Source organism: Anomalospiza imberbis, chromosome 8, assembly GCF_031753505.1.
Source record: "Anomalospiza imberbis isolate Cuckoo-Finch-1a 21T00152 chromosome 8, ASM3175350v1, whole genome shotgun sequence".
Classification (NCBI taxonomy): Eukaryota; Metazoa; Chordata; class Aves; order Passeriformes; family Viduidae; genus Anomalospiza; species Anomalospiza imberbis.
In genome coordinates, this window is record NC_089688.1 from 5,929,071 (window position 1) to 6,150,450 (window position 221,380).

At 42.8% G+C, this 221,380-nt stretch overlaps 3 protein-coding genes and 1 long non-coding RNA gene across 15 annotated transcripts in view; 2 read left to right on the plus strand and 2 right to left on the minus strand.

The window, feature by feature from the left end:
• The window catches only part of ZNF365 (zinc finger protein 365), a 17,301-nt gene extending 15,310 nt beyond the window's left edge, over positions 1 to 1,991 (minus strand). The window contains exon 1 of the mRNA XM_068197104.1: positions 972 to 1,991. Within this exon, the coding sequence (XP_068053205.1) occupies positions 972 to 1,696 (725 nt within the window). The 5' untranslated portion in view covers positions 1,697 to 1,991. The remainder of the gene's footprint in view (positions 1 to 971) is intronic.
• Positions 1,992 to 19,874: 17,883 nt separating this feature from the next.
• On the plus strand, positions 19,875 to 56,233 carry RTKN2 (rhotekin 2). Of its 5 annotated transcripts, none has more exons than XM_068197088.1 (13): positions 19,875 to 19,962; positions 22,913 to 23,112; positions 24,874 to 24,932; positions 28,484 to 28,537; positions 29,458 to 29,575; positions 30,956 to 31,156; positions 35,800 to 35,894; positions 37,406 to 37,512; positions 38,537 to 38,668; positions 45,196 to 45,361; positions 47,282 to 47,389; positions 49,372 to 49,440; positions 56,140 to 56,233. In XM_068197088.1, exons 1-13 carry the CDS (start codon positions 19,912 to 19,914, stop codon positions 56,214 to 56,216), a joined length of 1,437 nt encoding a protein of 478 aa, XP_068053189.1. In that variant the 5' UTR covers positions 19,875 to 19,911; the 3' UTR covers positions 56,217 to 56,233. The 5 variants fall into 5 exon arrangements, with proteins under 5 accessions (XP_068053189.1, XP_068053191.1, XP_068053192.1 ...); XM_068197090.1 differs by lacking the exon at positions 56,140 to 56,233 and adding an exon at positions 54,709 to 54,794; XM_068197091.1 differs by lacking the exon at positions 56,140 to 56,233 and adding an exon at positions 53,158 to 54,214.
• A 16,669-nt stretch (positions 56,234 to 72,902) lies between these two features.
• Positions 72,903 to 191,340, minus strand: ARID5B (AT-rich interaction domain 5B). 8 transcript variants are annotated; one of them, XM_068197093.1, is made up of 10 exons: positions 191,182 to 191,340; positions 190,749 to 191,009; positions 176,271 to 176,496; positions 143,446 to 143,676; positions 111,362 to 111,474; positions 105,027 to 105,231; positions 102,628 to 102,680; positions 95,242 to 95,339; positions 82,742 to 82,940; positions 72,903 to 78,836 (listed from the first exon to the last, which is right to left on the minus strand). In XM_068197093.1, the coding sequence occupies exons 1-10, from the start codon at positions 191,200 to 191,202 to the stop codon at positions 76,686 to 76,688; spliced, it is 3,558 nt and encodes a 1,185-aa protein (XP_068053194.1). In that variant the 5' UTR covers positions 191,203 to 191,340; the 3' UTR covers positions 72,903 to 76,685. The 8 variants fall into 8 exon arrangements, with proteins under 8 accessions (XP_068053194.1, XP_068053197.1, XP_068053195.1 ...); XM_068197096.1 differs by lacking the exon at positions 190,749 to 191,009 and having other exon boundaries at positions 191,182 to 191,317; XM_068197094.1 differs by lacking the exon at positions 191,182 to 191,340 and having other exon boundaries at positions 102,628 to 102,656; positions 190,749 to 191,095.
• A 719-nt stretch (positions 191,341 to 192,059) lies between these two features.
• LOC137477842 (uncharacterized) lies at positions 192,060 to 212,885 on the plus strand. The gene is made up of 3 exons (XR_011001213.1): positions 192,060 to 192,394; positions 210,539 to 210,616; positions 211,072 to 212,885. It is a non-coding gene; the product is annotated as an uncharacterized lncRNA (long non-coding RNA).
• Positions 212,886 to 221,380: the final 8,495 nt, after the last annotated feature.

The following is a 221,380-nucleotide window of genomic DNA, read 5'->3' on the forward strand; positions in this document are numbered from 1 at the left end:
TTCCTTTTGTAAGCTGATGAATTGGTTTAGAAGCACATCATTACCAAGGCTCTTTATTTCCATTTCTCTAAAATAAGTTGTGTTGCTCTGAAAAGCCTGAAAGGTTTCAGCAAGTGCTGAATAAACTAAGTAGTTCATGTATAAATTATATATCAGCTATCACTACATTTTTAATGGATGCATCATGAATGTATTTTTAGATGGCTTAGGTTAGTCAGAACTCTGGCATCTGCTTTCTAATCCCATATAAGTGATTCCTGTTCCACAGTTCTGTGTCCATCTAAAACACCAGACATGAACTACTTGGACATGGCCTTCTCAACACTGTCTCCAGTAAAGCTTCGTTGATGCACAGGAGACTGTGGCACTCCACAGGCTGACCATGGTGGTATGGCTTAAGGGAAAAGGTGCTATTAGGTATTCTCACATACTTCATCCAGACTCATCCCCCCATATCTTCTTAAAAAGATGATGCATTAAAGGTGTCAGTGTAAATCACACTTGATGAGAGCGTCTACTTGTCTCTACCCCAATGAAACCAGAGGCCCAACAGAGGCATTAGAAAGTGTAGAAGTTAGTCACTGGGGAGCCAAGCGTGGAAGCCACCTGCTCAGGGAGCTGTCCCCTGCTCAGGGAGCTGTCCCCTGCCCCATTACTCACTGGGGAGCCAAGCGTGGAAGCCACCTGCTCAGGGAGCTGTCCCCTGCTCAGGGAGCTGTCCCCTGCCCCGTTACTCACTGGGGAGCCAAGCGTGAAAGCCACCTGCTCAGGGAGCTGTCCCCTGCCTTGCAGAGGACATGGTCACATGGGCTATAACTCTAGCAATACAGCGATCTGAAGCTGGTGAGCTCCAGGCCCTTTCATAATCAGCAAGCAACTGAGCCATTCCCCGTCTTCTCCCCCAAAGGCTGTCACTCACGCAGGAGCTGGCCAGCCCTCGCCAAGCCATCGGCACTCGCCTCCCCACTTACTCCTCTTTCCGGTGAAGCTCCTCCTCGGACTCGCTGAGCCGCTGCTTCAAGGCTGCGATCATCTCCACCGCCACATCCACCTGCCTGCTCAGGGCCCGCTCTCGCCGCTGCACCTCCTGCTTCTTCTGGGACAGCTGCACGAACGCTGCCCGCACCTCCAGCAGCTCCGCCGTCTTCTGGGACAGCTCTTTGGTAAGCTTGTCGATCCGCTTCTCGATCGTTTTGTCCACGGCCTCTACCATCCTGTTAAACTTTTCTCTGACGTGTGCCTCGAAGGAGGCTTTGGAATCAGTGGCCGGGAGGCCGGGTTTGGAAACCTCGCTGGGAGACTCAGCCGACACATAGTTGGCCAGGTAGGAGCCGGGCCGCTCCGCTGCCAGCTCCCGCGGCTGCTCGCCCTTGCCGCTCCCGCAGGACGCGCCGCCCAAGTTCAGGTAGGGCCCCGCGGGCTGCGCGGCAACGCCGCCGGGGCTGCCCGGGCTGCCCTGGGCTGCGGGCTCCGGCGGAGACACCAGCTCCGCGTCCTTCAGCGGGGAGAACAGGCTGCTCCTGGCCAGGAGGCTGCTCTCCTGGAAGCTGTGGCTGTACTCCAGGTGCACCCGCAGCGAGGAGAGGCTCCGGAACCTGGTGTGGTCGCCGCATCGCGGGCAGCGGAAGGGGAGGCTGACGCTGCCGAGCGGCTCCGGCCAGGGGTGCCCGCCTTCATCCCGGGCTGTCTGTTGCATTCCTCGCCGGAGGGAACAGCCCGTGTCCGCGCCCCACGGGAAACTTGGGAAACTTTCCCGTTGATTCCTCAGGGGTACCGCGCCATCTCCGCCCGGGGACGCGCCCACCCGGCGCGGCGCTCCAGCCGCACGGCCCCGCCGGCTCCGCTCGCCTCGGCGCGGCTCCGCTCGCCTCGGCCGCCGCCCGGGCCTTGCCGGAGCGGAGCGGCACCGGGCCCCGGCTCGGCGCGGGCCTCGGCCGCCCGCAAGGTCGCCGCACTCACCCGACTTGTTGCTGGTGGCGGCAGCGGGGCGGCGTTTTCAGCAGAGCCGTAAATCAGCCCGCGGGGCGGGGCGAGGATGCGGAGCGGGGAGCGGCGGGGACGCGGGGATGCGGAGCGGGGAGCGGCGGGGACGCGGGGATGCGGAGCGGGGAGCGGCGGGGACGCGGGGATGCGGAGCGGGGAGCGGCGGGGACGCGGGGACGCGGAGCGGGGAGCGGCGGGGACGCGGGGATGCGGAGCGGGGAGCGGCGGGGATGCCGAGGGGCGGGGATGCCCGGCGGGGGTTGCTGCGGGCGGGCGTGGGTGTCAGCAGCCGACGGGGGCACGATCTCGGGGCCGGAGTCGCTCCCCTCCCCGGAGCGAGCTCCTCCTGACCGGCCTGCCGTGAGCGCCTGGCCGGGGGCGTTCGCGGGTCCCGTCAACACAGCAAAGCAGCGAGTGAGCTGCGCGGGGTGTGTTGGGGTGATGCTGAAGGAGAACGCAATTTAAAGCACTTAAGCAGCAAGACAGGACTGACACGTGCAAATAAGTATAATGTGGCCTTGGCTTTCAGGGAACGTAATTATCTATGTGACTTTAAAACTATATTTAATAGCCAGAAAGTTTTGTGGGGTTTTTTTTGGTTTTTGTTTTTTTTTTTTTTTTTTTTTTTATATGACCCCAATGTAGTCTCAGTATTTAGGGAGGGGAAGCAGTAATAATAGTACTTCCATTTAGAATATGACAAATGGGTGTCACAGTCACAGACATATACAACAGTTTGGGCTGACCTTCAAAAACCTTCTAGTCCAATCCTCCTGTAATAAGCAGAAATATCTTCAACTAGATCAGGCTGCTCTATGCCCTGTTCAGTGTGACCTTGAATGTTTCCAAGGATGGGGCATCCACAACATCTCTGGAAACCTGTGACAGTGTTTCACTGCTCTTATTGCACACAATTTCTTCCTTATATCTAGTCTAAATCTACTCTGTGTCTAAACCCATGTGATTGATGTTAGAGAGCCCTGCCAATACATCCTCTGAATAGGGAGATCTGCTTCTTAACATGTTTTATGCCACAGATATGTGTCTATTTTATACATTTTTGGAAACATGAGCAAGGCTGATTGTAAAGTAGCAGCCTTTTTGAGGTAATAGTGAAATATTGCTCTTCCTAAACCTAGTCCTTGAGGCCATACTGATAATGTGCTGCAGATTTTTTTTATTACTGTGGGAGTACTGCAGTAAAGTTTAATTCTGTACTAATATGTCTGTTCCTTGAGTGCAATATACAGGCAGAGTCTTAAACACTGAGAAAATCTGAGCACATTGATAGATACCTTTGATGTGATTAAGACATTCCCAGTAAATTATTCACCAGATGGTACATCAAAGGAAGTTACTCGAATTGCTTTTCAGAGCTTCAGCTAATCTCTGAAGTGGTATGGGCTACCAACCAGTCTGCAAAATTTTGCATGAGTTAGTTGTCCTGAATTACCTTGCCTAAATGTGGTGATTTGCCCTTCTTTTGTCATCAAGCAGTTCCAAAACCTAGAAAGCAGGTCAGGAGGGAATAGCTTTGAACAACGTTTGCTGCCAGATTTGGGACTCCTGACTATTTCTTTGTAGGAGGCCAACTGACAGAATGTAACCATGTTTTGGTTCCCACTTTCTTGGCTGTTGTCCTCTACTGTCCATTCTCTCTCTGTGTTGTGCCCGTTGCCTTCCTACCTGCTCCACATCCCAGGTACTCGGTGCTGATGCTCCCAGGTGCAGATGAATGCTATACAAGTGTGGTGAACCTTGTGTGATAGGATGCTACCTCAGGCTTCATGCACATTTAGAAGAGGTGACACCCACCTGCCCTCTCCAGCTGACAGTGAGAGCCCTCATGGTCTTAAGGAACAGAAAATGTTGATGACTTTGAAGGAGCCCATTGTTCTGCAGCCTAAGCTGTATGGTTTTTGGCCAGTTAGATCTGAAATCAGGCAACCATTTAGCCCCAGCAGTTCTTCTTTCAAGATTTCTCAGGGTTTACTTGTACTCCAAGTATTTGTTTTGCTGGGTTGGGATCCAGCTCCTCATGTCTTCAGTTTTCAATTCCTGATGCTGCCATTTGGATGTCCAGTTCAGTCATTCTCTCAGCATTTGTATAGGAACAGACTCCCTTTAATATACCAGTAACTGTGCATTTTGTAGCAGAGAATGTGCATCAGCCATTATATGTCTGAGCTTTATCCTCTCTGATTTAAATCCGGAGTGGGTAGAATCTACCCCTATCCCTTAGACAAAGCCCAAATTCAAACAGCCATAATGTAGGACTCTGTGAAATTCTTCCAGCTGCTGGGGAGGCATTATCCATTTTATTTGTATACCTCTCTCTCTTTCAAGATCTTTTTAAACACTTTGCAGTATAATTTCCAGAAGGATAAAAGTTACTTAAATGAAAACAGCATGTACCAACCTGTTTGGTGCTGCAAGGAAGGTGAAATATTCATAAGTATTCAGCCTTTTTTCAGGTAGGAGTCTGTAGCTGTTGTACAAGGTCCCATCTGATCTTAAAATAGGTTAAAGTTCCTTAAAGCTGATGATTCCACTTTACTGAAGGTAGATAGAAAAGGGAATATTATAAAATTTGTTTTCTTTTTACATGTTACTGTACTTGTTTATCTTATGATACTTTATTTTTCTTATTCTAAATGAGGAACATGGGTGAGTCAGTTTTGTTTTCACTTGCCCTTCAGGCTCTCAAAGCTGACATGTTTGTGGGAGCCTTTTTTATGTGATGTAGAGCTGGATTCACTATGATCACTTTGGCTGCATTCAGCAGCCTCTGATTTCCCTGTTTGTGTACTGGTTTGCTTTGAAAAGGAGTGTCAGAAATTCTTGTCTCTCCTCTTCACGCCCACGCTCCCCACACAGGTCTTCATTGCATGATCTATCCAGTTTATAGGAGACATGAATTTGCATGGAATTACTTTTGGGGAAGTTTGCCCGAACTATATATGGTTATATAAAAACATGCAGCTGCACATCCGTTACCACTGCATACAGATGGGATTGGGAGTTTGGCTCTGGCTCAGTCCTCTCATTCTGTAAAGCTGTGCCCGAAATAGGTGTGCCTATTCAGCTCCGTTAATTCGTATGCTGGGAAGTGCTGTGTTTTTCTTGGTGTTTGAGTGTGAACTACAGATGCACATAACTTGAGCAGCTGAAACTGACCTGCATTTAATACTTGCCGTCTTCCTGTTTATTGAGAGGAAGTAAGAAATGAGTAGTAAAATCTAAGGAAAGACTTTAGAAACTTGAAAGAAGTATTTGAGTGATTTATGTGGCAATAGTGCTTTAGATGAGGATTCATATTACCTTTGCATGCAGATACATTCAGGAATCATCAAAGATACAACAATGTTCATTTTGCTGCCACTGGCACTCATACCCACGCAGTAGGAAAGAGGCTTTTGGTGGTGGATTTTAGCATACTGATTGCATGGCATTCTGCTTGCAGGGAGAGTGAACAGGAAGGAGGAGAACATGAATGTATGTGCTGAGTTTGTGACTGGTGGTGCTGGTAAGTTGTTGTCTTCTTTTGAGGGGACTTCAATCTGAATGTCAGTCTTCCATCTTTTGAAATCATACATGAAGTTATGGGAGGATGAATTGTGAGAGTATAGAGATAGTGCTGAAGGCAGTCTCGCCCCTGAGGAATTGCAGCTATACTAATTACTGAAGACTAGGAACAGCCTTGCCCTTAATAGGTCACAGCTGTGTCCAATAAGGATGATTGGGTTAGCTGGTTGAGAGGAGAGCTGGAGGCAGTTGGCTGTGCTGTTGTGAGGAGCAAGGGTCAGGCAGTTGGGCTAGGGACAGGAAGGAGTTAGCCAGCCGTGCAGAAGAAAGAAAAGGAGTCAGTGCTGCGAGGAGCTGCCTGTGGGAACTCACAGAGAGAAGGTATGAAAATTTTACAGTAAGATAACAAACTGGTGATGACAGTCAGTTTCCATCCACTGTCGATTGGTACCAAGCACTAATGCCAACAATTGGTGGCCCATACAGGGATGGATCCCAACGTGAAGTCAAGTTTGTGTTTTCAAATGAGTTGTCACAGCATCAAGAGAGGCACCATGCTGCAAGACTGCCCTTGGTCCTGCAGCAGTTTATCCTGCCTGGTTTGTAGTCAGCATCCAGCCTTCCTTCAGGCTCTCCAAACTCATTATTGACCTAATAGGAAACCCTTGGCTGGAGCTGACTCCTGAAGAGCTTTCCTCTTTTCTACCCATACTGTTGTGTGCTCTTAGAGGAAAATAGAGGATAAAAGGTTCTCTTAGGGGTTGATTTGCACCATTTAGTCCGTACGTGGTAAGAGTTCTCAGGTGTGAAATGGCTGTGAGACAGGAGAAGATGGGCTGTGGGGAGGAGTGTCAGCAGGAGATATGGCTGGAACTTCAGCCATTTTGATTTTTCTTCCAAAAGAGTGACTTCAATTAAGAGGGAGGAGGATAAAGAAAATATGACTATAAAGAAAATATAACTATTATCTCTTAAGAGGAAAAGCTGAGGGATTTGCCTTCTAGCCAAGTGACTATTTACTGTGCTTATTTTGAAAGGGAAGAGGAACAGTGTCTCTTTTTCAGTAGCTGGAAGTCTAAGCTCTGAGTTGTAACATTCATGAGAATAAACTGAAGCCTTTTAACAAAGCCATTTCACTCCTGCTCCTCATGTGAGCAGCCACAGTGAGCAGACACCTCTGTCTACAGCACTGGGACCGTCAGGATGAGGATTCTGTAGTTTTAAGATCAAAATACATTGCAGATGGTAATCTATTATTAAAGCTAAGATAGTTTTGTGGGGAGCACTTTCTAAGATGGCTGATAGTAAAGCCCAAGTAATGGAAGAGAAGAATCCACAGCTCATCCCCAGTTTTAGTTTATTTGAAGACATTGCTTATTCCCATATTCTGGCCAGGTAATGCTATCACATAATCTGAAATGGATTTGGGATCAACAGGGAGTGACAGCACAAGCAAAGAAGTTTCCACACAACATCTGGCTATACAAACCAAATCAATTGCACAAAGCCCACAGTTCTTCTGTCACTGGTCTTTCTGGAAATTAAAATATCAATATGAATGATGATAGATTTTTGCAAAATTAAGTATCCACTGAAGTTTAAATTAGCAGAAAAATTGCCAAGTGCTGGTTGGAATGAAGCATTGGAAAGACAGAACCTCAGAAGGTGTTTGTGGTCCTTTCAACTCAAATTTAATTTCAAATTACAGTTCAATTTCAAATGTCCTTTAGGCATTTTCGGTATTCAGATAAGAATTTTTAAATAATGAAGAAAATACTATTACATTTCCTATGTAGTATGCATACTAATATGACCTGAAATTATTTGACTTAATTTTCTTAAGTAAAATCTCAAATTCATATCTGTTCCTATAGCCAGGGACTTCAGTGCCACTGAGAATTTGCCATATTGCTTCTGGTTTGTCACGGTTTGATGCTGGTGCAATGCCAGCGCCCCCATGAAAATACACCTTCCTAAATAAGTGCTGTGAGATGTGATCAGGAACAGAGCAGGCCCAAGCTTAGAAATAAAGGAGAAAGACTTTATTAAGCTGCTACTACTACTATAATAAAAAAAAGACACACAGAATTCGGAATGAAAACCTTCCAAAACACTCCTCCTCCCCCCACCCAATTTCCAACAAACCCCAGTGAGACACCACCCGGGATTCCTGATCAAGTTGCCACCCTTCAGATAATCAATACTCAGTCCATCAAGGGAGAGAGAAGTCTCTCTTGCACCATAGACCCCCCAGGAAACACAGTTGCCACCTCCTGTGTTTCCATGTCACACATGGCAACTGCCCGGAGAAAAAATCTGCCAGTGTGACACTTTCCTTTCCATGTCACAGTGCTCTCACCACCGTGCATGGACAGACTGCTCATAGACTGCTCATAGGGCTCCTTTAAGGATGCTGTGCCAAGGACTAAAAGAAACAACAGTTCAGCTTCTCATTTTGGGACTGCAGTCCCCTCCATTTTTTTCCTCCCCTGGTGCCGAGGGTCTCAAGAACAGAGATCATCTTCTTCCTGAAGACAGAGGGCATCACCACATCCTCCTCAAAGCTTCTCTGTTCACGCCACTCCTGTGTTGGTAGTTGCTGAAGCAGGTCTATTGGCTCACCATTGCATCCCCCTAAAAATGCAGTCTCTGTCGCAGAAAATTGGTTCAGTCTATGGCTAACAAGAAAAGTCCAGCCACAAGCCACTCCATCATCTCCTCCCACCTAAATATTTCTTCTTCTAACATCTCAGGTCTCAGACTGTCTCTCTCCTACTTCAAATCAAGGTGGAGTAATATTTTACAAAGCTTTCATTTCCCAGGAAAGGGTTGAAAGTCTCAGACTCCCTGGATGGCTGAAATCTCTGCCCAGAACTCCTAAGGCTGGGCACCTTGCCCCCCTTCTCCTTCTCCTCTGCTGGCAAATTCCAGGTGCCATCAGGCTCTGTGTCTCTCTCCCTCTTGGGGGAGGAACAAAGGCATCTCCATTTCTCTCCACCCTTCCGTCCACAGGAGCTGGCTTGGTTCCGGTCCTTCAGCCCCCTGGGCTCACCTCTCCCAGGCCGCATGGCTTCCCCTGCCCCACCCAGCCCGTGGCTGGGCAGGGGAGATCTGCACTGCACTCTGATCCGAACCAAAGAGAGAGTTCCCCTGGCAGTTCTTGCTTTTAACCCCCTGTGTCCATGCGTCCAGTGGTCACTCCAGGTGCCAATATCCAAACCTGACCACTGATTGGTTTGACCCTGACTTTCTGGAAAAGTTCACTTCCATGTCAAACCACGACATGGTTCCTACTGGCATGGGCTACTTGGTCTTTGCTGTCACGTATCACCAATCTTAACATGTGATTTTTAAGAACTACTACATTTGGGGCACTTTTCTACATATGATAATGCAGTAACTCAGAAGGAACAGGAAAGGAAGAGTATACTGAAAAATACCCAGCCTGTGAAGCATACAGTACACAGCAGTTCTTTCAAAAGGAGGAGGACCAAAACAAAACAAGAGGAAGGGAATAAAATGTCAGTTTGGGCAATGAAAGGTATTTTATTCTCTGTTTACTATTACACAATGGTAATAAATTCAAATCAACAGGGAAACCTTAGCTTGGATTCAGAAGAATACTGACAAAACTTAGTAGAATGCTACAAATTTTTCTGTAGCTTGAGTGTAGTCATTTCTATTCCCTGAGAAAATTTGGCTCTGCAGCTTTTCAGATTGATGTAGTATATTAAATGATTCTATATATTCCATTCTCAGGGTACCTGCATCCCAAGTTTCACACAGGGACACAGAAGACAGTTCAGACATGTGTCTTTAATGTCATCTGAAAGTATATTGATTTTATTGGATGCTTAGGGATAATTCTATTCCTTCTCACTCTTTCCTGTTTTTTCTGATATTCATGTGAGCAGTTCACTTTCACGTTTGCATTACATGTAAAGGTCTGGGGGATCAGCTATTGCTGTCCTGGGAGAATGACTGAGTAGGCTGGAGGCTTCTGCTGGGTAGGACTCTGAATGGGGGGGATGAGTGAGGCTCTCAAAGTTACTGGAGAGGGGCTCACTTAAGCCAACAGGCTTCCTCTATGATAAAAAGAAGACACAATCTACAAGAATGGGACAAGCTTAGAAGAAAAGTACAGAGCACTCATTAGTACCTACAAGGTAGTGAGATGAAAGAGGCTGGTTTTTTCCAGTGTTTTAGCTTTGCTGGTAATGTGCAGTTTTCAGATTGTAGCCAAGCAATGCTCAGACTGGGCAGAAAAAATGATACGGCTGCACAGCTGTTCTGGAGTCCTTTGCCTCTTCTGCAGCAGGTTGCATGTGGCAAGGACAGAAATCTGTTAGATGGGGTGAAATTCACCTGAGCATGAAAGCAAGGTATTGTTTGTCTCTTGTTGCAGCTCTTCTCTTCTCTAAATGGTACTCACTCTCGAAGTGTTAGGCAGTGTCTTGCTGCAGCAATGGGCCTCTATTTACATCTGGTATTTTGTGCCAAATGGTCTATGTTAAAGCAATGTCTCGTGTAGTGCAAGCTGAGGTGAGTTTGTTGTCCTGTGAGGAACAATTTAATTTCTGTTGTTATAATGAATGCTACTCTTCCAATTGCTAAATCTACAATATTCAGAGCAAGGTGGTGGACTGTCTTTAATACCACTTTGAAGGCCCTGCCTGTGAACATGCAAGAAGGTTCTGTCAAATGGTTTTATGCACAAAGGAGCTTCTTCTCAAAAGAAAGCTCTGAAGTCAATGACATGTTCTTATTACAGGAGCTAAAAAGTGCAATGAACTAAAGCTATGTATGCAGGAAGCAAACAAATAAACAAGCTGTGCTCTAGATAATTTAACAGATACATATCCTTGGAAAAATTGAATAAGTAAAAGGCACAGTCCTTGGGAAATACTGTGCTCCTGCCACTGCCACATGTGCAGTGAAACATAGATATATTTACAATTTGAAGGATAGGTAAGAGTCAATATGTAAAAAGATTCCTGAAAACAGATGTTTTCACATCCACATCTATCTCTCAGGCAGTAGGTCTTGACATCTGTGTGACCATTCAGCTCCATCAGACAGACCAGACAGCTTCCCACCTAGCTCCATCTGAGGCTGAGAACTGAAAGAGCATGTGTTCACCAAAGGAAAAAATGTAATGGGCCATGGTGTTTTCTATCTTTTCCTCAAATTTCTTGCCCCCAGATGGCTGCTACCTTTATATAATTTGCAGCAAAGGATCCTCCCACAAGGAGCAGGAACAGAGCCCAGACTGATCTCATCCAAATGGGGCTTGGTTCCATCTCCAAACTGATCAATGCCTATGCTAACCTCAGGTGAGCTTCCCAGCATGCAAAATTCCCCATGCAGTTTCTCTCCAAGGCTTTCATGAAAGCTGCAGTGCTACCTGGGATTAGAGTCTTCTGCCTGTTCTCTTTTGAAACATTTTATCCCAAACTCAGGCTATTTGGTTGGATCAGTAAATTTAGTTTAGAAATGCCCAGAGTTGAAACCATTAGTAACAAGAAAATTATTAATTCCTTACAAAAGTCTGATCCCTCAGAGGCATAGCCTGGAGAAGCTTGTTTGCCATGGCTTTCTAGCCAGCTATTGAGATGACTGCCAGTAAAGTACACTTGGTGGCACATAAACCATTATGGTGCCAAATATGTATGAAACTTACTACCTCTAAAATTGTCTAAAAAGTTCTCCACCAACCTAGCAACGTCATGTCAAAAGACAATTTGAAAGGAATGCCTAAAAAATGGTGTGTCACGGGTGGTAATGAGAAAAACCTGTTCAGATTATTGATGTGTGTACTGCCTGCAAGAAAGCTGCCAGTGAAGTTCTGGGTGCTTCAGTGCCTGGTGGTGCCAAGTGGCTGTTCAAATCCATTCAGCAAGAGCGTGCTCATGTCTGTGGAGCAGGCAGATGTAGCATACACAGGTATGAAAGGACCTGTCCCTCACAAAAGTGTGAGAGATGGACTTCTGGAGAGAGACTTCAGACAACACAAAGGGCAGACGAGGAGCAACAGCCCACTTGTATCTTTCGAAGCTCCTCCTGGGCTGGTGTTTTAAGGATGGAAGTTAATACTTCTGAAGGGGACTGTATGACAGAGCAGGGGTATTTTTAAAAAAAAAATAAGACTTTGTTTTGAGTGTCCACACTATGAAAATGGTCTTCATGTTAGGTAGTGGATTGCTTTTGCTGGTGTTTTCTCTCACAAAATACAATGCCTTATCTGTGTAAGCAGGGTGACTTAGTGTTGCAGAGATTGTTTATGGATAGGGAAAACATTCCTGAACAGAGAAGGAATAAAAGAAAGCAGAGATTTTAACTTGTTGGTTGAAACAGCCTTGGTGCACAAACATTGTAAGCAAAAAAGTATTTGGGGATTATCTTGAACAGGTGTCCCTCTGTATCAGACTTGGATAACCTCCCCTCTGGGTTTGCATTAGCTTTTTAAAGAACCTGTTATAAAAAATGCACTTGCTGTTTGTTGGTTTTTCTTTAAACATCCCGATTGCTTTTTGATGACACTGTACAAACACATGGTTAGAATCAAGTGCTAGAAATAGCTTCCTAGAACTCAAATTGATTTTTAGATAAGAAAGTAAACATGTGCATGTGTGCAAGTCATGCATGCATCCAGGCAGAACTAGTTATTTTTATTCTTCAAGATGAAATTGTCTGTAAAAACATGAGGTGCTATTTATTGTTACCATAATTTTAATTTAAAATTCTAACAGTGACATGAAGTGTTGTCTCAGCTCATTTAACAGGCTGTGAAATGGTTAGAAGGATGATAGAAATGTCTGACAAACCAACCTCAGGTAAAATGTAGTTACTCATATTTGCTACTCAACCCCCGATTTTTCATAATGATGAGTAAAAATAGGTCATCTTGTTAGGCAAAAAATATTATCATTAGCAAGAAATGTTTCCATCTCACATTGAGGAGAACACATGTACAGCCCAGTTTCATCCCCTCCCCATGGTTTGACTTTGAGGGGAACTGGAGTAGGAAAAGAATAGCTGGGTTGGTTTCCTCCAGTGCAGCTGTGGTAAGCTTGAAGAGAGAGTGTACTGCCCATCACCTCAGCCACAGGGTGTCCACAGGGTCCTTTGCAGCAAGCTTCTCCCCTTGGATCCTTCTACCCTATGGGATGATATCCTAGTGCCTCCTACAGGTGAGTGGACAATTTTGATCCAACACCACAGTGATTCCACAGAAAAGCATCACCTGTATAAAAGATGTAGTCTGACTCTGGGCTTATTCCCCAGGAACAGCCTTACATCCCTGTCTGGATCCCAGTGTTGGCTGTGATGTGACAATTACTTTTTGCTTTTGGGGTTTCAAGGAGGCAAGTTATTTCACAGTGGTATTGCACTCTGAGGGGCAGAGGAAGAGAGTGGATTTAGGGAGAAGTTTGGTGGAGGCACAGCAACTAGGGACGCTGAGAATAGAAAAATTATCTAGCAGCTCTAAAACCTTAAATCCTTTTATTCCTGTGGATTCCTGTATTTCTTTAATCTAAGAACTTGAGTGGATGAACTGTTCAGTATTTATTCACTCTCTATTTCTGTAAGAAACAGGACATAATTTGCAAGCCAGGACCAGAGGCTTATAACCTCTGATAGAAATTTCCAACCAGAAATGGTTATTATGTTGCACACATCAATAAATATATTGATAGTAATGAGAGCTTTTTTTTTTTTTTTTTTACTGTGCTATTTTCATGAAATAACATTTACCTTAATACTTCTTGCTTTGGCTCACTCTTTCTTGGCCTGATCAGTATGAGAAATGCCCATTTATGCAGCTGGAACCCAACTCAGGACAGAAAAATGCAGAAAAACTACAGCTTTGTGGCAAGGCAGGAAAACCTAAGGAGCTGCAGATGGTCATAGCCCCAAGTGTGATTGGGAAAACTATTGAGACAAACCAATCTCATACGAATGAGAAACATTTCTTATGGCAAAGTGAGAGTTTGCAGTGAAGTATAGATCCCTATCGATGCTTCTTTGAATATCCTCCCTGAGACTGGATCCAAACAGTCCAAATAGTGTGTGAAATGCAAAGAAGTCAATTTATACTGGGTTATTGTGCCAGCTGTCACCTCAAGATGTGCAGTGGTAAGGGCAAGTTATTATTTACTTCCTTAGCAATGCTGCAGTGCAGGGGGAACTTGATTGCAGGTGGCTGAACAGAGGGCAGCTAATGTTGCTTGGTCTCCAGAGCACATTGCTTTGCTGCTTTCTCTCCCTAGACACATATATTCCAGTACTTGGAAAAATCAGACCAAACTACAAACTCACTTCAGATGGAGATTGTTTCCAAGTGTTGTGTTCTGCAGAGATATTTGGCATTGTTTGGGAAAAACAGAGAAGCCATCTGCAAATACTTAGCTTGGATCTACCTTCAGGGGAAAAAAAAAAGCCAATCCCAAGAGCTAACTGGAGAATTGCTCCTTGTACCTGGATGAGTGCTATCAGAAGTGGGCTTACATCTGCTCTCACAGCAATAGGTGGAAGTCCTCTGTCTGTCAAAATGAAGATGATTTTCTGATATTATTTTCTCATATAGGAGTTTATCTTTAGATTTTTGATATTCTCAGTGTACTTATTCTCCATTTCAGGTTCAAAGTGGTAATCCATTAAATGATCCAGTGACTTCTTACTTGCCTGTGCAAGATCAATTGGGAAAAATCCTAACAGGCCTAACCTTGCAACCAGAACACAGAGTGCCCCGTTAGATTCTCCCGTGACACAAACTGGTGACTTCACCAGCACACTGCCTAGCAAACATTTGGATGCAGCTGTCTCAGATGGATATTTTACACACCAAGTGCTACCTGCAGTAAGTGCCCAAGAAATCAAACCAGGACTCTGTAACCAACAGAGGAGTCCTAGTAAAAGGCATAGTAAGGAAGTGCAGAATCTCTAGGAAACCCTCCTTGTATGGAACATCCTTGTAACATAGAGCTGAAAGGACCTCTCTGGGTTTAAACAGCAGTGTTATTTTTGTGTGACCATTTCTCTGTGTGTATAAATGTCCCCCTATTAGCAATGGATCCAAGCAGCCAATTTCAATCACCTTTGATTTTGAAAGGAATTAAAGATAGCCTCATTCCTTCAGCTGCTGTAAAGATAGAAAGTGGAGTAGAAAAGACAGACCACGTAAATTTCCAAACTTAGGGAAAGGCTGCAAAACTTTTTCTTTGTTAGACCCTGTGTGTCCACATTGTGTTCTCAGGTGGACAAAGGATTCTAGTGAAGCTGTCAGTCACCTGTGAAGATCCTTGTCCAACAGGATACTTCTGATGGGCTTGATTCCCACCTGTGTGGGAACCACATGTGAATTGGCTTCAGAAGCAATGCCCCTGGTCTCCCAAGCAGAAACAGAAGAATACATGTGACTGGTATACCTCAGTTAGTCACTCATCCACTGTCTTGGGTATGGGCAGCTTTAGGGTGTAGAGGATGATCAAAATGCAGTTTCAAGTCATGCAACGTTTCATTCGATTGTCAAGATTTCAGGAATTTCAGGATTGTTTGATCTCAGGAAGTGTTTTCCGAATTCATATGGGGATGGATTTTATGTAATTTACTATTTCTGTTATAAAATGTATTTGGAGTGCATTTATCTCATATGGTGATTCAAAAAGGCTACATTAATTTAATCTGAAGGCATTTCAATATAGGACTGACATCAGGAATACTGGGAGGAGTCAGTTTCTGGCCTCTTATCTGGAAAAAGGAAAAATAATTCCTTGTACTTTTTCAACCTTCTACAGCTTCTTTTAGAAATTCTACAGGGACATGCAATGATCAACAAAATAGTTCAATGAAGCACTTTGGTATCAGTGTTTAGTTCATGGCATCATGACATCACAGGGATGTGATCTTGGTGCCATTGGGAGCACTATAGCAGTTGAAGGAGAACTGAAGAACATTAAAAAAAAAAAAACTTGAGCAGAAGATGAACAAGCTCTCGGAGTAAAATTAATCAGAGAACACCTGAAATAGTACAAGTTTATTCTAAGCTGTTCTGGCCTTTCTGTCTAATTATGGCAGGAAGGTAAGGGTTATACATCCTAGCTGACTTAGGCACCTGCATGTTATAGGATGACATCTTCAACAACTGGCTCCGTGGCTACCTTAGAGAAGGAACCTATTTCACACTGCTTAATTAGCTAAGATGAAGCCTATAAAGTTTTCCTCTTGCCATAACTTTCACCATGATAGGGTTAAGCTTTAGCTCACTGTCAGACAGATGATTAATTTTCACCTTATCCAATCAAAACTGAACCTGAAGTGCATTACAATAAGGTAATTACCCATATTTACTTTGTTTTGTAGGACATGTTGCCCTTCTGCCCAGCTAAGAGAATGGAAAGACTTCCAACTGACCCCAGGAGGCTGAAATGTAGAAATGAGTTACTGATGCTCCAGTAAGTGGTCAGATAAACACCCTAAATTCCAGCCTCTGCCCATTTCACCAATCTATAGTGGTCGCATGCCATGGCAATCAAAGCCAGTGGCAATCGATGGGAACAGTTTGCTCTTCAGTTTAAAATTAAATAAGTAGTCAGTTATAAAAAGCCTTTGCAAATTCTTTCCCATGTGTCCAGTTCAAATCTTCATAGATTTCCATTTAGGATAAATCTGAAGAGGAATTGAAAGCATTTCTACTGGCACACTCTGATGAAATTCAAGGAGTAGGTGTAGCAAGCTGTGGGAACTAAGAAATTAAGAAAAATACTGCAGTGCTGTCAAGAGTAGGTGTAGACATTTTGTACCTGCTAAACCAAAATGATGGGCCTAACATTTAAAATAATATGCTGATCTAACACTTGAGCAGAACAGTGATTTAGATAGACAATGATCTTTTCTCTGCTATCCAGTTTCCCTAATACTAGAAGGAGGCCAAGCGCTTTGCAATGCAAATCAAATGCCATATAAAAGGATGGTGTGATTCATCTGAAAAAAATGTTTCACTTAAGAAACCCCAGAAGGCAGGATATAGATCCCCTGTTTAATTCACCCTACCCCCTTCTGACTTCTCTGCACTAGCAGCAGTGACTGTGCAGGATTTTCCTTGTTTGGTAGGTTGTGCCTTTGGGTTTCTCTGCCATTCAGTGGAGGTTTGTCTGGAGAAAAAGCATGCTTACAATTCCTTTTGTGTTGCTGTCTGCTGCATTTACTCTTCAGTTAGGGAGCAAGCAGAACAGTTAGTTACTAGTTGAATCCCAAATCTCTGGATAATCTAGATGGCATAAAGCCTTCTTCATTTCAAGTTAGTTTGTGTGCTGTAACAGCAGCAGAAGAGCCCTGTTGGAGCTAGACATGAGGTGTGGAAGAAACATCTCACCTCATTTTAAACCTGTAGAAATGCCTTTTAAAGCCTCAGACTCACGTTCCTTTAAAAGCTAATACTAGAAGTGTGGTGAAATGTTTAATTTTTTAATTAAGCATCTGACAGATCTACTGAATTATGAAGTATGATTTTATAATGAAAAAACCTAACATCTCTAGAAAGTGAATGCAACGGAGGACCAAAGCAGAAGCAGGTGCAAGAATCAAGAATGTGAGAAGCCAGACTTTGCAGAAACATGTTCCTAATGTACTGGAAAATTGGACATTTGAACCAGCTGAAGAGCAGGTATGCACTGAGCTTGAGAAGATACTGTTCATGTTGCTTAGAGCTGAGTCCTACGCATTTGACTGCCACTGATTTCTTAAGAGCTCCCATTCAAGTCAGTGTCTGTAGGAGCGTGTACGGGCTGCAGGCACGGGCTCTTTATGCTACTAGCAGTCACATTTTGGAACTTTATTAAGACTCAGATTTGCTGAACAGACTGTACTGGAAAACCATGTTAATTAGCATCTAAAATTCCTGGACAACTGCCACAGATTCCTGGGAGCTGTCTACACCACCAGCAAAATGGTTTTAGAGATGCTGATTGCCTGAAATAATTTGGGGCATAACTTGTCCTTTTACAGTGATTTTTATTGTGTCCATGTAGTTATCCTGGCTTTTGCCAAAACCCTATTGGTGCATACCTGAGAGCTGTTCTCAGGGGTCTTGGAGGCAGTGCTTCTGCAAAGTCTGAACCAGTGGGTCATTCTAGAGCCTAACCCGAACTGCTTGGGATGATGCTGGATAGGAAGTGTTGCAGTGTGTCTTTTTTACAGCTTGTATCAGTTTTCCATGGTAGGGCACTATTTGGTGAGTTGGTGAAGGGATGTTAGCAAGGCAGAGTTACAGTAATTAATTCCTTATTTATCTCTGCAGTAAGGTTATAATTTCCAGCTGCTCCCAGTTTACATCAAAATCATCAAAGAGTTTCAGCCATTCAGTCAAGGCTTGTAGTGGGTCATGCAGTGATTCAAAGATAATATGGTTCAGTTCACCTGTTCGGTTCAATTCCACTCCATGACATGTTACTGTTTCTAGTTTTCTTCTGTAGCCTAGAAAATTACCTGTAGATCTTTGAGGCTCAAATGCCATCCCTGAGTGATTCAGGAGAGGCCAGACCCCACTTTCAGATATGCCATACTGTAAAGCAAAAGGGCACTCTGAGCTGTCATTTCATGTTCTCCCCTCATTTGGTGGATTACTTTTGCTCTATGCAAAATCCTGAACTCTGCAGCAGAGACAGGGGCCCAAGGCTTATCCTGGGTGCATGAAGCACTAAGATTAGGTGGAGACTTCCCTTTAAACCTCCCTTAACCTCACTCTTAGATATATTGGCCATCCATACGCAGCTCTAAGTATCACACCTTGATTAAGCAAAAGCCTTTTGGCTCCCTGATGGGATTTCTCCACTGAATGAACTGGACAAAGACTTTTTGAGAAAGAACAGGAGAGAGTATCCAAACAGGAGGAGAAAATATAGCATTCATACATATATGTATAACCTGGGGTAGTGTTATGAAGCAGAGTGATGCAGACTCCCCAAGGCAGGTGTAAGAGAGAGCCCTTTATTGCAAAAACCAGGCCTTTCAAAGTAGTTAGGCTGTTATCAGTTACATTCCAATTAAGCACAACAAATGTAATTCAACCAACCACCATACACCACATATGAACGTGTAATGGTTATATAATTTGTTTTTCTACCTCTAATTCAGCTGAGTCACTTTCCCATAGTCCTTTTCTGCTCGGCTGAAGTAACAGGCCTGAGCCATGATTTTATAAGAGTAACAAGGCCCTTATTTTGTAAGGTTTTACCTATACGCAACAGGGTAGGGCTTCCCAGTTGTGGCATGTGCCCTGCCAGTGGTATGCAGAGGACTTCAGCATGGCATGAAGGTATTTAATGAATATCTGAATGCCCTAAGAAACATGGCCCAAGATTGAGACAGGAGCTCCAGAACAGCTGCCTCTGCCATCTCTGCCTCCAGGTGCCATGAGCACTCTGGAGGGAAGCAGAGCTCCCTGTCCTCTGCATTGCACCAAGGAATATATACCTTTGGTCTACAAGTTCATGATTTTCCTTCACGGCTAGCCTGCTGTGTTTGTGCCCCAATTGTAAATGTCAGGGGTCCAGCTGAACTGCAGAGCACCTATGTGAAATCCCGATGAAGCAATGATGCTTTAAATTTTTCCCTTCTAACTGCATTTTCTTATATTTTAAATAAGCATATGTTAGCCTGGAGACTTCTGTCTTCAGTAGAAAGCTGTTAGCAACACTGTATATCTCACTCATTCCAGCACATTTTATGTCCCACAAATGTTGACAACCCTGTAGAAAGCAATGAGGATCTGTGCTTCTGACCATCACCTGTCAAGGAGGAATTCAGAGAGGAAAGCCAAAAAATCAGGGATGAGGAATGGATGGGAGACACTATTTGGCTCATTTGTTTCATCTGCCAAAGACAAACAGAGCTCAAAACTGGCAGCAGAAGAGAGAGAGATGACTCCCATTCCTCTCCAGTCAATCTAGTGAATAATTAATGCACTTTTACTCAGTATATAACAGTACAGTTTTAACAATATGTGCTACTAGTGCAGCTACTGAAGATGCATAATTAGATGAACTGCAGGAACCCAAGAACACGGTTAGGAATTCATGACATGCTTTGGAGCAGCAGTGGTTGCTGCTGTGAGCCGCTCCCGGTAAGAGCGCTCATCAGAAAGAGGCGGCACCGGCCTGTTTCGGGAAGGAAAGAAGCCAAGAAAATGCTGTCCTGGCCTTTATTACTGGCACTCGCTGTTGCGGCTGAGCATGAGGGGGTTAGCGCCGCCGTCAGCAGCAGTCGGCGGGCCCCATGCGGAGCGGCAGCTCTCCGTGCCGCGCCTCGCCGGCCCTGTGCCGCGGGGCGCTGCAGGGGCCGGGGGCGGGGCGGCCGCGGCCGTTGCCGGGGCGGGAGGTTTGAACGGCGGCGCCGCCGAGGAGGATGAGGAGGATGAGGCGGCAGCAGCCGGGCGGGCCGGGCGCCGCGGGGCCGGTGAGTGCCGGGGCCGGCAGGGCCGGGCAGACCCGACCCGCTCCGCACCCTCGGGTGCCGCGGGGGCGGGCGGTGCCCGGTGGCGGGCGGTGCCCGGTGGCGGGCGGTGCCCGGTGGCGGGAGCTGCGCTGTCTCCGAGCTCGGGCGTGTGGTGGCCGCGGGCTGCCCGCGCACCGCGGCCCTCGTGGGTGGCGGCGGTGCAGCCGCGCTCCTGAGGGACCTCGGCGGGGGACGCGGCGGCCGCCCCGGCAGAGCTGCTGCGCTGGGCCGAGCTGGGCCCCCGCTCACGCTCCCCTCCGCAGGCTCTCGGAGCTGCTCCCGTGCACCTCTTCAATCTTCCTTGATTTTCCCATTCGTGAGGGGTTTTTTACGCTTCGAGTTGGTTAAAAACCCTAGTAAGTCGAGCTCGGGAGTTTCTGTGGAACTGTGGCTGTCCATTGCAGCAAACGCTCATTTCTGTCTCTAGCTACAAAATGCCCAAGGTGCTGGCTTGACTTCATAGCCCCTGTTCTAGAAGAGTACCCACTGCCTGGTTACTTGCTTACTTTAAAAAGATATACTATACTTATGGGGTTTAGACTTTTAAGCTTTACATGTAAACTGTGGCAGTAAATCAGAAGTGTAGCTTGGAATAAGATTCTGAAAGCTTGTAATGAAGTTACCAATTAAATGAAGTAAAATTTCTACCTGTCCTTCCTTCAGCAGGATCCGTATCATTTTTCTCACCTGTTCTTGTTATTTTTGTTTGTTTTGTGACTGCATTACTTGTGTAATACTCGAAAAATTTCTTATACTTGGTGTACTTAGGTGGGGAATATAAAGACATCTCTTAGAAGCATTGGTTAGGTAGCTCCTGAGTGTGGGGCTGAAAATCCCAGCAGCTGTTAATAATCTTGTCTGGATTGTGCTGCCATTGGTGGGGGAAGGATGGACCCCACCAGGGAAACGGTGCATTAGTAGACAGCATATGGCAATACATTGCTGTGTCATTCCTCCAAGTCCAGATGGTGTGCCTATATTTTTAGACAGAATAGGGGGTGGGGAGGGACGGGGGGAAAGGCTGACCAATCTCTTTTGTAGGCATAAAGAACTTCATACGTTCCCAAATCAGGCTGCTAAATCCTTCCTTCAGATGAGATTTTATGGTGTGGTTATTTAAACTATGGCCCAACAGCCATTTACTGCTAGTCCAGAATATTTTACGTTAGCCTGGCTGAGATGTAGTGTGGACTGAATGCTTTGTGTAGTTCTTGAAAGCCAGTATGGATACATGCAGACGCCCCACATAGGAGTGTTTGTTTCCTCACTGTAGTTCTGTAACAGGTGACAGATGTGGAGAGGAGCCAGGGCAGTGCAGAGGCCTGCTGTCTTGGGAATTACTAGGGGGAAGTAGGATGTCATTCTTTGGAGGTGATTTATTAGTTTAGGCTCAGAGAATAAGTAATTATTTCTTAGGGACAGGTATGGGCTTTACTTAGGTTTTCATAGCCATGTAATATTTGACTTGGAAGAAATGAAGATGGATGTCAGCTATTTACTACTTTTTTTTTTTTTTTTTTTTTTTTTGTTTTCTTTTCTGGAATGAGTCCTAAGAAAAAGTGTGAATAAAGATGTAGGTGCTGAGAATAAGAGGTGTTGTTGCCCTGCTTTATCCCTTTCTGGCTGTGATTGAAGCTTTGAAAAGCAAACCTGTGAGGGTTAAAAATGAGATAGTGAAATGAGATAGTGTGTGGTGCCATACAGGATCCCAAGCTTGCATATATCAGCTGTAGAGAAGTTCTTCTGTATCAGTAGAACTTCTATGGAAAATATCTCTGATGTGAGCTTTGGGAGCTATTTAGCACCAAACAACCATTAACTTGTTAATTCCAGAGGCAGTTGAGGCACTCTTGTTTAGTAATGAGAAAGCGTTGCTCTTCACTGGCCTGCAAAGTATTTGCAATGCAACCCTGCAGTGCCATGACAACATTCTGTTATTCACTCTGTTCTTCACATGTCAGAAATATTTGGTTTGGCCAGCGATGGCCACGTAAGGAGATAATGTGTATCAACCAAGAGGCATCTAGCAGGCCTCTGGGAGACAGCAGTTTGTGGTCCTTCACCTCAATTGTTTTCTGGCCTGGTGTGGATTGACCTCTTTGAAGTCGCAAGTGAGGAATAATGCACATTTATAAATGTTTTCTGTGAAAGCGGGCAGGAAAAATTGGCTTCTCAGCAGATTTTATAAAACCTTAAAAATCCCCACTCCTTCAAAATACAGTGCTGGTGAATTCCAGTGACTTGCCAGCCATGTTTAGTTTACTTCATAGTTTGAATGAAAAGTGTGCCTGACATGATACCTGTATATTCTTGAAGCCACCACAGCTGTTTGACTTTTCAGTTCATGGCCTGATGCAGTTGAGTATTGAGATCAGTCTCCTTTTTTTTTTTTTTGCTTCTGCTGTTACCTGAATTTCTTTTCAACCATAAATGAAAAAAAAAAACGGATTTTCTTCACTTTTTAAAAGACAGTCGAAGAGGTGATGAGATTGAGTTTCTGATTTTAAATATTTCAGACATTTTCTTCAATTTAAAGTTCATTTTAGTAGGGGTCACTGTTAAAAGTGGGTTGTTAATTTATAAGCTTTGTTCAGTTAGCCCTCTCTCGGACCATGTGTTATTATTCTATGAATGACACATGGAGGCACATAAAATTTTAGTAACTTTCAGATGGTACCGTGAGTTAATCTTGGTTTGGAATTTACATGTATAATGGATATAGTAAATCTGTTTTGTCCCATGTTTTACTCATTCGTTCCTGAAGAGAGAACTACCATTCTACATTCAGTAACCGTTGCAGTAGCTGTGCATAATTAAAACCTAGAGTTCTCTCTCCCAACTGCAGGGGATGCAAAAAATGTAGAATACTCTTAGTTTTTCATTTACTCCTTTGGGTTTTTTGCATGTCTAGGAATGTGACACCCAAGAGAAGATCAACTTCGAGGTCCGCATGCGAGAAGGCATCTGCAAGCTGCTGGCAGTGAGCACGCAGAAGGAGCAGCTCCTGCGCGCCGTGAAGAACCTGATGGTCTGCAATGCTCGCATCCGGGCCTACAGGGCACAGCTGCAGGGCCGAAAGGAGGAGCCCAGCCGGGGCAGGACTGAGGAGCAGTGAGTAACCGCTCAAATTCAGAGGGAGCAGGACGAAGCAGGCATTTCCTTACATGAATTTTTAGCAGTCTGTCTTGGAATGTGGATTTAAATCCTTCCTTATCTCCTAAACATAAATCACTGCTGCCTTAAAGCATTACTTTATAAAATAATTCCATTGTCTTATTTTTGCTTTAGAAAATTAAATGCAAGTCATATTTTCCTGGATAGATTTTATTTTTGACAATAAACTCTAATTTAGTATCAAGTAACACAATGGGCATATTTTCTTGATTACCCTTAGCATGCAGAAAGGTACCTAGCCGAGTCTGATGGGACAAAACAAAGCTATCCAAGGCAGAATGGAGCGGTTGGTATTTTTCATTCTTTCTGTTGTTATCGAGGGTCCTTTAATAAAGGCCCAATCATGGTTAATTGGTACCCTCTGCTGGCCGCTTGTGTTAACTACAGCGAAGTGAGAAACGTAACCCTCAGTGGGAAGAAAAGCAGCCGAAAATATTCTCACTCTGTAACTCCTGAAGGAGCTAAAGTATGTGTGTTTTATTTTAATAATGCTACAAAGTTTCGGTCTAAATGGAATTTATTTGGGGTGCAGCGTTGAGAATCGTAGTGCAGAGATCTATTGCTCTCAGGTTTGTAATTTATTGAAATACTATATTGCAGTTTAGTGTGGAAACTCTTTGAGTACATGCTTGGCTCCAGTTAATTGTATCTGTAGGAGCAGTTCTGCTACTTTTTGGTTTCAAAATGTTGCCTTATAGGAGAAATGTGTTGGAGGAAAGAGCAGCATTGTCTGTCCACTATTCTGAAGCTGATTTTGAAAACTAGCATATAATACATGTGGTATTCTGTAATTATTGCATCTGTATTGCTTTTTCCTAATAAAATAAGGAATTATGTAGTGACTAATCTTTTATTTAGGTTTTTAGTGATGGAATAATATCAAGTGTGTCAACTCCTTGTCTTTGGTGCCAGCGAGCACAGAATGGTGATGGTACATGTCCGGAAGAGGGCAGGGGTATTGGACATGTAGCTGAACAGTTGTACTGTGGACTTGATTTGTGACTGCCATGCGTTGCTTGGATTTCTGTCCTCAGGGGTACTTGAGATGTCCGTGGAGGTCATTAGAAGAGATGCACGCTACACTTATTTCTCTGATTTCAGTTGGATCTGTGGGAGTTGATAGTACATTTGGAGTCCTTTTCTCCTGATATTCGCTTCAGACTGGAATTTAAGGCCTAATTGTGGCAGAGAGAGAAAATTCTAGGGTTTTCTAGGCTTTATCACCTGTGAGTTCTGAAGATATTCTAACTGCCTCTGGAAGTCATGATACTGGTAGCAGCTAGAAACTTTCATTTCATTAATAGAGGAGGAGGCAATTCTTTAAATAATAGAACCAATAAATTAAGTTGCATCATTGACAGAAGGGAAAAATGGATAATGTATTTGATCCTGTTGCAGCTGGAAAATACAAGGAAGATGAATTTACTTGCCTTTTAATACTCTGGCAGCATATGCTTTGCAGTAAAGTCTTCTAGGGAATTTTTAAAAATGGTGGCATACCTTCCTTCCAGGTTTTGCTGAAGAAATTAATGACTCATGTCTTAAACCAGAGATACCAAAATTAACTTTAAAGGAAAGCATTTGAAATGAGCTATAATATGAAAATCCTGACACTTCTTAGTGTTTTTAAAGGGTTGAGTTTTAGATATCTAAATGCACTGACCTCAAATATATTTTTTCTTTTCTTCTTTTTTGGAGGTCTTCAGAAAATGAGACAAAAGAGCGGATGGCATGCAGAGCAAAGGTTGCTATATCAGGTAAGAGGCCACGGTAGTCACTTAATTATAGAAGCTAATTAGCCCTACAGTGTCTTGTAATACAAAGTATACAGAAAAGATTGTATTTTTAAAGTGTGTATGTGGTTCAGAGGCATCAATCCTCTAATGCTGCAAGGGGACTTGAGCTTAAGTTACACATGGGCTTTTGAAGATCCTACCCTCTCTTTCCATTTTATTCACAGGGCATTCCACAGAGGGAAATTCTTCTTTTCTGTTTGCCACTAAACACTGAATGCATTTCAAAACTAAATAAGTGTGAGTGAGCTGAAAGCTTTTTTCTCCCCACAACGGCAGGCGTTGAAGTGATAGTACAGGGCATGTCTAACAAATTGAGAGCAGAATTATAACTAGTATGCAAATGTTATTTAGGCAATGTAGATTACATTACTACAGCAAAGGTGTAGTGGTATGGCTTCAATGCAGGCTAGTAACAAGGACATTTAACAGCCGTTCCTAGTAGGCTGTTTTCTAGCCTGTTCTCAAACTTCAGCGCTGTGGATTTATTGTTTTGTTTGCCTGTGACAGCAGTGGGTCCTGTGGCTGTTCTGCCAGCTTTGCTAACAGATCTGTTTGTGCTCCCTGACCTGCTTCATTAAGAATAAAATGGTGTAGAACAGCTCACTACTGAAACTGTTTCGGTTAATTCTGCATATTTTGATATATCTTTAAGCAAGGTAACTCCTAGTAGAAGAGTGATGAGCACATGGTTCAATAATGTTTTTTGCCAGCACAGCTGTTTGCAGAATGTGTATCTGTCTTTCCTCCTTATGGTAGTTGGATGAAAGCATCTGTTTGCCTGTCTGTGCTGCAGTTGCACCTTTCCTCAAATTTGGAGAGCTATCTGCAGTGAAGACTTTAGGGTCATATAATACACTTCTACTATCCTTAGAAAATCAGAATTTTTTAAGAACTCTGTTTTTAGCATGAAAAACTTGCTCAGGATATGAAAGATTTAGCTGCTTTCTTTTGATACAATAAGAGCACAGGGGGTGAAATACACCACTTTGTATTTGGTGCCGTCTGTTAATGATTCTGCACTGCCACCAACACAGTGGCTCTCAAAACGGGAGGTTTTGTCCTCAGAAGTGTGGCAGAGATCAAGGTGAAGAGGAGGAAGAGCCAACTGCCTCTCTGTGCAGTCCAGCCTGGGAGTGCTGGGTGCTGCCATGCCTCACTCCTCTGCAGATACTTGTGTCAGGAAGCCTGGCCAGGCCCACTTTACAGCAGAAAAGCCTAAATGTTGTTCTTGGCCTCTGCTGATTTATTCTTTCAGGGTCACCTCCTGATTTTCTACCCTCAGTAATCCATCCACTTATAAATTTATTAGCGTGTCATATAGTTAGTGCATGCCAGATGATGATTACCAAAAAAGTAGGGCAATCGTGACCGACTGCAAAAGTTTGGGAAGAACTATGCAGGACTACTGAGGAATATGCTCCTACAGAAAGCAGCTATGTCAGATACTGTGTGGGAAGTGTATTCCTTAATCCACAGTTTTTCACACCTCTATCATTTTTACTTATCCCCCGTATTTTTGAATAAATTTTGTAATTTATGTTATTGTACCAATCGATTTTTTTTGTCAGAAGATAATACATCAAATGTTGATGAAAAAGCATTATCATAATTTAAAGGAATTTTATAGAGGAATCATTGGGTTTAAATTTGATTAACTGTAGTATTTGAATGTATTCAGTTTGCATCCACACAGATTTACAGCTAATGGTAACTGAAATTAAGGTGTATGAAAATTGATCTTTGTTTTTGATAAATGACAGATCTTTCAGTCCAAGAATGAATTGAAAGCTGATTTACAAGCATCATGTTAAACTTGTTCCAGGATTGATTGTCTATACCCTGATGATTTTCTGACCAAGGTGTAAACTTTTCAGCTAGCAAGATATTGAAAGTGGCATACAGAAGTGATCTTTAATCTAGTACTCGAATTGCTAACAAGGTCTATTGAGCACATTAAAATTGTCATTCAGAGTTTGCTATGATTAAAGATAGAAAAGCTTTTATTTGTAACTGTTTTCACATATGAATGTAGATTTGAGACCTTTGTATTTTAGGAAAGAAACATTCTGTGCTTTGTCTCTGACAAAGATGAATACACATATCTTTTAAAAGTTTCAGAGAGACTTCTGTAAGGATTGTCATAAAACTATTTCTCTTTGTGTAAAACCCCCTATTTTTAGAAATGCTTGCTATGCAAATGCATCTTTAGAAGGAAAAGGCAGTTTCAGAACACGGTGATGTATTGATTTTTAGGAAGTCAGAAGTCTAACGCTGTACGCTGGTCATTCACTTGAAAGTTCATTCGTTTTCATGAACACTTAAAAATAGATGAATTTGAAAGTTTCAGTATTGAAATAGCTTTTATAATAAGATGTCTCATTATAAAAATTACCTGAAATTTGAATTTTTCAGTTAACTTCTGAGACAGAGTGACTATATGTGATTTCACTTAACAAGTTTTTAGGGTAAACCCCTGTAGGAATACATGACTATCTGATGCCAAAATACTGGCACTATTTTGCATCAGCATAATGAATGTGGATTTTTTCATCAGCCTCATATGAAGACAACACTGGAGTCAGCAATGCTTCTTTATAACAATATTGAGTATTTTTGTCACAAGACAACTGAGTTCATGCTGTTCACTGCTGCCATCATGTGTCACTTAATATATTGCATATACTTTTAAACAGCACCCTTGTACTTCAGAAATCAGATTTGGATTTATAAAGCCATCACAGCATTTGTCTTTTAATAGGGGACTAATAAAAGTGTCTTCACCTATGTCTTCACCTGAGTCCTCTAAGCTGGAGGAAAATGTCATTTAGTACTATGTTGAGTTTAGTGGATAAATTGGAAAATTTAGTGAAGAAAATACTTTCCTAATATTAAAATGACAGGCATGATTTAAAATAATGGCTTCATAATTGCCTCTCTGCTGTGGTTCTGAAGTAGAAGGATATTTTTTTGTTAAAAGAAAAAAGATTTCTAAACTCTTTTTATGCTAAGACAGTTCTCACTGGGAATGTGATTACGAGTGGTATTTTCTCCGTGGTTAGCAAAACAAGACTGAAGTGTTTGCAGTGTAAGTATCCCAGTCTTTTCATTCCAACAGGAAGGTTTTCCTCTTGCAGTGGCATGAGTGGTTTTCAGCACAAAGCAAGCAGGATTTTGTATACATCTGTGCATAATAATGGGCTCAGAGAACACCTCTCAGAAGTATGTTACACAGCTTCTCTGAAATGCTATTTCAGGTACTTTCAAATGAGATTCAAAATATTCTTTATTCTAGCATAATTTCTAAACAGAAATGACGCTTCAAGTTGAACTAATTATTGCATTTTCTTTTGATGTGGATAATAATCTTGGAATAGTTATGCTGTTCATTGGGTGGAAGGCCCTGTTACCACCAGAACATCAGAAAAAGAAACAACACACTTTTTGTAATTTGTTTTGATCACACATCTACAATATTGATTCTGTAACTTAATCTCCCTTTTTTCCCCCTTTAGATATTCGAATACCATTAATGTGGAAAGGCTCTGACCACTTCAGCAAAAAAGAAAGTATGTAAGATGTAATTAATTACTCTGATAAGCAGTTGCTTATGCCTGTAAATTTAAACTGAATGAGGAAGTTCATACTCATTTCAACCCCTTTTTTGACCTTTCATTAGGTCTATATTTTACTCTTTGTTGTGTAAATGTTTGTAATTTGAAGTTGCTGGTTGTAGTTAGCTAAGTTAGTTCAAATCCTGTGGTTCTGTGTTTAAACCCTACTCTCTAAAGAGTCCACCTGAGGAGGAACTCCAGAGGAAGCAGCAGAAGAATGTTGTATTAAATGGTTAACTGGGAAACTTCTGATTAAACACATTGTTCTATGTCTTGTCTGCACTTGAGAGGGCATATTGGAGGCTGTTTCCAAAGAGAAATTTAAATGAAAGTTGACTGTTGGTGTTGAGGGTATTATTGGATAGCCTTCAAGTACATGCATTTTGCTGTGTCATGGAGATTAATCCTAAATCTGTTCCAGCTGTCACCTGGCATTGATTTCACTTTGATTTTCAATAGGGTCAGAGATGCAAAGCATGGCAAAATAGTGTAATCTTATGTAGCACGTTCATAAAATGATGCAGACTTTGGATCAAATGGGTTTTTTTTGTGTAAAGTCAATTTTACTAAACAAAATTACACTTTTACTAATGTTTTTGAAATTGCTGGCAGACACTATACCTGATTACTCAACTTTTTTTTTTTCCCCGTAATAGAGGTAGGCATTTTTTTCCCTTTGTGTATGTTATCCTACCTATACAGCAGCTTTGATAGGTCAATTATCATAAAATCCTATGATGAAAATTTCTGGTGGGAAGAATTTGCGGGCAATTCCTTAGAGGTCTGAATTACCATTTTGTAGCTTTGATTACTGGCAGTGTTTAGTATTGTGATGTGCAGTGTGGCTGATAAAAGTTTTCTGTGACTCTCTGCAGAATCACAGCGCTACGCAGTGTTTTGTTTGTTCAGAATGGGAGCTGAGGTTTTTGATACTGAGGTGACTATTGTGGATGAAGCAATAACAGATATCTGTTTTGAAAATGTAACCATATTGTGAGTATAATTTACTTCTGTTGAATGAAGTATAAATATTGCTGTTTTCTTTTGCAGGTGGATGTGATTATGATTAAGATTGGCTGAGGTCCACTAGGTTTTGCTGTGGGCAAAGGAATCAGTAGAGGCTGTGTTCATTTGGGTGGGTGGAGGATCCCCATCTCTGGAAGGCTGTTCTTTTGTGCAAAATGATGCTGGTTGTAGATGTGATAGTTGATCTGTACGTCTTTTCATTTTTGCCCTGCTGAAGCATTTTTCTTTATATAAAGAGATAAACAAGCTTACATCTCAAGGACAGCATTAAATTGATGCTAAAACCTGAAAGCGTTATGACATTACAGGTGTGAATGTTGCACTCAGTGCTTCATTGTTATCCTGTCCGGCAGGTTACAGTCTCCTTCCTCATGTAACACCTCCTGTCTGTTACACCTACCTGAGCGTGTGCTTGACTCCACTCCCTGCCTTTACTTTTATATCAACAATTTAGAGTCCGTCTCCTGAGGAAGACTGACTGGAAAACTAGAACTACCAAAAACTTTAAATCAAGATCCTGAAAACTGAATTTAAATCAAATTTTAAACTCTCTGAAACACCTGTTCAAGTTAAGAGTGGGGATAAAGATTTAAATCTGCTGCTTCAAAGTTATGAGACTTAACCATTATAATTTTTTGTGAAGCACTGCAATAAAAGCAGAAAAGGCACCCTAACTTGCCTTGTAGCCCACAAGGCATAGAAAGACTTGATACAAAAGCTTTTGGAATGATTTTGTTACGGCATGTGTGTAATGGCACGATTTGTATCTGAAAGATGAGGTTAGGCTTCTGGCTTGATGTCTAAGCTTGAGAGCAAGACAATCAGAGAGCTGAAAACTGAGAAAGGTTGTGGGCCAGAGGATGCAGCAGTAGATAGTTCAGTTGTAAATGACAGATTTTATTAGATAGCATTTTTTTCAGTAATTTGAAGGGGATGGGGTGCAGCTAAGGTATCTTTTAAACAGTTCAATCTGATTTAGGACCACAGGCAGGGATAGGTTTTCAATCATGTGATTTTTGTGTAACAGTAGAGGGCAGATTTAAGTGTGTTTGAATGTCTTGCCTGTGTATTCCATAACGTGGGTGTTTTTTCCGTTTTTAACCTAAATGTTGAATTTCCTGTTTGTAATTGTTTATGCTGCAGTTATCCATCTCATGACCCCAGTGCTAAGTTGCTACTGTGTACTCTAGTCCTTAATTCCATATGAATGTATATCTGTGCCTGAATTTGATGGCATTCCTTCCCTTGATTAGAAATATATTATTTAATCTATAAAGCAGCAGCATTCCTTGGCTCCATACACAGTTTGTTAACAAACGCTCTGAAATTTTCTCCTCCCCACTTCAGTGATGAAGCAAGCCCAGATTTCCAGGTGAAGGTTGAAGTGTATAGCTGCTGTACAGAAGAGTCTTTATATATAACAAACACTCCTAAGAAACTGGCAAAGAAACTTAAAACATCCCTCAGCAAAGCTACAGGGAAGAAACTCAAAGCTGCGCTGGAGGAAGACAGTACTGAACCCCTCGTGCCTGCTGACCCAGTCATCCAGTAAGCCACATATATTGATGCTCTGCTTTTACAGCTTTTGAAATAGAAATAGGCCAAATATAATTGTACATTTTTGGCAAACTGCCAAGAAACTGGTTTTTTTTTTCTACTTGCCCAAGTGGAAAAAAATTTACATTTTAAATAGGAAATGAGAAAGTAGGTGTGAATTCCAACCATGTCGCTGAGCCTTGGGGCCTGGTTCTGATCTTGAAACACACAAGCAGCCTTTATCTTTGTGCTCCACAGCCAGCCAGCTGGTAAATCCACTGTTCTTTGCAAACTCCATAGTATTTTTAGTTTGAGCTCTAGAGGAAGTTGAACTTGTACAAGTCTGTCTGTGTCTCTCTGTCCATCCACCTCTCCTCCTTCCCCGTTTACTTCCTCCCCATACTATTTTTTGCACCTAGCCAATGTTGCTCATACTTGACAGGTAGATATGTGTGAAAGTTACAAATCGTGTGAAATAGGAAAAGTTGTGTATGAAGGCAGAATACACCATGCCCTCTTCCCTAATTCCACTTGCTAGCTTTTCAGTAAAACTCTGCTCTGCCAAAGGCACTTTATGGTTACAGGTTACTTAGCAGGAGATTTCTGAATTGACTTTAGCACAGGACATTTTAAAATGACTTACTGGTTTTCAGTGTTCGTAGGCATAAATGCTTTTCCCAGTAATTTACCTGTTTCCTTTTAAAAATTAACTGCCTACTAATATTTTCTAGCTACTTCAATTTCATTGGGATTTAAGCAGGCCAAATACTTAATTTGCAAATATTAATAACATTGGTTTATTTTATTTATGTTAATTTTTTTTAGAAAGAAATTTTTTGCAGGAATTCCTCTTTTTTGGCAGCTGACAGTAAAGAATCGATGCTGAATTCCTGCTAGGTGTTTAGTCTTAGTCTAGTCTAGTCTTAGTCTAGTTTCATATCTAGACTAATAGATATCTATTTGCTGGGATTTTACAAGGAAACATTCAAGCATATTCTCTCTTTGTTGAACTGATATAACTGCAAACTGATTTTTCTGTTTGACTCAAAAATAGACATCCAGGAGATCTTATCCACAGAGTAAAACAAATTTTATCACTGACTTTCCAGTGGATTCCACCTAATGACAATAAGTTTCTCAGTCTGCATCATGTCAGGCGGCTGTGCTTTCCACCAGCATCAGCTGAGCCATGAGACGCTATCATTAGACACAGTTTGACTCAGATATAAGCACTGGCTCCTTTGCTTCAGCACAGGCTCCTTTGCCTGTCTTTTAAGGAAAAAGCACCAGTAGGCAATTTAAACAGCTGCCTCCTCCCCTGGGTTTTGCTTTTGGTTTCTCAATTGAATTTTCCTTCCCTGCATCTTGGAAGTTTGTTGTTTCTACTGTAGATAATCATCTCACAGTGACTATTCCTTTCTTAACACAATTAGATGAACAATGAAGTGTTAAATGATGGCATTGCTGGGTGATTAAAATAGTTGTTTGGAAAGAAGTGGGTTATTATAGGCAGAAAATAAGTTGTCAGTTTTTTTATAGGTTCCTCCAAGGATTTATATTAGTTAGACCTTGGTATGTAGCCCTTATAAAAGGGAAGAGACTGCAAGATTACAAGAGATCTTTCAAGTATTCCCAGAGAGTTTTACCAGTCCAGCAGGGGAAATTAAACTGCAACAAAAAAGTGAACTTTCTATATTATGCGAACACCTTTTCTCTGTAGATTTCATTTGTACAAGCCTTTTTCTTTCCAATGCACACATGAGTGAAACTCTCCATTTTCCAAAAACTCTGTGATCCCTCTGTTTCAAACTTCTTGGCTTAGAAATCTCTCTGGTTAGTGAGGAAACTGTCAGACTTGGAACTTCTTGCAAAAGCTTAGTGACAAAGGGCTCGATTGGTTGCTTAAGTTAGTTAATTTGAAATATACTGATATTCTCTCTTAATTATCCCTCATTTAGTTTCTATACAGTCTTTTGCTGGCTTAGTTTTTCAATTCTAGCTTAAATTTTTTTTTTTAGTTTTTACATTTTTCATAGAAGAAAAAAATTTTAGTGCAGTTTTGCTATTAAATTCCAGTGTAACCAGGTTGCTCTTTGGATAAATCACTGGAGAGTCTCCCTCAAGTGCCTGTTGGCTCATTTGCAGAACTGGCCTGTGCTTGCACTGGTTGTTGTTTGATATCTTGTCCTCCACTGGGCTGAAGGTGCAGCAGCTTCCGTGTCCTGTGTTTGATTTGGCAAATCCCCAGTGATATTTTGCTGGAAGTACACAGTCTAATCTAGTGGCCTCACTTTGATGGTTGGGTTCTTGTTAGTACCTGAAGGTTATATTTGGTTTTACCCTCTATTATTTAAGATCTGATTGAATATTGAGCATATTGAATTTTTTTTTTTTTTTTTACCTCACAAGTCTTCAACTCACTCCTTCACTCACATTGAATGAATGAGCTAAGATTGGGATTTCTAACATTTGGTTTAATATTCAGGAATAGATTCTGGAATTGAAGATGTCTTAATTAACATACATTGGTAGAGCGTTATAGTTACACCTTCCCACACCCGGGTCTGTGTGGAAACTTCGGTGCCTCTGTCTCTTGATCAGTAAACAGATTTAACAATGAGCCTTTGCCACAGGCATGTTGTGGAGATGAGCTGCTTTTTTTTTTTTTAATGAAGTTGTTACATGGAAAAATACTACAGATATGCAAAGTACTGAATGAGATGCAGCAGGCAGATTATGCTTTGTTATACAGAGAAACTGCCATTGAAGGCAGTTAGCTAATTCTCTGAAATGCAAAGGAAAAACACAGTCAACAATCCTGATTAGCCAGTTAAATCTGAAAAATATCTGTAGATAAAACTTTCCTAAATTACATTGCAGCTGCCTGAAAGGAATGACTTGTATTTTAGAATGAAAATGTTACTGTGGAGCATATTTTAAAAGTGAAGTAGCTATTTTTTTTGGCAATGTTGTTGTGGTAATTAGTCATGCTTTAGAAAAAAAAAGTAACTTTAGAATCAGCACAGCAGTTTTATCTGTGAGAAGAAACTGAACTTTTTGATACAGTTTAAATAGAACGGCAATGCATTGCTCAACTGCATGGTCAAACACAATCAGTGGAGAATCTTTTGTTAAGGAACAGTTTAGCAGGGAATATATACAAATGCTGATGAGTTTTTTGTTCAGATTGCCCTCTTGAAATGCTTCATAGCAGTGGTTTTTCACCCAGGATGTTACACTGTACTTAATTTTTGTTCCCTACAGACAGATATGTTACAGACCTCCCCTCTAACAAACTTCCTACTTTTCCTCCTCCTCTTTTGTTCGGGTTAGGGGGAAGTAGACACTCTCCTTATTTATCCACAGAGCCAAAGGTCTGAAAACTGTATGTTCCCACTGTGCTAGTAAGAAAAATAAAATTTGAATAACACTAAGATGGAAAACTGTTCTTGATGATCTTAGTTCAATGGTGTCTTCTCAGCTTTTACGCCACTAATCTTTCTTATGTTCTACTGAAGATATTTTAAGGATTTATGCTAGATCCTGTTAGGGAGAGTAGTTAGTGATTTGGAAGGGTTTGTTTTCTTGTGAACTTTGTTCTCACTGCCATTAGCCAGGTGGAATTCCTGCTGCAATTCTGGACTATAAATCTGTTACTTGGTCCGATGAGTATTTTAGAGAAAAGGTTAAACTTACTAAATTTATACCAGTTTATTCCAAGAACTGCATTCCACAGTTGCACTGTGCTGAACTGTAAGAGTGATACTTTTTTCCCTAGGCAAAATACAAAACTAAGATAAAAGATTCTGAAACCTCTTAATTCCAATATGTGAAAAGAAATCCTTTCTGCTACAAAACTGACTATAGGATTTCTTTACAGATTTCTGCCTTTGAATAATCAATCTATTGGATCCAATCAAAAATACATACATAAACAACTGGTTTATAAAATGTAGTCTGCATAGGCATACCAAAAAGCACAGCAACGTGGAGAAGCATTATAATGCCTTTTAATTTTTAACCTGTATTTCCAGATAAAGTTTGTCATCAGTTGTTCTATTAACTTTAGGAATTTTTGAACCTCTTACCAAATCTAATTGCTTTAGGCCTAGTAATAAGAGCTGTAAAACTGTTGGAAGTTACTTGGTGGGTGACGAGAGGAGAGAGGTGTTTTGAGCATCCAGAGGGTGCAGAGGGTTTGGATAGCACAGCCTGTGTGCCTGTGTTTGGCTGCTGCTGGCTCTTCAGGAAGCACAAGCCCAGCTCATAGGCAGTGACCACATGAGAAGACTCCTGGCCAGCAGGTCCCAGAGAGGAGGCAAGAGAAAGAAAGAGTTGTAATGAATGATGGCATTGGCCTGGAAGTTGTGGGGTGGGAGGAACTGGAGGGTACACACATGGAGGCAGGAGATAAGGATCTAGGAAGGAGAGGAACAGACTGTGGAACAGTGTTTACAAGAAGAACCAGAGATACAGGAGTTGTGTGGGAAGAGGTTGGAGGTGTCCATCTGTGGTTACTGACAGGTCCTGCCCTGCTCCTTGGTGTTTCCTTGTACCCAGATGTGGTCTCTCAGGTGTGTCTAGACTCCCTTTAATTACTGCCCAAGCAACATGAAGCAGAAATGTCCTAAACATGCCTTTTCTTTCACATTTAGTGGAGCAAAGTACAGCTTGCTAGCATATACCACTTTGGGGCTGGAAAGTGCTGAGGACAACTTCAGGACCCACAACCTTACCATTACAGGAAATGGTAAGTACATATGGTATCAATTTAAGGAAATAAAAAACCAGTAACATTTTGCATTAAAGTCTTGTAAACTAAAGAGCTTAAAGAGATTATTTTTCTTGATACTCAATATAGAACAACTTTAATAAAACATTTAATGGCTCTAAACCAGACATCCCTACACAGCTGAACAAACTATATGTTGAGTAAAATTTCAAGTCCAGATAAAAATGTAATTCTTTTGGGAGTTTCTTCTGTCATTTGCATCTCCGTCTTATGTGAGTTGTAGTTATATACAAATTATTTCCCCTTCCTCACAACCAAGGAAGGGTATCAGAATGAAGAACAGCTTGTTCCTCTGTAGTCAGAAGGAAAGGAGAAAAATTGCTTCGGTTTGGCGAGATTGTTTGAGGCCCAGATTTATCACAGGATGTAAAGAGTGTGTGCTTGCAGTCTGTGCTGGCTGCTGTTCTTCAGCTCTGGGGCATCACAAGTTGGGAGCAGTCGGCCTGGATGCTGACACTGTGGGGGACTGATTATGCTGCAAGTTGCCGGTGGTGTATTCACTTTTTGGTACTTGGTCCATTATTGTCTGCAGGGATAGCTCCTCCCATAAGCCATCCTCCAACTCTTAACTTAAGACATGGGACTCTCACTGTTGCTTCTGGGAACTTAAATCAATTACTGGAGTAAACTTGACCTCAAAGGGAATTTCCTTCTTTACGTTTCAGTAATTCTGAATAAGTACAGATTTGAAGATTTATGTGGCATTTATTTCTTGAAGTGTTGGATGAATAATTCTGAGTACCTTTGATATTTGTAAGCCTTTCTTTCTTAGTACTTCATATCTTTCTTCTTGAAGTTCATTTTTCTGACATTAATTTACATAATTTAGTCCGGTAAGGAAGGACATACCTGGACATTTTGGTTCATTACAAGCATTTCTAAACCTTGACCAAAGACAGAGTCATGTTAATGGAACACTGTATTACCTACTTCTAATTACCGAAGAGAGAGCCTACTGCATAGTGGAGCTGAGCTATTCCAATTCATTAGAAACTCCTTGGAACCCTAAATTAGCTGCTCTGGTGCTGAAGGCAAAAGTAGATGCAAATTCCAAGCCTTATTACAACAATCTGAAGCACAGTGCTCATGTACAAATGTAGCTGTGTGCCACAGTGGGATGGGCTCAGGGATCACATGACATGAGAGGGCCAGTGTACTCACCTTTCATGAGTTTCTAGCTCTGGAATGAGCTACATTTTATGTAAGAACAACTTTTTTTGCAGAACAATATTGCCGTTTTTACTTGATATTATTTTAAAATTTATGAAAATTTTCAGTTATAAAACACTTCCTGAAGACTAAAAATCAGTTTTAATCTAATCCCACATTCATTCCTCAAAATATGAAAATGTGCTTATTTACACTCAGGATCTTAATGTAAAAACAGATGTAGAAAGCTCAACTATATGTTTAGGGCAAATTTTCAGACCTGAGTGTTTGTCTGTCTTTTGCCTTTTGCTTTCCCCCAGAGGAATCCTCTTTTTGGCTACCCCTGTATGGAAACATGTGTTGCCGTTTAGTTGTCCAGCCCTCCTGCATGGCCAGGGATATAATGGCAGGATTTCTAAATCAGCAGGTAAGGAGACCTTGTTTGTGTTTGCATCCTGGGCTGTTAATAGCTGTCACTAAGAGTCAGTTGTTAAAACATTTGCTTTTACCTGAAGTGGTGTATTGAGAACTGTTATTTTTTACCTGCTCTACCGAGAGCAAGGAGGAAACTCTCTCACAGCTACATTCACAAAAGGTGCCTTCAGAGGCTGAGCATGGAGAAATCAGTGTTTCCTTGGCATGAATGATGTAGGCTGTTAGTAAAGATTAAGTACAACTCTTGTTTCAGAGTTGGTTTGCAGTGGTACTTGACGGCATCTGTCCTAATAATCCTGTGGCTCTCATCCTTGTACGTACCCCTCGTTGTGCTGCCACAAGAGGTTTATCACAGCATGGTGAATCAGGCTGGTGAACAGAGCCATATTAAACTCATCCCTTCAGAAATTATTCATGTGAACTCACTTTACTTCTCTATTTTGGTTTGTTGCACAACTAGGCAAATGAGAAGGTGATAGTGGAGGGCCAGAGGGTCTAGGTCATTTGTCAGGAGTGCTGAATTACAGGCTTTAAACTGGTGGTGAAACTGTTACGGTTTTATGAAAGCTGTTCAGAAAATTCATTTGAGAAAGTGGAAATTCTAGACAAATGTCTTTGCTTAACATCTGTTGAATGTACTGTGTATTGCCAAAGTGAAATACTCTTTTTATTTCTATTATTGTGCAATTGCTGTAGCTAATAAAGGTGCTTTCTTTTTTTTACACTAGACACCAGATCTAGATTTCATTCTGTGTGAACCAGCAGATTCTGTACTATTAGTGTCACATGGCAAGTCTGCGAAAACAGTAAAACATCAGAAGACATTTAAAGTACTGCTAACATTTCAGAAATCAGTGATTGGAATGTTCTGTAACAGAAAGTCTTTGTTGCAGGAATGAATTTGGTTCATGAATTTGGCTACGTTCTGATTGCTCAGGGCTGATATGTGTGCACCTTGCAATATGGTTTTGTTTTATGTTTATGTTTGGCAATTTCTGACTCCTTCTTCCCCTTAGCAAATGGTAGGAGGTCTGACAAGCTGGAGGAGGCTGTATTGCGTGCTGAGAGGTGGCAAACTCCTTTGTTATTACTCACCAGAAGAAATTGAGGCTAAAGTGGAGCCAGCATTGACAGTTTCCATCAACAAGGTAAAACTGGCTACATGGGGATATTTTATTTGTTTGTTTTCTTTTTTATTTTTGTTGGGGTTTTAAAATTTATTTTATTATTTTGGGGGGCGTTCTCTTTAGTTTAAGCAATATATGCAGTCATTTGGGCTCTAAGCTGCTGGTATGCAGAGTGCTTTATAAGTAGAATGAGGGTGGGATGTACTTCAATGAAATTTGCAGTCCCCCAGCAGGAACATAACATTCCTTAGCTGTGGATGTAGATTCCTTCTATTGCATTAGACTGGTTAGCATAGAAGCAAAAAGGAGGGCGTTTTTCTATGGGAAAAGTAATAACCTTTTATATCACAGTTCTGTAAGACAGCCCTTAGAAATGTATTGCTTACAGTCCCCTAGCAATACTCTGGTAGACTTTTGTCCTCAGCAAGGTGGAATTCCAACAAAAGCTTTTTTTGTTGTTATGTGTTATTTGGCCACAGTCTTAATTAGAAGGAGAAATGGAAAATTTTTCAAAATATTTTAGTGCCTTAAAATAAGCTGCTTTTCTTAATGCAGGTTTTGTCCAGAGCACAATAACTTTGGAAACTCTGTTCTCTAGGATGATATTGTTGCTGTTGTTCATGCCCTGATTGAAAAACCTGAGTTTAAAATGTAATTTTAAAACGCTGCTCACTATTTGGCCAAAGAAACAGTAATTAATCTGAGGTAATATTTAAATTAGTAATGTTACGGGAAGGAGCCTCTAGAATGGCAAGCATTAGAGAGAAGAGATGCTTTCAAAACTGGTGCAGGCATCCAGGGTTGATATCCCCCAAGGATGGGCAGGGGAGTTAAACGTTCTTTGCAATGCCAGGGCTGGGTTCATCTTACATAGGCAAGCAGACCCGTTTGGAAGCTGTGTCAGCGCGGGCCGCTCTGGGTTCTGCTGCTGCGCTGCCCTGAGCGCTCGGGGCCCGGCCGCTGCTGCGCCGCGGGTGCCGGGCGGGCACAGGGTGACTGACGGGGCAGCAGGCGGCTCTGCTCCCGCTGCCCTTGCCTTCGCCCACTTCTCTCAGCCTGCTCGTGACATGGCTGCACAAAGGCCTTGTGGTACGAGCACGGGGCTCGGCCGTGGCTGGGAACAGCTGGGGCCACGGGGGCACAAAGAATGCTTCTTACAGCAGCGGAATCAGCCTTGGGGGGCTTGAGTATTCCTGGGAGAGATGACTGCATTCTTGCTCAGAGTGAGACTGCTTTAGAACCCAAACATTTAAATGGGTTATAGCAATGTGACCTGTTCGTGTTAGGATGTTTTTTCTAATTGCTAAGATTTAAATTGATTCCTTAAATAAAATTACCTGGTTTTATAGTGCTATTTTTTCTTCCAGCTGTTCATATATTTACATTAAATAAATATTTATACTGTGATATATATTTAAGTAGGTTTACTTCTTCAGTCACTTTCAATTCCACTTAGTCAACCTCTGCCATAATTCTGTTTTCCAGCTGTTCAGTTAAGAAATAGTAAACTTGAGTAAATTATAGAATGACTAAATAATTCTAAAACATTACAGGAATATTTTTTAAGTTATCTATCAGGCTACCTCATATCTTTCCTTGGGGTTCTCTGTTTTAGTCTAAATCCAAATTTTGCTTTTCCTTTTAAAATAACCATATTGTACTAAGATATTTTGCTCCTTTGAGTAACCAATGCACTCAGAACCTAAAGTCCAGCTTGATAAGCCTTTGCTGAGAGACCGTCTTTATGTTTGCAGGGTATCCTTAAAGCTAACATGTAAAAGATACATGATTTATGCATCTTACACCGTTTTACAAAGATATCAGGCTGCTGGTAATGACTGCGAATGCTTCTTGAATGGACCTTTAAAAAAAAAAAGAAAATGCTATTGAAAACATACTTGGATCCTTTACTACTTAAACAGTTTCTCTTGAAAATAACTTAATGCCTGCAGATGTTTTTTGATTCCTTTGTTATGAAATTTCTCTTACGGATTAAATGAAAGCAGACTAATCGTATGGGCTTGTCTGCTACATGTTGTTAAAGAAACAGCAATTTCAAAGTGAAAGTTGAGGTTGAACATCAACTCTGGACATCCTAACTAAAATCTCTTAGGGTTTCATGTGTGGCATTTTCATTTGTAATGTGAAGCTGATCCTTTACATGTAATTTAAAGATACTTTCTGAGAAGTAATGAAATCATCTGGATTTATGAGAAATTCTCTGGAAAATGTTCACACCATTAGCTGTATTTCCAATTCCCGTTGAATTGAGACTTGAAGAAGCCATTAAGACCAGCAAAGTCATTACTTCAACTTTAGATGACTTCACTGCTACTGATGTTGAGCAAGAATGGTTCTGCAGCTCCTATTATGCAAGTGCTACTGTTATTGTTCCAGCTAAATGTGATTATAACATATTATATTGCACAACTAAGTAGGGAAAGAGAAATTATATTTTCTGTAGCAAAGAAAATTTACTGGAATCCAATTTGAAGAAATATCCTTTATAGACCAGTTCCTGATTTTTTTTCAAGTTTTCTTTAATTTGAAATGAAAAATAAAGGCCTTGCCTACACGTGATAGCTTAGTAAATTGGTGCATGTGCCAGCAGTTCACATTAGTTGCTCAGTGTTTGGAATACATAATCTACTGCGTTTGGTTCATAGATTATAAAACTTCTTTTATGCCATCAGTGCCTGAAGCTTGAGGGATTCTGGGATCTTTCTTCAAATTGCTGTAGTCCCACAGTTTCCTTCCTGGCATATTTTATCCATGCAGTCTTTGTCCTGGGGCCCTGCAGTCGGCAGGCCCAGGGCTCTCTCCGTGCCCATGCTGATCACTGAGGGGAGCAGGGTGAGGAGCAAGGGTTTGCAGCCACGAGCTCAGGGTCATGGGAGCACTGCTGATCAGTGCAGCAGGAGCAGGGGGACAAAATCAGTCTGGAATTACCTTGAATGACAGTCCTTGGTGCTACAGCTGCTCTGGCCAGGTCAGGTACAGGACCTTGTTGGAAAATGTGGCGATGGTTGCAGCAGCGTAACTTCAAGGGAACCATGCCTATTTCCAGGGAAGCAGGGAGTTCATCCTTGGGCTGGAGCAAAGGAATAGGGATGTCAGTTTTAGACCGTGGAGCTTTTAGGGAGCCAGCAACATGAGCAATATTCACCATATGCACTGGGGAACTCCAGCACAGGGAAATGAGATAAGCCCTGGAAATATCTGTAGTAAGGACTTTGTCCCACTAGTTGGCTTAGGAAAAGCCTTCATAGATGTGAAAATATGTTGGAAAAGCACAGACTAGTTAAGTACCTCCACATGTCTGGTATCTCATAACTCATTGCTCAGTTGAGTCTTGCAGTTGCTTGAAAGAGGTTGTGGATGCGGGCAGGGGCAGCAGGTAGAGCACCCAGATCCTTGAACCACACATGCTCAAGTTGAGCAGTTTGAAAGCTGCTTTGTTGGCTCACTGTTGCTTCACAAAATGTTTGCTGGTCATTCATTGCTATCTCCTTTTCCATATTTTCAGCTGCTGCATTGCTCCCAAGAACAATGGCACAGATATCCTAATATTGCTTATCCATGTCGTACACATGGTACTGACCAGCCAGTGGCCATGAGGATGTCACATTAGTACAAGCTGACAAAACAAGGAAGGGATAAAATATTAGCTGATAGATTGATTTTGGTCAATTGATGTGTTTGAAAGGTATAATTTGAAATTTAACCTTTTTTCCCTGCTTGCCTAAAACAGACTTCATGGAAATTATTAATATTACAACAGAAACCAATGTATGTGCAGGTTATACTTGTTTCCGGTGTTGTACTGATTTTCAGTTTGGTTTATTTTTTTGTACTAAAAACATGAAGAGAGTTTGTTATATGTGATTTGATTTGTTTAATCTTAAATAGATGCACAGAACTGGGTCTCTAGGTTATTCAGTATTTTTAATAACTATAATTTGTTTTGATATCTTAAAATGGTATTTATAACCAGTGCTTCTTAGCGTGTCAAGACTGGCTTATCAGGAAAATGCTGTACCTCAGCAGTAAAAAAGTTCTTTCTATCCCTGTGTCTTCTTAGCTTAAAACATGAGCTTTCCAGAGAGGTATTATCAGGCAAAGAGGTTTTATTTGTGGGGAAAAATACAGAATAAGGTTGGTGTTTACAAATACCGTGTATTTTTTCCCTTTTAGTCTTTCCCCATCTTCACAGAAACAATCTTTTGCATAAAGAATATAAAACTGGCTTTAGCTTCCCCAGAAGAGTCACTTGAGTTCAAGATTCAATTGTTTTCTCCTGTTGCCATCCACTGATTGTTCTGGTCTTTACAATTGCTACAGCAGAGTTGGTTCAGTTTTTTTATAAGACTGGGAAAGATATTTTTACAACATGGTAAATTAAAACACTTTTTGTTGTGTTTTTTGGGATGGTTTTTCTGCTTGTTTAGTTTTTGTTTTGTTTTTAATAGCTTTTTGTTGGATTGGGTTTTGCTTTTATTAAGTGGAACTGGGCATGTCGTGTAATTCACCCAAGCCTGACAAATTCATCAGCCCATTGCTGTAATGACGTCTTGTGTGACTGCTGAAATATTCAAGCATCAGATATACACTGCTGCTTGAGGATTTATCTTCTTTGAATAATACCACAGTTGTGGGATAAAACCTGCAGCAAACATCATTAAATAAACTTGTGTGTATGGTATGCTTGAAGTTCTTACCTGTCAAATGTTAATCTATTTGATTTCATTTTTTGCTGGTATCTATGGTTACCTGAGTTAATGGGATATAGAGCACTGATGGATGAATTACTTCATCTCCTATTTTTAGACAGAAGAATTTAAATGAACATATCCATCAGATATGCTACAAGCAGTTGTTGGTATTTCAAATGGTTACTGCAGTAATGCATTTAAAATCTGGGGAACGGTCTGTAGAGTAACTTTTGTTTTTCTGAGTATCGGAACTAGGCTTATCCCCATGGGATCCCATGCGTAAACTCAATTTCTGTATGTGTATGTTTAATGTCTTTAGCAGACGTTTGACATTTGGTTGAGTTGTGTAGAAGGGAACTGGTTGTTCTGTCCCCGCTGTATTTTGAGGAGCCACCTTTGTGGTCAGATTCACTGTCCATCCAGACAGGAGATGTTTGAGCACAGCCCTGGCTGCGATTGTCGGCTTCCTTCAAATCCTGGGCGCTGCCCATGCCAGGGACACCCTGGTGTGGCCGGGGGGCCGTGTGTGCTCTTGCTGTGTGTTAAATGTCCTCACATCCTGCTGGGCACCGGGGCTGACCAGCTGCAGGGGGCCGCCTGGTGCCCTGGCACCACAACTCATTACTCTGCTCTCCTGGGTATGCCAGAAATCCTCTGAGGAGCAGTGTTGTAATGGGCTGCTGCTTGCTCAGTCAGGTCAAGTTACATGTGCAAAGATATTCCCAGGGCTTCTGCTTTACTTCTGTGAATAAAGTAATGTTAATTAATGTTAATGGTTTAATTTGCTCATCATGTTGTGATGAGCAGCAATGCTGACCAGTTGCGTTCTGGAATTCTTTTAGTTGTGTTTTAGCTAGACTTAAAGATTTTAGCATTTTACACACACACAAAAATCACTGAGTTAGGGATAAGTGTTTTTTTTTTTTTAATTGTAGTAATGCCATTACTTTTTTAATTGTAGTAATGCCATGAGAAAGTAAATACTCTGAAAATATCACTGGGTCTAGTCTAGAGCAATTGAACTATTTCCCTGAACAGGAGGAAAAACCTTAACAGTGCTGCTGTGTAATCTGAGAGCTTTTCTAATTCTAGCTGAAGAGATTTTTTAGACTTGTGTTATACTTTCTGGACATATATACACATTTAATTCTTTCTATGTAGCTTTTCCTAATTAAGTTAAAACTAAAATGTCTATTTTAAAATGGAAAATAGTTTTTTTTCTATTAGAGCAAAATCTTGTACTAGTAGAACTGTATGGGTTATTGCTAGACATGCCCCTTTAAAGATGGCCTAAGTAAGTTTCTTTTTAATTTTCCTGTCACTGTTGTATTACCCTGAATGTCGTGATGCACTAAGATGAACATTAAATTGGTACAAGTTTACAATGCAGTGGGTAAAGGATGGCCCACAGAAGTGCAGTAGGAGGTGTAAATAGTAGCTGTAATAATGTGGTTGTCCATCTGAATCGTTTGGAGAAAAGGAGCTGCTTGCTGTTATTGTAGATTATTCACTAAACTGCTGTGGAGAAGAGTGAGCAGAGTGAGATGAGCTGGGGAAGGTAGAGAGAGGGGGAACACAGAATTACAGTACATTCTGTGATTCAGACTGAACTGCAATCATTGTGCTTTATTCCCTTATTTTTCGTGTTTTATGCCATTTTAATAGTTTTATGAGGAAGTATTTTTATAATCAGTTCCTGACATTAGTTTGCTTTTTTAATTGGGTATTAATCTGAAGTAGACAAAAGGCCAAATTCTACCTTCCTTACACTGTCATTGGCCATAAGTTGATGCCAGTGTGAAGCAATAAGTCACTACCACAGTTTGTTGTTCCTAGGAAACCAGGATTCGAGCTGTGGATAAGGACTCCAAGAGGAGAGCTAATAACTTCTCTGTTATCAACCCCGTGTCTGGAGAGGGCGTGACGCAACGTTTTGCTACTGACAGTAGGGATGAACTTCATCAGTGGATGGAGGCTTTCTGGCAGCACTTTTATGATCTGAGTAAGTAAGCAGGCAGTGCTGGCAGTGTGCCCTCCGAATGGAGCATTACGTAACATCAAAAGGATCTTTGAGCAATTTGAATTGGAATTGCCTCATAAGCCTTTGTTTGCAGGAATGAAAAGAAATATGTTCTCTGGGATAATACTGGGTGGTGGTCTAAGTCGTTGCAAGGCAAATATTTGACTAAACCAAAGTCCATGTGTAATTTCCATGCAGGAAATCAGGGGCAGAATATGTCCATCAATCTCAAAAAACTTGTTCTCTTAGCGGTGTTCTTGATAATGTTTTTAAAGACTGATAAATTCTCACAGTCTCTTCCTCCTTCCCACTGTAGTGGGAGGAGTCCACCTCGGCCTGGGCATCCAACCGATGGTGTGTTGGTTTGGTGAGATCTTGCAAGTATAAAACCTTAGTATGGAAGCCTTAGTGACAAGTGCTGAGGATGCTGGAATCGTGTGGGGCCTTGGCTAGCATGCACATTCAGCCAGCTCTTGGAAGTAGTCACAAGTAAACTTGGGGTTTCCTTGCTCAGCAGTGTCATGGATGAATTAAATTACAGTTTGTTATAATAGGGATTGCTTGCTTCTGCTGTAGTTCAAAGGTTCTGGTAGCCCTCATCACGTGGGAATATGCTCACCCAGCCACACTCCATCCAGTTGGGCAAATACACACTGCTTACCTGGACCTGGTAACAGCTGTACCTCAGCCTTTGTAACAGGTGGTGAAGTGTTACCCTGATCCTTTGGCAAACCTCTGGAACAACCCTGATCTTACATGGCAGAGGGAACTCGTTTATTGGTGTGAAATACTGTTGAAGTAGTGTATTGTGCTCCTTGTTTATCACCAGATCCTTATTATAAAAATTACATAGATTAATTTGCCTGTGTCATTTTTTTCTGCTTTCTGCCTGACTCACAGATTTACTGAGAGTAGAGACTGTCAGCTTTTATGCTGCTATTGACAAAGTAGAGTAGCTTCCTGACAGACATTTTTATCAGGTCAGAAAACAATGCCAGGTCAATTAATGAAATATCAGTCTTTAGTCAGAGACAACACCAATCAAATAATTGAATTGAGGTTGTAGAAACTCAGTGTCATAGTCATATTTCCAGTAATTTCTAACTTTGATTTACAATGAGAAAAAGCACTATCAATTAAAGAAACACACCGAGCAAAAACTAGGGCATCCTCTTTAAATTATCTGTAGAGTAGGGTAAAAGATCTACTTCTTATTCATTATAGATAGAATACTACCCACAGATTTTTTGAGACATTTTCCTTGGATTCTGAAAAAATGGGTCACTTGGCATTTAAATGCCTTTTTTCTTCCCTGGTTCTAAAATTCTCTTAAAATTAATGTGCTCAGAAAACTTAGAATGATTGGTATGAACAAAGTAATTTCACTGTGTCTTGTTTTCCTTAAGGTCAAAATCTATTAGCAGAAAAAGAGGTTTCCTTGCCTGCTAAGGGATAAAAGGCAAGTTATCCTCTATTAAAAACAGAATGTTCCTTTGCCATAACATTGTAACATTGCTGCATAACACCCGGCTTGCAGGATACTGGAGGTTGTTCCTGGTAACTTGATGAAGCTTCCTAAACCTTAAATTTTTTTCTATTTTTTTTCCCCTTGGATTTATACTATTTGGGGATTTGAAGGCAAATTATGATCTTTAGCCATCATAGTGTAACAGTAATTCTGAATGCTTAAATTCCAGCTAGGATCTTATGACCTTTGTGCTAAGAGAATGAATACAGAGGTGCAAATACAAACGCATCTGTGCATTCGTGCTAAACAAAAGTAAATTCTCACTGTTTAGTATTACTTTGGAGATAGTTTCCTGACACAACCTAATAACTTCCATTTTTTTTTCCAGGCTGATGTGTTTAAGTTCCAGTCATTGTTCTCTTTTTCTCTCTCAGGCCAGTGGAAGCATTGTTGTGAGGAACTTATGAAAATTGAGATTATGTCACCACGGAAACCACCTTTGTTCTTGACAAAGGAAGCGACCTCCGTCTACCATGATATGAGTAAGTGGGATTTGCCTTTTCAAGTTGCAGAGTAACAGAAACAACATTGTCTGAATTCAGATGGCTTCTGGTGTTGGTGGTGAAACACTGAGTTTTTCAAGGACAATTCAGACAATGAAAGAGCAACATAACTGCATACCAAGGAGTTCGTATTAAATCTGAATTTGTAATAGTGTAAATAATGAATACATTTTTATACCTTGAGCTAAAAAACCTGCAGTCTACCCTGAACACACTTAAAACAGCTGTCACTAGAAATAAACACTCATGGTTAGAGTAGTATGCAGCCCAGGAAATGTAAAGGTAAAATAGTCCAGCTTGCAAATCAATTGCATGAAATGAATCTGCTGTTCTTACAGCTATTTGAAGGCTTACCTAGCATAACTTACCTCATTTTTTGGTCTTTGGTAATGCTGTTGAAAAACATGCTTGGAAAATCTAGCTATAGTGTGTCTGGGACTTGTATTTTTGCAGAGAAAAATGGTAGGCAGCAGGATTTTCTTAATAGTTTTGTTACAGAAATAATATTTACAGATTAGAAAAAGTAGGTCACTTTGTTTTACTGGCTCCCATGCAGTATTGACTGAGAAACACTGTACAACTCTAAATGCCTGACTGCTTGCTGCTTGGGATGGAGCTGTGATGATGCTCAAAATGCCATGTGGGTCACTGAGTTACCATGCATCAGAGCACTGAACAGTCAAGTTTTATCTAAGCTGTGAATGCAGAGCAGAAATGCAGTAAATGAACCACACAGAAGCTTTACAAAGGTAACATGGTAGCATAATTCCACTGATACACATGCACCTCAGCGAGGAGCAGAACACAAACTCCATTTCACTCTTAATACTCCATTTTTTTCCTGGATTATGTACAGTATTTGTAGTACCCTGTACCCAGCACTGGTGAGGCACCTCAAATCCTGTGTTTACTTCTGGGCCTCTCACTACAAGAAAGACACTGAAAGACATTACAAGACACGCTCCAGACACGCTCTGAAATGTGTCCAGAGAAGGGCAATGAAGCTGGGAAAGGGTCTGGAGCACACATGTGTTGAGGAGTGACTCAGGGAGCTGGGGGTGTTTAGTCTGAAGAAAAGGAGGCTCAGGAGGGACCTTATGGTTCTCTACAGCTCCCTGGAAGGAGGGCATAGCTAGGGGGGTTCAGTCCCTTTACTCAAGTAACAAGTGATAGGGCAAGAGGAAACAACCTCCAGTTGCCCCAGGGGAGGTTTAGACTGGATATTAGGAAGAATTTCTTCACAGAAAGGGTTATCAAGCAGAGGCACAGGCTGCAGTGGTGGGGACACCATATTTGGAGGTATCTGAAAGACAGATGTGCAGATGTGGTGCTTAGGGACATGGGTTGGTGATGGATTTGGCAGGGTTAACAGCTGGACTTGCTGACCTTTAAAGGCCTTTTCCAACCTAAACTGTTCTTTGATCCCATTGAAAATCAGGTACTGCTGCTGTTTGAGGCTGGTACTACTGCAGTATACATGGAAAACTCAGTAAGAAGAATAAGAAATGGAGCAAGGCAGTCCTAAGGCACACAGAGAAAAATGATATATGTGAAGATGTCCCATTTTCTACAGGCTGGCAGCACAAGACTATTTAGTCAGACTTTCATGGGCCTCCTGTGAAACAAAATTTTCAAAGCACTATACAACAAAATGTATTTAATAACTAATACATACAGGTTTCCCTGTAGTACTTTATTTTTTCTTTTACTAGGAAAGAAATATCAGTGCCTACCCTGCTGCCTCAATGCCAGCTGTCACAAAACTAATTCCCTCCTGTCACCTCAGTTCTCTCTTGAATACCATATGTAATATTTTCCATTTCATCCATTAATACTCTTAGTAGTTCAGACTTGGTGAGACAGTTAATACAACTTTGTATTCTGAGTAGTAATAAGAAAATAGAAGTAAAATCATTGGTGGTGTTTTAATCTGGGTTAATTGCTGTCCCTTAAAATTACAGGCATTGATTCTCCAGTGAAACATGAGGGCTTAGCTGATATCATACATAGGAAAATTGAAGAGAGCAATGGTGAGTTCCTTCTTGGCCAGCAGCAAGAGTCTGCATCTGCCCTATGGGCATCACTCTTTGATGGATCTCATGAGATGACTGTTCAGAAAAACATGCATCTGGACCCTAAAAGAGATGCTACAAGTCCTAATGACAGCAGAGGAAAGAAAAGAAGAGCTCCGCCTCCACCCTCTGATAAGTCACCCTACAGTGCAGAAGCACAGGTGAACACAGAGCAGCTCGGCAAGGAGAACTGGAGGAAGCCTGACCACACACCTGCCAGTAGCTCTTCCTTTGAGTCAGTGTTAGCTACGAAAATGCAGCAGCTGCAAAACCCCATTGCTCCTCCTCATAAAATTGGTCCTTGTGGAAAAAGTGCCTTAGCTGGCCTGGGGAATCCTATTTCTCTGGTGAGCAAGACCAAGTCCGAAACCAAACCAGTACCAACGCCTAGACATAAAGGCATCACAGAAATACTAGACCCCAGGTCCTGGTTGCATCCATAGGCATCCTATTTAGCTTAGAGGAGTCTTTGGAATTTAAAGTTTCTCAACCTTCTCCTAATACTCTTCATTAAAAGTAGATTTTAGCATTTAGCTCAAGTGTTTCCTGCAAGCCAGGGCATTGCTGCTAGCTGCAGTCTCAGCTGTATTCATTAGTGCTCGTATCTAAATAATTGCACTAGAATGGGGGGTGGTTTTCTCTGGAGTAACGGTGCTATTTCTGAAAACAATAGTTCAGTGCTTTCCTCTTGAAGAAACCACAGTGTTCAGGGTAACCTCAGCTGTCCCCACAGCAGGCATGTTACCAGTGCCTTCTACCAGTGCCTCAGCTTAGCCCATCCACAGCTCCTCAGACTACTTAAGTGGGAATTCACACATATTCAGCACAGATCTTGCAAAGCTGATTTTCTCGGGCTTCGTGCTTACTGCATCCTCTCTCCCCCATGCTGTTTAGGAAACATTGCTTATATGGTAATCAAGTATGGAAAGCTTTTATGTTGTTCTGAATGGCTCTGTAACTCCATATGAATTTCTGAGGCAGTTCTATCAAATTAGGGTGGGAGTTCCCAAGTTCCTGCTGGTTCATGTGCAGTTGGAATGGACCAGGGTTATTTGTCTTTGAGCAAGGATATGCTCCATCACTGCTGTTGATTTTGGGCTAAGACAAGTGTTTAAAAGCAGTTGCTGGGTATGTGCACGTGCTCATCTCTACGGTTGTTTTTCCTGACAATGGTGGGTCTGTAGCACAGCTCCTCCTTCATGGTGCCTCTCAGCTGTTCCTGGTAGGGAACTGGTTTGTAAACAGGCAGTGTTACTAGTAAGCAAAACAGGGTTTTTTAACCACTTCTTCTTTCTGCAATAGCAGAGAATAAGCACTTCAGGTGAAGATACTGAACTCTGATATTCTTTCATCAGACTGTTCACCAGTTCTATAAGAAGTATGGGTTGTTAGGGTACCTGGGGCACCTGCAAAACATCTACTGCATAAGAAAAAGCTGTGTTCTCTTGGATCCACAGCTTCAATACCCAGCCATTTCCTTGGCTGATGCATTTGTCTCAGATGCTGGAACTTTTCCAAGGGCAAAGGTCTGCTTGCAGTTCTCCCTCTGGAGACTTGGTGCTTAGACCTGTGTTGAGAGGGTCATTTCAGGAACTGTATACATACTGTTCATTATTTATTATTTTTTCCCCTAAGTGTGGATGGCTCTGGGAGCTTTACCATTTCTCCACAAGATACTGTGGGCACAGTTGGTTGGTTGATTTATTTTATTTAATTTTTTGTCTTCAGCTAAGCTCTTGGCTCCACGGTTGTAAAGGTATCCGCTGAATTCCCTCAGTAGTTCATTTGGGATGGGGTTGAGAGGCAGGTTTCGTTTACAAATCTTTTTGCAGGATTAGAGCCCTTTGTTCTAGAATGTCCTTGATCATCTCTTCCTTTAATCACATTCCATTTTCCCTCTGAAACAACCATAATCATTCTTACAATAAATCATGCTGTTACTTAAGTGGATGGTTTGTGAATGGCTTATAAATAGGAACAGAAAAACTGAAGAAAAACTACATGATTATGTAAATCAGACAGTCAACTAAGTGGACTGTACAACTCTGAACAAGAAATGGGAAAAATTGGGAGGGGGTGAAGCATATTTTCCAAAATGCAGCTGCAGTTTATTTAGCTTTAAATCTAGCCTTAAGTGTTTCTGTGCTCGGAAAGAAAAACACACATTTCTCTGTAACCCCCTTTCATTTTGTAGATATATTTTTTAAAAATCTCATACATTTATAAGGAAATAAGGCACCATAATGAGGATTTATTTTTGAATTCAACAGACCATTGAATTTCAACAAGCAGTTTCTCAATTAAATTCAGTGGCTTTGTTTGAACTGAACATATGTATTTTAGCAAGGCATTTAATATTAATTGGAAGTATTCAAGTGATGAGAATTCACTCATACCTCCTGTTGCAATACTTAATTACCCCAGGTACATTTTTCACTTGATTTTCTATTTGCATTTCTAGCTCCACCTTAAGTTATTTTGGTCTTTTTATGCATTTGATTGCTTATATTGATCTCCGTAGTATCAGCTTTTCTAATTGCCTGTGTGTAGTTATAAATCATGATTATGTCCCTTTTAACCTTTTCTCTGATGAGATGTGCTGAATTCCTTAACTTTCCTATAGCAGTGAATGTTATCCAAGACTAATTAATCTTCACGTTCTTCTCTGTATTTCTCATGTACAGAAGTATTTGTAAGGGTGACATCTGAATTAGAGCCACATGTCAATAGTGATCCATCAGGACTGTATAGAGCTATAATGTGATCCTCTTGCTCTGAATATCTCCCTCTCTCTCTTTCCTCAAAAATTGCATTATCTTTTTTTTGTGGAAGCATTGCCTTGGATGCTGACTGTTATGGGCCAAGTCCTCTTCAGAGTCTTTCTCAAGAATGTGGTACATCATCCTCTCATTATCTTACCTTATATTTTCTTGGAAATATAGATTGTATTTTATCAGCATTAAAATACTGCTCATGAAATGATCCACATTGCTCTGTGTAAGTGACCTGTCCTCATTCTTTACTACTCCAGCAGTCTGCATGTCCTTTGCAAATTTATTGCAAGTGATTTTTACAGTTTATTCCAGATCATTGATTTTTAAAATTGAATGCAAGGTAAGGTTTGTAGAGAGAGGTGATAAGTTTTTATTACATCAGTGACATGGGTAGGGGGTGGAGAAAAGCAAACAAGGCAGGCCATTGAATTTCTGTCCCTTTTATCCTAGAGCCTTTAAAACTTTCAGTGAGATGGTAAACAGCTATATTTCTTGCTGAATCTTGAATACTGTATCTTGAAATTTTTATTATGATGTTTTAAAGAAAATTACATGTTCATCTTGTTTTCAGAAAGTTACTCAGGGTTCTTGTGGGTAACACCTCAGTGCAGGTATCTTTGCAAGCCAAGCTTAATATATCGAAGAGTGAAATGCAACCTGTTGTTCAAGACCTGTTCTCCATGAAGCTGTATTGATATTTTATATCTGTCCTTAAATTAGACTCATGTGGGCCAGTTCATGATATTGCAGTGACCACCACTAAGCAAACAAGGCCATTAATTATTCTGTTCATCTGCTTCAGAACTATATAATCCCTGTTATGAAGAAAGAGTTGATTCGGGTTTTAGTATTTATTGTTACTTTGCCTTTCTTTCTCCTCCCCCTTCTGTATTGCCATTAGTGCCTTTGCATCTTCTGTGAAGCAAGTTGGTTTAACCAATAAAACCTGCAGGCTCCCAGGAAACTCAGAGCTCAGCTATACAATAAAGTCAGTGCCCCTGGAGGAACTGCTGCTCCCAGCAGTAGAGGAGAATGTAAGGTTTCACCATCTTAGCAGCTGCGTTCTGTGAGGACGCTTTAATTGCATGACTCAAAATTATCAGGGATCAAAACCCAAAAGTCATTTGGCAGCTTCCTGCTGGGAGGAGGCTTGGAGGACCTGTGGCATCTTCCAGCCCTTCTGTCCCATTCCCTTGTGTTCACATTTGTGTAGGCAAGCTGGAATGCTGTCACCTGGCAAGGAAGTCCATTGAGAAACACTTCTCCCAGGATGAATGGTTCCAATGATCCGGTGTAGCACAGGGGAGGACGTTGGTGGTACCTGCTGAACCACACATGGGATTACAGACTTCTCTGAGGAACGTGTTGGGCCTGCTATGAAAGCTATACCTGCTTGTTCTCTGCTGGGATTAATTAATGCTGCTTAAAACCAGAATTAAGGGATCGGATGCAGTCTTGAAGTGGGGGAGACAGAAGTCAGCCTGAACTCTTCTTTTAGGAAGTACAACTTGAAATTAATTGCTAGTTCAAACTTGAATATAAATTTCACAGAACATGAACTTCTGAAATATTGACTGAACAAAGCCTTAATTTATTAACTTTTTATATTTACCTGATGTCTTCAGCTGTTTACTTGGTCTTGGAATGGTAGATGGTACCTTCTGTGGTTTTAAAGGCATTGCCTTCAAATGCTTACATTTTTACTAGTATTGCGGGGGTTGTTTTCCCATGGTAATAATACTAATAATTATTTTTTGGTGGCTTGTACGTATTTGGAAATACTGTCGTAGTATTCAGAGTTGATTTCTAATTAATGCAAACCGCCTTAATAGAAAAATGGAGATTTAGACACTAATGTATTGTGAAATGTTAGAACAGAAATCTTCTTATTTTGCTGCTAGCATATTGTATTTCTGTTAAAATATGCAAGTGAAATTAAAATCGTTTCTAGAATAAAAGGTTTTTGGTGTAATTTTTTTCAATCTGGAACTACATTAAGCTTTACTCCAGTGTATAAGCCATGGGTGATGGCTGCTGTAAAATGAGAGAGCTCAGGGGGAGCTCCTTTTCCCTTGGGCCTGCCGTGAATGTACCCCTGTAGGCTCATACTGACAACAACAAACAGAATCAGCCTCAGTTTTCTGACCTGGAGGAAGGGAGGAAAAGCCATTTAACTGGCTTTCAGTTAAACCAGTGCTCCCTGCCATTCACTGAATCCAACGGACACCACCTTGTGTGAGTAGGTAAAGTTAGAAATATTATGAGATGCACCTTTTTCCACAAATGTGCCAAACAAAACACCCTGTTTTAGGTTTCATCTTACTTCTGTCATAGTCATGGAGGAAAAGATGCCATGAATCAGATTTACATCTTGCTTTCTGCTTCATAAATAAGCCACTGACATCCATTGATTAATTAATTAATCCATCCATTAATTGTTTTCCTTTCACAGGCAGCCTTGTGCTGAAAGGGAGCTCTTATCCACCTCACCAGCTAGAGCTCAGTGTGACACTAGTAATTTAGAGCTAACTGAGCTGCTCAAGTGTTCTTTTGACCCAGTTATAAAATTGCTGTAATAAATGCAAAAGGAATTGCTAGACATTTTAATTTTGGAATAAGACTCCATGAAACAAACAAAGTGGGATTGACAATTGCAAGGCAAGACAGTGCAGCTGAGTGATTTAATGAAAACTGTGCTGCAGCTAAAGCTGCTGCAGTTTCCTTTAAGGAATCATGATCTCTTCATATAACCATTAGTAAATGGTTAAATTGTTCCATGTATGTATTATATACTCACAAAAAACCCCAGTTTGTGAGACATCAAAATAAATTGCTTTTTATGAGGAAAGAACAATCTTTCAAGATTTTTATAACAAGATAGCTTTCCAAATGTTTTTTATGTACCTCCCCAAAGGGAGAAAATTTATAATAACTAGTGAAGTGTCTTTTATTCTGTTACAGTATTTCTTCACATTTCTATAAACTTCTTGCAAAATAGCTACATGAAGCCATTATTTATAATATATGTTGTTTCACCTGAAGGGTTTTTTTTCTGCTCTTGTCCAGTGTTTGGAAGTGATACGAAATACTTGCAGAAGAAAGTCATTACATACACAGCCTCTTCCCAGCCCTTAGTAATTATAGGCTTTTTAATATGCAGATGTGGAAAGCCTTTTAGTCTGTCAAAGTTTCACTTTATGTCTCTGTCTGGACATGAATTCAGAGTGGCAGTTAAAAGTAAAAAATTGTATTCTTTAATTTGCTTAAATTTTGGCATCACTGCTGTCTTGTAGCACTTGCAGCTTGATGATCTTGCCACAAAGGTTTTCTTTCCAAGCTTTGAAATTTGTGTATTTTCTCTTGCTAAGAAGGAAAGGGTCAGCAAGTGTTCATCACATTCCTTTTTCTGTCACTATAAAAGTGGTTCCAAATACAAATATCATTAAGTTTTATCACCCTAAAGGAAAATGGTCCCAGTCTTTTCCATCTTTGTTTGGATTATATTTTCCATTTTTTAATTAGTGTCTATTTCAAAATCCCACATGTGTTTTGATGATATCTTTCTTGAGCTGGGTGCCCAGAGCTGAACACGCACTACTGGCTCAGGGGCACTCTTGATTTACAAGAACAGAATATGTTTGTTAAAATTTCCTCTGTTTTAGCTACTCATTCTGCATTAGCAAAAACCAAATAAAAATATTTCCATCACTCTGTGGCCAGAATGGTATGTGCCTAAATAAAGATGTGACTTAGGCAAGGGAAGATCTTAGTGCTGTTATAGTGAGCTTAATATCTCATAAATTTCTCAATAGCAGGAGAAATTGTTATAGCTGTGTGGCTGGCATGAGTGAGCTGCTTTGTCCTCACAGCATTTTTTTTTCAGATGGTAGCAGCTGCTTTACTTCCTTTGGTTTTGAGTGGTCATTTCTCCTCAGTCCAACGTCTGTACAAAAGGGTTGAGAGCTTTTGAAATAAACTGAGAGCAATTTAACTGACCTTCCCATGATGTGGATGGATCAGCTGGAGTGTCAGCTGCCAAAGCACTGAGGTGACAGATTCTTAGCCTGTATATTTGGCTTGTAAGAAAATAGCCTGTGGCAGCTTTGCCTTCCTTCTGAATCCAGACCTAGGGTCTGGATGCAGAGGACCAAAACGCTCTTTTCATTGCTGTAGCTTTATCACACAGCATGGGCCACCTGACATGAGGCAGACCAGCTCTTCAAGCATAGAAGAAACTTTGCTCAAAATTAGTAGAATCTCAAATTTTACTAACTAAATGGAAAGCCTTTTTTTAAGGACAGATCCTAATAATGGTATTCAACACATGGCTTCAGGTCAAGCTGGATTTAATACACTGTGCCTTTTATATATCAGGATTTTTCTATTATTTTAATAAGAGTTCATTTGTGTGTCTAATAATACATCACATTTTACTCATGACCTCATTAGGAAGATTCTTAAACATTTGCTTGATCATTATCCTAAAGAAGGATAAAGGTCTGCTGTCTTGGGAACACCTGAGGTTTAACCCAGCTCGTGCAATAGCCGCTTGAGCCTACAGCCTGATGTACACTTTTCTGTTCATTCATTTAAAATAATTGTATAATTCCTTGGCAAGTAAAGTTAGTGATTTCTAAGCATTAATATGTAACCTGCTGTTGTCATTTTTCATAAGGATAAAGCAGAACATGTGAGTCTTCAGCTACTCTACAGCTTACTAAAATGATAAATACGAACTTCAGCAACAACTTGTTTACTTGCTTCTTTCTACATTTCCTTTGGCAGGGCAAACTCTGTCAACCATATCTGCAAAATAAAAAAAAAAAAAAAAAAAAGAGAAAAAAATCAGAAAAGGGAAAAGAAAAGATAGAGCCAATTATTTAGTTAGGCTCTATCTGTCTCATGTTGAAGCATTAAAGAGAGCCAAGGGCTTGGTGCAGAAGCAATTATTTGAATCAGGATACATACAAGTGTATTAATTAATTTTGGGCTCTCACTGATTTTAAACAAGAGTCAAGATGGGGGCCACAATTTCTCTGCCCCTCACTTTTAAATATGAACATTGTGACAGAAGTTTCCATCACACTTTTGAGGCATTAGTCCTTAGGGGTGTTGGGTTTGGCAAAATAGTGCCATCTTCACGACTGACGTCAATACCACCATCCTTGCAGAGCCTCTGAACTTGGGGTATGCAGGAAAGGGAAAAGAATTATATTTCTTCCCTTTTCTAGAAAGATGATGCTAGCAAACTTAGCAACTTTTAATGTGAGAACAAGGGAGTTTTGAAAAGCTGACAGTGTTACTAATCAGGATGTTTTCTGAGAAGCCACCTGACATTATCACTGCCCTTCAGCTTACTGGGCAACTTTTTCAGGTTTTTATAGTGACATAATATTCAGAGAAGATATTGTTTAGTCCTTGTACTTTACTTCTGAAGCCCTTTACTACAGAGAATTTTGGATCTTTAAGCTCTCCTTTCCAGTGTCACTGTAGGAATTAGTCTTATCTGGCAGAAACATATTTCATCTCAGTTGACTTGCAAAGCACACAAGGTTACAGCAGTTGAAAGAAGGAAGCATATCTTGGGACTGGCCAGTGTGTTGCAGGCTGTGACTTGTCCGTGGAGCAGAGTTTGGGACTGTCTCACATGAGAAACTTTGGTCCTCCTCATGCTGATAAAGGAACTGGAAAGATCCTCTTTCCAGCTGATGTCTTCAGTGCCTTCATCATGCTTTATCAGCAATCCCACTATTTTCTACAATGCTATAGTCCCAACAAAGCACTGATCTTGTAACTCAATATACAAACTGTCCTGATGCCCTCTTGGACGTTTGTCAGGGCATTCCCCAGCATCAAGGTGCACCAAGATAGTTTTGCCTGGCTAGGTCCAGAGTCGAGATCCCCACATGCCTTGTTCTGCCTTTTATCCCACTCCAGTGCAATCACAACAGCTCCCATTGGGAGAAAGGTCTCAAGTGCTTTATAATCATTACACCTCACAGTACCCTTTGGGTTAATTATTTGTATGGCAGGAGAAGTCATCCACAGAGGTTACACATATGAGTTATCCATATGTCAGCCTTTATAGACCTGATTGTGCTCAGGTTTTTTGGCCCATTTTAGCAGCATCCTGATCCTATAATCGAATTATATGTTCTGGTTTTGATAAACTAAACATAAAAGAACAAACAAGCAAATGAGCTTTTCCACAGCCTCCTCCTCCTCTGAGTGCAGTGTTTCAAGGTCCTCATGGAGTGCTCCCTGGAACAGGGCTGCAGCTTACCAAGTCTGAGTCCCTCCTGGCACTCTCATTCATGCATTCTGTCAAACAACATTTTCTTTGATTTTTTATCAAGATCTTCTTGACTGAGATCTTCAGAGCAATTAATTCAGTGCTCCATGATTGCAGCTGCTGAATAATTGTTTGTTAGAGCATTTTCTTTCCCAGGCAAGAGATGTAAAGTAGTTGCTCCCCTCAATAAACAAGTTGTCAAATGTGATTAGTTAATGGACCTGTAATCATGCGATAGCATAAAGGTAAGTGTGATGTGAAAATGCATATTTAAATTAAAGCTATAGGGGAACATTTTCCCATAGGAACTCTTCCTATCAATGCTGAAATAGACAATTTACTATTCACAATGATTAACTGTAGATCATTAATTAAAGAAAACAAGAGATTAGTCATTAAGCATTTCAAATTAAAGATGCATTGATTGATTGAGTTACTTTTAGGTCTGGCCAGGTGACCAGGTTAGTGCCCAGGTCCCCATGCCTGAGCTAGCCATCCCATATAAACTGACATGCAGAAGTAAAAGCCAGTTAAAACTAAGGTCAAAAATGTACCAGTCAATATTAAGCTCCCAGAGCCTGAAATGTGATCCTATGTTCCTATTGACCAGCCCTGTAATTTGCCATACTGTTTCTGGTCAGACACATTAGGAGGCAGAAATGGAGAACCCAGGCTTGTGGGGAAGAGGGAAAGTAATTTTTTTGGCAAGTAGATGCTAAATTCCAACCTAAATGCAGTTACAGAGAGTATGTATTAATAGCTAAAAAAATCTAGTTAGCTCATTTTTATCTCTAAATAATAAATCTATCTTTCTGCCTGCCCTTTAGAAGAAATCTGAGACAATCCTGCAGTGGAATCTGTGGAAAGCAGAAGCCCTGTGCAAAAGAATCTTGCAAGGCTGGGGGTTTCTCCTTACACCCTCCCTTGGGAAATGTACATTCAATGGTATAATTTCCTAAAAGAGTTTTCCTTGACAGAAAAAGCAAATACTTTTATTTTTGTTTTTGTTAAAAGCTGTATCTATTACAGAAATTTAATTCTCCATTTGGGAATTATAAGCAGTAATACAATAATAATAGTTGTTGGTTACCACACGCTTATTTTAGACTATTCCAGGCAGCTGCCTTCTGCTTTTTGTGCAATCTCTTAGCATTAGGCTCCAATATAAAAAAATTACTCTGAACTGTCTGCCAAATTTGACTATTCTTTTAAAATCAAGTAGCTGTTACATTATGTAATAGCAACAGGGGTAATTTAATTACTAAGTCACGTATGAAAAATAAGACTACAGCCTGCAACCTTCAGGAAATTAACCACCTAACTACTATTAAAAAGATGATCAGGGTACATAATTCTGAGACAACGGACCTGTGAAGGCCACTGCAGCAGTGATGCACTGCATAGTCAGAGGCTGTGGGGTCACTGCTGCTTGTAGCTCAAACCTGCTGGGATTTTGTTTGCTTTTTGGAGGGTACTGGAGGCAAAGCTTTCCTACGTTCAGTGTTGATCATCTCTGCTGATGTATCCCAGGATGATCTCCCTGCATGCTGCCAGTTCTCACATCTCTGTGGCACATGTACCCAAAGGCAGTAGTTCAGGAGGGGGCTGACACTCTACTGGCCCCTGGAGCTGCGGACAGAGTGGGGCAGGGATCCTTGCCCCAGGGCTGGCTGTGGTCCATATGACCCCTCGCAGCCTTGCCCCACCATTCGGGGTGTCCCTTTACCATAAAGGTTTCTGCCGGACTCCAGCTTCATGCTTCTTCCTCAATGGTTTTTACAGGTTGAGCACTTGACCTGGACTACAGTCTACCACACAGGTGCTAGTAAAGCAGGTTCATAAATAAAATTGTTTGCTGAGAAAGTTGATCTTTTCCAACCCCAGATCCTAATACTGAGGGACCTGCCTTTAAAAAAAGTAATAGAATGTTATTTGTATTGACATTTTGGCTGTTCAGTTCAGTAGGTCACACTTCGGAGGCTTCTCTACACCAACACTGTTTTGTCATGGAAATTGAGCCCCATGAATAAGAGAATTTTAGACACAACCCAGCAAGTTGCCTGTTTAAAGCAAATCCCTCTGTGCTTCAGTGTTGGCACAGTTGCAACTTTTACCCCATGATATTGCTCCAGCATCCCTCCAGATTCAACTCCTTTGTGGGTTACTTCAGTTACTCTCACCCTTCTACTTCCCCTTGGATGGCTCCCAGTGTCACAGTGCGTTCCGCTTATTCCCTCTGCCTCCCTTCCACACCTCTACTTTTCCTGATGTAACTAAGGACAATGGTTTCTTAAGAGAGTATTTCAAGGTACTGGACCTTTTAGAAGTGATCAAAGGTAGTTGGAGGATTGATCATACACACAAAACCGTGGCTGACTGCAGGACTGCTCAGCTGGAGGATGACACAGATGGCCAAATGTTACAAAGCTCACGATAGTATCCCCCAAGCCATTGAGACATGGGTTAGGACCAGGTTACTCCAGATAGCTGCACTGCTGACAAAGAGTATCCAAGATTTCTTGGAAGGCTATACACTGGATCAAGTGGATGCAGCCCTTCTTTGCCCACACATTGCTCGAGAGACATCCTCTTGCTTGTTAGTATGCAGCTGGTGTGGTTCACTGGCTCTGCCAAGCAGAGCTTTTTAATTCTCCCTCACTAGAGAGAGGAACTTCAGAATAAGAGAATGATTAATGGAGGGAGGAAAAAAAAGCAAACAAAATTTAAAAAGGGATAATAAAAACCCTCAATGAAAGTGAAACGATCAAGATTTATGAGAATTCTATGAATTCCTCATAGCCGTTCAAAGCAGGATTGCATAAGCCGCAGCACACCTCATTCGGCACAGCCTTTAATGAGAATGGCCGTGTTTACGCTTTCATTTACACTGCCTCCATGCCCGCAGGCTCCAGGCGAGGCCTGTTCACACATATACGGAGCAAACAGAAAGCAAGGAAGCCAGGCCTGTGTAACTCGGGACCAGCTGGAGTGTTTTTGGGCGCGAGAGGTGGGTCCTGCCTGCAGCACAGCTCGGAGGGACCATGCAGGGCAGCAGCACCCAGCACAGGGACAGCCAGGGAGTGGGGACATGTACCAGGGTACCACAATGAAGTCTGGTTTTTGCAACTCCAGGAGCACAGCAATTGGATAAATCCAAGTTTTCCTGGGAAGGTTGACCAGCTCACATTCTGCAGTGTGATATTCAGAGCTATAGTGGTATAGCCCTAGCGAATCCTTTCCATTCCCTTCCAGCTCTCAGGGAAATCAGTTAAATGTCTCTGATCAGGTTGTTCACTGTAGCTGGGGACAGGTGGTCTTCCTATGCTCCTGCAGGGGTGAGCACAAGCCAAACTGCACTGAGGGTGTCTCCAGGCTGCCTGGAATTAGACATCATTGGAAGACCTTAGCAGGTCTTTTTCTCTGGAGAGAAGAGGAGGAGAAGTGCCTGGATCAGCTGTGAGACATTTGCAATTAATTGTCTCCGTACTAAACACTGGATGTGAATAATATCCCTGCACTCCCCAGAAAGTAGTCCCTTCATTGCCAAACTCCCTTTTAATAGAAGGGCGTTAAACACCAAGTTAACCTGGATGGCAAAAGTCAGGAGAATCCAGGTCACTGCAAGGCACAGCTTTTATATGATCACCTTCGTAGGCAGCAAAGTTCCCGTTTGCCCAGGATGGATCACAGAGCTCTGCTGCATGACATGTTGCAGGATAACTGACAGAAGAGTTGGTTATAATTGGAAGAGATGGGCAGAGATGATACCTGAGTATGGAATGTCTTAGCTTGCAGACAGAAATCACACCTGAACTCCTCCAAAGTGCTGAGGTGTGCAGCACAGTCAATGCAACTTCCCAGAGGCTGCAAACCTTTCTGAACAGGTTCAGGAGTCAGATCAAAATGTTACAGGTCATATAATCTCTTTGAGATTATACTGAGAATGTAATTCAGGGATACTTGAGAATGTAATTCAGGGGCTGTGAATAGGAGGGGTGGAGGAACAGATTGCATTCATACTTCTTCCAGGTAATAATCCTACCATTAACTTGAAATGTTAAAGTATTCATGCTGTCTATTGTGTTCACACATGTGTGCATAAGTTTTGACACTGCCAGCCACCTATTAAGGCACACACAGTGAGAGCCCAGACAGCAGGGCTTGTAAAATGTGACACCCAACTTCTCCATCTGCCCATTGCTTCTAAGCTGGCTGAATCTAAGAAGTGACATGTTCTGTCTTTCTTCTCTTCCTCCTTTCTTAATTAGATAAGGAAAATAAATCAAAATGATACAAGCACAACTCTTCCATTTCTTGTATCACCCTCTTTCTCAGTTCTACCAATGCCAAAGCAGTGCCGCTCACCTCATGAGGATGGCTCTGTTGCTGGAGCAATTATCACAGGGCTGAGGGCCATTGCTGCTGATTTGCTGGCTGCAGCTTCTGTGCTGGTCAAGTAAGGCAGTGTCCACACTCTGTGGGGAGCTGCACAGGGCTGTCCTGTCCAGCTCTGGATGATCTGGCGAAGGGTGATAACCATAGCCCTGTGGAGAAACCAGCCTGGACAGAAGCAGTGCAGCCGTCGTGGCATCATGTACTATATTGCTATGTTTCCATAAATACAGCTTGCTTTCAGGAGGCCTAATTAGCATAGGCAGAGCTTTATTTATTTTTTTTTAAAGAAGTTGGTTTTGGAAAAAATAATTAAAATTAATAACATATCCAAACCCCGCTCCATCAGATTGAAGAACAGCATTGAAGAATGGTGATGGTAGCAGGAGTGTAGAGCCCCCATCCAGCCCACCAGAGATAGAGGGGCCACTGGATTTCTAGTCCAGGTAACCTTGTTGCTTCGTTTGAAGTATCCACCATGCGGCTGTAATTCCTTTGTGCCTGATCCGTATGGACATGTAGCCTTATTCTAATAGCATATAGCTCTTTCGGCCTTTTCTGGGGTTTTCAGTCCACAGCCTTATAAGGGCTCCTCTGAAAAGCCAAATTTGGACTGAGAAGGGAACTGCAGTTCCCTCTCTTGTAGATTTCAGTTAATTGATCCACATAATTCTTCTGAAGGGAGGAGGGCCAATAATCAATAGGTGCTATAGACAAGCTATTTAATGGGAATCTCTCTAAACTTGGAAAATCAAGTTTGTCTTCCTTCTGGCTCCATTAGTCCTGTAGCAAGGTAGCTTAACACTGACTTTAAATGAAGAACAGATGCTTCTTCTGAGCAGAGCTATTGTGCACCAGTGAAGAGAGAAGGGGATAAACAAACATGCACTCCCAACTGCAGCCAGAGAAAAATACTGCTGGTTGCTCCACTCTTGGAGCTGTTCCTCCATCTGCATTAGCAGCTGAAAGCAGGATATGCAGGGGAAGAAGGAGAGATGGTGGGGATAATGGCTGCTTTCTCAGAGTCCCGCCATGACCTGGGCAGCTGGTGGCATGAGGCATGGTGGATGGAGACTGGTGGGGTCATTCTACTGCTGCACAGGACAGTGGTTAGTCTAAGGAGTGAAACCTTAATGCCTTTCACATCACACTCTAAGTTATTAGGAGCAAAATCCCCTTCTCACTGATGAACACTTTAATGATCTGGCACTCCTGTATTCTCATTCTTGCTTCAGAGGCCAGCTCCTTTGCTGCAGTTCAGACTCTTCTTGTACACCATTTGTATGTGTTTTGTACTAATTTGGAGAAGAGAACCATCTGCACCTGCCTTGTAGGAGATCTGGTTTGGTCAGTGCACCTCTCACGTCATGTCTCATTGCTTTCAATGCTGGTCACCTGCTTCTCACAGCTGTTGCCCATTAGGGATGAGGCTTGGCTGCAGCCCCACTCCCAATTACCACAAACTGTGTGCCTACAGGAGTCATTGTATATTAACAACTTAAAGCCCAAATGCACAGAGAAGCTTCTACAAAATCATCCATCTCTCAGACTTCTGCAAGCCCCCCTAGCCTGGTTATGGATGGGCTATGGCAGCAGGTTCATCACTGACCAAGCACCAGAATGGGATTCCAGCTTCAAGCTGGAAGAGGTGTTCAGTTTGCAGCAACAGAGCAGGGTGGACACCACTCGTGTGTCACTCCAAAGTGCTGGTGTTCAGTCCTAGGGCATGGCAAGAGCAGGCGCTGGGTGGGCCTCTGTTGACAGCTGCCCTACACACTAACTGCCTCTTCCCAAGCCTCCTCACCTGCTTTCTGCCAAGCCTGCCAAAACTGTACTGAAATATCAGGAAAAATAGAGCCAAATTCTTTATTTCTGGATAGTATTGCCACAATAAACCATCACCAGCTCCTCGTAGAAAGCTACTCTGTTGCAAAACTGCCAGTGGTCCTGTTAACCCCACTGCTCTCATGGCAAATGCTGAGTTCTCAGTACTTCAGGGCATGAACACATGATTTCTCTCTCCCCTTCTCTGCATATTGGTATTTTATATAAATCAATATTTTCTAGTCCTTAATAACCGTTTTTCGCCACCAGCAATTCAGCTCCCATCTAGCCAAAGTGGCTCAAATGGCAAGGGTGGCTGAGGGGGACCACAACAGGGCAGTGGCAATGCCCCAGGAGCCGAGCCCAGAAGTGGCAGGAAAAAGCAAATACATTGGGCATCACCATTTTGCAAGCCTGATCACCTACAGATATGCTGCTTGTGCAGGGCTGGTGTGTTTCTGAGTGTGCCTGTGTATGGCAATTTGTTCATCCATTACTTACACATAAATTTTGAAACTAAGAGCAACCAAATAACCTGATAAACAATCCCAGCCACCAGGGACAGAGGAGCAGCAGGCTCAGAGGTAATTATATATTTAGATTACATATTTATATAATGAAAATGTATGTTATTTATCTATGTAAATATAAGTATATAAACTTACAGAGAAAAAATATTTATACAAATATAGAAATTATTTTAATATTTTACTTATACTTTTGTATTTATAGCTACCTATATAAACATAGATTTAGCACTTCATTATATATCTTTCTAATTATATCTTTTATATTGCCCACAGGCATGATGAAATCCTGCAGGTGGCTGGAGGGGCAAGGCAGGCAGTACCTCCACCCCAGGGAGAGCTGAAGCACAGGATCAACCTCACAGGTGCTGGGAAACCCCCAGGGGAAGAAGCACTGGAGGGTGATGCAGAATAACCCTCCATGGCCCAGCTCCACTGCAGCCACCCATACCCATTGCTGCCTTTGTTTGCCATGGTCAAACCCTGGTACCTGTCAAACAGAGACAAAAATATATCTCTCCCCTAAAAATTCATTATCACACTGTTTTGGATAAGCACTGAGGAAAACATCCATTTTATGTCCTCCAAGGAAGTTTTGCAGGTGAAACATTAGCCTAGCTATTTGCAGAAAGCAGAAAGCAACCCTCTGTTTTCCATTAAATTTTGGAGGATAGGATGGGGAGAGGAAGCAGGGATGATGGCAGGGAAAGCAGGGATGATAGCAGAGACTAGGTGGCAGTTGGCCTGGAGCCATTTCTCCTGCATCATGAGAAATCAGAAGCATCACAGATTATTTTAGTGCCTTTTTTGTAGGTCACCTTTAATAGGAATGTTAATAATGCTGTTATCTGTATATCTGAAATATTATATGGTAGCTCTGTAATTCACTGTCTTTATCAGCCTTCTTTAATGTATAATTTAATGCTTGTATAGCTATTTTGTTTGGGTATGACTCTCAGAATTACGACTTAAAAAAAATCTGTATGCTAGTTAACTACTTTTTATGGAAAGCATTTCTTTCATGTTATTTTAAAACCATGGAGCCGGGGGAAGTATTTTATGGACCACGGAATCTCACAGAGTAGTTAATTTCTGTCTGAGCTGGTTTCTTTGCTATTTTAAAGGATGCCATCAAGATCATTGCTATTTCTCTTGGTTGGGAGCCAACTGACTCTTCTGCAGTTGCGACACATCCTTGTGCCGTATTAAAGATGGGGAAAATACCAAACATGGGAGCTGGATGCTGCTGTGTGGAAGGCAGGAAGAAGGGTCTGCCACCCCCGGCCACCCCAGGGCAGCCTCTACTTGAAATTAGGCACCAAGCATGATGCACCTGATGGGTAAAAATTATTTCAGCCTGGCAATATGGGGGAAAAAAGATGACGATGACAACCCACGTGCCCGCTGTCACTATTCCCTATTCCAGTGTCCTGCCACCTGGGCATGGGGGCCAGACAAGATGGCATGGTCCTGTGAAAGGCACTTTCTTCCTGCAGGCAGCAAATGGGATTTGGCCACGTGCATGCCATGGGCTCAGTGGGGCATATGGGCCTTCACTGTGTGTGCCTTTGCTTGGTGTAAGAACTCTAAAAGCAGTAATTGGGCGGTTAGCTGAGCCCTAGGCGAGCTCAGGCGATGCACTAAATATTCTGCCTTTTGTTTCATAATGAATTATTCTGTGTATCTAGAGCAAAGGGAGTTTTCTTTTTTGGTCTTTTCTCTGCAGTTCGTTCCTAGCCTACTTGTGGGGGTGTGTTGAAATCTTTGCTTTTTGCTTATGAGGTCAAGTACTTTAATCAGGAGCAAAAAAAACTGCGTGCTTTAATCCTAAATTCTCTGAGTGGCTGCCAAATATAATTAGAAACAAATGGCTTTATTCTTCATCTGAGAGCTCCACAGACACTGGCAGGGGGCAGAGGGAGAGAACTTGGTTTGTCTGTCTGTTTTTTGGGGAGCTTGCAGACAAAACAACTGCCAAAATACATGAGAGAGCCCTGCAGAGGACGGAGGGTTTGGGCAGAGGTGCAGGAGGCAGTGCCAGCAGAGGACGAGGCCCCTGTGTGTTCCTCCTGTGCCAGCAGCTTGGTAATTCCTCCCATTGGTACTGGACACTGGAGGGGCTGGAGCAGGGTACCAGCCTGGGGAGCCACATGGCCATCACCTGTTCATGTAACCACACAAGCTGATCATGTCAAGGTCCCAGCCATCCCAATGGGACCTGAGTGGGGAGTAGACACCCACATGGAGAACACTCGAGCGATTTAGCACTCCCTGGGCTTCCCTCCCCAGACTAGCGGTGGCTGAACCCCAGCTGGGTGCACACGTAGTGTTTAGGTTACAGGAACTGAATTCTGCTCTGAACAACACCAGCCAGTACCTCTCACTGCATATATCCACTGCTCCCCTGCTCACACACACCTGGGCTGCCTGCAAATTCAACTTACCTCTATTTAGGTGTATCTATGAGCTATCCACAGAATGACAGAGGTGCGGTAGTTTTGTCCTCATGGCGTTGGGACACCACTGTGTCCATTGTGTATCCTTTAGTACTTAGAATGTGTGCTGGGAGTGCAGCATGGCTGCCCCTCATCTTTGCCTCCTGCTTCCCATCCTGGCACTTCCACAGCTTAGCCTTGTCATGGCACCTGCCTCATGGAAGGGACATGGCATTGCCCAATGGCACTGCAGCTACCACACCTCTGTGTGGTGGCCCTGAAATAAAGTGGGGCCATTGTTCACCCCTCTGGTGTCTCCCAGCATGAGGGGGCATTTGCAGTTTGCCCAAGCCCCTGGAGGTTGTGAGACACCTATTTCAATAAACAAACAATTTTGCCATCAAAATGGCTAAAGAGCAACTCTCACTGACTTGTGCAAATGGGAAGTTTTGCTGCATTGCATCACAGCCTAGCATACCCCCATGGCACAGCAGTACCTCACAGCAGCTCCTCCCAGCATGGCAGCTCCTCATGGATGACCTCATAGAATGGCATCCTCTCACAGCATGGCAGCTCCTCACGGATCACCTCACAGAATGGCATCCCGTCACAGCAGCCCCCTCATGGCATGGCAGCCCCCCACGGGATCACCTCATGACACTGCAGTTCCTCACAGAATGGCAACCCCTCACAGCAGCCCCTCAAAACATGGCAGCCCCTTACAGCATGGCAGCCCCTCATGGATCACCTCACAGAATGGCATCCCCTCACAGCAGCCCCCTCATGGCATGGCAGCCCCCCACAGGATCATCTCATGACACTGCAATTCCTCACAGCATGGCAACCCCTCACAGCAGCCCCTCAAAACATGGCAGCCCCTTACAGCATGGCGGCCCCTCATGGATCACCTCACAGAATGGCATCCCCTCACAGCAACCCCCGCAAAACACAGCAGCCCCTCACGGCACAGCAGCCCCTCACGGCATGGCAGCCCCTCACGGATCCCCTCATGGCACAGCAGCCCCTCACGGATCCCCTCATGGCACGGCAGCCCCTCAGATCATGGCAGCTCCTCAGGGATCCCCTCATGGCACGGCAGCCCCTCACGGCATGGCAGCCCCTCAGGGATCCCCTCGTGGCACAGCAGCCCCTCACATCATGGCAGCTCCTCAGGGATCCCCTCATGGCACGGCAGCCCCTCAGGAATCCCCTCGTGGCACAGCAGCCCCTCACGGCATGGCAGCTCCTCAGGGATCCCCTCATGGCACAGCAGCCCCTCACATTATGGCAGCCCCTCAGGGATCCCCTCGTGGCACAGCAGCCCCTCACATCATGGCAGCCCCTCAGGGATCCCCTCGTGGCACAGCAGCCCCTCACATCATGGCAGCCCCTCAGGGATCCCCTCATGGCACAGCAGCCCCTCACGTCATGGCAGCCCCTCAGGGATCCCCTCATGGCACAGCAGCCCCTCACAGCATGGCAGCCCCTCAGGGATCCCCTCGTGGCACAGCAGCCCCTCACATCATGGCAGCCCCTCAGGGATCCCCTCGTGGCACAGCAGCCCCTCACGGCATGGCAGCCCCTCAGGGATGGCATCTCACTGCACGGCCTCCCATGCCTTGGGCCATGGCCTGTGCAGAGGAGGGAATAGGGGTGCGTTTTTTTCCCTTTCCTGACTAAAGTGCAGAACGAACTGAGAAACACTGGCAAGTTCAGCAGGTTTCTCCCCTTTCTTCCTTTATTAGAGAAGCCCCTCATGGGCCCGGCATCATCAGCCCCCTAATTTCCCAGGAGAGCAGCCCCCACACCCGAGATAATTTGGTAAAACTTTGATGCTGATCACCAAAACCAAGCAGCTGTTGAGCCCCAGGGCAGCACCAGGAGGAGGAGGAGGAGGGAGCTACCAGGATTTTTGTGCCCATGTTATGGTGCAGCACCCAAGGACAGGGCACACGTGTTGGCCCCGCAGGCGCCCCTCACCCTTGTGAGCACGGGGAGGTCTTCACAGCTGCCACCATTCAGAACTTGTGGGTCTCCTGAATGTGGCACTTTTACCCAAATCACTGCTCTTTCAGCAGCCACGAAAGACTTCATGAATTAGTTTAACCCAGTTTTGGGCATATTCGTCCCCAGTCTGCTGGCTCTCATGGAGGGTCCTGTCCCTACTGTCCCAACCACCAGGACAGGGCCCCTCTGGCCGCAGGCTTGGCCTGTGACCTGGGGGGCTCGTTCCAAAGGTGAGCACTAGATGGAGCATCTGACATCGCGAATGACTCATTTTAATCCCATAAAGGACAAACTAAAAAGCTTAAATGAAAGCACAGATTAAGCTGTATCCCTGCCTGCCCGCTGGGCACGCAGCGCCTGTGCAGGAGGCAGCAGGGGATGCTGCCTCGCCACAGCCATGGCTTTCTCCTGCAGGAATACAAACCCTTAGGAACCGTGGCTCCAGGCAGACTGGGGATGCTTTGGGGGCCACTCCTTTTGCTTTCCTCAAGACCATCCAATCCTCCCATGTTTCTCTTCAGTTGCTGAGGCAATACATTCCTATGGCACTTCAGTTGTGAGTGTGCCCAAATTTGGGAAGGCAAACATACAGGATCTATTGTTTTTGCTTTGGGAAGAGCAAAAGGTGTCTGATATTCCTGGAAAGCCTGTGGATGAGAGCTGAATTTCCGAGAGCAATTAGGGTGCCAGTGAGGATTAGCAGTGATGTCTGTGTGTGATCAGTTCCTCCCAGCAGCAGAAACTTTGGAAAAAATGGTCCTGAAATATTCTGGAGCAGAGACACTGCTGGTGAGGCAGGGACAGAGGAAGGGCCCCATTCCCAACAGGTTGGCATCACCACGTGATTATCATTGGCCCCAAAAGGCTGCCAGGCAATGCAGCTGCTGCTGAGCCAATTTCCCTGTGATCCATCCAGGGCAGGGGAATCCTGCCCCAGGACCCCCACTAGCTTTCAGTTCTCTGTGCCCTCTGCTCCTTACCTGCTGGGGTGCAAGGCTTGCAAAAGTTCTGCGAGGTCCTCAAGGAGCATTTGCCATGGCCCAGAAATCAGGAAACCAGATTCAATGACATTCTTTCTTCGGAAAGGAGCCCGGCACAGGGTACTGCCATGTAATTGTGGAACAGTGAGGAAGCAAAGCAGAGGACCAAGAGCTGTCAGCCAGGGGAACTAAACAGCAGCCAGCAACACCAGATTGTGCATCTCCACTTTTCTTCAGACCCTCAAAATTGTTAATTTCCTGCTGCTGGCAGCTGAATTGAAAAACTGGTGTGAGAAGGTGACAAACTCTTTGTCTGCAGCAAGCCAGTGGTACAGCCTCCCTTGTCCTCTCAGATCACTGGACATTTCACTCAAATACAGAAGCACTCTGGAATCCTTAATAGGGTGACAAATTCTTCCTGGGTGGAGCTCTGCTCTCTTGCAGACCCCACCAGCCACTGGTGGGGTGCACTGAGCCCTGCAGAGGTGGCCCTATTTCCCTGCAAATGCTTTGGGTGCTGCCAACACAGATTACTTTGCTCCGCTGCTTGCCCAGGTGTGGGTGCACTGACCCCCAAGTGACCCCCAGCAGCCCACTGGGAAGTGCCCAGCCCAGCCAAAGGAGGATGCTCTGCCTCAGTGCCACTCACAAGCAAGGTTGGTCTGGCTATCAAGAGTTCCAGGGTGCTGCTCCTGGGGTCTTCTTCCCAGCCACACTCTGAGAAGTGGGTAAGGCAGCCCAACAGGCACCCCCAGCACTGCAAGACCAGGCAGTACTGTCTTACATTAATCCACAAACTAGGAAGGGCTAAAAAAAGCAAGGAAGATGGTGCTGGAAACCAAGTTGACTTGGCCATCTCTGCATCTCCTGCAAGGCCCAGCATCCACATGTCCATATTTCCTCCACCTCTTTCACAGGTTGGCCGCATTTTCAACATAAAAGGAAGAAAATGCCTCAGCTTGGCAAAGACAGAAGTGGATAGGGGAAAAGGTTTGCTGGAAGGCCCATCTTCTCCCATAGCTTCACATACAGAAGTGATCACAGCACCAAGCCTGAGTTCAAGAAGTGTCTGGACAACAGTGGCAGGCACAGGGTGTGACTCCTGGGGCGCCCTGCACAGGGCTAGGAGCTGGACTCAGAGATCCTGATGGGTCCCTTCCAACTCGGCATATCCTATGATTCAACAGCACTGCATCCTTACACATCCTTTACACATGCCCAGTGGCTGGCTCTCCTCCCCAGGCTGGTATTTCCCAGCACACAGAGGAGGAAATGGTTGTTTTTGAGACTGCAGCATGTATTTGGAAGCCTCATCTAACAGTGCTGTGAAACTGGTCTGTGCTTGCCTGGCCACACACCCAGCACCGGGAGAACACATGAAGCAGTAGCAGCCTCCAGGATCACTCATGGCCTCAACTCCTGGACAGCCCAGGGATGGGGGAGGGAAACCTCCCTGTTGCATACCTGCCCCAGAACCATGGAGTTAAGCAATGATGTGGAATTAGCAGGTGGCTACTGGGAATTCCTGTCCTGCTGCCGAGCTGTGCTGGACAAGGGCAGTACCCAGGCCTGAGCTACACACTCTGAAATGATTTTTCCCACCTATGGAGAGCAGGAGCCTAACAGCATTTGCTGTGCTTATGGGCTCTCAAAGGGCCCCTAAGTTTATAGAGGCTTTTCAGATGCACCACGGAACACAGTAAAAATTAATTTTGCTTGTTGGTTGTTCAGCATCATCAGCAAAATTAGAAGTTAGCATCTGACTCCAAAACTCCAGAACCTACCATGTTTGAGCTGGGAAGAAGAGGGGGCAATTTTCAGATCCCAGCTCAAGCCTGCAGTACTGGTAGAAAAAAGTTCTACTCTGAGATTCAAACTGAACAAATTTGGTACAGGAGCCACTGGCTAAGCATGAAAGTTATCCTCTCAAAAGCTCTTCCTATAGTCAGCATGATCACAGCCACACTTTAAAGCAAGTGCACTGCAAAAATAGTGGGGCATTGACTGAAGATCTTGTCTCTCCCTCCTCAAGGAAATTGCAAACTTCCATTTCTTTAATCTAATCATTTGCAGGAGGAGATATTTTCTCTAGAAAAGCCAATATAAGAGGGCTGAAAGGTCGGATGGGATAATATGTAATCCAATGCGATAAGGGCTGTTTACAGAATTATTAATCAAACACAAAAGGGAACAGATAGTAACATTTTTTATTAAATATTACAGTGGATCAAAAAGTACAAAATATCTTTTGCCTGCTATGTGATTGGGAAACTATTGGCACATAATACAGTATCAAAAGCATTAATAAGTACAATTTGGAAAACATACAAAAATTGAGTGTTTATAGTTGGCTCAGCTTTATTTCTGGTAGTGTTTAAACTAATGCAAAGGTTACTCAATAACCTTTTAAATGGGAAACTATATAATATTACTGGGCCATTTTTATATATACAAATCATCACCTTACAGAGCATATAGGCTACATAACTTGAATCACAAAAAGTATACAATATTTACAACAAAAGAAAGTTAAAAAAGTATAAACAGCTAGTAGATTATGCTGCCATTATTAGAACATATTTAAAACTGCGGGGCTGGGTGGAGAGGGGAGGAATAGGAAGAGAACGAGCGAAATATCAACCACATGTACAGCAAACAGCACTCATGGCAGCACTGCCAATGCCACCTGCCTCACACCAGTGCAGGAAGTCCCACTGCTCATCAAAATCAGCACGATTGCAAAACTGGCCCAGATGTGACCTCGCTGATCACCACAAAGGAAGCGAGCAGGCGGAGGGTGCGAGGGACCCCCATGGTGGTCTCTGGAGGTGGCAGCCCCACGTCTCCCCAAATGGGGCAGAGCTGCTGGCAGAGGCAGCACAGCACTTGAGCCCTGCTTGAGCTCCAGCTGCTGCCAAGCCAACTTCTCTGCTGCTAGGACAAACTACTTCCCCGGCTTGAACCCACTGGGCAAGCTCTTCACACCAGGCCAGCTCACAGCCACAAAAGACCTGCCACAAACTGCTGGCCTGCTCCCACCCTGCCTAGCCAGGGGCACAATCACACTGGGAATCAGGCCCTACTTCCCATGTGCTTCACGAAGCCTGGCTCAGAGTGTGGCCAGAAGCTACACACGAGCCGTTTGCTGCTGGGCCTCCTCCTTTGGATCTCACAACCTTTAGCATCCCTAATGCATCCTAGACATAGTGCGTTTGAATTGCAACATTTCTTGGAACTGGCTCCTAGTAAATAGATTTATGACTCTATTGCCAATTAGATTCTGCAGTTTCCTTTACAAACCTACCAATAACAATGGTCTGATTGCACAAAGAAAGGCTTGTGCAATTTCATTCAATAATAAGGCCCCTTGAACTCAAACAATGCAAACAAAGCCCCATTTAAGACACTGAGGGAAAGAAAAAGACGTTTCAGCCAATGAAGAATTCAATAGTCCGTTGAAAGATTTCCAAGATTTCTGTTAAGAGTTCTTAAACAAATAATGCACTGCTTCTGTTGGGGGTTTATGCCACCATTTCTTTTCCTTAGCCCTGACGTTTTGCCCAGTATGAGCTTCCCCAGTCAGCAGTGGCCAATCTCCTCAAGGGACAAGCGAGGAGCCTTCTTCCCCACTCCCTGTCCCCTAGCCCTGTGCCGCCTCAGCATGGCTCCAAAAAGCCTACCAGCAAACTCCAACAGGACGTAACCAAAAGGGACGTTGGACACTTTGCGTAAACAAATGCACAACTCCAGAACACACAACTTAACCAAAACAAGGAGAAGCATTTGCTTTGCCAAACACACAACAAGCTTCTGTTCGCGTTTGCTGTAGGTTTTTATATTCTCTACTCCCTTTATATCCCTCTACTCCCCCCGTCCTCCTCCCCCCCATCCCCAAGCCCCTGACTCTTGCGTGATTCAGATCTAGTGCAACTTTACTAGAGATGTCCTCCACACTGTGACCTCTGCCTGGATGAGCCTACGGTTCTGTTTCCTGTATGACTTGTGGAGCAGCAGGATACCTGCACTGGCACATCAATGTTCCAAGTTCTACTAGTCTGTTTATCAATCAATTAAATATAGTTTTACCACAGGAATATAAAGTATTTAATTGAAGAAGCTGGATTTGTAACAGTAGACGAGTATATTATTCTGGTTTCCACCTTTGGATATTAAGTATGATACATTATATATTGTATTTGGCTTCATATCACGGGAAAATTTAATGACATGCCTAGCATGCAAAGTGTTTCTTAGTAGTTTGTTTTATCTTTTCATATCAAGTACACTGTCTTTGAACAGTAACTGAGATGGTTTGAACCACAACCAATTTTCACACTGTATAAAGCCTCCAAGTGACACTTTGCTTTATCAATGTCTGTGCTCAGCTATGTAGTGGTGATGTCCTGCAAAGTGAGTACACATCCACAGGGAAGCTCTTTTCATCAGGAAAATCCAGCCTCTCCATGCCTGGGCTTTCCCCCTGCAGAAGGATGTGCAGGGAGAGGCTGAGATCCCCGTGGGAGCGTGGAAGGACCATCCCGACCACTGCACAGAACCCCCTTACCCATTGTGAGGCACAGAAACAACCTGTAAGCCTCTGATTCAAATCCACACTGGCTCCTCTCACAACTTCTGAAATTCTCAACATTCTCACAAACCACAAATCTGGTTTCTGCACTCCTTTGTCATTCAGCAGCTTGAGCCAGAGAGAGTTTGTTTTCTAGACCTTTTCTCTGGTAGGCAGGAGGGTTTCACAGCCTAGGTAAGATTAAGTACAACGCTCGACAAATTTACAGACCACGATACAGGAAAGCAAAGCTCGGTGGGCGGGGAGAAGCAGCGTAGGAGCCATCGAAACAACAGGAGGAGGGTGAGAGGTGCTCAGCACCTCGCAGGGGTGGGCCGTGGGGAAAGGAACCTTGTTTGCATCCTTGCACCATAACATCACCTACAGTATGTTTATAACCATTAAGATTAATCTGAACCAGTTGCTTCAGTTTGTAAACAGTAAACGTTAGGACAAAAACAAAACAAAAACGCTGCTCAAAAGTATAAAGAAACTGGAAAAATTACAAACACGTAATAAAAAAAATTAGGACAGCCACAGCCTTTAAAAAAGTTGCAGATAAAATGATACTGTTTAATTTAAAAAAAATAAGAAACCAAAACAAAAAAAACAAACATAAAGAGCACAGAATATACTGGACAAACGAAACTATATAAATTATTGTGACCAAATGAGACACTGGTAGTTTATGAAGTGGATATGTACAGTCAAATTAAACAGTGTTTACCATTCTGTTCTAATAGTGTTAAAATGAAAAAAATCTATTGCCGTTTTACTATACATTGCATTGATTGAATCTTTAAAAGTCAGGAAAAGTTACCCAAAAAAGCACATCCACTGATTGTACGGATTCTCGGCCCACTTCTCCTTTCCAGGTTCATCTGAAGTCCTTGACTCATTTACAAAAATGCACAGCCTCCAGTCCTCGGCTCAGTGAAAGGCAAACACAGCCCTCACTGGGGTTTCAGTGAGCTCAGGACTGGACCTGCGTTTCCACGGCTCCCTTTGAACATCTGCTCTTACCATGTTCAAGTCCTTTCAGAAAACACATACGCAAAATCCAAAAAAAAATCTTTTCTTTCTGTGTTTTTGTTTCTCTCTCTTTTTTTTTTTTTTGTGTGGTTTGGTTTTTTTGTTTTGTTGTTTTTTTTTCTTTTTTTTTTTTTTGGTTTGGTTTTCTTTTTTTGCAAGGGCAGGGATAAGGGGTGAGGGGGCTGATGTGGGAGCCAGAATTAAAGAAGCAGTCCTGTCTCCAATCAAACTCCAAGACGCTCCTCTAGGCGGGATACGGCTGCATCCTGGTTGACAAAAATACAGATCGCTAAATCTGCAAGACATTGTCACAGGGGGAGGAATGTCGCTAACTGAACTTTCTCCTCAGACCTTTCTTTGTGAGCGAGGGGGTTTACAGTTTTGTGCTGGGATGTACAGACGATAGCTGGGAAGGTGGGAATGCAGCTTGAGGGTTTATAGCAGCTAAAGGATAAATGCTGTTATGCAAAAGGTCACCGTAGGAACTTCCTACAGGTGTTGCTGCAGCTAAGTGTCTGTACAGTTGCTGGGAGTTTGCAGGGGACGTGAGGAATTGTCTCTGCACCATGAAGGAGTGAAGAGCCAAAGGCTGCATTAGTGGGGATAGCACGGTCTGATTTTTCAAGTACTGCAGGGGATGAGAATACCCGGGTGGGAGGCGATTGTTCAGCCCCGTGCACAGGCTTCCCGGATACAAGCCTGGGAAGATGGGGGCTGACAGGGGAAATTTGTGGCTTTCCAGCATGCTGCCAGAATGGAGGCCATGCACTGACTTGCTACCTTCCCCATCTTGGTCGGGAACCTTGTCTTTCGCTGGGGTCTCCTTTGGTAAGTGAATAGGAGAGACAGCTCGGATTTTTTTTTCAGAAATAACTTTGTCCAAATCCTCCAGGCTCCGTTTCAGAGGCCGGGCAGCCCCCACATTTTGAGGGCTTGTTCTACGGCTGATGATAGGATGCACCATCCCCTCCATCTTCCTCAGGTTCTCCAGCCTCTGGGCCTGCTGCTTCCCAGACCTGTGGAGCAACTCACTGTGTTTTTTGGGGGCTGTCAATGCCATAGGGGACACGCGGCAAGCTTTGGGGTTACAGTCTAGGCTCACCGCCTGGCTGCCTCCAGCCTGGAACGGGGAGATCCCTTTGCATTCTTGCTGGGCTGTGGATGAGTGAGGGAGACTGGAGCCTGGAACCTTTGCAGTCTGTTTGTGTATGCTCTTTGGAAGACTCAAATCTGTTGGCTGATCATCTGAAGAAGCCTCCACTGTTGCCTTTTTTTCTTGCTGATGCAAAGACGGACGATAATTTAAATTTAGTTTTTCTTGGTGTTTGTGTTGAGTAAAAGTAGAAATATTTTCAGACTCTCTGAACATGTCCCGGGGGAGGTACTTTGATGTCTGTTCATTATTAAGGTGATGTTCTGTGTGCCTATAAAGGCTGTGCAGATGAGGTGATGAATAGAAATCTGCCAAGAAAGTTGGCACATGGGAGTGCTGCAGTGCCCTTTTCTCACTCATTTTATCTTTGCAGTCCTGGATATCCAGCTTCGGTAGGTATGACTCGGCAAGAGAACTGAGGTGATGTTTTGAAAAATCACAGCGCTGAGGATCTGGTTTACTTAGCATGTCATGTTTAAAAACATTATTAATTGACTTCCTTTCTTCCTTGGTTTTAAAACTCTGTACATGTTGTATGACTGAGGGCCTATTAATTGCTACAGGGTCAGAATTAGGGGCATGGGGACCTTGTGATATGCCTGAGGACAGTTCATCTCTGCTGTTGAGTTTCTTTTTGCTGATCAAAGGTGGAGGAGAACCATAAGGATAGTTACACGAGAGTGTGGCCCCACTGACCTGTGACAGCAGCTTCTTCTTTGCCAGAGGTGACATGATGCCTGGATTACCTTTTGAGTACAGCAGCGGTGTGTAGCTGAAAGTGGAGTCATCGTTCATGGACCCGGGCAGCTCTTTTTCCTTAAACATGTCGAAGTTCTGCACCACCAGTACTTTGGGTGTTTGCTTTAGTGCATTGTGGATATCTTCATTTCCCAGCTGGTCCACTTTCACTGTGCAGTTTGCGATGTAATCGGCCATCCCTGGCACTTTTTCATCTTCCATGTCGCTCTGAGTGGGCAGATGGACTGGGAAAGCTGTGAAGGGCATTTCTGGAGGTTCACTTTCTAGGCTGTCAGTAAAAGCTTTGTGTAGTCTTTGTTCAGGCTTTGTATCTTCCAGGGCATCTGCTGAGGGGTGTAATCGTTTTGTGACAGTGGCATCCAGCACAGTGTCTTCCTCTGCAGGCGCGGATACACTCGAGAAAGAGGACGAGTGCTGAACGTCCTCCTTGGCTTTCTCACTGTTGGTGCTGTTTTCTGTCATGTCTGTCTTCTCCGGAGGCAGTGTCCGAGCTGTCTCTGGTAAAAGAGATGGAGGGCCTTGCACAGGTTGTTTCATCTCTCCCACTGTATTGTGTTCAGGGAAGTTCTTCTGGTCTGCTGGTTCTTGATCCTTCTCTTGTTCTGATGAAACCTAATGAAATGATTCAACAGACAATAGTAAGAATGCAGTACGTTCTGGCAGCCTGTTTGTAAGGTTATGCACAGTTTTAGAGAAGGACTTGCCAACCACCTTGCTGGTATGTGAAGGCTCTAACATCAGGTACTGGACTCAAACAAAGAGAAGTATCTCCAGGAAATATTAAAAAACACACCATCCCTGTCAGAGTCAGGAAATAAAGCATTTCCAAACAGCAGATGGTTGTAACCTGATGAGAGGCACTGGTGGCTTGATCAGATAGCTAAATTTTGAGGTTATATACTCTTTTAAAATTAATTAGGCAAATGCAGAAGAGCAGATTTAAAGACACAAACAATAAGGCTATAGAAATTTCTCCTACCAGCCAACCTCACCCAAGAAAACCACACTATTCCTACGCTTTTCCTTCCCTCAAGTCTCTCCAGCATAGCTATCTTAAAATTCAGTGATCACACAGGAGATCATTCACACCCAGTTCTGCATTAAAGTGTGAAAATGATAGAAATGGCATACTAGAAATCCCTATTGTAGGCAGCAAATCACTGCCACAGCTTAACTAGGACACACATTTTTTTATTAACGGATTAAAATGAAGTTGTCAACATTCAGTAAGTGTGTGTGTGCCTGCTATTACAAACATGGCTTTTATACGTTCTCGTCAATGGGACCGTGGCTCGTTCTGCTCCCCCATTAATACAGCGTGTGTGCACAATTCACACTATTCATCCCATTATGTAGCCGGCTGAACTGTGACCCGCAGAGGTCACCAGAGCATCCCATCTGCGATCCAGCTGACTGACAGCCCTTTTCAAAACTGCTGTCACTCTCCTCTGACATGTCATGGTAGAAGACAGTCATAAAACAGCAGCATTGTGCGACTCCTTTATTATTATTGTTTTCTTTCTTCCTTCATTGTAAAGATAAGACGCCCCGAGAAAGTTATCATCTAAATGCTGCTTTATGGTCTGTCGCAGGAGCAAGGAATTGGAGACGGTCCTAACGAATCTAACCCTCTCAGAGATTTATTTCTTCACAGCTGCTTTTAAATATTCCTGTCTGTTTGGTTGGCCTATTAGTTACAGTGTCTGTTAGTCATCCTAACTTCTTCTTTTTAAACTCGTAGCTGACTTTTGCAGCCAAATACCATCATTAGGTCCTTTACAAAGTACCATCGCTGTCTCTTGAGCTTATAAAATTACAGGCAAATACCAGACAGATGAGCAAAGCAAGGAGGAGAAAAAAAAAGAGAATCATACTTAATAACTGTACATTTTGCTCTTTGTTTCTGTTAAGCAATACTCTGATTGAAGTTTCAGCTATTGTGAGGAAATGTGCAGTCTAAGGCTAATAGCATTTTGTCTGGTGTCTTGTTACACTGACAATGTCATTGTGATGGCAGAAAACAGTGAAGAGCACAAAGGCAAATGCAATCCTAATAAATTAAAGTTATATTCTCTCCCTGCATACTTCTAATGGTGCATGAGTTGAACATGCAATTGAGACGACCACACATTTGTAACTGGATTATGCTTTTCCAGCTCACAGTTTCCAGGCCACATGCAGAAATGGCTTAAGCTGTGGCTTGGTTGGGGTCGTGCCTACACATTTACGTGGTGGCTATAGGGCTCTCCCTCAGAGCAATACCCCATCACTGCTGTGCCTGGATGAAGGCCCAGAAATGGGGCTCCACTGCCAGGGCATGGCTGCAATGCAAACGACAAGCAAGCTTCTGCCTGGCTCCAGCACACCTGGATTTTGCTCCACCCAAAGGAGCTGAACGTCTCCAACCTGCTACCCCCGTTAAGTGCCACATCCTGGGCATGGAGCCCCCCATATGGCAAAGCACAGATGAGTTCTGGAGCCCTACACCCTACCAGGGGTGAAACATCCACCCTGCAGGCCCTTCACTGCTTGGGCTTTGTGTGATCACTGACCTGTATGGTGACCGACATGGAGGTCAAGGTCCTTAATAGCCCACCCTAATCAAATAGGGGCAGGACATGTCTTCCACCCCAGTCAGGGAGGAGACATGAATTTTGCTATAAAAGGTATCATTTTACAATAGGGAACTGCCATAGTTGTACATTTTTATTGTCTTGTCTAGGCTCCCTACATTTCCGATAAGCGCAGCTTAGGAACTCTTCCTGCAATCCACACAGAAATAACTTCAGTTTAAACAGCAGGAAGTTTGAGATAGGGAACAACAAAAGCAAGGAAATGTTGCTGAAGGCTGTTGCTCTGTTGCTGATTTGTTATGCTGGGCATAGCAGCAGTGGTACTGATAGTATGTAATGTGTCCTCCTGATCCAAGACCCTCAATAAATAATCGGGGATGACGGAATGACAAGTGAAGGGAGCACAAGCTTTCACTTCACTTCTCCTTGCTTTGGACAACTTATCTTGCAACCTTCCAGTGACTGAAGCACATTTGTGCACACTCTCCTCTGATGTGTTTTTTTTTTTTTTTTAATTTTAACCAAACAGGGCTCTCCCTACTTTAAAATTACAATGTAAGAAAAAAGAAAAAGTTCTTCTGGGGATTGCTCTTTAATTAGATATTAATGGTACTGTTATTTAAAACACAAATTCTTCTTTGGATGGGAGATTAAATTGTCCTTGTAAGCACAACTTAAACAGGTAGTGGGACATGAAACTCCAAATTTTCTGTTCTCAAAACTGGGTACATGGAGTTTCAGAGGCATCTGTATTTACAGGACCTGCATTGTTTTTTGGAAACAATGAAGAGGAGGATTGTTGATAGCTGACTCAATACAATTTCCAAACAAGTTTAGAAACAGGACTTCTGTACCTGCCAGACACAATGAAGTTAAAGGAGCAGCCATAGTCTCCCGGGCACGTCATGTGTTTCGACATTCTTTAAATACTTACTTTCACTACAACGCCTTGAAGGCTGCTGTGATCTGGCAGACTGAGACAGGAAAAGCAACATGTTTTGCAGGGGTTGTGTGTGAGGAGCTTCACCACCTCCTTCACATGCGGTGCAAGCAGGGCACAGGAGAGAGTGGGCAGATGTGCAAAAGAAGGTGCTTAAATAACACTGGAGCAAAAACTCCATTGATTTTGCATCACTTAACAACGCTTGAAATTGACTCTTATTTGCAGACAGATATGAGTTCTACCATCAATCTTATCCCATGCTGTGAACACAAACTCTCTTCTACAGGGCTGTCCTATGCCTGCAAGTAACGTGGCTGTATGTGGAAACTGGGGCCTGCCCATGTGAAGCAGTGACACAAAAGGAAGCTACTATGTCTGAATAGGAACCTCAGCTGAAAGGCATCTACTGCTCCAGAGAGGGAAGTCGATCTCAGGGCTTGGAATGGAGTTCCCTCAAAATGTGACCTTTCAGTTCAAAAAGAAACTCCGTATAATATAACAAAAATCCTCGGGAGCAATATGTTTTCTCACAGTCATGCATACATCTGTGAGCACAGAAGGGCTGATCCAGAGGCTGCCATTATAAAAATCAGCTGTGTCCAACAGTTACCACAGTATTATCAACAATATTAGAGGTTCCCGCACCCTTTACTTAGATTAGGAAATAACTGTGGTAGTTGTGTGGTTTCCCTTTGGCAGCTGCTGATCTGCTAATGGTGACCACTGTTTAATACAATGAGCAGAACTGGTACTAGTCAGATCCAGAGCTTGGTCCTCTGCCATCCCTGCTGTGCAATAGGGAGCAAATCGGCTGCCATTCGCAGCCCAGCAAAATCCCAGCACAGATAGTATCACAACAGCTGAATTTCCATTGCTGAGCAAACTAAAAGGCCAACTGGTTGGAATTCTCCAGTTTAAATTATATATTTTATCACTGGATTTCATGTGACTAAAACTGTGCATTTTTAATTGAAAAAATGAAAAGCAGGGAAGCAACAGACCTCAGATGCATCTTGGGGTTTCTGTGAATTATCTTTTTCCTTCTTGCTCTTTTGGTTTTCATTTTTGATGCGTTTTGTTGCAGACACTTTTGTTTTTGCTTCACTCTCCTGGGAACTGTTATCCTGTTTTCGAGGTTTCACTGGAGGCAGTGGCTTATCTTCCTCTCCTTTAATAAATCTTTCATATGGCAGGATTAATCTAGGGGATTAAGGAACAAATAATTGATCAGGTTTTGCTGTTCTAGCAAAGAAAAAAATGTATCTACTGTGAGCAGTTTACTTAATAAATCCATTTTCTTCCGTGCCATAAAAGCAACAGTTTAAACTCTACATCTATAAATCCAAGTATAAGAAATCAATTTATTTGGCAAGATTATAACGTGGAATAAATTCAGTGGAGTTAGAGTTAGTGTGGATTAGTTGTCAGTAACTTCACAGTGGTTTGTGTGGCTATGCCAATATGTACCAGATGAGAATATCAGCCATTATGCTTCAGACTCATTTAAAAAAAAAATCCACCGTTTATTTTTATTTTCCCTCCCCGACTTTAACAGCATGCAGCAAGCCCCAGGAAAACACCTACAAAGCCACAGCCAACTTGGTAACAGCTACACAATTTCCAGGCTGCTGGTTCCCTTGACTGCAAGGGCGAGTGCCAGGATCGTGGCAGGGGCCAGGAGAGCTGGGCTGCAGAAACCCAACGAGGTGGGCACAGCACCCGCCCGGCCGTCACCAGCAGCAGCCCAGCCTCATCTGTGCAAGGCACCCATGCAGCGACAGTCGCCAGAGCCTTTTTACGGAACAAGGGGAGAGGAGAAGAGTTAAATATGAAGGAATTATCCACTGTGCAGCTGTCTGCCACAAAGTGCACGAAATTGCTTTAAAAACACAAGGAAGAAACACAAACAAAAATATCCTCCCCTGAAAGCATCAAACAAACTGAGTTTTAATCTCTCTGTTTTCCCTTTGCAATTCTTGATCTGAAAGGAAAAATAACTGATATAATTAAAAGGGATGGATTGCATTACAATCTCAGTTTCAACTTCAGTGATTAAAGTTTTTATAATGCATTTTAGTATGATTAATGACTCACTGTGGGATTAATGTAAGACTCAGACTTTAAAAATATGAACATTAATACAGCAAACATAATCTGTTAAAAAAAAAAAAAAGACAAGTTGACTCTGTGAAGAAAATGTACTTTGCTTATAAACAACATAGATCTATTCAAATACCAGGAATCCTTAATTATCTTTAATCTAAGACTCCAAGGCAGAAACCTCTTTGGTTCAGATATTCGTTTGTTATCCTAGAATCAGTTCCTAAGCATGCAATTTTGATTTACATACTTATATGTTCAAACACAGTTTGGGCTTAAGAGAGCAGAATTAGATTGCTCGTGATCATAATATTTTACATTTTAATAAAATACAACATAAATTATGTTAAAATATAAACCTAATTTATGCTATATTAGAAACAAAATTCATTAACTGAGCATGCTCTGACATGGTATGTGCAAAGAGGCGTGAATAATACTTTCTAGCCCTGAATTTGGCAGGGCTCCAGTAATGAAGCTAAGCAGAGCCCACAGGGAATATTCATCTTCAGATCCCATTACAAACTGAGTTTAAACATGTTACAGCTGCTAAAACTGGAAACTGCTCCCTCTATGCAAACTTAGCAAAATAATACCTAGTTGCCAAATACCTGCTTCCCACTGTAATATTACAGGTAATGTTTATATAAAAAAAAGCATAACTAAGCAGCAGAAGAAAAAAATAATCCTGTTCCTACTTGAGGCTGCTACATTTCATTTGCAAAGCACAAATATTGGTGAAAACACCGAATTCCTCCCTGCGCTGCACAAAGCATTTTGGACTTCACTTACAGGCAAGGTTGGGTTTCGCACAGGGCAGTGCCGAGGCTGCTCTGCCATGTGTTAAGTATTTAAAGCCGCTTTTAATAAAAACACATTTTATTACAGTAATTGTTAGCACTGCGAGGGGAGTGTTTGACTTTGTTTTGTTTCCATGGGAACGCATCGCCCGTTAAAAATCTACATATTCCATCCGTAAAGGTTTCAGACGCTGTCCGGTGCCTCAAGGGGGACAGAGATGCTCCCAGCCCCAGGAACCAGCCTTTCCCTGGAAGATGCCGAGGGATTAACCCAGTGGCTACAGCCGGGCCAGGAGCAAGGCCCCGGCCAACATGATTAATCACTGCTCGCGTGCTCTCCGCTGAGCCTTGTAGGGAAACGCGGGACCCAAACTCCTCCTCCTCCTCCTGCCTCTGCACCTCACCAGAACTCATTAGCTTGGGTGCTAATTAGTAACTGTGGCTTAAATTTCCTTTTCTGATCTTAAGGGTTCATGTGGGAGTACAAGGTTTTCATTTTAGTTATTTTTCACTGAGCTCAGCAGTTGGCAGGCCGACAGCAGTAAAAATACATTTCACATAGCCGGTCAGTGGCCTGGAGCCAGTGGCAGGAAATCTGGAATTAAATGTTTCGTGTATCGGGGAGGCGGCATGACTAAGGTAAAACTGAGTCAAAACACAAGGATGGCTTGTTCCAGGATTTTCCTCTCCTCGTTTCAAAGGAGTGCCGACCAAGGTGGCTTTTGGGGGCGGCTGGCGAGGAGCCGGGCAGGAACGCGGGCTGCGAGACCCCAGGGAGCAGCACCGAGCCGAGCAACACCAGCAATTGCCTCTTCACGTAGAGATTTCCGTCGGTTGCAATTTTCACTGAATGTTTTTTCAGTTATCCTGTCATGGTACAACACAATTACCCACAGGATATGATCTTATCATTTGATTATTAGAAGTTTTTATAGCGCAGGAGTAATAAAGCTAATACAGCTCTCTCAACATGTAAGCAGCCGGCTCACATGCCATGAAAGCAGCCAGCTTAGCCAATTTAAGGTCAATATTGCCCAACACCGGAAGAATGCGATCTGCTGTTAGCCAAACAGTTTAGCAGAATGTGACATGCCTGAAACCAGCACAAGATATTTTTTTCTTGGTCAAATATTTGCAGTGCAGGTAAGATTTAATCAATCTTTGCGCAAGGAGAGGTAAAGACAACGTCCAAAAAAACTGGATCCAGATACCTCAAATGTATCGTATGTTGGAAACAATAATCATGTTTTCAGTCGCTTTGAACTGTGGCTGTACTTCCCGACAGGGGAGGAAGTATAAAAGTATTCATAAAAAAGGAAAAGAGGGGGAATATTTTGTGGTCTAAAGAATATTTACTTGTAAAGCCTGCAAGAAGACCAAATAAAAGAGTCTTTATCATGATCAAGATTCCAATATTAACATTAATAAAATGTATTATTTATAAGTCAATTAACATAAATAGAATATGTAAGCACTAGTGTATTAAAAAAATCTTTCCACAGGCAGCAGATTTTTAGCAGCATGAGGTTTTTTTTTTTTTTTTTTCCTGGAATAATACAAGAATAACATTTTCCAGCCAAGAGCAGAAACAGTAGGGGAGTCTTTGCTATCACAGGGCTTCTTATTAAATTCAGTCACTGTGAAAAGCCAGTCTTTTTCCTTTTTTTCTTTTTCTTTTTTTTTAAAAAAAGACAACTTAAAATCAATACAAGTTAGATTAACAAATCAGTACTATACTAATCCTGATTTATTACAATCGTCAATATTAAGTTTAATCACGTATAAACTGCTATTAAAAAAAGATTTTCCTTTAGTAAGTCCTGAATTAAATAATGGTGCAGTGTACCGCGTTTTTAGATCTGCATCATCTGATATTATGAAAAATTCAATGTACTTCTCTGCAGCAGATGTCAGAGGTCAGCAAATCTATTACAGTAATGTAAGTAAGCTGGCTTTCTGCCAACCTTTTTTTAAAAAACACTGAAGCAGATAATTTTATATTTACAAATTCTAAAATCCTCCAGGGACTAAATCTCTTTCCCAACAAAAAGCAGAAACTTCACATTAGAGAAATGTATTTCACAGTATATCAAACATGCCTTCATCATTAGCATTTCATAAAAAGAAAGAAAAGCCCTTAATCTTTATTAGTCAACATTTTTTTTTACCAGCTACAGAACTAACAGTACAAGTTCTCATCTGAGCCAGTAACCACTACATGTATTGATTATGCAGAATGAATGACTTTTTTGGCCTGACTCTGCTTCACAGGACACATGAGAGCACATCTATTTATAGGCATGATAAAAAAAATAGTTACAATAATGCAAAGGATCTGACCAGCCCAGAAAGAGGAAGGAAATTAAATGTTAAGGCTGCCAGTTTCCTCTTTAATTCTCCCTACTGTGTATGGATATGACGGGGCTCTGGGCTGGGGAGGAACCATATGCCCAGGACACACAGGGTGATGGAGGGAAGGAGGCAACTCAGCACAACCCTTACAGTATTTTTTCTGCATCGCTGTTCCAGTGTATATTTTTGTTTTCTTTCTGGCAGAATAAAATATTTCAGCATGTCTCCCATTGACATCATTGTACTTTCTCCAGGGATCCAAGCCCAACACAAAATAGGATGCATTGGAGCCTCTCAGCCACAAGAATGATCTTGGAAGGCTTTAAAATACCAAAGTCCACTCCTTGGGAGATGTTGCCCCATTCGCATGCTTGGCCAGGTTAAGGAGGCAAATTGCAACAGAAATGGAAAATGATTTAAATTTGCTCCACCAAATGAATACAGCAACCAGTTAACCCATGGAACTCACTGCCAATGGATATCTTGGGGCCAAGGGATTAGTGAGATTAGGCAAGGATTAGATGCTAATGTAAATCATGAGAACATTAAGCTGTTAGAGCTTCAAAAATGCTGAAAAGGGACAGGCAATAGGTCTCTTTAGTGGTAGGAATTTGGAAAACGCTTTCCTCCTGAGCACATAAGGCCATAGTGGCTCCAACTCCTTCCTCTGAAGGCACTACCAGAGCTGAGGTGCAAGACAATCAGTTTTTTCAGTCCAGGGGGGCACCCAGCTGCCCGCAGCCCCTGCAGCCAGAGGGTCTGAGTGCAGGGCTGGGACAGCCCCTGTGGTGAAAATGGGCCCCTATCAGTAACCTCGGTGAGAGAAACCTGATTCTTTTCCCCTAGAAAGTCAGTGGTAAAACACTCAGCTGTTTTAAGGGATCAGCAGGAATGCCTGAGCTCTGATCCCAAGAGAAGTCTTGTCTTTTTTAAGTTGTTGCTTTTCAAAAGGATAAATCTTAGAGCACTGGTCCAGCGTAGGCAAGGGAAACAACAAGGGAAACCTTCAACAACAATCAGTTGGTGGGGATAGCCAGGAGCAGGAGGCAGCTCTCCTGGGCACCAGCAACACATTCCCAGCAAAGAGGGGAGAGGAATAACCCAAACTTTAAGGTCTCAGCTTGTTTTCCAAAATGGGAATATAAAATACATTGAGGAAATGAAGCAGTGTGTTGCTGAAGTCTGATTTCCCTGGATTGCATTGTACAGTGCAGGGGTTATGAAAGCAAGCCTCACGTGCTTTTGTGCAGAACACAATAGCAACGGCTTTATTTGCATTTGTCTGAAGTACAAAACTGGCACGTATTATATCAGCAAAGACAAAATATGCTGGAGTTCAATTTTCTTTCCAAAGAACTTTCCTTCCTTAAAGAAATGGCTCTTTCATCCTTTCAACAACAACTTTCCTCACAGCCCACTGGGAGTGCTGGTGGGTAATGAGAATGGCTTACTGCTGAAAGGTGGGAACAGCGCTGCTCTAAGAGAATTCAAAGACACTTCGTTTTAAGTAAACTGGAAATTAGTGACATTACAAACACAGCTGTTGATTTAACTGCACAGCCCAGCAAGGCAAGCTCAGGCACTCCTGATCCTAGGGCTCAGCAGGGAGAGATGAACAACTCCAGTCTTCTGCCTCTGGCACAGATTTACTGCACAGAAAAGTGTCAAAGGAAGGCTGGTGAGCACAAAGTAACTTCCCCAGATCACTCTACCAAAACCACGACAAGACTGTTTTGGCCATAGTCACCCTTTCTGCATCTAAAGGCAGATAAGCATTTTGTTTGGTAGGTTCCTCCTTGGTCCCTATGCTCAGAACACGCTTACAGATGTGCCTGTGGGGTGCCGGGGTCTCCTGGCAGGACTCCAAAATCCTGCTGACCCTCCCTGGGAGCTCTGAACTACATCTACACTGCAGAAAGCTGAACAAACCATGGGCATTCTTTTTCATGTTAACAAAATCCTGAAGTACAAGGTGGAGATTCCCAGCATCCCTGGGCAGTCTGAGGGAAAAGATCTTCCTCGGTGCTTACTCATTGGTGCTGCTCCTGCAAAAGAGAATGGCACATCTCTCACTGTGCAGCACTCTCCTGGGGCTACTCAGCTCCCAGCAAGGAAAAGGGGCTTGTCCCCTTGTGCCAAGTCTGTCCCTTCTCCTGGATGGCGAGGAATGAGACTGCCACGCGTGACACTGACTCCAAGCACTGAGCTGGACTGCTGGCACCCCAAAGCTCTGGGCACTGCAGGGCCCCAGCAGCCAGTACGCACCAAGGCACACGTGCATGACGGGCACGCCTGGCAAGGGCTTCTCTGCTGGGGTGACAATGCACCCGGCAGCACCGGGCAGCACACAGCATGCCCCAGTTCTGCTGGGACAAACTCCTGGGTGAAAGGAAGGATGGACGTGGGAAAACCATTCCCCACCGGGAGAGAGATCATCTGCTTGTAGGCACTTAAAGGCACTGCCCGACTGTCCAGCACTTTGCACTCAAGGACACCCGCTGACTCTAGCACTGGCCAGTAAGTTGCTGAGGCTGAAACCCCCAAAATTTTGAAAAAAAATGCATGTTCTCAGATGTTTTAAAAGGACAGCTAGGGATCTGTTTTAATGGTAAACAATTACATTCCTCTGTCATCTGATACTTTTTAAATTTTGGGGAGGGGGGAAGCTTTCTGAATTTTCAATAGTTCCTTTGTTAAAGCATCTGTTACTCACATAATTGAAAAGATGTTTGTTCAGTGGTATGCTTGAGAGTACAGTTATTTAATCTTAATGATAAAGCCCTGAGGGCAGAAAATCATAAGTAGAAACCTCTTGTTATTTATCAAAAAAAAAACCCCAAAAAACTCAAACCAAAAACCTAGGAAAATAAAGAGAGAACTGAGACACCTCATCTATCTTCAGGCTTAAATTTGTGCTTGATGGAAAACTATGGAGACAATTTGCAACTTGTGAAGTTTTCTGGGAGTCTGGGACCAGCTGAAGTGTGAGGGGGGCAGGGAAGTGGGGTGAAGACAAAAATAAAACAAGGAGAGAAAACTGTTGCTTGACAAGTTTTTTTTTGAGTCAAACAAAGAGCTAGTTGTAGTTTACAGCATGACATAACTTTTGATTAATTTTTGCCTGGGGATGTTTTCACACTTAACAGTGTAAATCAAAACCTTCTATTAATTACAATGTGTATAAAAAGATAACCATAAGCAATTTCATGCAGATACTATACTAGCCCCCTACTTTTTGTTCCCTCTAACGACTGGCTGTTATTTCCTGCAAAATTCCACTGAAATGCTTACACGTTATGAAAGTTATCCAAATGCTTTAGAAAACCAAACAACATTTGCATGGAACACAGGGCTCTCCTGCATATTGAATTACTGCACAATACCCTCAGGGTAGACAGACTTTATGGCTGTTAAAGGGAAACTGTGTAAGGGACCTATTTTGACCTGCCTTGTGTTTGTGATCATATATAATTTTTATGTGAGAGATTTAGAAAGAAAAATGGCAGAATGGGCTCTGAACTGTGCAAAGCACTGCATCTCCTGAAGTTTAGTCCCCTGGTAGATGGGCAGAGTTCTCTGCAAGTGTCCAGGGGCCAAACTCACAGCCAGAATAAAACCCTCTGCAGGTCAGTGTCCGAAGTGTGGGCACAGCCACCTGTCACCCATTGTGAAGAAATACAACCCATCTCACCTATCTGCTCCTCCTCAAGTTCCAGGTGGCTGTGTCTCTGCAGAATACTTTCCCACTCAGCTGTCATAATTTAGTGAGAGCACAAGGCCTAATAAATCCCTCGCCAGCTGTGTCTGCCCAGGACAGACTGGTTTTCGAAACGCTAGTAACTTGTGAGGGCCAGCACAGGAGACACGCTGCTGAAGAGCAGGACTTGGGCCATGGAGCTCTCTGGGTCCATCCTTGCTGGAGACCCAAGGGAGCCCAGCCTCTTGCAGCACCCAAAGAAGCCAGGAAGCTACAGGTCTATGGTACCATCCAGCTGCCTGCCATGACACCTCACAACAGCGACATGTCAGTCTGCAGAGAAGGCAAGGAGAGCTACTGCATGCCATTGCACAGCACAATTCCCCAGCCCTTGTGTGTTTGTGCACAGCTTATGCACAGGGAAACCAAGATGAATCACAGCCAGACTTGTAGACAGAAAAAGGCCCCAACAGGTAATTATTAGTATTTCTGTTTTGTTCAATGTATTTTATTGGGAACTTTTCATGCCTTGCCAACTAGCAGGCTGGGTTTTTTGGTTTGGGTTTTTTTTTTTGGGTTTTTTTTGGGGGGGGAGGGGGAAGGGGGGAGCAGTGGTGTAGTATTTACAAAAAACCCCTAACAACAACGTCATCAGCACTGCAGAAACACAGCCTTCTGCTCATGCCAGAAAGTTAAAGCTGCCGATCATGTGTAAAAGCGAAAAGAAACCTCAAACCCTGCATGTGAAAACCACATCTGCATTATTAGGGGAAGACAGCATGGGCAGAGTGCTTCGCAGAAAAGCAGCCGTTTCTGAGGGTTTCTTGATAAGCAAGAGAGAGATGTAGGGTACTGACAAGGGCTGTAAGAGTTTCAAGGGAACGCTGTAGGCTGAATCAGCTCATACCAACCACACACACCTCTGGCTTTCTGTGATCGTGAAAGATCATTAGAGGAACATTAATGAAGAAAGTAACGACCAAAACAACAACACCTTATAAGCTCTGTATGGTCCAAGTTGTGCACAGAGCAACAGTCAGTCCCATGATGGGAAAACATGAATGCTTTTTATATTGGTAATCATCTGTAACATGAGCAATTAAGTACAGTACTAATGGACTATAGCCAAGAGCCTGGTACTAATATTAAAAACTGACAGAGATGAATAGGCTTGGAAGGAAAACTAGGCTGACAAAGACATTTTTATGAAGTGCTTGGGCCTATTTGGAATAACCCAATCAGAGGCAGGTCCAGACCAGCCATGCCTACAGTGACAATAACGCATTCATTGGCATTATATGATGCCTACTATGCTTTAAATAAAAGCACCCATTGCTTCTACTCAGAAACCTGCACTTTCATTATTATACTCATTAATAAAACAGAAGTTGTCTAACTAATATGTAATATAACACTTACTGAAACACTGGCAGCCTTGCCTTATTTTAAAATGAAAACAGTTACTGGAAACACAAACCGTATTAATGATAAATGAATCAGTTGAAAATGCACACAAAACCTTTCTTTCCCTTTCACCAGAGAAACAAAGAAAACACCGCCCCAACTGAAGCACTCTACCTACCTATAGCACACCAGCAGCTACCAGCACAAACCCTGCTCCAAACAGCAGGGTGCAGAGCAACACATTCCCCAAAACCTTTAAATCTGGCTTTATTCCAGCTTTTGCCATCCACTGCACCATGAATCTGCAGCCACGTGGTAGCTTTGCAGGGCTTATAAACACCTTTAGAGAAGGCAGTATTTCTTCATTGGATTTGGTAGACAGAGAGACAATTTTGCCATCTCCAATGCTTGTATTTTGTGTTTGGGTTTTTTTTAGGTGGTTGGTTGGTTGTTGTTAATGGATTTTTTTCCCCTCTTTTTCTTTTCAGCCTTTGAAATTGTGTGTAAAACTCCACCTTGCAAAGGGGAACAGGAGAAGGTAGGAAGGAGGGATGTCTGAATTGGGACATATGTACCATTCCACTCCACAGTATCCTAAGGATGTCCCTGAAAGGTGGCTGCCACCTGAACAGCCTTGATATGTTACAGCTGATGCAGTCAGTAGCTCCTCTTGGGAGAGAGCTGGTTAACACAATATGGATGCCCTTGAGATCCAGTTGTAGAGATCCAGAACTGCCTGTTCTGCCTCCAGTAAGCAAGGAAGGGCCAGTGGGATTCAGAAAGGAAAAATCAGGAGATTTACTCAGCATTTTCTTTCCAGATAATTAAATTTCCAGTTTAGCTATACAGCTGTACAGTTTCAAGTTTGAAAATGTAAGTGTGTCCTGAATCATGAGCATGTGTATTCCTGCACTACAGTTCTGGTTTTAGAGTAAATGTCATCTGAGCACTTTGCCTATAAATGAGCATTACATTTACAGGTGCTGTAGTTAGAATTACCAGCTGAAACAAACCATGACAATTTAATTTACTTTTCTTCAAGTCTGAGCCTTCATACAGCTTTCCTGTAGTGGAAAAAGAGCATCTAACACTAGAAAAGTAGAGACTGGATGAGTTACTGAGGTTTGTTTTGTGTACGTGTTTTGGTTTTTCAGACCAGATTTAGTGAAGAACATTTTAGGTAAGCTCAGGACTAATCTAAAAGCCCTGCAAGATTTTTTTCTCCAAATGCCATCTTTTGACAGCCTGCCAGGGATGTGGAAAATTAGGAGCTGCCTCATATCCGACCTTATACAGAACTACATGATAGACTGGCATCCATGAACTCAGATTTGAGTTCTTCAGTGTATTAAGACCAATCTAACCACAAAATAGAAGACACTTTTCTCAGACCAGGTCAAGTCAAGCAGAAGTGCTTTTGGGTAGCCTTGAAAGGCTTTTCAGTCTGGAAGGCATCAGGACTGTTCAGGTTTTCCAGACAGCACAATGGGTTTGTGGCACTTCAGAGCATACCCAAGTAACTGCTGAGTCAGTCACACACAAGTCTCTATGCATGGGAGTGCAATGCAAGGCTTTTACATATTAAAAAACAATGAAACCACTAGCATTGAACATTGTCAAGAAAGCAGGAGAGACAGAGGTTCACGGAGTATTTGTGAATGGCTCATTTAGTTTTCCACAACTACTAGAGATGTACTCTCTCAGTGACTCTAGGGTTTCAGCAAGGCTCCCTCTGCAACCCAAACCCACAGAGACCTAATGCTTACGTGTTCCCGGGTCTCCTCTGTCAAATAACATCCCCCACAGAACATCTGGCAAAGGAAAAGCTACACTGCCACTTGGAAACCCATCAGCTGGCTTGGGTGCAAGAGGAAGCTCTGAGACTCTCAGGGCTGTAATGATGGGGGTGGAAGAGCTGAATACCCACAATCTGATGAGTCAATAAAACAATCTATAACATTTGTCTGCAACGTGAAGGCAGGGAAAAGCCCCATCTGACATGAACAGCAACTCACTCACTTCACTCTGCTGCTTGGCTCCATCTCCAGAAAGCTTCTAACATTTCTAATGGCATTCATTACATGCAACTCCTCGGTGCACCCAAGCCCTTCTGCTGGAGATGTCCCCTGTAAATGAGCATGATCAAGTCCCCCACCCTCCATGAGGATGGCAGCATCTCTCTTTGAGAGGCTGACACATCAGGCACTAAGATAAGGAGAGAAACTGCCCACTGAACACAGCTCTGCCATGCCACCTCCTGCACGGGCAAGTACAATCTCTTCCTGAGCCCAACAAAGTGACTTGTTTATGCCCAGGAACAAGAGACTGAATTTTACTTATCTGAGCTGAAAATTGACGAGCTTTTATTCACATTTGCTTGTCTAAGGAAAAAACAAAACAAAACAAAACAAAACAAAACAAAACAAAAGAAAAAAAAATAGAAGAAAAAGAAAAACAGAAGAAAAAGAAAAAAAGATAAAAAAGAAAAGAAAAAGCCTCAACAGTTGTTTCTAAAAACCAAATCAAAACAACATTCCAGCTCCAGTATTTTATTCAATGTGTGCTGGCTTCACAAGCCCTGGAAGTTATTATCTACATGGGAAGAATAAGAATTCAACAGTTCTGACCAGCAACAATGGCTGCAGAGAAAGAGTGTTTGGCAGCAGCTCACAGGCAGGGAGGAGGGAAGGAATGCCATGAAGAAGAGGAATGCAACGCTCGGCATGACCTACAACACTAACAGCACCCTGCATTATGGGCCACCCCATTATTTTGATCAAAACCACAATCTGCCTAATTGGTATTCCTAAAAAATGATAGAAGACAAGTGTTTGCATCAATTAGCTGGTGTTTCTTATTTTTTCTTGAGTATGTTTTCCTCAATTTTTCAGCTTTAACAGAAAAGCTCTTGCAAAAATTAAGATCTATACCAAAGGAGAATCAGATGGTTTTTTTTTTATTTACTTAGTCACTGGAGTTAGACACTCTGGTTTAAATCACAATGGGTTATCTGACTAAACTGTTGGGGAACTATTTTCTAAATCTTTAAGGAGACTCTCTTTTTCTCTAATTCCTTATAAAATGCTTTGAAGGCTTTCCAAATTATTTTTTTCATTATTAAACAAGCATTTCAGATTTGTTATCTTACCTTTCATAATGTCTGCGAGTACATGTAGCAGCACTTGTGCTTCCAGGGTTACCACCTAATTCATCATAAATATGTTTCCATTGTCGACGAGCTGTTATCTGTAAAAATGGCAATGGAAAATTTAATCTTGCATCTTTACAGATTCTACAGCATTTGACTTCACAACAACAAATGCACATATGACACTTTCAGAACAGCATGTACTACGAGCACTATAAAAGCCCCTACAGAATATATAGAGCACACAGAGCTTTGGTGTATTTTTCTTTTTTTTTGGTAAGTTAACACTATGTCTATTTTCTTTCTCTCTAAAATGGAGTGATCTGACTGATTCATTATCAAGTCACAAGCGATACAGACTCACAAAAGAATCTCAATCAATATAGGGTCATTAACTATCAAAAGTTATGCAGACAAATCCCACGGTGAATTATGAAAATGAAGCTCAAACCATACTCAGCACAAATAATGATTACATAGTTATTTTAACTGAATTAGAGAAAATAAATCTGCTGCAAAACCCAAATCCACCATAGAATTCTGTAAATCCACAAAACCATAGTCCGTAACTATATATGTTACAAGCTGTTTATTTTTATCCATTTATATCTGTAAAATATACAGATCAAATAGTACTGAAATCTTAACGTACTCCAATGTTAATATTTGAGCTGTGTACTTTATTCGACCATGCTGATGAAAATAAACATCTTGTAACATATTGAGTTGCATACCATGGTTCTGGGGTTTTTTTGTACAGAAATTAGGATTATACAGAATAACAGATGGAAGACCTGGCAGAAGGATTGTTTCTGAATACCACTTCATTATTTTATATATTCTGCTATATTTAAAACAGGAAGAGAAACAGGAATAGGACAAGCACAACAGATCACCCTTGTTTGCCTGCAGCTCGTAAAGAAGGCCAGTAGAAAACTGGTGGGGGCAATTTGGGGAGAATTTTGTCATTTGCTGTGGAATGCTGTGGAATTTAATATATTCAGCCCTGGAGGCTTCTTTGGAGTTACCCACAGAGCAGTCAATGGCGTTTACTGAGGAGCTAAAGGCAGCAATCAGAAGAGAACAAATATTACAACTTGCAATCTGAGGCCTGTAATTTTAATCTAAACAAGCAGAGATAGCTACCATCATTAAATATTACAGGGTGTTTCTATTAGAGGTGTTTCTATATTAGAGGTGTTTCTATTTCCCTCAATGTAAAGGGAAAATCCTTCCCTTGCAGAAATTATTCTCCAAAGCCAAAAGCACGGCTGGAGTCTTATCACTTGATAATGTCACAATTTCTTCAAATTTATTGTTTGCAGAGCACTCCAGAAAACAGCAGTAGCTTTAACTCACTATTAGCACTTGACCATAGTTTGCACCTACATATATTTTGGAAAAAAACAAAAAAGGTGTTCTATCTTAAACCTTCTATAAAGCTAAATGAACTGACTTCATTCACTAATTTTCTTTTCTGTCTTTTATAATAAACTCAAAGACTACCAGCACAAGGATTCAAGCAATTCAAGGATAAATTATGCACAAGCAAATTATTTAAATACAAATCAAACACTTATCTGATGATAAGGATCATACTAAGTCTGTTTTGTTTCAGTTTTTATGCTGTCTCTTCCCGAGGCTACCCACACTTCTTCTTATTTAGTAATAATAATATACTAAATAATATACACTAAAGTGCTTGAAGAACCAGAGTCCTAATGAGCCATAATGAACATGACATCCTGAGAATATGAATGGATGCTCCTTATGCAACCCGAAAGTCAAATGAGAGTTGGACCAAGTATCCTATTGTGGAGGAATGCCTGGATGGGAAGCTACTTCTGGTCCCGCCTCCCACATTCCACCAGTCCTCAGGACAGACAGGACAGAGGTGTGACCAGATAGCCCTGCCCTTCTTGGAGCTCCCAAAGAATCACAGATCCCTTGAGGACTGCCGCAATCAAACCTCTGGCAGGCTCACGGATGGGGGAATGAAGATGCACAAAGCTGTTCTGGGGTCTGGGCTCTGGCCCTCTGACAAGCACAACCTGGCTGGGCTTGCAAGGCTGTCCAGGACCTGAAGCCTTGGCTAAGAACAGTGATGCTGAGCAGAAACTTTAAATGAAAGCCAAGGATTAGATAGCAGGAGGACTACTGTAAGTCCCCCTTATAAACATCCTGATGTGACTAAGAAGCATGGTCTCCATTTTCAAAAGGAGAACTTTACAGCCTTAGGCTCATTTACCATGAGCTGACTCAAGAGTTGATATTCAAGCTGGAACACTAGTAAACATAACTAAGGGGAAAAGTGAATCCCTTTGAAGCCCATGGATCATTTTTTGTGTCTCTTTCTTCTAAGCTGCTTAGAATAATAGTATTTTCACAAACATTTGCCCAGTTCTATCCAATTCTACATCTGCAATGGACCAGAACTCCTTGGCAATTAACTGAGTTGTGCCCTCCCACAGAGGGAGTTTAAATTTGACATTCCCTGAAACAATTGTTATTCTAACAAAGCCTGGGGTTGAGTTTTCCCCTGCTCTGGAAAGTTTGTTTTTTATGCTTAATAAACTTCAAAGGACTAAAGGAACTGATTCATTACATCCTTAAATAATCTGAACAAAATGCTTCACTGAGGAAAGTGCACTCTTGTCATGCAGGGCAGGACTGCTCAAGCTGGATGTCCCCGCTGACCATATGCAAACTGAGGACCTTTCTCATTCAAGTTCTTCCCAGCCACCTCAGTGACCAAACTTCCTAAGGAGTCAGGAAAAGATAATGCTTGGCAATGCTTTGCTTGTGGTTGTGGTTGCTACCAAAAATGTTTGCCTCTGCTGCTTTAGTTTTCTGATTTGTTTTTCCTTAATCCTAATAGCATACACACTGCTCCCAGTGCCTGCCATGTTTCAGGAAGTGCAGGATGGTCCAGGCTCAGCCAATAATTGAGGGGATTTCACAGGCCAGTGCCATCTCTGACAGATTCACATTCCAATGCTGGCTTTAGTTTTAAAGCGGCCTTCTGGGTTGTAGAACCCTCCTGCAATTTGCTCCAACCTACAGCTTCAAAATCCTTGTGCTAGGCCTATTGGAAGCCAGCACTTTTGAAAACCTCTGTGAAATCTTCCCCAACCAAGAGAAATCCAAGTTAAGCAACAAGACTGGCCTGTCTAGGGATGTTAAGAGCAGATCTGAACTGGCTCCTATAAGCACAATATTATGCAGTGACTGGTAGTCAAGAAAAAGCAAATAAAAGCAATGATCTTATTATCTATTAAAGCAGAAGACTGTTTACAAACATGCTTTTAATGGTGTCTTCTGCTCTGAGAAATCTTAAGGTCTTCTGCACTGCAATCCTTCCTCCCAGCTCCCTTCCTTGTGAAAGGCTTCTTGCCTATTTCCTGCTGCAAACATAATGGGGGATTTTCTGGTCATGGTACATGATGTTCACAGCTCTCTTCAGAGCTCTGGGAATTAGTTCTGTATAAAACAAACCCAGTTAGCTTTGCATTCCACTGATATACCAGTTTCACCAGGCCTGCCCAGAACCCAGGACTGATGTATGCGTCAATCACTAATTTTTAAAAACTAAAGCACTTCATTGTTGCTTCCAGGAGGCAGCAGCTAAATGGGATCCCACTGACCTTTGGCAAAATCTAAGCTGCTACATACTGAAGGTTAAGCTCCACCTAATTTTCTTTTTATCCTTTATCTTTCTAAGTCATCTCCAGTTAGAGTCCATTCAGCAGCACAGTCTTCTGCAAACATGCCAAGGCACTCCTTTTATGTTGGCTCAGAAGGAAAAATGCTACTTCATAATTTGCCAAGGACAACTCTTTAGGAAAGTCCTGGAAGTTTCCCAACTGTGAACTTCTGCACCTTTTACTCACTTGACTTAGGGTGACTGAGAAAATTCCAGGCAATGGCTGCTAAATGCCACTGCAGCTGAGCCCCCTACAACATGGAATTGTTTCATATTTCATCCAGTGATTTGGGGACATTCTAAATCATTCATACTGTGAAGGTCTGCTATAGAGAGTGCTTTCCAATGCACTCTCCTATTATTAGTAACAAAGATGCTCATCTCACATATCTTTGTTTAAGAGAAATATGATTCCACCAACTACAAAGAGACAGCTTCATCTGTTAAAGGCTTAAACCAGTTTGTATGGATTGCTATTTTTATTAAGCCTTGTTCAACCACAAGTACAAGGGAGTGTGGTATTACACAGTTACAGATGACAACTAACTAAGAATTAGTAATCAAATGGAGGAGAAATGACTCTCTTAAGTACTCAAAATGGAGAGCACTTAAATATGACACACGATCATGACTTGACACTATTAGATATCCTGTATTTATATCCCATATACAAAGGTAATACTCTCTGTCAAGCCTCACCGGATCCATTCCCCCAGGGGGAAAGAAAATCAGATGGCTAAGAAAGTTGTTCTCTGCATCTCAAATCCAATTCCTGTCTATTCTCAGTCACTTTTAGATCCTTAACTGACAGGACTGGACTCAAAAATATCGCAAAAATCTTCTGTGAATCTGTGCAGAAGCTGAAAAACACTACACGTGATCCACGCCAGTTTCTCAATAATGTTTTTTAGACTACATCAAAACACCTATATATGAACAAAGTGGACACAGTGGATAAAATTAAAAATGGGCAGAATATAATTGTTCTGCCAAATAAAAGGATGTAAAGTTTGCAACTGCTTTAACTGGGAAGGTTTCTATGCTTGTAAAAAAGTTGTCATTTTACTACTTTAAGTTTCCATATGTCATTTTAAGCAATCTTTCATCTATTTCCTGTTCATAAAATGGCTTTCATATGTTGAAGTCAAATATCTACTTTTAAATATCATTTTCTTTACAATACTTCCAAGAGAAAAGACCTATTTCTATCTCAATGCACAAACCAGAAACTTGTGAAATTTTAAAACCAATTAGAGATGATTAAGCCCTTGTAATGGTTTGTTCAAGTCAGATGGAAGGGGCCATAGAGATAAATGCATATTAAACAGGGCAGGTTTGACACAGTCGTTGCACTCCACAACTTCTCATCAATAGATGGTGGCACTGTGTATGAGAGCGGTGGATTCTGCTCAATATTGAATTAAAGCACTCACTTGGAGTTTCTGCATCTAAGTAGACCTGCCAAAGATCCTAGAACTGATAACTGAGGTCCGTGTCACCCCTATCATCCACTGACTCGTGAAAAATGAAACAAATAAAACACACAAGCTTCTCAGCAGTGTTTGCCATTATAAAATATATACAAACGAATGCAGTTGGCAAACTCAATTCATATCAACTGGCCATAAAATAATAAAACCCAGGGTGTGCACAGGGCAAAGTATTGCAACAGCTATCAATATAATACTCAAGAAATTTAAAGCAAAGGCAGATCCATATCGAGGATGAGACTGTTAACAGAAGAGAATGAGGTCAGGAAACCTCACGCTCCATATACAACTTAAATTGCATCACAACAGTCCTCCCAACTTCAGCTTGCCTGCAAAGAGCACAGATGCCATTCACATCACAGAAAGAGGATCAGGCCCATCCTTTCAGACACAGTCACTCTCCACTGGAAGCTGGGCTCACGGCTATGTCAGAGGGTGTAAGCTGTGCTTGCCTTGCCATTTACTGAATAGGAAGCAATTGCTTAGTTTACTCTCTATGAAGAATAAGCACTGCTGGTACACTTTCATTCAAGGTGACAAATGACCCTAAAAAACAGAGAACGTGTCACCGAGAAAAGGACAGGAGCTTTGAGACAAGTGTGGACTGAAGCTACTCTGGCTGACATCCTCATGTATGTGATCCTTCCCCTCTGATCCTGTCACGTTTCTCAAACCTGGCTCTGTGGCCTTGCGGTCACAAATCCATAATCCTATTCTTGCTCTCCCTCAGGTATAGAGGCTTGCATGCTCCAGCTCGTCTAAATCCATCCCTCTCCCTCTGGCACTAAAACTCAGGTCTCTCCAGCAAGCCACCACTTTGGCATCCCTGCTTCTGTACTCAGTCCCCTCAAGCAAACCTGAAACATTGCTGTGAAAATTGCTCGCCTTCCTGAGCACTCTGAACATGCCACTCTCCCTTCAATCTCCCTCCTGGCCTTCCCTGGTGCTCTGGATCAAGTTCAAGATTTTAGCCCTCATTTTCGTTGCACTTTACAACTCAAGCAATTACTGCTCATAATTGCTGTAACGATCTATCTATGGTAGCTATTCATTCATACATAGCCATGAGCACGCCTACACACACCCCTGTACATAAGCATGGTATGTGCTGATTAATGAAAGATAGAGCAACAGTCAAAGCCAAATCAAGCATATATTTTTTTAAAGAATGTTAGATTTCACGTTTCACAAAATCCCAGGCACACCCATGCTAACCAGCCCAGGCTGCTGATGTACAGAGCAATGTGCTCTACTGCATGGAAGGAAAACAGTGAGTTTTTCATTTTGGTTCAAATGACTTTCAGTTTCTTGATAGTGCATTTCTTCTTGTCATTTCTCTACAGAACAGATATGTCCCAGATTACTTCATAAACAAAGCAAAAATAATTTCTTTCATCTAACTGTGGCAGGAACTGAACAACTTAATCTGATCATTGTGTGCGAAGAAAATATTTCCAGTGACGACATCTTCCTATGTCAACTGTTTTTTTATTACAGATGTCATCTCGATGTGCCATATTAATGCAGCTCTTTCTTCTCATTTCAAGATTTTAATCTGAGTTTGTTGCTCTAATATTTTATTGGTTCAAAATACATGCTGTAAAATCCGTGGCCATCAAATTTTCCTGTGAGCTAAAAATAAACTGCTCTTGTCAGATATGGTTAGCTGATAAAAAGTGTCAGAGACTTTTCTGAATTACTTTGATAACTTCCTGTTTATGCGGTACTGACCCTTGTCTAATAAAGCTCTTTTACACTTGGAATAAGAGAAGATTCTGCAGCATACTATTTCTTAATGGACAATGCTGATTACTTTTGAAAGCCTTTAATACATTTCCCATATTAGACATGAACAGATGTCAGGGATGTTGCCAAGTGAAATTTCTTTTATGCAATCTTGGCTTGTTGTACAATAATAGCCCTTTCTCAACATGGGAAAAAATTACAGACCTAACTAATTTCCTTGACAGAGAAGAGTTACATATGTTTTCCACTTGGAGTTTTTACGACAAGTTTACAATTTTGCCAGATCTGGAACTAATTGGGACCATTTCCAAAAATGGCCCAATAAACCCACAATGAGTACAGCTAGCCTAAAATGCAGTAAATGATTGTTTGCTTTTACATTTTTTTTTCCTAACAGGGAAAAGTTAGATTGCACAATTATTTCATTTAAGTTACTTAAACACTTACTGTTTCATATCCTCCCAGTTTTTGAGCAGCTTGAAACATAGTCCAAAGGTTAACTGTTAGAGGGACAATAAGTATTTAGATAAGCATTGCATTAGCCAACATATTTCAAAGAAATGTAAATTAAACAGTTTTAAAAAAAGAAAAATAGAGAAAAAAAAGCTCACAGCCCCTGAAAAAGCTCCTGCGAAACATTTTCAAAAGAGGTATTTACATAATCTGAAGAGTAAATATTAGCCCATACTATATATATTTTTAATTACATATAAGAGAACACACAAATTCCTTAACAGGACTGGAAAAATACACTGAGACAAAGGTAATAGGCTCATTTGACTTTGCTGATAAGAGACAGGGTATAATGACTGTAGCATGTTTCCATAACTTAGATAATAAAAATTACTCACTGGGAAGAATGTTACTTTTAATTATTTGTTTAATACCAGTTTCATTAGCAAGCAAGCAAGACCCACACACTGGCTCACAGAGCAGGCCTATCGATTAGACAATATCCAATATTTACTGCAGCTCAGATAATGGGCTCCATAATCAATGAACAATAAGCTGCGTTCTAACGGGCCCTGCGTGAATGAACCCAGATGGAGCACGAATGAGCATTACTGGAATAATTGTGCTGTGGCTGGCTGTGCCTTGCCCGTGGCTGTGGGGTCAGAGCACAGAGGCAACTCAATTCAAAAGATGTGCTGGGAGAGAGTTGTTATTTCCTGCACAACTTCTCTCTTTTCACGTGCTTTTCATCCCAGCCCCCCTTATTCCATGGGGTCACTGCTTGCTGGTTTTTATTTTATTTTATTTTATTTTATTTTATTTTATTTTATTTTAATCTCATTTAATTGGTAGAAGAAAAATCCATGTCAGTCCTACCAAAGGTGTATACACAATCCCACCAACAGTGATTCCCCACAGACACACTAGAAATACTTGAGGTCAGCAATAACGCTGTGGACCATGGAGAACGGGATCTCCTTCTCCATTGGGGGATGCTCTGCTGTACTGTACTTACTGCCTCTTCCCAACAGCCTATTTATATTGGCAATGTTTGCACAAGCCTTGCTGGACAAACACAGAGCCCCATCCTGCAAACATTTCTGCTCTTCTCAGCACACTTTTGGTATTTAAGTGTTTGCCGGATCAGGCCCCTACTTCATAATGAATGTCAGGCAAGTTTCACTGTATTTCAGCTAAATGTTAGCAGCAGGCCCTACCCCCAGTGAGCAACTTTAGAAATAATACTTTAGCTTGTCTTTTAAGCCCACCCTGTCTCCATGCTTGATGGAATGCAGAATAATATGGGGGGGTGGGGGAGAAAAAAAAAATTTCTTCAACACAAAATGTTCTGAAAGCCTCATTGAACCTTGTACTGCTTCAAAGCTATCAAGAGCTTTGCTTAGGCCTTGATTTAATCTGAATCAATGCATAATGCAATGAAGCTGTTCATAGTACATTAATTTTACTCCCATTTCAAGCAGCCAGTTTTCAGACAAACACTGTAATCATTCTGAGTTATATAAGTTTATAATGGCTGCTGGAGGCCTGTTGCAATCAGTGCCAATTGCTATTAGGTATGTAAATTGTTATGTAAAACATACAGGTTTGACATTCTTCATCAAAATAACACATGGTTTTAATCTAGGAGATAAATTAGAGTAAATAATATTTCAATCCATGGCGTTTTCCCTTTAAGGAAATAAAGTATCATTCAATCTATAGATAAGGAGGAGAAATACCACCATTTACAGCTTTTGTTGGAAATTGTGAAAGATCTACATTGTGCTGCAATATTTATGCAAAATTCAGTTTCAACTGTATCTGCTCCACGTACAATTAATTTACAGATTGTGGCACTAGAAACTGCATGTGCCAAAGCAATTCTCAAGACTACATTTTGTATTAAGCAGATACAGTCTGGTTTTATTCTCCAAAGTCAGTAATTTATTAAGTATAAACACATTTTGGGGCTTAAAAATATGATCCCTCTTGTGCCTTTCTTGACCACCTTTAAATGTCTTCTTTTAATATTTGTCCTTTCATAAAGAACATCTGGGCACAATAAAGACACGTCATGTTATTAACTCAGAAGAAAGGCATTACAGACGCTGCAGATTTAGAAAACAGAAAACTAGAGAGTTTTCAACATGCCTATTTCTAGTCATAATCAGCGGATTTAAACCTATAAATATCCGGCAGCAACTACCCCAGAAGGAAGAGATGCAAATCTAGGCATAAGACAGTGAAATGCCTGGACTGGAAAATGTGTAGAGATAAACATGGTCCCTCCCCATCCATAAGGCTTTAAAATAGGCTTTGTGTGCAATTGCTTTCTCCAGAGAAGCCAAACCATTCTAAAATGTCAACAAGAAAGTGAGAAAAAGGATACTTACTCTGCTTAAAACCTAAATAGGGTATTCGTTCAATTGGTGTTTTCCTTTCTTTCATATATTTATAAAGAGCCACAAGGAAAGCCTGCTCATCAGCTCTGCATTCTTCACCTATGGCAATCTTTGATTTATCCTCACTTGAGCCTTTCTTACAGTTGCTGTTGTTACTCTTGGGTTTGGGCAAAGCTGACTTAGCCTCACATTTTACCTGGGAAAAGAAAAGATGTCATATCAGATCTGGGTAACCTTTAATTTTTACTTAAGGAATAAATACCCTCTCCTAGCAGAATGGATTGTTGAAAAAAATGAAGGCCAAACCATGCGACTGTGTTTGAGGGGAAACAAAGGAAGCTATTTATAGAGCTAAATGTCTTGTTCTGAATTTTAGTCACAACAATTTTAAACAGCCACATCTTTAAATCATTATAACTCACTGGTAATGCTCTCCAGATCTGCATTTTTATGACTATACATTGCTATGTCACAGCTTCTATCTCTCACATGCACTTGCCATTAGAGGGTCTAATAATAACCCTTGTTCCAGGATTGACACTGAGCATTGTCAACTCCCATAGACAACCCTTGGAGCTGAGGGTGCTCAGCCCCTTCCAGGAATGCTCAGCAGCCAGCTCTGAAACGACACATTTTTCTCTCCTTTGGCCCACCAAAATAGATGTAAATTTTGGCAAGCTTTATCCAGGCAGAGCTCTCAGCACACGAGTGGAGGTCTTGCTGCAGCATGGACTCATGTCAAGTGTATTAGAGCATCTGCTTAAACTTGAGCACAGCCCTAAGCATGTAGCAGAAGGGAGAGGAGGGTAGCTGGAGACTCTCCTGGTAGACACTGGCATCCCAGAGCTCCAGGTCTCCCGCTGGACTGCCCAGCAGATGTCTGCCAGTCAGGAAATCAATAAATTGGAGCCACTTTACCTCTCCTCAGTATTCATACATGAGGAAAAATACCCAGTGAGACTGGCTTAATCCTGCAGCCCCTCTTGAAGATAATCCTGTCACTGAATCAAGCAAATTACAAATCGAGTGCTCACAACATTGGGACCATGGGAACAATAAATTTCCAGTGAAATGCTGGAAGTTCTCTGATACAAAGTAATGGAGATGGTTACATATATTTTGGATTTGCACTGTCCCTTCAATGCTTCTGAGTGCTGTCAGGAGCCTTCTAGTAGTTCCATACCCCATCCAAGACATGTCCTTTGTGCTCCCAGAGGAAGCAGGGAGACTCTAAGAGCCAGTACTTGGTATTTTAGGAGGACACCAGAGGAGAGCAGGGTATTCTGCTGTGCAGGAAGGCAGGAGCCCTTTGTCAAGCAACCCAAGGACCCTCCTTCAGAACTGTCACTTCTAAACCAGGTGCTTTCTGGATTCTTGACAATTTGGAAGCAACTGCTATGAAGAGCATTACATAAGTGCTTGTAAACAAACAACAGACACATCACTGGAAAGACCACAACCACAATTTTTTTTTTTTTTTTTCTTAATAAAAGATACTCTGGCATTTCAGGCTCAGGGAAAGCAAAATCTTTGTTCTGCTCCGGGTATTAACTTTACAGAGAGTACTGAGTTCAGGTGATCTGCTCCACAGTTTTCCACAGATGCTGGACAAAGCAATGGTAGCTCCTAAGCAGAGCGGACAAGTGGTCACGATTTTCCATGGCAAATGATGCTGCTGAAAAACCTCCAATATTGGCCACTGGAGGGTACAGGCTCACTCCTCCCAGGCAGTGCAGCTGGGACTGGGAAATGGACTTTCTGCAAGATTTTTCTTGATCACTTGCTGCTGAAGTATGTCCAGTGTACTGCTTGATATTCTCCAATTACACAGTTCAAAGAGATGTTGTCTTCCTGTAGCACAAGACACCATCCTTTACGTTTTAGCAACAGATATGCCTCTTGATTAAACTTTCGTAAAGATCACGGGTTTCATCCAAAACTCAGAGGAGCTAACAGGTTGGTTTTTTTTCCTGTTAAATGAACTTTGGACATCCTCATCCAGTTTTCAGGTCAGAGCTGTAATTCCTTGACTTTTTTTACTTTGGCACCTCACAAAAATTATTTAGCAGCTTCTGAAGTTTAGATTACATTGTCATAGGTTTCAATGCTTCACCAAAGACTGGGTTAACACTCTCAAAAGGAATGCATGACTTCAATAATTCTAGGACTTTTAACTGGAGCTGCAAATTTGGAACAAATTCACTGGACCTTGGAACAACTTTTCAGTTTTGTCATCCACTTGCTTGGAATCTCTTTTTCAAACTGGACAATTCAGAACTATGTTTACAAAGACAACCTGGGCATGAACTCTATGTGAAATCAAAGCTCACAGCTGTGCAAGCAAACTAATGGCAAGGGATACTACCCTAAAGGAGACAAAGGCAAAGTAATGTTAAGAAAGCCACCAGGAGTAGGAAAAACCTGTGCTACATGCAACCTTCCTCTCTTTGTCTACACAGAAGCAGGGTCAAAGCCCCTGTGGAACTCAGAGGTGTCAAAATGCGATGGGCGGACTTCAAGCAGTATCAGGTCCAACAAAGCTTTGGTGAAGGCTAAAATGCTTAATCTGCTCAGCATTTGAGGCCCAAGCCTCACTTCTGGAACCTTCCACCATCTGACAGGCAATATGGATGAATGCCATGACCAATGATTAATGAGAACGAAAAGGGCCAAATGCCATTCTGGGTAACACCAGTGTAAATCCAGCATAAACATATCAAAATCAGTGAGAATGCTGCTAGATTTGCTCCAAGCACCACAAACTGCCCTTCTCTTTCAAAACACAAAGCCAGTGCCACAGCTGGGTTAAGCTGGATAAGATGGGGGTGCACTGAGATGGGGTCTGGAACATCTGAGCATCTCCTGCTGTGTGTTCCATCAGAGGTGGATGATCCATGGCCAGTGAACACTCATGGGTACAACTGTGTGTTTGTCTTATCCTGCCAGAGGTCACACACAACACAGACCACAGCAGATCTGCATTTTACAGTTTCCATCAGATAATGGTCGAGGCACTTGGAATAAATCGCCAAAACTGAGAGCATGCCAGACCACCTGTGGCCACAGGAAAAGCATATCCTGGCAACTTTTAAACTAATTTCCCAGATCCTGCCATACAAATGAAGTGAGAGGTTTACTTCAGCAATTGCACTAGGAGATGTAATTAATAAATTAATTTGGGGACAATTTCCATGCTTAACAAGTTAATCCTTTCAGTTCCTCAAAATGGTCAGATCAGCCAGTTTTAAAAAGCAATAGAACACACTTCAAATAGGGAACACTTTCTGGAAAGATGAAGCAGGTACAATGAGGGTCATCTGCTGGAGCCCGCAAGTTCCAATAGCCTGTCAAATACTGATGACACATCAAGTATGAAAGCCTCCAGAGTCCTAGGAGTGTTTCGAGGGAAGATCTTGATATATCCATCTCCAGGAGAGCTGATCCTGCTGGAGTTGATGGCCTTGTATTCCTTTGCCAGCTGTAGAGGGAACTCCCCTGGCATCTTCCCCAGGAGGCAGTAAAATTGATGCAGTGACCACCAAAGAGATGAAGAGAGCAAAAGTAAGAAGTGGCACACAAAAGACCCACTCTCCCTGGCAGCACCTGCAGGTCCAGGACCACACTGCCTGTGACGCCATCACTCTATTTCTAACAAGTCATCTATACTAGAATAGACCCAGAAATGCTCCTACCCAACCAGACACTTTTCCTTGTCAGGTTAACTGTGAAACCCTCAAAACGATCTGCTGATAGCTCAAGACAAACATGCCTGATGAGAACTAGGTTTTAAGAATTAAGCTTTCTAGTCACTGGCAATTGAGAACACGAAATTCAGCAAGTCATGACAACTATGCAGCTTGCATTGGTCTTGACAGGCTCAAACCCACAGCCTTTGGAATGCTCCTTCTGCCGTTTCCTAACCCAAACCATACACCCACTGCAACTCCACCAGAGCGGTCACCCCACCACTGAGAACTAAGGCAGCTGCCACACACTGAGTGACATGAGCTGAGAATGCAAGCAGCACAATTTCTGGTCAGAAGGGATTTTATCTGCGACAAGAATATGGCCAGGACTGCTAAACGCTTCAGCATCTGACTCAAGCGGATTAATCCCATTTACATGAACGGTGTTCAATCCTGCTCTCCATGGACCCATTGTCAGCCTTAGTCAGACATGGAGCACTCACAGAGGAGGATAACCAATGGTGAACTCCAACATGGAGCTTCAGATGACCACATCCCAACAGTTCCCAGCAATGAGAAGATGGTAGGTGGATCTCTATTTCTCCCCTTCCCCAAATACCCTTCTCCTCCCTCCCCAGTAACACACAGGCAGGGTCTGCACAAAGTGCAGTACATCTGCTACAGAGGGTTTGATTCACTATCCTGCTCCCAGGAAAGTGCATCCACAGCCCTGAGACACAGATTGATGTGAAGAGCCACAGTGAAGTCAGTGTGACTACATGCAAGGACATTATATCATGAGTATGTCTATTATTTATAATGAAATTAAGCTGGCCAGGATAATTAATGCTATTAATATCTGCACAATGATGAGCACAGTATGACTAGATAAATAGGTGGAATTACTTCTTATCTGAAATATCCTCCCATCTGACTAGTAGTGTGAACCCAAAGTTAAATGGAGAGGATAAACAATTTGGTATGAAGTGTTACTGTTGTTTTTAATTATCTAATACCTATATATCAGGTGCTGAAGAAGCAGAACTACTTGTGCTCCAGTCTGGGGTGCTTTGACAATATGGTCCATGCCACAGTGCACGGGCAATATTTTGACATGAAAAATGGCTTGGGGGAAGGGGGAATTGAGGCAAATTGAGACATTTTCACACAACGGATTTTGCACATTCTTTCACAGAGAAAACATTCAGACAAACTCTATAGTATCTGGCAGGACTCTGCAATTCAACACACCAGGCTCCATCGCCTCTTACCATGCCTGTCTAATACAATAGTACAGACTCCAACTGAGCACAATAGGGCACAAAAAGAAGAGAAACAATGACTTAAGGGCAGAGTTTCATCATGAACTTCAGCCTCTTTTATCGTCATCAACAGAAGGCACAATTTTAACTGAACTCCTAGGGAGGAGGAGGAGGAGGTGGAATTTAATTTGCCTTCCTGTGAGAAACTGAGAGCAGAACACTCCTACTTGACCTCTTTAACCTCCTAATCTCCCAGGACATTCACTGTGTACAACAATACCAAAGCAAATGGATCTATAGATTCACTGTATTTCCTAAAGAGATGGTCACAACAATGGAAGTGTTTTTCAGATACACATCCATCTAATTTATTGAAACAATAGATTAGGGAGGAGCTGGTGTAAAAATTCAGTATATGCAAAGCTCTTTAGCTGTTTAGCTTAAGAGTATAGGCGACAAAGTTCTGTCTCAGATAAAAATCAACTATTGCTTTAAGTAATTTTCCATCCTTGCACCTTAGAGTTTCTAATTAAATCATCTTGAAAGGAGCCATTTGTGCTGCTCTTTTTTTTAAGAGAAAACTAAATTCCTGTCTAAAACCACTCAGACAACATAGAAAATAGGATGCAATTTATACTACAGAAACTCCATTTTAAAATATTTTAAGGAAAAGACAGAAACCCACAAATATCTTAGAGATTAAGTCTATAAACACTAATCAGTGATCCAATTTTTACTTGCAGCATGGGCTAAGCACTGCAGCACATACAGAAGACTCTGTAAAAGCAAGCACTATTCAGCAAACCGCGGAACATGCAGCTCAGCAGTAAGTATTAAAGAAACAGCCCAGATTTTTTTTAAGCTTTCATACTGAGTTTGTGCCTTTATCTTTTATTTTTTTTTCCAATTTAAAAATGTCGAGATCTTAACATCAGGGTAATGTCATTTGTGTTTGCTTCTTAGAAACCATTACTGAGGCAGCTCTTGTTTCACAGTCTGTTTATCTTCAAACTTATATTTAGAAGTACATTGTAACAGGGTGAGCTGCTCCCAGGTTTATTTTTAATTCGTAGATACTGTCACACACTATGTTTGTGTGTCACAGAATGTGAAAACTAACACTAGATGCCAAGAAAGCTTAAGCACTACCAGTTACCAACAAGCTGATAGCATTAGGTTGTTAGGTGATTATAACTGCTGGTAACTTTGAACACAGGCATGATTTAAAGTGAAAAATAAAACTATTGAAAAAAATTACGTTTAGCTCCCCAAGAAAATAAGTTACACTCTAAATGTGAAACCGCATGCTGGGAAACAAAGGCAGGGTTGTACCTAAAAAAGAAGAGAGTGCCGAAAAGAGTATTATTAAGTGATTTACCTTGGCAACAGCTTTGCTTTCAGAATTATTGTTGGAATCCTTAATGCCATTTAATGAATCTCTTCTCTGTGGGCATGGCTTCTTTTTGCGTGGTCTGCCTTTAAGATTTGGCGCTGAAAATTAATGGAGAACACTTTGAGCACATTGTCTTATACTGGATTCTTAACAGCTGAAAGCATAATAAATAATTCCACTGCAATCACTCACAGAAATGTACACATCTGTCTACAGTAAATGCTTATTATAAGATTCCTGTCCTGCATGGGTTACGTCTTGACACACTATACATTTCTATAGGATATCCCCCAAGGCTAATCTATTCTACTTTCACATAACTAATTAATATAAAGTCAAACACTGGTCTCCCAAGGACTCAGAGAGAAAGCACAAATATTTCTCCCTGGTACAAAAAAAGAACAAAATTTAATATTAATAGGCAACTTTGCATTAATCATCATGCTGCATTTATTTCTAATCTTGAAGCAAGAGAACTAACTGCTATTTCCAACTTTGGGAAACATCTGGCATTGTAAATGCTCTGAAATATTGAAATTCCTTACAGCTCCAAGAAATGTTTATATATCCTGTCAGTCTTGTCAAAGTTTTTCTAAAAAAGTTTAAGAAAAAATAAAAAAATTACCCCTGAGTCCTGAAAGGGATCAAAAAAAAAACCCTTAACAACTAGTTCTGAAAGTTGACAAGTACTGAAATAAGTGATTGATTGTTTCATAAGGCTTACATACCACACATACAAAGTAACGTGAATCACTTTCAGTTTTGTCCAATTTTTAAGATAAAACAGCTCTGAAATAACACAGTGACTAAATCCTTGCTGTGCTGAGCCATACGAGGAATGGAATATGGATCATCATTAAAAAATATCACACTTATCTTTCAATAGTGCTATTACAACATCAATTATGATCATATATAGAAATAACAGATGAAGCAGATGTTTGCTCATTATTACATGTCCCCTCTACTTTCAGATTTAAAAATTAGCCTCCGACTACTATGGCAACATTTAAAATGATAAACAATCATTAACTAATGACTGTACCGAGTAAGATAATTTCCTTTAAACCTTTAATTTTTAGGTAACCATTGTTTCCATTACTTAAAGGGATGATTAGAACAATGTCAGAAATCTAAACATCACAGACCTCTTGAGTGTCTTCTAATTGTTTCTAATCTTACATTTGTTACACAGTAAGCCAGTGGTTTCAAGATATTTTACATTTTAATTAGTTTGCAAACACAATAAAGGGTGCTAATTTGATTTTATAGTTTGAGTAGCACTGTCATATTTGGTCTGTTCAGAGAAAAAGAAAAGCTTTGGGTTTAAAATAAAAAGTCAGATCCTTTTTCTTCCCCCAACACTGGTGTAAGGTAAAAAAAATAAAAATCTCTATGTGTATGAGTATATATATGCATGTGCATATGGGAGTAAGTCCATATTTGTGCCTATCTAAAAATACATTTATCTCCCTACAGAAATATCTCCATCTATCTCCAGTGAAGCACATTCTGCTTATTGAAAAGTACTGCAGAAAGCAATTCTGAAATTGTCATCTGAGGCTAACATGCAAAATCAAACAAAGAGAGAAAGAAATTATTACCCATTCCAGTCGACAAACATCTGCCTGATTTATATCTGTACTCATGAATGCTACAGCATGTGACTGCACACCACGTCGCTGGGAGTCTCAACGTGGTGTGGATGTCAGTCTTACACAAAATGAACACTCGGAGTGTTTGCTCCGTGCTCACAAATCCCCTCCCCCAGCCGCTCCATTACTCATATAAACAGAGATGAGCGGCTCGGCAGGAGCGTGGGATGAGCTCCGAGGGCTCCAGCGCCGGCTGCCAGCTCTGGCCACGCCGCCCTGCCTTATTTATAAACCCCGCTCAACCTTTGATGTCTTCCTGATGCCTACCGGCACTTTTTGGCACACGACCTGGATGGGATGGACAGATCCTTAGCCACGGTCTGCCTCAGTAGTCGCTGAGTTCTTTAAAAAGGTACTGAAGGAGACAGAAATGTTCCCTCAATTTACTACACTTTGGCCTAAGTATGAAAAGATTAACCTTTGAATGAAAGGATCCCCAGGCCTGGCCCAACCAATGGCCAAAGAGGGATGCGGCTGAGCTACCATCCAATATACTTACAGGCGAGTTATTAGTCCTTTCTTTCAGTCCTTCATTCCGTTCTTACTTTTTAACAAATAAAGAAACTGGTTCAAGGCTCAATGTTTTTCAAACACACTTGTTATCCTGAGTTTTGGCACTGTACTTTGCATCACACTATAAAGCACTGCTAATGTTTTGCTAAAAGCTTTAAAAGCAAGAAGGCATTTGTTCCTAAATTCCAGGTATATTGAGCTTGCATATAAACACTGTTTGAATTGGAGCTTTCCACAGCAGAACTGGCACAAACCCACTATGAAATGGGGTATTTGCATTCTCCCTGTGGCTCAGGAGCTGCAGCAGGGAAGGGCTGTCTGCGGCACACACAAGGACCATCCCACATGCCCCATGGTATGATTTTAAATCACCTAAAGCCACTCCAGATCTGACACACAATTAACAAGAAAGCAGCAATAGGAATTATTATCAGAAGAGAAGGTCCTGGCACCTAATATCTACTCTGTAAAAGAAAACATTTGATGTAGTCCCAAGTCACACTTGAAACAAAGCCATTAATATTTGCTCCCTAAACCATTAAAAATAAATACATTATTTGAAGATTATTGCATTTCAGTGACATTTGTTTTGTTCGTGTGAGTGAGGAAATATGACTAGGACTGAAGAAAGAATTTACAAGTCACATTCATGTTTCAATTTTGTCGTCTTTTGTTTAATTTTTGACATATTCATGAGCACGCTGCAAATGTCCTGAATTTGTTATTCATAATTATTTTAAAGCAATTTTACATATTTTGTGGTTTAGTCACATTCTGTTTTCGTGATGATGTTGGATGTTCAGTATGTACTGGACAGCTAAGTGAGTATCCTACAGAAGGTCTTTCTATAGAAAGGTTTTCCTACAGAAGGGTTTTCTTCTGTTGTCTAGTGGAGAAGGACTTCTGGCATGACTACCTAAGAATATCCAAAATTATTCACTTTCTTCATGTGTTTGTGTACATGGCTTTCAAATTCATTTTCTGAAAGCATTTGTGGCAGTGAGGCCTGATAATTTGCACATTCCCAGAAGGCGAGAGCATAAGCAAAGAAAATTGAAGTAAAAAATGAATAAATAAGTACAGAAAAAAGTTTGCATTATTTGCCACCTCTTCGGTGTGAGTGCTTATAACAGGAGTATGAGAGAGACAACACAGTACCAGTTAAAAAACTTTCTTTCCTGTGTAATTGACAACGTGATTGCCTTTTGCCAGTGTATGGTGTTTTCCCACTCCTTTTACCTGCTGAGTCCTGGCAAACCTTTCAGGTACGGCCAGGTAAAACACAGCCAGCAGCAAAACGCACTCAAGTACGAGTGAGCACTCCTTGAGCCAGGAGGAGTCCCCAAACTGGGGCTGTGCTCTGTACTGCCAAAACACCAGCAATGCCCTACATGTTTTTACTGCAAACCGTTACACCTGAGAGGTTAAATGCAAAGCCTGTGCCATGCACAGCATGAGTTAGATTATCTGTAGATGTAGACTGGCAAATCTTTGCTGTCTAAACATATCCCAGTAAGAAGATGCTTCCAAAGCCTGTTCTTTGTTCAGCACAAGCTGTCTACAAACTACAGTAATCAAACCAGGGCAATTCAGAGGCATCTGTGCAGAGAAATAAAGACTGATAAGCTCAGTTGTAGGCTCTGACCCGCCAAGAGAACCACACAGAAAAGAGAGGAGCTCAAGGCTAATGCTGCTCACTAGCTAGCTGTTTCCTGCAAGCCAGAAGTTCTTTCTGTTCATGAAGCCAAGAAATAGCATCACTGCTCAAAAATTACATCTTCCCCTCCAGCACTCTCACCAGTCTGTGCAAACATCAGGATATTGTAGGTGATTGGGATAGGCCAGAAGGAAAGGGAGAAGGCAGCTACCCTGCTCACCTACTCACAGAATTCGTAAGGTTGTGGCTACTGTTCTCCAGTCACTACCACCCTCAATGTTCAACTTCCACAGACATTGCCTGCTCAGGAGGACATGAGAAAAAGGAGGATTTCCAAGCTTCACTGCCTAGAACAACTCCCAGCTCTGGTTTTACCCCAAGAAAAACAAGTTCTATGCAGGGAAAAGAGAAATACCCCAAAGTGGGAGCTGCCAAAGTCAACCATGACCATTAACACTACTTAAAATGGAAAAACATAGGCTGCCACAAGAAGACAGCACATCCACCTGCCACCTTCTTTTCGTATGTGTCCAGGATGGGGAAGTGATCACAGGGCTTACCGTTTCCCTGTTATCAGAGCAGCCTCACCTGAGCTACATCCATGCCAATAAGGCCATGAAAAGGTCAAGAAATAATGGTTGTTGTTTTGGGGCACCTGAATTTAGCAGGTCACTTACTGTAAAATTATCTGTTTTTTACGAGTTTGATTATCACTGGAAGTCCAGTGAATTCAACCCTCCCAATTACACTGTTCCCTACATTCATATGTTTTGGCCGATGCAGAAGATTATTGTTACAAGGAGGGTGTTAAGAAAAATAGTGGCCTTCACAGAGCTGAGGTCAAGCTATGTTGGCACTTTGTCAAAATCAGTGGTGTAGCCAAGAGTTTTTAATGAGCCTGGAATGCATTACCTCATTTTTCATACCTGGATCACTTACTCATGTTGAGCCCAAAATAACCTTGGACCTTGCTGGCTGCTCAGCAAACCATGTAAGTAAACAAGTACTGTACTCATGCCTAAAACATGTATCTTTTAATTGCTTGCTCCACATTTCTTACTCTAGAGCACATCTAAGCAATTGTAATGCCCATGATCAAAGTTCTTGCATTTCCAGGCCTCTCTGACCTGCGTTACTATTTCCTGATACAACTTTTGATTCTGGCCTGCTGATACTCCAGTTTCTCAGACACACTTCAAAAGTAGGAGAAAAAAAGAAAAAAAAAAGGAAAATAAGACCATTGCCATATTTTGCTGAGGAATGTACTCAGCTAATGGACTTACAACTTACACTGCCAACCAGATTCTTCTGGCTGCCTGCTGTTTTCTGTGACCATGTTTTGTGGAAAGATGAAGGAAGAGCAACAGCATATTTGCCAACTGCAAAAAACAATTTAAAAAAATCAACTGAGCTTCTAAAAATCTCCATGGCCATCAACAAAGAAGGGCCAGCAGAAGATCTGGGTCGACATTTAGGGTGGGCTCACATAGTCAGGTGAGCTCTAAATGTAGAGCTGGGAGTGTACCAGAGGGAGGTAATCACAAACCAGGATGTAGATGGAGCAGTGAAAGTTGCAAGAAGTGGATAAACAGGGATGAACAGTGGTGTTGGATTCAGAAGAGACATGAGGCAGTGGCAGCACAGCTGCCAAATGCATCCACAGCCACTCTTCCCTGAAGGACACCTTGCACAGCGTCCCCTCACAGAATCCTTATGCACTGTGCCAGTCCTTCTCATGCACAAAAACTGTTTTCACACACATGCACAAAAACTGTGATACCAGAACCCTTGGCCCTAAGCTGCAAAACCATCATTACATACAGAACAGATTAGGAGATCTTCCCTCCAAGGCAGGTGGAAATGGCAGGATGTGTCAGATCCCAGAACTATTCATGATTCAGGTGCCAAACAGAAGCTGGAAGTGGCAGATGGAGGTGCCTGGCCATCGAAGTCAAGGTGAGAAGAATGGCCCCAGATCTCCACACAATCCATGAACTGACCATGCCTGTTAGCAGGTGGCAAACAGCTGCTTGCTGAGAACTTCCCTAATGCAGCCTGGCAAAAGTTAGCTCTTGGCTGAAAAGCATGGTTACATGTTGCACCTTTTAAAATGCAATGAATAGAAAGTTAACAGGTTTAATGGCTTTAACACTTACCCCTCTAGGGGGCTTCCGGCATTCTGCAATATCTGGAAGTTAAGAAAAGCATATTGCTGTATTTAAGCACAGTCTCAAAAGCTGTTCAAAGCTTAGTTAATCTTGCACATTTTGTGGAGTCCCAGCTGCTTCCTTGATTTCCCCCTCACCACCATCTCCTTATTTTATCTCCTTCCCCTCATGCCCTTTTCTGCATTTTGACTTCAGGCCTTCACATTTAATTTATTTTCCTTTCACCCCTGAAAGTTTATTTAAAAGCTTTTGCCTCCAGGAAACAGGGTCCAAAAAGGAGGGCTTGGGGCATTTATTGCCCAGGCACGCTAAGCTGATGATGAGAAGCAGCAAGCTGTAAGTAACCTAATATTGCATCGAAAGGGTAGAAATTAAAGTACCTGGAAAAAAAAAGCAAAATATCAGTCTATGCTAAAAAAACCCCAGACCTGTGTTTAGGAAACAACAGTATCAATTCAATTTGGGGAAGATCTCAACAGGATCCTAAGTACACCTACGGAAGTCAATGATGAGCACCTAGCAACAACTCAAGCCCTCACCAACCTGTGGAGGTCGCACAGCCTTTCTCTGTGCACACACACACATCCCTCGTGCTTGCTCAAGCTGACATGAAACAACTTGAATATCAAAATTATTTTTACTAGGCTTTTTCTAAATGAAAACACTTGTTTATTCCTTTCTTTATAACTGAACATGCCAGGCCTGACCTGGAAACTCCAGAGCACAGCAGTGAACAACCTTGAAGGAAACATTAAGGAATCATGCTGCTTTCTAACCCACATGGAGAAAGAGTGGACTTGTGTAGCCATTTCTGAGAGTTTTGTTTTGGAAATGAGATATCCCATGCTCCATGTGGGGAAAATCAATTTGCTACCTCTCTAAAGAAAACATTCCCCATTTGGAAATAAGTGAAACAGACACTTCCTTGTGTGGATTAATGTGGAGACATATGACTTGCTGCAGACTGTTGTTTTGACCCTCCTAACCAGACAATCTCTGAAGAAAGCAAAATGCTAGTATTTTTCATGAATTGCAGTTCAGACTAGCATTGCTTTTAACATAAAATTTAGAGGCACTGCAAACATCAGGTTGGCGAATTTTGCCAAAAACTGAATTTTTCTCTTTTTCCATGGAAGCCGGAGATAAGGTTCCAGATGAGTCCTGGGGTCTCTTTTTCTTCATTTCAGCATGGTTGGATATTAAGACTTTTCCTTGATCTGGATTTCTTTATGTCCTGCTGACTGATGTGGATTTTAAAAAAAATGGGGAAAAGTTGGGGTTTTTTTTCCTGGACAAAATCTATATATGTGCTGAAAATTATGAAGTGCAGTAAATTGAAATGGAAAGCTGAAGACTTCAGAGAAAAATATATGCTTGAAAAATACATGACATTCAAGTAGACCTTAGAGCAAATTAAAATAAAAGTAACAAAAAAATTCAATATAGGCCTATTACTGGCTACAGATGACAGGACTATTACTAATGATTCAAAAAGAGGCAGAGGTGTTTGGTAAATATTTGTTCCATACTTGCAAAGGAGCCAGATGATATGCTTGCAAAAGAATATAATTAAAGCCAGTCAATTGACTTGGTTTTACAGAAACCAGATCTTAAAACAACAGAAAAGAAAAACAAAGTACCTTATTTTACACTTTGAAACTATAAGCTTGGTTAGAGAAACTTGTTGCACACATGGAACTTACCTGCATTCAGTAAGACAGCTGATTTAATATTAGATAATACTTTGATTAAAAAACAGCACTACATAATTTTATTCAAGCATATATTGAGTGGATTAAGAAGTGGCTAAATGTAGGCATCAGTGGGGAATTTCTACCAAATGAAAAGATTTCTGGTGGGATTCCACAGGGGTTGCTCCTAACCTTGTAAGTCTTACAAATTTTCATCAGTGAAATAAATATAAAGCCCCTGACAGTTACATTCACACTGACACAAGGACTGGCACAGTGCTAAGACTGAGTCATACAAATGAGTAATCAGAAGGAAAACAGACCAGGAAAACACAATGCTCCTCAATACAGCTCCAGCATGAAACCTGCAAACAGGGATTACAGGTCCTATTGACCAAGCCAAGGGCGACTGTTCATAGGCCACTCCCCACTGGAAATTCAACATACGCTGATAGGAAGATGCTGTGGCCAACGGGATATCTGCCTTCAGGGAGGTCTGCATAACTCAAGCTGTGCTGGGTTTGAGCAAAAATGACAGAGAAGTAACTTTACCAGGTAACAGGAACGCCTCAAAGGTGAGAAAAAGCTGGTACACAGGAGTGAGGAGGCATAACCAGGCATGCCCAGGCACCGCAGTCCTCATTCCTGATCCAGTGCCAGAATATGGAGTCATGTGCACAACCAGCTTTCTCAAGGCCTTTGGGAAAAGCCTGAGCCAGACACAAGCTGGTGTGCACAGTGCAGGAAGTAATACATGAGGGTCTGGAGCGCTGAGGTATCAGACTGGAGCTGGGTGTCCCGCCTCAGGCATGGTGAGGGCTCTCCACGCTGCTGCCAGGAGAGCCTGGCCACTGCGGGCGGCTGCAGCAGCCTGGCTGGCTGCACGACGAGGCGTCCAGCTGTCTGGCTCTGGTCCTTGCTCAAACAGCTGTTTCCCTTCTCCTTCTGAAAAAAGGTGGTGAACTGGATGAAACAGTTTGCCAGCAATTTTGGCTGATGAGCCACTACTTGGGGTTCATACCAGATTAGATGACTCAGTAGCTCTTCTGGTGAGAAACTGCATGAATATAGGATCAAACACAGTGAAGTACTGAGCAATGCAGGACAAGGAACACGAAGAGCTGCAATCTTCATTCAGCAAAGTACGTGCCTAGCTCGTAAAGACCTGGAGCACACAAGGACGTCTGATGACCTAACTGGGGCTATTCACATCTCTGAGGCTGTGATAAGCATTGAACACAACCAAGCCAGCATGGCTCTCTCTGTCACTAATGGGAAAGATGCATTCAAGCCCTGAACCAAGAAACTGTCCTATCTCATGAAACACCCTGTGCTTGGGCAGCAACACAGGATCAGACATGGGTTCATCAAATTTCCCTGTCCCTCAGAAATCTGCAATCTCCAGCCCCAAAGCCCTCCATCCCCAAAGGTCACCTCCTGGGACCCAGCAGACAAGGGCTTCAGTTTCTGTTGGAGGGTCAGAGCAACACTCAAGAAGTGTAGGTCTGACTTCTCAAAATAGTCTGGGTTAATTTAAAAAAAAAAAAAAAAAAAAAAAAAAGCAAGCAAAGAAAATGAGCAAATGAGCAGATTCTAACAGATTATGTAATAGCCAAGACAAAAGCAATGCAAACATGGCAGCAAGAAATGAAAACGTACAGCAAACCCACATAAGTCAGCCAGTCTGATCAAAACTCATCGGAACACTCAAGACAGACCTTCCATTAGAGGGCTGTAGAAAATAGAAGGCAAATCTTAGGGCAGCTTTCGTAACAACGTCTCTTTTCCTCTCCAGTAAAAGCCAGCGTTTGTGTAATTGCTGTCTAGCAGAGTCAGCAGTACCCAATGGAGACATGACCTACATACCTCAGAAATACAACAGGAACGTAACCAGTCGTATCCATGTAGATAGATGGATGAGATGGGCTAATTGCCTGATGGACATTGTGCACGAATATAAACAGGCAGAAATTCATGCCAGAAGGATAAAATGGACAGTTTCCAAGACCCTGCTTTTCGGAATGACAACGCCAGGTAGGAAGCAATGATCACCAAGTTGTGCACAATGTGAAAGTGACAAATATATTATTGAAACAATCTCTTGCATTTCTGATTTGTAACTGATTATATGATTATTTTTTTGTCTGTAAGAATATTGTAATTTCCTTTCCTTTTTTTTCCCCTTTGCACTTGATCATTGTACTGCAAAGTAATCAAAATTTGTTAGGCATAATCAACCTGCATGAAGATATTAGTAAAGTGACAGGCAGGAACTACAGAGTAAGCTCTCCCCTTTGATGCCTACATTCAGCTGCCACCACGACGACTACACACGGCATTAGGTGGAGGCAGGAGCAGCAGCCACAGCCTAAGCCCTCTGCCCTTTCACATCTCTGGGTCATCACCAACTTCACTTGCAGCACTTAGCTTGCCAGGCCCCCCCACCACAGTGCACAGAGTCAGCAAAGGGTTCAGAGACAACTCCAGTTCTGCAGACAGCAGAACAAAGCCTTGGCACCCGGGAGATCTGCATACACCTGACATGGGGTGTTATTGCTGAGGTGCACAGGGGACGCTGCCCAGCACTGCTGAGTACAGGAAGGGATCTGCACTTTTTCACCAATTAAACACAGAAGTGGAACTCTGGCAATTTTGTCAGGTTCTGTATAGGCAGCTAGGGAATCTGTACAAGTCCCAAAACACCCCAAAAATGGCAGTTTTAAAGTCCTGATTGTAAGATCATGTGCCCAGTTTAAATGAATGCAAACCCCATGGAATTGGTGTAATCATCCCAAACATCAAAACAAACAAAACTGAACCCATCTCTTCATTTCGGCCCTAGCAAATCTCTAGCACTCAGAAAAATCCAAATAAAACTGAGCTGTATCCATAAATTTATCTGAGCAGGGCAGGGTTTAAACTAAATATGCAGTCAGTTGTGCAATATTCTTCCGTAGTCAATACTGGTTCTAAGGAAATTATCTGAGTGAATTAAGTGGAAGACTATTAAACAATTTACACACTTCCTTGTGTTTCAGATGTCTAATTATAGCTGTGTTTGTCTCTCCCCGCAGAAATGTTGTATGCCACATGGTATGCATATTTCAGCATCCAGCATTATTAACTCATGACCGACTGTCAGTTGATCATTATCTAACACATGGGGTCTGCAAAAAAAGCCTTATTTGGGCAGGAGCAGGCTCCAGACCCGCTCCCGCTGCATTTTCCCCCAGAAGAACTTCTCTTGGATTATTATCTGCTCTCAATGGAAACTCCGAGGTTACTTATGTGAAATCTGCAGACAGGAAAATAAATCCTCACTGAGTTAAACAGTTGATATTAAAACCATCTCCAGCTCGGCTGGTTTAAAGAAAACTCTCAGTTGCCCTCTAGTGTCCCCCTGCTGTCACGCCAGGCAGCCCGCCCGCCACAGCCAAGGTCACACAATTTAACCTCATTTCAGGACGGCAGATTTGCTATTTGCCTCATATTTTGCACAAAAGGGCGAGGGGGGGATGATTCTTCCCCCTGAAAATTTCAGGGCTCCGGCCCAGGAAGCCCAGAGCTTGCATAATGTTTACAGCTGTAACTGAGGCGCATGACACACGCGTTTTATGAGTGAGAATCTCTGAAATCACTCTGTGTGCTGCACTCCATAAAGTTCATTCATAGCTAAAAATAGACTAATGTACAAACTGATTTAGCATTTATACTGAAGCTAAGGAACATAGGGAGTCTGCAGAATTCCCTAATATGGAAGAGAAGCTGAGTTTTCAAAAGCAGCAGTTTATTTGTTTCTGAAAATGGACAACATATGTAAAAGATTTAATATACAGACCCAGGTGTAGATATAGCCTAGATCTTCATATGTGCCCATTTTCATGCTATATAAAGACTTCATACAGCCTGAAACTATAGATTTAATAATAGATTACTAAATTAAGTCTGCACAATCACTTCATAAAATAAATAATTTCAATTTAAAATACAGCTGAGGGGTTTGGACAATTTCCTGCATAATAGAGGCCCATCCCTGAAATGTAAATAACACTGGTATTAAAACAAGTCAATCAGGCACATCACGAAAAAAAAACCAAACATGAAAACAAATGCATTTTCCAGTCTATTCTAAGTAAGGATACCAAACCTCTATTTTATTTGAATGCTGCTTTGATACATTACTACTGTTTTTTTTTTTTCCCAAACGTCCTGTTCTTCCTTAGAGAAATCCAGGGCTGACTAAATCTTAACATTTTGAAAACAGCAGACCATCAGGGTTTTGCAACAAGAATTATTCACTGCCTTCCTGTGTATTGTCAGCATTCTTAAAATACTGTTACTATAAAATTAAACAGTGTGCTCTTCAGAAACACATGACGTTGCTTGCTGTTTTTTTAACTGTAATTGTGCAATTTTAAAATTCTCTTCTTTCTCAATGCCTTCTCCCCAAACAAATACCTTTGATAGTTATAAGGTTACAAAAACAGTTTAGTTTTTTTTTTTAACTTACAGGCCACCTGTAATATTATTGATTGATTACACAGTAAATATGACAAACATTACTTTATTTGGTATATATCCTAAGTTCATTATAAGGCCTTCTCTTCTTTGTTTGACAAGACTGAAATATCACAAGAAGTACATATGGCAATTCAGAAAATATAACCAGGGAAAAGGCAAAATGAACATTTCAGAAGACAAATGATTTCATTTGCATAAGCAGATATTTGTAAGGCTCCGCCTTTCTCTACTGCCTGAACAGCACTTTCCATTTCTCTTGCTCTCACTTTCACAGCATAGCTCACAAGCACAGTAATTTCACATTCCACTCCAAAGTGTTGCCCCAATTGGTAAGAGAAGTTTTTTTCCAACAGCAGCCAGTGATGCTGTGGGACTCTGAAGAGGTGACATTGTTCATCCAGGCAAGGAGGTGGCAGGACCTGTGCAGGAGCCCTGACCCAGTGGTTCCAGCCATACCTGCTGCTGCAGCACCCCAGCTTTTCAGAGGAAGGTTGTTTCTCAGCTTCGACTTAAGCCAGAGCCCCACAATACTGAAACTGCCGCTAAAATAATAAAGGGGGTAGAACAGTCCCAGCACCACCTGGCCACGTCAGGGATCACCTGCTCCCAGACCCGTCTCTCAGGGACAGAGTGGGACCCCTGGAAAGCCACTGCCCCCTTCGTCTGCAGACTGGTCTCTTGGTCTCTTAAATCTCTTGGATTTAAGTTTTTCCTAGAAGCCTCCCCATCAGCCGTGACCTGAAGCTACTTTGTCTAGGAAATCTGACAAAGCTGCATGAGTGGCCAAACCTACATATCTGATTTTAAACAGATAAAACTAGCACCAAGACAAATCATCATCTCTTCTGGATTTCCAAGTACACTATTAAGTAAGACTTGGACTTCAGCTAAGGTGAATATGAAGATTCATTGTCCCAAGAGATAAATATTGACTGAGGAAAAGCAAAGGTCAAATTGGTCAATATTTATTCAAGAAACTCTAAATCATGATGCAGTGTAACATACACTCTGAATGTCTTAATCAGCTGTCTCTGAAGATCTTTTCATTTATGACTAAACACTAGAGAAGTATCTTCTCCTCTCTAAAATTCATATTTAAAAAAACTCAGAAACTCCAACACACCAACTGCAAATAGGAAGCTTTCTGTGCCAACGGCCTCAGCAAAAGGACGAGTTGATTTGCAAATGCTATCTGCCCAGTCTGCATGCCAAAACTCAGTAGCCCTGAACTCTGAAGATGTGAACAACAACAACTTTCTGACTCATCGCATGGCAATATTTCAGACTACCATGAACAGAATTTCTCCTTTGATGAGGACTAATGCAGTCCTTTCTTCCTCTATCTCAAGTATCTGTAAATTAGGACTGAAATTTTATCTCTAGCTTCTAGTTCACATAAAGATTTACCTTGGTACAATGCTAAACAAGAGTTTTGGAGGGGTTATAGTCCTATTATTCACTGTGGCAAATGTATTAGTGCTATTATTTATCTAAGGTTTCAAGCTTACTGCCTGCTTTCTGAAGGTTTTCTACCATGTTATTTTTGTCTGAAGCCACAGTGCTATGGACCCTTTTCCACATAACAGCACTGTTGAAAGCAAAAATTACAGGAAATTTGTAGAAGCTGATTTTTCTGAAGATGCATTATGAAGGAAGACACTTGCATCCTCTGAATTTTCAATGAAGTTATTCATGGAATTCCCCTTAGCACCTTCACACAGCCAGTCAGTCACTGGGAAAGTTTTAACACTCCTACTCCTATGCCCATTCAAACAGTCCAGCACAGCTGGTGAACTCCTATTTCTAACCTTTTGTCTTCACTAAATAGTCAAACGTAGCGGATTTGTTGCAATCACCATGGAGATCTGTTGGTTTCAAATTAGGCACAAACTGTTTGTTTCCTTTGCTATTTTTATTGTGTTTTGAGCCTATTATGCTCATCCCACCCTGCCCTTTCCTTATATTACTGGCAAGTAAGAAAAACTGGCTTCACTGGGAAGGCAGATCCTACACACAGCCGCTCCTGAACTCCATGGTGGACGGCAATGGTCTCCCCTTCTCAACTGCCTTTCCTCACTGTTGCCAACCAGTGGGTCTGCACAAGGTCAGACTACACCGATGAGATGACCCAGAAGGGCCAAATGAAGTAAATGCCTGCTAACTGGAAGAAAAATGTGAGCCTTGCTTTGTGCAGCTTCATAGTTAGGCCTACTAGGCCTAACTGTGGAAGAATTCATATACTCACTACAAAAGGGAGTAAATAGGCAGGGTTTGGTCTCACATGTGCAATGACACAAATGAACCAAGGGCTGGCATGGGAGAAACGGCCCTGGCATGGCAAAGGGAAGCAGGATGGGGATGGGACACCGTGGCAAGGGGGGCAAAGGTGAGGAACTGAAGAGTAGGAGGATTGAAGCAATAGGTACTAGGGGGATCTGCACTTCTGGACTGTTTGGATGACGTACAGAAAGCAGTTAAATCCAGCACTCCCAAGGCAGGTGAAAGTGTCACCAAGAGACACCTGGGCTCTTGCAGCCAGATGCTATGGAGCACCCTCTCACCATGGAAAGGCTCGCTGAAAGCATGAAGGAGATGTTAATTGACTCCCAAGTGAAGTCTCTAACAGAAATTCCTTTGGAGGCGCAAAGAAAGACACAAGGACCGATAGTGCTGAATGTAGGTTTCCCACAGCCCAAGTCAATGGGCTCCCTGTGCCAAAAAATGCAGCAGGCTGGGATCTGACAGTCCCAAAGCTGCATAAGCCAAATGCAAGCCTTTCCCACAGTTCTGTGACAGGTACATTGCGGCCTTTAAAACAGCATCAAGTCTCCACTAAAACATTTCTCTGCTTCTGGAATCATATGCAATCCATAATATGGAACTTAAGTTAAAATTCAAAGGCCAATTAAAAAAATAAAATCAATGAAATGCTTTCATGAAAGAGAAGATTGATCTGCAGCTTATAACTTCCAGTAATGTAATATTTTAGAACTTTAATAAATAATGCTTTTATCTTGATTGCAAAATAATACCCTGCCATGAAAACACAGAGCAGAGGTAGGAAATTGTTCAACAAGAATTAAAATGTCACACTTTGCACAGAATGGAGCATTACAATTATTGGTGAAACACATTTCTCAAACTTGTTAACACAAAATTAACAATTACATATATCACTTAATTCTGTAAGTGCATATCCCTCGAAGTACCCATTAGCCAACCATGCCTAGTTCAGTTTTAATATACGTGCAGGCTTTGCAGCACAGAGGGGATTGTAACTATGCAAGTGCTGGCACAGTAACCCCTGAAATGGCAAGTGCTATTAAATTGAGATGCAATCACGTTGAAAGGGAAACATTAACAAACAGCAGACAATTGAGAAGAAAATACAGGGTGCTTGTGTTCCAATACATGTGCCTCAAAACCTTATATAACTATTCATTGTCTAGTTCATTTGGCCAGGGGCCCCGTTTGCTCTATGCTATTCTATACTAATTTTGTAATAATAAACTGTTATACAAGCTTTATGCAGTCATGCATATGAAGAGGTTGTGGAAGATATTACATTTGATTATGTTTCTAGCAAAGACACCATCTTGAAATTAAACACAGCCTGGTAGAAGTTTAAAATTACAAAAAAAAAAAAATCCTAGCCAAAAAAAAAAACAAAAACCCACCAAAAAAACCCACACCCAAACAAAAAAACAAACCCTGAACAACAACAATAACCAAAAAAGAAAATAAAAGACAAATTAAAGGAAAAGGAAACAAATGTATGCAAACAAATAATTTTAAAACCCCAAACAAACAAAAAAAATCCTTTCTAGAAGGCTCCTTTCCTCCTCTATCACCTCCACATTATGCATGACAGATGAATACCACTCATTCTTGCATTGTAATATATTCCACAATACAATGCAAGAATCTGCGTGTTTCTGGACTATGCTCACTGGAAGATAATCAGTGATTTTTGGAAATGCATGGGTTTTTTAAAATGCACTTTATTTTTGTAAAAACAAAGCAAAATGGTTTACAAAGCCAAAAGGAATGCATGAAATAGCTGGGGTTTAAAAACCATGTTATTTTTTGCTTTAGCATGAACCAACATGAACCACTGAGATGCCTTAGTTAAGATTTAGCTGTACCACAAAACACTGTAGGACAGCAGTTGGAAAACTTGGGGATGAGAGACACAGGACACAAAAACATATACACTACAAACGAGATGCAATCCAGAAAAGTAATTTCATATTCCACATTTGTCTATGGAATTGTCTGAGAATTTTCTGCTCAACATTATTTCCAGGTTTATCACAGCAGTTCAAAACTGGCTATATTTAGTCACTCACCAATGCTAGAAAGCACTACCAGACTATAGGATCATGGCATATTTTAAGTTTGATATCTCATCAACTATCAATGCCAGAAATAAAATGCCTGTTATAATCAGAAAGATTAAAAGCCTCAGAGCTCCAAGATACATGAGCTTTTCAGCTAAGTCATGAGATATCCCAACTCAAAAATCACATTCTGATTACCATTGTGTGCCTAATACTTCCCAACCACCCTTTACATATTTTGATTTCAGTATTTTACCATCTAATCTAAAAAAATCCCATAAAAGCTAGTGAAGCAATGTTTTATGTGGGGCCCCTGAGGCACTTCCACATGCGAATACCACCACCACATACCAAAAGCAAAGAGTTGGCACTCAAGTGGCACTGAAGCCGATGGGTATAAGAGCAAACCCCAAAAAGCTTTAATGCCAGATTCTGATCTAAATCACAGCACTGTCAATTCAAAGTAATTGACTCCCGTGGATTTACATGAGTGGAAAGGGGACCCTAATCTTGTTCTTAACCTTTACCTTTGAAGTAGAGATGATCATAAATCAGGTTTTCCTATCCAACAGGAATATGTCAGAATTTCATAACTTTCTTCAAATCAGGCAGGCAGTCAAAAATGTTCTGAGCAACACTAATAGGCTTTTTAATTTTAACGTGTCTAATGAAAACAACTGGAAATACTTATACAGATTAAAACTCTCATCTAAAATGGTTTTGACAAGATAGTGTATTCTGCTGAATGTGGGCTCAAAGCCCTGTGCTTGAACAGCAAGCATTGAGCTCCCTGAGCTGCTGCAATGGTACAACCACTGTGGAACAGCACCAAAACTCATCCAGAGAAAGGGATGGGTACAGGACATGGCACACCAGCACCAGCTGTGACAGCATTAAATATGTCAATCCATGATAAAACCTAATCCTTCCAATACAAGACCAAGCATTTAATTTCAACCTTTCTGATTAAAACAAAAAAAGAAAAAAAAAAAAAAAGAAAAAAAAAAAAAAAAAAAAAAGAAAAAAGGGGGAAAAAGACCAAAATCCAAACAGTCATATAGTAGTTATGGGCTGTTACTGCAGTAAAGATTTCTATTTCATTTAAATGGCATCTTCAAGGGCTAAAAAAAGACATGAAGGACTTGACTCAGTAGAATGAGACAACTTCGTGTGAGGTTAAAGTTATTCCAGAGCTATAATGCAGCAAGAAGTGAGAAGCAGGGGCAGTGAAGGGGTGGAGCCAAACCCTACCACGGGGCTTGCCTGGAGCTCAGACCCATGGCCAAATGCTCCTGCCAAAGGAAGCAGGAACCTCGCCCATTCTCTAGCTGCAGAAATGCAAGACAAGGTGGCAAAACTCTCTTCAGGCACTAAGGAGCGTTTTTTGACTTCCTGTGACCTATCTAACCATTGTTACCTTGCTTTGGTCTAGGCTTCTGAAACTGCAGAAGTCCATCCAACTGCAGCCTCCTGCAACTGCTTCTGGCTGCATGACCCACCTCATCTCTGCCTTTGACTGATGTGCCAACTGAAGCTTGTATTTGCTTCTTTGGGACGGTCTGATTTTCATGGATCTGCATGCTTAGACCCAGTCAGGACAGCCCTGATGCCTCCTCCAGCTCACCTGAAATGGGAGCTGATGTTACTGCTCATTCATCTTGGCTGCCTTTGCTATCCCGAATATTTCTGATGGTTGCTAGGCAACTATTGTTGAATACATGCATGAGGCATTAATTGTATGAGCACTTTAAAAGAGGAAAATTCTTTAAAACTGAGGACATTGCCATACCAAAAATAGGATATTTCTTTTATGAAGGGCAACACTCGTGGCTGAGAATGTTGAAGGCTTCAGTATGTCAGAGGCCAGATGAGTCACTCAGATTACTCACATGCAGCGCAGCACAAAAGCAGCATCTTAGCAGACCTGACTTTATTATAAAGTTTTATTTTAAATTAAGTGCTTCGGATCCAGTTTTATCTTCTGACTGCTGTCATTGGGATATCACAGTCCACATTTTCATGAAATTAATTGCATCGGGTCCAGCTGCTGCTACGGTGTTAGAAAGTAGGGAGTGTATCAATTCAGTACCTTCTAAACCAAACATGGCACCAGCAAGTACTCCTCTTTGCTACACTTCAAAGAGATGCTGTAGTCTCACTGCTGATCCTAAGTGCTCTGTGCTTCCTATCCATAAATGTGGATTTCATTTTATAGGGTCTTTTTTTCCAAAATACATTCCAATGTCATGACCAAGCTCTAAAGACAGTAAACACAGACTTCCATAAATTGACCTAAACTTCTAAACTAAGTAACTGCAAGGAGTTGCAGCTAGATAATTTTTTGGGGGGGTTGCTTTATTAAAAAAACCATCTCTACCATAACCAAACATCCACAATGTACACATATTCATCTTAATTACAGGCTGCCTTTCAAAATAACCAGCACCAAAAGCCCCCTGAAGAACCATCTTTTTTGGCAAATGAGTACCACTATTATGGTTCACTGCAAAATCGGGATACTATAAAAGAATGAGGGCAACTATACTGCTAATTTTAAACATGGTATACTGAGCTAAGAATTGCTGAAGACCCTGGGAACAACGTTTTCAATTTTTCAAAATTGTGCTCTACCTCTGTGAAAGTTTATAATGGGACACAGGCTCAGCTCATCACAGTTCAGCTGAGGTTTGTAAGACTTGAAGGCAAAGGGACTTATTTAATCAGGGAAGTGAGAAGTAGAATCATCAACACCTACTTAAAGTAAACAAGCCACCCCACAACAAACAGCTGTTTTTCACTGGGAGTTCAACTTCCTCTACAATTGCAAATCCAGAGGGAAACACAGCCCGGTGCTGACAGAGGTGGAAGATAGCACCACACCTCTCTGTTGAAGCAGTAGCAGTGTCTGTGGATATCACTTATGTCAGCAGGATGATCACCAGTAGCATTTTCACATATTCTCTTACCCTTTCAGTGACCTGAAACTGCTGATTTCAAATAAATTCATTCTCTTCTACTACCCAATTGTTTCTAACACTTTCTTTTTAATTAACATCTCTTTAAAGCTATTGCAAAGTTAAGGTGACCAGAGATGTTCGTGAAAGACCCATCGGGGAAGACTCATGAAGCAGATACTCTTAAGTCTGCAGATGATCTTGCAGCGTGTTGCCACACATTTAAATGACATGCTGAATTATGTTTCCCATTCTTCACCTGAGGAGACAGACCTTTGCAGAAGTTACTAAAAGTTGCCTAAAATGGACCTGAAATTCTCCCTGAGCTGATCTCCTGAAAAGAGAACAGGCCAGGGATTGATCAGACCCCAAGAGACAAGAGCAGAGGAGCACACTGCCCAGTCAGTGCTCTGAGGCAGAAAACTGCTCATGGTGGATGGAGACAGGGAAGAACAAAGAGGACATAGGCTACCAACAACCACCTGCGTGGATCAGTGAAAGACACTGATGTCTAGCTCCTATCAAACCGTATTTCCTCCATAATCCTCTTCCTCATCCTCCTGTCCAAAGAACCGAGGCAAAGCTCTGCCTTGTCTAATTAGGAGTGCAAGCAAATTTTTTGAAGGTTTGTTTTATTGTATAATGGACACAAGATCCAGCACAGCCTAGCCCTTACTGGCCCAGATTCTATAAACTACATATATTAATAAAGTTACAGTTTTTAAGGCCAGAAGGAATTAGGAGGATATTAGCACCTTGTTTACCTTCTGTAGATACTGCCTATACAGCTGAGTGACTACTGGATGAAGAGTACTGGACTACAGTATCTCTTCTTTGAGTAAGGGTCCTGTCTTTTACAAAGCAGTCTTGATTTAAAGGATTCAAGTAATAAAGAATCTATGCTACTCCTAGCTAAGTTGTTACCATGGTTAATTACCCTCGCTGCTATGTAATTATGCCTTAGTTTCAGCATTCATTTACCTGCTTCCACTTTGAAGCATGGGGTCTTGCTATGTGTCTGCCAAATTACAGAAACCTCTACTGCCACAGGTCTCCTCTTTATAGAAGTACTTAGAGAATGACTTCTAAGTCTTCTCCTCTGTGCACTAACTGGAGCAACACTGTTTAGTCTTTCACTTAGAAGCAAGTCTTCTGTCCCATGAATGGCTTTTTGGGCCCTTCCTGAACCCTGTCCAGATTTGAATATGCAAAGGGCAGGCATCAGAATCAGGTACAAAGATAAAATTATGGCAAAACCTCTCTTCTAAAACACTTCCTGCTCTTCCATATTCCTCTACAAGCCCACAGTTCAGAATAATGCGTTTGAGTATAAGTAGTGCAGTTATCCCATGAAATTGTACCACCCTTTTTGCAGCAAGCCATCATCATTTGACTAACCAAAAATGTCAGCTCTTAGGGTCTTGATAATGATTTCCTCTAGCATTAGAGGCAGGAATAGTAACACCTCTCTATTCCCTGCTTATTAATCCAAGAAGCAGGTCTGCTCTCCTATTCCAGTCAATTGGTTATCTATCATTACCCCAAGTAATTTATGCCATTATGACCAACACAACAGCCCTGAAGCACATGGAAATGCTGCCAGATCACTAAAAGACCAAGACACATCTATATAGCTAATACTGAGGCCCAAACTTCAGTTGAAATGTAAACTATCATCACTTCACTCACCTTTGGCCCATCATGGACAATATAGCAACTAAAAAAAAAAAATCACTAAAAAGTCATAATTGCCAATGATAAACCCCCACAAAAAATCCACACTACTTCTTTTATTAAAATCTGCCTTCACTTTCAGGACTTATGTATAAAAACAAGGTCCTAGGAAGAAATGACCAACATCCACTGGCTATGGACACATGCAAGAAGGGATTGCTGAGGTCTCTTAAGCTATTTGTGTAAATGATAAACTAATTGCCCGTGATCTGTTTGATCAGGTTTACAAAGATGCTGACAGATGATAATGAGAACTTAAACAGCACTATTGCCAATAGAGAGAAAAAGCCCTACTCTGGATCCCCCTAAATGCCCTCACCTGATTTCAGAGAGAGAAAACTATAGCAAGAATTTTAATGACCTATTTTGTCTCTTTTGAAATTTGATTTAAAAGCAAATTCACAAAATCCCAGCCACGTGGAATTTACATTCTGCAGAAGTCTCACCCACCAGCAATTGCCACTGCAGTGTTTAAAATTTTAAAAGAAAACAAACCCAAACCTGAACAAAACATTGTTTTTCAATTAATTTTCTTACTCTGATTTCTCTCCACATTGCATCATCTCCCAATTACTATGATTTTGCTGAGTATGCCAGTTTCTTAAATACACAGCTATAAAATGTATGGACTAATTGTTGAGCAGAACTGAAGAGCTATTAAAACTGCAATAGTACAGCACTTCCAATGGTAGTCTATTATTTCTACATGATTGGTTTTGTACAGTCCAACTCATGCAGTGAAACTCTTAGATAAATTAACTCCTTCGTTTTGACATAAACATCAAAGGGAGAATTAAAGGAGAATGAACATTATTTTCGGCTGCTATTTTAGACCTACTCTTCATAGCATCCATGAATGTTCCTGGAAAGTTACAAATTATTTAAACTGAGAAAGCCATTTGCTGTTTTATCAAGTCTGTAATACACAAAATTTGGCTCCAAAATGATCTCATTTTCCCATTTCATGTTTCCCTATCATCTACATGTTTACAGAACTTTATAACTATAATATACAATTCAGTCATTTCTAAACAGCCCTGTAAGAGTAAGTCTGAAATGTACACATTTTAAAGATTACTTAGTGAGCACCAAACCCTTTCCCAGCTGTTTTAAATTTTGAATTTCCCAATAAATGAATAACATACTAAAAAAGCAAACAAGATCTGACATTATTTAGTCTAAGTTTCTAAAATGGCATAACATCTGTGGCTAAAAACAATTCTGAATAACTATATTTAACTGGAGCAGTATTCTATTATTCATAGCTCATTTTCCTTACAGACTAGGGGACTTAATGTGGTGTTCAAGCATTTCAAACATTTCTTTTAATTGTTTAGTCCTTCCAAGAGCCAAACTGCTGCAAAAAGGGGGAAAATGTTCACTCATATCTTTTCTATATTCATGTGACCAACCCATGATCTCAGTTAAGTGCCACAACTGTTCATTAACACACATCACAGCCCCCCGGTCAGCACTGCGAGCTTTGAAACCATGCCAGAAGCAGGGGCTCAACAAATGGCACTTTGACCTTTTCACTACTAACTTCAATCTTTATTAAAATCTCTCAGACGTCAGCTCCGTCTCTCTCTTTTACCATCTTTTATGGGCTCCTGAAATACCTAATATTCATTCATTAAACGGAAAAGTTTGTTACATTCTTACATAATGATAGATTCCCCTTTCACATGCAATTGGCTTGTGAAATGCCTTTGATTGAAAAAGAGAACGAAACACCCCCTCCCCCTGCCAAACAACTCTAAATTCAGAATGCTCACTCACTTCCAGGGAAATCAAGCATGCTGCCTAATATTAAAAAATCTCATGGCATCCAGGCAAGTTTAGCTCAGTTTTATGTTCCCCTTATTAAATTTCACCTTAGCAACACACAAAATCCTCACCCCGCTCTTTGCTTGATTTTTCAGTTTCATGTTTGCATCTTTACTTCTTTGGTCCAAGCATTTAAGGGGGGACAGAAACTGAATTTTTTTTCTCCAGCAGTTTCAGTTTCTTAAAATAGAGTCACCAAAACCAGCAATCCCATGGAGGAAAATGCAGGAGAAAAATAGAGGCTTTGATCATTTTTATTCAAGCACAGATTTCAGGGGGGAAGGAAAGAGAGAGAGAAATCATGATTTTTTTTTTTATTTCTTTTTTTTTTGCCTACCAGTAATTAAATAATTACACATTAAGAAGAAAAAAAAAACCCACAGAAAAAGTTCTCATGAGTCATTTATGTGTTTTCATTCTTTGTGTAAACTTTCTGGCACACCCTATATGCTTCATTTCTTGCTTTAAATAAGTAAGTACTGGAAAATATGCATAGTATTTGGAACCAAGGGGAATGACACATTAATTCAAAGTTTACTTTGTGTAAGTTTGCGTTTTACAAATTTGAAATGCAACTTCAAGGAAACCTAAAACTCACCTTCAACCTCTGATTTCTCTGCCCCTTCACCCACGGATTAAGCTATTCATTTAAGCGGCGCAGTGAAGTATCATCATTCGGTGGCTTAGTTGCCTGGGATACTCCTATCAGCCTGACCAGTAGGGAACCCGGGAAGCGTGAGCTCCAAAGGGGGGAAGAGTCAACAAAGTAATGAGTAACAGTTACAGCTCCTTAAAATGTGTACATTAACCTCGGTATTGGGAAACTATTTGCTTTTAAGAGGCAGCACCCTCTGATTGAAATAATGATAAATATTTTGGAAATTCCATCTCAAGCCAAAATGAAATTACCCGAGTGCACTCTCGGAGAACAAAGCTTTTTAGTATACCTTCAAATGAACTCAGGTAAGTTTACAAACGGCCTATACCTAAAAGACCATTAGCTAAAATTACATTTGTTTTTATTGAAAGACAGCCTCAAGTGCTGACATGTAATATATGACATAGGATACATAATAATACTGTTAAACAGTTCTGACATAATATTTCCCTAGGCATAATAACCACAAATGACTGCTTTAGTTAAGAACTAGCCAGAAACAAAATAGATCCACGTAAAAGTAGCTTTAACCATAAATACCTCAACAATATTTTATGTCACTTTGTAAAAAAGTTAAAGGAGTCCCATAATAATTAACAACAAAAACTTCATGTTCTTTACTGTTGTATGGTGGCTGTGAAAGGTTATTTCATAGTCCCGCAGCTGCCAATGCTGTAAATTATGCAGGCACCAAGAAGCATTAAGGAGAAATAATAGCAATTTAAACTAAGGCTGACGTAATTCATGATAAACAGTCATTGGAAAATATTACAATGTTGTCTTTTTTGAGTGGGTTTAATCAGAAGAATGTGACCATATTCTGACACAAACCACTCCACATTTCCATTGTACGGGAATAGGGGCCCTTCCCTGGCCATAAAGGTTTCCCTTGCTCACTGCCACTGCTGAGCCCCAACACCTCAGGGATGCTGCTCACGAGGCTTGGGTTGCCAGTGGGCCCAGAGTTCTGAGACACAGCTCCAGAGTCTGAGCAGGCCTGGTGGTCCAAGGGAGGCCCAGAAACCAGGGGAACAGTCAAACAAGGATGTGCTGATGAAAGCGTATGAGGCAAAAGAGACTGCTCCAGAAATGAGACCACTGACGGACATGGCTCACAAATATGATGAACACAGCCCATCTTACTTTTTGCTATGATCACAAAACATGATTTTGATAGCTGGATTGTAAAACCAGCCATCAAGGGGAAATCTGATATGGAAGGAATTAGTAATGTACATCTACAATCATTTATTGAATGGACACCAATAAAGAGGATGCTTGTATAATAGATGACAAAATGCATGCTATGCAACCCATAGCATTCCATTTATCAGGCACAGAAGAACAGCTCACTTGCAAACTCTCATTTGCTAGAACTACACATTAATTCTCTGCTGAACTCTGTCTGGTAAAACATGTAAACCCCATAATACCATCACGTAGTCACTAAGCTAAAAAATAAAACGAAGTTCTAAGCACAGCCAGGCCCTTGCCTCTGCCACAGGCACTCTCGAGAGGGGATCTCTCACCTCCTGTCCAGTGAGCGCCTCAAGTCCAGAGCTATCCAGCCCAGGCCATCCTGGGCACCCCATGGCTCACAGCCCTGGTGTTTCTCCAGCAGCTGGGTCAGAGCCCCTCGCAGTCACTGCAGGCCTGTGGTGTAAGCCCCCTGCCTCCGAGACTGCTGCCCAAGGGCACCTGAAGAGGTGAAGCCACACCAAACTGCCAAGTGCCCTCCCATGGGAGCAGCTCTCTGGCAGTGACACCGGTGGATGTTGCAGCTCCCCTGCTCTGCTGTGCAGGGCTGACAGCCACGACCAGCCCTGGCGGAGAAGGGACAGCGGGGCAACGGGCAGAAGCAGCTTTTCAACCGGTACCTGCCCTTCCACTCAGCATCTGCTGCCTTCCCGAGGGCAGCGAGAACACACAACCCAAATAAAATCAGTGTTCCCCATCAAGGAGTTTTGATTACATAGGGAAAAAATAATCTATCTTACTATTTATCCTGGTTACAACTACAGTTGCTAGTGCAAACGCACTAAAAAACCAGAAAGGAGTAGAAGCTAACAGCATTTGTTTCCACTGAGGTTCTTGCAGACAGGAAGGTATTTTATCTTACTTTACTACATATTACTTATGTTCACTTAACAGCTTGCTATTAACATTGGGTGAGATTCTGTCTTTGGTTAACTGGTGAAAATCTTGAGTAACAGCCACAGAAGTGCATCGAGTTATGCTGGATTTACGCCACTAAGGAAGGCAGAATGTGACCCCTTATCAGTGCCTTTTTGCTTCGAGTCTACAAATATTTTATGCATTTCAATGAGTGACAGAATGCAAAACTTGCAAATATTTATTTTTAGCTGTATGGGGAAAAAGCAATTAGAGCTAAAAATGTTAAGAATGAAGAAATCACTTAACAGAAGCAATTATGCTGGGCACATAAACAACTCTGCCTTCAGACATTTTATTCAAATGCTGCAGAGCACACTAGAAAATATCAATTGTTTAAAAAAACCCCTCCAAATATTTTTTCACAACTGAAAAATCAATCATTATAAACAACATCTGGGGATCATTAATATCTTGCCCTACAGTTGAATTAACTAAATAAGAAAGAAATCTGACCAGAATCCAGAACATTTCCAGATTCACTTTCTCAAGCTAAAAGCTTGTATTTGCAGAGGTGGGGTGGGAGGGAAAAGGAAACGTACATTTATCTGTATTGTATATAGCACTATTATGCATTAATCACTACTTCCCCTCCAGCTATGTCCTGTTTTTGTTTTGAGAGACCTAAAATTTGAAATATTTAGCTAAGCCACCCTGCCCAAGACCTTGGAAAAAATTTGCATATTTTTCAGACTGTTGGAGATGCCACCGTAAAGCTCCATCTAAGGAGGTCCCAGTACCCATGTTAATAAAAAGTCTCCATACTCCTCCTATCGCTGTTCTAAATGTTTTAAACATTCCAATCTTTGCAGAGGAGCACTAACACCAATCCCACTCTAATATCACATCTGTATTAAAACAAAGAAGCCTGAAGCATCCATATCGAAATTTCAGGTTTTTCTGAATGTCACATAAATTATCCTGCAGGTAGCCAAAACAGACAACAGCAATAAAGCTGATACTTTACATCAAGCTGAAAAACTTTAAAAAAACGCCCAGTCAGCCCCAGTACAATTTTTGTACTGGAGCTAGTTTAAAAAGAAAAGCCAACTTTGACTCACACAAATAAAATAAGTTACCAACAGGAAAACTGTATTTCATTTAGACTGAAAACATTCTTCCGTCCTTTTTTTTTGTTTGTTTTAAAGACTCATCCCCTGCCAAGGTTTTATTTTGTTATGTTTTTTCCCCAAACAACTGATTTTATCTGTGAGTCCCAAACTTCTGTAAACTAAGATGCATAATGAGAGCAAAGACCAAATTTCAGCTACACCAGGAGTAATGGTACCACTCTATACCCTGGAGTCACCAGCTTTCGTGCCACAGAATTTTTCTGGCACATGACCCATCCCTAAAAAGTCCTTTCTCCTTCATAATGCTGCTCTTCCATGGCTTCCCTGGCCAATGACAAGAAGGAGGGTAAGTCTTTCTAAAATTGCTGGCTCAGAAACTCCAGCAGCTGGAGGACTGGTAAGTCACCCCTCACTCCCAACCACTCCCTGCCAGCCCTGGAAGTGAGGAACACTGCCTTCTTCATTGTGTTACAGGGAGAGATGAGCTGCTGAAGGTTTTGAGATTTGCATTTTAATGTAGATAACTTTTCCCCTAGCAAGCAATATATCGTTAAGTTTGGTTTGGGGGATGCGGAGGAGATAAGAGGGACCCTTTTGCACATGTTTTTTTTCAATGAGCAGTTTCCCTCTGCATTGCTCATGTTATGGCCAATGGTCAATTTGAAGAAGATGGTTAATTTTTCAGAGAAAAAAAATGTATTTATACCACAGTAGGTTGTAGTTCTCTCACTTTTTGGTATGAAATGTTTCATTTAAAAAATGGGTTTTACATGCAAACCCAAAACCTTTTGGGCTTGAACATGTGTTTACAGTACTCCAGGGACCGAACACAATGTTTAACAGCATATTGACCCAGCAGGCTGTAAAAAAAATCCAGAATGATTTAAAATTTACCAAACAGATTTTGAAAATTGAGAAGAAATAAGGTATTCAGTTTTCTCTCATACACCTGTTTATAGAAAAAGCAAGCCCATCCTTTGGATTCATCTTTAGCAGACAAGATTTATAATATTTATGTAGCAAAGCACCATGACAAATCCTTCTGTGTGAGATTTTCACCTGGTGAAGTTGATGGAGCTGAAACTCACCATCACCCAGACCACAGCTGGATCACAGAAAGATCCTGGCTCATTGATGCACCCTGGAAGCCACTCCATGCCATGGAGCTGGCACAAGCCTGGCAACTGAAGTCACCTTTTTTGGACAAGCAAACACAGAGGACATGTGCTGCTCTAGCAACAAGTGCACACTGATTTATGTGCAGTGACCTTCAGATACGCCTTCTGAACACTCACAGGCAGCTTTGCCTCCAGCTAGATCACTTTGCTCTATAATGAAAATTATTAGAAACCTAATTTTTTCATTCTTTCTCTCTTGCAGCACGTATGACCACACAGCAGACGCCAGTAAATGATATGCATTTACAAAAGTTATTCAGCAACAGTAACCCCAGAGGCTGATAAATGAAAAAGATTTTGAAAAATGTCTTGAGTTGAAGAGAAATGAACTGTTCATTTTCATTGCTCATGCTCATTTCATTATCCACCTGGACTGCTTCACACTGGTGAGGACCTCTAATTGCTCTTATTTCAGGAGAGGGATATATGTGCAGTTTGACTGCAGTGATAGCCAGGAACTTGGGCTATCAAGATATCCAAGCATGGTTTATGTCTTCTGCTTTCTGAACAGAAGCAAGCTCTTGAGCCTATTTGCATTCTGGAGGGGAACCCTCCAAGGCAGTTGGATTAATTAATCAGTGCTTATATCAACGAGAATGGGAGCAGGAGGCTTCCCACTCACATGTAGATGTAGAGCAAGTCCTTCTGTGGCAGGCTGCAAAGAAATACACACAAATGTTTAAGCCTTCCAGCTGCTGAGCCCATTCCTCAGCATCCTGCTCCTCCAGCAGCCCCCCAGATGGGATGTTGTGGCACACTGAACCAAACCAGAGGAGAATCAGAAGAGGACCATGCAAGAAAACTGGTCCCAAATATTCCTGTCCAAAGCACTTGGGCACATGGCACAGAGCAGTGGGCACGCAGGGCGGAGGCAAGCACAGGTAGCTGTGGTGTTGGGAACACCTCTGGCAGCCCAAGCTGGAGCTGCAGGGGAGGCTTAGCACAGCCTGAGCCTCGCAGAGGCTCCATGGAAACACAGAACATGCACACAGGGCTGCCCAAAGCCTTGCTGCATCCCTCCCAGCCATACCTGTGGGAGCTGACAGATAGCATCTACATACATCTGCTTTAAGAAGTCCCACACCAAAACAGTATTTATTGTCAACAAAACTTAATTCTTCTTCCTCATTTCCTGCTTTATTTATTTTTGTTAAACCCTACAGAAGAGGGGAAAATAGGCGAAGAGTATGAGAACAAGTCAGAGCTCAACAATTTTTTTTTGTCATAAATTTATAATGAAAGTAGAGAGAATATTTCCAGGAAAAACATTTTGGTCTATTAAAACTGCCTAACAAGGACAACAGCTTACATACTGGGGGTTCTTTGTAAAGGTGTTTCTGATGGCTCATTTGTGACATGCTGTATGTGTTGCAACATACAGAGAATGTGTACAGCTTGCCTCAAAAGCAATGCTTCTGAAGAAGACTTGGCATCCACCTCAGAAACCAGTGCTCAGTGCTTCCCACATAAAGACATCAGCAGAATGTATTTCCCAAATTTTGTATTTGCTTTAGAGTTGGGAGAATTTCAGGTAAAAATGGTGAAATACACACTCCTATCTTGTTCCTTTTGCACACTTATTTCATTTCCAAGTAAGAGAGAGGCAATACCTTCAAACTACATGTGTCTGGATCTCCTTATAGACACCTTTTCAGAATTTTAGTCACCATTTTTGTAATCTGGTATCCCCTCAGATTTGACTGATAAATACCAGTGCCTTAGAGTAATCTGTTTATCTACTGTACCACCCTGCCTCTGATTAGCCTTAGCAGTCATCACCTTCCACATGTGACATCACTCTACATGGTATCAATGTAAACTGTTTGTAAAATTAAGTGTTGTACATTTTATTGTCCTGCCAGCAAAGAAAAGGATAAACTAGTACTTTGCCTGCTGTCTTCAACAAAGGTAGCATAATTGACACCATACATTTTACAATGCAGATATGAAACCACACACTGGCCACTCTTTTCCTTCTTAAAACAGCAGGGCTTGCAAGTTTTACATTATTTTAATAATAAATACTTTTAAACAGTGTTTTTTGGGGATTTTTTTGTGGCTCTTTTTTTTTTAATAGGGATTAAAAATAATCTGTTTCTTAAGCCAAACAAAATTTTAAATACACATTACTAATTTCTATGGCTAAGAATTCTGTGTCTCTGGTTGATAATGAGATAATTGCCTCGCAAAGGTCAAGAGAATGGCATAGTTTGCTTCCAGAGGCTGAACAAAGCACTTGCTATGGTTCACTAAGCGTAGTTTCTGCATCATTCCACATCTCTTTGATTCATCTATTACTAATATTCCATGATACACTTGCATTATGGATCCAACTATTTCAACAAACCTGTAATCAAGGAATGACCCTGAATAAAATACTCCACAGAAAGCAGATGGTAGGCTCATCAAACGCCTTCAAGCCTAAAATAACCTTTCCCACATAAAAAGGAGAGTCAATTACAACTGAACTTTATATTCTGAGCTTGAGCTCAGAGTAAATAAAAACCAACATGATACTACTGTGTCATTGGACCAAACTTCCAGGGCATTTAATTCATTTTTTTCACCACCCCCACCCCCCAGGAGCAACCAACACTTTTATTCATAGTTCATTCAAAACCTGTAATGTTTTGTGTGAGTGTGAGCAGACTTGACAGTTCGGGCCAGATTCTGAAAAATCTTGACAGCACAAAACTAAAACTACTCTCAGCAGTCATGTGCTCCAGTGACAACACCACGTGAGGAAGGATCTTGTCTGCCTTTTGGGAATAGATTTCAGAGCAGCGCTACCTTACAAAATGCCCCAATGCCACCAGATGAGTCAGGGTTTCTCTACCAACACAACAATGCCTGAGCTGGGCACCAAGCTCAAAGCCAGTGTGCTCGAGTTCAGAGAAACAGGTAGATGACTCTCCCATCAGAAACATTCCCTCTCACTCTCATTATTAAATGTTTAAGGGCATCAGCAGAATTTTTTTCTCTAAGAGACTACAGGAGCTTCCTTGCAGAAATGTGGGGGTCTTGCAAGCCAGGGTGTACTCACCACCATGCAGACTTTGCAAGCATTAGCCACAGAACTCATCCATCTGGTGATATGGGGCATAAAACTTAATTCTGTACGCTGCTAAAGAAACTACACTGGATCCATTTCCGGGTGTCTACACAACATGCGCTCTGCCACATATTCAAAGCGCACCTGCTGTTGTTGGGATGATCTGACACCAAAAAAACCCTGTGTGAAATCACCTGGTTGCTATCAGGTGTCAAATCTTGGAGTCCTTTCCCCCAGCTCTAAGGGGCTGCATACTCCTTTAGAGCTGCGGAGTATTCTCTATACCTCTTGAATTAAGAGGTCACCTCCCAGAAGTATCTCTGCTCTCATAAACTCAAGCTCCTAGCAATGGCAAAGCCCATGTTGAACAAGCCCACCTTCCAAGATGACCAGAAACACATCAGCTACAGCTGACACTCTTACAGGGCCTTGGGAGCACAGCTGACAAGTGCTCTGCAACAGCAATGGGGTATGCCAGGACTCTCTCCTATTTTGCATCTTTTAGCATACTGCACCAACAACGACTTCAAAAAACTAACACACACTGTCGAGCTTCTGGAAGACAGGCTATAGGCGAATGGTTAAGGTAGATGAACTTCCAGGCAAGGAATTGTTTCACTCAGACCCAGTCACTGTGCTACACTCCACCCCTGTAACATTATTTTGATTGTGAACTCAAGTTGCAATACTGAGATCACCAGTGGCCAGAAGCCTTCAGTCTCAGAGAAGAAAGAGCATATTTGGTACTGATCATTTCAATCATAAATAGCATAGGTTCACTTCAAAGGAATCTCATCTTCCCTTTGGAAATCAGTGGATACTTAAAAGAAGAAAAATGCTATGTGAGGAAAAGAAAATAGCTGTAATGGCACTTACCAAACTCATCACATATACTTTCATTTTCTATTAGGGTAGGATGATCAAATGTATCCCGACAATAGAAGATTTGGGGGTTCTTGCTTGTTACTGCAATGCCTCCAAGGGCTAAAACGAACTGGTCTGTTAGTATTGACGAGGGCTTGTCCTGAATGCGCTTTAACATGGAACGGTATCGACAGTACTGTGGGTAGCTGAGAATTAAAAGGTTTGAATCTTCATCATCCTCACCTGGAAGGAAAGAAAAAAAACCTCTTAGCATATCAGAAAAACACAAAACAAGAGCTGTAACTCAAGTATTTCAGAAAAATTAATTTTTCTGAAGTAAGTTCATCTTTTCTCAAAACACAACTTTTATAGCACACTGGGTCTGGAAAGAAAGGTTAAAAACCAGTAATTTAAAGAAAGTTTATTAAAATAGGTTATTTTCTGCCTTTCTGTTCCGTTTCCCCATACTTACTCAAAAGGACTACCTGGATGAGCAAGAAAACACTGCTCTGCTGAAGTTGGCCAAGGGCCTGAATCAAAGTGTTCTCCATACTTTGCCAATTTGGCTGCTTCAGTAGAAATATTATCTGTAATTTTTACTCAGTTCCCCATATAGCTTTACTATACTCATGTTTACATCAATTAACATCTTTTAAAAATAATAATATACAAGCCTCAGAGCACACAGCTATTACATCTCCTTTCAAGTCCCTGATACTGGCAACTACTGAAGGACCTCTGGGCCAGGGAGGTGGGCTGATCCAACCTGGTCATTGCTGCTAAACCCCAAGAGGTGGAAGCAACTTTCTTCACATTAACTGCAAATGCAGCAGGACTCAATAATTATTAACTCCTACAGAGCACAACAAGCAAATGAATTTTCGAACAGCTTGTGCTGCTGGGCTCAAAATATAAAGCAATCTAGACCTCAGAGCTATCCATTCCTTCATGGTTTAGATGATATCACATATGAAGGTGGCAGATTTTGAAATATCACAATCAAGTGTCATCATATAACCAGAAGGAAACCTAAGAGGAAGAAAACTCAACTAGGGATACAAACATGAGAAATTTGTATCCCTAGCTGAATCACTTCTTTTTATGCTCATTTATCTCCTCAGGTACATAATTGAACATGGCTTTCCAGGCATGCCAATGAAGACAAAGCAACAGCATTCACTTTACTGTTTTCTGTTCTACTCTGATTACTGAATAACTCAGCTATTTCTTCTGCCAGAGACAAAAGGTCTACTCTTTAATCCCATTACCAATACTGAAATCATCATTCTTACTCCTAAAGTAAAAATCACTTCAGACATTGAAAAAAAATTCAAATCAGTTCTCCCCAACTAAATATGATGGCACAACTCATCTAGATTCAAGTGAGGCAATGAAAATGTTGACACATAAAAGACTAAATTTTAAGAAGTCTCTGGAAGAAGATATATCACCTAGAATGTCATCACTGCAGAGGAATGCAATGCCGTAAAAAAAAATCAACACGACAGACGGACTTGCAAAGCACTGCCTTTACTAGCACAGCTCCTAAAAGTCATCACTTTTAAAAACTCAGAACTCTCACCACTATCCTGACATAGGTGAGGAGATAAAACTGTTTGTTAAAAAAAAAGAAAAAAAAAAAAGTAAAAAAACAAAGTACGGGTAATATATTTTGGTAAACAGCACTGGCATTACTTTCCTAAGAAAATAGAACTGATGGCCCTAAAACCTCTTTTGGCCAGTAAGGATGTGGTCATGCTTTTCTTTGTTTCAACAAGTATCCCATAAGCCTACACAACAGCACGATTGAGCCAATTGCTCCTGGGAATAAGGCTCTCTCTTCTTTATTAGGAAACTCTAAAAATCAGATCAGGAAAACTGTTCTAGGAATTAACAAGCACATGATCTGTCCTTTAACTCCTTCGAGAGTTTCACGTACGCCTGCTTGACAGTTATTACTACTTTATACCTTTGTGTAGATAGTGGTGAGCTGAATCTGTCGATCTGACAGCACTTTTCTTATTCCAGGATGTGGTCAGCTTTTTAAACAGGGTGTATATAAATGTATGTCCCAAGTGCCTTTGTAGTAAACCATTAGTTTCTAGACAAATGTGCTGCAAGTCCCTGCGCAGAATTACACAAACTTTGTACCCCTGACAACTGACGACTTAACTCAAACCCCCTGGCATAAATTAAAACCAAGTAATTTTTACAGGATCACTTTCATACATGCTTGTGCAATTCCAATTGTACTTTGTGAGTACTCTGTGATGCCTTTTGTTTCCTTTCCTTTTTTACTCCAGGTTCAATAGATAGATCGAAGAACGAACAAAGGCTGAATAAACTGAAAATTTGCTTAGTGAAAGACAAACACAGTGTTCCTGGAACAAAGATTTTTTCCTCAACCACGCCCACATGAGAAAAGAGAAATCAAAGCAGACCAATCCCTAAAAAATGCAAGCCCGAAGACGAACTATTATTTGCTTTTATCAAAATCTCACACGTGCCATTTAATGGTGGACTTAGTGCATATTGCAAGTATTTTTCAGAAATATGATCAGAAAGAGTTTACTCTTAGGAGAAGCGAAGCTCAAAATGTGGATCACATTCCATTAAAATTAAGAAAAACAATATGACTTCCATAAACATACAGCTGAGATATCAGGAAACCAAGATGCTGTATTTCTGAGTTTCATTTTAGATTCAACAGACATAACATGGTAAAAGATAGTACCTACAGTATTCTGCTACAGTTGTGAGGCTCAACTGAAATTACTCTAATCCTATGCTTATATCATAATTGTGTGCTTTAATAAACCCCTCCAACATCAACTTTTCATTTATTTTTATATTTTAGGGCTGAAAACACGAGAAACTGTAATTAGGAAGCAAAGTTCCACCCCTGCCTTCCAAGCACTGCCTATATCTGCAGAGATATAATCCAACAGTTCCCTTTGTCAAGGGGTAAAGAGAGCTGGGATTTGGCACAGCCTGGCATTTATGTTGGATTACATGTTCTTCAAGTTGTCTTTGTAAGTAAGAGATGCATGAAATGCCAAACACAATGAATCTATGCAAGAACTGACTTTTCAAATCAGCACAACCATTTTTAATATGTAAGGCGAGACAATTAAAAGCTCCAAAAGAAAAAAAATAAAGCCTGTTAAAAGAAAGAATTCCTAACAAATCCATCTAGAGCCAGAACTATTTACAGAGAGAGCAGAGAAAAAAAACCCTGTAACATGCTTTTTGTTTGCTTGTTTCAGAAACATCAGCCTATAATGTTATTGCTAACTGCCATAATCTACCCTCAACATCAGTAAGCATTATTTCTCTTTAAAAAGACCTTCACACCAGGATTTTATAGAGCTTGATGGAAAAACTATGCATGTTCCTTCCTGTACCTAATTACCTCAACTGAAAAAGCTGCCAAGTATTTTGCCCTTTAGTTCTTTTAATCGTATTAGTGCAAATGCATTTGGATGCCAACAGAAACAAACATTTTAAGATTTTTGCTTAAAAGATTCCAAATATGTATGAGACTGGTGCTCTGAAAGAACACTCCACTTCTTCCCAGAAAGCACAGAGTTATTCTTGCAGAAGAAATATGAATTTGTGCCTCTTGTAAGACTAAATGTCTAGTTTCGACCCAATTTAAGTAAAATAATGTCAATATGAACTGCTCTCACAATGATTTATGCTACCTTCTGTTACTTTATTACATTAGACATTCCTTTTTCTAAGCTTTATACTTTTTGCCGTCCTCCTAGCAACCACATAAAGGCTGAGCACCAACTTTACACGCCTGGCACCCTTCCAGGCTCGACTGTTATTGATAATTATATTGAAGTTTCAATTTAATTGCTACTCTGTTGTGACACAGAATATTTTTTGTAATTAGGCTTTTCCCATTTTCTGTCCATTCATTTTTTGTATTACTGAAAATGACTTTTTTGGCCCAATCCCCCCCTCCCCTCCGTGAAAACACAAGCAGAACAATGATACAGATAAGGGTCTGTACATCTGTTACTATCATTAACAACTCAGTAATGTGAAGGGAAGAAAAAAAAAAAGGGGAAAAAGAGCTGAATATAATTTCTCAGAAGGTAAATTTCTTTTCGGTTTAAGTGCTCTTTTTCTTCTTACAGTTACTCAATGATTTCCTGTTCTAATTACAAGACATTATACAGAAAGTAATCTTTAAAAAGGAAATGTACCAGCACAGAAGGCTAAACAGAAACACTTGCTTGGTATGGTTTGAAATTGCAAACTTTTACATCTCTTATCAATCCTCTGCTTTACCTTCGTGCAATATATTATACCACACATCTACCATTTCTTCTGAGGCAGTTAACACAAATGTATACATCAAAGGGGAAACACACTTGCAGTTAAACTGCAGGCGAAGGAAAAAAAAAATCAATTTTTTCCTTCTCCATGTAGCTGGTAAGTTGGAAGCAAGCCAAGCCTCGGAGTGGAAAATATTAAAAAGTTAAAAAAAAAAAGCAGCATGCTTGATTAAAAAGCAAAAGAAGACATATTCAGTTCTAGATCTAAATGAATAAGCCACAAACTATTTCATAAAAACATACTGTGACGTAAATTACACATCAGTATTGCACTGTTGTGGTTATTTTGAGAAATGGCTTGTACTGTAAGTCAGCTGGTAAAACCCCACCCTTAATGATTTTGTAATTCTCCATACAGCAATCAACTGGAGCAGTCATGAAATTGCCAAGAAGGAAAACAGACAGAGCTGTAGAGAATTTGTAATAAAAAGATAATGTACTTTTAACATAACAGAAGTAGAAGATTGGTTTTATTAACTAAAAAAACTACTTAAAAGGTCCCAGGCTTGCCATTTGTTTTGATAAATGTTGACACAGATCTTCGTAAGATAAGCAATGGAAGTACCAGGGGAACCAGATAAAATGGGACAATGCTTTGGTGTGTGGGTAGCAAATTGAGCAAGGGAGCTATCTGGAATACAGAGAGAAAATGAAGGAAGTTGCAGGGTTCTGTCCATCAGGCTCCTCTCCCACACGGTGCCCTCGCTCCTCTGCCTTCTTTCATAACCCTCTGTTACTAAGGGGTCTCCCAGAGGATTCACATATCACAATTAGTTTATCATTGCTTGTATGCATGGCTTTGACCATTATCATCAATATGCAGGCGATACAGAGGTAATGGAGGATGCATCTGGGTGTCTGAGGGACTGGTGTGGTGCTGAATGAGCACAGCTCTGACCCCTGTGATGGGAGGTCTCCTGACAATTGCAGGGCAGTGTGTTCACTGACCTCCCAAGACCCTCCAGCTGTTAAGATCTAGTTCTCCTTCTCTTGTTCTACTCCTCTGGCAGTGACTTTCTGCAGTATAGGCATGAGAACACAGGTGTAGATGAAGCAAAGATGTGTAGCTCACCCTTCAAAACCAGTATCTGCAGGTCAGACAGGCTCTACACAGCTCAGAGCTGCCTGTTCTAATAAAAACCCAAAGAAAGAGAGCACAGTTTTCAGCAGACGGAAATGAACTTACCACACAACTACCTAAAAACCCTGAATCTCTCAAAAGGTCCAAAAGCAACAGAAACAATGGAACAACGAAGGAATAACCACAAAGAGGAATAAGAAACTGGATCTTTATGACCTTAAAATCTTTAAGAGGAATCTTTAAGAGGAGTGATGCAATGAGAACACCTTCCCATATCACAGTCCAGCTATAACCTGCCAAACACCTCCAAACTTCCAAGATAACTGCAGGTGACCAAGCAGCAATGACAGTCATCACCTGCACCTCTGGGGACTCCTGTGTGGGCAAGGATAGCTCTCCCAGTGAAATAACCTCCATGGGAGGATTTTGCCTGGCTCCTCCCTGACCACTTCTCACACTGAATTCTTTGCACAGACACGAGGCTAAGATCCACAGCAGGAATCCATGCCCCAGAGTAGGAATCTGCTGTGGACTAGGAGCAACAGCTGAGGAGTTCAGGTAGCTGCATCATGTCACAAGGCATGCTCTAGCACACTGATCCACCCTCTCTCCAGTGGTTAGGAAAGACTTCTCAAACACAGCTTTTCCAATCCACTCTGCTTTTTCATTCCCATAGTCTTTATTCACTAGCAAAGACACTTGGTGTGCCCCAGCTGGCTAATTAATCACAAGACCTAAAAATATTAATCTAAGAGTCGTATTTCTCTCACAGATAAATGCAACAGTAATGATTTAGCCCCATGAGATGGGACAGGAAATCTGTGGTTTTGGTTTTAAATAAATTTGGGTAAATTATTGACACAACAGGGATACCTCTTTGTCGGCAGGACTCATGCTACTCATCCTTGCTTTGAGAACCCCCCTCTATTTGAATGCTAATGCAATCAAGAACAAAGGCAATGTGTTGCAGGATAACACAGTGATTACATTTATGTTTACCAGATAATGATGGTGTTAACAAGTTGCCTGTAATTCTGACATGGACGTTTGCCTGCCTGATTCTGCTTTTAAATTGATCAAAAGGCAAAAGTCATTTCTGCCAATAGTGAGAATAAAATGTACAGCCTTTCTGCATGTGTCAGATATTTCTCCCCTTTTAAGGAGGAGACAGCTATTTCTCAGAATTTCATGCCACTTCCCCAGCCCTCTGTTTTCTGTCACAGTGCCAGCAGAGCATCAGCCTTTCAAAGAATTCCTAAGCTTAGTTTAACATTTGAAAGAAAGAGAATACTTGCAAATCTACTGGAGATTGAAACTACTGTTCAACTGAACAGCAATGCAGTCATTAAAAAAAAGAAAAAGGGACAGCATCATCTAATACTTATTTAAAGCACGTGGTTGAAAAATATTTTACACTCGGCTCTTTGAATCAGAGTTGTTCTACTCCTACTTAATGGGGACAAACCCAAGTATGTTGATCGATGACTGACAGTATGTCTATATAATCAAATATTCTATAATATTTATCTCACTAAATCCCTCAAAATTCAAATCCTAAATCAAATTTTTTGAAGAAGACAAACGAAATTTAATATGAAAACGTTTCCAACCAGGTATTCCGCATCCTTTTCAGACCCTAATCCTATATTCAGCTCCTCATAGCTGCAGCTCCAACCTTGCACTCCCAGGATCCTCCTGCACATCAGGAAGTGCCTCATAAACCTTACGAGGTGTTTCTAGACTCAAAAGAAGAATGACTGACACTCATCATTTCCAGCTTTTATATAACCTTTCCATCCACAGGCCTCAAATTGCTTTATGGAGATGAGTAAAAATTATTATCCCCATTACACAGAGAGAGAAACTGAGACAGAGAGAGCTTAAAGGATTTATTCTAAAGCATCAAGCAATTTAGAGTGCAAGGGAAAGAGCAAAGAGGCCAGGCAGAAATTCTTGTTGGGAAATTTCTAGGTAAGTGGGAGATCCCTGAGTTTCCTCAAAAGGGAAGTGACTGTCTCTGGTCACCCCAGCCAGCCTGCCTGCCTCCACCAGAGATGGGGCATGGATCAGGTGGTTCTGCGCTGAGGCTTCTCTCTTACCACAACCACAAGCCTGTCCCGCACAATTCCAGTCACTCCTTCCTTCCATTCAGCTGCTGCCCAGCCGGGATTATCTTCCCCTTCAGGAAGGGTCTGCGGAGCAGCAGTTCACCCTCCTGCCCAGGGCAGGTGACTGCCGTGACAACAGCTGGAGGAAGCCCAGAAAAGCAAGCCCACACTGTGGACGTGGCTGCGAAATCACCTCCCTGCCTCCCAAAATTTCCTTCTCTCCTTACTCCTCAGGACACAAGCATGGGCCAGCCTATGTCCAAACAGCCATGGACGGCTACAGAAAACCGCTCTGATATAAAAGGTTTCTAAACTGCCCTATTAGCTTTCTAAAGCAGATGGAGATGGGGGGAAGGGGGAGATTGATTGTAGAAGGGAGCACATGCTGCCTGTCCTCTTGAATGTTCTGGGTCATGCGGACCATTCAGGTTGAATGTGCATCAGCTTTAAAACAAGTATTTATCCTGGTTGTCGTGGTTACTGATAAGCAGCTTCAATTCTGCTGATAACAAAAAGAAGAAAGAATTAAAAAGGGGAGGGGAACTGAAAACATAATTTGGTAATATGACGAAGCCAACAAGAGGAATTAAATCACATTAAACAAGCCAATTGTACTGCAAATGGCTCTACCTCTGTATTTGCTTTTAAATCATCTAAGAGTCTAACATGGCAGCTGCTTCAGCTTTAACAAACAAACAGTAAAAATCTCTTTTAATAACGAAAGAAAATAATGATATACTTTGCTTTAGCTGAATTCAAACATAATTTAATTTTTCCTGAGGTGAGATTTGCACAGGGAACAATCAGATAATAAGTGTTATCATTCTCACAGACAAAACTGAACCAGCACTTTGCAATTCAAAGTGCTATTTAATGCACTGTTTTCAGCAATCTCTGAACACCATCCAACATACCACTGAACCACACTTCAGTACTACTTACACATAAAGCCTGATCCTGCAAATACTTGAGCATGGGGTTTATGCAATGAACACAAGTACTACAGCTGAGGTTGAAGTCATACATTCCCTACAGCACCTTTGTGGAGGTGGGGTTACATCCTCACATCCACTAACTTTCCCTATAACACATTCTCATTCTCTGTAGTATTATTACTATTTCTATGATCACGTGTCTTGGTCCCCCTTTCTGACTTGCAGCAGTGTAGAGAGAAAATACTGGAGAATGAAAAACCCTACTCTGGTGGAGAAATAGGCAACTAGAACCCCTGGCAAGAGAGGGGCACACATTTTTACAGCAGTGATAATTAACAATTGGAACAATGAGCTCAAAGATATAACAGATTCCCCAACCCAGTGCTCAGGACTGAACCTCAAGATATTCTCTGGACTGATGAATTTTATTCTCATGGTCTGTTATTTGTCTCCTGTGCTGAAGAGGCCCATGACAAATCCATACTTGTGTGGCATGAAAAACTGAAAAGAAGTGGAAGGTCGCTGAGAGCTAAACTGAGTTACTACGTTTAATATCAGACTAACCAGGTCTTCTGTCATCTCCTCTCTCTTTCACCTCTGCACACCATTCAAACATAAATGACAGACAAGGAAACGCAAGGCCTACTTATAAGGGACTGATTCATCACCTCTTCCTTGCGGCAGAATCAACCGCCTTCATTTTCCACTGCACCCAGAAGTATGAGTCAAAAGCCTTATTTTGGTGTCTCACACGGGGCTCTTTCATTATCATTCTGAAAATTCGGAGGAACTGCGCCCTCCTCGAAATAGCAGTGGCAGAAGCTGCCGGTCACAGAGCTGCGACACGAGGGGTGGAGGGTGGAAATGGTCCAGTGATTTAAACAGTCAAGCCCTGCTTTTGACGTTTATGCCCTCTTTGAAACCCTTAATGAAGTAACAACCCTGTTAATTCTGGCAGGGTATTTAATACACATAAAAACTGCATTATCTACTATTTACAATTTACTACACACAAGCAGTATCTGGATCTGTATAAAAATAACAAGCTCACTGTAACCCTCCCCTCCCTAACCATACTGCTGATTTCTTTGACACATGGAGAAGTGAGAATAATTACATTTTACTGAGTGCGTCTCATTACACTGATTTAAGTAAGATTTCCAAAGCTGTAAAAATATGCTTTTCAATTTCATTTGTTTCTAGCATTTCACTATGAAGACAGTTGGTAAAGCCTTCAAAAATCATCATCAATATAGACAAAAATTGTACCCTGCTCATGTGGACATTTGACAGAGGGATAATAGGGTCTAGAAACACCACAGTCAGATGTTGCTTTTCTGTTTAATGTTTCCTTCTGTGCCAAACATAATATAACAGACAAGTGTTAGAGAGACATGCAGGGGGGAGTCTGAATAGAGAGCTTTAAAAGAGGTCCTTAATAGAGAAGCTGTATGCTTAGTCTTCAACAATATTCAATAGCAATTTATTTGCAGCCATTTTCTCATGTAACCTTTCACACAGGAGCAGATAAGATAGAGCACCACACAATTTGTCAACTGCCAGATATGAACAAAAGAAACCATTTTTAATAAGCTTCAGTGGCCCCTTGTATTTGTTTTGCAACATGTTAATAACTTTTTTGTAAGTCAATCAAAGACAAGAAGAGAAAAAGAAGTCAAGCTGGAAAACAAAAACCACAGTTTAACAGTTTTACAGATAAACTCGTGTTATCATCTGCAGTGTAATAATGCTTAAACCCAGGAGTGGCACAAAATTAGAATTAGAAACACGATGCAATTTCTTTTTTTAAAAAAGAGCAATCACAAATATGCTAGTGTCATATTTACTTTTCCAAGAATTTGCTGTCCTCCATCTCATCCCAACGGAGCACATACCTATTCCCCAAAAGAACCTTACTCGGGTTCTCCTCCTTCACAGTGAAGAGATCAAACTCAACATGAAGGCTATGAGGAAAGGCCAGACAGGAATTGCCAAACTCCAGGCCACTGACCCAACTGCCCTGTACCACGCTTCCTCAGCTACTTGGAAATCCTCACCTCCAAACTGAACTTAGGTTTCACAAAATAGCCCCCAAACTGTTGCTCATATAGCTTTTTAATGCAGCCTTAAAAGCTGTTACAGGCCTATGAGTAAGTCTGTGGTTGCTCATAAGACTGTGGTTGCTCATTTAATCCTATTCTGCATCACAACAAAGTAGACTGGAGCTGAAAAGGAGTAATAGGAAAAAGGTCTAAAAGAAAAGGGAGCTAACTTACACCCCTGTCTAGGATACAAGGACCATAAACTGAGTGATATGCAGTATAAGACGAACAAAGCAACTGTGCTGAAATTTAGCAATGCCAGGGCCTTCCTGTGTGACCAAGGTCGTATCATTAGGTATTCCTGGGGCAAAAAAAAAGGAAAAAGGATTATTTCTTTGGAAAAAGAATTAGTTGCAGGCATGTGAGAGCTTGTGGGACAATTGCTCCTGATTGCTTCCCCTTCCTGCAGGCACAAGAAAAGAGGCAGGGAACCTCCTCAAAATGGTACCTACCTGTGCAAAAATGTTTCTGCAGGACTGCGGTTCAATAGTGGGTCCAAATGCTCATATGAGCCCTCAGTCCCATTTTCAATATAAGGGCCTTCTGGTACTGAAGAAAAAATCAGAAAGCACCAAAATCCCAGCAACGTACGCTGAAAAAGCTGATGAAGTGTTAAGCAATTTCATTAACGTTATTAAAATAGAGAAAATTCCCTTGGAAAATTTCACACAGGCTTTCCCGTCTCATTGCAAATTACTCATGGCCTGAGAGACGCGTGAGGAGCAAATGGAGAGAAATAAAGCTTCTCTCCAGGTAATTTGGATCGCGTCCTAGTCTCACCGGCAGAAAGACCAGGCATGTGGGCTTCATTGAGAACAGGGCTGGGTTCTTTGAACTAGATTATTATGGCATCTCTAAGAGAGGTACAAAAGTATACAGTGAGAGAAGATGCCTCAGAGAACAAAAGAAGCAGCCGGTCAGATGACAACCCTCCTTGTTATGATGATGAAAAGACTCCCAGACTTCAGCAGACACACACCTGCAGAGTTTAGGATCCTATACCCAAAATTAGATTTTGCCTTCTAAGGACTTTGCAAAGGACTCTGTTATCCAGTGAAGGGAAAGAATGTAAGTATTTGCTCTTCAAGGAAGAGGAATGGCTTTCTGAATAAGGGCGGGCTCCCTGTGATGGGAACATACCAACCCAGCCCCACACCCCTCCTGAGAACTAATACAGGATTTCTCTTCCTCTTCTGCAGGACCAGGAAAACATCCCTGGAAAAGAGGCGAAGCTGTGCTACCTGAATTATCGGAAAAGGCCTCAGGTGGAGGCAGGGTGAGAAAGGATTTCAGGACAAGTTATGCCTATGAGCTGAGGAGAACAAGCAAGTATCCTCCCACTCTTTTCTCTAGGCAAACCCTCTTTCCAAGTTTCCAGTGTGAGCGTTGAGTCTCCAGTGAACCTGCCTAGGAAGGGCTCGGCAGAACCCTGCCAATCTTCCAGAAACACCAGGCGGCTTGTGCTCTGTTCCCCATGGGCCGTGGTCCCACACGCAGCAGAAAGGAAGGCTCCCAAGTAAGAAACAATCCTAACACACTATCTGCTAGTCTGAAACCAGCTCTAATAATAGATAGCACTGCCTATTTCAAAGCACTTAATGAAGGCTAATTAGTCCTCAGGGTATTCCTATGAGGCAGGTAGACAGATAAGTATTATTTCCCCTGTTTTACATATGAAATAACCTCATCAGAGATGTTCTGACTTGCTTAAGGCCACCGAATGAGTCACTGAGCTCAGCACTCAGCAGGTCCTGGCTCCCAGACCTGTGCTCAGACCTCTCAGCCATACCTCTTTCACAAGCGCAAATCTTCATTTCAAACGTGGAGGGAGAAAGGAAAGATCAAGGAAGGGTAATAACACTGGGAAAGAATTTTCTCTGGGAAAGGAGCTTCCAGGAGAACAACAAAAGAGAGTTATGTATTTACTGAATGCTAGATACCAAATCTAGAACAAGGAAAGAGATGAAAAACACACTGATACAAAATTGTATAAGTTTTTATAATATATTCTATTCAAGCAGTCAGAGCTATTTACTGTGGTTCATAACCACCACTAATGCCAGTTTACTAGCTTTACATTCCTAATTTCTCGAATGGTCAAAGCCCACAGTGCTGGCTGCACACAGTCTAGGTGTTTAGCACATCCATGTAAGTTACGTGCTCACACCCACAAAGTTACACTGAGATGTTGTTCCACGCTGGAAACCTTCGCGACTTCAGACATCCTGGGTACACAGGAACATTATCAATGGAACACAACAATCACAAACCAAGGTTTTGTGTCTCTCTGGGAAAGAGCAGTAAATGGTTCAGCCACCATTTGCAAACAGCCAGAGCTCACAAGATACCAGATATTACATGGCATTACATTCTTCCATCACCAGGCTGCTGCATCACCCACTCCTTAACTGCCCTCAACTAGCGCAGACAGAGCTGGGCAGACCATAGCCTAAAATTTTAACACTCCAAATCCAGCAAACTTCTTCCACATTCCTGAATGTGCCTTTCAATGACTCCTTCCCTTTCAGCCCACAGCCCCATAGCCCACGGACACACAATTAAGTGAAGCAGGGTCTTTGAAAGACGGAATGCAGTGCAGCAGTCCCTCAGAACATTCACCAATTGTCTGTGCTAAAAATAATAATTTTGCTTCTATGAGATTACACAACCAATCTCCAGGCTAGGCAAAACATTACTTCTTTTTCAGAGGAGAATAAAAAAATTATTTATACAGTGCATTACAAATCTCAAATGGTGATGTTTAAACACAAGTTTGATGAACTATATGCAGCATAATACAGCTGCTTTGCATTTTGATTCCTTTATTTATAGACCACAGCAAATTAATAACTCAAAAATGTTGTTCCAGGCAAACTAATGGACACACAATAAAACTATTCATTTCCTCAAAGGTCACTCCAGGAGAAACATACATTGTTTCGAAGCCTACCAACAATGCTATTGTTCCAAAGAAAAGTGAAAATATATAATGAGCAGTTAGTACATACATCTGCAGTGGAGACCCTGGGCTAATTTAAAGTGCAATCTTAAGGCAATCAATCATGCTCTAAAATTACTTCATTTTCCAAACTGTTTACACTTTTTAAGTTACAAATCCACTTTCTGCTATTTCAACTCACGATTTACAGCTACAGATTTAGCCTGCCTTGGCTTGCTGCCAAACTCTAGTCATGAGGGAGCTAATGATCTGAACAGATCAGTGTTTTATAATGGAGAAAAGCGCATGTAAATTTCCAGCATGTCTGCAAGTAATCAAGGCATGCTGACTATAAATGAGGCGGCCTCACATTTATTTTAGGAGAAATATCTTAAAGCCCTACTTTTTATCCAGGCCAACAACAACAGAGAAAAAAAAAAAAAAAAAAAAAAAAGAAAAGAAAAAAAAAGAAAAAGAAAAAACCCCAATCCTTTTAAAAAGGCACTCCAAGATTATTCCAAATGATTCTAAATGAAACTGCTAGGCAAACAATATGTTAAAGAATAGTACAATAGCTAATTTCCTTTAGTGTTTCTATCTCTAACCAGATCATATCCTTATCATGGCAAGCTGGAACATTAAACTCTCTACTTCATGGAATCAAAACACAAGAGCGCTTCATATTACATTATAGAAAAATGAGCCATTCCCTACAAACAAGGTCAGATTTCTGGAATGCCAAAGGTCTACATTTAAACAGAGTTGGGAGGAGGGGAGGTTTTGCCCACTCTGCTTGCTAAAAAACAGTGGGAAACTAGACTAGCAATTCAAATTTGCTTTAATAGTTAAAATGGTAGAGGGAGAGTAAGAAGTCTCTTCAGAATTGATACTTAAATTAAGTATGATCTTTATTGTTTCATTACAGTGGCATAGCCAAATGACTTTGTGTTACTGTACGAATAATGCCGGATCCTCATTTTCTAGCGGAAATAATTACTCTATTCTATCATTTTCTGCTTATCATCAACCTACACCCCCTTCCTGTGTAGGCAATGGGTTGTGGTATGTTTGGGGCTAGGCTAAAAAAAGTTTCAGATTTTCTCCTGTTCATAAGGGCCATACCAAGGAGGCACATTTTGACTCAAAAGTGGCTTTAAGAATGGAGTTATAAATATTCTTGTGTTGTACTTCATGAAATTCAATCCATCATGATGGATATTTCTGTTGTAACATTATTACATGCCTAAATTCAATTGTATAATTGGATAGGGCCAGAAACAATAATCTGGCATTGCTTTGTTTCAGCATACTACAGATTTAAAATACCTGTAATCATAAATCAACATAATTATTTGAAGTTCTGTCACGAAGCAGAACAGGAAAAGAAAAACTAAAATAAACTAGCTGCTAAAGAATTTCATTTTACTTTCTCGAGACTGGAATTTTTACCAGCTTTGAGTCTTACCACCACTACAACTGGGAAGGTCTTTTCTCCTTTCCAGTTGCCTTGAAAGGCACCTCCTCCACAAAGACTGCGCTTTCTTACGGCTTTCAAACACAACTGGCAGAGCTTCACTGAGGAATCCCGCAATTCCACAGCAGGAAGGATGCGCCTGCAATGCAGCCATCGGGACCAGGGTAACATGGAGCCAGGCTGAGAGACACAAAGCAACCTGAGCTCTCTACAGCCATCCAAATGCCTGGTGGGACAGGGGCAGTCACAGCTAGGGCTGTCCTGCTAGAAGCTCCAGGGGGAGACAGCTGAAGTCCCTCCTTGCAGTGGAAACAAAGCAAACTGAGCTTGTCCCACCGTGTTAGGTATTTTGCTACTTGCGCACACAAAATAATTGACTAACTCTTCCCCAACCTCTCTGTACTTCTTACCTCACCATTGTCAGAATCAAAACTAACTGACCATTTCTTCTCTTTTTCTACCCCTAGCACACATAAGCAAGAGCTGGGGAGTAGCTTTGATGGATGGCCCTGGGATAGGAAGAGAGTTTGTTGCTGGTTGGTTCATTTTTAATTATTGCTAAGCAACTCCCATTGGGAGCTGGGCCTCAGGAGATCATTGTCCAGCTAAGGCAGAAGACCAAGTAAATGTGAGTACCATGTAGGAAAACACCAGGAGATGCTTTGGGATGGACTGTGTTACTGGGAGAGGCAAAAGCACTGATGGTGGCTGAAGAGTTTCTTCCCTCCCCTCACCTACAGTTATGCAATCATTTTCCAAATCTCATCTCCACCTACCTTCCAGCCATGCAGAGCTTCATGCTTACTGGAGGCACTGGGCTACAGCATCACTGAAATCAATATTAAAACAAGAATTCCTCCTACAGCTTCCCTGCAAAAACATTGCATTCACAGGGATGGAGGTCTCCCAACAATCTCCTTGTTCTGTTTTTCTTGCTGCTATTACAGTTTTTAAAAAAACTCTTTTTCTTCCTTCTTTCTTTTTTGACCTTTGTAGGTCTATGTATTTCATTACTTCTGATACTTATGTGAAGAATGTTAAGCCTTTCAAAAATACACTCTTTTGGCCAAGTGCTTTATGGGTACTGGAGCTCAGCAGCATATACAGTTGCATGTACACACACAAAGAGATACGTGCAGTTTCAATATGAGAGATGACTATGTAACCATCAGCATATGTCTGTGTAATCACCTTCTGTTTGTGTATACATAAAGAATAAATTATACAATTATTGTAACATGATTAAAAAACTTGCTTTCTCAAATTCTCAACTTTTACTCTTGCACACTGTATCATCAAATTGGAGAAGTAGCCAAAAACAGGTAAGACCTAGATTTCCTTGGTCAAAGAATACTAGAAAAAAAAATCTCCTCTTTCAGTATATCTGAAAGAAGCAAAAAAGGGTGAACAAACAGATCTAGGGGGAAAAGGCAAGCCAACTCCAGCTCAGCAAAAATTTCTAAGATAAAAAAACAACATAAATAAAAAGAGGAGATATAAATAGGTGATGTAAACAATTCTTGAGAACAAAAAAGCATTTGATATCATCTAAGTTGGTGTCACAAGGTGGTTATTAACTGGCATAAACATGCATTTTCAGTCCCACTGAGTCACCCAGAAAAGCTGGCTCTCAAATAATGAGGCTGATGGAGCCTGACATCCAGTTCTACTTTTCTTTACTCCAACTTGGAACTGTTGCACAATTACGATACAGTACGTCAGGATCTGATAAACAGAACTGAAAAAGGGAAAGAAAACATTTTTTTCCCCTACAAGTCAGGTTCAGTGCTTTTGCCTATTAAAGTAACCAAATATGTTTCTCTCTGAAATCAAAGCCAAAAGGCAGCATGCCAGACACAGTTAACAGATAAATCAATGTTCCTGAAGGGCGGGCTTTTTTGTTTTGGGGGGTTTCTGCCTGACAACAATCTTGTGGCGAGCAAACAGAACACCCACCACACATCTTGTCAATCTACTCACATGAAACAGGGAAGGAAATGCAAATACTTTTGAAGATCTACGCATTGTTTGGAAAAACTTCATGTTCTAACCTCCCTGTCAAAGGTCATGGTTCTCATAACCATGAAGTCTGCAGCTATTGTAAAGCCCGCCTCATATAATGTGTAATTGCAGCTAATTTATCACTAAGGTCATTGCACATACTATCTGGGAGTTTGTAAACAAGAATGAATCAAAGATTTCATTTCTGTGTCCCTTTCAAACTGGAAGGCCTAACAGTTTCCTGCTCCAACACACAAAATAGTATTGCTTCTATAAACCTACTCAGGTCACCTTGCCAGCAGTTTCCATTTAATTAAACTGACAGCAAAACAGGGCCTTTGCTAATGTGATCCAGACCAGTTTCCCTTCAATGTAAATTCTCAGGCATGAAATTACATCTGAAACAGATACAATAATCCGTCTATATCTTAGTCATGAGTTTAATCTGTACTAAAATAACATTTTCTTTGTCCATATTGAAGTCTGTTTTAGAATTCAGTGATCTTTTCTTCTTTTCACAGATGAAGTTCAGGGAATTATTCAACTTCCATTCACCTCACAGTCAATTCTGAATTTTCTTCTTGCCTGTAATTTACCCATTCATTGTTGGTTTCTAGGTCATGGGTAGCAAAATGATCTCACATGTGAGAAACCAGATTCAGGACCTACTTCGAACTTTCACTTTCTGGAAATGAAATAGACTGGTAGCACTATAAAAGTAGTTCACAGCCACTTAAAGCAGTCTGAGTTGCCTTAAGCTAACAGCCCGCCCTTTCACACAGATCCTTGATCAACTGGCTGTAAAGCAGAAAACTGATGAGATTTATAGGTACCTTCAATAAAATGGAGGTGGGGTTGTTTGTTTGTTTAATGACCCGTAACATTTCACTCTCATCTAAGCATTCTCATCAGTACTCAACTGATGCAGTAATTTCTACAACACCCAGGAAGAACAGAATATGCAAAAGAATAGTTACTGCACAGTAGCCACAGTGCTCATGATGAGCAACTGAAAAAACTGCAGGGTGCATTTCTACCAGATGCAAGTGAGATGGGAATTTCTGAGAGATGCCAAGCATTTTGTTCCTGGCCCATGAGCTGCCTCCTCCTGCACGATGACAAGCCTGAGGATGCTAAACGCCCCGTGCAATTCAAACCTACAATATCAGAGGGTTTGCCAACGGGAAGGGATGGTATCCAGAAAGCAAAATCTGGAAAAGTCACAATTAGTAGGGAAAGGGCAAATTACCAATCTTTGTTACTAAAGCTAGAGCATGCCACAGCAAGGTCTTCAGTGTGACTATCTCTGGCAGTTAAACAGTGACTAAAATAATGCTCTCCCAAACTCCCAACATTACAGTCAAGTCTAGCAACAGCACTGGAGAAGCTGCTCTTTGTGCTGCTCTGTGGATTCCTGACACTGGAAGAGCACATCACCTGAGCTCTGCTGCACTGGGTCACCAAGCTCAACAGGAATTACACAGCACTTAGCCAGCAACACAGAGTGACATTAATTCTGAGACACTGTGGCAGGAAGGCCTGAACTTCAGAGTGTCTAGCAGTGACTGTCACCTCAACATTTTGATCCGGGAAAGGAAAAATCAACTCTATTATGTGCAACTGTGCTTCTGATACCAGCTATGTAGGTAAACTAATTGAAAAGAAAAGCTTGAAGCCATTCTGAACACAGATTCTGGCTGATATTTTAGCACCAAATGAAAACTGAGGATCCACTCTGGTATAAATTTGGTCTCCATGTTCAGGCTATCACACTCAAGAGGGTTTCCTGCCTTTGGAATCAGCAATTACTGGCATTGACCTGGAGTCACTTCACCAGGTAAAAGGGAATGCTCCTCCAAGGATTGTTTCCTATTGTGATTTGGGTAACCTGGCTGGTGATCTGGAAATGGACATGGTGAGAAATTCTCAAGAATAGCTGGGGCAAAGATCTCAAGGAGGCACACACAGAATTGTCCCACATGCAATCCATACAGACATGCTCTGAGGGAAAAGGAGCACAATGGAAAGTGGAATTCCATTTTTTCTGACTGCCATCCCATTCTTTCGTGTCTTGAAAACTTTCAGTGATGAAGGCAAAGTGCCCTGCCAGCCCCACTGAGCTAAGGGCACTCCTTGCACCACCTGTAACAAGGGCTTGTTTCCTGAGACCTCGTGTTGCAGCTGGAGGTGCTACAACCATAAGAAGAAGAAGAAGTGACAAAACCACTGTAATAATTAGAGAAAACTGAACCACAGTTGATTTTCCAAGTTTCTACCCACCCAAACAAGCATTTGCAAAACTTTTTTTACTTGCCCAACTAAGAACATCTGCTGCTCAAGACATGTTACATGACTAAATAGGAAATCTGCCACATGCCCAGCAAGGTATAAACAATGCTTTCAGTATGTTTTTACAGCCTGGACAATATAATTTCCAAGTACTGTTGCCACAATCTTCCTCTTCATGTAAGAACTTTAATTACATTGTGCTCCTAAAAAGTAGAAAATTGTGTGCTCCCTTAAGGAAACCAGCTGTACGCTAAGCAGTCTGATATTGTTGGGAATTTAGTTTTGCAGCAGAAGACAATGGTCAGACATTAGCATGATCAGAAATCATTACAAGTCCTTCTGGCAACTGCTTTTCTGCTTCACTGTTCATGAAAGCCCTCTATATTAGAACACTTACCAAGTATTCTCAGAGTGAACATACATAAACCTTTTCTTACTGGTAGACTGACTTGATCTACAAGGTGATGAGGGAAGAAGGGTCTGATGGAGGACAGCAGCCTCTCTTCACCTCTGGTTGTTAAGAATTAGCTCTCTCTGCTTCCCTAAGCCACCAGAAATGGTGAAGAGGTACTGCTTTGCGCAAACACCATACACACCCGGCCAGAGACAAGGGAATCACTTTTCAGGTTTACTTACATGGATTTGCTGATACATCTGATCAGTCATAGTCTCTCAAATAGGCAGAGAAACTACTAATAGTTTCTTCTGCAGAGGGTGAAAAATGCTTCTATTCCATTTGTGCAAATGTGCTGGGCTCACATTATCAAACACATGAATTCCTGTCCACACACTCTCCATCTCCCCTGCAGACCCTGCCATCAAAACAGCAGGGAAAAAATTGGCCTCATTTCCTGTATATTTCATACAGACCTAAACATTCTTAAGTATGTTGTCAGGGAATATATTTTAAGGCTGCTATGCTCACATCTGATCTCCTAGTCTATGCTTTTAAGATATTAAATAGGCTTTACCCAATAAATCAAATGTTTTGTGCCTTAGAATCACATGGTATCTGAAGTCACCAAAGCCTAAATCCTGCACCATTCGCATTCACTCTATGCAAGTCAGAGGACCCAGGTCTGAAAAAAAAAATTAACACATAAGCACGAACCCTCCCTGCAGAGAAGGCTAACAAAAATCCCAGTGGCAAGGTAGAGAAGCTGCCCTTACTGCTGTCTCCAACCATCCTCACCCCTGCTCCTATCCAGCTTTGCACCACCTCTTTGTCGCTCCATCACGAGAGGATCAAAGCTGGAAGTCACGGTGGAGTACAGCCCCGGCACTCACATTCTCAGTGTCCCAGGCTGGTCTGAAACCTACAGAAATCAGCACTGACCTCCCAAAACCCAAGTGGGATGATTATCCTGGAAGCTCCTTCCTGATGAGGGCTCTAATAGCTGGGTAGGAAAAACAAAGCAACTTACTCTCAAAAGTTTTTCACAAAGACAGACGGGGCCTGATTTCGCTGTCTCTCACGCTGCTGCGGGGTGTTTCTGAACACCACAGCAGCAAGCCTAAGCCAGTGCTGCAGCATGGAAGAGTTACCACAAGAAAGAGAAATGCTCTCCCTACCTGAGCTGGAAGGATGCTCGACAGGAAGAGCAGCACAGGCAGCTGAGGGGGCTGAGCACTCCCAAGGGACAAGCCCACTGCCTTCATTCACACTGACCAGTCCACCGAAATACCAGGAGCCTCCTACACACCGAACTGCCACATCTAACCTTTGATGTTTTACACTAGCACAAAGGCAACATATAAAATGCATTCAAGAAACACTGTGGGAAATGCGCCAGCATTTTAAGGAACATTCCCTTTGGACACGAAGCCTTTTTTAGCCAAACCACTATGATTTTGTTTTAGTGACTCATACGAATGGATTCTGGTTTAAGGTTCAAAAATGGGATGTTTTCTCTTCTGCTCCTAGGTTCACCTCAAGACATGTGAATGAAAAAATAGCAATAAGAATATTAGGCTGGACTTACATTCACCAACAGACACTAAATAGGGATCTACTAAATTTGTAAAGCTAGCTGAAGTTACAAATACATAATTCTGAAAATGCGATTCCTCCTAAAGTCAGGCTGGGCAAGGATCCTAAAACTATAAAAAGATACTTTGTCCCCAAAGATTGTAAGAAGCTAATCATTAGCCTTCTGTTTATTACATTTATTACCTTTTTATTACATTATTATTATTTTTGTTCTGAATAGATCATTATTCTGATCTGTTTTTCCTTGCAGGGACCTGGATCCTTATTTCTACCACAGAGGTACCAAAAAAGTACCCACTGTCTCCAGGCAAAGTGTTTCTAAAGACAAAGACAATTGCCAGATTAAAAACAAACTGACGAAGTGTACATAAATTTGTGTTTGACTACTGCTGGGCATCTGGAAAGGCACACATTTTCTTTGGAAAATTTTTCTTCCAGTTTTTCATACAAATGACAGTAAAATATGTACCCAGTAGCAATCTGAGAGAACTAAATTTAAAATGCACTTTCAGACCAGTTGCAATTTTTTCAACTTCTCTTTTCTTTTCCAAGGCGAGAGGGGAGGAGGGAGCTTGTACCAATGTTTTGAAGTACTGTAAGTTCTTTTGCCTTTTAACAGAAATATGTAAACAAGGTGTATGACTGTAGGGTAATGTTCTAGTCACAAAGCATTCAAGAGCCAGAGTGAAGCTATTTAAAGAATGGAGTATTCAATTCCTGAGGCCAGATGCTAGTATAAATATGAAACTATGTTCACACTGCAGATTAAATTATTTTTAGTTTCTGCGTTTGAACTGCCAAAATTATTTGGGTTGTTTTTTTTTTTTTTTTTTTTACTGTACCACAGAACTTACAGGGCCACATTTTAATGTATCTTAAGAGAGGATTAAAAAAACAAACGTAAAAGGACTTTTTAATCTATTTTCTCTGTGCAACAAGACTGGAAGTGTATAGTGACAAACACTGTCACAAGAAAGGGTCATTCAAGCAGTAAGAAAACTAAAAATAAAAATGGAGCGGATGCATTTGAGATCCTTGAAAGAGATTTTTATAGTAACTTCTCATTTAATTTTTCATCCCACAAAGCTTTTAATTTGGAAATATTCAGTGTGAAAGAAAAGTGGAGACTGTGGTTTCACAATAATTAAAGACAAAAACATGCATTAAGATTGCATTATACCCTGTCAACTGGGCTTGCCACAAGAGCTCACACAGATATTGCAAAGAATATCAAGTTAAAGTCATTAGTAATTAACAAAAACAAATAATCAATAATCCCATGACCTTGCCCTAGCAAAAACATGGTTGAATTCAAGAGAGAAAGACAATGAAATAAACTGTCAGTGAACAAAGCAAAATGAGGTTCAGTGTCCAACTGGGTGAGGACCTATCACTGATACAAATCACCTACAAGGCTGCCAGGCTCACCCCTCTTGCTGGTGACCACTGCTGTTATTTTTCTGATCCTGTAATTATCTTCTGTTTGTTTCATCAGCCGACAAGGATGGAAGGTCCAGGATATATCTCAGGGATTTAATTAATCTACTGATAGAAGGTGAATCTACCAAGACCCAAAAAGTAAAACAGGAACCCCGTGGAAGGACATAAATGAAGCTACAGACCCTTCCCACCGTGAATACCACAAATGCTCCCCTGGCAGGCCTGGATGTACAGCCAGGAGAGGGATGAGCAGAAAGATTGCAGCTTGGCCAGTCAAGAGACTTCCAACACTAAGGAATGTGGAATTACTGAGCAGACTTGCTCTGCACCACACTGAACCTGTGTATTTTGCCAATGACTTAAGAGAAGGATGAGGTAACATGGCACAGCTGGCTGGGGGGACATGCTGGGAGGGGAAGGGGTCCTGCAGCACCGGGCTGTAATCCACCTAATACTGGGATGTGTGAACGACACTAAGTACCTGCGGAGACTGTCACCGCCCCAGCTCAGCAAGGCAGGGGACACCAGGCTTAATTACAAACAGGTGACGAGGGACATGCTGAAAGCTGAACGTGCTCTTGAACATCACGTCAGGTTCAGCCCCAGTTCCTAATTAACTGTTCTTATCGGGTATGGATCTGGTATCACAACAATGAAGCCTCCTTTTGGAGGACAGGCTGACCACGCCAGCCTCCCCGGGCTTTTAAAATGCACTAGCCTGCACTTTAAAGAAACTGGAGGCGATGAGAACATCTGGGCTTTGGTTGTTGTTTTGTTTCTCAGTAATAAAAAGTGAAAAAAATGAAGCAGCTGTGGATAAAATGCTCATGAACACAGCAGCAACTTTGTCATCCTCTACCTATATTCACTAGCTTTGATCACAGGAGCAGAACGGGACGTGGGGGAACTTGAGGGAGGATAAGAGTGAACATTTCCCACCTTTTTCTTAAATGAGATATTCGTTATAGGATCCTTGAATTGTGTGGGGATCTATTCCATTCATGACACACATGCATAACTCCCCTTGGCACTAATGGGAATGACGAACGTGTTGTGAGAGGAGAATTGCCCCCTAAAACTGCAGGAGTGTGAACAAGGTTGTAAATATATCTCAAGGTTCTGGTAACATTAGAAACCAGCCTAGTGAATTTTTCATGGTTTATTATGATATCACCAAATCCCCTCCATGTATTTATAGCCTTGTAATTCACAATTATTCTGGGTCCATAAATGTTTTTGGCATCTGAATGTAGAACTGATACTATTATTTCACATATTATGCTACTGTCCGTGAATGCTAAATTTATTCCAGTACAGACTCCTGGAGTTCATTCATCAGATATTTTATGCTACTGTTCTTTTAATGATTCATTTATCCCTAGTAATATTTGTATTCTGAAGTGTGGCGTCTCCAGCCGACAGCACAATTCAGCTCTGCTGAATTATCTTTTTCTTTCACAGCATAACAAAGTAGAGCACAGTCAAATTGAAGATGGCCTTTAGTACACTGTCAGAACAATACTGCTTACCAAGCATATCCAGACATATTTCTCAAACCACATGTAATGCTCTGGCTGCCAGCATGCTCATAAAGTCATTAACCAGCATCTTAAAATGAGGGTGTGATACATATATTTAAATGTTTAGGAAAATCAAATGTGGGCTCTCCTAGAAGCTTATTTTGAATTTCAGCTTCTACATATATCAACTATGCAGCAGTGCACAGATGTAAAAATTCACCTTGATTTTTCACAAGCTGCTAAAATATACTCCTGCTAAAACCATACACATTACCTATCACTAACAAAAGCCTCTTTATGTCATTAACAATGCCATTTGCCCTTCACAATGTTACAGAGCAAGACAGACCCAAGCTGAAGGTTTACAGTGCTGAGGATTCATTTTTACAAGCAAATTATTATTAGCAGTAAAATTAAGGAGGAACTTACTTTACATGGTACAGATTTTACTAAATGAAGTAAATAAAGGTCATGCCACAAGGTTCTCTAATACAAAACCTGCCCAGTAAGTTACAATTCATGCTGTTACAATTTTTAAATCTATGCTTTATCACCCACTCCCACAAACCGCACTCCAATTTAAACACACGCTAGGTTTAACCATTCCCTTCCCAAACACCCTCATCTATCAATGCTCTCATCACACAAGGATCACCAAGCCAGCAAAGACAAGCAGGACCCAAATTAACCAAAAGGGGTGAAACAGTGAGAATTGATACCGAGACTCTTAAAACTCAATCAACAAAGGCAAAGCTGCCCAGAATCACAGTCTTCTCCTGTGCACCCACAGAGCCCCTCTTGGTGCTCACTAAGGTGATACACAGTGCTGGAGGAGATCCCTGGGCTGGGAAGGCACATTTGCTACTGCCCACTCAGCTGCTGTAGCCAAGCCCCTTCCCACAATCTTGTCCAAAAAACTTCCTTTTCTTTCTAGTGTTTCCACCTCCCACTTTCCCTTGTTTGCCCAAGCAAAGGTCCACCTTGGCAAGCTGAGGAACCATCACCTGCTGTTGCTGAGATCTCCATAAATGCCGACATGGCCATTCACTGACAGCTTTTGCTCCTGTGTGCCTCTGTCCTACCAAAGGATTTCTCAAAAAGAAGAGAAAAGGAATAAAAAGCAAATCTCAGTACTCAGCAAATTTTTGGCTGGCTGTGTGGAAAGGGTATAATGCAGGAAAAAAGCATCAGTGAGGGATCACCACATCTAACCAGCAACCAAGGCACACAGAGGAGACCACTGATCCCCTCCCTCCATAGTGCTGGGCAAGGCAAGCGCACTAATACAAAACAACAGACATCCCAAACTGGGTCCCTGTGGGACCCAGACACAATATGAGCAGGAGTGGAAGGTAGAGGTAAGGCTGGGGATCAAAATAACACCCTCTAAACCAATGATTAAAAAAAAAAAAAAAAGCAGAAAAAAAGGCAAAAAAAAAGAAAAAAAAAACCAACCCCAAAAAGCATACACTGAGATAAACTGAGATTCACAGCACAGCAGCACTGCACCAGGACACAGACGTTTCCAGTTACTGGAACAAAAACCCATGGTCAGTAAGAATTAAATGCAAGATCCAACAGTGACTAGAAGGGAAAAAATCCTGGAGAGCAGACACATGTGGGTTATTACACAGCCTGGCAAGGTCAATCCCGGTGCTAAAACTAGACAAAAATAAAAAAAGACATCAAACATTTTTAAAGGGACACTGTCCCACACTGGCTGCTTTGACACTGTCTGTGAATGGTCTTTATTTTTTTAATCTACTTATTTTGTAATTATGTAGGCTATCCTGTTCCAGCCAGAGGCTGCAACAAAACTCTTATTGATGGCGCAAACTGCTGCAACTTTGACTTTAAGAGAACGCAGGGCAGTTCTCTAGCTCAACGGGCTAGAGAGTAAAATTTAACTCTTCCTCCTCTTGATTTGCAGCAGTGATTCCTTCTCTGATGTTTTTGAATAGACCAGAACTGCAAATGCAAATGGCCATACTCTACATGAACGTCAAAGTGCCCTGTCATACCAATCTATAACTGAAAATGCTGACACAGTGACAACTGCTATCAGCACAATTCTGATAATCATGTTAGCTTGTTACTGCTGCAGGAACAGGGTGGGTGGTGAACAACCACTATAAGTTAGGGGCTACCAAGAGGGAAGTTACCTGGGATTTTGTTTACATTTTTGGCATACCTTCCACATTTCAAAGAACAAAATACTTGCATCCTCAGTTTCCAGGGGTGATGCTCTCACCCCCTTTCTATAAAAGCTGAAAGGTAGGTCAAAGCTTGATAAGAAATCAAAAACTCTCCGATAAGGCATGCTTGAAGTTTGAGGTGTGCAGTGTTAAAACTCCTTTCAAGAATCACAAATAGATGAGGCTCAACACAATCCAGTGGTGAGTGAAAGGCTTCCATAGCCAGTGCTGCAGATTGAAATGTTTTCAACCTCACCCTCATACGCTTCCTTTGCAATGAAGTAGGCTCTCCGCAGGGTAACAAAAACAGTAACAGCACTTAAAACATCCCAGCACTACTCAGGCAAACAGGTGGCCAAAAGAAGGACAGACAACCTTGGAAGAACCCAAACAACCTCCTTCCAGGGAGGTGGAGGAAGGTGCAAAGGAGAGCAGCAGTGGCTCAAGAGAGAGGGGGAACTGAGGACAGAGAGCCCCAAAATGCTACTGAAGACAGGGTCATCTCCAGGACTGAATTATTGGAAGTACACTGGACTTAACAACTGCATCACCTTTCAGCACTTAAAAGGCAGCCAACAACTGAAGCCAACAAGTATTTGTTAAACTAACAGGTTGACCAGCAATAAAACAAATATTTATCTCTGTCTGTCTGCTCAGCACCTCAGGTTATCTCTGATCCCAAACATGTTAACACCAAAGGTAAGCAGTAATTAAACCAAAAGAAGGCGTTGAAGCAAGTGAAGCCTTCCTGCTTCACACCCTCTCTGAACAGTCATCCCAACAGAGCTTCCCGCTCCACAGCCTGCTGTAGTCTTGTCCTGCTGCAGTAGTGCTAACATGTGCTATAAGCTGCACAAACACAGAAGAAAAAGGCAGGCCACAGCCTCTTCTTTCCCAAGGGAGCTGTCTTTCTCCATTCAGGCTCCATGGAGCACAACAGACAAGTCATGTAATAGCCTCATCTATGGCAAAAGAACTGTATCAATTGGGCTGGGTAAAATGAGTTAGAGAGGTCACTCTGACCCACAAGACAAAAAACAACATACGATGCACAAGGGTAGAGAGGGGAAAATGGGACACTTACAGGAGCTTTATCAAGATCAGAATGGCATTCAACTAGGGCAATGGGGACAGGAAGGCACAAGAAGAGGCAAAGAGTGCACACAGAGAAGAATGGGAGGGGAAGAGAGGCATGGTTTAGGCACAAAGTATGCAAAGTGGCTGTACTCTAAATAGCTAATGATTAGTTGGTCAGAAAATTATTGCACCAAATTAAGCCAGGTGAGCCTGAACTGAGCAGCACGCGACAAACAATGAAATAGGAGACCAGTGTCAGATCAGAAGTCACCACAAGTGTCTGAACATGCTACAGCTGCAGATTATCAGTTTTGATCATGGCACGGTTTGACTACATTATGACTTGATAATCTTCATCTGGTGAAGTCACACCTGCTGGAAGGCCACTGGCAAGAGAAACTGGAAGGACCATACAACAGCCCAGTGTCCACTGGGGCTGGTAACTGTGCAGTTGGCACCTTCTGGAATGACAGCTCATCCCTGTTCTGCCTATCCTTCCAAAATCACTGCAATCTGCTGGGAATCAGCCAATTTGTGTGGCAACACAAGGTCCAGCAAGGAACTGCAATCTTCCAAGTGAAGATATGCGAATTATGAGACTGGTAAAGACAAGAAAACGAGAGGGTGACCCCAATCCTGCAGCACCCAGCTCTGCCCAGCAAGCTCCTCTGGAGAGTTCAGAGCTACTTCATGAGAAGTAGGAAACAACTCCTGGAAAACCACCTACACAGGAGAAAAGCGTGACTGCTAGAATATACACCACAGCTAGGAGCAGTAGTTGATTTCCCTGGGATTCACAGGGAACAAAGATCCAGATTTTATACCCTCAAATGCTTGACTGTGGGGAATGAAAGACAGGACAGGACTGATTGCTAAATTTTCTTTGGGTTTCCCCTTGCTGGACCTGAACAAACATGAACTAAGTGCAGCAAAACCCCTTCAGTTCACCAGAACTTGCTCATCCCATTACTAACACTGCCCGTGCAGGAACCTTTACTGCCCATTTTGGCCTGATACTCACAGAGGATGGATGAAAAGATTGGCAATGCCAGCTTGGGGACCAAACCCAGACCTCTGTCATGACAGAACCAGAGGGTTGCAAACTGCCTGGCTGTGGCAGCAGCTCCCACCTCCCTGGCCCAGCACAGGGACAGTGGCCATTTGTTCCATGGCTAAACCCAGGCAGCTTTGCAGCCCAGCCTAACCCAAACCAGCAGAGCTGGCGAGCACTAAATTCAGTCATTTTTCCCTCAGTCTCTTCTCTCAATTTCAGCTCTGACTCCCCTATCTTTTATTTCTTTTTCTAAAGACACATTTAGAGATGAAACCATTCATAACTGCCTATCCACAGACAGTTTGTGGCAGCGTAATTGACAATGAGTCTGCTGCAAAAATGAAAATGCTGTTTTAATAACCTTGGCCTAAAATACATTCTGTTGTATGCCTCAAAGGGTTTCAATAAAAAGTCAACCTGTAGAGACATATTTTCTTGGCTTAAACAACAATCCAAAGCATATAAATGTAGTCCAACTATAATGACATATTTATAGGCCAATAAAGCTTACACTGCAGCTTTCATACTTCACTTAAAGGAAGTCTGTAAGAAGCAATGTTATATAAAATAATTTGAATTTTTTTTGAACTATAGCCCAAGGAATACAAATATGCAACTTTGTCATATTTAACCGATAGTGTTTACATTGCTTAGTTGTTAAACATTTTGTAAAATGAAATAATTCCTCATTTGGTGACTTCCCACTGGTTTACCAAATATGGGTATATAAGTCCATTTATTACAAAGAAAAATTCCCTAAATAATTCTAAAGACCAAAATAAATAACTAGCGACCTCAGTAGTGAATGATTTTATCAGACCAATTCTTCTGGAAAAACAGGTTCTTATGTTCATTATGAATAATACATTCCTGAGCAACTCTATTTTTATATGCTGCATTGTTGTTGCTCTTTATTTTTCCTCAACATTTGAAAGAAAAAATCAGAAAGCTATAAATAGTCTTAAGACATAAACAGCTAGCATTCAGTATTGACATATTTGTAGAAAGGGACAGAATGTATAGCATAAATATCTCCACAGGCAGAAAGAAGTAATTCTTAAAAATAATTTTTCAGGCTGAAATCTTGAAGCTCACACAAAAAAATGTGATTGCGCAATCTTTTATTTAATACAGTCCTAAGGAAAAGTTCTGCATAATTCACTAGTGATAAAAACAACAGTATTTTACAAGACAAAAACCCCAACCCAACAGTTTCTGCAGAAAATAAAGGCAAAGAGAAAAGAAAGAAGAAAAAAAAGAGAAAAGAGGGGGAAGAGGGGGAGGACAACAAAACAGAAGAAAGAGAGAACAAAAAAGGAGACAGAACTATCTTGTTTGAATTAGGGTTGACTTTCAGTTATAGGTTCATGGTTTCTACAGGTTGTGGATTAACCAGGTGTTGCCTTAGTTTTGGCTAAACAAGTGCCACTGAGCACATGGCACAGGGTGCACACTGCTCACACGAGGCCTCACTTTGCCTGGTTGGTGTTTGAAGCGGCCCTGCTCCCAGTAGCAACATGTTTAATTAAGTATGTTTGCACAGCGACACTTCTCTGGTTCTGTATCAGCCATGTTTTCATTTAATCCGTGTTATTTCACTCCTCATCACTCCTGAATAATGTGTGAAAACTGATTTTGTTTCTTCTGTAAAGCTTTTTTGAGCTCTTTGGTAGGGATATAATTTCCTATTACCTTCCAGAGCTTAATTCAAAAATATCTAGTAGGAAAAGCTGCAGAATCTACTCACTTTTCTGGGATTTTTCTGTAATGGAAACATGCCATTTCATAGGAAAAAAAAAAGGGTCCAGGAGATCATGTTGTTTATCTAGGCCTTCTCAACATCTGGTTCAGCAACTTCCTCATCTACAGCCAGGGTTAAACACCAGCATCACATGAAGGACCTCTGCCTGACAGTACACTGTGCTCCTTTTACAGTATACAACTCAATTTTAAGGGGAAAGACGACCCCATCCCATTGTGCTGGAGAAGTTAAGAAGAACTTCTGCTGCAGAAGTTTTGGCTAATAAATCCTCTGATCACTGCAGCAGAGCGCTGCTCTGTTGGCAAGACACTGAGTATTGGAAAGGGTCTGTGGGCACATGTCCTAACAGGCAGCAAAGATGCCCTTTGACAGCAGAGAAGAGACAACACCAGCAGCTCAAAAGACTCAGACACCCCACATCATGCTCCTGCCCTTGCCTCCAACTAGGGACATGACAATTCCCAGAGCAATGTCAACCCCAACCAACCGCTCAGAACGAGAGAAGTAAATCCTCTTCATCTCGTGGGCGCTGAACGCCACAGATGAGACAAACACCAGAGCTCACGGACTGCCTACAGGACACCAACTAGGGCTGCTCCACCAGCTTCAAACATCACCACTCCTCTGAGTTTTTGTGTCAGATCCAGGAAGCAAAACAGGATTAAATTATTGGCTCTTTCAAATGGTAAAAAAAAAAAATCATCTCAATACCAGATTTAAGAAATTTCTTTGATTCCTTTAATAGCCTGGATCAATTGTCTATATCAATGTATCCAGTCAGCTATTGGTCTTTGTAAACCTTTGGTTTCACTCCTGTCAACCAGTCATTATGAAGATAAAGGCAGTCATAACCAAACATTAGCCAAAATTCCCTTTTCTATTGGGAAAAAAAAAAAAAAACCCAACGCAATAATAAAACCAGAGCCACCAACTGAAAATGAACAACATCAGAATGTGGGGTTATCAAAATTATACCATATAGTTTGCATTCCATGAGCGTTTTCAGTATAACCCCTACTTTGAAAGGCTTAACATGCAACTCTAAGCCTTGGGCTTAAAGATAATTTTCTCTGGCTCCTAGGGTAGATAATAGCAATTTCATAACTTACCACAAGGAGTTTTTTGTTTGTTGAAAACAAAAACAAGAAAACATTAGCGCACAAAAGTTCTGTCTGAAAAACATTAAGATTCTTCTGACACAACAAACAAATGCAAATAAATGTAGTGCGTAAAGATACCAGGGCAATAGCAGAGAAAATTACTGCATGTAATTATGAACTAGAAGAAACCACAGAGAAAAGCAAAGAGAGAAAGAATTGCTTGGCTTATTTTTTCCCTGGACATGCAATGAAAAACAAGATCAGCTTCCAATTGTATTTTATCTTCCAACCTACATAGCTAATGGTAAAATGTGAGATTGACAAAATCACTTCACCATTTGATAAGATCAGAAAAATGAGATGTAGAAGATAAATCTTCCAAGATAGATCTTCAGCTTCATGTACCTTGGCTTCAATGCCAACCTAGTCATGACACTATAAAACTGAACTTGGCCCTGCACTCCTGTTCACATAGATACAAACGCATGTCCTCAAGTGCATCAGGCTTAGCTTTTAATTTCTTACCTTTTCACATATTATGGCCTAAACTTGATGCTCTTCAAACATGGAACATTTATTAAAAACTTAGGAGAGAGAGATGTCCTTGGTACGCACTTCAAAGTGCCATCTCTGACAGCTGTTACACATCCAAGGTCCTAATACCACAAACAGGCACGTCTACCAACAGGAGACTGATCTCCCTTGGACCTGGGAACCCACCACAGGTATTATAGGTGTGAGTGCCTGTGCAACAAAGCAGTCCCACAGCTGCAAGCCTGTCTGCAACATCCAAAGTAGCAGAGCTACCAACTCCCTTTCTGAAAACAAACAGGGGAAGAAAGCACAGGTCTGTGTGTGGAGACAACAGTGGGGTGCTCGCAGAGCCCTGTAGCAACATAGAGCTGACAAGGAAACACGATAGAAGGAACATGTCCCTACTGAACGAGACACAGAGCCAACCATAGAGAGTCAGGGCAAGCACCAGGAGCACCTATGAGCTTCTGGAAGATGGGACATGAGAAGTGAAAGGCCTCTGCTCATCCCTGCCTGTCACAGGAGGCCTCAGGAAGACATGTCAGCCTCCTCTGCCCGCATGTACAGCTCTGACCTGATCCCCCAGCCCGCAGAGCCCCTAGGAGAGAGCCTGTGATGATTATTTGTATGCACATCTGCAGGGTTTGAGCCGTAGTGCTCGGGGCCATACAGACAGGTATCACAGTGTTACCCCACACCAGTCTGCAAGGAGCTTGAGATGAGCTCACTACCACCAGTCATCCCACACAGGTATCTCATCGCCACACCTCTGCCCCAGGCTCAGACATACCTTGGGAATCTGCAATGGCATGGCAGGATCAGGCTCATCTGTTTTCAAAAGACTCTCCCACAGGCCCCTTCCCACAAGAGAAAGGAAGGGATACTCACCAAGGTCAGCCTTTTCCTTCAGAATATCTTTGAAGTTCAAGCCACTGTTCAGTGTGGATTGTCTGTATCTTGTCAAGGCCTCTTTCTGCCCATTCTTCCCCACATCCATGGGCTGGACCGGCTCAGCCCGGAAACCACACTTCCATTTGGAGAAATCGGACTGTGCCCATTTTGCCAAGTCCTCAAGCTTCACAGTAACTTTTTCTGAAACAGCAATAACTTCATCCTGCAAGAAGTGATCAGATGAAAATACAACATGTCACTCTGGGCTCCCTGATGACTGAGAAACCAGTAATATCATCCTGCACTGACTCCTGTAAAAGCCTATCTTGCTGCAGGCTGAGTAATTTTTCTGTATCACAGAATAGCTAGTGCTTAATTTATTCCTCTTGCCACCTAAGTGGAAATATTAGTTGTTTACTTGAAGCAAATATACACCATCTAAAAACAATTTCTAGGACCAGGGCAATGATCCTAAAAGGCATTTGAAATGCAGGTTGCCAAATCACATTCTGTATAACCCAAAGCCTTGAGGGAAAGTTGCTTTTTAGGTGCAATTAGCTGCAAATGTAAAAATTCATGGCTCGATGACTAATGGTTATAGTTAGTCCTGAAATAAATGGACTAAGTAAATCTCAGATTCTTGGAACTCTGACTCACCAGAAAATTCCTATGTTTATGGTACATTTTCCCTTGGCTTATACACAAATATCGAATTTAACTTTTGTCCTTAAAATTAAATAAAACTGTGATGTAATCCCAAAAGAAATACTACATAAATGTGCTTCCCACCAAAAGAAACTTGCACATTCTCATGTTTCTTAAAACCTTTTTCAAGATCAGAAGTGCAATTTTTTCCCCCCTTCTAAAACATACATTCTAAGAAGAGCACTTAAACTTAGTTTAGCCTCCAGAACATACACTCAAATTAAACAGTCCTAATTGGTGGATTTTAACCTTCCAGGAAACAATCAACTCCTCTCAGTCATGATGAATAAGCAGAATATTTTACAGCTGACTCCAGTGAGCAAGGGATCAAGAAAGCCTCAATAAATAAACAAACAAACATACATATCCAGCCAGATACACTCCTGATATTTTTAAAACAGCAGAAATAATTTATGTTGTAATGAGAGCTGGCTGTACACCACACCTTGCCCACCACACATTTCTAACACTAAATAAGGTTACAGTTCTTGGAATAAATAAACCAGAATCCAATTTTTCTCTCAAATAAACATAAGTATTTGCAAAGGGAGAGAAATTCTTGGAGTTATTAAACAAAGGGAAAAGCAGGATTGATTCTCTCTGTGTGTTTTTTTTTGTCCACTGAACACATTCCTCAGGAAATAAAATACTGCTCAGTGGAAAAAAAAAGAGCTTTATTGTGACAAGTTGCATACAATACAAAACCTGAAGTCATTCTAGTAAAAAAACAGATCAGATATTCCACTCTTCCTTATATAATACAAAACTGTTTTATAAGCAGGCACCTTCATTACATTTAGTGCAATAACAAATATTTGGTCAGAAGTGAACAGCATGTTTATATGCTAAGCAAGCTTGTAATAAAATCTTTTCCTTTATCGCTGCACAGCATAAGAGCCTCCACCAAACAACAAACAATAACAGTGATGCTTTAAATCTCTGTTTATGACAAACGTCAATACTTTGTAAACAAGCACTGGGTACTACAAAGTACAATTTCAATGGATGGTTTCACCCAATTTCATTACACCATCCACTTGAAATAAAAAAGCTGTAGTTGCTATGCATTTTATAGCTATTACATGGTGATTATTAAATGTCAGAATGGAAAAAATAATACATATCTATAAATATCAGCCTGCCTTCAGACAGTCTCAGCAATTTCTGGATGAAGTCCTCTCTTAGGATGTTGAATAACATCACCAGCTACTACACAATTTCTAATATTCCATACCAAAGGAATCTACTTAGCAGCAGTTAAAAAAATCCAAAAACTAACAAAAACCTGACTTGGAGATCAGACATGCTTCTGGTTAAAATATTATTTTCCAAATAGCTCTCATGATCAAATGATTATGATTTCAATTACTAGTTTCTTCATATCCTTTCCAAGAACTGGTATGACTAATTTTGGCTGGCATACAAAGTAAGCCCAGCAGACAATTTATTAACCAAAAGAAAAGTACAATCACTATTACATCATCAATGAATAAACTTGTTTTTGAGAATATAACCTTTGCACACATGCACATGATGTGTACATAGGAGGAAAAAGAAACCAAATTAAAAACAACAACAACAACCAAACAACAACAAAATACCCAAACCAAACCAAAAAATAGCACACAACCCCCAAAAAAGCCCTACTGTACCAAGGGTGAAGCGATACTGGTGCACTCTGTCCAGGCTGCCATGGAGGGGGAACTGCAGAGGCAGGAGCAGGGGACCTTTTGGGGAGCTGGGGAAAGCACACCTCAGCCATCAGTCTCCTGTGGCAGCAGCACATCCAGCCATGGGAATTTGGGGTGTTCAGCATCCCCACACTGATGTGAGGGGCCAGGAGAACAAAGACACAGCAAAAACGACCCTCTCTGCCACCCCTCAGCCCTCTGCAAAGAGCCACCAAGCCTCCAGATACAGCCACAGAGTGCAAAGAGGTGCCCAGCATGGCACCAGGGAGCAGCCCAGCACAAACACAAAATACGGGAGGAGTCCACGCTGTCCCTGTGCTGTGACAAGGGCTCTGGGCTCAACCTCCCTCCAGAGCTGCTGGCCCCTTGTCAAGGCCACCCAGTCACCTCCACACCAGCTCTGTCCCCAAGGACAGCTGGTCACCCCTGCAGCAGCTACGTCCCTAAGGGCGCCAGGCTGGCCCCCAAATCCCTGTCCCTATGGGCGCCAGGCTGGCCCCCAAATCCCTGTCCCTAAGGGCGCCAGGCTGGCCCCCAAATCCCTGAATCTAAGGACGCCAGGCTGGCCCCCAAATCCCTGAATCTAAGGGCACCAGGCTGGCCCCCAAATCCCTGTCCCTAAGGGCACCAGGCTGGCCCCCAAATCCCTGTCCCTAAGGGCGCCAGGCTGGCCCCCAAATCCCTGAATCTAAGGACGCCAGGCTGGCCCCCAAATCCCTGTCCCTAAGGGCGCCAGGCTGGCCCCCAAATCCCTGAATCTAAGGGCGCCAGGCTGGCCCCCAAATCCCTGAATCTAAGGGCACCAGGCTGGCCCCCAAATCCCTGTCCCTAAGGGTGCCAGGCTGGCCCCCAAATCCCTGTCCCTAAGGGCGCCAGGCTGGCCCCCAAATCCCTGTCCCTAAGGGCGCCAGGCTGGCCCCCAAATCCCTGTCCCTAAGGGCACCAGGCTGGCCCCCAAATCCCTGAATCTAAGGGCACCAGGCTGGCCCCCAAATCCCAGTCCCTAAGGGCGCCAGGCTGGCCCCCAAATCCCTGAATCTAAGGGCGCCAGGCTGGCCCCCAAATCCCTGTCCCTAAGGGCGCCAGGCTGGCCCCCAAATCCCTGTCCCTAAGGGCACCAGGCTGGCCCCCAAATCCCTGAATCTAAGGGCACCAGGCTGGCCCCCAAATCCCTGAATCTAAGGGCACCAGGCTGGCCCCCAAATCCCTGAATCTAAGGGCACCAGGCTGGCCCCCAAATCCCTGTCCCTAAGGGCACCAGGCTGGCCCCCAAATCCCTGTCCCCAAGGGCGCCAGGCTGGCCCCCAAATCCCTGAATCTAAGGGCACCAGGCTGGCCCCCAAATCCCTGAATCTAAGGGCACCAGGCTGGCCCCCAAATCCCTGAATCTAAGGGCACCAGGCTGGCCCCCAAATCCCTGAATCTAAGGGCACCAGGCTGGCCCCCAAATCCCTGTCCCTAAGGGCACCAGGCTGGCCCCCAAATCCCTGTCCCCAAGGGCGCCAGGCTGGCCCCCAAATCCCTGAATCTAAGGGCACCAGGCTGGCCCCCAAATCCCTGTCCCTAAGGGCACCAGGCTGGCCCCCAAATCCCTGTTCCTAAGGGCGCCAGGCTGGCCCCCAAATCCCTGTCCCTAAGGGCACCAGGCTGGCCCCCAAATCCCTGTCCCTAAGGGCACCAGGCTGGCCCCCAAATCCCTGTCCCTAAGGGCACCAGGCTGGCCCCCAAATCCCTGTCCCCAAGGGCACCAGGCTGGCCCCCAAATCCCTGTCCCTAAGGGCGCCAGGCTGGCCCCCAAATCCCTGTCCCTAAGGGCACCAGGCTGGCCCCCAAATCCCTGTCCCTAAGGGCGCCAGGCTGGCCCCCAAATCCCTGAATCTAAGGGCACCAGGCTGGCCCCCAAATCCCTGTCCCTAAGGGCGCCAGGCTGGCCCCCAAATCCCTGTCCTGCCCTTGTACTGCCAGCGATCCCCTCAGCGGCATCGGGGAAACGCGGCCTAGCTCATTTTTCGGCGGGAAACGGAAAAATGACCCAAATCGCTTCGGAGCCGGCCTTGGGTCGCCCTGCCTGTCACACAGCAGGACTGGACAGACCTGCTCCCCTCCCTCACCACTCACTTTTGACCCAGTTCACACAGAATTGTCCACATTCTTCCCAACTCCTGCCGCGCGCGGATCAGACTGCAGGCCTCCTCTGCCAGGGCGGATCTCACCAGTGTGGGACTACGGCTCCGTGGGCACTTGTACCCCGGTGCCTCACCATGCAAACGCCGTCACCCAGCAGGGCACGGCGGGTGGCTCTAGTCTCTGCTTCCGGAGGAGCCCGAGCCACGGGCAGCCCCCGCAGGGCTGTCTTGCCCACATCTTGGCAGTTTGCTGACACAAGAGGTCGCGTGCCCTTCCGCCACACCACCCAAACAGAGGTCACCCAACTATCTCACCAGCTCTGGAATGTCAGTGTGCCTTGCCACACTTTCACGCACTCTTCGGCAACCTTTCCAAGCGCTCAGCCCCAAACTGCTGTGGTGTTTGGGTTTTTTTTTTTTGAGCAGCAGGTGACAAAAGGGTCCTTCTCCTTTTTGATTAAGTCCTGTGTCACAACAAAAGTTGCTCTGGGACCTGTCAGCCACAGGAGCTCCTGCACCCCTTTGGTACCATCACTATCTACTGCCACAGCGCTTCCAGAGAAACCCCTTCAACGAGATGACAAAGGAATACAGATGTTGAAAAAATAAAAACCAGGTACGCGGTGACACATGACTAACAAACCTTTAGAAGATTAAAGAAATCTGCTGTATAACCTTCATGTCATTCATAATTATATCTCTGTGTAAACATGAAAAACCACCCACGTTGCAAACAGTGCATATATATCTCTATCTATACAAAATCAACTCATCATGTATTAGCTATGCTGTGAAGTGATATGTTTATGAGGTCTCCACTGCACAGTTAAGTCTTTAATTACCATTTTTTCCTGCTACAGCAAGAAGAGAAAATAACCAGCAGAGATTTCAACTCTGCTCAGGAATGAGATTTATCTGGTGGACCTGACCATTTGGTCAGTGGTCCAATGGACCAATGGTCTCAGCCACAATGTTGTCCAAATCTCTAAATAAGCACTGACTACAGAAAGAGGCACTTTTTTTAGCTGCTTCTATAAAAATGGTTATCTAGTCAGCCTGTAATTTTAGCATGTCTTACAAGACTTCTGAGCAACGTACAATTCTTTCACCTATCAAGTAGAAAATGGGGAGATGGTTAAGAAAGATGGTGACACAAACCCTTCTCATCCATCTATTGTTTTTTAAAAAGCATACTGGATTTGCATTTCCAGAGAAGTCATCCAGGGAGAAGAGGACAGCATCTTCTCGAGAGCCATTATGCTTAAATATTATGTCACTGTTGTCTAAGCAACCATCACAGCCTCATGAAAGCACAGAATGCTATATTGCCTGACTCAGCAGATGGCTGAAATACTTATATTCAGGGAAACAGGTCAGGTAGTTATAATAGCTTAAAGCAGATAATTATTTTTTAGAAGAAATATTAACTCTTACAAGGCAGGGAGTCACGGGGCAGCACAGGGAGGTCATACATCTTGACTGCACACCCACATATGGTACGTCACGACTCCTTACTCACTGCCAATAACTAGGAAAGATTTATATTTTAGAGACATTGAGGCAGCTTTAAAAGAATTACAGCAACTGAGATATCTCAAAATTTTGATGTACTGAGACTGTTTTCACTCCAGTACTTCCAGAGGTCATTTAAGGAATTCTGGAGGGCATGAGCAAGTCAAACACCTGCTTGGCTGTCTCCTAATATCAAATATGTGGCCTAGAGAGAAACAGGAGATATACTGTAAAAACTCTTGCTGATAATTACAGGAGACACTGCATGTCATTTATCTGATCAGTATACTTTGAATTAGAAAACATCTTCAAGCCTTTTCTGTGAAATCTTTAGCCCAGTAGATGGCTGGGGATGTATATTTTACAGCCCAGTACATTGCTGATGAAAACACATTCATCCACAGGAGCAAAAAATACAGTCTGACTCTTATGGACTGCATTCACCAGGGATAACAGAACTGTTATTTCATTTGGGCATAAAAGCCTCCCTTATTCTGGGCTGGTTTTACACCCCACGTATATTTTAGGGTTTTTGCAATTTAAGTGAAAAGGACCTTCCCGTACCATGTGTATCTAACACAGCAGTTCTCAACTCAGGAATCCCGTTCCCTGCTCTGGACCCCTTTAAGCGGGGGGAGGTCATGCTGCAGACATGCAGAAGGGAAGGAGGGGGCTTGTTGCCAATTAGCACCTCTCCTGTAGGAAGGCATTTACCTGGATGTTTGAGGGAAGTACCATCAGCTTTATTTGACAGCACAGTCAAAACAAAAAGGTCCTGATCACAGTCTTTAGTCCAGAGCTCTTCTCTGCCATCCAGATACTATCAGGGCTCTGGGATAGCAGCAGAAACCAGGTCATCCCAATTCAGCCCCAACCCACTCGCCCAAAGTCACTCAAGAACCTGAACCCAGGTCTCCAGAAGCATCACCTAAAAGCAGCACTTCTTTCAGGGACCATACCCAGCTCTGAAGAGGCAGAGAGCATTTGTACAGGGCTGATTTGCTCTCAGAGACTTCTCTCGAGTAAAAACGTCCTGTCTACGTACTGCCAGTGGTGGGCTGGGAATATACACAACAGTTTTTAAGACTGCAGGACCACAGACCGGCTAAAAAACTGGCTGTGTTGTGGAAAATGCCTGCCTCTGAGATGTGCCCTGTTCAGCCTCCCTTACAGGGCACATGAAGGACTCTCCCACCACACACTCCCCTCTTCTTCCAGCAGAACCCTTGTAAGCATGCTGCAGACCTAGGGACCGGGGCACAGCTCTGCCAGGTGGGAATTGCTCCTCTTGTTCCACAGGTGGGACCACTGAATGGCAGGGAAGCCTCACAAGAGGCTCCAGAGCTCGCACAGGCAGGAGCAGCTTTCTTTCCCCTGACCCTGCTCGGAGTGCCCCATTTGGTGCCATCTCCTCATGCATCCCCTAGCCCAGGGCAGACAGAGGTGTCCCAAAGGATTTGAGGAGCACAACTGACTGCTGGGGTCTGGACCTGCTCCCTGGAGGTGCCTATGTACAGGGACCACTGCTTTCCACAAATGAACCCATGGGGAGAGCCTTGAGAAGGGAAATGCATAGATCAGGAATTTACCTGGCACACTAGAGAATTTTAAAGAGGCCAAGGCAGAACCTTTCATCTGTTAATCCTTTCCTAATTACTTTAAAGGGCTATAATGATCTTGTTAAATTCAGGTGACAGGTATTTCCCCAGCCTAAGCACAGCTGCACAGAGCTGCCTGAAAGTCACAGTGATGTGTTCATCCCTTCTTCCAGGGTCCAAAACCAAGAGAAAAGACCAAGTTAGAGGACATGGCTGAAGCATGTAAGTCCTATAGTTTTTGCTTTCCCTTGTATTAGCAAGCAGCATTTTCTACATGACTCAGTAATTCCAAAGTGAGACACGCAAAACGACCTGGGGCAGAAAACCACCACATCTCTGTAGGATGCTTTTTGGGGTCCTGGTACATCGGTGTCCAGAAGTGGGGTGGAGATGGGGGTGCACAGAGGGACGGTTGTGAGCAGTTCCACACAACATTTCTACTGTGAGCCTCCTCCTTTGTGACTGGGGTGTTTTCTTCTCCCTCCTCCCCCCCCAGCCAGAGGTTCAAATTGAATTTATATCTGTCACTGCAGATAGAAGTTCTGACCAAACAGAAAATAGGCTTCAGTCAAAATGTTTTGCCGTCAGATAGCTCACAGATCTCAAAGAGCTGTTTTAGTTTAGGCAAGTTGACAAGCAATTCATTCCTAATTTTGCCTACTACAGTTACAGTACGAGAAGCTTTCCTCATAGATTACATAATTATATTTTTTCTTAAAAAGGAGTACATGGCATTAGCAGGTTTAAATTATGCAAGCTTATTCTTTTGTCTTTTGTTATATTGTGTTCTATTGTGCTGGTAAAACAATATGTGCTTTAATTAGCAAATATCTGTAAATAATTTACTTGCTTTTCATACAGCAGAACAATGGAGCCAATTTTCACATACATCCACTGAGCATGTCTAGGGGGTTTCTTGCCAGAACCTTCCATTGTTCAGTATCTGTATCAATCTGCCCATCATTAGCAGCTAACGTTCAACAACCCAGTAAGACATTAAAGTTTTGGCCCCCGGGTGTAGCCCCAAGCCCCCCAAATCCGAGGCTATGCTTTGCAAAGAAAGATTAAAATATCCAGAAAATGAAAACAAACTCTTTTATTATCTATAACCCTGGCACCTTCGCATAGAAACATGGACGCCTGCCAAGCATTAAGGTCATTGGATTAATGCCATAAAATGCCGATGTTCATCTGACCTTCTGACTGCATTTTAGCTGCAAATAAAAAGCTCAACTTGATACAACACTATGAATCACATGAGTGTCTAGGCTGTGCAGGGTTAACGCTGGGTGTGAACCCACACTGCACACGCACAAACACACACACGCACACAAAGAAAAAAGCTCTTAAATCAAGAGTGGATGACTGTTCAGAGACTTAAGGCATTGTTATTTTGAATGCGAATGAAAGGGCCAGAACAAGCATTGCAAGAATATTTCAATTATGTATTTCCCAGAACTGCATCTCTGAGCAACTAATGCAAATATTGCTCCCATAGCAGTAGAACTTCTTCCCGAATAAAAGCATACGAGAGCTTGAATCAGAACGTACTTTCTATATCATTCGCATATTGTTTGAATATTATTAAAAATGCAAAATCTATGTATGCGTTACTCTCCTGAGCAATACAGTAATTATGATTAAGGGACAAGCAGCACAAAAAGAGCCAATTTATCTTACTTGCGCTTAGGAATACTATTGTGTAACTAAGCAACTAAAGACAAAATATAGTCTAATTAATTCACTCCTATGCTTATTTAAAAGACACAATTAGAACATTTTTATTTTCCAGCCTGCACAGTATCTCAACATGCTTGAGGGTGTACCATGTGAGGCCTATTATTCTCCAAAGACAAGAGTTTAATGTTTAGTGCCACTGATCAGACTGGGAACAGCAACTCTGGAAAGCAGTGGGTGTATTTTACAGTCTGAATGCACAGGGAAGGGGAGGGAAAGAAGAAAGGAAATAAAATAAAAAGTTGGGGTGTTGTTTTGTTTTTTTTTTAAAGGAATCTGCCTTATATGACCAGATATTCCAGACTGCTGGCTAATGGCTAGCAACATGTGGCTTCTCTGAGTAATATCATTGCCCTCTCCTTCCTTTGCCAGCATATGCTACTGGTGGCGAAAGAGATAAAAATATACAGAGTGGATATGCAATTACCAAACCCACGATATTTTATGACAAATGCCATTTCTCTAACACTGCTATTACAGTGTGCCTGATTTCCAAAGCTGAATTAATTTGAGCAAGTGTACATTGGAGATTGATGCTATTAGCATGATTTTAAAGCACCCTTTAATAATCATAATCTGCATGTTTGAAACGTGTTGCCATTACCAGTGTTGACAGATATGAGCAGAAGGCACACACCGTGGAGACTAAAACGAGGCTATTCTCATTTCAAATAAGAGTGCACAGATTCCTACATCTGTAAAAAGACCAGAATCTATTACTGTGCAAAGGGAATAGCACATTTTTCTAGGGGGGTGGCAATAAAGCAGTGTTGATATAAGACACCATGCCTGGGCCAGCCTATGCTACCTTTAGGCACTGGGGTAGGACCCCTGCAAGCGGAGAGCCCCTACAAAATGAACCGGGCTTTCGAGGGATGCTGTCAGCATCTATCCCGATATGAAGAGAGAACAAAACCACTGACTCCCTTAACTTTCTGGAAGAATCTCTTCTGCAATTATAAATCACACACATTTATGGAGTGACTTCTTTTTTTTCCTTTACCCCAATTATTCTGAAAATGCAAAATACTTCTAGGGAAATAATTACAGGAAACTAGCACTCTCCTCTCCTCTGTATGAGCAACGCTTACTCATGTAAATTACTTGCATGAGTAAGGATTATTTGCAAGGCGAAAAGCATTGCATCAGATCCCCAGTTTGGGAGAAGAGATGAAAGCAACATGAGTTCGTAGTAAACTTTGCTGCTGATGAATGAACCAAAGGCAGATCCCCACTGACAGTCCAGCCTCAATGGAAGCAGCATTCACCACGATGCAGGGCAATGCAGGGCATGTCATACCATGCAAAATTAATTAGTTGCTTGTTTAGGGTTTTTTAGGAATTGTATGCATCGCATCAAATACCATCGCTGGACTTAATGAGTGTCAACTTTGAAATATATTTTTAAGCCTAGTCTAACTAATGGCAACACCTTTAAAAGCATGAAAGCACAAGGCACTAACAAGCATTTTGCTCTACAATTGCTTTTGCAAAGGTCAGTCATTCCACAACCCCACACCACCCCTTGGAGCAGTAAATGCAGAGAGCAGTAAATGAGCTGGAGGAAGGATTGGCCAAGACCCTGTGAGCTGGAGGGTAAGCCCACCTTGTGCCACCTGAATGCCACCGGACCAAAGCAGTGCGCGAGGGGGCTGGGCAGGCGCTTTCTGACAGCACACAGCTTCTCACACTTGGGTGCCAGCAAAGCTGGGGGCCTGCTTTCCACATGCACCCCGTGAAACTGTTTCAAACACAATGGGGTGCCCTTAAAGGTGCTCCCTCTGGATCTCCACAGGCCTCCAAGCATCCTGTTCTGACCCCTGAGTGAGGCACCTGCCATCACGGAGATCTTCCCAGCCCATGCGGAAGGTGACATGGGACCACACCAGACCGGAGTGAACGAGAAAATCAAGGCAAGGTGGTGACTTCCTCTACCAAAAGACACTGTTTTGGCAATGGCCCTGAAGGGATGGAGGAGAATCACTTCTTCCCTGCTGGAGGGAAAAGAGAGGAGGCTGGTCTTGCTCTCTGGCCAGTGCTGCACCTGCTGCAGTGTCTGGGCTTGATGGTGAGGTGGGAAGCAGCGCACCCAGGCCACTGTGTTTTTAAAGCAGCAACAAAATTTTCAGTGAAGTAGCACACAACTCTTCTAGTTCACCTAGCAGTGGCCTCACAGGCCTTGTTGCTCTTACAAAAGTGTCTCTACTGCTCCTGAGCAGCAAGACCCCTGGTCTAAGTGTGATGCCAGAGCTGGTCGCAGCCTCTCCATGCATGTCTCCTTGGGATGCAATGAGCATCAGGGTCAGAAGCACCCGTACCTGCTGCATGTGAGCAGCCCCATCCCACGTTCATCATCCACTGAGACTCCCTGGGAAACAATCTCTGTCAGCTTCTGGCATCGAAAGGGAGTTTTTCCACTGTGGTGATGGGGATGCTGAGCCTTAGGTGGAAAAAAGGGTACTGAAGCAGAAGCACACCTGGGCTTGAACCTTCCTTGGATCTGGGCAGTGCATGGAAACATCCGGTTTTAGCAGCAGTTGGGGTTATATTTAAATCTGGATGATGAATTCAGCTAGCTATAAAAAGACTTATATTTACACTTATTGCTGATTAGCTCAAACATTTGGCAATCAGATAAAATACGCCATCAGAAATTTCTGAGTAACAGAAGCATTACATCCCTCCTCGCTTCTCCTCCCTCCTTACAGCCACTAGCTGAATATTGTCACAGTGTCAGTGCTGCTATTACGGAAAACAGGCAGCCAGCTGCTTCTATTAATCACGCTGCTAGCGCAGGTAGCTGCTGGAGACCGTGCCTAAATCTCTGGTGGGCTCGATCACAAGCCTGCAATTCAGCCACTTGCTCCCCTCCCCAACAATTTCAGTGTCAGCGAGCGCCCCATCACCCTTTGCCTCGGACACCGCAGGTTTGCAGTACATGCTTTAGCACTGGCTCACTCCATCCCCACTCCCTGAATGCACAACGAGGTATTTCATTCCATCAGAATCCCACACCACAAATAAGGTCCCCTCTGATGGCTATAAGCTGCATCTGACTCAAAAGCCACATCTCCTGCTGCAGAAGGAGCCGGAGTTAGGAAGCCCCATGACCCTAGAGGTGGCCCTGCTGCCCCTTTGGGGACCATTTACCAAAGGGATTGAGATCTTGGGATGCCAAGGGGAAACAGCTGCCCCTGCCCCCCAGCGACAGCAGTTACCCCCAGCCAGCCAGCACCCAGCCTTTTGTCTCTCTGCTGCCTGCACATCCCCAAGCACTGTTCGGATTGTTTCAAACTATTAAAAATCGATCATAAAAATCATTCCTATGTCTATAAACAAGTTAATGGAGTAAGTGAAAACAAAGTACATTTCTTAATGGGAGTGTTATGTTGCCCTCTCTAGGCCCTGGCTCTCAGCGCCGGTTTCTGTAGGCTCTCTGCCAGAGAAGTATCACTCAGAGCTGTTGCTGTTGCTGCTGCTGCTACTCTGCTAATGAATGACTAACTTAGGCCAGAGGGGAAATGACATCACCGGGGTGTAAAACACAACTGCATTAGGAAACTTTTTACCTGCTTTACATTTGTCATAATTATTCTACACAATACCGCCGGCATTTGCATAATTTCAAGGCGTGCCATTACCTTAATTGAAAATTGTTTTCATATGGTTGAATAATGCAGAATGACATCAGTTAAAGCCGCAATGAAATGCACAAGTATAATCACACGGCTAATTACTAGCGGTGTTTGCATGTAAAAATAAATAAAATCGTGCGTATTATTAGGAAGGTACATGCAGCTGAGAACTCTCGTACCGGAGCAGTGTTTTACTCGTAATGGTAGGATTAATTTTCTCTGATGTTCCTACCACAGTAACATGAGCTGATCATTAAGGCGTATTAAAATGATTTGTGTCCCTTTCCCCACCCCCCTCCCTTCCAAATATCTTTCATTTTACACACACACGAGACACGCAGAGGCACAGTTTTAAATAGTCACCACGGGCAATTTCAGAGCATCCATTGCTCACTGTCATCTCCCTGATTCTTAGGAAAAGGCTCCCTTATCTCAGCGGCACGCTCAGAAAATTAAAGTGAAGAGGTGGCAGCGAGCGAAGGTGGCTCTGAGACGCGTTTCGGCTGCGTACGCGTGTGTGCGGGCACACGGCTACGCCGGCACCTACCGACACGCGTGCCTCCGAAAACAGCCCCTGCGGACAGCCCCCCCTTGGACCCACTCCCCCGGCACCTCCGACAGAAGTTCCCCCAAAACATCTCGTCCCCCTCCCGCCTGGTCTCCAGCCCCTCTCGGGGACCCTCCATCCTCACAGCCCCCTGCCTGGGTACCTCACCCGTCCCCCGCCCCAGACCACAGACTGAAGCAATGAATTTGAAAAGCAGATAACGGGAGGGCTCGGGGCCGGGGCGGGGCGGCGCGGGGCTGCGCGGCCCCATCCCGGGCTGCGCGGCCGCCGGCGGAGGGTGCCGGCGCGCAGCGCGTTTGCGCCGGGAGCGCGGCGGCTCCGAAATACGCCCAGGCATATCTGCAAGTTATTTGAATGTATTATTCCCGTACCTGTCATTTATCACTTTATTCAACACGTCCCTGCCAGCAAGAGAGCGTTTGATCTCCCTCTGCCTCCATTTCGTAATTTCCGCCCTCTTAAACATATCGAATACTTAAAAAAAAACCCCGAACAATATAGAAATCCCCCCAACGTGTTTTTTTTTTTTTTCCCAGCTTTTCCGTGTGTTTTGCTTTTGGGTTTTTTTGGTTTTTTTTTTCGGTTTATTTTTTGGTTTGGTTTTTTTTTTTTGTTTTTTTTTTTTTGTTAAGGAAGCAGAAGGACAGGGCGACACACACTCCGCTGCCCGCCGGGCCGGGGCCGCCCCGCACCCCGACCCCCTCCCTCCTTCCCCCCGCCCGCACAAGTTCCCGGTCAGCGCGCACCGGTGCGCCCCGACGGCGCGGCCCCTACGCGTTGCCCCGCCACGCACGGCGGGGAGAGGGACCCGGGTGGGGGGAGCCAGGAGAGGGGGGAGCCGAGCCCGGGCATGCAGGTGGGGACGGGCGCGGGGGAAGGGGGGGCCGGCGCCGCGTTTACCACCTCGCCATGGTCACTGGTCCTGCCCTGGGGGGTGTCCTCGGGGAGAAAATAAAGTTTGGCGCTGGAGAGAAGTTGCCGGCTGGTGCGCTCCTCCCAGAGCAGCTGCAGCTCCGCGATGCAGGCGGGCTCCTCCGCGCGGCACCGCACGAAGAAGAAGTCGCCGAGGGAGAGGACCCGCGCCCGGCCGCCGCCGCGGCGCTGGAAGCGGAACGCCCTGTAGAAGACGTAGGGGCCGTGCGAGCCGCACGGGGCGCCGACCCACTGCGGGGAACAACAACACGGCAGCGGCATCAGCGCCGGCTCCGCGCCGCGCCGCGCCGCGCAGGGGCAGGAGGAGGAAGAGGGCGGCGGGAGGGGAGCGCGGGAGGGAGGGAGGGGGCTCCGCGGCGGCGGGGGGCGCGGGGCGGGGCGGGGGCGCGGGGCGGCGCGGTACCTGCAGTGCGCTGCGCTCCATCGCGGCTCCGGCGCGATTGAACTCAACATTCTCCCAAACTTGTTGGCGTGAATGGAGCCCGGCAGGTCCTGGCAGGGCGAAGCCGGCCCCGCCGCCCGCCGCCCCCCGCCGCCGCCGCCCCCGCGCCGCCCCGCCGCCGCCGCCGCCTCCCGCCCCGCCGCGCGCGGCGACGCCCCCCCCCGCCGCCCGCCCCCCGCTCCGCCGCCCCGCCGCCGCCCCGCCGCGTGCCGCCGCCGGCGCCACCCGACGCCGGCCGGGCCCCCGACGCCCGCCCGGGCCCGGCAAAAATGCCGCGGGGCGGCGGTGGGCCTCGGGGGGGCGGCGCGGAGGCGACGGGGCGGCGGCGGCGCCGCCGTCCGCGCTCGGCGATTTTTGGGGGGCCGAAAGGACGGGCGAGCGCGCTGCGGATCTGACAGGACCTGCCCGTATATGTCTAATATAAAGACCATTTCCTGCGGCGCGAGGGGCGCTGCTCGTCCGCGCGCGCCCGGCGGGACCGCCCGCTCCCACCGCCCGATCCCGCTCCCACCCCCGGCAGCCGCGGAGCGCACGGCGGGGGCTGCGCCCCCCTGCCGCCACCCCCCACCTCCCCCCCCCGCGGCGGCCGCGGAGGGCGGGCGGCGCGTCCCTAATTTATTTATCGCTGTTCCTCTGGAAGGGATGGAAAGTGGGTTATCGATTATATAAACACATCAATATTCATGGCGCTGCGCGGAGGGACGCGGCTCGGCCGGAACAGACAGCGCAGGGGGAGGGGGAGCGCGGCGGCGGCGATGGGCGCGCTCTCTCTGCGCCCGCGGACACGGGCGCGCAGCGGCATGTGCCGGTGCCGGTGCCGCCGCCGCGGGGCCCGGGGCGATGGCTCCGCGGGCGCGGAGGGGCGCGGGCCGGCGGACAGGTGGCTGCGCACCCCGCGAAGAGGGGCGGCCGCTTACCTGCGCCCCGCCCGCCCCCCTGCGCCGGCGCCCCACGTCGGGGAGAGCCGCCGGCCGTGCGCGTCCCGCGCAGCCTTCGCTATCCTGAGGCGGGCAGCTCGGGGCGCCGCCGGGAGCCCCAGCCGCGGGGAGCCCCGGCCGGCGACAGGGGCGGGCGCCGCGGGTTTCGCACTTGGTCCCGCGGCGGCGCAAGGGCCGCTCCACCGCGCCGGGCACGGAAAGTTCCCATCGGGGCTCCGGGAGCTGCATCCCTGCAGGTAGATGCTGCTGCGGCGGGCGGGCTGCGCGGCCTCCCGCGCCCGCGGAGCCCCCATCCGCCCACCCCCGGACAGGGACTGCCGGGTCATTCTAGGGGAGCTCTGTCCTTCTCGCCCTTTTCCCCGCGGACTCCATCACTGCGCGCCAGCGCAGCCAACCCCGGCTCCGCGGGGCAGGGGGTAGGGAGCACTACAAAGCGGCCCCGCGGGGACCAAGTGCCCCAGCGCTTTCCTCAGCAGTGGCACTTTCTTCCCAATTTTTGTCTCGCTCCCCTCCCAAGCCCCCTTCGCCGGCCCTGATCCCAGGGGGATGGGGGCAAGGGCGGGCACAGGCTCGGAGCCGCCCCGGCGGGGCGCCGTGAAACGGAAGCAAATAAATAATTAAATAAGCAAATAAACAAACGAGCAAATAAATAAATAAATGCATGAGATCGTTAATAATGACGCCAGCGGTGACGTCAGCGCCGCGTGCATCACGACACAGCGCGCGCCGCGGGGGGCAGCAACAAGTGCGGGCGGCGGCGCCGCGGGCGGGGCGCCCCCTGGCGGGGGCCGCTGCCCCGGCCGCAGCGCGGGCGGCGGGGCAGGACACAGGGACAGCGGGGCAGGACAGAGCGACAGCGGGGCAGGACAGAGCGACAGCGGGGCAGGACACAGGGACAGCGGGGCAGGACACAGGGACAGCGGGGCAGGACAGAGCGACAGCGGGGCAGGACACAGGGACAGCGGGGCAGGACACAGGGACAGCGGGGCAGGACAGAGCGACAGCGGGGCAGGACACAGGGACAGCGGGGCAGGACACAGGGACAGCGGGGCAGGACAGAGCGACAGCGGGGCAGGACACAGGGACAGCGGGGCAGGACACAGGGACAGCGGGGCAGGACAGAGCGACAGCGGGGCAGGACACAGGGACAGCGGGGCAGGACAGAGCGACAGCGGGGCAGGACAGAGGGACAGCGGGGCAGGACACAGGGACAGCGGGGCAGGACAGAGCGACAGCGGGGCAGGACAGAGCGACAGCGGGGCAGGACACAGGGACAGCGGGGCAGGACAGAGCGACAGCGGGGCAGGACACAGGGACAGCGGGGCAGGACAGAGGGACAGCGGGGCAGGACAGAGGGACAGCGGGGCAGGACACAGCGACAGCGGGGCAGGACAGAGGGACAGCGGGGCAGGACACAGGGACAGCGGGGCAGGACACAGGGACAGCGGGGCAGGACAGAGGGACAGCGGGGCAGGACAGAGCGACAGCGGGGCAGGACAGAGGGACAGCGGGGCAGGACACGGTCGGTGCCCAAATCCCGCTGGGACCGAGGGGCCCTCCCCGCTGCAAGCCGTGATGTTCGGTGACGGCAACCCCTACGCGAGGCGCAGGGCTCGCTTGGCCCCGGGTAGCGGGAACGGAGAAGGCACGGGAATTCGGGCAACGTTCGCACCGGTGCCGTGAAGGTGAGGGATTCATCTTGACAAGCCCGGCGCCCAGACCTGGCTGGGATGCTTGGTGCTTCTCCAGGGGCAGGCTGATTTTCTGCTGGATCCTCTGGAGGAATTACCAGACAGTATGTATGAGGTTACAGTGTGTATGAGGTTTCAACTTTCCTGCCCTTTATCCTTTGGAGATGCCCCGAGCGTCTGTCCGGTCTGTGGCCTCACGGCTCGTACAGCGGTGAGAACGCTGTGAGCACCGGGGGCGGGCTGGGATGCTTGCTGAGGCCAGCAGGAAGCCAGCGGGTACCGCTGCCCGGGCTTCCACCCAGCACCGGCATGGCTTGGATGGGCAAACCCAGCAGAACAGCTCAGGAGAGCTGCGAATAGCAGCCCTTTTGGCCACTAAAGTCTTGTCACTTTGTGCTTGGGAGCTCAGTCCCCTGGAGGATGTTTGTCAGGGGCTGGACAGGTATGGGAGGTGACGCAAGTGAGACCCACACCTTGACACATCCCTGCAAAACAAGGAGTGCTGCTCCATTTCACCCCCAGTGAACTCCTGGCCAGAAATACATGAATTTCTTCTCCAATTCACCTTTGTTTTCACTGACCTTGGCATGTTTAATCAGGGTTATATTCTCACACAGATAAAACAGTCCTCAAACGATTGTTAGAATATTTTGGGCACAAACAGGTTTGTATTTGTTTGTTCATTTTCTTTATCTCAGGCAGGTAGTGCTGCTCCTTTCCCACAATATATAATCGAGTAGCAAAGAGAACTTCCCATCTCCATTTGTGCCTAAATCCCTCTGCTTCTACCCCAGCAGCTGGGGCCCGGGCACTGTTGGCAGCCTCTGTGCCAGCCCTGAGATCCTCCCCACTGCATGAAGCATCACTCACAGATCTATCTGATAGTTGCAGGGCCTCATCCTTCCTACCAGCCACAGTCTCCCTCCAAGCATCCCTCCAAGCCATGGTGTCACAACCTCTATGAAGAAGGTGGTGAGGCTGAATAACCAGGTGAGAGCATGCTTTGGTCCTCCCAGCAGAGGAGGATTTCCATCTGTGCAGCATGCTGGGAGCCAGGGGTTATGCAGGATGGCCCAAGTCACTACTCCATGTACTGAGCTTCTGCAGGACTCTACCTAACCTTCAGCTGTAGAGGAGCTCATTGTCTATGGGGCAGGAGAAGGGGCCCAGCATGAACAAAAGGAGGGTTCACCCTCTATCCCCATGGCTCCAGCCCTCAGCCCTTGGTGTCACTTCATCCAGTGCTGCTGGCTGGTAGGACCCTCAGCATCCTGTTTAAATTGCTAATGTTGGTAGCATTTGGAATGGGATAACAACAGAGGCTGTGGCAGTGCAGAAGAGTACATATTCCCAGCAGTGAGGCATGCATACTCATCATTGCTCTGACATCAATTTCATAGGAGCCTTCCCCCTCCCCCCTAGAAAAATCTTTATACTTCAAAATAATAAATACAAAAAATACAGAGCCTGTTTAGAGCAGAAATTGAAATACCACATATTATCAAAAGTTGGATTTTGTCCTGCAGGCACTGAATAAGTTTCTTCATATGAATATTTTGTAACTTTCTCTGGCCAAAAGAAACGTGCAAAATGTTGTAATTTTTCTGTGCCTTCTTTTGGACATTCCAGGCTTTTGCTTAAGCTTCTCATAAAAGGCTATTTTCAGTGAAGAGGGGACAAAAAAAAACAGTCTACAGTATACCAAGTCAATAAAGTAATGCAAAACCATAAAACACAGCAACGATAACAACAGAAGATCAGTAGATTACAAAGGAAATAAGATGGGGATCAAACAGAGTGGTAGCTGGAAATGACTGCATAGAAGCCAAAATAAGGCTGCTCCTAATAAGCAGCCAAATTTGATCCAAAAAGCATTTGAAGCGTTAATTTATTAAATAACCTTATTTTCATGCCTTACAATTAAAAATAGTTGTGGTCGGGCATGTTGGGAGACAGGAAGCAATTGGAGTCTTGAAGCCCGGCTTTGTGCTTGGAAGGGAGCACAGCCCGATCCATGCTGTGATGGGGCTGTGCCTGCACCGGGGGGCAGCCAGCAGTGCTGGGGGGCTCCAGGTCACTTACTGATTCTCTGCCCAGAGCTTTTCCCTTCCAGGCCTCTCAGACACGGAGGAGTTTTATGAGGAGTGTTCAGGGTGGGAGACAGAGTCACAGCGGGAGCAGGGCCTGTGAGGGTGATGCCAGCCCCTGCTCGCACTCAGCACATGGGATGGGATGCAAAGCCCTGTGAAATTGCCATGAGGCCCCATGTTCACTTCAGCAGGTTTTGGGATCAGTCTCTCACTTTGGGAGCTCTTTAGATCAGATGTACAAATGACCAGCTCAAAGCATTAATAATACCAGGAGTCAGAGCAATTATCTTCCCTTCAAAAGATCCACCAGCCCCAATAAGTGACCAAACCAAGCAGAAAACCCTGAGATCAGCTTTCAAGCCCCAGTTTTCAATTCTTATGTGCATTTGGAATTATTTTTATTTACCTTGCATTTCTTTTAGTTGCCCTGGCATTGTGTTTTTAATTTCCCCATAGCACTGCTAGCAGCTTGCCTGGAACAAGCACCCCATTGCCCCAGGGCTCCCAGACCAGGCTGCTTAAAGAAAATAGTCATCACTGAGTATCAAAATATTCACCAATAAAATAGTGACTGGTGGGACAGATCACCTGCACATGAAGAAAGGAGAAGGGTGCCCAGATGGTTGCAGAGTATTCTGAGACCCGTAACAAGGGGTGCAGCCATGGGAGAGGAAGAACCAGCAGCTGAGCAGCCCCCAAAATAGTTGTTTTACTCTCACAGTAACTGAGCTGCAGCGGCTGCTAACTGCTGCCTGCAAAGCTGGTTTCATCTAGTGGCACAGAGTGATGGGTCAGCTAAAACAGAGCCCACACCATTTCTGCCTGATTGGTTGCTAACCAAATACACTTTTCAGATGCTGTTAATTGAGTCTGATGAATTTTGCTCCAGTGGGACCTATTATGGGCAAAAATACAAGTGACATCAGAGCCATAACTCATAAAAATCAAGTCCCTGAATTACATCTGAGAGCAATATGAAAATGCAAGTGGGATTTCAAATGGTATCAAATAACTTTCTGTCATACCTTATTAATACCACAGAGCTAATAGAAACAGCTATATTATCATCCTAATGTCATTATACATATATAATACACATGCGCGCATACACACAAACACTCTGTGTAATTATAACAACATTATTTTGTTCACACGGCCTGAAAAATGTGATTAGATGGTGGCTCTGAAATGGCAATATTCAATCAGGCACGACTCGTATATTGGCTCAGAGCACAGCCTTCAACTTATGTAAAATTATGTCTTGTTACGTATGATGGTAGCGTGGATGGCTGTGGAAGAAAGAGGGAGGGAGGCCACAGAGATCATTTCATCTCACGTTACAAGGGCTGAATTGTCATTTCAAAGCTGGAATGCTGATAATGTCCAGCAAGCAATCCCTGGCTATCCTTCCTGTGTGGATCTCTTCAGAAAACATGCTAATTTATCTGCTAAAGATAGCTGCCTTCTCACCAAATCCTGAAAAAAATTCTCCACTGGAAATGTTCCTAAATGTGACCAAACTATTTATTTTATAATCATAAAGCTTGGAAGGGGGCGTTGCCTGGTAGGACTTTAGATGGGCTTCACTTTCCGAACAACGCACAGGAAATGCACACCAGCCAGTTCACATCCAGCTCCTGTCAAATAATTTACCTCAACTGTTTTTACTGAAAATATACCTATGTTTGTATATATATATATATATAAATACATATATATATATAGCCTTGCATGATGGGGATAGCTGGGGCTGGAAATATCACCGTAAGAATGCCAGGCCATATTTACCCAAGTCAGTGGTCAAAGCAAGTTGCTATTCTCAGTGTGCCAGATTTAAATCGGTTTAAGTAAACAAGCTGACCTCTTTTCACTTTGCAGGTCTGAGCTGTTGTGGCTTTTTTTTTTTTTTTTTCTGAGAAAAATCCTTTTTTAAAAGAAATTTGGTGGGCCCCAGAGGACAGTAAGCAGTTGTCTCAGAGGGAGCAGTCAGTGCTGTTGGGGAGCAAGTCAGGGCAAAGTGGGCTTTGCACCAGCCAAACTAAAATTTTCTTTGTTCTGCCGTGCCATCATATGAAAGCAGGGGATTTCACTTCCTTACTGACTTTGACATCCTTCCTAATGCCTAAGTGCTTATGACAACTCTTGCTCATCTGTTTAGGGAATGAGTTTTTCTGTTTTCCCCAGTTTGGTTTGTGCAAGGACATTTGATCTCCCAGTTATTGAGATCTTTCTTGCCAGCACTGGAATGTGATGTACTGACACAGAGAAAGCCTTCCTGAGGTCCCCTGAGTACCTGCAGGGCTGGAGTGTCCACCACCACAACTTGCTCTTTCCTTTGCACGCAGATTTTTTTCTTGGTAAGCACTAGCAGTCTTTTCTGCAGTTATTCCCACGTCTTCATCCTTTACCTGAGCTACAAATGATGAGTCAATCATCTGGTACAGTTTAGCAACATTTAACCTTTGGCTAAGCTGTCTTTGAGCCATCCTACCTAAGCAAGGCAGCTCAGCACACAACCTGCTGTGGACTGCCCCACACTTTGCCCCCTTCCCGGTTTTGTCTGAAAACAGCTTTTGGCATCTGGTGCCAAGTGGCAGGGGAGGGGGAAACAAATCAGAATAGCTCCTGGTACCTCAACTCTATGGACTGAAGTGTCCTTCTTGTCTCACAGGACAAGTGGCTCAATAAGGAAGTGCTCCTGTGTCCCAGGTCACTGTGGTCCCTTGCACAGGGGAATGGACAGTTCTGCACCTCCTGCTGAGGCACCACTGTCAATAACTACAGGTTATAAACACAAGATGTGTGTGGTAAACACAGGAGAGGATGCAGAAATCCTTCCTCCTCCTCTCCATCCAGGTACACACATCAAACTAAAATACTAGAAGGGAAATAGATTTAGTCTGCAAGTCCAGCTTTGCCAAACACACGGGGCTAATCCAGCCACTGTTTCCAGGGAGCAGGGACAGTTGCCATACCAGAGTCCTCTCCTCCTTTGCAGCTCCTCCTTTTCTTATCCAAGTGAGTGCTGGACACATTTCTGAAGTACAAGAACCTCTGAGGTCTAACCACCATGGATTCAGGCCCCTGGGGATGATAGTGTCGGTGAGGTTTTTTTAAATCCTCTTGAGAAACAGATGCTTTGGCTCATCTTCATTATACCTAGCCTGATTTACTTTAATTGCTCTGGGTATCCAGAATACTACGATTGCATAACCTCATGCACATGCCTTTAAAAGGAAGCCTTGGCTGCAAAGCCAGGAAGGCAATGTTAAATACGGAAAAGGTACTGTGCAAAGTCTCATTTATTTTGAAAATCATTGGAAAGAGTTCTACTGAAAATTCACAGCAAAACATATGCCACATTTGAATAATGACTTTGAGAGGTACTTTACCTAGCTTAGCAATCAAAAGGGATCTAAAAATTGCAGTCCTTCAAAAAGATCTCACTCCCAAACCCTGAATTTTGGTGAAAACCAGAGGAAAGCGTGGTCCTTGGTGACAGCCACAGGGAGGCCAGAGCTGGCTGCCGGGCACTGTGCCTGGCGGCAGCGCTTCCACCCCTACCAAAACTACCAGAAAATAGCAACCCAAGGGAAAACTCATTCTGAGCAGAGTCAGTGGCAAGCACAGGCTCAGGACAGCAAGAAAGGAGGAGGCCTGGTGAGATCTGCCCTTCCCAAGTTTAGGAATCCAGAGCTTCATCTCAATAAAACTAAGCAGGAATAACAGGACTGCAGAGAAATACCTGAAGATCATCCACTTATCTTATCTGATGCAGTGCATAAGATGCCAAATATCCAAATACTGTCTGCTTGGAAAGAAAAGGTCTGCAGAAGACTTATTCCAGTTAGTAAAAAGTAGTATTTCAGGTACTTTACACCTGGACCTAGAATAAGTCTTTATTCTGAAGGTGTGTCCATACCCTATCTGTTATTAAGATGCTGCTTTCTTGGAAAGAGATTCATATCACACCAAAAACTTATTCTTTATCTGTAATTTTTAAGTTTATATCATTGAACAAATTAATATCTGCCATAAATACTGTTCCTGAAGAAGCCAATAGGGTTACTCTGTGAAAGAATATGACAAAGAACTAAAAAAAAAACTCCAAACCTTGCCCTTACCTGTGGCTTATTGATATGCTTTCCTGTCTCCTAAGGAAAGGAAAAGCCATGAGTTTTATAGGCTACCTACACTGCATTAATTATTTAAAAACATGAAACTGAGATTTTATTTTGCAGGAAACACAGTCAATTTGTCCTCACCAGCCTGAGCATCCCCAGAGCAATGTACACATGTGCTCTGTGCCCCTGGGAACACCCCACATATCCTTGACAGGGGAGGGAGGAGACCATAATCCTATCTGCTGATTTTGAAGAAGAAATGTGAGCAGTTTTCAACTGAGATGTTACCAGATTTGTGTAGATTTGGCAATACCCATTTGCCATGCCAGACTCCAGACGTGCAGTGCAGTCAGTGCTACCAGTGCTGACTGGAAGGTGTTCTGAAGGACTATGAGCAGGCAGCAGCCCCCCAGTTTACAGGGTACACCTTTAAACACTTACCAGTTTACTTTGGGTTTGCAGATGTTAATGAGATTCACGTATGGGAGAAGGAGCCTACAGAGACTATCAGGAATATTAATGTTAACACAGGAGTTTATTAGTGCCTGCATGTTGAGAAGTGGGCAAGGAAACCCTCTGGGGTTTGTTGCACTATCAGCAATTATCATGTGAGATTTCTGTTTCTGGTTTTCCTGCTGAGAAGGCTTGGGAAAAAAGGCTTCAAGACTGGTCTTTGGGCACTGTTTGAGTTTTTAAGTCATGTGGATGTTTCCCCCATTGCCTTCTGTAAACCTCCATTTCTCAAACAAGAGCCAAGGGCTTTCCTTGTCCAGCCCTCTCCAGAGATTTGCCATTTTTAGCTCAACAAACCCATTTGCCTTAAGTTTGCAAAATTCCTATGTGCATCTGCCATCTCAGAGAATAAAAGCAACCCTTCAGGAGTGGGTCTGAACATCTGTTTTGTTCATGTCAAGCCAAGCTACAGCCTTTGCTCCACTCCCTTCTCATGCTGCTATCTCCGCTGGTGGGGAGATGTCCCCAGCATTGGACTCATGGTGGAAGCAATGTGGTGCTGCTGCTTATGCATATGCCAAGAAGTCATCAGCAACTGGTTTCATGAAGAACAAACCATCAAGATGTGAGCGCGGACTCTGGAAACTTGTCCCTGACATGCCAAAAACCCTTCCTGTCCCTTCTCCTCTTTCTCTTTTAATGGCTATAAAACCTCGTGTCTTTTATCTAAGTTGGGATCTGGTGCCATGACCAATGGTTTCTCAAGCCTTTCTCAATGGTTTACTTTATTTTAAAGCTCTTATACACTAAAGAAGGGGAAAAATATAAAGGAAAGGAAGAAGCCAATGGTCTGGCGGGCTTATTGCAGGGGAACCTCTCAGCACAACCCAGGGATGCTGCCCAAGTAGACAGCGGTGCCATGGAATTCAGTGGGCTGGTGGCAGGAATGCTCAGCAATAGGGGTATGCCTGGGAGGAGCTCTGTTTGTCCTGGAAGCTTCATTAAGGCTCCTCTTCCAGGAGGTACAGATAAAGATGAACCAGACTTTGCCGATTTTGTCATGAACGTGCCCACATCAGGTTCCTGAGGAGCTGCAGCATGTGTGGGAAATTTCAGCCATATTTACATTTGGAAACAAAATACAGAACAGGCGTTTGCTCCGAGAGCTGCCCAGACTGGGATGAGGCCCTGAGGGCTCCAGCTGCAGGGTGGGCAGGCATGCCCTCTGCCACCTTGCTAGAGGCAGATCCAAAAGCTCCAGCTCAATTTTCCCAGGTGGCACAAGGCAGGCACTGCTGATCCCTTGCTCAGAGGGTCACCAAACCCACCAAAACACCCTTGGCCCAACAGTGCCTTCGCTGATGGATGTGGCATCCCCCAACACAGATGTACCAAGAAACCTTCCCAGCTGCAGAAAATTCCTTAAATGGGTCATGGTTAAACTCCAGCTGCTCAGTGGGCTTTGAGAAGTGCAGCAATGCTGCTGGAGGAGATCTTGGTTGTTACATTTAATTAAAGATTCTGCTGAAAGTTCTGCTCAAAATCACAATGCTTGCTGCTTAGAAAAGCGTTGGTGATTCCCCCAGAGGCCTGGCCAGCATTCCTGCTCCTATTGTACAACATTATTGATTAATCAAAACTAATGCTCACAGCTGTTGCCTGATGGATAATGTCTTTGGTGTTTGCCTGCATATAATTATTTACTACTTTATTGATGTTATTTATTTCTTCATTAAGTATTGTTGGCGGTTTAATTACGTGAAACACAACTGCAAGTGTTGCTGCTAAAAGCCATGGGAAAGGCTGCCCAGAGCCGAAATCTTTCAACCATAAACTCCAAAAATAAATCTAAATATAAAAATATTGTAGCCAGCCTTTTGAGTGAAGGCCATCAAACCGCAAACATGTTACATGTCATCTGGAGGCTGATGCCAGAGCACCACGTTCGGACAGATTTGCAATGCTGATTTAAGTGTGCATGGCAAAGGACTTCGCAGACATGTAAATAAGTTTTATTAGCTCTCCAAAACACATATGAGAGGTCCTTATTTTATTCTGGGTAGCTGAATGTTTGAAATAAATCAAAGTGAAACTCTGATTTCCCAAAACTTACAGTCAGGAGCGCCTAATGAAGCTCCTTTCAACAACCATTCCTGGCTGAGATCTGAGGACTTCCCAAGCTGGCAGCTGGCCCTGTTCAGTGCCCAGTGACAAACTGGGACTCTCTCCAGGCTCTTCCCTCTGCCCTCCAACTCTCTGCAAGAGATAACGACTCAAGGGCCTCTGCCCCCTCTCTGCTTCAGCACCTTGCTGCCCTCACCCTCCTCAGAAGCACCGGGCAGAGCTACTGCAGCAGGTCTGTGCCTGTCCTCACTGAATTAGGGAGCTGACATCTAATCCTTGGATCAACATGGGATGAGAAGGGATGTGCTGAGGTTTACTTAGCTCATAATATAAGACAAATTTTAACAGAACCGCTTTTCTTTGCAACAGTAAGTCATGGGGACTTGGGGGCAAAATCAACATCTTAAATTGTATCTGGAAACTAACAAGCACTAAGGAGAAACTAGGTTTAAGACATGTTGTAGCTCTCAGCAATCTCTAGGTACTTTTCATTTAAAAAAAACAGTCAGGTACATGACTACAAATATGGTATTAGAGAACTTGGAAGGACCTTCTCAGCCTGCAAAATAACCAGAGGACCACAAGCTCTGCTGCAGCTCACAAATCATTAAAGCACCTATAACAGATCAGAAAGAACCTCTGTATCTCCTTACTCGTAAAATAAAAATTCCTTCTCTGACATCCTCTCCAAACAGCCCTCATCAGGCCCTTTCCCCAGGGCAGGAGAACAAATTGCTCTGGCAGTCCTCCCCTGGACATCAGTGCATTTGTTATTCGGGAGCTACTGGCCTGAATGTCTCTATGCAGCTCCCTGTAGATCTCCTGCTTACTTCTGAGCCAGTGCATTACCACTAGGGAAGACTTAGCCCCTGCTTCATGAAAAGTACATAAGACAACCAGTTGCCAAACCTCTAACTTCCCTGTGGCCGTGTCCTAGGGCACAGCCTCTGCTTTTCCTATGGGAGCCCTGAGGGGGACCAGACTAATGCCGGTGCCGTCAGGTCACCTGTGCGTGTTCTGACGCGTCTCGAGCCCAGAGCATGAGCACAAGTTGGTCGCAGGGCCTGAGTTCTGCCCATGATCTAAATAGATGCTCATCTCTTGTTTTAACTAAAACATGTCAGGGAAAACCTGAGAGAAATAATAAGCAGAGAGGAAGAATAAAAAAAAAAACAAAAACAATGATGGGTCTAGGGAATTTGGTCTCCATTTCCCTCCTTGTTTCCTCCCCGACCTGCACATTTTCATGCATTTCCTCCCTCTCAGGCCAGTTCTTCCTCCTGTTTTTAAAAATGTCACAATCTTTCCTGTATCCCTTGTGCCCACGTTGTGAGGGTACCACTGGGCACCTTTCCAGCAGGGATGCACAGAGCAATGGGGAGCACAGCTAGCGTTTTCAAAGGAAGCTAAGGAAATCTTTATGGAGAACTTGGTGAGAATTTGGCACTTGGCATCCTTTTGCTCCTTTGAAAGTCCCACCCTACAGGAACAATCTAAACAAATGTATGCCCCAATGCTGATAAATCCCTTTGGAGAGATATCAAAGAAAATCTTGCTAGGTTTGGAGACCTTTGAAGAAAGGGAAATATCCTGCCAACCTTACGCTGAGATCTATCTTGTTCTACCATGTGGTCCAAATCATCAGAGTCCCCCATAGCTCCCCTTCCTCCTTGGGGTGTGGAGAGCAGCACTGCCTTGCTGAAGAAAGGGATTTGCAGGCCAAAAGGACAGCATAATTTGAGAAAAATTCAAATGAAAAATTACTTAACAATGGAACTTCTTACTGTGTCTAAAAATATCTCAGTGAGTCAGATTACTGAAAACAGCAAAGCTAAGGAGCAAACCCTGTAGCCTCTTCTCAGCAGTCAGCTGGCTTCATTCACTAGCTTGGCATCTCTTTCCCCTTATGTTTTTAATATCATGAGTGGGTTTTTTTTTAAGTCGACAATAAGTTAATATTTAATGGTTTGCCGTGTGCAGTTCTGGGTGTTTACACATTCTCCAACTAGCCAAATTTGTAGAGCAAATTAAAAATCTGTAAGACCAGGATAGGTGAATTACAGGTATCTGTTGCTCAGAAGCTATTGCCTCATTGTGTCCTGCATGCCCCCCAAAATAAACGGTTTCAATTATGTTTTCACCTTTCCCAGCAATATTAACACCTCTCAGCACTGCCAGCCAGGGCCTTGGCTCCTTAGTCTGCGTCTGTTACAGCTTTGTGCACATACACTTCCTGGGAATGTGCAACCTTGCGCGACACCACGGACCCGGGCTTTGCAGGGTAACCTATTAAACCCTCTGGCACAGGACCAGGTGCTCTGGAGGAGCATGGGAGAAGGAAAGGTGGGAACTATGGTGTTGTCAATGCTTTTTTATACTAATGAGATGGATGGGTGTGACCCTTTCTTCCACTGGCCAAAATATAAATAGTGAGAGTTTTCCACCCCCTGACGCTGAGCAAGCCATTCCCCACTCCACGCTGGAGGGTCTTCCTTGGCTTCTCCTGTTTCACACATTTCACAACTTTGCTCTGCTGGTCTAAAGGTCCCAGGACCGCTCTCTCATTCAGAGCTGGCCCAGGTGGGACCTGGTCTCTGCCACTGTGTGTGCCCTGCAGGCAGCTGCGAGGGAAGCCACCAAATCCCTCAAACCCCCGTGACACCGAGGGGAGAGCAGGGCAGCCCAGAGATGCCACCTGCCCCACACACATGCTGTAAATCTGGATATTACCCACGCCACATGATGCAATGCGTTCCTTCTCCACATTGCCGAGGTGTCCCTGGCGATATGAACAGAGGTGGCCGATGTCCCTGTGCTGTCGCTGAACCCGCCAGGAAAGGGCAAGTGAATCCCCTCATCCCACCTTGTGCAGGGCAGCCAGCAGCCATGGCAAGCTGGCAGAGCTGGACCTAAGGAAACAAAATTCGATTTTTAGAAAAGGGCAATGAGTCTTGTATTGTCAATGTTAAAATTCCCACTGCTAGGAGTGGGAACAGGATTGGGCCCAGGCTGCCTCCCTGTTGTTTCCCAGGCTCATGAAGATTTAAAATTCTGGATTTTAAATGGTAGTTTATTTCTGGCTGACCTGTTTGGCTTGAACTGTTACATGTTTTCATCTTATTTTTATGCTCCTGTGTTAGTACACAAACCTAACCAAGAACAAGAACAACACTGTTCAGCCTCCACTGGCTGCACAGGCTGAAAGTCCCCCAAAGTCATGGCAATCTCCCTGTCCAGCTCCTCTTGGACCACGAGCATGTGAATTTATCAAAGAGAGTGAAGGGGTGTAGGCGAGGGCTCATGGGCACATCCCTCCTCAGCAATGTCTCCCTGCAGATCTGATACCTCACAAACCACTGCGGGGTGACAGGGATGAACCGTGAACGGTGCGGGGCATGTTGGTCAAAGAAACCCCTCACATACACACGTTTGGATCAGCTCACGTCATTGCACATCAATGGCAAACTCCGTGACATTCCTCTGTGGTAATTTTTTTCCCTTTCCCTGCTATTTGAAGGAGATTTTATCTTCCCTTCCCACACCCCTCCCATCACCCCATGCCTGTTTCACTAAAACCTGCCTTTCGGGTCAGCATGCTGGTAAGAGATTAATTTTACACTGCAAGGAACACCGAGCAGAGTATTTCAGCTTTGACATATGAGACGTCTGTTACCATATTGCAGTTTTTCTAAATTAAATATTAGGAAAAATTAAACCCAATTGTGGTCTGTGTTCCTATGGAAAATATTTCTCTTCCAAACAGTCCCTCCATGCTAAATGACTTAACTAACTGAAAACACAATAAATATGCAGCAAGTTAAAAATCTATATTATTCAGGTTTTAAGGCTTATAGCTAAAAGTGGTTTAATGTTTCATGCCTAATAATAGATTACTCCTATCACATTTCTAACCTTTATTTCTACCAGCTTTGAAGTCCAGCCATATAAAGGCTGTTTGTAGAACCACACGAAAGTTAAAGCAAATATTACTCAGAGTGATTCATATGAACAAGAATTTGCAATGAAGGCAGAGGGTTTTTTGTGTCTGTATCAAAGGAAATGAAATGTTTGCAATATTTTCAGTTGATAAATGCATTAAAACATTTTAGTTGTGTAGTATGAACATTGCTGACATAAACAGACTTTGACCTGAAACAGATTGTATTAAGCTCTGTGGGAGAGGCAGCATTAAAAGAAATAAAAATAAAATAAAATAAAAAATAGACATTACTAGATTTCAGAATCTGCCACAAGGTCACCACAGTCCTTAATTAGCTGAATACATTAAGAGAAGGCTGGAACACAGATTCTGTAAAGAGAGCAAATGTATGTTTAATCCTCTGTTCTTTGCTTACAGATTACCCTTTCAGAACGAGTAACCTTATTTTCTTTTAAAATATCTATTTACCTTTTTGAGCTTTGCATAGCAAAGCAGGGTTTCTTTTTTTTATTTCCTTCCCACTGTTGCAAAAGAAATTAATTTGTTGCTAGTTGCTATGCATTGGCAGGATTTCTGCATAAAGAATGTAAGCCATCTATCTTTGTATTCAAGATATAGTTAATCTGGCAGTTAAAATACTTTGGAAACATTTTGATGACTTATCTGGAAAAGTAGCTTTGCATTTTCAAAGAAAACTCAGAACTGTATTGCAAGAGGAAGATAAAAGATATATGAAGTGTTTGTTCCAAGCGATACTGTTCATTTAAAGATCAGAATGTAACCCCACCCAAGCAATTATTGTGGAAAAACAAGACAAAAATCCTTATACAGCTCTCTGACACGGTCTTTATTTGGGAAACAAAATAACTATATTACAGTTATAGCCTAATGGATTGCAAGCTGTTTTATTAGAGTCAGCTGAATCCTGTTTAGCATAAAAAAGAACTCTGTTTGCCATCAAGAACACATTTACATTAATATGACTTTGACAAAGTAAAATAAAATCGCATTAAGATGATGTAAGTAGATAAGACAATGAAATCTCTGTGAGATAGTTTTGGCACACCAATTAGAGTCAAGTCCCTACAGGAAAGAAACATATTTTTATACCAAGTATCCATGTGTTCTTAAGTCGTAGAGTAGCCAAAATTAATCCCATGCTTAAAATACTTCCAGCCAGGGAAAAGAGAAAGTTTATTATTATTATTTTTATTTTTCCCTTGAAAGGTAAAATTTCTGATAAACGACATTTTTATTTGCAATAATACAAACAAGTTTTGTTCTCTGCACTAGCCTGTAATCATCCTGATTATTGCAAGGGACTTTCCAATATAGAGCAGCTGAAAACAAGGTTTTAGATTACATGGTAATTTAGGAATGCATGAAAAGCCAAGCAGTCACCATAATAGAACACTGCACAAACTTCATGGCTTTTACAGCAAAACATAACATATGTTTTGTGATTCATTTGAATGATTTTTGAAGTTTTTTTGGTCAAAAAATATATCGAGCTCTACTATTGGTCCTATATTTAGGGAGTCTTACTCTTGAAAAACGACAGTGACACCACCCCCCCACTTTGATGTCTCTCCTTTTAGTTTGGTCATTAAAGCTCGGCAGTGATGGATGGTGATAATGCTGTGGGGTTTATGAGTAATCAGGCCTTGGCAGCCACAATATTTCTTTTGTAGTGAAACTTTAATATTCCTTTGGCCGTGCATAAACTTTTTCTGCTTTTGGAATTATGCTGCATAAGCTATCCACTAAACATTAAAAAACAGACATTGCCCAAAAGCTGGTGTTTTATTTAACACCTGACAGGGTGAAGCTTCCCCCCAGGACAAGAGCTGGGCTGTAGCAGCCCTTCTGTGGTCAGGGCAGGGTGATATTCACAGCAGAAGCCCCTGCAATAGGAGAAGAATTTTTTGGCTGTACCCCAGGCAGGGCACCCCAGACACCCCTACTCTCCTCCTCCCCTTTCACATATTTTTAGTGAACTTGCTGCAGCAAACACCAGGTGTCTCCACTTAGCTGGGCTACGGCTTAAAAAAGGGAAAAAGGGGCCTGCTACCAAAAAAAAAAAAAAAAAAAAAAAAAGGGAAAAATTAGGGTTGTTCCTTCCATGGCTTCTATTGTGCATGTTGCAATGCTGCATGCGAGGATGAGGATGTACAGACACGACATATTCATATTTTATTTTGTCACTCAAGACACCTCTGTCAGGCAAGGCAGGACTTTCCAGAGTTTGAAATAATCCAAATTCAATCACTTTAAAGCTGCTACAATATGCAAGTCCTGGCAGCCGTTTTAAATTAATGGAACATCAGATGTGCTCTGATCCTCTCAATTTCCTTAGGCAAGGGAAATTCTGCTGCGGTGGTAGCGGGAGGGGAAATATAGGGCTATCAGTAAAATAAATGTCAGCTTTTGTCTGCTGATAGAAAAATGCATACGGCAAAAAAAGATACAGTATTTATTGCTCTGTAATTAATATTTATTTCTATATGTGGTAAGGTTTATCTTAGTGAACTCTGTGCAGTCTGATCCACAGGAATGGACATTAAAGAAAGCCAAAATACAAAACTGTTTTTTATTTGGCATTTTAGAAATACAGCTCAATATTTTGCTTGCATGTAGATATTTATATATTGTGCCTGCTCATGTGTTTATTAATAAAAATATTTAAATTCCCATCTTGAAAGTCCAGTTCCAAAGGACAGATTGGATTTTTGTACGAACTGGGGGAAGGGGGGTTGAGGGCGGGAGAGGAAGAGAGAGAAAATCTGAAAAAACTTGATAGCAAGATGCCAGCCTATGGCTTGGAGTTTACTTAGAAAGTGTAAACATTCATTGGTTTTGTCAAAAGGTTTGCAGACTTGAGAACCTTTTGATCAAACCTGGGCTGTGTTTTGAGGATACTTGCCCTGAAATGTGGTTTTCAATATGCAATTCAGTAGCTTATGCTTTTGAAATACAAACAAGCCCAAAAATTCAAATTAAGGCTCTGAACCCTGCATAAAAGCACAGGCTTTTATGGTGCATGGTTTCTGCTGATCTGTAGGGCTAATCAGCCAGGGCTATGTCCTGGCTACAAGGGCCCACATTTCATAAAGTCTTTTTCCTGAAACAAAAATACAATACAAGCTGTCAGAGTTAAATTGAGGACAAGGTATTTCTTTAATTCGTATTTTTTAGTTATTTGCTTTATATGAGGAGAACCTGGCCTCTTCTATGCTAACTGGGACTCACATTGCCAGACAGTATGCTTAAAAGTTATTTTTAAAAATGCTGGGTTTGAAGGCTCTTAAATCCTTTGATGTAAATGAAAATAAAATCACAGTCTGGAACCTAACAGAGACTTTTAATCTTGATCTTAAAAGCATGAATCATACTACAGCATAGAGTAAAACTATTTTTTGTCCTCTGCACTCTCCTTCTCTACACATACTGATATTTGATATTTATAGGTGGCAATTAGAGGTACTCTCAGGTAGTCCCAGTGCCTCCTGCCAAGCTCTGTATGCAGTTACTGCCTTGCAGCCTATGGCTGAGATTTCTACAGCCTTGCTGCTTTTCTCATTTCAATATGACATTTCAAGCAAGTCTGATTAAAACAAAGCAAAGCAGAAGCAAAATGTCTCAAATTCCAGGTGAGTAATGTTGTGGCAACAAAATGTAGACCAATTACTGTCTCAAAGTAGGAAAACTAGTGGCAAGGTAGAGATGTTGCAATAAAATTACAGAAAAAACACTGATAGCCACTGTGGAAAACCCAGCCACTGTTTTCTGCCAGATCTGGGGCAGAGCCCCAGTCCAGCCCCAGCCCATCTCCAAAAGCTGCTCCACTGAGTCTCAGAAGTGCAGCCAGCACACAGATGCCAGGTTTTAAATACGGGATGGAGAAAGGCCAGCTGAAATATGTGAGTTTTAATCAGATTTTCATGTTGTAAAATTTCAGCTTGATGCTAAATGGAGAGCATCCCATCCCAGATCTGCCAGCAGAGGCGTGCTTTCCCTATGCCTGCCTAGAGCAAAGGTTAGTGTCTGCCAGGACGCTCCCTCAGGATGGGTACTAAGCAGGGACAGCAGGTACAAACCCCAGGGTGTCTTTTAGTGCTCCCCAAATAAAGGCAGCAGTGAACTTGGCTGAGGATGCCCTCTTTAGCCCAAAGGGCTCTCCAAGATCTCCTGCCAAGCCAACTGCCGGGCATCTACAAGGGTGCAGCAGCATGGCTGATGGCAGCCAGATACCGTGGTCCTTCATCCCAGTGGTCATCCCAAGGGAGAGCTGTGGGAGGTGGGACACAGCCTGGCAGTGCCCCTGCTGGCAAGCAGGCACGTGCTGTGGTGGGAAGGGGTACCGTGGCCTTGAGGGGTGCCATGGATGTTACTAGATCAGGCTTCTACTCTCCAAGATCCTGACATGGTTTTTGTCCCAGAAAAGGCTGGGATCAGCAAGAAATGAATTCCAAATTTGTTTACTTTCTAAAGTCTCATCCTGGTGAGTCTGAAGGCAATGCAGGATGCTTCCCACAGTCACACCCACCACAAATCCTGACAGCAGCAACAATCAAGATGGAAGTTCATCCTACCTTTACAAATCAGGCATTGAATGCTCATGTCTGAATCTTTCTATATTTGAAACTCTCCATTGCCTTCATTGGGTTCTAAGGTAAAGAATATTAAGATTTGTCCCTAAATAAAAAGTACCAAATTAATATAACAGCATGGTGGAGTTTCCACTTACTGCACACAACAGTCAAGATATTCAGACTTATGGCTCCCACTGCAATTGTAATTCAGTTTCCTTGCTCATACATAATGCTTTTATCTACTCTGAATGAGGTTATTTTTAGTTCCTTAACAAGCCCATATAATTCAGCTGTCACAGCTTCCATAAGAACAATACCTTGGAATTTCCTGCCTTTAACTTGGACTAACTCCTGTCTATAAGCATCACATTAGCAATGTTTCCAACTTGTGTGGTGACTATGAAATCAATCATTACATACATACACACTACATATATATTTATCATGTTTGACTACCATTTGCAGAAGTAACGTCTCAAAGTAATGTTAGGATCTCCTCTGGATAAATGCAACAGCTCCAGCTGGGCTACCTCCTCCCTCTTCCAGCCTTTGCAGCTGGGCTGTTGGCTCTGAAGGAAATTCTCCTGCCCATGCAGGATGAGACAACAGATATGAACCTGCCTCAAGTCCTTCCCGACCTTTTCTGCCCTGAGGACTTCTCCTGTTGCCTGACCACAGGAAGATAATGATCCTCAGGACAGAGGTGCCTCTGGCACATGCAGCAGGACCCCATGTGCTGCAGAAATGCACTGGGGGAGCTCACCTGGACGCCCCATGGCTCCGAGCTGTGCCCAGCCCGCGAGGAGACATTGCTACGGCCGCCTCTATTCCGTGACAAAACCAGGCAGGACGTTCAGCAGCTGAGCACTGAGGCTTCCCAATTAGCCATCCTGGAGTGCACTGACAGATGGCTAGTTCTATTTTTGCCTCCCTTACTCCAGGCCCATTCATTCAGTGCACTCCTTTTGATTACACAGACCCATGTGCTGAAAACCTCATCCCTTTTCTCCTGAGCGTGTCAGCTGGTCTGACAGGAGATGTTACCTTTCTCTAAACCACCACTCTAGATCTTCACCATTTGTTTTGCACAGAAGAACAACTCCAGTTTGATTGTGCTCATACTTGGCAGTTCCTGTGAGCTTCAGACCAACAGCTGTTCACAGAAGTGCAAATTTTATCTCTCCCTTGTCCCAGAGCCTCCCCTCATACAGACCAGCAAGCCAAGCTGGTGAGGAAGGGCATCAGGAGGCAGCAAAAGGTGAGAAAGATTCTGCACAAGCTCTTATAAACGTCCCTTTCTAGGTTTCCTCCCTCAAAAGCACAGGTCCCCAGAATTCAATACTCACCAAGGCCAAAAACATATGCATAGGCAGAGCAACCCAAGAGTGACAGGTTATTATATCCCTTCTCAACTGGCTCCACATTTTCTTCTCATCCCAAAAGTTTTCTAAAACTTTGCCTGTTATTTTCAAACTAAGGATGTCCTGATTTGTAGAATAAAGAGAACCAGGGTTCAAAACAAGACCAACATAAGGCTGGGTTAGGTTATCTCCATCACAGCTCTGGGGGACCAAGCTGTGCTCTGTGGGAAAGGGTGGAGGGAGCCCAGCTGAGGAACTCAGGGCTACCTGAGCAGAGCCAGCACCACACAGAGCCATTTCTGGAATGATCTCAGCCTGGAACCCTCTGTTGTTATGCTGCTTAGGAGAACAGCTCTCACATATGTATCTCCTGTTCACTGGTGATCAATGGTCTTATGGAAAAACAGCATCAATAATGAGGAAGTAGCAAAAGATGTGCTCTACCTTTCCAGCCCTGGCCATTAACAAAGACTATCAGAAGGTCCAAAATTACTTCACCTTAGTCATGTTGATTTTTACCAGCTGGGAATCTGGCCCAGGTTTCCTCTGGTTCCTGAGGGAAATAAACCATATAGTATCATGGCTGAGCTGATGATGCAGGTAGACCACAATTTCCACAAAATGTGGCTGGATAGAGGATAAGGCTGTTTGCATTGACCAGATGGCACAAATGCAGTTTAGCAAGTGAGGAAAAATCATCCAGCCACAGAGGGCTGCTGCTGGCTTGGTTGGGGCTCTGGCACCAACTCTCTGCATGAACCCCAGCTTTCTAGAGAGTCTGTGAGAAGATTCAGTCCAAGGTGGAGCAGGCAGTGCCAGTGACACAGTGGATGCATATGTTCCCAGGAATACTGAGGGGCAGCCTGGCACTCTGGCAGGGGCTGGAAGCTGCACAGCACATGCAGTCACAGCCATCATTAGAATTTTGCTGCTTTGGCATCTCTTCCTAATTCACTTAATTTCTATTTATGCCATTCTGTTTCTGTTTTGAGCCTTTATCAGATGCTGGCATGTTTTGTGCAGAGCCAAACTTTGGAAGGAGGCTTTGGAAAGAAGTAATTTTAAGGGGGGGATAAAAAATTCTCAAAGCACTGGGAAGGGCCATGCCCTAGAGAGGGGTGACCACTGTAACTGCAAAAAGGCAACTGGACCAGTCTCTAGGAGTAGGTCAGTGCTATCCTGCCTGGAAATACAGGTCTCCAAGAGTTTGTGGAACATACTTGGAGAGTCTGTGAAACCTAATGGTGAAAAATCAACCTTGCTGACAGCAGTTTTCCATACCTGAGTCTAAAGCTGCACTGGAAAATAGAGGGAGAGGTCTGCAAAGCAAGAGAGGTCAGAACCTGCAGCATAAGCATGTTGCAGCTCTGTCTCTGAGGTAGCCAGTAATTGTATCCAATTTATAAGTATTTCTGAAATAAACCACTTCATTACTGCAGTCATTCTGCAAAGCACAGGCAGGGGTGGGGGGTAACACTTTTCCTTGCCTCCACCTGTGACCCAGTGACGCGCTTGTCATGGCTTGCCGGGAGGATGTCCAGAGGGAGCTCCTGAGAAGCAGCTTCTAGGGAAGAGTTACACACGCTGTGTCCGAACAGCGCTGATCAACAGTGGTGGAGGATAAACTCTCAGAGCTCCAATACAAGTAGCAGATGAGAAGAACACAGCTGTTGATGTTGACATGTTGCTGGCCTTATGGAATGATGATAAACAGCTGGAAATGCACATGATGCACTGGGGAATAGGGATCTAGTGAAGAATTTCAGGCTCACTGGAACATCACAAATGAAAGGGCAATCAACTGAGGATGCTGAATTCTTCCTTTACAAATAATTTGTAGATCCTTTCACTGCTTCATACTACAATGGATACCAGTTCCGTGGCTTTTGGAAGATAGTCGTGGCAAGGCTGCAGGCTTCCAGGCTGACACCGTTTCTCTTAGTGAATGATGCAGAATGGATCCACAGATCTTCCTTCTTGGACGAGCTTGCTTTCTTTCTTCCCCAAACAATTACATGGTTAGTGAGCGCTCTGCCCGGCAGCCCCAGGCTTCAGACCACACTGCTCCCCATACATTTCCAAGGCCAGGTGGGCACTGACAGCTGTAGGACATCACTTCAAGTAATTTCCCAGTGGGACCAGCTACTGAAGGACTGAAAGCCCTTCTAGAGCTACCTTAAAACTGGGGAGCTTGTTTCTGTATTCCATGGCTCCGGTGTTGTACTCTGCCATCAGCTTTAATTGTTGCTGCTCTGAAGAAAGCCTTTGTTCAGTACAATTGCCTACTCCACAGTGACATCATCCAAGGCTGTGTAAAAAAAGCACAGCCTGGAGTAGTCAGCCATGTGATGATGTATAAATAGCACTGACAGAACAATATTATAAACTCTATTGGTACAGCTGAGATACAGCTAGCAAGTTGCTGATTCATCTAAGATATTGGCTTGAGGAATGGCATGAGGTTCAGCTATAATAAACGTTCTCAGCTAAAAGCATATTACTTCACCATGAATCAGCTGCTCAAATCTTTCATTCTTTTCAGAAAAGCACCTGTATCTTCCTGCTTTGGTCCTCCATTACTGAATACATGAATTATAGGGCTTGATTTTATTTCTGCTTCCTTTATGCCAAAATATGCCACAATCAGAGAGTTCTCTAAGGTTTTATATACACACAGGAAAAGTAAAGCATTCCTAAAACTGCTTGCTGAGAGCTTATATTTCAATAAACATGGAAATACTGAACTGTACTTCCAACATACCTGAGTAGGTAATGACTAAGTCATTTTATGGCTTTCAATAAGATCCATGAAAAGTCACCTACATGTCCATCTACAATGTGGTTTTAAAATGGACAAAGTGAAACCTCACCCCTTCATGTTGGATCTCCATGGACTGCAGGTGACAGAAATGAGCTCTACTAAATGTGATTACTTTGCAATTTGACATCCATGATTGCACTTACTGGTAACTTAGTGAATTTCCATTTGCCAGAAACTCAAGTCCATCCTGTGTTCCTCCACAGCACAATCCTACACTGTGATCATCACCCACACGAGCACCAACTACACAGATATCCTGCCCCACTGGAGCAGCTTGCTCAGTACTTCATCTGCTGCCTGCGTCTCGGTTGCATCAGAGCTGCCTCATTCAGGACCATTGAAATGAGCAAGGCTTATACAATTACAGAACTTTATATTAATTTTTAAAACTTGCAGATGTTGCAATCTGTACATATGGGAATAGTGCCTAATGTTATGATGACAGAAAAGAGTTATATTGGCCAGGGTTTAAAAGTAAGCAAGCAGGAAAAGAAAAATCTCACATTACCATTATCAAGGCACTGCATGTATCTGGTTTTGCACACAGCTTCTGGTTAGCAGCTTTGACTTTCTGATAGTGAGTTAATCAGCTAATGTTTTTATGAGCACAAAACCAATAAAATAGTGTGGAGGGAGATGACATTAAAATCCCTTATTTGCTTTAGATGTGCTTCTATATCCACTAAATCCTTCTTGCTCTGCCCAGAGAAGACATTTCTGCACTGAGTTTTAGACAGCAATGCCAGCATATGATCTTACATATCTGCTGCTTGTGTCAACATCCTTTTCCAGGGTGTTCATCCTTTGGGATGCCGCTGTGCTGCTGTGCAGTGGCTCAGAGAATGTGCAGCTTTTGGGTTATTTTGGCTGAGGCTGCTGGAGGATCAACAGGCCGAGGTGCTTTGCAGAGACCACTGAAGTGATGCTTGGTGATCTGCATAAGCAACATATGTTTTATATTATCAACATCCCCTTTGCATTCAAATTGCATGTCAGTACTGGTAGAGCCCACTGATGCAAAGACCAGCTCCAGCTCTGAAGCTTGGGACAATAACAAAATAACCTGCTATTTGTTTATGTTAGAAATAAAATCTACCATCAACTACTATTTGATTGTGGCCTTGACGAGAAGCCTGGCCAAAGGAAACCTCCTCATTGAACAGGAGATGAAGGAAGCGGATGGGTTGACTGTGGATTTTCTAAATCTAGTCCAAGAAGTTGATGGTTATGCTTTAAGTTTTCAATTATTTTAGACCCCAGCTTTCCAAAAGACTGCTTGGAGGACTATGAGATTGTAGCATTCACTTTGTCCCTGGATAAAGACTTTGAGAGATGGTGCAGAGCCAAACACAATTACAGTTTTCCTGAATCCGTCAGAAGCAGCCAAGGAGCAAGGGCACTTTTGCACTGCCTCAGCATAGCAGTCTCTCCCAGTTGCCATCTTCCTCAGGCATCCCTCTCTGCTTCTCCTGTGTCTCTGCCTCTACTCCTTCTGCCACATGGTCAGCTGTGTGGATTATCCTGTGCCTTGGGGCTAGAAGAACGTGTGCCCTTGTACTAGGAAGCCATCTGGGGGACTGCAGCTGCATGTGCATAATCACCAGATAGTTCTGAACTGACATTTGTGCCACTGCAACTACAGGCATGATACATGGGGAGAGATCAAAGGTGCCTTTTGCACACAGTCAGTTTTATGCATTAAGGTTACATTTCTGAGGTAGAAAAAAGCTGGTTTATAGAGCACACCTAAGCAGGCAATTCCAGCTCCCAGCATCTCTTCCCCAGTATCTCCACCACTGGTAAGCATGGGAAGGTAGTGTTGCCTCACCCAGCCATAGATTTTTCCACAGAGCATTCCAGTAACACCATAGACTCAGGTGTAAGACTTCCAAAATAGCGGCACAATTCATTCCCATGCCCAGTTCAATGGAACCTTTCTGATTATTTTCACAGCATTCTGCAAGGGTTGTTTCTTTTCCTGCTGCATGAAACGGAAAAGCTCCTAACGTGTTGCTGAAACACCTTGTGAAGTTAGTGTGACCTATTCTCTATCATCAAGAGAGTGATACTGAAAGGAAATAAAGTCCTTTTTTCCCCTCCAGGTTTCTTAATATTCAGTCCTCATATGGCATAAGGGAATAAACTCTCAATTACATGAAGGCAAATATCAAGAAATCTGTCAAAACCAATAGAGTTATTCTGGACACCTGAGTAATTTCTCCCTTGGTATGATTCAGCCTCCAAATCCACTCTGAATATCCTTAATAACTGTTTGCTATTCACCTACATTTTTAGCTCTCTTATAATTCTAACATTTTTCCATGTTTCACAAATAGCTGGAGTCAGATTTTTTCAGATGATGCTGTTTCCCCAACTTGGCTTCCCTATGAATAACCTCCATCATCACTATGCTACTTTTGCTTGAATGTTTCATTTTTAACAATAAACATCTATCCCAGATGCCTTATTTTCAGCTTCATTAAACGTTTTACTAGTTCATCCTGAGTCATGTCAATATTTACCTTGGATGAGGTTCCATATCCTTTCGTTTCTAAGACCAGAATTCTCCAGACAAGCTTATTGTTCCTGGCTTGACTTCTGCAAGTCACAGCTTAAAACTTTTTTTTTGATGTATTAAACGAGATGCAAATTCACCCAGCCGTTCGCTTTGCTGTGTGCTGCCAGCTATGCCTATTCCAAACATCTCTGAGCTGATTCACTTCAACTTCTGTGTACACACAGGCCCCAAACCTGCACTCAGTTACTGTGAGGTAATTTCAAAGCCATTTAAAAACAGCAATTAGCAGTAGAGAAAGCAGCAACCAGACATCAACCTTTTGGGCACAGAACCACAACAGACCATTTCCACTGACCTTGTGCATTGTAGAAAAAGGTGTCAGGAAACAGAAGGAGTTTCCAGGCGTCGCAGGGTTGTGTTGGCCTTCACTGCGCAAACCCCGATGTTCTCCTGGGAGATGGGACTGAGCTTCCTCTCTCCAGCTCTTGTTCTGAGCTGTGCAAGGGACACCTGAGGCATCTCATGCTCATCCCCAGGCAGTCCTGAGCTGCTGCCCACAGCCATCCACACTCAGGCTGCTCCTCGCTGCTATCAGAGCTCCTCATGCTTGCTTCAGGGAAGTTCTTTATTTACAAGACCACAGGGAGCAAAAGTTTGACAAGCAGAATTTTCTTGATAATTTTCTGGATCTTTACACTGAGTTAACTTCAGGTCCTGTTTCAAAGCAGTAGCACAAAAAAGGTTAGTTTGGGGTTCAATATATTTATATTTTAGATCCATGTACTGCCCTGGAATATAACATTTTGAATTTTATATTGGATATAAAAAAGCAAAGGTGTCAAGCTGGGAAAGTGCTTTGAAAATAACAAAGGACTTTATGCGGGATTGTTTGAGGTCATTTTATATGTTGTTCCTGACTGTATTTAAAATACCTCCTTTTAATTTGGAATGCCTTTTTCACTCACTGAAATCACCAGTGCAGACTGGCAGGGCAGCTGAGCATGCACCACAAAGGGATATACATGGAAAAAAGCACTCAGAGTTTTGGACACCTCCAAAGTGAGTATTATACTTGTGCCATCAACCCACATTTGTCAAGAGGTGTCAACATGGCCTAGAGAAGCAGTGAACCACATTCTTGTGAGAGGGGAGGCAATTTCACATCTTGCCCACCTCCCTGAGCTAGGCACTCCTAGGAGCAGGTCAAGGAGATGGCTTTAGATGTTACTCCAGGTGTGCAACAGTTTTCATCAGAAATCCAGGATACTGAGCTGAGTTCACAGTGCAACCATGTCAGTGATGGCCACACACCACTGTGTGGCAGATACATGGGGCTGGCTTAGAAATCTCGTGCTTGGGTGCTTTGGCAATAGCAGCACAAGTAAATAACTGCTGCAGCCAGCCCATATGCTGTTGCCAACATCCCAGAAAGAGCACATCCATGCAGTGAAATGAAGGTAGTATTTCTGTGCACCCCTGAGCCCACTCCGGCTCACACACTGCTCCCCTGTGCTTTGACCCAAAGGGCTGTACTGCTGACAGGACAGCTGAGGGTTCACTTGGTTTGGAAGGAATTTGCTCAGCTCTAAAGAAGAGGTCCTCTTTTGGTCTAAGCTAGAATCAGAGAGATGAGCTTGAAACAGGGCTATTCAAATTCCCTTCTCTGACCTATGTCCCCTGCACATTCACTCCAGTGAGAAAAAAGCAGCTTCAAGGACCACTGTCTCCCACAAACACACGGAGCCAGAAGATAAAAGGGAATGGTTGAATACCAGATTAAATGCAAGTTTCATGTTAATGATCACTTACAGAGACCTAATAAATGATTCTGTGCAAGGCATTGTTGGAGGTTTTGCTCTGCCATTTTTGTTTTGCACCTGTATTTAGGAGCTTTTTCCCCTTAGAGGATAATGCTCAGGTTTTAAAATTTATATTAATCTGTCACTACATTCATCTGTCACTCTTTGAAAGAGCTTCTTTTTTTAATAAAGTGTCTTTTTTTTTCTTTTTCATGTGCTGCTATATCAGAATGGAATATTTAGGATAAGCCCTTTCCACAGCAGTGCTGCACAGGATGGGATGACATGTAGGAAGGCAGCTTTTTTATAGCATATGATCTCTTTTGACCCAAACAACTAATTTTTATATTTACCCTGGCTGGGGACTGACAAAGGATCTTCACTGCAAATCTCTCTGCTTCATTTCCAGAGCAAAGAACCCACAAGGGACAGAGGTTTTCCTGATAGACCCCTCACAAAAGCTCTCAGGGTGGGAGATTGTCTTGGCTTTTTGTTGGTTTGGATTTTTTCACCTTTATTTGGCCTGGGGTGCTACTCTAAAAAAATTATTAATTGCTCCCTTCAGAGCAATGGTCTTTGACAGGCTGTGCTGGGCACCATCCGGTGTCACCCTCTGACTGGAAGGTTCTCCATGCCACCTTCCAGTCAGAGGGTACCCCAGGCAGCAAGTACCCACCTCCACCTCCCTGTCGGGTGTGGTGAAAGTCCCCCTGCGAGGCGCAGCCTGGCCTGCCACCTCTGCCTGGAATATGGACATGCTGAGTGTGCTCTACCTTGTGACCCAGCTGAAATGACATCAGGTTACTGTGTCCTCATCCATCAGTGTGTTTGCTTCCTCTCCTTCACTCTTTACCTGTATACCTTCAGTTACTGTTATCCTATTATCCTCAATTGTTTTATCCTTTACATCAAAATACCAGTAACGTTTTCTTGCTGCTAAAATGAGCATTTTATTTTCTAACACACTTGAGCTTTATACATAGTATTTCACACAGGGCCCATGATTCAGTGCTGATTGCAAGACAGAGCCGTGCTATCCCACCTGTTTGAGTTCTGTTTTTTCTGCAGCTCTGGGAATTTCCATTTCACTCGTCTTCACTCCCACCAGCCATCCTGCATTTGGCCATATGATTGCTTTCCTCCTAGAACAGAGGGGACAGTCACTCAGCCTGCAGGTCATACCTGGATTGTCTTTAATCACTGTGCAGCCTTGCTGACTGCAATCTCATTTCTTCTTTCAGAATGAGGGAAAAGCCCTCAATGAAAAGACAGGCAGTCTTTTCATAGATGCTTCTGAATTGGTCACAGAAAAAAGGTTCAAGGCTCAATTCTTATTACCAGTCTCTCCAGTGGAAACACAGGGTGACTCCAGTAAAATCAGTGGGACTGCAGTGGTGTAGCCAAGATCCAGACCAAGACAGAGGTCTGGAAATAGGCTGCTCTGAGCATTTCTTTTTATTAGACATCTCATCTCCTGCTTTATGAGTTATTTTGAAGGTTTACTGTATTCAAGTAGAAGCAGGAGTTCAGATTATGAATTTTGATTGCTCATGGTTTATTCAATATTTTTAATAAAGTTTGAAAAGGTTCCCTTCCATCAAAGAATGTCCCCTTTGATAAATCAATTGAATTTGACTTTTTCTTCATGCAGAATACAAACCAGTGTACTCCTCTGCCAGTTGTTTACAGGCGGCTTCACAGCACACAAT

Excerpts from the sequence above, each read along its gene's own strand:
- RTKN2 (XM_068197086.1), top strand. The coding sequence starts at position 19,912 with ATGAGGAGGATGAGGCGGCAGCAGCCGGGCGGGCCGGGCGCCGCGGGG. Across the intron at positions 23,113-24,873 it reads CGGGGCAGGACTGAGGAGCA|GTCTTCAGAAAATGAGACAA; the intron begins GTGAGTAACCGC and ends TCTTTTTTGGAG. Across the intron at positions 28,538-29,457 it reads CCACTTCAGCAAAAAAGAAA|AATCACAGCGCTACGCAGTG; the intron begins GTATGTAAGATG and ends GACTCTCTGCAG.
- ARID5B (XM_068197092.1), bottom strand. The coding sequence starts at position 191,039 with ATGCCGCTGCCGTGTTGTTGTTCCCCGCAGTGGGTCGGCGCCCCGTGC. Across the intron at positions 176,497-190,748 it reads GGACCAGTGACCATGGCGAG|GATGAAGTTATTGCTGTTTC; the intron begins GTGGTAAACGCG and ends CACTTCTTGCAG. Across the intron at positions 111,475-143,445 it reads AAGTATATGTGATGAGTTTG|CGCCAAATCTTAAAGGCAGA; the intron begins GTAAGTGCCATT and ends ATTAATTTTCAG.